The sequence below is a fragment of the Leuresthes tenuis genome, unplaced genomic scaffold (assembly GCF_036924035.1).
Source record: "Leuresthes tenuis unplaced genomic scaffold, fLeuTen1.0.hap1 SCAF_4, whole genome shotgun sequence".
In the NCBI taxonomy this organism is placed as follows: Eukaryota; Metazoa; Chordata; class Actinopteri; order Atheriniformes; family Atherinopsidae; genus Leuresthes; species Leuresthes tenuis.
The window spans coordinates 10276266-10495865 of NW_027325358.1; the positions used below are offsets into that span (position 1 = coordinate 10276266).

The 219600-nt window shown below is 39.0% G+C and overlaps 8 protein-coding genes across 14 annotated transcripts; 4 read left to right on the top strand and 4 right to left on the bottom strand.

The window, feature by feature from the left end:
- The first annotated feature begins 14114 nt into the window (after nucleotides 1–14114).
- rbm20 (RNA binding motif protein 20) lies at nucleotides 14115–30499 on the top strand. The gene is made up of 14 exons (XM_072383953.1): nucleotides 14115–14119; nucleotides 14922–15969; nucleotides 16443–16507; nucleotides 16798–16907; nucleotides 17690–17790; nucleotides 22390–22536; nucleotides 23061–23192; nucleotides 23275–23354; nucleotides 23449–24145; nucleotides 24233–24319; nucleotides 24459–25046; nucleotides 25340–25403; nucleotides 27276–27397; nucleotides 29938–30499. Exons 1-14 carry the CDS (start codon nucleotides 14115–14117, stop codon nucleotides 30004–30006), a joined length of 3315 nt encoding a protein of 1104 aa, XP_072240054.1. The 3' UTR covers nucleotides 30007–30499.
- A 2063-nt stretch (nucleotides 30500–32562) lies between these two features.
- On the top strand, nucleotides 32563–41133 carry pdcd4b (programmed cell death 4b). 2 transcript variants are annotated; one of them, XM_072384514.1, is made up of 12 exons: nucleotides 32563–32630; nucleotides 33017–33121; nucleotides 33377–33694; nucleotides 36540–36634; nucleotides 36808–36921; nucleotides 37027–37248; nucleotides 38404–38501; nucleotides 39182–39296; nucleotides 39548–39655; nucleotides 40011–40121; nucleotides 40221–40360; nucleotides 40444–41133. In XM_072384514.1, the coding sequence occupies exons 2-12, from the start codon at nucleotides 33079–33081 to the stop codon at nucleotides 40502–40504; spliced, it is 1425 nt and encodes a 474-aa protein (XP_072240615.1). In that variant the 5' UTR covers nucleotides 32563–32630; nucleotides 33017–33078; the 3' UTR covers nucleotides 40505–41133. The 2 variants fall into 2 exon arrangements, with proteins under 2 accessions (XP_072240615.1, XP_072240616.1); XM_072384515.1 differs by having other exon boundaries at nucleotides 32575–32606.
- A 5582-nt stretch (nucleotides 41134–46715) lies between these two features.
- shoc2 (SHOC2 leucine rich repeat scaffold protein) lies at nucleotides 46716–62714 on the top strand. The gene is made up of 10 exons (XM_072384516.1): nucleotides 46716–46786; nucleotides 50576–51631; nucleotides 51951–52088; nucleotides 52271–52401; nucleotides 53234–53422; nucleotides 54149–54271; nucleotides 54585–54722; nucleotides 56916–57033; nucleotides 58069–60621; nucleotides 60962–62714. Exons 2-9 carry the CDS (start codon nucleotides 50929–50931, stop codon nucleotides 58275–58277), a joined length of 1749 nt encoding a protein of 582 aa, XP_072240617.1. The 5' UTR covers nucleotides 46716–46786; nucleotides 50576–50928; the 3' UTR covers nucleotides 58278–60621; nucleotides 60962–62714.
- Nucleotides 62715–65669: 2955 nt separating this feature from the next.
- Nucleotides 65670–81498, top strand: adra2a (adrenoceptor alpha 2A). Of its 2 annotated transcripts, none has more exons than XR_011915360.1 (3): nucleotides 65670–65902; nucleotides 68802–69206; nucleotides 81488–81498. XR_011915360.1 is itself a non-coding variant. In XM_072384517.1 (3 exons), the coding sequence occupies exon 3, from the start codon at nucleotides 69579–69581 to the stop codon at nucleotides 70839–70841; it is 1263 nt and encodes a 420-aa protein (XP_072240618.1). In that variant the 5' UTR covers nucleotides 65674–65902; nucleotides 68802–69206; nucleotides 69371–69578; the 3' UTR covers nucleotides 70842–73015. The 2 variants fall into 2 exon arrangements, 1 of the variants encoding a protein (XP_072240618.1); XM_072384517.1 differs by lacking the exon at nucleotides 81488–81498 and adding an exon at nucleotides 69371–73015 and having other exon boundaries at nucleotides 65674–65902.
- Nucleotides 81499–82223: 725 nt separating this feature from the next.
- Nucleotides 82224–143508, bottom strand: LOC140305204 (ependymin-like). Its single transcript, XM_072383954.1, has 6 exons — nucleotides 143433–143508; nucleotides 143169–143203; nucleotides 142952–143083; nucleotides 140801–140984; nucleotides 140231–140349; nucleotides 82224–82289 (listed from the first exon to the last, which is right to left on the bottom strand). The coding sequence occupies exons 1-6, from the start codon at nucleotides 143506–143508 to the stop codon at nucleotides 82224–82226; spliced, it is 612 nt and encodes a 203-aa protein (XP_072240055.1).
- A 2446-nt stretch (nucleotides 143509–145954) lies between these two features.
- Nucleotides 145955–177297, bottom strand: pnpla6 (patatin-like phospholipase domain containing 6). Of its 5 annotated transcripts, XM_072384518.1 has the most exons (37): nucleotides 177223–177297; nucleotides 172958–173046; nucleotides 171460–171513; nucleotides 170518–170605; nucleotides 170333–170415; nucleotides 170100–170191; nucleotides 169853–169993; nucleotides 169517–169676; nucleotides 168149–168229; nucleotides 167657–167785; nucleotides 167363–167443; nucleotides 165664–165799; nucleotides 165174–165245; nucleotides 163642–163742; nucleotides 163269–163448; nucleotides 162886–162963; nucleotides 161658–161863; nucleotides 161273–161404; nucleotides 161001–161124; nucleotides 160667–160780; nucleotides 160514–160589; nucleotides 160261–160410; nucleotides 159999–160062; nucleotides 159581–159749; nucleotides 159312–159494; nucleotides 159055–159173; nucleotides 158642–158798; nucleotides 158325–158441; nucleotides 158142–158211; nucleotides 154917–155033; nucleotides 153115–153231; nucleotides 151152–151300; nucleotides 150849–151001; nucleotides 149613–149729; nucleotides 149430–149517; nucleotides 148948–149093; nucleotides 145955–147519 (listed from the first exon to the last, which is right to left on the bottom strand). In XM_072384518.1, exons 2-37 carry the CDS (start codon nucleotides 173003–173005, stop codon nucleotides 147445–147447), a joined length of 4167 nt encoding a protein of 1388 aa, XP_072240619.1. In that variant the 5' UTR covers nucleotides 173006–173046; nucleotides 177223–177297; the 3' UTR covers nucleotides 145955–147444. The 5 variants fall into 5 exon arrangements, with proteins under 5 accessions (XP_072240619.1, XP_072240620.1, XP_072240621.1 ...); XM_072384519.1 differs by lacking the exon at nucleotides 154917–155033; XM_072384520.1 differs by lacking the exon at nucleotides 153115–153231.
- Nucleotides 177298–177852: 555 nt separating this feature from the next.
- On the bottom strand, nucleotides 177853–181113 carry LOC140305599 (ATP synthase subunit d, mitochondrial-like). The gene is made up of 6 exons (XM_072384530.1): nucleotides 181060–181113; nucleotides 179604–179734; nucleotides 178857–178953; nucleotides 178369–178440; nucleotides 178126–178188; nucleotides 177853–178034 (listed from the first exon to the last, which is right to left on the bottom strand). The coding sequence occupies exons 2-6, from the start codon at nucleotides 179723–179725 to the stop codon at nucleotides 177903–177905; spliced, it is 486 nt and encodes a 161-aa protein (XP_072240631.1). The 5' UTR covers nucleotides 179726–179734; nucleotides 181060–181113; the 3' UTR covers nucleotides 177853–177902.
- A 1304-nt stretch (nucleotides 181114–182417) lies between these two features.
- Nucleotides 182418–184649, bottom strand: LOC140304995 (homeobox protein MSH-C-like). Its single transcript, XM_072383782.1, has 2 exons — nucleotides 184179–184649; nucleotides 182418–183572 (listed from the first exon to the last, which is right to left on the bottom strand). Exons 1-2 carry the CDS (start codon nucleotides 184597–184599, stop codon nucleotides 183160–183162), a joined length of 834 nt encoding a protein of 277 aa, XP_072239883.1. The 5' UTR covers nucleotides 184600–184649; the 3' UTR covers nucleotides 182418–183159.
- Between the last annotated feature and the right edge of the window lie 34951 nt (nucleotides 184650–219600).

Consider the following 219600-nt stretch of genomic DNA (forward strand, 5'->3'; position numbering starts at 1 on the left):
TATTGAGTCGAAGGAAAGATAATGCTTTTGTTCTATCAGACTGATTTAGGGAATGTAGTCAGATTTGGAATGACTGAAGGGTTCGGAAACCTCTCTGTGTCTTCAAGACAAGAAACAAAAAGAAAATCTTTGTCCCGGATGATTTTAATCTTAATTTTCTGATTTGATCCCTGTACAAAAAAAAGTATCCTGCATGAGATCCACACAGGCAAAGTCACGTCACAGAGGCAATATAGAGTTTAGAGATGTAAACCCATTTCTTTCTTCCTTAATCAGATTGATTAAGGTTTCTAGCTGAGCATTTATTTATTCATTATCCAATTATTCGTTATTAATTAAGAGTCAGTGGGTCAAGCATTAAAGTTTCTGTCTATCTGTCCAATGATAGCGATTTAGTGGTTTTGAATTACTGAAGCATATTGCAGTTTAAATGAAGAAATATAATTTGTTTTGTTTTTAGTTTTGTGGACAACCCAGAAGAAAGAAAATCTACATAAAAAAAATAAGGGTACTTAATAATAACAAGACCTTATATAATATTATGTGTAGTTCAGGCCACATAGATTTTGACCTATTTCCAACATGCACTGCTTTTTATTAATATGGCTGTAAATGAACATGTTGGTGACATTTCTAAATAGAAAATGGTGCTTATTCAGAATTCACTTTTTACAAACTTTATGCAGTCACTTTAACATATAGACACGAATAGTAAGAAAGGGTCTTAATTTGGCTTTTGATTTGCTTTTCAGAGGCAGCAGATGAACACTAATGTCTTAACGTACCCACTCCACTGTAAGGTTTCTTTGTACCTTCAGCTGATCTTATCCATCCATGAATGAAATTGTGTGAAACAATAATGTAGATGTGACCACTGTCTGAATGAATAATTGTTGCTTCAACAGATTGATGAAGCCTTTATGTTACATCTTTACAGTGTTGGTCTTGCAGACATATTCATTATTCTCAAAGATTTGGGGTGCAAAAAAACAAATGTACTTATTGTATTATCACCTATGCACTTCAGGGTAGTGTAGCGTCTTTCATTATAACCCATAAACCCACAGCATATGGCTTTTTTAAAAGGAGAGTGTCAGTTCAGACATTTCAGTTGGGAAGTCTTTTTATCATCAGATGCATCTTAAATCTGCCATCGGTAAAGCGTTATCAGTGGATGCAGGAGTGTTGTCTGCTACAAAACTCATCGGAGTCCATAAATGTGGAGCAGCAGGAGGATCTGAATTTAGAATATTTTGGGTGCAGTGATGAGTCATGAAAAGGTGTGTGTCTGTGTGCACTGAATGAGTCACCACACGGTCTGTCAGCTCAAACCTTACACAACCCTAAAACAGTTACTCTGAAAACAAGGCCATGTCATACACGTCCTACACCATTACCGTGTTGATGTAACAAATGCATTTTGTTCCCATTCTTACAGAGCTCTTTACCTTTACCATCAGTCTTTTTGGTGCTTTGTAAATAATGTAGATTAATGACAATAGTGAGTAAGCAAAAGCAAAAGGATCCTCTTCATCTTATTATGACCATTTGCACATAATTGTTATGCATTATCACTCTGTTACACTTTTCCAGCCATTTTCTTTTCTTTTTGCACATTTGTGTGCTCATAGTGCTGAATTGGATATGATCTCCTCTGTTCTTTCCACCAATTTAAAGGCAACTCTTAAAAAAGAATTTATCTTCTTTAAAATCAAAATACTTTGCCAGAAATAAGAGTAACACACAGATAACATTGTATCCCTCAACTCCTTGTTTTCAACACTACCTCGTGTTGCTGGCTCCAAGGCAGGAACAATGATATCATTCTTGGCTTTGGCTATCTGTGAGTCTACCGACTCTATCTTCAAGTGTCGTGCATGGAGGATGAAGAGAGGATTTGGGATGGGGGGAATGTTTAAGAGAAGGAAAACACTGAAGACAGTGAGGATGAAGAGTAGTGGCACAAACAGAAGGAGGAAATGACAGAACAGTGCTGTCATGCCCGACTGTTGGAGGAACAGATTAGAAATCAGGTATGTTAATGGATGACCTAAAATACCCAGTGTGATGAGGGAGGAGGACCTGGTGAGTTCCTGTATGTCATCACGAGGTCAAAATCCACACCAAAGTGCTTTCTCTCAAATAAACCTTCAACTAATCAGTTACACCACAGAAAGGTAGAGGAGTCGAAGTTAACTGGTGATTTCCTCAAACACAGCCGCAGTGGTGGAACATTGCAGTGCACAGTGAAAAGAGAATAAAACAAATAAATATAACGGCAGTCGTGTTTTGTGTGTGGAGATGTCATACAGCCGCCTGTGACTCATCATGGTGAAGATAGCGTGGCATTAACCTTCCTGCCTCCCTGCTGTAGGGACACCTGCAGGTTCACCATTACAGACAGTAAACCGAAGATAAAACTTCCTTATCTTCGACTCGGATAAAGCTCTGTGTTCTCAAACGTCAGCCTAAGCAGTTAAAGGCGTCAGCTTACAGCTATGTTAATATTCTCACTTAACTCAGGCAATAAGTTCTTTGCAAATATTTTTAGACTTTATGTCTTCATCTAACTTCTACTGAAAAATGAATTATCTTGAAACGTTTAAGGAAGGATGATGATACATAGACCTCTCAATAAAGAATTGTATTGGAAAAAATTCCAACTAACTCGGAAAATCTTATGTAAACAATTCTGTGAAGCTAAAGATAGATCTTGACATTTTATATTCGTAGGGATAAAATGATGAAACTCAAAGTAAATGTTTAGTTTATATTTCGTGAGTGTGTACTATCTGAGTGAAGAGGCTTCATGGAGAATCCCTTGATGGTCGTAACTCATGGCATGGCCAACCCATTCTGTTCACTGGCTTTCAGGGGGATTTTATTCTCACACTGGGGTTTCTCTGGACTATTTTCTTCTTTCCCAATTTTTCTTCTTTCATTCATTTAGCCATTAAGAGATTCTACGGAGCAGCTGTTGGAAAAGTTGGAAGTTTCCCTTTTCACATTGTTTAGGCTGATTTGAACTAATGGCTTTTTGAGCAACTCTGAATGCCAGCAGCTTCCTGAGATGAGACATGTTGAGCCATATGGCTTTAGTGCCGTCCCTGTCAGTCCTGTGTCACGTCTACCATGTGCAAATGTGTGTGTTCTTGGCTGTTTCCTCCTTAATGTTATTTCCATCTGTTATCTTATCCCTGAACAAAACTATCATCTGTACTCCTGTGTCGTGTGTACATCCAGACTTTATGTCATTACATCGAGACATCTGAGGCAACCATATCAAAATATTCTCATTATTAAAACATAGCTGGCATACTTTGCCATATGCCTTGTGTTCATTTTGAATACTGAGTCACCAAAATGTGCAAAATTAACTTTAACATAACCAGTCATTAAGCTTTTACTTTGCTTTTCTCTGTCTTCCTTTAGACCTGCATGCATGTGACCAGTGTTCCCAAATACAGAAGCGTTTATCAAGTAGTAAAGAAATTCCACAATGACTTTTATATTTAAAACAGCAGTTTTGTTTCAGTCACTTAATTTTATTGAAATACGTTATCTGGTTTTATTTTGGCCAGGGCTTGAGCCGAGGCGAGGAGTTTCAGTACCATTACAAAAAACTACCCAGTCCTAATTTCCTGAAACTCTGAGGGGACCATATTGAAGAACAATATCTGATTGCTGGCTCAAGAACTGAGAGATAGGGCATTTGTACCGTGATCTATTTTAGCATTGGCCCTGGCAGAGGTTGCACTCTCCATTAGCACCTCAAGTTTTTATTACTGATTTTGAAACAGTGGCTGTTAGATTGATTTAAGATGCGTATATACATGGATTTTGTGTTGTTTTGATTATTATTGATCAATAATCCACCTGGACTTTTGATCTTGTCCTCCTAAAAAGGCTGCTGTCATCGACAGTCGGTTAGCACATGGCTCTCTACAGCCAGCAGTTTGTTTTAACCGCGTAAACTTTTACACAGACTCAAATTGTTACGCATGTGCAGATTCCAGTAGGCATCTGTCTACAGGAAGCTATGCACTCTTGTGGGAACTTTAGTGGCATTTCTGCAGGGGGCCAAAGCTGCCTGTGTTCACAGATGTGCCTAGAAAAATTGGCCTGTTGATCTGAATGGAGTCTTCATCACATATAGCATTGTATTTAAGGTATGGCAGCCCCGATTTAGGTACTATACAGAAACTGCCATATTGTATGTAGGTAATCATCGTGCCTGTTTGCTTTGATGTGATTAGGATCAAATGAAATAACAGGTGATGTAGCATAGCGGAGTTTTGATTTATGGTTAATGCACTGTAACTACTACAAATGTTTCCAGACCATGGCTCAAAGGTTTGCTACCTTGGAACAAAAGGTAATGTCTGGAACATAAGGAAAGATGAATTTCAGCCTTTTAAAGGTGTAACATATGGTAATGAACTTTATAAGTTAAATAGCAGTTTTGACCTCAAAGGATTTTTATTTATTTCATTATTATCAGATTTTACCCCAAGAACATCAACATATTGCCACCTTTTGATTCAAATGTTATTTTTGGTTACTATCACGTTTACTGCAATATTACCATATACCATTACCAAAGACATGTTAGAATATTTGTACCACTTTTTTTTACTTCTTTTAATTTTTCTGATTTTCTTTTATCCTTTTTTCCTTCATAGAGGGACTCGTTCTGGACAAGTTTGATTTTTAGTTACACTTGAAGTTGTGCTACCGCCTTGAAGTCATATCACAGTTCTCACGCCATATATTGACATACTAGGATTTAATTTCATGGACGATAGGATTTAAGTTTAGAAAATCTTTGATCAGTGATTATGATGCTTACAATGATTTTAATGCATATTTATTTTACTTGACACAGTGTTGTTTTCTGTAGATTGAGAAAGATTAAGGCTAGCCTTAGTTGGATTCAGACGGTCATTTAGTAAGAATAATGGGGGTGAGAAGAGAGAAGCTTTGTGATTGGTTAGAAGGTCAGTGAGCGGGACCGTGCAGCTGGGTAGGATTTTATGAGCATGACCGCAGTGACAGATGGTCAAAAAGCGCTGCTTGCTTTGGACAGAGATGGAGAAGAGTAGGACTGAGGCAAAACCAGACAGACAGGGGGCTTTCAAGGGAAGGAAGGAAGGAAAGAAGGAGCCAGGAACTGAGGGAGGTGTTGTGGGAATCATCACTACATCACCTTGCACACTAATATAGCTCTGATGTTGCTGACTGCAGTCAGGGAAGACTTTAGTTGGGTGTTCCTCACTCTGCCTTGCAGCCACTCATCAGCAGAACTAACACATACCCATGTGGAATTGATAACTGTCATTATATCTCTTTTGATATTTGGAGACAGAATTTCACACAGAAACAGTCCGACTTTAAATCGGGCACTGTGCAGGAGTCACCACAGAAAAATTAATTTGCTGTCTTCATCCAGGCAGCAGCTATAAATAACTAATTCAGAGCAGCAGAAGAAAAATGGTTGGTCAAGCTCAGTTGTCAAAGCCAACACAATCCTCCCCCACTACTTACATTACTTCACCTCTCAGTCTTGTGACGGTTTCTGTGCTTGAATTCCCACCTCACAAATATTTCTCAATTTCACTGTCGATGGCATTAATCTGCCAAGGAAAAATTTACTTTATTTGTACTCACTTTTTTTTTTATGTTCTCCTTCAATTTTTTTGTCTCACTTCGGAGGAGGACCTTTTGTTTTTTTTTCAAAAAGAAAAGAAAAAATATCTTTTTAGCTGTAACCAGTGTTTATGATGTTTGTGAGATTTCTGTCCTCCTTTTTACCAGCAATGACTTTGAGTGATATCTGGTGTTACAAAGTCCAAACAAGCAGTGGGGAGACTCAGTGACTTAGCCCCCAGGCTCTCAGCACCCAGTTTAACACTCAATGTCAGCAGATCCCTCTCATCCCAGGTAACTGTGGGGCTTTTCTTAGCTCCTGTCACCACATTTGCATCAAAACTGACCACAAGACATTTGACAAGCCCGAAAGTGTTTATGAATTGTCAGAAAAAAAGAAAAGCTGCAGTGTTAGAATTTATGGTTTACATATGAAAGCCATTTGAAAGTTCACTGGAATGTATGGTGAGCACATGTTTAGTCCTCACAGGAAAATAAGGGTGTCTTCAAGGGTTTAGTAATAATTTCTTATTTTTCTGGCTAAAACCTCAAACAGGTGTTGTTCTAATATCCTCAAGTGGGCCCTATTTCAGCAGAGCTTAAAAGACTAATAGTTGTTTTCCTGCTTTGGGACATATTTGGTGGAAAAGTCTTAAAAGTCCACAGTTGGGAGGCAGCTGTCAAGTCAGAAGTTTCCTTTTGACCTGCATGTTTCGCTGTGACCCCATACCTCATGGTACACAATCCTGATGGTGGAAACAAGATCACCTGCTGCTATCATGTGAGAGAAGTAGAGAAAAGTTTTTCTAGCATAATCCTCCTGGGTTCAGTTGCATGTCTTTGGTCTGATGTCTGTTTATATGTGACTTTATGTCAAACATGAGCGCTAAGATCTTTATGTGATGGAGAGAGGCCAAGGCAGGCTACATGCGATTATAGTTACCTCACACACTTATGTTTATCTTTGATATTACATGATAAAACTCGTACCATAAATCTTACCCTTTTACAAGCATCATCAAATAAAATGTAGTATGAATCAAAGAGATCGGGTGGCCTTATGGGCGACCAGATCCTATGTCGCTGGGGCCAAGATACCTCACCCATCGCTGTGGCACCATAAATCAAGAGACGCCCCCCTTGCAACTGTGCCAAATGTGGAGTAAGGGAAGCTGAGCCTATTTCCTCACCCATACCCCGCCCCAAAGTAACCGTCTCTCATAGCTTGATGGGGAATATGTGTTGACGATGCAGGTCATAACTATGTGTCTCATTTGTTGAAAAGTTAAATTAAGGCTCTGGAATGTCTGTAAGTGTTTATACCTTATTAGGGGGTGTAAGGGTGGGATATTCTCCTCTTCAATTGCATCCCGTATTACTGAGTTCTTATGTGTATGTATCTGTCCATACTCTCTATATATGCCAAATCCATATAAAGGGCATTTCCAAAGCACTTTTACCCTTTTCTGAACATTGCTACGTCACCAAAGTGACATTTCATTATGAGTCACTATGTAAATCACCGCCAGCAATTGTAAACAATGTAACTTCCATTCAAGGGGACTGTATGAGGCCTGATTAAATGAGTAGAGTGCCCTCACATGGCAGTCTGATCCATCCTTTCAGACCTCCTGGGGTCAGTTATGTAGTGCCACCTTGTGGGCTGCAAGACAAGCATCTAAGGAAACTAATGTGAGAGGTGTCTATCCCTGATGTTAGTGAGACATAAATCAGTTTACATTTTCACACTGTGGAAACACTTTTTGGAGACAATTGGGTTAAAATAATTCATTAGATTTTGGAGTGAATACTGTGTTGAATGTTCAGCAACATGAGATTGTGGTTTAGGATTTGGAGTTGAGTGTTTGTATTAATCTCGATGACTCATTACGATTGGGGTTACATTCGGGATTATTATTCATGTGTAATAAAAATGCTGATCATTAACTTTGTCATGCCACAAAGTGGCAGAATTTAGCACATTTGTGCTAATTACAACAAACACAAATACAACAACAAATACAGTTTTGCAAACATTTAACTCAAGAAAAAAATGTAGGAAAACAGGTGGTATTAATCAGCTTTATAGAATGAAAAACAAAAATAACCCAAAATATTTACAGTAAATTACCAGTGACTTGTCTACATCTAAGATTTCTGGCATTCAGTTCATTTCCAGCTGTGGTTTTAAACAAAAACTCACACACACACTCACACCGCCACCTGCTTGCATTTGCAGCTGCTCAACAAGGCAGGGCAACAATGAAAGCTTAGAAATAGCTGTTCTTTGTGAAAGTAAAGCTAATAAAGAATACGTAAATTAAATTTAGATTTGGCCAGTTTGACCAGTTTCCACCACCAGACTGCAAAAATGTATCATTATGGATTTACTAAGATACCCTCAGACATGCACTCAAATATTATTGTGTTCATATGATGGTCTTATGATTATAATCGTTGTTACATCAGTTTTGTCGTTTAATGCTTATGAATTCAGATTGAACATTCATCACTTAAGGAACTGTGTAATATATGAACACTTGGTCTACATTATAATTTTCTATTGTTATTATTATTATTATTATTATTATTATGTTGGCTTTGCAGTCTGAGTGTAATGCTGACTGATTGAAATATATAAATCATTCATATATATACATATATATATAATGATGTATTTTGAAATTCTAAATGACATTGTTTCTATAGAATAAATTAAATAAATTGAATAAACATAATCCAGACAGTACATTTTTAAAGAGGACAATTACAAACAAAAATAAAAATGTACACCCATTGTTTTCACTCATACATTTATTTTTTCATACCTACTTTATCTTATTTAGGGACTATCCCAGCTATCCCAGAATAGATCGTAATATATTTTAGACTTTATAATCATGACCATGAACAGGATAATGAGTGGAGTTCATTAAGATAACATCTTGGATTTGCTCTCTGGTGTCACATTGAAAGCATAAAAAACAGTTAAGAAATAAGTTTTTAAGCAGCATCTTCCCTCAGACATTACTAACCACTCATAAACAAAACAACATATTATTTTCCTATAACATCTGGGTTGTACAAATTGTCTTGAATGTAACATTTTTAAAACCTATTCTTGAATTTTCTAGCTTCAATGTGTGGTATTTAAAATGATTCCCCTCAACGATGTTTTCAGTTTTGTTTCTCATTGCTTTTCCTTCGTTCGGAGGACTCTGCCGGCTCATTGCTCTTAAAATGGAATTGCAGTTCATAAATACTATTTTGTATGTCCTTCTCTCTGTTGTCTTTAAATTCTGTTTTCTGGTGAAGAATAAAGACTTTGACACACTTTCTGATACATTAAGAGTTTATTTGATTCACAAATCATCTGTCAGAATTGTGTCAAACTTTATGTGCAGTGCCCTTGGTTTTGGCAGCATAGTTTATGTCACAGTTTTTTTTAGATAGTACAAATAACATTTTTAGAGTATAAACACTACTAAAATGAGACAGATACAGACAGTACATGTAGCATCACCAGGCACACCAAGAAAAAAAGGAAAACCTTTCCCACTAAAACATTTTTGACACACTAAGTTGACAAGGAAGAGCAATATTGCTGGGGTCTCTTTAGGGAAAACACATTTCCTGCACCTGAAGTTGGAGCGAGGGATGTATGTGGTTGAAGGTGAGAAGTGATCAGGTGGGTTTTTACTGTTGTCTGCCACCTTGAACCTGACAGGTGACTCTACTTTAGGTTTTACTGCTGCCATGAAGGCAGCGTTACCCAAAGGCCAAATGCTTTCGTTCCTCTGTGTCGGTCCAACCCATCCCTACACACACTCAAGCTGAACACTTGTGACTTTTCATCACACACGTCTCGTCTTGTCGGCTGAACACAGGGAAGCAGCGTAACTCACATTAGCGTGAAGACCACTGGCTGTGATGTTATTCTAAGTGTACATGTGCAGGCATTATTCGTCATGTCGGAGGGCAGAGACATGCATCTGTCTCAGATATTTAGCAGAGGTCAGACTATGGAGGAGCGGTGCCGAACTTAGGGTCAGAGGTGGAACTCAAACCTTCACTGCTTGACTTTTTAAGGTTTGTGCTTTTCCTCCATGTGTGTTTTCTATGCAGTTTCTTGCCTTCTGCAGTATGCTGGAGGTCTGTGAGGAGACTATGTTGCTGCACCATGTTGAGTTGGGTGTTTCAGGGGAAGAGAGTTCTGTGGCTGAACTCCATTAAATCCTTCTTCTAATTTGTTACTTCCTGCAATTGGGCTCTGTGAACTGATTGGATCCATGTGGAATTTTGTTGTGTCTGAGGAGCTGTGTGTGATCGTTGTGAAAGTGTGAATATTGTGCAGGATTAAGCAGAACAGCTGTTCTGTAAAGAGCAGATATACTATTTGACGACTAAATAGCAGAGTTAATATTTATCATGTTTTAAAATGCGTGACAAATAGCCATTAGAGATTAATGTTGATTCATTTTGATTTCAGCTGTTTCTGACTGCCTTTTTTTGTTTAGTTTTGATACAGCAGTTGATCAGACGTGTCTTTAATAATACACACAAAGCACACAACTTCTTCTAATCAATGTTCTGGTAAAATTTGTTTTAATGCAGCATTCTTTGTAGTTTTACAAAGATGTTTTACTTTACATGGGGATTTTACAAAGTAAGCAGCCTGACCGCTGTACTGCGATGAGCCAACAGTACAACTTAAAAAGCCAAAGCACTTTGACATAGTGTGGCCCATGTTAGATGCATTACTGAACAGGAATCAGAGGTACAAAGAGGTATTTGTGGGGGCTCTTGATGCATTTTAGAACTGTTTTGTTCTGAACTTGGAGCCTGTTCACCTGGATGAGAGACACAAGCCTTTAGAGCACCTGAGAGTTGAAACTCATTGCATATATAACAAACATTTCTCATACACTCATCCAACTGCTGTATTTTGAATGGTATTGGTTCCATTTAATGATGTAAACCATTTCTGCAGTAATGATTATTCAGGCTGTAATAAAACAGGATTCTTAGCATTTCTGTAGGAACAGATGCTGAATGAGTCCAACAAAGAAAATGCCACAAAGCTTTTATTCTTTTTCATTAACAAATGAGGTTTCGTTTTTACAGATATTGTTCAGTAAACCTACACATGACAGAGTTTTTGAGCAGAACCTTGTATTTTTGTGCTCCAGCTTGCCAGTCACACTTCTCTGTATTCTTAAACATGTCGATTTGTGCAGGTGATTGTTTTAAATGACCACATTGAGCTATTCTGAAACTTGAGCTTGTATGTTCTACAATTATCCTCTTCTATGACATGACTTACATGTTAGACTGGCCTTGTTGTTTGGTTAAAGAAGAAGAAATAAATATAAACAGAGAAGAGAAGATGGTTTCACACCAGGAATGTGGCGTTTGCACAGCTTCCTGCACAATTCTTTTTAACACTGCCTCTGCCACTGATCATGAATACACAGTTTTATGCAGTCCATGGTTGATATGATTCGAGAAGGGAAGACATTTAGTAACCAAAGTTGGCTCAAAAACATTCATTACCATCATCAAACAGTCATAAATAGAAAGCTCTATTTTATTGTGTGTGACGTGTTGCCTGTACAATGAAATTATCGTGACAGGTGCATAGTTGCTGATACATAATGTTTTTAATGAGTATTTGGCTGAAAACTACTGCTGTGACTCTCTTTACACGTGACGAACAGGCAGTACATCGAAAATCTAGATGTCTCACGGCTGTAGATCTGGCTGAGCATCTTATAAAGCTGCTGTTGGTACTCTTATCTTTAAACATGGGGACTGAATGAAAATCATGGCGTTAAGCACACGCCACACACATTTACGCTCCTGGCATAAAGCCGGCCTGAAGACTTTTAGCAATCAGTGGTTGAAGATCAGTGGTTAAACGCCGGCTTTCCCACCACATGTTGAAGTGTCCCTGAACAAGGAACTTCACAATGTGTTCTCTTACAAGCTGCTTTGGATAAAAACTGCTAAATGAAAAAAAATGTAACAAATGCCACGACTGTGATGCAAGTAACCAGGGAACAAGCTGAGACTGCAACAATTGAAACACAAGCATGAACAACAGGCTGTCTGCTGCACCACCTAACAGACTGTTTGAGGTTTTTTTTACTTGTGCATGCAACTAGGTCCCAAAACTGTTTTTTTAATAAAGTACATGCAACATATTCTTCTCTGAGATGCATAATTATAGTGTTTGGCAGGATGGTAAATTAATCAGAGCACAAACACAGAACTCAATCCAAGTTCTCTAGTACAGATCAGATGACTTTGTTGGATGTTGAAAAGAAAGAAAAAGGTTTTGACATCAAAGTGTATCCCAACAACTATTAGTAATATTAGTGTTATTAGTAATATTAGTAGTGTGTTTTTTTAATGAGCTGGATGTAACCACTTTGTTACCCATCTCTCTCTTGGAGAAATGGAGTGAAGTTGGAGTAAACTTCACTCAGTTTGGGCGAATTCATTTATCAATTTGTCATTTGATTGATAGATTTTTGTTCATTACTACATTAAATGATTTTTTTTTCTGTAATCTCTTGCAGAAATGCTAACATCAATTTTTGAATAAATTTACAACGTGATAAAGCCTTTCTAATTTGTCATCCAACGCAACATCATATTACTCTTTCCAACTCTTCCCATCCACACCTGGTTAAAGCTTATTTGACACTTATGTTCTCTATCGTCATCACAAGATCAGTCTAAGTGTCGGCTAGACTGTGCCAGCTGCCCAAGAGTCCATATTAGTCGATTAAGGACACCGTGTATCATGGTGGCAAAGGGTGACTCCTGTATTTATAGCTTTGAGTCATAAGCTGGAATGGTGTAAGTGAATCGCTCCATCAGCATGCTTGTTCACTTAAGAGAGTGTACAGATCAGTGGAGAAACTTGGGGCCATTAAAGATGTATTATTATAAACACATGTTTGACGTTTTGGTCGGCTGTATGTGCTGTTGTTTTTTTACATGAAAGAAAAAATGACCTTCTTTTTCTTTTCTTTTTTTTCCTGATCACACATTCGTAATATCACATCATAAGCCATAAAATAAAGTATGACTTGTAAATAGATCATGTGTGCCAAAAGAAAAGAAGATGTTGTATCCTTCAAATCAATCAGTTAGATTAATGTTAGATTGTCTTCTTCTACCAAAGTGCTTTAGTTTGCTCTTAATCTTGTTTTCTGGAGTTCACACAGAAAAACTGAACATAAGTTCTTCCATCCATCCATTTTCTATATTTGCTTATTCAAATTCAGGCTCTGCCATTGAATGGCACAGTCTGGACAGGTCTCAAGTCCATCACAGGGCAAACAAAGAAATTCTTAATATAAGTTATAATAAATAAGCTTCTGTGATCTAAAAATGGACAATAAGTTGACAAAGTCTTTATTTTTCTTGTTTGGAGAGGAGATTTCAGGATGATCTGTTCATAGCTACATGCTTTATAGCTCAGTGGGAGAAAAAGTGAGAAGTGATAGTTGTGATATGACGAGCTTATGACGAGCTTATGATGAGCTTATGACGAGCTTATGACGTGGCGGTCCACTCACATTTATGTTTTAAATTCCCGAAAGAGCTAATAATTTTCTTTACAATTTACAGTTGTAATATTTCTAAGGTTCTGTGCAAACAAGGTGTGATTATCAGCATGAGCAAAACTTTGTAACTGACAGAGCATCGACTCAAACAAACTGTACATGTGGAGACTGGAGCACTGGCTAGACGGGGCAGTGTCAGGTGCTTAACATACTTGATGTGATGTGTAGCTGAGTAGTCTAAGTTTAGACAGCATGTGAGAGCATTCATCAGAAACTAAAGAGGCAGAGCAGTTTCACAGGGTCACAGCAGCCATGGACAATATACAATAGTTTCAGGTGGTTTTATTACAACAAAGTTGGAAGATCATGTAACTGTAAATGAAAAGAGGAGGTGATGATTTGAAATTCATTCATCACCATATTTAATTGAAAATAGTACAAAAATTAAAAAGTGAAACAGAGTTTATAGAGTTATTTACCATTTTTTATTGTGAAATGTTTGGAGTTACACAACTTTTCCAGTCTCATGTTGCTGCCTTGTTGCATTCATCAAATACAAAATGAGTGTCTATTTCTACACTGAATTTCAATATAAAAAAAGTTTTTTAATATAAAGTTTTAATATTTAGAAATATTGTGGGTTAGCTGTTATTAATCAAACATATTATTTAAAAGATTATGGAACCGATGCATTCCTGTCTTTATTTACCTTTCACACAGGTGTAATTTTGTTGGAGACTGGAGTTTTACAGTATGCAGCTGGTGCATAGCACAGCATAAAAGGTGGGAAATCAGTTGGGTTGATCAGATAAATCCCTTTTTTTTGGAAATAAACCTTTTTTTTAATTTGAAGAACTGCATCTGGGTCCTACCTCTCCACAGTTCCTGACAATGGGGTAGTTTTTGTAGCTTTATAGTTAATAAAAGTAGTTACTGAAAAGTTGCTGATAGCTGGGTAGCTGAGCTTTACAATAATGCTCATTACCCATTTCCACCTGTACAGTGAGGATTGTTGTATTGTTTCACACAAAATTTGAAGAAAACCTGAATTATTAATCAATAATAACACATTAATATTGTTATAGTAATGTAAATAATAGTCAGATGGGTACTTAGTATACCATTCACGGTAATGGCCTTACTTTCTGTCTTGGTAGCCAGTGTTACATGTATCACATCTGGGTTTCAAATACCTAGAAGACACTTCATCCTCCTCCACCTTTCATTTAGCTGTGCGCATTTGTCCTGCTTAAGTAGGGAATTTCCTGGGGGGAAAAAGGCATTTTAACATTACTTGTTTAGTTCTCGAATAAGAAAAATTGTCAGCATCATATTAGTTTCCATAGTTTTTGCTTGTTTGCCCAAATTTGCACTGGAGCTGGTAGCTGATAAAAAAGTGGAAAAACTGCTCTTGTAGTCACAGCTTGAAAGTTTAACATGACTTGCCGACTTAATTTGCATTACATTATTTTTACTGTGAAGTAGAGCAAAGATATGAATGATAACATATCCTCTCCTCTCTAAAGTGCCTGTACTTAAGCAGATGCTTCTCATCATGAGGACAAACGTCAGCACAACCTTTTCAGCTATTGGGTTAAAGAAATTAACAGTTGAAGTCCAATAGTTAAGTTTCATATTGATAGTTTAAATGTATTTGCTTTTTGAGATTAATAAAGTGTAATGTTTTATTCTCTGTAGCACCACTTTACCATCTTTGGAGAGTGCTGAGAATAAGAGCCTTCAGCTGGGCATCCAGCTGCCAGGCAGTGTTCAGACGGGGGCTCCGCAGCAGAACCAGCAGCTTCTCTTGACTCCTGCCAGCCTCCAACTTGCTCAGCTCCAGGCCCAGCTTACCCTCCATCGTCTCAAACTGGCTCAGGGAGGCAATGCAGCCACTGCTGCCAGCGTTCTCAATCAGTTTCTCTCCAATGTCAACATGTCCCAGCCCCTCTTCAATCAGCTACGCACTTCGTCCACAGTTGGGAACCTGCAGGGTGCCTTCCCTACCGGAATGATAGGTTTCCCATCGTCAAACTCAGCCATGGGGGCTTTGGTGAGTGGGGGATTCAACCAAAACCCAGGGAATGTAAGACTGAATCTTCCCTGTGGAGTGGGCTCAAAGGGTCAACAAGGTGGGGACTATAGCAAAAAGTCTGGGTCAACTTACCCCTCTGACACTGACAGACGTCTTCAGTACAACTTAGTTGGTGGGACATCTGCAGCACCAGTCAGTGCTGGTGATGGACAGTACACAGTGATAAACACTCGTGCAAAAAACATGACCAGCGCTGGTTTTCAGAGAGATTTATATGGGCAAGATATGTCGGGTCAACGAGCTGGGTTTTGTTCCAGTGAGCAGAAAATGAATGTTTATAACTCCACTGCACATCAGGAGCAATGGAAAGGCCACCCTGGCTTGACTCACACTGGAAAGGTGGATATGGTTTCTAATCCTCCCACAGTGTGGTCAGCAGCTGGGCAGCCCATTCGGTCCAGAACAGAACTGTATAACCCTGAGGAGCCAACCCCTGACCCTAAGTTGAATTGTAGTGGTGGGGTTTCCTCTCTTGGTTCAAGTGGCACGCAGGGGTTTGGAGGCTTCCAGCCCCTGCATGGAAGTGAGGAAACCATATCTTCAGGTACCAGGACACTTCAGCCTTATCAAGTCAATGATTACTATGCTGTCACACCCACCCAACTGCCACACCAGTGTAGCATCTGTGACAAAAAGGTCTATAATCTCAAGGTAAGTGAACTGACCAGTCAAAATAAATGGCGTGCATTAATGCCTGAGGAGTTGCTTTTATGTAAATAGAATTTGAGCCCTGGAACAAAACACAGTTATTCACCTGGAAGCATAATGTTTGTAAGCTCACAGCAAAATTAGAAGAATAGACCATGTTGTTTTTTTCTCAAATAAGACATAAGTTCATATGATTCATGTAATTTTTTCTATAAATTAAACAAAATTTGTGCTGACTTTGGATGATAAAAATGGCATCTGTATCTGAAATAACCTGAAGCTGAATGAGTTTTATAAGTAGAGCAGTCAATAACTAGGAAACTTATCCAGAATATTGGCTCTTTAATTACCCCAGCCATGAGCTTACATAAGAGCTATGTAAGAGATTCTGTGGAAGGGCAAACAGTGAGCGTCCACTGTGTTCAAGCTGTTTGAAACTATGTTTGGACACTGCATGTCTCTTTGTATGTTTTTAGGACTGGGACCAGCATGTGAAGGGAAAACTGCACCTTCAGAATCAAACTTTGTATGCAAATAATAGGTGAGTTATTTGCAATTTCAAATTAATTGGTCAGAGTTTAAAGTAGGCTGCAGTGTAAAATGTCTATCCTCCTTTGTATATTTCCTAAGGAATGACAGCAGTAATCAACACTATAGTTTGGTGACCAGTTCAGAGAAAACCTCTTTTGAATGTTCGGGGAGTTTGTTTTCCTTTTTCCTTCTTCACAAACAGCTGTCTTAATCTTTCTATGTATAAGAGCACTGTCACAAGATATGAGCGAGCAAGGCAGGGGAGAGGCAGCTAAAATCAGCCTTCTATGATTGTTGCAGCTCAGGGGTGGCATCAGCTGGAGCTGTTCACTATGCCGTCAGCAGGCCTTCTGATGGTGGCCTGAACCCCGGAGGAACGAACCCCATAGTCTGCTCTGCCTCGAGCCAAGGTAGGATAACCCATTCATCACCACCACCAGCCAAGTACGCCTGTTTTTTTTGCTGCTGATGTAAGAGTAACATTTTTCTGACTGCAGAAGAGTGTGAAACTGATTATTTTAAGACACAAGTGTGAGGCAAGTGTGAGGCAAGATGTTTTTATAGCTTGACACAGTGTATTTTGATCCAGTGTTTTGAAATCCAACAACACTACAGGACTAATCTAGATACTAATTTGTGTTTGTTGGTGAAATTGTAACTGTTGATTCCCATGGTATTGTTACAGCAAACACACAAAACGTACGACTTATTGTGTATTGAACAAACTGAGCACCTGTTGGCTGTCATGTCAATACAGAGGAGGTCTGCACATCTGTCTGCTTTTGTAAATATTCCTTATGTAAGACAAAGGGAATGTATAATATGACAGAGATAAAATAGCATTTAGACAGACCATTTTCATGGGATGGGCTTTGAGAAGTCTTAAGTTTCAGTTTCATTCAGGCAGTGAAACTCTGAAGCGACACAAGACACAACTGTTGCAAGTAAGCTATCAACATACAGCATTTTATAAAACTCCACAAGTAATTGTAAGTTTAGAAGGTCTTATCCAAAGTCATACATATGGCACAAGTCTTATAGTGTGACTGAGCCACCAACAAAAAGTAAATAATAAGCATCAATCTAATCCTGTTTCTAAATGAGGTATTTTCAACATATAGCCATAATCAGAAGGTAAATAAATGTAATTTCTTCCTCATACTCGGTACACATTTCACATTGTCTTCCTCAGATGTATCCTCAGGAACTAATACATCATACTTGCCAGCAACAGCAATGAAGACGTTCCCTATGTCAGACACAGGATTCACCTCGCACCAGCCAGAGTCAAAGGTCAGTCAAATGATTTGTGCATTTTTTTACCACAATTATTGAGGCTTACCCTGGAACTATAAATCAGTTGTTTGGACAGGGTATGAAGGATACCAGAGATAAAGAGGCTGCTGTTATCTTCCAAAATAAATCTTTGATTGTGTTCCATATAATGCAGAAGTGATTAATGACTAATGAATATTTCATGTTTTCATTGACCTTTGCACTCAGATTCTTGGTGACCACTAATGTTCAAGAATAACAGGTTTTGCTGTATTTTCTCACAGTGTTTCTTCCATGTATCTTTAAAGATTTTGTAGCTTTGCGGCAGATCACTGTAAACAAATGAAAATGAAATTGCTATGAAATTATGGGAGCCAGACTCCCTTTTCGACAGCTGCAGGGGTCCAACAGCAGGAATTGTCAGGGCTTGACAGCTCTTTTTCAACAGAACAGGGATAGTTTAATGATAGACTTGACCGAAAAAAGATAGGAAAACAATTGTTGGACCACATTCAACTTAAACGAATCCGCAATATATTCCTGGGAACAGGCATGTCAGTACCCGCTGCTCTGCAATATAATCTAAAATCATTTTGCTTGTTAAAAATTGTTTGCTTTTGACAAGGGTTGAAAAATAGCTGCTGCTGATAGGCGTCCGTCATGAAGGCAGGTGTCTTGAAAAGGAGCAGATGATGAGTGAGGTGACAGACACCCGAAATTAGTCTCAGCAAGCCAGCAAATAGACTACAGTGGTGCATACATCTTTCAGTCTGCAGTCTGTGGACTTAAACATGCACATGATGTCGGAGCGCATACCTGTTGACTAGTATAGCAAGTGGTTTGATTTTGATTTACCCTGAGACAATTCTATTAAACAGTATGATACACTGAATTGATTTGCATAAAATACACTGCATCGTGTGCATCAGCATCTGGTTCTTTCAGCTCTTTGGTTAAACTTATCATTTCATTCAAATATAGTGTTCAATATATGCTCCTACACCTCTACAACACATTAAAAAAAACCTTTCCCTACGTTTCATTCTGATCTTTTTCATATCTCTGAATGTTTTCCACAGAAACTAAATAAAGTTCCGATCAATTTAACAAAGCTTATCTGAGGACAGAAACAACAAAAGATTAACTTGCATTAAAAGGGACAGCAGCGTGTTAGTCTTTCAAATTATTTGTGCTTTTCAGATCTGCTTTATCATCAGTCATAAAGTGTTTGTCTTACATGCAGTGCTGTCATTTCTAGATATTCTGTAGATATATATTTCCTGTTATGAACATGAAATACGTGCAGGAAGAAAAAATCATCTGGACAAAAAACAATCTTACAGCATGAAATGTAAAATGAAAATGAGTTTCTGCAGGCACAGCTAGCAACTGTCATAAAGCGCTGCAGCTGGATGAATGAAGGTGGCTGCTCCTGTTTCAGATGCCATTTTGTTTAATTAAGACCCCTCATATGTACAAAACGCCTCTTCCATGTGTGTGACTACTTTTTATATCATCCATTTGCTCTTTGTGTCATTGCCACAAGAATCTATTCAACAGGAGTCTGAACTCTGTGATGTTATAAGCGATTTGATTCGCTGGTTGGTTATTAACAAAGGATTTTATGGTATCAGTGTGAAAATATTTATGAGCTGTGCTACATGGGCTAATGTTAGTTGCTATAAACACACACCTGTCTGAGTAGGACATGTGGGGTTTTACTGCTTTGAAAGCCTTGTTTTGAACTGTGAGCTCTTTAGTGTCTGCACACACACACATACAACCACATAAAATCAGGGATATTTTTCAAAGTTTTAAATTTGTGCATATGCACATGAAAAGGTTTAAACAACAATCAATGTAACTTATGCAAAAACATACCAGCAATATCAAACTAAAAAGAAACTTTTGGAAAGAAAATTTAGTCGAAGATTTCATTTGCCTGTGATACAAATATAAATAAAACATGAACTACAACCTGGATGAAGACATGAACACATGTCTTGGCACATGCATGCGTTGGCATGTTTAGTTAACACCACTGCGTCCAGAGCGACAGTTTAAAGTAACACAGTAGCCTCTTGCGAGAGAACTCAAACAGTCATAAACACAGGATTAAGGTTAACCACTGCTGGGTCCACAGACCTAAGGACCCCAGGGGTCACACCTCTAGACAGCGGTATAACGTTTCAGGCTAGTGACATATTGGTAAAGTGATCTGAGGTAGGAGGCGTGTGAGCAGTCTGTGTAGGAATGTAGGGAGAAACTGTGAAGCCAAACTGATCCTCTCCCCGGATCCTCCAACATGGAAGCTCCTGCTTTGTGCAAAATAAACAGACGTGTTCTTAGGAGAGATTCCCGCTAATGTCAGTCAGCATGCTGTCAGTGAAAACATGAAAGCACGTTGTGAAATGATTGTCCTCAGCTACACTTTTGACCCAAGTTTGCAAAGTCAAAGTGATGTGATGTGAAGTTTTCATAATTAGTGTGAAGCTGAACAGACTGCAGCTCAGCAGGCAAAGCCCCACCTTTAATGACTGTTGAGTATATATTTATCTATATACTGTATATATAGATATAGATATATATATATCTATATCTATATATATGTATATATATATGTGTGTGTGTGTATTTTTCATTCATTTAAAGGAAGCCCTGACACCGTGTGGAGTTCCTCCTTGTAAGCAGACCATGGCATGGCATAACTCTGCTGGTTTGCAGTCTTCAGAGACAGCTACTGTTCAAAGCTGGAGCCAACCTTGACTGTGACCGCAGTGCTGTTGTCAAACTTTGAGCTTTCAAACACAGACAACATCTTGCTGGTCAGGCATTAGCGACTGCAGTGAGCAGCGACCAAGACTTGTTCTCTCTAATATTCCAAGGACATAAACAGCCTATTCCTGGATCTGTTTATCGAGCCCAACCTGCACTGACCTTTATGCGCTCTGGTGAAAGTGGTGCTGGTACAACGTCGTTAATAGATTTATCACTCTTAAAAATGAAGTTGTTAATGTCATTTTACCAGCCAGAAACTGTTAAGTTGTGACATAGATTCCAGTTATTGTAGTTTGCTCAGGTAACCTTTTGATTGAAGCTATATGAACAATATTGTTCAAATATCCAGCACAATTTGTGAAAGAAGTGTGTCTTAAAAAAGCCCCCCTTAGAGAAAAGCATAACTCCCTGTTTGTTGTTATTTTTATAATTTTTTTTTGTGAGAAATACTAATATGATTTAAGGATATATTTGTCAACAGTGCCTCACTTGTCCTTCAAACTCTGATGGGCGCTCCTCAGATTATTCCAACATGAGCATTTAAGTAGCTAAGATTTTCTCATCCCGTTTATACATTCTGCAGTTGAGTAAAGTAAAGTCTGTGTTATTGTTGGGTTTTCCCTGAACAAATTTCCTATAAAACCTGAGACTGGTTTGCTGTGGAAATAGAACCCCAGTCTGTCCCGCACATGGAACTGTCTGTCAGGTTTGTCACGAAGAGGAGGAGGGGCACTGGGAAAACTGCAGTTGTAGCACAATAGCTGCAGAAATAAGACCCCCTGATATAACATGGATCATTTTTAACTGTTTTGTGCTGTGACATCTACCCGCTGCTCTGATGATGAATGTATTGGCTTTATTAATGTTCCAGTGTTTAGCAAGAAGTCGAGAAACTGGTCTGAAAAGTTAAACAACCATTGAAAGAGTCTTAGTTCAGAAGAACAGAAGACATTCTTAAAATCTACTCTTTGTCAGCTTTCTGGTTTCTTGACTCAGCTTTGTACACAGGAAGAAAGTTAAAAAACTCGTCAGTCATAAAGACAGATATGAAAATTGTTCAGCATGCAGATGTAAAATGTGAGCTTTATGATAAGAATAGAGGCAGTAAATCTTAAAGGGTAAGACAAGAAGAGCCTCAGTTATGCACTCTGCTTCCAGATTAAAAGGGGGATGGACAAATGCAGGTCACTATACTTGGCAGCCTGGAGGGAGTTGGGTTAAATGTGTGAAATGGCTGGCGGTCATCAGCTGACAAGTCTCTAAATCCAAACAAGAAAACTTTCATTATCACTACTGCACTACTGGCAAGGCGCTATTGATAGATGATGCCCTGTGAGATAATGTTGCAAGGAGTTAGCACATCTAAGTCAAACTTAAACTGCGTGAGCTTGACTTGAAACATCATGCAGACACCAAATGTGGGAATACATTTCATCAATTTGTATCCAGTTAAAAATTAAGTCAAGCCCAAAGCCAAGCTCCCCACCCCTCAAAAAAGTTTTCTATCATCTTTTTTTTTTATCTTAGAAATAGAAATGGAGCCACTCAGCTTTCCCAGTGAAACAGAAATATTTGACCAGCAGCAGTGTTCAGTGACTGCTTGTGCTCTTTATGAGGATAACATGTTTGCACACTAAATCTGATACTGCTCAGTGGTGTTAATAACACTATAAACATGGTAAGGTTATTGTAATTTTAGCTTGGTGTAAGTTTGTTGATAAGCTGTTGTCAGTGTTATTGACTCACTTCAGCCAGAGTTTTTTTTTTTTTTAAAGTCAGTAGATTTTTGTAAATTATCTGAATATCGAATAGTTGCTCAATGATTGTGTTTTTTTTCAGCCATATCCACCCAGAAAGGCGTCTGTAGGCCGTGTCGTTCACATCTGTAACCTCCCTGAAGGCACCTGCACAGAGAATGATGTCATCAACCTGGGACTTCCGTTTGGCAAAGTCACAAATTACATCCTGATGCGGTCGACCCATCAGGTAGGATTATTTCATTATCATTGCTTAATAATAATTTTTTATTTGTGTTGATTGTTAGATATTCTCATTTTTAAATTCCCCATTTGTAAAAAAGGCATTTACAACAAATTTGGCCAACACATAATCAATCAACATTTTTCTCTCCTTATATCCTTCTCTCCAAACTTGACAGGCATCTTTTTTCTCCTACAGCTGTTTGGAGATACCATGTTTAACAGTTTATCTACCAACACTTGACAGCTCAATTATGTACCACAGTTACATTTAACAGTTTGACAACATTAATATAACATCAAATTTAAGGCATTCATCCTAAAATCATTGGATTGGTTGGGGCAACTAAAGCAACTGTTCTGGTGATTTATTATTTTAATTAAATGTGATATCTCGAGTAATGGTTCTCAAAGATCTTTTTGAATCCTGTCTGACATTTGAAATATGAATTATGTTTGAGCAAATCAGCCCTTAAAGACCGAAGCCGTCTGAGTTGTATTTTTGATGGAAACTTTCTGCTCACTCATAAGGCATTTTTAGAGATGGCGTATGTTGAGGCAGCTCAGGCCATGGTTCAGTACTACCAACTGACTCCAGCTATGATAAACAACCAGAAACTTCTCATACGAATGTCGAAGAGGTACAAGGAGCTGCAGCTCAAGGTACAACAGAATAAGGTAGTTAAAAAAAGGGTTAATGAACAGTGTTTGACACTTACTAAAGTTGAATATCTTTGCTGTGTAGAAACCAGGTAAAGATGTTCAATCAATCATCCAGGATATTACCTCTCACCGCGAAAGGGATGAGATGCAAGAACTTGAACAGTAAGGCAACTTGTCCCTCTCTTCCTGTCTCAGTTGCTTATTTTTGCCCAGCAAAGTTCTCAATAATGTGATCTACCTTATCATCTTTCTCCAGCTACATGCCAGAGAGAGCGCGCTCCCGCAGCCCCATCAGTCGCTCTCTGAGTCCTCATTCCCACAGCCCGAGTTTCACATCATGCAGCTCTGCCCACAGCCCCCCAGGGGGGCCAAACAGGGCTCCAGAGAGAGGCACCAATGGCCAAGGCCCCCAAAGGGGCTCATGGGATTGGTCATCACATGTAAGAAGGGGTGAAGAGGAAAGGGAGCGGGATGATCCTTGGAGAAATGGAGGCAGTGTAGATGACGATCGGCCTAATGGACGTGCAGCCGACCGTCGGAAGACCTACCAGAAACACTTGGATCATCTCAGCTTGAGATCTGCAGATGAGCGAGGAGGAGGAGGAGAATCGATGAGGGGCAACAGAGATTGGCACCAACGTGGCAGCCCTCAAGGCTCCTCCTTCCACTCTTACAGAAAAATGGATGATGATTTCTTCTCGCAGCAAGTGTACAAGTCAGACAAGCCGCTCCGACCTTCTTACCTGCGACATGACACCAAGTCAAAGAGGAGGGATGGCAGTGATTACCATGTTCGGTCGAGACATTCTGAGTTTGAGACGAGCGAGGAGCAGTCATGCAGATCATCAGAAGACAAGAGGCACAGTTCACCAGGCAGGGGCAGGAGCAAGAAAGCAAGCAGGAAGCACACAGCTGCAGAGAAACATGAGAGAGAAAATGCTTCTGAAAATGCTGTGAGTAACCTTTATAGATTTATAGCTGCAGATCTGCTTTGCATTCATCACATTCTTTGGCAACAAAGTTTTTTTTTTTTTTTTCAGGGTCGCCAGTCGAAAGATAAATCTGTTTCACCTCAACGAAGTAACAAGTTGAAAGAAGCTACCGAATGTAGTAAAGATCGAGACGTTGTAAGTGTGCATATTGAACCTAGTTAGACATTTAACTAAGCTTAGCTTAACTGTAAACATGTCCATACATGTTTAATGCTGCTGGATTGTAATAGTAAAAGTAGTAGTAAAATATTTAACTATTCTCTAATTTCCTTAGGAGAAGGAGTTGGAGAATGGTGAAGATACTGATGAAGAGTGTTGGTACCCGAAGAATATGGAGGAGCTGGTCACCGTTGATGAAGTGGGAGGAGAAGATGATTCAATTATTGAGCCAGACCTCCCTGAGCTAGAAGAGCTTCCATCCTGCCCAAAAGAGTCTGAAGTGGAACAAACAATAGAGGAGCAAGTATCACCTCCTACATCATCCTTGGAGGTGGAGGAGACACCTAATGAGAAATCTGAGCAGAAGCCTTGTGGGGATGCAGAGCTGGAGGTGGCAACATCTGGAACTGAGAAAGCAGAGGATGTAACTTCTGCATCCAGTCCTGATGCTCAGAAAACAAATCCAGCAACCTCTGAGCTACCGGTCACCAACCTCAGTGACTTCCCCACCGAGGAGTTTAAGGCTGCTCTAGAGGAGACATTCTTAGAGGATAGTAAAGTGTCTGACAATGAGCCACCAGAAGAGCCAATGGAAAATCACATTTGTTTATCAGAGGACAATGAAACCAAAAAAGAAGAACGGGTCATGGAAACAATTAATAATGCAGTGCAACAGAAGGATGGCATAAACACAGGTACTTTTGTAAGAGGGATTATATGTTTTGTTAAAATCATATTATACAGTATAATATCTGAATGTTGTTTATGACTTTTTGGATTAACATTTATTATTTTACATAGAAAAACTGTAATTCTTTCCCCAAATTTACCTAATTTCCTGTGCTTGTGTGTGACTACAGCCTCAGTAAGTTGTTATTCAAGCATTTAGCATTTTTGTCTCTTGTTAAGTAGCTATAACCCTAATCCTACACAAAAATTATATATATACTTGAGTTTTGTGCTTCACACATTACATTATTTTTTGTTTCCATAGAGATCGAGGCCCCCTCACCATCTCCAGAGCAAGACAAAGCTGTCAGTGAACACAGCATCCCTTTGGGTAGGTACAACACACTTTAACGCTGCATCACATTTGAGTGGCCGAATTAAACCCAGTTATATGATTTTCCAACTATTTAGAATAACAGGTTTCGCAAATTTGATTCAATCGTCCCAACATGTCACATGAAAAGAAAGATGTCACTTTGTATTTTGGCACTCTGCTTTTGAGTTAGAATGTGTTTTCTTTTAATCCAGTAATGTAATTATGTGTCGCTAACATCCTGTCAAGCTATGGTAAAAGCATAAAATGCTTCTACAATTCTTGAACTTATGCTAAACTCAATATCCTGATCACCTGGACAGTTCTTCATATATATTACAAATTATGGGTGATTGATAAAGTACTTCACTGAAGTCAGCCTGTGGGACTAAGTCCGTCAACAAGACCTTCAGAACTGGGTATTGCTCTCATGGGCTATTGCTACAGGACACACCCCTCATGACTGCAGAGGTCAGAGTACATCCTCGAATTTCTCTCGGCTGCCTGTTGTGGAAATTTTTTCATCCATAAATGAGTATGGAACCTGCTCATCACCTCTTGTGGCTACATTTGATCTTTGCTTTTGCCACAAACACAAATTAAAGGCTGGAGTCAGTGGTCTTAATCCTAAAGATAAAGCATTGTCTCGTAAACCATTATTGAAGAGACAGACAACCTGTTTCATTAGAAGTCTGATTGACTGGAATGTCAGGGCCACCTGCGGACCTATTTCTGTAAGCAGTTTGTGAAATGCACCCTGGTGAGACGTTTATCATCATGAGGGTTAGATGACAGTCGAGCACATAGCCAGTGTTGGGTCTCTGCAGCGTGGACAATTGTGTACGCCACACTGCAGCGTAACAACAAAAGACAACATAACACACATGAGAACAGTGGGTGCTTTAAAATGGATGGCAGTTTCAGCAACAGTTGTATGGCGTTACATTCATATATCTAAATACTTAGCACTTAGTTCTCTAGACACCGATGAGCAAATTGGGGAAATATGGAGTTCAGAATCTTGCCCAATGACACGTGGAGGTGCTGGGGATAAAACCACTTATCCACCTGAATGCTGACAGCCATAGATGTGTGTTTCTGAAACCTATCTTGGTGCTGTAAAAAGAATTGTCCTGATCTCTGGAGTTAATATAGAATGCCAAGATGTCTGGATTTTGACATTTCTTTCTCCAAGATTGTAAAGTGATTCTTTTTCCCTTGAATGTACTTATGGCTGCTTACAACTGTCATGTTGATAATTGTGGAGGTGGCTTTCTGCACTTTGAACCAGATCATTATAAGTTTGTACAACCTGTGTCGTAAGAATTAAAACATCTCTCTGACATCTCTCTTCTTGTAAATGAGGAGAGTGCCTGTGAAAAGTAAAGCCCAACCTTATGACTTTGTACTGAAAGCCCTCAGCAGAATGATGAATGTTTCTTAGCAGCCCGCCCACCACACACAGAAAAATTCCTACTGGACTAGTAACTGAATTATATTTTAATGGCATATTAGAGTGCCAAAAACCATTTTTAAGTATAAAATGTTGCTTCTTATCTGTATACATATTTTTTCTAATATCAAATTGGGGGACAGTGAATAAAAGCCTCCTTTTGTGGTGTGAATATTGTAAAGTGGGGGCCTCATGTGTGGAGGCTGAATGCCTCGTCATGGCCGACTCTGATTTGAGGCACAGCCTGTGGCCCTTTGCTAAAATCATCCCCTTCCTGTCCCTCCACTGCTTGATTTGGAGCCACTACTAACCAAAAATACCCTTTAAATAATGTTTCATTGTTGTTTTCGGTGTCAAGTATGCTATTTGAGAACACTCATGTGTTGTACGCAGTAATATGAGACTGAATTCTTATTTTTGTATTCACTATCCAATAGGAGTGGAGTTCATTGTACCAAGGACGGGCTTTTACTGTAAACTCTGTGGACTTTTCTATACCAGTGAGGACACAGCCAAGGCCACTCACTGCCGCAGCACTGTACACTACAGGAACCTACAGGTACACACAACACCAGTTTCTGGACCTATTGTATGCTGATCCTCATAGATGCGATCATTTAGGGCTGCATCGATGCATGATAATTGGCACTGTGTTCATATGCTCATCTATGATATAAAGAAAAAGAGCAAACAGATGAAGAATCTCACTGTCATGTGCACATCTCCTTTTCTATCTGAATCATATTCTTCAAATAATGCCACATACAGTTCCATTAAAAGTTTTGTTCAGGTTTGTTCACAAAAATTCTTACTGTTTTCATGTCTTTAATGGCCTTTTTTTTTTAACCAATAGTAATTATAAATACAGCAGTTTTCTAATCCATTATAAAATAAAACTGGTATTATCTATGATTAATGTTGTAGATGATAAAAAACATACATTTTCTCTTCTTTTTTAAAGCTTTTCTTTTTTATGTGGATAAATCATGATGGTCTTTTCTAAATGGAAAGTGAAAGATGAAACGTTATGAATGTCAGGATCTTGTAACCCTCAGTAATCTAAATGACGAGCATTTATGTCACGCTTCGACCACTCGAACCACTTTGCACTGTAATTCTCATTCAACCATTTGCACATGAAGCCCTTCTTTGATCATCGGTATACACCAAGTTCTCTGTCACACACACACACACAGAATGGTGATGAATGGTAAGGGTCAGTATTTTGCCCCAGCACAACCAGACATGAGGACTGGATTCAAACCACAACCTCGTGATTGACTGACAACCTCCTCTGCTTTACAATAAGTGGTGCAGTGTATAAACTGTATGACTTATGTGTGCGCTAAGCGTGCACCTCATCCAAACATTTAACAACATATTTCTGAAAACAAACATTTCTTGCACTGAAATTAAATAAAAGCAGCAACCACTTCAACAGTCAGTATGAAAATAATAAATACATTAAGAATGAATAAATTACTGAAACAAATTAACTATTTTTGGTAATTTATTGAGGAATAATTTCGCTGGTTCCATCTGAAATTGTATTGTTTGTCTTTCATTTATTCTTTTACTTATAATTATTTAGGATTTATTTTTCATATATAAGTGTATGCTTTATGCTTTTGGTGGACAAAACAAGCCATCAGGTTTATTTTCTTCTTTTCAACTTCGTCTATTTAGACCAAACCTTTGGTCAAATCCCATCAGATCAGATCCCATCGTCACTCGCTCACATTCACGCAAACACACAGCGCATATGAGCTGTGTTGAGTTTCCAGTTATTGGCCAGTCAGCACCAAGCTATCTTGCATTTCTTTCGTTCTCAGCAGCACAGCTGAAGCAAACGGGAGATGCGTGATTCGCACAGTCGACGGATTACATTCCAAGAGGCAAAAAAACTGTTTAACACATGCGCTATCCATCAAACTTCTGCGCATATGTATGTTCTGATCTTTAATAGTTTGTCTTATATCAGATTTCATCACTTTTGACCAAAGATTTATGTTGCTTTACTCATCTGGAATATTAAGGTAGTTTGCGCGCATGGATTAGTGTGAGCAGGTGCTGATGTTTTCAATACTCAGGCTGATCATTTATAATATTATATGCAGAAATATGTCATTTCTTGAAGCAGTGTGACTCTTTTCACTAATTCATTGTTACTATATTATTATTTATGAATGATCCTCAAAATGTTTTATATAACCATGGTAATTACTTTCCACTTACTCGTGGTGGAGGAGACTGAGCAGATGGTTGTTTGTGCTGCTTAAAATCACACATGTACCTGAAAAATCTGAAGCTAGAAGGGGCGACCCCCCTAAAAAGCCCCCCTCTGCACTGACTTTTCTGCTCTGGTGTCTGATTAGGCCCATTCCACTGTTCTTATACCAAAAAAAGGGGTGTGTCATTGTCTTTCTACATTTATATGTCAATAACATATTAAGCATTTTCAAGATCACGACAAACTATAAAATACCCCTATTAATATCTACAAAAGTACTTTTTTGTCATTAGGACCAGATACTGGTGTACATGTGATGCATAGTGTAATAAGAATTATATAAAAACATTTTTAAAAAATGGACTTTACCATTCAGCTTTCTTGCTCTGGCCTTTCTTTGTTTAATCTCAGTGGGACTGTCTGGAGAGACATATTGTAGTATAGCACATATTTGCTAAAGAGGTCTTGGTTTTAGCTCTAATTTGGAGAAAACATATCTCATCACTCTTTGTTAGAAAATACGTTGGTGCTACGAGATTTCATTTTAATTTTATTTTATTTTAACATTACTCAGTAATCACTCACTACCAATCCGCTCCTAAACAACAAAGCTGGTGAGATGCTCCCTGACTGTAGAGAGACATCCCATAAATAGGTGGCTGGGTTTTAAATAATGACCACGGCTACGTACAGTATGCTATATACGAGTGTTGAAGGTTCTGTTGAGCACCACTTCAGAGGTCAAGCAGTTTGACGCCATGCCACGACTGTCTGCATGTTAGGCCTCACATGGTCTCACGCGGTGGTATTAATGTGTACGGCAGATTGAAATGTACGCTGGATTGTAAAAACTCTTTCTTTTTTCACAGAAATATCTGTCCCAGCTGGCGGAGGAAGGTCTGTCGGGCACACTCGCTGAACCATCGGCTGCACATTGACAACGGATTAACCTTTTCACCTCCAGCACTGCAAACGGCAGGGAAAGATTTGTGTTTGCGTGAAGCTATGAACAACTACAATATTAAAACAACGTGACTTACAGAAGCTTAAATCTGTATGTAGAACGATGCTATGAGGTCTTGAATTTTTCAGTTTTTTTTTCAATTGTGTACATACTTGAAGTGAACTGTATAGTGAGGTTACAATATTTAACTCCATCATTTAATTAAAATAATTGTTTTTCCTACAATTTTATTTAACGTCGTTGTGTGAGATCAAATTAATTTGTTGTTTTATTTCAAGTGCTTTTACAAATACATTGATTTTCTGAGAGGGTCATTTTCACAGTTTGCCTTGTATTTCTGTGTTTAATTTAAAATTTCTGTGCAAACAACACTGATGCACATAGAGCCAAATACTTAAATGTGCTAAGATGTGTCACAAGACAACACATGCAGGTAGACGATACAAATGCAATGTAGGAAGCACATTTGTAGCGGTCGGTATTGGGTCATGTTTGTTCTAAACACTGCAAACGTTGTCAAATTGTTCCCTTTTCTTTGTTGGCATTTTGTCTGCTTTCGTTTTAGTGAAGCCCAAGTTCTCAGGAGCAGTGTGTTATTTTTTTTAACTCAGTTGAAAAAAACTGAGGCAGATTCTCAGGTTTGTTGTCGAAAAACATTCACTGTATAAATTATAACATATATATTGTTTGCATCTGTAGAATTCAGGCTCCAACTTTTTTTTCTGTCATCCTGTCCATGATGGTGCATCACAATATCTGTCCAAAAAAAACTTAAATTATTATGTTTAATGATGACAAAACTATGCAAAACATGTTTTTTCATACTTTTCTTTCGTTAGAATTAACTCATAATACATGAGCAGTCATATGTGACATCATATGTAATACCTTAAATACAAGGCCTCAAGCTGGACCACGTCTGTCTCATTGAAGCACGAAGAGTTTCATGTTACAGCAACCTGTTAACAGAAACTGTTTTTATATACTGTGAATATTGATCCTGGGACATCAGTGCTAGTTTTATTATCATGGATGAAGCTTTCATATTATTTTCTGATGCAAAAAAAAAAGCTGAAACGAACATTGCAGTTGTCTCAAAGTAGCTGACACGTCTTCTATAAACCAAAATTCACGTTATTCAGCTTTTGTTCACCAGCGTGGGCTTGTGATTTGAATCATACCTTTAATTAGTGTATAAATGTGGTATGAGGGCAAGATAGGACACCAGACCGTCCAAGTTTGATAGTAGTATGGCTGCAGTAGGACTGTTGTAAAAGAGTGCCCCCAAGTGTTGATGCAAAAACATCAATATGTGGCGCCATCTATACAGATATTAGTTTACAGCATGTTTTACAGTCATTCAGTACCAAATCAACTAAACCACATATGCCTTACGGTGCTACACCTCTCATTTGACCAGTGTGGTCCCAATATTAATCAATAAGTAATAATCTTGAAAAAAGGGGCTGTATCTTGTATGCACTCATAGAGGTTAATATTATCCAGTCCTTTTCACAGTTTGAGCTGTCACACAAACTGTGGTTCTACGTCTAAAGCACTTAAATCACACATGCTTTTTCATATCTATGTCATACAACCAGCAGTGGTGCTACTGATCCAATTTACAGGTCAGATTATTGTGTTTTCACTATTTTCAGCTGGTCTCTGATCATCCTGTATTCTTTTCCAGCTTTGTGGACATTTTCAAATCAGATTGTTCAATTCTGATGGCAACTTGTAATCCGTAACTTTGATATTTTCTGCATGAAGTGGAGCCATGATGCAGATACACAAAACTGAGAAGGATCTGGTGTGTAAGGGTAATTTTAGGTGTGCTATAGTTAATCCAATCAAGCTGAGCTCGCAGGTGTACTCAGTTTAGTTTTGAACAACCATATCTTTCCTTTCATGCACATCAGCATATACAGATACATTCACTTTGGTTAAATTGAGTGTCTACTTTGGGACATGAATTTTTAATGTAGTCTTAGTAAAATAACATATGTTTGATTGTTTAAACAAGAAAATCTTCTAACTGCTTACAAATAGCCCATATCATTGATGTTAGTCTTACTTCTGTTGTATTATTTGAATTTACAGGTCTAAAAAGAAATTAAGACTTAACATTTTAATGTAAATCTCCTTTTATCAATTTGTTTAGTTATGCTAATATTTTCATTTTGCTTGATATTGACAGTCGTGACCTAATTGTCCTGGAGGATTAAATAATCGTAATTGTTTTGATAGTCTCAATCCGTTTTAATCTTTAATATCATCAACAATGTCACGGTATAATTATCCACATCCGAGAGTGGATTGTGCAGATCTGCAGTACCACAGATAAATAATAGGGGGCAACACTTTACAATCCATACAGACCTCACAGAACTTGCGAGAAGAAAATCCCGTGTTGCTTTTTGATTGGCTCCCTGTTGAAAACCCACCTCCCTTCGGCCAATCAAATTGGAAAAACACTGGTGTACGTGACTGCGTTGCTAGGTAAGTAAAACAAAAACAACTGCATTTGTGTCAGTGTTTCAAGCTTGGGTACGAGACACAGTCAGTGGCGTTGCTGTGAGTTATTTGAAAGTAGCGGAGGTAAAGTTTAATGTTTTCTACGTCGTTATTGTTGGGATTTAGTCATTTTGATCGACTTAACTGACGTACACCGAGTCTGCTGATCGTTTGATGTTATATTTTACTAACGTTTGGATTTCCTAGAAGATACGTTGCGAGTTAGAAATTAAATTTAAAACGTGACGTATTTTGCAGTGATGGTTCAAATAAATATTGAGATGAATTTTTAGCCTTTTACAGTCGCTGCTTCTGTTGTCAGTGACGGTTAGTGCTAACGTTAGTCTTTGTTGATCAACATTGTGACTAAATGAAAAGGGGGGGGGGTGTTGCGTTGCAGCACGTCTGGGCATTTAATCAACTGACGTCTGCATGTAACAATTTCCTATTTTTTTTCTGCAACATTGCAGGTATCCTCGGCAATTCTGTTTTTGTACGGTTCTGCTTTAAAAGCTCTTTTCTACGGTAAGACATGGCAGCTGACTGCGTGGCTTGGCTGAACGCAAACCCTGTTGGTAAGTGTAAGACACACACACACACACACACACACATATAGCGTTTAAATGCTTCATCAGCTGGATCCGGTGAGGGACTTTTTTATGTGGAAGTGGTTGATTTGCTTGTTTTCTTGCACTGGCTGCTGAACTGAGATGAAAGCGTTCTCCTCAGTTATGCTCTCTTTATTATAAATGTTCTGCTCTCAAATGCTACATACATATTTACTTACCATATATTTAAGGTTGTACTCATCTGGCTTTTTAATCCAACAGAGGCAGATGACCTCAGTGATTCCTTCATTTCTGGAGAGGAAGACAATGGAAAATTGGTGGTCTCAAATAAAAACATCAACAACGAGATCAATGGCAACTGGTTGTCTTCATCCAGCAACAGCATCCATGAGGCACGTCTCAAGGCGAAAGCCAAGCGGAGGCTGAGAAAGAACTCCTCCAGGGACTCTGGAAGGGGGGACTCTCTCAGTGACAATGGGGATGTAGTTAGAGGAAACTCTGTGGCACCCACAAGTCCCAAGAGCAAGCTGCTGGACCGAAAGTCCCGACTGGGAAAGGGCAGAGGCCTGCCAAAGAAAGGTAAGAGCACTTTGTGGGTTTTTTTTTTTTTTTTTAATCATTATTATTCATTCTTACTGCTATCAGAGAGAAGAGATGTGTCAGATTTGATCATTTTTTTAAAGGTTGGCCTGTTCTGGTTCTTTACCACAAGCAAGAATGTGTTAATGAAAGGAAAGGGATGTGGATGTTTACATGCCTGTGCTTCAAAGGGAGTACTGTCCATCATTTTGGTTCCTGCTGTTGTCATCACATGTTGGCTTTCCAGCAAGGACCCATAAACCAATTAGCCTGTAAACAAATGGCCAGTTGATCTTGAGCAGCTCACACTCTTTAAATGTGCTCCTTTCCTGTCTTGCCATCTGCTCAGCCAAGCCAAGCTTTTCTGGAAATTTCCTGATCTGGATAAAGACAAATCCTGCCAGCCTTTTTTTTTTTTTTTTTTTTTTTTTGATATTGCAGTTTACTTTTGTCAGTGATTCAAGTGCTTCAAATAACCTTGGTTATTATTTCAAGGTTTATTGAGTGTCAAGTAATTTTTCTGTTCTTGGTTTATAGTGCAGCCTCACAATCAGGATGTTTGCCATCACTTAGGGAACAATTAATTCTGATATGAACCAGTAAAAAATGTCCAACATCCTGTATAATAAGTGAGTCGCGCAGCAAGAAAACTAGGGACACAAGTTGATCTGCCAAAGAATTGTCAAGAAAGAATTGAGTTACTGTTTAACAAAGACAGCACCCTGATACTGAAATCAAAGCTAAAGTTAACTTCTTCTCAAAGAAACTCAATATGTGATCGTTCCAGCTGTAGTGTCACTATAGCTGTAACAGTCATCATTACAGATAAGTCGACAGCTTCAGTGAGCTGTAAACTAACCAGTGCAATTTCTGCTGCTGCATACTCACTTTTATCACTTATATTGTTTCTGATACTTTCAGCTCATAAAAAGATGGCCTTTAACTGCAGATGGTTCATGCTGGCTTAATCGTGAACTCCAGTAATCCCTCTATATGTGAACTTGATCACATTATGCCAGACAGGGTGGCCTGTAGGTAATATCTTTTTTTCTCCCCCAGCATGCCCAGCCAAGCTCTTCTAGAAATTAGATAAAGACAAATCCAGGTAGTCTTATAAAAGACTATAAAAAAGCAGATTACAACATATAAATGTTGTAATCTGCTTTTTTCAGTGATTACAGTGCCAATAACATTTAAGCCAACAAAGATCTTTAGTTATTTTTCAAAGGATATGGAGGGTAAAGTCATTTTTGGGTAAATTATTTTTTTCTTTGTGTTTGTGTTGTTGAAAGGAAATGATCTTGCATGCAGTGTAGAGGTACGGCTGTATTTTTACACTGTCTATCTCAGCTGATGATGCCGTCTGATATTGTGACAAGGATGTTGCAAAATGGCTCACGATTATCACACTATCCCACCTCAGATAGTTGGTCAGATTTGAGCATGTCAGCATTTTCTAATGGTTCATCTGTCTCACGCTGTACATCTTCCTTCAGTGATGTAACCAGTCCATGCCTATTTATATACTGTGTATTCCTCTAGACTGCAGTTCAGTTTAGGCACTTAACTCTTCCCATGGGCAGCAGAACTGGGGCATGTCAAGTTTATCTTGGCACAGAGTCCATTCTCTTTTCTGGTTACATAACAAAAGAGCCAGACCAGTTAAGCCCCGTAATCTTCGCTCTGAGCTCTCTTGCATTAAAACTATATTCTTGGATTGATGTTTTTGTCTATTCATTTATTTTGAAGAGGCTCTAACAGTAGATGAGCAAAGCCAGCAACTTGTTTCAATGCTGAAGCAAGACAGATTCCCACATCAAATGTGGTATGAGCTAAATATAGTGATATGTTTGCATGCAGGGTGGGACTAATGGAAGTTTTAAATCGTGTTTACGGGCAGTGTTGGTGCTGGGCTTCTTAAACTGTCGGCAGTCTGTCAGTGCTGAACTCAGACCCCTACATCTTCTGCATAGATGCAGAAGATGTAGGTTGAGCTGCATATTCAAAGCCACTACAGCGTAGCACTGTTTGTCTACAAAGGCAGGATTACATTTAGACATATGCCTTCAGGGTTTATTTTGTACCACGAGAGCCTTATACACACTCTGTGTTATATATGCAAAATGTTATGGTAGATTTGTCTGAAAATTCCCAATATAAGTGAGGAAAATGTTTAAATATGGTTGGTTATGTGGCCTGGGTAAATAAGTAGAATTCATGTGTTGCATCCTCACATCAGACAGATAATAACATGTTTGGTCCCCGGATTAGAATCTTTGTTCATTGGGAATTGGCTGGGATTACACACACTGAGATTAAAAACTGGAAAAAATAACCTTATTGTCATTAACATTAGTATTGTTATGATATTTTTCTTGGCAAGATTAATTTAAACATGTTCGATATTCTATCAAATCCATAGATTTATATCGGGTGCATGGATAGCAGCTGGTTGCATTTACAACTCAGAATTTACTCATTTATTGTTTGACTTTTAAATCTTCACTGGTGTCACAGCTGACGCCCACAACTGAGACCTAAACAATGACACGTATCACTGAACAAACATTTCGGAAAATGTCTTGAGGAAATTATGACCCGTTCAATAGCCTTCAGTACCTGTGTGCGTTTTGAAAAATCTGCTCTGATTCTTAGTAACGTGTTAAGATGTCCTCGAGTTCTCCGAAGCTGCTTGTTAGCTTTCTTCACATACTGTATATATATTTTTTTATGACAATAACAGCTCATGTTTCCGGTTACTAAGATATGTGGGATACTAAACTGACACCAGTCATGATCTTGTTCCTCCCCACTGTCTAATATCATCTTTGACTGTTGTCTGCAGGTGGGGCGGGAGGAAAAGGTGTATGGGGCAGATCTGGTGAAGTATATGGACCAGCAGTGGTGGATGAAAAAGACCCCAACTATGATGAAGATCAGGTAATGACTGTAACGCTAAGGGGAGAATGACATGATCTAAGTCTGATACAAGCCGACGCTCAGCCATGAAACAAATGCATTCTCTTTGTTTTAGATCACTAACAAGCATTTTATTATCAGCTTTTAACTTTTTTATGCTTCTCAAAGCCTGTGTTGTTACTGTGTTCTGACAGGAAAACTGTGTGTATGAGACCGTGGTCCCCCCGCTGGATGAGAGGGACTTTGAAAAGACGGTCACCCCCATAGTGCAGGAGTACTTTGAACACGGAGACACAAATGAAGTTGCTGTAAGTGCTACAAAGTGTAATTCTGTGCTGGAAACAATATGTCACTGTGTTTCTGCTTCACATCCATGAAATCTATGCCAGGCTGATGTCCTTTTCAACTTCCAGGAGCTGCTTGCAGAGCTGAATCTTGGGCCCATGCGTAGCGAGGTGCCCTCAATGGCTGTGTCCCTGGCCCTGGAGGCCAAGGCTAGCCACCGGGAGCTCACCTCCCGGCTGCTAGCTGACCTGTACAGGACTGTTCTGTCCCACAGCGACATGGAAAACTCATTTGACAAACTGCTTCGCGAGCTGCCTGATCTGGTCCTGGATACACCCAGAGCCCCTCAGGTGAGTCTCCCGAAGGTCTGGATCTCCCATTTGTGTGCTGTGTTTCTGTAAGTGCTGCATTTTAATCCTCGAATGTACTTAAACTGTAGAGAGAAATGTGTTTAAACGCACAAAAACAGAACAAAGTTTGGATTTAGTTCATGTTGCTGGACTAAGTCTCCATCGTACATTGTTTCTCATTCATCTTTTGTTTTGCTTTTGCTCACAAAGTGAAATAAAGAAATAATTCCTGTCAGTCCTGTTAAAGAACAACACAAACAACTCTTTAGACGCGGCTGCATGTTTAGTTTCTGTTAGAGGAGGTTTAACACTGTCTGTGGGTTAGCAGAGGGGAATAACGCTGTGGTTTGATGTGTTGGTTTGTGTGAGAGAGTCGGTGTGGTGTGCATGCGTAGTTGAGCTGTTTCCTTTTCAGTCTGTACAGACATGAGATCTCCAGCTATTGTCTGTCTGCACTCGTAAAATGCAAGCTCAGCAAAGGACGCTCAGAGGGCTACTGGTCGTGCTCCCCCCTCACCCCTCCTTACATCGTCTGATTCGGTCTCACTGGTCATTTATGTCCCACTCCCTCAGCTCTCAGTGGGTTTAAAGAGGCATTATGATTCTGCCCTTCCCCCCACTGCCCTCCCTCTTCCCTTTCAGTCAGTATTTCTCAGTTTCACACACACTCACTCCTTTTCTCCTCGTATGCCTGCCAGTCTAGCCACAGCGACAGGCCAGATGAGATGTAGCCCCTTGTCTGTAGAAGAACAATGAGCAGCAATGATGCCGGCTTTGTGGAGGCCAGAAGAGCAAAGCCAGCTCTTTCGTTTCCCTAAAACATGCGCTCACACTACTGTAAACAAAGACGCACGTGCCCCAGAGGCCACTGTCAGTCAACTGTTCTGTCAGTGTTTTTGTGGGACCGAGAAACCGAAAGAATAAAAACTGTTGTCGATTAATGTGTACTAGTTTTTCTGCAGGTCGTTGTTGCTTAGCTGGAACTTTACAGCAGATATAAATCACGTCGATTTACCTCATTTATAATTCAGAGGACAGAATAAGAGATCGAGGGAGGAACAAAATGACGTTTTTATTAAACTGTGCTCTGAACAAACTGTGCCTTGTAATGTTTTTGTCATTGTTTACATTTTAACCCTGATTTTTGTCTTTCAGTTGGTCGGCCAGTTCATTGCACGTGCTGTTAGTGACCAAATATTGTCCAAAAGCTACATCGAGGGCTACAAAGGCAAAGTTGACTGTGAATATGCAAGGTATGTCATTTCCTTTCTTCTTTTTTGGGTGAAGTCCTTTGACTTGTTGTTTTGTTCATGCTGTTGGCATAAAAATCTTAAAACAGCAGTGCTTGAAATCAGACTTGGGACATCATCAGATGTCACAAAACATCCTAAAAGTATATTAAAAGAACCCAGTTAAGCATTACAGGAAAATACTTCTGCATTTAATTATTTTTTTAAGAAAATGATCCAGTATTGCACATGAGTAGCAAATGTTTTTGGACCGATATCACCAAGATAAAACTTGACAAGAATAATTTTGGGAGAAAGAAAAACCCTGAATTTCTACAGAACAACCACATCCCATCTGTGAGGCGTGGTGATGGTTGTACCATGTTCTGGGCTTGTTACGTGGCTTCAGGATCTGGACGGTTTGCCATTGCTGTTGGAACAAAAAGATGGCCAAAATGGCAGCAGATAAATGCTGAATTCAAGGCTACAAAATGTCACTCTGCATATTAATTAGCATTCTCACCACAAATGTAGCTACAGTCACTTTGCCCACTTCCTTGGTCCTGTCCAAAATGTATTTTTGCATAATACAACAGCGAATTAAATAAGCAGCTGTTGATAAACTGAGTGAAAACGACAAGGAATCTAATCATCCATTAGTAAACGTTTTTATTTAAATTGATCTTTGCATCTTTCCTCCTCAGGGCAGCACTTGACCGGGCAGCCGTGTTGCTGAAGATGAGTATGGGTGGGCTTCGCATAGACAACCAGTGGGGGAGTGGAGGGGGGCAGAGACCTGTCACACAGCTCATTAAGGAGGTACATTTTTTAAGCAGAAATTAAACTATACTGGTTTTAGGCTACTTCCTTCTTTTTGTGTTTGGTATTGAAGTCGCTGTCATAAGCAGGGCTGCAATATTATTATTATTATTATTATTACACTGCTTACTCCCTGACAAGTCCAAGGATCCTTTTTTAAGTGTGTCCTCATTCCTTTGAACAAATGTCTCAGAATCCATTTACATTGCTGGAGGGTAATAATTTTCAATATGGATTCCCTGTCATGTCAGATGAACCTGCTGCTCAAGGAGTACATCCTATCTGGAGACAGCAAGGAGGCTGAGAGATGCCTTAGAGATCTAGAAGTTCCCCATTTCCACCATGAGTTTGTCTATGAGGTAAATAAATGGCTTTATTTAGAGAGGCATAAAGCATATAGCTGAAATATCAAAGTAGGTGTGGCAAACGCTCTTTTGCTACCTTAAAGGTAAAATATTAGCCTATGTTTTCAAGCCACTGAGATATCCTACCTGGTTTGAGAGTAGTTTGGCATTTTTAATACTCACTGGGGGGGCGTAAACACCAATCATGTCCTGTTGTTTAAACTGAGGCCTTATTTCAAATAACTTTTGTTTTTGTATAGAAGGCAACAACTCAAACTATATGCAAGCTGATATTAGATAATAAAGATAATAAATTCTTTGGCTTTGCATTCTAATATGAATCTGCAAAAATCTGTGTGGTTTCCCTCAGGCGATTGTGATGGTTCTGGAGTCCAAAGGGGAGAAAACATTGAAAATGGTTCTGCAGCTACTCAAGTTACTCTCTCTGTCCTCCATTATCACTGTGGACCAAATGAGAAGGGTAAGGTGCCACCTGCTGTTCACATGGAGCACTGCACCTAATTTGAGGCTTAATTTCACCAGGTTTATTTGTTTTGGTTTTTTTTCTCTTTTTTAATAGGGCTATGAAAGAGTTTACATGGACATCACTGAAATAAGCATCGATGTCCCTCGTGCATACTTAATTTTGGAGCAATTTGTAGACAAGAGCTTCAACATGGGAATCATTGGTGTGAAGTTAAGAGATCAATGTCCCTGTCGGTAAGTGCACAGATCTACCACAACGCACGCCACACATCTATGTCTGACGATGTTAATTATGTTGTTTGTGATATCTTTGACAGGAACCAGAAGCAGTTTGTCAACGAGGAAGATGCTGGTGTTGTCAAACTTGAACGATACTGATGAGGCCTTTTTGTGTCAGAATTCCTGAAAAGAAGAGGACGAAACAACTTTTCTACTTGCGTATTTTTCAACATTGTCGAGTAAAGTCTTCTCCCTTCTAATGGTACAATTCTGAAATTGAGGTGGGGTCAAGAGTAACGGCACTTTTGACTGAAACCGAAGTAGATCCCCTTTCTACAAGGTGTTTCTACACAACAATTTACATAAGCTATCCCTTAAAGTGCCACACCTCTCAGTGACAGTCATTCCATGTTGTTTTGTACAGTATTTTATGTTTTACTGCCACTCCTTTTGTGTTTTCCAAAAACAGTGTTTGTACAGAGACAACCAATTCCTGTCAAGAGCTTTATGAAAGTGCGAAAAATAAAGGGAGAATGTTTGTTTAATGCAATGCTGGCTCTTTAACTAGCTGCTGTTTTTGAATGCTGTGTTTGACTTTTTCCTTTTTACCTTCTAAAAATCACACAAATATGTCATTTTTGAGGGTATAAAGACGTGAGAAGAGTAGAAAAGAAGTACCAGTTAGATTAATTCCTAAAATGGTATAAAGATTGTTTATTTTTGTATTTGGGGAACAAAATACACAAGTATTGCTCCATGATTGTTCATTAAATCACTATTAAATAAGAGTGTTTTTTTGAGTATCAATATTAAAACACAGGACACAGATCGTGGACTAAGTAAGTTTTGAGAGGAGGCTATTACCAGAATCTTTGTGTTATACACCAAATGCTAGCTTTAATAACAAAGGTCCAATTAACAAGCAGCTGATCATACTAACCAACAGGACCTGTCACAGATGTAATATTCATCAGCGACATGCTGTAGATCATGAACAAACTAAAGAAAAGCTAGACCTTTCAGAGTTAACCTCACTCCCTCTGCTTCCTTAGTTCTTCTGCCCTGAAGCTAAATAACAGTAACTTTATGACTTTCTACCTATATGTCCAAACAAAAACTTTCTTGTCAGTACGTGAAACACTGAACATGTCTCTACATAAAAACTTTATCTTGCTTCAAATCACTTGGCATCTACTGCATTTGCTCCTTTGCTGCCAGTTCCTGCTGTTTGACAGCCTCTTGAGCCTCCATCTGCATCTTCTCCAGCTTTTCGAGGGTGACTGATTTGAGTGGGAGCAACTTTGGCTTACATAAAATCATGGTAGGGACATCTTCCAAGGAAAGCTGTCCTGTGAATGTTGCCAACACAAACGAAAAAGAGATGTTAGAATTCTGCAACATACCAAAGCTCAACTGCAAAGATAATGAAAGACTCTGCTCGATTGGTCAAATTTTCACAGGTTCAACAGCAAGAGGATCCACAGTTAATTCTCATCAGCATACAGTGGGGATTTTTATAAATGTGGTAGTCAGGCCCTGAACTCCTTGCCAACACAACTACCTGATTAAATAATTATTACAGACCAACTATGGTACTGCCCAAAATTACATAATTATCTCAATTGCAACCAAGTCAATGGTTTAGTGCTCTAAAACAGACTGTAGATGAGGAGTATGGAGCATCATTTGACTAATTGCGCAAGCTTTAGCGAATTTCTCAACAGTTCACATGTTGTATTGAGCTCCACAAACAATATTTTGTAACTGCTGAGATACAAACCTTGTTTAGGCAAAACTTCTCTGAAAACTGACTTGACCTCTGGCATTGTGTATTTCGGGTGCGTGCTGAAAGGTAAGCAAACCGTTTTTACATTAAAACATTTACAAAATAATCTTACATAGATTAACTAACACAAAGTATGAAGGACAAAAGGGCTTAGGAAGACGACTCAAACGTTGTATTGTTGTTGCTGCTAAAAACAAATGGCAGTAGGTATTTTCCACTTGATAATGAAGACTGATCTGACTCATGAGTCCGTCAGCAGCATTTCTCCGGTCACAGAGGATGACATACAATTAAAAACGATGATTTATCTGTCACTTTAGCTGTCACGAGGCGTTTTGTGAATTTAGCTACAGAAATAACTTGCTGACGCTCGCTGATTCATTTTAATATTATCTTACATTATGTCAACATTACACATAACAAAACAATTCGAGCGCAAGATAGCTGTGTTGTCTCAGCGTTTACGTTCTTAACTTTCCAAATATGTATCTTTTTAACCACAGAAGTCAAACATTCAACTTAGTTGTTGTGCTAGCAAACATTAGCAGCAACTGGTTAGCACGTTAGCTAGCTACGTAGGCCCGGCAAAATATACGGTGTTTCCTTTAAAGGAGTCACCAGCAAAGTTTATTAAGCCTCCTCTCTCAGTGCTCAGCAGTATATTTCCGTTGTCACGTGACAAAACATATCAAATATATTCGCAAAGAATATAAATTTGACCTTTTGTCAATCCCACCTTCAGTACCAGGTAACGATTATAATGGTTGTCAGGCCAACGCGTCCGCAAATCACGTGACCTTCTTCTGTGTTTATTCCGCATGGCGCGGGGCTTTACTGACACATAGAGGCCGAAAATGTTCATCATGCATACATAGTTGTAATATTGTACGTTTTTCGGTTTGTGTATTCTCACATTTATAATACTCCCATTTAAAATCACCTGATATTATTTACTATCGTTGGGAGCTTTTAATTAGCATGTTTTAACAGTAATTTCCCAGTGGAATTATTGTTACATGAATATATGTAATATATTTGCAATTTTAGTTTTTATATGGGAAATTCTTGATAGAGGAAAGTAACTGCATCTACTGAAATGCATGTTCTTTAAGTATTTCCTTTTTACATTACTGTACAATTCTATTTGAATACTTATCAGAGGAATACATTGTAGTATACAGATGCAGTGACAATGACTTTGTTCAGGGCAAATTCTTCACCACGCTATAGTTGCACACTTGAGATCAAAATACTGGAAAGCTAGCCAACAGAGACGTTAATTTGCCTATATGACTGTTACTGAAGAGCCAAAGATGGATGGTCCAGTGCAGCATATATGTTTCTTGCTATTGGACTCAGTTAAAAAATGTATTGGATAAATACATTTACAAACTCAAAGTCTTAGAAAATTTAATTATGTCGGAACTATTTAATGTAGTGGTAATTACTATGCAATATCTTTGGTTATGTTATCTCTTCATAGGAGACTCTCTTATGTTTTAAACTTCAAGTATGTGCTCGCCAGTTCATGAATTTATCCTTGGTGATCTCTAAAAATAATCCTAATCTTGTAGCTTTCAAAAAAGCGTGTGTGTTATTTTTTTTATTTTTTTATCCTGGACCTTGAGTTTGTCACAAACTCCTTAAATACATTTTTGAAAGCTACAAACTAATACAATAAAGCATAAATAAATTCAATCCAACAGTATACATTTCTCTGAAATATGTGATTTTCCATTATAAGCGTGTTTATCTTTGGTTCTTTATCTATTTTAGATCCAATACTCAGAGTCAGAATTTCAGCATCCTTGTATTGATACTTTTATTCAACAACAAGATCTGAATTCTTCCTCCAACTCTGCCAACAACCTTCTCCCCCTTCGCCATAACACATTTAAGCACATTTAGTTTTTCCTTTTGTTCCTCTACTTTCGTCTTTAGTTTTTTTGCTTTATATCCCTGCTGTATGTATTTTTGTGTGTATATGTTCACTCATATGTAGATGTGCAGCTTTTAATACTCTGGGGAGTTTTACACTTTCTCTTGCCATAAAGGAAAGAGTCTCTCTGTTCAACAAATACATCACCATTATACTATGACTGTCTGAGGTCACCAATTTGTAAGTCAGTTTCAGTTCAGCTGGACTTTTCAAGCCCAAACTGATTCTTAATCATATGCAAAAGTATTTTTGGACTTTGCTGGATGGGAAAAATGTGTGTATTTGGCACAAATGATTTTAATTATCCAATGATCCATTTTATGGAAACTTGAAAGCTCTAGTAGGCATAACACTCAAGATGACTTTACAGCCAAAGAGGAAACACCTTGTGTCCAAAAGTCACACTTTATAAGTGAAAAATATTACTTCACCCCAGTGAAATACTCACTTAAATGTCAAATGACTCAAAACTGAGGCCGTACTGTAACTGCATTTCTCCCAAGTTGAACAGTTGAGTATTTGTTCTCATAATTAAAAGCTAACAGCTTAGATTTACTACACAGAGGCGCCACAGAAGGACCTCAGAGGAACAAAAATCATTACTTTTTTTGTTTGTGTATTTTTGATGAGTCCACCTCAGAATGAAGGATACCAGTTTGGCACAGATTTCTGGAGAGATGTTCTGCTATCGCTCTGTGAGTCTTTTTTAAAAAAAGCTGCTTTTGTTCAGTTGCTACAGAGTTTCTGATGCTCAGCCTTTCTCCCAAAAACACACCAGAGATGTTCTGCTGGATTCATTTCAGACACTATACTTGGCCTGGTCAAAGTGTTATACTTTTCACTCTTTCCTACTTTAGAATTTTTTTTTCTGTCCCCCCCCCCCCCCTTTTTGTGAGCAGCGTTCTTTGAAATGTCAAAATGCTGGAATCAGACTGGGCAGATATTTTCAGCTGGTATTCTAGTGAATCTACAAGCATTAGCGGTTTCTTTTACATTTTTGTACTCTTGCATTGCCGTATCATAACTCAGTATGGAAGCCCATGCCAGGTTCAGACCAAGCATGTTCAAGCCCATCTGAAATTAAAAGAAAAAAAACTCTGACCTAAAAACATGCTTTGGCTCTTCGTCTTTTCATGTTCTTCAGCAAATTGTAATCTTGAAGTTTTGTAGCAAAGGGTAAGTAGGGTTTTTATCTTGAACGTCATAAATAGTGATTAGTGCTGCAATATACTGATTTCACTGATAAGTCTGAACCATTTGCCTGTCTGTTTGTCAGTGCAGGATTGTGCAAGTAGCACACTGTCTGTGATACTATTTCAGTAGGACAGCTCTCGTTAGTTGGCTTGATATAGCTCCTGATTACAATTCTACTTACAACTGCAAGCGTTTTGCAATAGAATTTTTGTTGGTTTCTGATCTTGCTGTTTTATTTTTCATCGTCATGAAGTATCTCGGTCAGATATTTCACTTCTTTTGGTGATTGTTTTTCAAGTGGGGCCGTGATGCAGATAGATAACAGGTACAAAACTCTGGTGTTCACACATAATTTCTTTGTATTTATGTAAATATGCTCATTTTAAACTGCAGGAGTGCTAACTTTTAACTTCTATGTGACAGTGACAATAGATGTATTCACTTTTCTTACACTGCGTGTAATAATATTCCCATTATGAATGAAGTGAAAGCTCTTTCTAGAAAGAGCATTTTCAAAAGCAATTTAAAAGAGGACTGAATTGTGGTGCTTCGCGCAGGCAGATTGATCCACAGTGACGGAGCACTGAGCTTGTTCGTCCCAATTTTTTCAGTCTAGACCTTGGAATCTCTTACAGGAACCCGCCAGAGGATCTCAGACCACACCCAGGCTCATATGAGGTCAAATGTTTATTGATTCATTCAGGGTCCAGTGCTGTGCCTTGAAAATAAAGATTACAATCTTAAAGTCAGTTCTAAAAGATACAGGTAACCAGTGGAGTAAAGCTAAATTTGGGGTTATGTATTCTCCTCTGTTGCGTGGGAGTCTGGGAGAAGTGCTCTGAATGAACTGAAATCTGAAAAAGTCATATTTCCTCTAGTGTGATTTACAGTACATTTATGTAATAAATGTATGGATAACAATTACTACATTTTTGGATGATAGGAAGGACTTGATTTTGGAGATATTTTGTAACTGAACAAAACAAGACTTGGCAGGTGCTTTGACGTGCTGACTATCATTATCATTAATATTTGTTGTTGATTTTTCTTAAGACGAAATGGTTTACTTGCTAACTGATACAATGATAACATTTTTAATTATTTTGGCATTCAGTAATATCTTCACTTCTGTTATAACTTCAAACAGGAATTTTTAATGTGTCTGAATAGATCTATAAGTAGACTTTTGATTAGAATAGGATATGTTTAAGTAACTGAATTTCTTTCAAATAAACAGGCTGCGTGATCTCGGTGTTTCTTTCCACCTTCGTTATTATCAACATCCTCCTTGGGATCAAAAACAACAACAAACAAAAAACTTTTGTACTTGCTAACTGTTTATGTGACACATATATGTAAATATGTGTAAATTGATGAATATTTGATTGCATTTGAAATCTCGTGATAACATTGGTTAGGCGTGCGAATGACGCAGTTCGGTTGCCGGAGAGGGAGGGGAGCGGAGCAGCAGTGTAGGAAAAGAGGAGGAAGGAGCGAGGATGGCGGAGTCACACCTCTGAAGGTAAATCAGTTATTTTACCACATTAACAGGGAAGGTTTGTCACCCCTCAGCACAGTTACGTGACACTCAGTAGATAATAAACTCGCCTGCCTCTTGTGACGGCGTGTTTAACGCTTTAGTGTAATTTTTTCGGTGGCCAATACGAACGCACTCTTTTGTTCAGCTTCGGAATGGCCGCTGTTTTTCGGAGTGTTTTCTCTTTTTTCTTGCACTAATTTTCAGTACGGAAACGGCGCTCAGTTACAGTGTTCTTGTTAGTTCGTACACTAGGCATCCTATGTGGCTGCTCGGCCTGGGTTATCAACAGCCTCCACCCGGCTGCTCTCGTTGGGTGTCCGCTACCTGCTCTCAGCTGGCTGCTGCAGAGATTTCCCCTCTCGGGCGAACTCACGGCGGACGGGTCGGTCTGCGTCCATCTGCCGCTCTACTCGGGCCTAAACACAGCTCTGCTTGAGATCTAGCTAACCGCTGGATGTGAGTATTGGTATGTAAAGAGGAACCCCGAACACCACGTTAAACGATCGTATTTTGTGTTATAATGTCATATTGAACGCGATGTTACTCTTCCTCGTTTGAGAAAAACGACTGTTAACATACTGTTAGCTGGTGGGCTAAATTGGCTGCTAGCTGACGTTAGCAAGTTAGCCGTCTGGCATAACTGACGTTTGCTTTGCTGTTGACGTTTAGCTTAGCTGTTATTTCCTGCCTTGTTGTTTGTCGTATTAACAGGCTTGGCAATTGTTATTTTCTCATTTAGAAAATGGGCTTATATTTGTATGCGTTTTAGATGATTTTTTCCAGCTCTATAGCTGCTTTAGCTTACATTATTTCTTAATTTTTTTGTTACGCAGGTTTGTTAACTTGACTAGTTGAAGGTGCTGGGTTAACAGTCACAACGACGCATTATTATTGTCCACGTCTAAATTTTACTGGCAAACTAACGATCACACAGTGCCACAAACGCACAGTTTTACCTTGCTTTTCATATTATGTAAATGAATTAATCTCTAAAGGCGCCTTGACTTCCCAATCTGGTGGCTACCGATTTTGTCGGTAATCTGTTTCCAAGAATTTGTCATCTGCACACGTAGCCATCAAGCTAGCTGGGTCATGTGGAGTGCTGTGTAGGATCAGTAGCTGTGGCTGCCACCTCACCTCTGTTTTGAAATTGTATCACAATCACCAGAACTGACAGACCAAATTATTTCTGCTGTAAACATGACCAGTAACACACAGACACGGATCAACAGGGGAGCTGGATCTCTGGTTATTTAATTCTTCCAAGTTTAATGTGTTTTGTAACATCCCAACACCCAAGTTTGTTTGCTCTACACTCGTGTTTTTTTATTTTTTATTATCCTCTGATTTGCTAATGTTGATGCACATCTTATTTGATCATAAAGGCATTTTAATGGATAAGCAAATGAGAACCGCACAGAGTCCTACTCGGGCTTTAGCAGAAGGGGCAAATATATCCTTAATGGAATTGTAATTAGTTTGTATCTATGAAGCTCAAATAGCCCTTTATGGTGGTACTGTGGTAGTGTGGATGGATACACATTAGCTTTTTCTGCAAAACTATGTTTGAGTTGATGTTTACATCAACCAGCTGAGTGAGATGAACACAAAAGTGCTTTTGTCACCACTGACTGGTAATCAGTTGGTTGTTAATTTGGCATATTTAACCACATGGATCATCTTTAGAATGACCGTGTTGTACCTACACGCTAGCACACCCACTTGTCAGTATTATATACAGTTGTGATGTAAAGGTTGATACAAAACCCATTGATGCATTGTAGTTTTCTGATCAAAGCACAATGAAGTTGATTGCTTTAAAGTGATTCCATATTTCCACAATTTTAAGCACAGCTGATGGGTCGTTTAAACGTCTTATTATCCTTTTTCGTTTGCTTTGAGCCAGGCCGTCCAGATAGTTGTGTTACAGATTATGTAAAGATTGGCTAACTCGCAGAATACATGCATAGGTGGGGCTGTAGGTTTGCAGTAATGTCAACACCCTTTGGGCCATGTTTGTTTTGTAGCAGTAAGCTGATGTCAGGTTATGCCGAGTACATTAAACAGATTTACTTGAACCTAAGTGGGAAAAACTTGCTTAAACAGGTTTGATGGGTTTGTAGGTATGTTTAATTCTTCCTACATTATGAAACTTGTATAACGCATTCGTCCTACAAAAGACACATCTTAACATTAGTTTGAATTGAACTTTATTTGAATGTATCAATAATAATTACTAGATTTTTAATGTCTTATTAATAGTATTTGTTAAGCGAGGTTGAGGGGGATACTTTTTTGCATTTCATCTGAAAGCATTTGTTAAATATATCTGAAATATATGCAGTGTTAATTATATCTTACTACTTTAACCTTTGTTTTGTTAATGTTGGTTTTCACGATTTGGCAATTGTTTCATCTTTGGCCGTTTCTTAGATTTGTAAAGAAAACATGTCTTTGAATGTAGAGAAAAGTCTCCACAGATGATGTTTACATGCAGTTTGTTATAGCAACTGTTATGTACCAGGACAGACACAAAAAGTACAACCATAAAAGGAAGTGGCTTGCACAGTTAAGTTTACATGGCCCCAGCAACTGGGCTGGCCTGGTTATTCTCATTTAATGTTACTTATTTTTTAGCGCACAGGTGCCAGTTACGGCCAATGTTAGAAGTCAGTCTCCTGATTTACGATGAGCTAAAAGAGCAAAGAATAACTTCTTATTATTTACAGATTTACAGAAACCTCTAAAAGGCATGCTGTCATGTCAAATGCTGCAATTGACTGAACATTTCTTTTACTCTAAAGGTCATATGACCTGTTGTGGTTGGGACTTCATGCTTTGAAGGCCACTTCTAAAGATTACTCTCAGCAGTCATAACCTTTTCTTTTAGCTCAGATCCTGAGCCAAACCTGCTTCGCTTTTTGCCACAATATAGCTTGTGCTGGAGAGCTTTGCACAGCAGCAACAGAGACTAAACAGAGACAGGCTGCCAGAGTCATGTAAAGATCCAAAGGACTGTGTGTTTTGTCTTTGCGTCTTTCGGAGAGAGAAGTGATAGAAATGAGTGTTTTGTGCCCAAACCCACAAGACCGTACTTGTGTATTGGTTGGTGGTGTGAGGTTAAGGGTAGTACATTAGACACAGAGCCACATTTGTCATGTTGCAAATAGAAAATCCACTGGACCTGTTTAAGTGTTATTGTTTCATACCTACATATGTAAAGAAACAATATTATGAAGGTATCGAGGCTTGTTTATTAAAATAGTTTTATTTGATTCTGCACACTTGGCCCACTGAAGACCCAACTTCACTTTAGTTTGTGTTATTCTACTTAAGTGTGTCTGTAATATTGAATAGTTTTAATGCGTAATGTCTGTAGTAAGTGTGGATTTGGTGAGACGGGAAGGCTTAACTTTCTATCCAGCATGAAAGTATTTTCGCTTAAAAGCAGCTCATTATAGATGTCACTGAAAAAGCCACACAATGAAAAAGAGAACACCAATTGTATGTCTGCCTGTGTCGTCAGGATTGGATGTCGCCAGTCTTTATTTGAAACTGCCCATTGCTGGTTGATTTCCTTTTATGACAGTGTGTGCTGTGCAGTCTCGGCTTTTAAAGGAGCATATTTGGCAGTGATAGTCTGGTTAGTCTTATTTTTTATGTGCTTTACAGAACAGAATAGTTCAGAGATCATCATTTGTTAAAACTCAAAATGCTGATAATGTTTTTGTAAAATATGAAAGTCAAATCTTTTTCTTCCCCCCCCAACAGCAAATTTCGGAGGGATTTTAAAAAACCTTGAACGTTGCAGCCTGAAAGAACCTCTACCCAAAGGTCCTGGGATTGTATCCAGTTCAAACACTCAAGCATGTGGCCCCTGGATGCCACAAATCACCTGCTTCAAAGGATTATTTTTCTCATGGCTTTTTAGCAAAGGAACACAATATCACAAATATCCAAAAACTTTTGGATCACAAGGCCTTTATTTCTAGTGTAAACATAAATGTGTCGGCCTGCATGGGGGATGTTTTCTTTAAAAGCTGTCAGAGTCCCTTTGTTTCTAAATAAGTAACCAAACACGTGAGTCTCATGAGCAGCTCTGCTGGAGGGCAAGTAACATCATCATGAGTAGTACTTTAGGCAAAGAAAAAGATTCAAAAGAAAAGGACCCCAAAGGTGGTCCAGCAGGTAAAGAAAGGGAAAAGGAGGCCAAGGCTTTGGCCAGCTTAGTCAAAGATGGGGGCAAAGAAACAAAGACCAAAGGGAAAGAGGCCAAAGAAGGAAAAAAGGACACAAGCAGCTCAACGCCCGGTGTTGCCTTCTCTGTTGACAATACGATAAAGCGGCCAAACCCGACACAAGGTCCACGCAAGAAATCCAGTAATGCAGAGGTTATCAAAGAGCTTAACAAGTGTCGGGAGGAAAACTCTATGAGACTGGACCTCTCTAAACGATCAATTCACGTGCTGCCCCCCTCCATTAAGGAGTTGACTCAGTTGGCAGAACTCTACTTGTACAGTAACAAGCTACAGAGCCTACCAGCTGAGGTGGGCTGCCTGTCAGGCCTGGTCACTTTGGCCCTAAGCGAGAACTCCTTGACCAGTTTGCCTGATTCCCTGGACTCCCTTAAGAAGCTTCGAATGCTCGACCTCCGGCACAACAAGCTCAGAGAGATACCGGCCGTCGTCTATCGCCTGACATCTCTGACCACGCTGTATCTGCGCTTCAATCGAATCACAACAGTGGAGAAGGACATCCGAAACCTGTCCAAGCTCACCATGCTCAGCATCCGTGAGAACAAGATTAAACAGCTACCTGCAGAGATAGGTAAGTAAAACCTTTGTGCAGGAACACAATGAATGCCTCAGATTTAAGATACAGTGGCCTAACCCTGCAAAATTTTCATTTTCATCCAGAGTCTAATTCATTTTGTGTTCATAATGTATTTTACTCAATTTATTCAAAGTATCGTATGGCATTCTCCTACTGTTGACCTCAAGTTAATGGCAACTTGAGTAGACGTCCTACTTCAGCACAATGAAAGATAACAAAGATGTGATGCTCGCTGTCTAATGGTACTTTTAGAGTTATGGTGGTACCAGCTTGATTTAAATATCATCTGTATTTGTTGTGGATCTCTCTGCAGGTGAACTGTGTAACCTCATTACGCTGGATGTTGCCCATAATCAGTTGGAACATCTACCGAAGGAGATTGGAAATTGCCAACAGATAACCAACCTCGACTTGCAGCACAATGAGCTCCTGGACCTCCCAGAGACTATAGGTGATTTGAGTACAGAATTTTCTGTTTTAGGACTCAAAAGCAGTTATTTTCAGTGCGTTTCTTTGATAATGCTTGCTCTTTGTTTCTGTTTATTTCCCCTATTGTTAAATGTTAGACTAGCTAGATTTTAAAAAAACTTGCAAAAGGGAAACACAATCTCACTGCATTTTGTTTGTTTTCAGGCAATCTGGCGAGCATAAATCGCTTAGGTCTGCGGTATAATAGGTTGTCAGCCATCCCCAGATCATTAGCCAAATGTCGAGAACTGGAGGAGCTCAATCTTGAAAACAACAACATTTCAGTGTTACCAGAGGTGAGAGGAACACCATTTTTCCATCCCAAACATAAATGCTAATTATTGAAAATAAGGTGTCATGTCAGAGATTACAGATTAATCTTCTTAAGTACCTGTTATTTGCCTTACTTATACCATATCCTCTTAATTGCCAGTCTATCATGGGAAGCTACTCATGCATCTAGTATGGGGGGAAGAAACCCCAAAATTGTTCGAAACTTGGGGGCTTTTTTCAAGGAGCTAGAAGCATATCTGATTCTTGAATCTTTTTAATTTCCAGAGGTCTAATGAACAGGGTAAATTGGCAAGTTAAGTCAGTTGAAGTGTGAAACGGCTCTCCTCTCGGCAGTTTCAGGACTGCTCAGCTGTTGTCAGTAGCCTACGCAGACATTTAACCAGGAAGTGCCTGTTTTGTTGCTCTGATTCACTGCTTTCTTCTTATTAAAATCGACGCTCTCTCTTCTCATTTATTCTTCCCAGCTTGAATGTTTTGCTTACAAACAGTAATGACTGTTTCTGTTGTACAACTTAAAGTGAAGAGATTTTACAAGCTATGGTGGAGATTCAACGAGACAGAAAGGTGGGAATAATATACAGGGAATGCCCAACTAATTAGAATGGGTCTGAGCTGCATGTCCCTCTCCAAAAGTTATGGGTAATCTCAGAAGCACTATCTTCCTACTTTAATATTTTACCCCCAAAAGGCTGCTCTGTTTAGCCCTGCAATGGAAATGGATGGTGTCATGAAAAGGACCTTCTGCAGTCAAAATGCAGCTATAGCCTATAGTAAGAGAGTTCTGTCTGCATCTTGTCATTTTTATCATGTCTCTTTTTTTTTTTATTTGATTAGGGCCTGTTGTCAAGTTTGGTAAACCTGACAAGTCTAACACTGGCAAGGAACTGCTTCCAGTCGTACCCTGTGGGTGGGCCATCCCAGTTCTCCACCATTTACTCCCTCAACATGGAGCACAACCGTATCAAAAAGATCCCATTTGGGATTTTCTCCAGGGCCAAGGTGTTAAGCAAGCTTAACATGAAGGTATGCATGTCTGTCTGTTAAGTTGCTCTGATACATGAAATCTGTGTTTTTACCAGAGGTTGATGTTGTTACTGCAGTACAAGGGAAACTGGTGAATTTGTTAAAAAAGCCTTTTCTACAGCGGACGGTTTAGCCTTTATTTATGAAATACAGGCGTTACTAACACCATTGTTATATTCATGTAGCACAGTAAGCTGTGTCATTGAGTCTGTGTGTACAATACTTGGAGGCTGAAACTGAAAGAGCTCAGAGGAAATCAAACATCACTATTTAATCTCAAAAACCAAACAATGTTCTCACAAAGGAAATACAGAAGTTTTACAACTTATAAAAGATGGTAACGAAACGAAGTCTGAACATTTCTTTTTATGTTAAAAAAAAAAAAAAAAAAAAAGAACGATACACAGACAGTTAAAAAGCGACATGTGCATTCTTGACAGAATGACTTTCAGGTCAAAACTTAGAAGTCTCAGAATTACATGTAGAATCCAGTAAAGTCATATTTTGTCACACTTGTTTCAACCATATCTGTTGATGCTTACAGTTGCGTTTGATCAGGCAGGTGCAGGCAAGAACTTACCTTTGTTTCTTTTGCGTTTACATTTTGATGTTGTAAAACCCGCCAAGTAACATTTCTGCTCAGCCTCTTCAGCAGTGTCATGCTTGAGCTGACCCACTGAGTTGCCTGTTATGATGCTAATAAAGGCATTTCTTTGTTTTCCTTAGGACAACCAGCTAACATCTCTGCCACTGGATTTTGGCACATGGACGAGCATGGTTGAACTTAACCTGGCCACCAATCAGCTGACTAAGATCCCAGAAGATGTCTGTGGTCTTGTCTCTCTAGAGGTGAGTCCTGCATACACAGTGGTTGTAGGATTTTAGTTTACCTGTCCAGCAGGTGTTTGCGCAGTTGTCTTTAAAGGAAATAGTTTATGTAACAGAAACAGATTTAACTGTCAGTTCATCTCGCCTGGGAGGCGTATAATCCTGGAACAAAACATAGGGGATCTCGTTTTTCATTCTCGATTTCTTTACATAAGCTTTAAAAAATGGTCATTTTATTGTATGACAGTTATTTCTCTGAATTATCACAATTATTCCATACAACTCCAGTGTGTCTTTCTGTTCCTTATTTTTTAAAAACTTTGTGTCTTCTCAGGTGTTAATATTGTCCAATAATCTTCTCAAGACATTACCGTATGGTATTGGGAATCTGAGAAAGCTACGAGAGCTCGACTTGGAGGAAAACGAGCTGGAAATACTACCAAATGAAATCGCTTACCTGAAGGATTTACAGGTAATTTTTCCAAACATTAAGTTGTCTTATGTTATGTCTCACTTTGCAGAAAATCAAAGTGGGTTTTACCTTCAACATATTTTTTTCTTCTTCTTATAGAAGGGAAAAAGGATAATTTCAGTCTTTTGTAATTTTTCACCTTTTTAGAGGTGAAGACTTACTACCAGGAACTACGCAGAATGTAAAAATGTTGTTTATATAATAGAAAAGTAGTTAAATTGATGTATTTTCTCTAGACCAAACAAAAAATTTGGTAGGTTAATCCTTTTAGCTTCCTAGCTTTTAAGGAACAGATTAATGGACATGCTGTCTGCCCATTAGATAATCATCACAGTTGTTCTCCACAGTTGGAGGAATGGACAGCGCTCTGGCATGCACTTGATTCCGACCACTTCTCATTTTGCCCAGTTTATTGAGATGTTTGTTTCTTTTTTCTTTTCTTTTTTTTTTATCACTGAGCTTTATAAAAAGCAGAGTAAATAAATAAAAAATATGTGTGTAGAAATGCAAAGAGTATGTGATGTAACCACAGTTTTTCTTGGTGTTCGGCATGTTGAGATCAGAGCTCTGTGGGGGTCATACCCTCTGTTGCAGGGGTCTTTGTTCTTTTTGCTCTGTAGTCTTCATGACTCTGCCTGTAGGTGTGGGCTGGTTGCTCAAGACTGAACATTTTGGACAGATTATACTGAGTGATGGACACACTGTATATGTAAAGTGCTTAAAGCTTTAGAACAGCACTGAATGTTTAAAATAATGTTTCACATAGGAACATGTATCCCAACTGTTGCAGGCACAAGTGGTTCACATCAGGCTACCCGAGTGTGTTGTAGGGTACATGGCTACATTGAAACCACAGTATTGATTTTACCATATATATTGAACTAAAATATATTCAAGCTAAAAGAACCAAATGCTAGTTCTGGGCAGGTTGGTCCAAAGACCAGTCCACGATGTCTCTGTTTATGCCTGTTCAGACAAGTTGTTTAGTTTATTCTGAATTTCTGTCATGAAATTAGGGAGACTCCGTTTTAGTTGGTCATGTTGGACCAACTAAAACTTGTAACAAACGAGCTTCTCGTGTCACAAAACAGCAGTGCAGAATAAGCTACAGATTATAAGCCTGAAACTCCGGACCAGCTGGTTAGAACTGAATAAGCCTTTCGGATGAGAGCTAAAATATCTTCATGAACTAAGTCCTGTTGTCTTTATTCAAGCTTTTAGGATTACCATGACCTGGACGACTGAAAATCTCCACTTACATACAGCTTTCGTTCTGTTTGTCAACCGCTTCACGCCTGAGAAAATAAGACATGAAATGTATTTTATCCAAATGTAAAAGATGCATACAGCTCCTCTGTCTCCTCACTTCGACGTATATTTATACTTTGAAGTATAATATACTAAGTATATTTATACTTTGAAGTATAATATACTAAGTATATTTATACCTCATTATTTATTATGATCAAAAAAAGTTTGATGGTTTCAGGAAGCTGAACAAACTCTGTGGGGGAAACTGGATCAGATCAGATTTATTGTCATGCATACACACAAAATTTGTCCTCCGCTTTTAACCCATCCAGGTTGGCACCTGTTGACACACACATTCACCTGCACAGGGTCACACACTCATAGAGACAGATGCCATACACTGGAGCAGTGGGCAGCCATTCACAGCACCCGGGGAGCATGGGACTCAAAGGCACCTCAGCCGTGACATGGGGTTGAACTGCCACCCCTCCAGCTGTCAGTTCACCAATCATTTTGAGCCTTGAGAGTGGGGATCGAACCGCCAACCTTCAGGTTATTGGACTGAGCCACGGTTCGAACTGAGCCATAAGTGCGAACCCATGTGTGCAAAGCACAATGGATTAGCAGTCCATCGCCTTAACCACTTGGCCACCGTGTCCCCTAACTAACTGTTGCAAACTGATACTACGACACCGCTGGCTTTACAACAACATTTTGAAAACCTTGGCAGGGATCTTTCCACAGTAGACTGTCATGTTAATTAGTAATAACTCCACAGGACTGGTAAATGTAATGAACTTTTTTTGCGTTGCAAACACCGACTAACCTACTTGAGCCTGCCCCTCAATATTGGCTTCTCATTATCAGTGCCTTTTAGTGAAAATACTGTGTTGTCTAGACTTACAGTTGTTGATGTAAAAGCCTTTTCTACTCTTTTGTTAGAAATTGGTGTTGACAAATAATCAGCTGACCACGTTACCCAGAGGCATCGGCCACCTCACCAACCTGACCCATCTCGGTTTGGGGGAAAACCTGCTGCAACACCTTCCCGAGGAGATTGGTAAGTACTTTTCTAATCATTTGATTCCTGACACATAACATTTTATCACTTGAAACATCTTTATCTTTAAATCTCATTTAGAGAGATTGATGAATGACTTCCAGTCTGAACACGATGAGAGAAATCTTTATTATTCTTTTGAGCGGATCGCAGCTGCCTCTGCTCTATAACTTTAAACATACATTCAGTTAAAGGCGTTTTCCCCAAATAAATGTGGCATTAACTTTTGGATAAACAACACAAGTTGACAATTTTGTGCTAAAAACAAGACTTATTTTCACAAATATCTTCCTATGACCAAAGTGTTTCTCTATTTATGCTTTTATCATAAAAGCTCAGTTTAACTATTAGGATTAAAGAGATTAACAGTCCACAATGTGATCCACCTCTGGCTCTGCCTCAGTGATTGGTTGAGCTTGAGTACGTTGGTTAATGCTAAGGTTAAGAGTAAAGCCAGAGATTATAACTGGTGGAGGATGAAACAGAAGGGGAATCTGTTTTTAGTTGGTTCAAACTAGGCAAAGAACCAAGTTACATTCAGGTTTCTTCTAGAAACAACGACAACAACTCGTTTTTGTGTGTATGAGCGCTGAACACTGATGGGGATAAGTCGCAGTTTCTAATGGTTAACTTTGCATCCTTGCTGAAGATTTTAGATCCATCCCTCTGTGACAGTGTCTTCATCACCCTTTGAAGGTCGTTTGATTATCTCTCATTTAGTTTTGTTTGGTCTGGCCTTCTGAAGATCTCATAGATAACCAAACACTTCTGTTGAATGTAAAATGAAAGACGAGAGATCTGCTAAACATTTCATTTACTAAATTCATAAAACACAGATAGTTTTACTGGCATGATTATTACCAGACCCTAAGTGTCATGGTTCAGTAAGGCTGATGGGATGCATAGGTGTTACTATTTCATATCAAGTAATGTTTGCCCAAAATGTTTAGTCATTAAGGAGTTGTGTATCAGAATAACGCACCTTATTATTTTGATATTCAGACTGAATAAACACTGCCTAACATCTGTCCTCAGGCACACTGGAGAACTTGGAGGAACTGTACCTCAATGACAACCCCAACCTGCACAGCCTCCCGTTTGAACTGGCTCTCTGCAGCAAGCTGTCCATCATGAGCATCGAGAACTGTCCCCTCACCCACCTGCCACCGCAGATCGTTGCAGGAGGCCCCTCCTTCATCATCCAGTTCCTCAAGATGCAGGGACCATACCGTGCCATTGTGTGAGCTAAGAGCAGCTCTGTTTCAGTCCTGCGCAACTCCAAACCCTCCGTTTACTCTGCGCCCTTTCGCCTGCCTGCCCCCATCATGTGTTTCATACACTGTAAAGAAAATGGACTCGCCACAGTCAGTGTCTGGGGCAACTACAAAGGGGGAGGTGTATGAGGATGACGTTTTGTTCTACATCTTGGGCAAAAACGAGGCAAATCTTTGGAGACTCCTGTGCCGCTACAGAGTTTATCAAAGGTCATTTCAGGACCCCGTGTCCAAACCCCACTCATCTTTCATTCCAAATCATACAAGAGGAATATATTTCCACCTGTTTGCCAAAACTGAGGATATATAAAGTTATTTATATATAGATATATATCTATATATATATATCAATATATACGTATTGAGTAACTGTGAGCTAAGTGGCAAGTCCTTCAACCTTATAAACCGTGCTCCCATTGCCAATGTATTTACAGTAATTACAGCATCTATTATGTGAGCAAGGATACAACTGTATGCAAAAACAAACAAAAAAAGTCTTTGGAACTTCTCATTTGCTGCTGCTGCCGTACTTTTAAACTTTGTCATCTTGTTGTCCTTTTTTTTTTTTCATTTCTTTTTAACACATTCGTCCCTGGTCGTAACTTATGCTAACTGCTTCATGACCACAGAGAACAAAGGTCTAACGATGGTGTGCTTATGGTTTCTCTTTATTTTTATTTTGAACCTTCTTTTTTTTTTAAAAACAAACAAAAAAAACCCCAAAAAACTGTGCCTGATCCAGCGGTTCATTTCTAAACTCGATTCTTCACGTAAATACAAAGATATAAATTATTGTTTTGTTCATAACTGCTGTTTTTAACTCTTTGATTTTCCTTATTTTTTTAAAGTGTATCATTCATCTGTCATGCAAGAGATATCAGTTGAAAAATATGACAATTTGATCCTTTTTAACGTAAAGCAGCAGTGGCAATCATATGTGCTTTTTTTGGGGGTGGGGGGGGTGGGGGGGGGTAGTGAGGAAAGCTCCCTATATGTTGATTTTATGCGCCAAAAAGGTATTGGAAAAAAGATCGAAACATGCGTAGGTGATGGGATAAATGATGATGATTTTATATATATGTACACAGATTCTGGTTGTTTGCCTTGAGTGCAATTTTTTAAAAAATTTTTTAGTTCTGTTTTAATTGTTTGATATTCTCTCCAGTGTTGAGCTTCATAGCCGTCATCCGGTCGACCAACATATCAAATGTTTTTTGAAGACATTTTCTAAGTCTCTGGAGAAAGTGGTGATTGTATTGGAGCTTCACAAAAAGGATTGATAATAAAACTTGGATAGGTAACTCCTCCACGACACTTTTCTTTTTCTTGTTAATATTCTTAAAGTTTCTCTAGTTTTTTTTTTTTCTTTATTCGAATCTTAATTCCATGATGGAAACTATTCCCATGATTTATATTGATTTGTAATTTAATTCTAGAAATATATCTTTTATCCCACACTGTCCCAGCAATGCTGCTGCTCTTATGCACTTTTTTAAAGACATTGGCATCATCTATATTAAGGCAAACACGCAATAGCCTCTCTCTCTCTTGCTTTGAACAGGGGCATTTTGTTTCATAAGGTTTTTCTTTGGTTAAATGGTTTATTGTGTAATTTTGTACCAGCTATTAATGTTGAGTTTTGGCGGCCTCAGAATATACTATTAACTTTGGGGAAGTTTTATCCTGTCGATCTTAACGGAGCTCGCTGTCTTGAATTGTAAAAAAATGGCTCTGTGGATGTGAGATATTAAGATTCTCATATCCTGCTTTCTCTATAGCAAGAAAAATGGTTAACTGAGGTTCAGAGGGAGCACTGCTTGTTTTAAATCGGTTTTAATGGAGTGTTTTCTCAAATGAAACGTGTATTCAGTTAGTATTATTTCAAGTGACTGTACATTAAAAAATTCCAGTGAAAGGTAATCAAACCCCAGCTCTACATCCGGTCATGGTTCGGTTTTGTGTTGGGATGTATGGCTCTACTTTCTTTTGCAGCAGCTTGTGTTTTAGTAGTCCGGTCTACTCCACAGGAGGCTCACCTCCCGAGTCCTCCAGTTTGAGGGGAGAAACAATAAAACGCTGCTTCTAATTTACCAGCAGAACCTGTTGCTGCTTTTCGTGGACTTTAAACGTGTAACTGTTCACGGCGGAGGGAGCCGGGCAGAGCAGACGACGACCCACTCCCAACACTGAAAAGGACTTCACTCGGAGAAAAAAAAGAAACCCTAACGTGGGACGGAACCACTGACCTTTTTCAGCCCGGTGCCGTTCACACACATCAAGTCGTTCGGACACGGCGATGAGACTGCACAACAAGGTGCATATTTGAGCTTAACGCAGTTCTAGTACAAGACTGTCGGAAAAAAAGACAAAACAATTGTAAAAAGGGCTTTCTGTGTTCACGCTCAACAACACACCGGAGGCATTGAATTCCGGGGTTTTCTATAAAAGCTTTGGAAGTTTCTTTTATCGTGTATTTACTTTTAGCTGTAAACAATTGTGTGAAAAATGCCTTCAATGAGTACTCAAAAGTGAGATGTGCATTAGGTTTGCAGCGTGAGCGCTGTGACCCGTTTTTACATTCAGTCTCCGTTTTTCCTTTTTTTTTTTTTTTTTGTCGTGCCATTTTTTTCTTCTTTTTTTTTTTTCCAACGTAGGGAAATGCCAGTGTATGAAGACACCGGACTGCAGGGGAGGCCGAACCAGGCTGATGGACAGCAGAGCGCTTATCAGATCGTGGAATGTAGTTTCAGGTGTGCTAACGAGGAGATGGAAATCACCCGCTGGTGCGTTCAAGGATCAAAGTTATGATGACGGTGCATTGCATCCAAAATAACTGGGAGTATTTGTGTTTATTTTTCTATTCTCTGTGATAGAGGCCATCGCAGAATCAGTCATTCAGCTCCTTTTGCTTCGTTTCTGGATCATGCAACGTGACATTTCCTTGCCTGGTTGTTCTGTACAGGTAAACGCGCATGTTCAAAAACATCTGACGTGGTTCGTCTGGGTCAGAATCGAGCGTTTTTGCATAGAAGACTTTGATTTAATGGCTGTTTGGTGTATTTGCAAATGCTCCCTTTTTGTATATTGCAAAAGGTGTCCAAGCATTGTGTGGCAATGCTTCTCCTACTTAATCTACATTGACGAGCAGCCTTAATGGTCCTCTATTCTTTTTTTCTTTTCTTTTTTAAAATGTGTTTGTTTGGCTATTCCTCATGTCTATGGCCACTGACTGTACTTGATGACAAGCAACTGGTCATTACAATGTAAATTTTGGTCTAGTTTCCTATGTCTTATTTTTCCTTTTACTCTGTACAGAATCTGATGTTACAGTAGACTCAGTATTACAAAATCTGTAATGTGATGAGTTTTATAAGAAGATGTCGAGTGCATTGGAAGGTAATGCCTTTATGCTACCAGGTGGATGTGCATTAGCCTGCGTCTCACTTTTCTGTGGCATTAAAGGGGGATTCCACCAAACCTGACTTCTTCTTCTTCTTGTTTTGTGAAAGGCAAAAGAATGTTTTATTTTTTCCACCTTCTGCTCGTGTCATGCCAGGTTTAGTGATGAGAGTTCAAGATCTGAAAATGATCGTGTTGGCAGTTTTAATAGTGTGAGACTGTTTCACCGTCAACAGACTTTTCTTCTACTTTTATGTAAGGATCAGGAAGGCAGGAAAGCTGTAGTTTTCAGAGAAGATTTGCAGCTTTTTATTGGATGATCTCCATCATCGGAGCCCTTGTTTTTTTTTGGTGGAATGGCCCTTTAATGCGCGCCCACTCTTTCCCATTTATATTTATCTGACTCGCACTCTTCTATAGTATTCCCATACCTTTACATGACTGCCTTATGCCCATCAAGCAGAATCTTTACGACCATTTGATCCAACCCACGAAGACAGATAATCATTTCTTTTTATTTCCTTCTTTCATGTCAGAGGAGGGATGTGGGTCCTTGGATAGAATAGATGCGTAAAGCAAAGTTTTTATCTCTTGACTGGACGAGCAGATGCAGACATGACTACCTCTATGTGAGTCTTCAGTGACCAAGATCCAGTCTGAGGTGTTCCTACCTGTGTAAAGCTGGCAGCGGGAACTTGGATTTAAGAACAGCAGATTAACAGTGGTTTGTTTTGCCAAGCTCCCTCCTGTTGTTTTCTTTTGGATATATGCCTTTACTAAGAGTTACTTGGAAATGGAAAAAGACAAAAAAAAAAAAAAAACATTTGTGTGCTTGGTTGTAAATGACAAATTTAATCAATGCCGCTCCATTGTAAGACAAATTATCCTGAAACCAACTAGTTGCAGAGTGCTACTTTGCAAATGGGTGAAAATGACCATGTTTGGTGATGTTCTGTATGTACATACATCTTTTTAACTGTAATAAACTGATAAATATTTACAAATTCATGATGTGTGCGAATGTTGGTTTTGCTAAACAAAAAGCGGTCCAAAGCATCTTTTCAGGCCCCCTTATAGAAAGTGGTCTGTATTGTAAACAACTGTATTAATATTGATGTTGACTCAAGATATTTATTATGTATAAAGTGAAAGATATGTTTCATTAGTTGAATCAGTAAAAAAAACTAGCTTGATTGCAAGAAATCCGATCAGATTGAGGTTTCTGTTCTCACATTACGAACACATTACATGGTTCTTGATTACGGTCCATTTAACCCTTAAATCCTAGCTTTGTTTTTTTTAAATTTCTTGAAGGTTCTCATATTCAGTCAGTTTCTTTATCGTTTGGCACATCATGTAGCTCAGCTGGTTGAGCAGGTGACCCGTGTACAGCGGCGGTGGTTCGAGTCCTGGCCTTAAATGAATAAATACCAGTTGAAAGATTTTTTTTTTTTTTTTTTTAAAGCTGGTTTAGAAGTTGTACAGCTTGAGTAATTACTCATAATACTTCACTTTTTATCAACATAAATTATGAGTTACCACACAAACAGAAAAGTTGTTTAGCAGCTGATTGAGGTTTTTTAAAACTTAACTACTTCCCGTGTATTTGGGCCCGGAAGGTGAAACTCCGTAGAAATCAGGCTGAAGCAAGACAGAGAAAAATGTGAAAGAAGTTTAAAACGCATCTTCCTTTTGTCGTCAAGGATAAAATACAAGTAGATGCCTCCACAATCTCATGACAAACAGACTGCAGTCTGTGAGATTGAAGGAGTGTGTGTCTGAGAGGGTGTTCAGCAGCAGAGGAGCACCACAGAGTGTTGTCATATCCGGATATTCTGAGACATACTGTTGGGTGAGTACAGGGAACTGGTTTACCACTTTGTGGCATGGTGTAGGAGCAATCATCTCATCTTGAATGTAGGGAATAGATAGATAGATACTTTATTAATCCTGAGGCAAATTCAATGCACAGGATTACAAAGAATTACCCCTTATTCATGAGTTAGCTCTGAATATACCTTCTTCTAAACCCCTTCTGATGAGCAATATGTGCAGCTGTCCAGAAACTCATTTTCTTTTCCAAAGAAAGGCACAGATACTACCAGCACCCTTTCTGCATGTCACTGGATAATGGACAGCTACTTGTTGTCCTCACTGGATGGGTTTGTTAGGTTTAGTTTCATATAGATGATTAATCCCCGACGTCAAGCGGCACAAGTTACGTGCAAATACAACCGGCCCCTTTGGGTCGAACACAGCAAAGTACTCTGCATGTCACTGTTTATGAAACAGCTGGACAGGAAGCTTTTAAAAACCGGGGCAGAAATTAAGATACATACAGTACATCCCCAGGCATTACCCACCCTACTGCCTTTAATACTGTCTTCTGTTTGCAGCTCTGCATGGAGACACATAGATATACATAGTCATTGCTCTATTCTTTTATATTATGTTCCCTAACAGGAGTTTTGTCTTACCTCACTTATTTGGATTTTTTTGGTTACACTGTCTAAACATCACATTTAGATTTGTTCTCGGTGCCACGGCTGGATTTTCTCTTCTCCACAGCCTCCATCTGTAAAATGTTGATGTGGTTCAGTATTATCTGTTCATTTTCAGCATGCATTTCTTACAGTGATATATATATATATATAAAATATATATATAAAAGATAGATGTTGGTCTCACTCTAGTACAACACTGCCCCCTGGTGGTGAATTAATTCAAGTTTTTCTTAAAGTCAACTGTTGCATTTACCAGAACTTTAAAAGTACCACAACTTAAATAATACTACGACCTTTTCACAGGCACGGAACCTGTAACAACACGTAAAAGTCAGCCTTGCGTCAAACAACCACCTCACCTTTACTGAACTGCGTGCATTTGCAGAGCTCTCTGTTCTCACCATTGTACCTGGACCACAAACGAAGAGAAAATCTCGAGCCCACTGACTTTCACCTCCACACCTTCTAGTGCGCTTTTTTAACTTTTTTTTTCTCTTCCCACGGAGTTGTCTCCCTGAGGTCGGGAGGCTCTGGCAGGAGACGACAGGTGTCACTGTGTCCATGCGCTTTGTCTGCGCCCTCATGCGTGAACCAGCGCCGCGGCACAGTGTTTATCCACAAACCGACTGCTCCAACTTTCACCTGTCTGGACAGACGGAATACATGGCTGAAAGAAACCCTGTAAATGCGGTAACACCGTGTAACATGTGGGCGCTTTGAATGTTTACTGAGCTCAGTTACAAACCTTCCACATATTGGTGAAACAATCTGTGGGTTTACGGCTCCAACAGCGGATCATCACACAGGTAATTGCACGTCTAATAATCCATTAAAAACTGAAACAGTGCATTTGTATCAATTATCCTGGCCGCGGGGACAGGGTCACCGCGTGACACGCTTCCGTTTCTGTGGTAACAGGTGTGAGAGACGTCACGCTCATACCTCTCCTGCTCCAAAGAAGAGTTGCTGTCACAGTGGCTGGAAAAAAAATTACAATTTCACTTGTGAGAATGGAATAAACAGTGTCCAAAACGAATAATGGATTATAATTGGAACTGTCACTCTTCATTTCTGAAGCTTTTTGCACGCTTGACTGACTAAAATGCTTTACAAACTAGGCAATGTACTTTCCTTTTAGTTTCATTTTCATTTTCAAAAGGTCTAAAATAATATTTTGGAAATGATGTATGTGTTAAATAAAACAACAACATTTTGTATAAAAATTATGCATTTGACAAGATTGAAAAAAAGTAAAACTATACTTCAGAGGCTAAATGGAGGACTTTTTATGGGGGATTAAACTGAACTGAAGATTTGATGTGATCTTTTGGTTTTCTAACCTCAGATTTAATTGATATGTACATGATATGTACTTGAAATAGCTATATATACACACACACACTCCGATGTTGAGAGTCATCGGGCTCCCGTTACATTTCAGGGCTGTATGAGTGGCAGCATAAAGCAGCAGTCACACAGCACCGCTCACAATTGGAGTCAAGGTCTTTATGATGCTTTTGTGTCCTCCCACATATTTTTCATGAATCTCCCTGTAAGTCGCCCTCTATCAGTTATTTTAAAATTTGCACAGAAGTGGAACAAATTTGGCAGAGCCTTCGTGGTAACAAGGCGCTCCAGTTTTGAGGAGACTCTTGGAGACTGGACCATAACAAAAACCCCAGTGGATCAAATGTAAGTGAAGGAGAGGGGACTTAGTGTGTATAAAATTAGCAAGTTATTGTGCATTTATCCAATTATTCATTGTGTGTGCTTGTCTGCTCATGAATGATTATTTTAGTAACACTTACCAGTAATAGTTAGCCTTATTTTCATTATCATACATCCTCAGTCTCATTTTGTATTAAATGATACAAGTTAAAAAGTCTTGAAGATTGTCCCTGTGGTGCCAAATATGTACTTTGTGCTAAAAGATATTTTTTGTTTTTATCAAATTATGCAAACTGTACACTAATCTTTGCATCTGCTATCGCTTGATGCCAAAGAGAAGTACATTAATGAAGGAGTGGAAGGTCACTGATAGCTTCTGTCACTGAGATTTTGCCCTTTTTGGCTGTTTGCAATCTTATTTAGGCCTCTCTGCTCCCTGAAACCATGGAAACCATGCCACAAGCTGTAGCTTACCATGTGCAGGCAGTATAAATTAGCATGTTTTCATTTTTTTTAGCTTTTTCCTCATCGTCAAGACCTTGATGGTGTTTGAAACACTAGCTTTAAAGGTTTTATTTTTCTAAATAAATTCAAAAGAAAAAAAGAACAAGTTTTGTAGTTTATTAGTGAGTTACTGAATTTCCATTATGTTTCCTGAATCTGCTAGTGTTTCTTGTCCTGCCTCTACCTCTGGCACCCTCTTTACTTTCATTACCCCCAACCCAAGCCAGGTTTTGAATCCCATTCCTACTTATCTTTACCTCTTCTATTTCTACCCCCTATCCGAACCAGGGTTTGTATCCCCACCCCGCTATGACTGGTGTGCAGTTGGTGAGAGGCTGGGGTAGCTTGTGGTTGTGGAAAAAAAAAGATGGTTGTTGTGGTGTGAGGAGCAGCGATGGCTGGCATTAGGGGAGTGACTGAGACGCCAGTGATCACAGCCTCCTGCAGGTGTCGTGGGCCCAACTAGACGAAACACTGATGAAAGAAGGTTCCCACCTGATGACCCCAATGACATGATGGTCAGCACTGCTCACTGGTCTATATAGGGATTACAGGGAATTATTTACTGAGTCTGGTCCATTTTTTCTTTAGCTTACCTTGAATGAAGTGAGTTATTGCATTTCCATAACAATCTTCCTTTTTTCTGGCTCAAGGAAATAAAATGCTAATAACATGAATGATACGCTGATAAGCTTAAAAGTTTGTTCACTGAAGCCGTCGCATGTCAACCATCACCTGCTACATCTCTGTTTTGTGGACAAAGTAAATAAGGAATTTGTTTGACAGCCAAATATGATCGGGCACGACACCGCTGGGCCGGTTAAGGCAGGTGTTCGGTTAAGTTAAATATTTGACTTCAAACATCAGGTCAACCGTTTTGCAGAATTCAAGGTAAATACTGAAACAATCGGGCTTAGCTTCATAAAACCTTGCAATTCTCTATCAACGACTGTAAAAAGTGTCACAGATGACCTCTGGCTGCCTTGCAGGCTGCTCTGGATTCTGTCCTGACTCTTCACAGTGAAGATGAATGAGCTCCTGCACCTTCCTGCTTCAGTGCTTCCAACTCACATTCGTAAACACCAGAGCAGGTTCACCAGGTGTGTCGTTCGTGGAAATAGGATCCAGAAACCTGCAAATCAGTCAAAGGTCGGTGTTGTCCACATGGGTTCTAAGAGATGGTTAAATAGTTGAAGTTTGGAAAAAGTAATGAAATGCCTCTGTTGATTTCCACATGGTGTGGTTCTGGCTGCTGCTTAGCAACAAAATCTAGCAGCTGCACTGCAAAAAATGTCTGTCCAAATAGGTCCTGTTGTTACGGTTTTTATGATTGTTTACCTACTAATATATGGCTCATAAGGTGAAAATCCCAAACACACTATCAGACACTATTCCACTGTTTAGACAGATGAATCTGCTGTGTTATTGCAGAAAGTCCACACTCAGATCCCCTCATAGATCAGCATGTATCACCTACAACAGGCACTCACTTAAGAAGGACCAGCAGTCAATATTCTTGACTCAAATTAGCACACTTTAAACTTAATTAGAACCCAATCATTGAGTTAGAAACAATGAGAGACAAAACTGTTCTTTGGAACAAGAGATCCAGAATGATAGTGAGGAGAAGGAAGAGAGAAAGCTAAGAAAAAGAGATGGGGATTCTGTTTTCCTCTCTTTGAGGTTTTTTTTTAAAATTAGATTTCTACTTTAAAGTATATTGGTTTGAAATGTTATTGTGTGGAGTACATAAAGAAATAAAAATGTACAAATGTCTTTGTTCTCATCATGAAAGTTGTCTCTTAAGGGCAAGAATCATAAGTAACATTGCAGATTCCTGATTCTAGAGTTATGAAATCGATGTTCCCTGATTATGAGACTTCTTCTTATGCATTTTTTAGGGCTTTTGCGTTATTAACGGAGGCAAAGTTTGGGTTTTTGACAAGATTGGTTTTGAGCAGAGAGTTTGGTTTGGACCTGGAAGTTGGAAGTTTTAGAGTTAAGTGCAGAGCTTTTGGAAATTTACATACAATTTCAAGAAATATGTTTTAGCAATAGAAAAAAAACCACAATACTTATTCTTAAGGAAACAAATGAAATTTGCAAAGTAGTGCAGTACAGTTTTGATATTAGTTTACTTTTGTTCTAGGCTTTTAAGTTTCCATGGTGTGCATTAAACACAGCTTATTCTTATCGTTATATTGTTGTTACAACAAGCTATTTCGTTATTTTTATTTAAGACCACATTTGGCTGCATGTGTACCTTTTATTTTTCACAACACACATACCTTAGTGTCTGCACCAGTACTGTCACTTGTGTGCATTTGTTTTTTTAGAATTATTATTATTATTGTGGGTGCAAATGATTCACTCCTGTTCATCTTTCCTTCCTGTGATTCCTTCATGCAACACACTACAGCTGATGTTGCTAGACAAACATGGCATGGCAGGATGCCAGTGTTGACACTCTGCGGACGCACAGTGACCCGGCGAGTGGGACACTTTTTGCAGCGTGCGGGCTATAAGGAGAGGGAGTGGCGCACTGGTTAACAGTGAGGAGAGAAACTCCACACACAGACAGAAGCACGGCAGCGCCCGGGATAACGTGATTAGTGCTCTATTAGGTCCGCTACTGAGCTCAACTAGATAAGGCGCAGAGATCATTGTGAGGGGAGAGAGAGGAGACGCAGAGGAAAAGCTTCATCCGACACATGGATCTTCTTTGCTTCCTATTGATTCGCCTAAAGAAGTTACGCGCACACAGTTTTTCAGTGTCCGTGCGTCTCAGGCTCTGGCGAGGTCGTGTCACCGCTCTTTGTCTCAGGTAGGATTTTCTGATTTTTTTTTTTTTTCCATTTTGAAATGCTTACCCAGAATCTGAGCTAATCATTAGTAATAATTTGAATGATATGATACAAAGAGAAGAAAATACAAATTAAAGCATTGAAGAATGTCCTTTTCCCCTCCCTCTTGTTGCCATTTTTTCAGATGAACTAACAGCCTTAGTAAAAAATAAGGGCTCATCCCTGAGGAGGCAGTTCACGATGAAAAGGAAAAATCTGGGAAAGCCTCAGAGGACTGATTCAGTCCCTTCTTTTCTCAGTCACGCTGTGAGATATTAGTTCTGTTCTGTCCTGTTGGATGATATTTGTTAACCTCTGGTGAACTCACACAGGAGGTGGGCCAATCTGCTCCAATGGAGTCTGACAATGTGACCAACCAGACTTTTCCAAACATGACCACTTACAGCCTCCAGGTAGCTCTGCCACTCTCTGTGCTGGTGGGGATTATGATCCTGCTCATAGTGTTTGGTAACGTGCTGGTGGTCATAGCAGTCTGTACAAGCCGGGCCTTGCGGGCTCCACAGAACTTATTCTTAGTGTCTCTGGCATCGGCTGACATTTTGGTGGCAACTCTTGTGATGCCATTCTCTTTGGCCAATGAGCTCATGGGATACTGGTTCTTCGGTGAGGTGTGGTGTGAGATCTATCTTGCCCTTGATGTTCTTTTCTGCACTGCCTCCATCGCTCACCTCTGTGCTATCAGCTTGGACCGCTACTGGTCTATCACACAGGCCATCGAGTACAACCTCAAGAGGACGCCACGCCGCATCAAGTGCATCATCTTCATTGTGTGGGTCATTGCTGCCGTTATCTCTTTCCCACCTCTGATCACCATGGAGAAAGAGAATAGTGAGAAAATCCCTGTGTGTAAGATCAATGATGTTAAATGGTATGTCATCTCCTCTTGCATTGGCTCCTTCTTCCTGCCCTGCATCATCATGGTGCTGGTCTATGTCCGGATCTACCAAATTGCCAAAAAGAGGACACGGGCGCCACCTGGAGACCGTAAGCAGACAGATCTATCAAAGTCAGCAGCCACTGCTGTTGCCAAACTAAAGGAGAATGGTGTGGGTGACGCCGAAAATCGCCTCTGCCATGAGAAGCTGAACGGCGAAGGGGACATTGAGCTGAAGGAGGGAGTGAGAGGAGAAGGGGGAGCATATAAGGAGAAAGGTGAGGTCAACGGGGTGGACATTGAGGAGTCATCCTCTTCTGACCACAAAGTGAACAATCCATGCTCCATTAAAAAGAAAGTAAACAAGGGAAAAAACAGACTGAGCCAAATCAAGCCAGGGGATGCTGACATTCAAAAGCGGATGCAAAACACCAAAGGCAGCCTCTGGAAGGGCCGCCAGAACCGGGAAAAACGCTTCACATTCGTCCTGGCTGTGGTCATTGGAGCGTTTGTCATCTGCTGGTTTCCCTTTTTCTTTACATACATGCTGAAGACGCTCTGCGAGCACTGCTCTGTGCCTAATACCCTGTTTAAGTTCTTCTTCTGGTTTGGCTACTGCAACAGTGCACTGAACCCCATAATTTACACCATCTTCAACAACGACTTTAGGAGGTCGTTCAAAAAGATACTTTGCAGGAGGGACACCAGAAGATACGTATGACTCTTCATTTACTTATTTTTTACAATATAGTACATGTGTTGTAGAACATATTGCCTATCGTACATGGACCAGCAGTTTGTGAAAGCTCTGGATGTAAATGATCAGGAGGAGCTTTATGTGCAGCATCGTCTTTTCAAAGTATCCACCAACCACAGCTGAACACAAAACACCACAGTGAGAACATGCTTTCAGTGTAACTGCATTTTTTTATTAAAGAAACAAAGTGAAGTCCATGATATGTATTGAATTTGTATGTTGTACAAACTGATCTGTGAGTATTTGTCTGTTTCCATTGTTATGGGTACAGTCTTGTGCTGTTTTGTATGATACAGTGATTATAATGATGACGAAGATATCTTGTGGTAAAAATGCAGACTCTTTAAAAACAAATAAAGCCCATTTACTGAAATGGTCCCAAGGATCCATATGAAATATCAAATTGCTAACGACATACTTGCACGAACACACAATGGTGAGAACAATGGGGGAGAGGCAGCTGTAGTCACTGACAGAAAAGCCAGAATTTGCTCTCAGAATTTGTTTAGGGAGGCTTCCCAATCTGAACAGATATTTCCTGCAACCCCTGTGACGGCGTGAAAGCACTGGCGCAAAGTGTCCTCTTGTACAGTTAACTGAAGACTCCAAAAGATAGGAGCCAATTCACTGGCCCGTTGAATTTGACCTTTGTGAAAGCCAAACGAGGAGCTCAGCTCTTAATGAGCCTGAACAGAACATGTGCAAATGTTGTTTTGGTGTCCAGATTAGTCATGTTTGTGATAAGATGTTTTTTTTATTTTTTTATCTGAGATGTCAGATTTCCCAAATTGAATTACATTTCTAATCTTTTTCCTGTGAGTGTGAGTTTGCCTCAGATTCCAGGCAGTTTATGAATCAACTATAATGATAATGTAATGTGAGGCACAGTGAAGTGGAAAAGTAGCGGTTCATTTGCTGTTTTGTGTTATGCGTCATTAAGCAGAGAGACAAAGCCTGTCAAACCAGAACCTGATTGACTGGTCCTTGTCTGACCCTTTTCACTGTGTTCCCTCTACAAAGTTCAGAGGAAAAAGTGTAGAACACAAAGGATCTGGCCATCTTCTGCCCGTTGAATACAAAGACCACATGTTCTCCCTGCAGACGAAGAGTATGTAAATGCAATACTTTTGACAGTTGGTGAAGAAGCTGAACAGCAGAATCCTCAGAAAACTAAATGGTCCCTCTGGGAGAGTTCAGCCAGCCTAGTACCTCATTCTGAAGAGCTCAATGTACACTCACATTGAGCTGGTGGAGTATTTTCCTGCATGTTTATAAAATGTGTAAGTGCAGGGGGAGAGTGTGTGAGTGTGAGAATGTGCATGAGTATTTGCTGCACATATAAACAGAGGGAGTGAGCTCCCACCGGACGGACAAGTTCTTAGTCAGTCATGCTGATACAAAACGTTCAGTCTGTATTAAAGGGGAATTTTCTATGTGAGACCTTTGGATGTTGTTTTTTAATATTTAAAAGAGGGAAAAAACTATAACTAGAAGGATGTCTAATGAAACTGGAACATTCATTTTCCAAGAACTAATATTTGTAATTTTCCCAGGGGTCAACCCCCCTGTAGCATTGTAATTTGATTTACAACCCCTGGATAAGATTAAACAAACTGATCCACAGCTGTATGAGAGCTTCGCAAATTCTGTGAAATTTCCAGGTTTTCCAAGAATGAACATCAAAGCCAAGCCTTCATCGACAGTCCTTCAGCCTCTTGAGCAACTTAGACTACATTATAGAAAACAAACTACAGACGAACCACATCAGCAGTAGCGTGTTTTTAAAAAATGGACTGTGGATAACAGTGTGACATCCCACCTCAAAAGTTTACCAGGTTCCAAAAATAACCTTTTGTGTTAGTCAGCTAAACTTAATCTGTAAACCCTATTCCCCCCCAAACTTGTGGATTTTTTTTTAATTATAAGAAAAACTCATGTGCAACAAAAAGATTTGTATTGCTGTCATACAAAATTCATTGTATTTAGCACATATCAATAAGTTGATACTGAAACATGTTTACCATTGTGTTACATCAATCTTAATTTTATTTACATTTTCTAATTGTTTGGTAACTGAGTTGATAAGAGCAATCTATGTTGGTTCTTGCTGAATTAAAGATTTCAGATGCTCAACAATCTGTGGTTGTTCTTGTCTTTTACCTCTTCATGATGCTCCATACATTTTCAGCAGGAGAAAGCTCTGGACTGCAGGCAGTCAAGCATGCACACACAGTGTCGTGTAGAATGAGGTCTGGTATTATTCTTCTGAAATAACCACAGACCTCCCCACAAAAGTATGTATTTTCAAAATGTAAAAATTAGCTTCTTTATTTGTGGTACCTTCACATATATGCAAGACATTTATGTTATAGACCTTATTCAAGCCCATACCATTATAGATGCTGGATTTGACACCTTTTAGTGATAACAGCCGGTGTGGTCTTTTCTCTTCTTTGGCACAAAGAACCAGACTGCAGTATTTTACCCAATAACAGCTGAAAATGTGGATTCATCTGACCGCACATCATGTGTCCACAGTTTTCTTCTCAGAGATAAGCTCATCCTCAGAGATCCCTTTGTTGTTTCTGCAGAATATTGATGTATCGCTTCTTCCTTCGTAATAGAGTTTCAGGTTAGATTTCTTTATGCAGCAATGAACTGTGTTGAAGGAAAATGTTTTTTTAAAGGTACTCATGAGTCCATGTGGCTCTCACGCAGTGCGGTCTGAGTGCTTGAAGCTCACACACATCCAACAGTGGCTTCCATACTTGATCGTTAAGGAGTGAGATTTCCCCGAACTCTCTTTTCAAAATAAATCTGCACTACAGATGCTAAAGGACCAAAGTTCTTTGGAATCTTGCACTGAATAATTTCTTTGGAATATGTAGTTTATTATCTGACTGAATTTTGCACAAAATAGTGAGTCATGCTCCATCATTGCTTTGAAAGAGTAAGCCTTTGGTTGATTCTTCTTTTATAGCCAATCCTGACACCCTCACCTGTCACTAACTGACCTGCTGATCTTCCAGAACAGTGTTACTTGTTAAGTTTTTCTTATTTGCCTAACTAAACTTTTCTTCAGTCCGCTGCTGGCATAGAATTTTAAGTTTGTTTATATTTCTTACCTACAATGAAGTTGCTCAATGAAGACACTGATAATAATGTGTCCAAATAAAAATAATTAAAGGTTAAAACAAATTTACATATGAAAGATTGAAAGTTTTATTGCATTTCAGAAAATTCTCTCACTTTTCTGGAAACTGGGTTTGTAGATCCTGAGTTTCTCAAAATGTTTCTGCTCCCTGAGGAAATTTACTGTGATGGAATCGCACGCACATTGGCATGAAAAGTTTCAAAGTTCATCTCACCACAAATAGCTGAGTGAATAGAAGATGACGCATGTTTTTTTCTTGGTCTTGAAGCAAAAGTTATGGCATCCTGCATGATCATAACCTAAGGACATTCTAACAGGTTATTTATCCTTTTTGTAACAAACTAAGAGACTCAGTTCAGATTTTTACACAGTTTACCTGTAAAGTTTTTCCAGTTCTTTGAGATTGTTTGCCATGAAATGCACCGCTCCTTTAAATCCATCCACAAAGTTTGTTTCCTGTCAACTGTGGATTTTGAGGCACATTTAGAGCTATTTTACTGTTGTCTACCTACTTCTTTTTCACAGTTTGTTTCCAGAATTTACTGATATATAATTCAGTCCAGTCTTACCTGTACCATTAACTTGTTTCCCAGTGCCACTGGAACAGTGGAGAATTGTTCTTTTCCCGAAGTCCTTGTCTCTGTTTTCCTCAAACATGTTTTTGCCCATTGCAGAAATTAGTTTTTTAAACTTCATCAGCCCATGGAATCATGTGATCAGCCCACAAGACTCATGGAGTCTTGTGGGCTGATCACATGATTCCATGAGGAACATGTTTCTGCATTTGTGGCTGAACAGTAAAACAGTGCCCCATCCCTGCATCCTTCTTCGTGGTCAAACAGGAGTTTTAATAAACATTTTCAGGACTCTTGCAGGCAGTTCTCTTGGAAAGTGTTCTTGGTCTTTGAGCACTGAGCAGGATCTCCACCTTTCTAGTAAACTTTAATTTTATTAATTAGATAACAAACTGAGGAAACCGCTTCCTGAAAATGCTCTACCATTTTCTCGCTTGTTTCCACCTTTGTGGGCATCACACATTATCTTAATCTTTAAAATACAAGGCAACTTTTGCAAATGTGAAACATTTGTTTTTTCTCAGAAAGTCAACGAGGCCTTGGTTAAAGTCACGTGTGAGCTCAGATCTCTAATCAAAGTAATGAATTAACCAGTTTAAAGTGTTGAAAATCATATTTAATCTGTAACGTCAGGCCTTTTGGAGATGAGTTAAACTTTTATGCATGAAAACATGCAGTTATTAATTCCCTTAAAACCAGAGTGTGCCCATCAAAACTGAATTTTGAAGTATTTACCTTTAAAAATAATACTCTCATGGCAGTAAAACAGCTGTTATATATTCAGTGAATAAGAATCTATAAATATGCAGTTCTGGTCCTGCCCACATTCTTCATTGTCCACCAGTAGCTGAGACTTGCTGCCCAGTTTACACTGACTCTGCTGCTCTATCCTTTTGCCTGGTCAATGCAGGGTTAACTCAGCCATACATGTTTGAACCAACAAGCGATTCTCAAAATGAGAAAGCTAAATATATGAGCTTGCATGCAAGGTGCAGCATCAGAATTGCAATGTATTCACTTTCTATCACTCTCAGCCATATCAGATATACACCGCTTGCTGGTGCATAATTTCCAATTTCTCCTGGCTGCTGTTTTTTCTTTATAGATTGCTAGCTTCTCTCATTCATCAAGGCACATTAGCTGTACAGCTAAATCCTGAAAGCAGTCAAGGCCGGGTCCTAATATTCTATGTGAAACATACAGGCTGTCTCACCTCGCCTCTCTGAAACTGTAGGCGGTGCTCTGCAGATTCAAGGCAGAAATCCCTTACCATTGGCCGATTTTGCTCAGAATATATTTTGTAACACAAAAAATATCAAATAAACATGATGACATGGCTGAAAACAACTTGATTTACACCAGAAAAGGAAATTAAGAAGCCTTAAATCCATACTCTTCCCCTTCTAATAAAGTTCAAGAATCTGATAATCAAGAAAGATAGGCACTCTTCAAATGTGCCATAATACAGTAAATCAACTGGATAAGATAGTACTTTCAATTTATTGAAAAAGTTACAGTTCTTCCTTGTAGCCCTTCCTCCTGTAACACTGTGTTTAAAGTGGACATGACAAGATCTTTTCCAGCCATTTAATTCTTATTCTTGTGTACAGCTAAATTAGCATTAGGCAGTTTATATCTCCCAATGGTTTGTAATCAGTTCAGAATGTGGGAGAACTTTCTTTAAGCGGAAGCCTCCTCTTGAAAATGAGAGGATCTGGCTGAAGTGTCTTCTGAATGGTCAGTTTATTGGAGGTTTACTGAGGGTGCAGGGAATGGGATGACGATGACCCGTGAATGCGCACTACACCAGTTTCAAATAGATATGTTCATAAATTAATTTGTACAGTGTAATATTAGCCTCCTTAGCTGCCTTTTCACTCAATGTAACCATGATGTTTGCATTATTATTAGTTTGTACACCTAATGCCAACACAACACAGACATCTGTAGCAGTTTCACTCATCAATTGATGTTCAGATTTGTGCCCTTTTAGAGTTGGAACAGCCTAAACGTCATACTAGGTCTTTTCAATGCTGGAAACAAAGAAGAGCTAACTAATATTTATAGAATGCAAGCTCAGTTTTCACTTCCATTTTAGCATTTCTTTCCACTATTTTTATACATCACTACATAATATAGAGCTGTTTTGAATGTTTACCGGGCCTGTTACACCTTGCTATGTTTTTGCTTGTATCGTCTCATCCTCTCGTTCCTCTCCGTCTTTCCTTTCACGTCAACACGCAGCAGTGATAGCATTAGGCGGATGTGCTTGCTGACAGCCTATTGGAGAAAGCCAGCTGTTAAAAGTCTGCAGACCTCTCTCCTTACACACACACACGCACACCAACACACACACAAACATTTTGCCTCTGGGAATCAGGCCATGGATCATCAGGTTAGAGTGCACATCCGTCTCCAAGCCTGCATGTCTTGTATGGTGTTTAAGCGTAGCTACCATTCAGAGAGATGGGGAAAAACAAACATTTCCAGTTGGAGGATGCATTCAGGGATGAAGTTGTATTTGACTTGAACATGAGTACTTATAAGTGGCTGTGGGAGGCTGGGTGTGTCTATGTACTGTAGGTGGCTGAGGTGAACAGTGCATGATAATGACGAGGGGTTGCTGAGGCACCCACATACTATAATCTACGCCTTTTATTTTTTCAGTGACATCCGCCCATTCGAGGTGGCTGCAATATGCATGATTATTCCCACTGATGACTCACTGTTGTTTGCTCTTACTTTTATTTGCCTGTCTTTATGCAGCTTCACAGGAGGTCTGTACTTATCCTCTAAATTAAACTTCACACCATCTGAGAACATATTACTGAATCATATTTTACAAACAGTCCGGTCTGCTTAGCTGTCAGCTCGTCTTTGGTTAGAGAATGTGTTTCAGAGGTGTCATTTCAAATTGAGTCCCAGTCTCATTAACGGCAGGCTGACTAACTGTCACCCCTCTGGGTCAGACTGGATACACAATACAACTCTGCGTATTGGAAATTTCCCTGGAAAACAATTTGTCTAGACAAATCTATTTTCCAGAAGCTCATTATGATCAAGAGCAATCAGCTCTCATCCTCCCAGAGTCCACAAAGCATTATGCAGCGTGATTATTAGACCTGTGTTGTAATTCACACTGGTTTGGGATTCTATGTTCAAGCAACCTGCAAATAAGCGTTTGTGAGTTGAAATAGCAGACTCTCAAATTACATATCTATAGCCTCACAACTCACACTAGAAATTAGAATTGAATGCAAGATCATTTCAAATTTAGTTTGAAAAGTCATACTGATGGAAATGGCAGAAAAGCTGTAAATTAAACATATTTCAAATGATCAAAATTGGTTCACTGATTCAATTTACATGTAAATCTGAATTTTAGCAACATTTCACATTAGAGAAGCCTTTTGTAAAAACAGAGTTTAAGTATGAAATATGATGAGTGGCATTTCAAAGGATGTATGAATGTAACTCCTAATGATTAAGATTCTATAATTAAATTAGAATAAAATTAATTTTGTTCTAAGATATCATCAAATATTGAGATTGTCTTTAAATGAGTTTTCCACGTTTCTTCGAATCCTGCCATGAGATACCGGGGTAGAATATTAACACTGTTTACAGTTTAAAGACACGTTAATCTGCTCTGTAAAACTTAAAGGAAGAATCTAAAATCTAAGTGGAGACATAGATGTTGTTCTGTTACAAACACTCAGCCAAAGTCTAGCTCTAGTGCAATAATCATGTTGCTTGCAGTTCTGAAATGATATGGTTTATCAATCAAAGAGTCCAAATTGACCAAGTATTTGAAAGTTAGAAATCAAAGTGGATTGGATGATTATCAAAATGAAGCTTTGTTTGGCATTTAAATCAAACAAATAGTTTGTGTCAACATAAATCCAATTTTCCATTCTCGGAAGGTATGAGGTAACATTAAATAAAGTCAGACTGAATGTGTAAGTTATCAGACTTTGTACAGAAATATACATCCCTTTGGCCATATCCTGCTGAAAGAAAATGTTTCTTCGTAAAGTTTGAAGAATTGAAGAAATTTGGAATATGCGTCATATGCGTCTCACTGGTTAGACGTCACTGCTTCATCTACCTGTGCAGCATGGTTGATGGTGAGCATTTGTGCTTGTGATTTAGTTTTCAGGTCATTTACTGTGATTTTCATTGCTGTGACTGTTGCGTTAGTGCTGACTGTACAAACTTCAGCCTTTCAGGACACAGGCTCCACGTTTTATTTACCGTAATGGAGGTAGCTCACCTGCCTGAGTTCATTTTGCGCAGGTGAAGTGACTGAACCTCCTCTCCACATCTAAATGCTCATTTTAGATTGGAGGATATTATAACCGATGATTTCATGGAATTCAAAATAGGAAGTTGATGCCTATATGGCATTAGATTGATAGCTGATAGCGGTAGCCTGCCAGAACAACAGTTTATGTCATTAAAGCAGCAATGGTCTCAACAGATCCAGCCTGACACCAATGGTAACTGAGAATTGAGTTTTTCTTGATATTATTCACTTGTCTAAATGAAAGATGGAAATCTTTCATTTAGCTCTTGAGAATAAAAAATGCACATATTATTAAAAAGTAGTTTTGTTATAATCTAATATATAGAGGCAAACTTTACAGCACTGTGAACTAGTGTTGTATACAAGTCCAGTATTACCAAGACCAAGCTGAGAGTAAGACCAAGACTTTTGGAAGTCAAGATCAAGTTAATGCTTGATTTAATATACCCCCTCCATTAGTGCACCACAATAAATATTTTGAAAAAAGACAATTTTCCTGATGGACACTCTTCATACACATTTGCCAAACTTCCATCACGAGTCATCCCAGTTCTGTTTTGGCTGAATGATGATTTAAAACACATTATGAAAGAGTGTTTATCAAAGGTGGAAGATTAAAAATCATCCAACACATTTCTAGCCCCGAGCACAATGAACACTCAGTAATTATCACAGATAGAAGAAACAAATAGTTGAGTGCTCTCCAGTCGCAATTTCAGCTTTTTGTCCTGGAAATCCCAATCTCTCCTCGAATGACGGACAGCAGAGAAGAATATCTGTATGGTGACACGTAAACAGTGAAGTGAGTGTGAGGCAGAAAGGGCAGCTGAAGTAGGTTGCCATAGAGTCTGTAATGACTGTGTAGAGTGTGCTGATGGACAGGACGGTGGGCGTTTGAAGGAGATTATACCTGAGTACTTTGGGCTGTTACACTGCTGCAGCTCTTAATGATGGTGACTTAATGAAAGCGTCTGGTTTGTTAATTTGGCCAAGTGTTTGTGAGTTTTAAAGAGACAGTTTCTCTGGATGTGTGATAGTAACTTGATGACAAGATTTGGTAGATAGGGATGTCCTGATCCAATCTCAAGTATCAGGTCAGGGTCCCATTCAACATGTTTTTTTGATTGATGGGGGTCCCTGAGTACACATCAGTAGCAGGAGCATGTCAACATGTCTGCTGTGCTGAAATAATATAGAACCAAGTAGGTGCAGTTCAACATCAACTGTGAAGTATTAATGAGTAGTTAGTGTCTTACCGGCTGTAGACAGCAGTCATAAGGATATCAGTTAGGAGAATCAGGAGAGGGTTGATGTGACCATGGAGATAACAGATACTCAAAACGCAGACGTGAGAAGAGTGGATTTTTTCCTTTGAAAACAACATAATAAAAAATATACAGTTAATTTTCATACCAGTTGCCCAGTACAAACATCTGAATAGAGAATGTGAAGTTGACGCCACATTGCATCCCCACTTATCATGAGACTGTCATTTGTATGCAGGGACCCCTTCAGGGTCGAGTTTTTATGCACACTCTTTGGCATTAGCCTCTAAAATCATATTTATCTCGTTTATTTTATATAATATAATATTATATTATATGTATATATCCTTTTCACAACCAAATGGTTAAAATATCTGTCCCCCGCAAGTAAGAAAAACAAACAAAACTATATGTTTAATGAGTTTAAACATTCTGGCATATCTTTGTTATCATTGTAGAGACTCATAAAACCGTCGTATATGACTCTATAAAATGAACACAGTGCTGAATATATTTAGGAGTACTGTTTTGTAGTATGTTTACTTTAATCAATAGGCCAAAAAGCAAGGTTTGTTTTTGCAGGAGATCAGATGTTATTCATTAACAGAATTTACGCAAAATCCGATTTCTCCAAATAAGATCCAACTTCTTTCTCCTCACCCTCTGTCTATTTTGCCCTCCATCCAACAGACTGACTGTTTTTAGCCTACCAAAACAAAATCTAACCATACAACAACAGTAACTGGAAGAATGGGAATGGGAGAACGTTTCTTATAACATGGCGCTCCCATGCCGGCACCTCAGCCTCTACTTTCAAGCCTTAAAGAGAAACTGCAATGGCTTCAAAAGTCATAAATTCTTTGTTCATGGCAAATGCAAAAACAAGTTGGTGCAACATAGCATGAGGACCCTCTGTTAAAAGACTTAAATGTTTTATGGTAACAAAGCACAATTCACATCGTCGTGTGAGGTCACACAAATACCTTTCTTTTCCAAACAGCCTGTCAATCATTTACAGTCATAGATGTATGTATGAGGAGATGTTTGGCTTTCAACCCAGCAGCATTTAACCTATATGCACAGGGTTATCTGTGAGGGCTACGAGCTGTTAGTGCAAGTCTGTCTGCATTGATAAATTACCGAAAATACTTCTCTACAACGAGTGGCAGCTATACAGATTATTATCTCTGTGCAAGCATAAACTCCACCTCATACATACTTAATTAAAGAATATTTTCCAAGAAGACCACCACCACATTACTCAGACAAAGTAAATTTAGCTTAAGTCAATATTATTACTTGTGGGAAAGATGAACTGACCAGTCTTTCAAGAGTAAAGTTGATACTGTTTGAACAGATGTCTGCTTTAATCAGAAATCCAAAAGAGTTTTGGAGTAAGCAACAACTGACCCTCAGTTGTACTGCACTGAGTTGTATCTTCAAACATTATCTTTTAAATGCAACTAATCTTCTGGATTAGCTGAGAGAGTATTAATTGATTATATTTGACTGATTCAGGCAATGAGCAAGAACCTAAAAGCTATTGTTCCATAAAGAGAAATATATTCAAAAGATGGAATAAAATGTAATGATGTTCATGGTATGAATTAGGATCAGCTGGAGATAAGAGAGGACCCCCTTGGAGATGCTGGTGGTGAATATGCAAAGATAAAAGATAGAGACACTTGACAAGGCTACTCAGACATCAGAAGGAATAACAATTAGAAGGATTGGCTCACAAAGACAGCAGGCAATAATTGAACAAGTAAGGTGACGGCAATATTAGGAATTAGGTGAGTTTGACAGAGTGGGAAAACGGAAGTGTAGACGACGAGCAGAACGATAAGCCTAAACAACAAAAAGGACAAACAGGAGGGAACAGATCTCCCAAATTGAACTTATGTAAAAGGTTCACTTACAAATGTGTTCGATCCAGATTGGTTCAAGACACTGCAGGCAATCACTTTATTTTCTGCTGACATGAAAATCTATCCCTCTTCTATACCTGTGTTATTGGAAGAAAGGTCACTTGGAGTTTGGAGGCTATCACAGCTGACAATGGCCAAGATGCTGGGGTTCATCCTTAACAGGTCTGAAGTCCAGGTCAGAGTACTAACAAAGAGAGACAAGCACTCAGAAACACAGTCACAGCCAATTTAGAATGACCAATTAACCAAACATGTGTTTGGACTGGACAAAGAAGGACACGCAGAAAACCAACACAGACACATAGAGAACATGCAAACTGCACACAGAAAGTCTGTTATGGCCTGTAAGAAATGACATCCTGGAGAAATGAAAACAAAAGAGCAAAAAACAGGTTGAGGGGAAACAAAGTTGTCATAGCAACTTTGTTCAGTTACTTTTCATGTTTTGTATGAGTCTCTGGGTTGTTCAGACAAAGGCTGTACATTTTAAAGGCACCAAAGGCCTTGTATGACTCAAAAGATTTGTTGCCAAAGCACGAGCGCATTGTTAGTGTGACTCCTCAGCAGCAGAATATCGGGATGCCTATCATCATCCAAAAAGAGTGGTCAAATTTGCCCTGTGATTTTGTACAAAGAACAACAGCCTTTTTTCTTTAGACCCTAAGTCTAGACAAGAAAAAGCACCGTCAAAGAAGAAGCAGTGGTGACAATTCATGGCAATTTTACATCAGTGCAGCACACGAATAGCTCCACATGTACCATGAAGAAGACAAAGTGTTTTTTTTTTTTTTACTCTTACGTTCCTGCTCTGACTTTTATCAAACAGGCTTCAATGTTCTCTGCACAGGTCTACGCACCTGAATCTGACCTTCAGTCTCAATTTTAGTGACAGTCAGCTGTAAGACATCACATCATGCAAATTCTGTAACAAACACTTGCGGGAGCAGTTTAACTTATCATTACAAGTAATCACAAATAAAGTTATTATCTCCACAACTGACCTGTTCTCAGGCCCTTAGCATTTCCTCCACCTAACATTCAGGTTATGCTTCCACAACGGTGCACACGATAAACCCAGCAAACACAACAGTTGTCATGTCAGATCTGGGTAATTATGAATAAATTAAAAGATTGTTATTTCATGTGAAGTTTTAATCTGTCAGTGAAACTAAAAGCAGAAGTGGAAGCTTACAAATCACAGACAAAGAAACACATTGTAGGTAATCATCTGTATCATGGAAAATTGGAAAGAGCGTGCCAGTGAACATGAATCCAAATGATTTGGATTATCTAATATGTGGGTGTTATCGGAACATAGATCCTATTTGTATCCTGGAAGACAGATGGGAGGAAATGTTAGAAGAAATGTAATAAGGAGAGAGTGGAAAAGGAAGGAGAAAATAGAAAGACAGGAACAGGGAGAGAGACAAAAAGTACAAGGTAAACTCCCAGGGTGAATTGATATTACGTAAACAAACTGCATTGTCAGATCAGAGCTGAATATGCACAAGCAGCAGGTGTCTGTTATCTATTATATGAATTAAGAGAAGTGGTAGAGAGAAAACTCACAGAGAGTGAAGTGAGTACACTTCGGCAGGAAGTCCATCTCATCTATATGCTAAAACCTGCTCTATTTGCATAAACAGACTTTGAAGCCTCTGCAGTACAAGCTTTTGCAATTCCTGTATATATATTACATCCTACCCAAACTGTGTTCAGACTGTCATCCTCTCGAGTAACAATTTTTTTTTTGTTCTCAAAGCGGATGTGATTCTGCCTCTTCCCAGCAATGACAATAATCCTATTTCACTGAGACAAAAGGCTCATCTTTCATATCAATGCCACTGGTAAATTAGTCTGAGGCCCAGGCATGGAAAATGGACATGATAGCCCATATTTATGGGAGAATTGGGTTATGTGGCTGGCAAACACAAATGGAAGAAAACCGCAGGTATTCTCTCTGGAACGTTCTCAGCAAATCAGAGGGCAGCTAACAAGAAGTGTGTACATTAAACATTGCTGCAGCTGAGAATATGGGTCTGGAACCACTGGGACATTGTGCAAAATTGAAGAAGTCATTACAAGAACAGCTGCACATTGTAATGTGGCAAAACAAAGCTGTGAAAAATCTGTGCTTCCTTACTATGACTGACTGTCACAAAGGCAGTGCACGTCAGGAGTTGTTCCTTAAGGAATAAAACACACTCCTTCATTCTCTCCTACAACTTGCCCTCTCCCAAAGAGCACTTAGTCACAAATTGAGTTTATTATCCCCCTGATAGTGTGACCTTATAAATATTTGAGCTTTGAAATGTAATTGCTCAAGAAAAATTGTTTGTTGTATACATTAATGTGAAAAAGTCTTGAGTACCCCCTCATTTCTTTATTTATTGCCAGGAAAACGGAAAACAGGCGTAGGGATTTATTGAAATATCCAAACACAAACACAACTACAGTAAATACCAGTCAAGTCTAATGGAAAAACCCGACACAGTCACAAAACAGAAAACTCTGTACTAAGTGTACACAGTTTATGAGGTTATGTGCGAAACAGCGACTGAATTCACAAACAACATTGTGAAGTAAAGGTACTTCAAGGCACAAGTGGTCAAGACAGGACTCGATCTGACCCTCCCACTTGGTAGTCAGGTGTGTAGCACCATCGTCCAGCCTCTCGGACCTTCAAATACAGACTTTTTTTTCTGTTTAATGTGATGCAACAGTCAATATGTGACTATCTTATGAAATGCTGTTTTATGAAATTCATTTTCAGTCACACATTAAAAAATATGTGAAAATTGTGTCTGTGGACACAAAACAGTACATTCAAATTACATGACTGTTTCTTGTTTTTTCCGGGAGACTGGGCTATGATCACCTTTGTTCTTCAACACACCTGAACCCTCTTAGATAAGCTTTATTGTAATTTCTTAAAGTGGTCTTCAGGAATATTAATTATTTTTTGAAGGACATTTCAAAGCTCTTATTTGGATGTTGGCTGCCTTTTGCTCCATTCTCTGTCAAGATGATCTCACACTGCTTCAAGAATGTTGAGGTCTGGGCTCTGGGGTCATCACTCCATAAGACCTGTTGCTTCTGATTTTCAGCCCACTTGTGTAATTTGGCATACCTCAGCCTTTACTCCTTGTTTCCCTCCCTTCAGAAAGACATTCCTGACAGCCATGGAGACAATTTCTAATGAGGCTTTTGAGAACAGTGGATGGATCAACTGTATGGCCAGACCAATCTCCTGGGTGTTCTGTCAAGTTTTTTGGCTGAATTTTCTTCTATTTCTTCAAGACATCACTTTGAGATGCTGTATATAGATTTTTAGACCTGACGCTTCTTCTTGTATCCTTCACTTGTCCATTTTCCCCATAATTTTAAAGACACTGTGAATGCTTGCATGCTGTGAAATGCTAAGCTCTTCAGGCCAATAGCTCTTCAGGCCATATCAGTCACGTTCTGTCAATAATTAATTTTCCATACCCACAATATATTATTCATTGGAACAGGAGTGAGAAATGGGAACAAATTATGTATCTTTCCGACCAGCTGCTAGTAACAAAGCACCAAACGATTTCATAAGCTAAGCAGGTCAGTGTTAAGTGGCCTGTCAAAAAAACCCCAAAACAACATAAAACCACTTACAGGAAAGATTACAAGAAAGTTTGGCTCCTGTGAAGAAAAATATGTAGAAAAGAAGGGTGCTTAAAGACTGCATAGTGCTGTATACTTTGTTGGATCAGGAGAGAAGAGGTGGCTGGACTAAGGTCAACACTGTTCCGTTAAACAAAGTGATAACATGACTGTGTTGCAGTTCATTAAGCTGCATTTTACTGAATAAATAACAGGTTATTAAGGTGTTGTTCCAAATCCTAGCACTTACTCTGAGTGTGCTGTTTTTACACGTCCCTTTATCACACAGTGTTATTAAAAAAAACATTGGTACAACCATATTGGAGTGATTTTCCTCTGCGTAGCCTCTGCTCCCTGATCTGTGCTCAGGTCGTCTCCAGCAGAAAGGCTTTTAAAGTATGCCAATGAATTCATAGCGTCCCTTCCCACCAAAGGTCAGCCTTAAAATTGCTCTCTTAGTAAGTCTACAGGGAGCCACATTACTACCTCTCAGTTTCTCAAGGCAGTGTTAATCGATACAGTGCTGTGTGTTGGTGTGTGTTTGTCTATTTGTCAGTGCATGTGTGTGGTAAATTTAGCAACAGGATTTGCATTTTAAAACATTTTGATCTTGGCAGAAACACAGAAGACTTCAGATCTCGCACTGAATCCTCCACACTGTACCTCCCCTTTAACCTCTCATCCATCTTTCTCTTCCCCTCACATCCCACGTGGATATATTTTGAAGAAACTCCAAAATGTCCAACACAGAGATTCGGTCTCAAACTCCTTTTTTAAATAAAAAAATAAATAAAGATAAAGAAATGATTCAGAGTGCAAAAAATGGGAAGGAAGGAAAAAGTGTTAACACATGGGCAGCAGAGAGGTAGACGGCAGCCGGGAGATGGCTTGGCTGTGAATACTGATGGGATAATCATTTGGTTTTCGATTGTGCATGAAAAAGCTAGTCAGGCTAGCCGGGAGAGGAGGAGGCAAAGAGGGGGGAGCCGAGCTTGTAGGACGATGACATCTGGCACAATCACGCACTCTTCCCTCGTCACGTTTTTTGAGTTTTTGTTTGTTTCTGGGGGAATTAGTCAGGCTGTGGGGGAGTTGTCTGCGGGAAATACAGACATCAAACTCCCATAACATGCAGGAGAAACAGAAACACATCAAAGTAGTGTTCTCAGCCCACTGTTGGGTATTAGTCAAAAATTAAGAGATGTGAATGTGCTCAAAATGCATGTCCTCATATTTCAAATGCATAAGAAACACTCTGACTTCTTGAGAAGTTGATCAAGCTCGGCAACGGATGTTTACGTTTTGGCTATCCGTCATCATTATTCATCATTAACATCCTGACAGCAAGGAAAATCTATCTCTTACAACTTCATGCCTCTATAAAACAGTCACTGAACATCTTCAATTCAATCAATATCTCAGCTGTCAAGATAGACTTTGAGCAGGTGGCAAGCTGCTGTGTTACAGTCCTGAATACTTTGCGTCCTGCTAAGTTATTACTGTGGCTTGTGTGTGCTGTGTGTGCGTGTCTGTCTCCACATGGAGTCTGTCCAGGGTTCCACAGTAGTCAGTTCTCACAAGATTTCAAACTTTCCTGAGGGGATTAAATGATAAACAGCCAGGCTTATTCTGGAAATGTACACCCCCACACTCCCTCCTCTCCTCACATTTATCGCTGTTTTATTTCCTTCACTTTTCCTTTTTCTCTCCTCTCTTCAATCGTCTTTCCATTTATCGTAACCTCTCCTGTTTTTTCTCTCTACCGTTTTTATATCAAGTACTTAAGATCTGCTTTCCATCACCTCTCCTTTTGTTTTCTAATCTATCTTCTGACTTCCTTTTGACACTTCCCTCGCCTCTTCTCTCTGCTTTACTCTCAACCTTACTGTTTTCATACGTTTCTTCTCCCCTCTTGTATTCTCTTTTTTCCCAGGGTACGATTGAATAGACTTAAAAAAAAACAATCTCCTATTGTCTTTTCCTTAGCTGCAATGAGAATCCAACCACACTTATACTAAACTTGAACGTGGGACTACAACACTGACACTACAGATCCTCAATAGATATTCTACAGAATTGTGTTTTAGGTAGTTAATCCAATGCAATTTTATCACATTAATATGTTTCCTATGCAAAAGGACATAATAAAAGAAACACTAGCGTTTTTATTTAGTATTTAGAGACACCTAATAGGTCTTATTTTGGCTGTCACTTAGATACTTCTGGGTAATTTAACTCTGTTAGGACCTTTTCTAAGCAAGAAGGCCATTGGACCGAACCCCTACTCTCCCCTTCCTTTCCCTCGTTCCTTCTCCTTTTCTTCCTCTTGTATCTAGTGACCTCTTTCCTCCCCAGTGACTGTTTGACTAAGTGGGAACTTGTAGCAGAAATATAAAAACAACAAGCCAGACACATGGCGGGAGGGATGTAACTGCTGCCTGGAGATAAGAGACAAACTGCCAGCAGCTTTTTAAAGTACACACACAAACAAACATAGCCTTGTGTGTTTGTAAGGCAGCAGGCAGGTAATTGCTGCTCTGATTTGGTGGACGGGAATTACACCAGAGGGGGATTCAATTTCAGGGACCTTACAAAGACTCAGCATCCATACTTCCATTACACTGTTATTTTGCAAGGGGATGATGAACTTATCCTCCTGATGGGACGCTGGGGAGATGCAATACAAACAGGAACATTCACAAGCACACAAGAACAATTAATGTTAAATGTGCTGCAGTGGAAAGAACAGCCAGAGCTGTGACTCAGACAATGAAGGGTTAGAAACGATGACCCAACAACAAAATGAGGAGAAGATTAACTTCATTTTGGTTGAGGCAGATGTGACAAGAAATATGTGACAAACAAAAATAAAATAAACTGGGTGGACAAGGTAGTTGTTGAGTGAGTGAAGGGCTCCTCTGGACACGGTCTGTGGTGATATTTGATTGGAAAGAGATTACGATGTTTACTCTGAGAAAGATCTGACCATCATAAAACAAAGAATGAGCGAGCGAAGAACAGGAGTCCCACAGTATTACAGGCAATAACAGTAGACTTGTGTATGCTTGCGCTTTATTGAATGCATGTTGGTCTGATCACATGTGTCTGTGTGTGCAGGGATGTTTGCATTGATGTGGAGGAGTGAATCTCTGACTCAATGTTTGCTTGTTTGTGTTTCTTGATTGTTTGAGGTTTTCACAGGCCATCCAAGATTTGATTTATTACCTCACCTAAATTACGATAACAACATTGCCTTTGAAAAAAAGTTTTGGAAGAACAAAGAGTTTTTTTGGAATAGCTTCAATATACTTATTTGCCTCTGGCTTTAACTGGTTCCCTTCAAAAAGTATTTTGCTTCTAAGTAAGATCTACAGTGTGCTTTTTTGCTGAATAACATTACCCCTGGCATGACTCTATAAAGAAACTGGTTAGGTTCTCACTGAACTGCTATATTGAGTCTTCATGCGACATTTATCTACTCATTAACAATAAGCAAGAGAGTCAAGGCCAACGGTTAATTTGTGTGCTGTCCGTGTAATCTGCCTGATTAATGACGGATTTACATTTTGAGATACTTGTACACAGTATTGAGCATTACCTATAGAGAAGGGAGTGTGACTATAAAACTTATTCAACAAAAACTCTCTCCACTCCAGGAGGACAAAACAAAGGCTATATCAAATTACAACTCAACGCTCTCCTCAATGTCGGAGACTATGAAAACTTTAGCAGGAAACAAAAACATTCCTTCTCCACTGACAGAGAGACTATGAAAGTTATAGAAAAAATATGAGAATCACTCCAAAGGGAGGAAAGCAAAGCAGGCTGTTACAAGTATCGTGCAAGCTTAAACTATGACTATGAACCATTTACCAACAAAAATACACTCTGAAAGAGGGATCGCATCGAAACAAGATCTTTGGACAACAAGACTATGATCGCTGTGGAAAGGCTAGAGTGAGGAACCCTCATTGAGACTAATTCAACACACTGGCACAGGACAGAGGGAGACGCAGACTATTTGAACACATGAGGAACCAAGGGGAACAGGTGGAAACACTTTGGGAATCAGTGCAGACAATCAGACACTTGACACAGGAGGGAGGGCAAGATACCTGAAACGAGAGGGAAGTTAATATTTCAAAATAAAACAGGAAATGACGAGACAAGACATGATTCAAAACTAAAAGTGTCTACGAGACCTGACAAGTAAGGCATATGTCTTATTGACCACTGGCTATTCTTGAATTATTAGAGCAATGGTGAAAAAATCTAATTATTTTTTAATCATAAGAAAATCTACCAGCTGAAAAAAGTGAGACGGTGTTGTTGGTGATACACAACTGTCACAAAAACAAAAACACAGATCAATTCATCCACTCAGGTTAGATGGATCTCACCTCTGCTGTCTGTCGCTGGCTCTCCATGATGTGTTACACATGGTGTGTGTCTCTCCAGTATTTACTCCAATAAAAAAAACATTTGAATAAAGAACAACAACAAAGTCATGTTGAAAGTATGCTCTCCTGAGAGGTTTCAACAAAAGTTTGATTTTAAGAAATGTTTGAATGGGATTGATTAAAACTAGAATAACAAAAAACTCCAAAGGACTCTCCTTTGAAAATAACTATAATTTTTTCCTTTTTCTTACAGCATAGTCATAGTAACTTTTAAAAAACATCAACGCTTTTCGGCCTTCTAGCCTTCCTCGTTTTATCAACTGTGTATAAACGACTCATGTAATCAGCTGTGGTTATTCTATGATCGATGGTAATAGATGGTTCATCCAAACCCAAGTTCTTCAAACTTTCTGTTGAGACTCTTTTGGAAGTTTCTGCTCTTTCCTAACACTATTCTTCCTCTGCAACGTTACTTTTAAAACTCAATGACACAACACACCTTGATCGCTCCAGTAGATGCGTAGCTCATTTGAGTGTGACAGAACAACAAAAAATAAACATTAAACATTTAAAAAAAATAAAAAAAATCAATTTTGGTTTGAGTCTACAGACAGTATTTCTGTTTCTACGTGCTATCAGAGAGGAAAATCACTCCACAGAGGAGGAGAGAGTCGCAGCATTTTATGAAATTGTCAGGAAATCACTAATGCATCAAATTATAACATGCCACATAGTCTGCATTTGGAGGTCAGAAGGGTTGGGGGATGGAGACAGACAAGCGACCGTCGAGCTGAGCAACTGAGCTCAACTCCTTCCCCAAACACTGATGTTTTATGGTGACTATAATATATATAATGTGTATATAATGTCAGTTTAGGATTCAGTCACTGTTTAGTTGCGCTTTCAGTTGCTGATTTGTCTTTGTTTTATTCATTAAAAAACGAATTGGTTAGTACCATGTATTACAATGTAATTGGTTATATTTAAAGGCATTAAAATCCATGTTTAAGGTTAGGAAGACATCACGGCTTGCATTTAACACACACCATAATACCATACTGCATAAAACAGAATTTTTCTGGATTACTCGCTGCCAAGGACCTCCTGCTTGGCAAAAAAACATGTTGCACACATGAACCACACGTCCAGGTAAGAGACGTTACTCTTGTTCTGCTGGAACAATACAGATTTTGTGCTCAGCAGGGATGTTTTCTTTTTTGTGAATTTTTTTTTTGCTGTTCTGTGAGGCCTGGCTGGGTTGACACACACATCAGCAGATTAATGCTCTCTTTTTCAAGAGAAATACTCTTTCCTCGCCGCTCATCATCATCTCCGGTCAGATTGCACCTCAGCTGTTGGGAAAGGAGCACATCTACTTTGCAATGACAACTTTCCAGGTGGTTTGTTGCACAGAACCATCTGGCACAACATATAAGTTTTCCAACATTCCTCTATGAGACTTCAAACTCTGGCTGCTTACTTATTTGAGATGCAAGAAAAGCAACGTGAGTTTTAAACTAAGTACCTTTTGGCCTAAACTGCTGCAGACAGTGAATGCTTTTGCAACCAACTGTCATTGAAATTTCAACGTAATCTACCACAAAACATTTACATCTATAAGCATTTGATATGATGGAAAAATGTATGAATATGACAGAGAACTGGTACAAACTTTGTGTGCCAATATGTAGCTTTTCAATTTTATTAATAGCAGTAATTTGTTGGTCATGGTTATAGTGTTTTATAGGCAACAAATGCACAGGTGTTTAGTGTGACCCACACCCTGAGGTCAGGACTGTATTCAGACATTATTACTGAACACTTTGTGCTCTGTGCTGTGAATCCTGATTCCACCTGCCTCTGCCTCTCTGCTCTCTTATGTTTTCTCTAAGAGATGAGTAAATATCTAATTTGCAGAAATGTTTTCATCACGTAATGCTTTGGCTTCTGCAATATCCGTTTGCCACATGATGCATTGTGTCTCACTCACCCTGTTGAATGGGTGATTTTTCATGGTTAGTGTTTGCTCCCCACACCACCTCCAAATTAAGCTTTCCAAAGTGTACAGAGGTGATTTTAATAAAACAAGTTACGTAAAAAGATAAATACATAAAATCAAAATGAAACCATCTGAATCACTCACAGGTGAGAGGGAACTTATCTTCCCACAGCTTTGCACAGGGTGCTGCTTTTTTTGTAAAGGATATGCTACCTTTTTTCTCGATTCCAACTTTCGTTGGCGAAACGAAATGAAACAGAATGAAATAAAGAGCTGCAAAGTTTAATTCCTGGAGAGACTGAATTGCCTGAACAAAGCTCTTTGTTTACCAGCAAAACTTTTGCTTAACAGCTCAGGAAAAAAAAAAAAGAATTACTAAGAATGCTTTTCAAAATCGTTAAACATTTTCTTTGTGACAATAAAACCTTTTATTTTCTTCTCTACACATTTTCTGGAACTCAGAGCAGACAACTAAACACTTGTGATGTATTAGGGGTTTGTTTTCAACCCATTTTCTAGCAGTAGTGTGATTTTACTTTACTGATTACATGATAGCACTATTCAACCTTTGTTTCAACAGCCATTTTGACAAAGAACACCTGCTTAAAGGCATAGGAGGTACATGTCAACCTGAGAGCTGCCCAGTAAAAAGAGTCTCACAGAGTAGTTAACAGGCCAACTGCAAAAGACTCATCTGAAAAAAAATCATCTGAAAAGTAAAATACTTGAAATCCTTTTAAAATCCTCAGCTCATCTTTGAATTGCAGATATTTAGATGACATTACACAGACAATGGAACTGGAATAGCATTTAGTGGTGTTTCAGGGATCTAAAATAGAAAGCAGGCTTTAGTGTCCGTTGAGCAAAAGAGCCTCTTTCTAATCTAATTGACATCAATCTTTACACCATTAAAATTTAATATCATGTGAGATCCCCTTGTGCCACCATCAATGCTAAAGACATGAACCCCAGACAAGCTTTGGAGTTCTCCTGTTGTATAAGAAATGAAGGTCCCAAATCCAATCCAGGGCCTCCATAGATGCAACTTGCTCATGCTGAACACACTCGATCATGTGTGGATGAGGGAAATTTGGAAGCAAAGTCAACAACTCTTTGTGAGAAATGAGAAAATGCTTTATCCTGTTAAGAGCGTTGTCCATATTATTACACTTGCTCTGATGGCTTGCCTTATTCTTACAGTGCATCCTTCTCCCATCTCTAAACAAATCACGTCCCTGCCCACATGCTAAAAGATGATGTGAAAGAGGATGTCATTTAATAAATCAGGCCACCTTTGTTTTGTGTTGGACAGGGGCAGCAAGGCCACTCTGGTCTGCGACTATACAGCACATATGCAAGCAAGGAAACCTTTGTAGATTAATCCAAGTACATCATGTTTTAACAAAAGTAAAAGAAAAAAAGAACATCCCTTCAGAAAAGATAGATGAAACCTCAGTAACTGGCTAAGAGTATCAGAGTGAGGATGATCTAAAAACAAAAAAAACCCTGCGTTCTCTTTTCATGAGTCATCCCCTCCCTCATCTCTTGTTTTAAACATAAAATGATCACAATGGAAATTAACTGAGAACATTCATTGTTTGCTGATGGTAGTGACATGGTTTAGTTTAGATGCTGCAGATTTGCTTTTATGGCTTCTTGCTGAGTGTACATCCATTAGACTTTGGTCAGAAGTGCCTTATCTTTTGCTCGCAGGAGCAGGGGGTAAATAAAGCACCATGACAATGAGTAAAGTTAAGTGAATAAAATAAATTATTTTTAACTTTCACGAACTTCTGTCAAAATAAACCTTTTTGCATCATTCAACTATTGAATCTACTATTTTAAACAGATTTGAGGTGTGTATGAAGTTACATTTCATGTAAAATCAGCATAATATGACTTCTGAGGAGAGAAGATCCAGAGATTTCTATGGAAACATATTTTAAACAACAGTTGCTGAGAACAAGTTGGACAGTTATTTCATCGAGTTTCTCTTCATTATATTTGGGTGAAAATGTTCTGTAATTTAATAAAACAGGACTACTACAATGCATGAGCCAAGAGGCAATAAACTCATTCACAGTTCTTCCTTCATCTAGGAAATTATTCCTCTTTGGATGCAAATGTTTGCAGAACTTTGGCTGTCATCTTACAGTGATGAGGAATGATGAGATAAAGTAAAACTACACAGATTTTTTTTAAAGTCAGTCCTGCTGGGGGACCATGAGCAGCTCAAAAAATCTGATTTATTCACGTTGGATTAAAGGGCCAAGTTAAAAACCTCACAATGGGGTTGTTACAACACTGTATGTGTACATCCTGACTGGACTTACTACACACTGTGGATTATTTCTGTGAAGAGCCAAGGTCTGGAGCCGATCCCAGCTGTCATTGGGCAAAAGGTGGGGTACACCCTGGACAAGTCACTGTTAAATCACTGGGCCTGGTGGACACAAATGAGACAAACAACCATGCACGCTCCCACTCTGACCTGACATGCATGTTTTTGGAAAGTGGGTGGAAGCCACCCACTGCTGTTAGCTGACAGTGGTGACCAGATTTAAACCACAACAGCACAACAAAAAAAACATTTACTGTAACCTAATTTAACAATCATTTAAGATATGAAAGGACTATCTTCAAATTCCCTTTAATGAAAATGATCAACCTTTGCCAAATATGTTTTTGATTTTCTTCTTATATTTGTTTGTTGTGTCTCTTAAATCAAAACATATAAAATCACCCACTGGAAGGGGCAGAAATTGTCTGATCACAGAGCAAAAAGAGGTTTCATTAAGGAATGCCTACCATTCCATTTTATGGACTCCAAAGGCCAAGGACAAGCTTTTTTTCCCATGATGAAACAGATGTCTGCTGATGTCTGAAAATAACCGAAAAAATAAAAAAATAAAAATGAATAAATAAATCAAAAACCTTTTTTTTTTTAACCTTAACTGGTATATTACATGACAAAAAGTATCTCAGACAAATCCAATTTTTCCATTAACATTTTTTTGCTGTATGTCACAAAACAGCTTCTTTTTTTCAGAAACGATTGCATCTGAACATGAATTTCTAAATATCCCAGGAAAATGTCAGTGCCTAAACAAAATTAGCACATATGGTGGATATTTCTCCAGACAGAGGTCATATCTTCAGAAGGAGTACACCTAATGCACCCCAGAGTAGTTCCTCATAGCTGAGAGTAAAGTTTCCCTAAAGGCACAGAGGAGACATTCAAAGGTGCTCAAGTGTCTGATACTTACGGACTGTGCAAAGGAGTTTTGTGGCTAAACCTAATATAATCTGAGCTGTGGAGCTGCCATTTGTTAAATGTGGAGTATTTCATTACCATGAGAAGTTTTATTTGCCGTCAATGTCACTCATGTGACACAAACCTACAAAGACACATGGTCAGAGGAATGGAGACGAATACTCAAAGACATCACATCAAGAATTTTCTGGCGATGACTGTTGCTGAGTCATAACTCCTCAGGGCTCACCTGTCTCCACCTCTGTTCTGTCCCAATGAGTCTTTATTATAATGCTCTCTCCTCTTCTTCCTCATACTCCTTTGACACTGGCAGACCCAGTCCTGGTCATTTCTGGGAGGCGGCCTCTTCCTTTGCCCATCGATTTTCTCCAGCAGCTTGCTGTCTAATTACCCTTATCAAAATCATGCCCTGCTAAATGATGACTGCCTTTAATCGCTTGCACCCACACCAGTATCAACTGACATTTGCATCAATTAGGTGATGCAAAGACAACAGGGAGTTGGTCTCTGCTCTGCTTGGTTACGATGGCAGCTGTCATTGCACAGGGCTGCAAAGCTTCAGAATGGGGCTGAGTTTGGTGTTGATACCTCATTTAAGTGAGGCCAGACTTGTTGGGTTGTTTGTCTCGATGTCTCTGTGTGGCCCTGTTATGGACTGGCGACCTGTCTCGGATGTATCCAGCCTCTTGCCCAATGACAGCTGGGATAGGCTCCAGCCGCCCACGACCCTGAGTTGGATTAAGCGGGTATAGATAATGGATGGATTTATGGATAAATACTTCTTGTTTTGGGCAGAAGAAGCTGAGCTGCTGCGTCAGGTGTTAGGTCTTTGATCTCATTACCTTTCAACTACTCAAGCTTTTACTTACTCTGCATGACTCACACAGCAGACATAATGATCTCAACTGGCTGTTTTCCTAGCTCTGTACAACTAGCAATTCCCAATTACAGAACAGTAACTTGCAGGCCAAGCTTCTGGATTTCACATCCATCATCAATCTTCTTTGAGGTTGAGACTGGGTGATGGTTTAACTAGCTAATTATTCTGACCTTTATGATTTCAAACTGTGTCTGCATATGACACAGAAACCCAAAATCCCAAATGTAGCTCCTGGGGACACAGAATGTTTCATCATGTGACTGTTTAAGGACCTTTAACCCTTAATGTTTGCACTGAGAAAAAGAGCAAAGAAAATTTACCAAGTGGTAGAACAGGGTTAAGGTCCATATACACCTAAACCTGGAGAGTCTGAAGCATCAGTGAATGTTTTCTCTCTCTTGTGGAACAAACCATGTACATTGTTGGATCTTGTAAGTCTATTCAGAATGTTGAGGCAGGTCTGTCAGGGAAAGAGAATAGATTTTTGTCTCTCCTTCCTCATTTAATCTTTTGTGACCAACAGAGTAAAATGCTCACCAACAATAAACCTCAAGTATTCTTCTTGTTTCCCTTGTTTCCCTTGTTGAAGACTTGAAATAGTCCACAGTCCCCATCTGGAATGAAGACTCCTCTTGCAAAGTTGTGCATGGTCTTTGTGGTGTGTTCAAGTAAATCTTTTCCCCCTGCAGGGGTCCCTTTTATCACCGCTGTTGACGTTGGTTAGGTGTATAGGAGAGTTAAACCACAGCTCAGCTAGTGACAGCTCAACTGCCCCATTAATTTGATTAACACTGAACTTAAATAATTTTTGCCTGTTTGCAAGAAAACTCAACATTGCCCTTTAGATTAGGTTTTTATATATAATTCCTTGCTCAAATAGTTGTACAAATTACCTACAGCATAATAACATTGCCTCTACTTTATGTTTATTGTCTTCTGGATGATTCATAATGCTTTAGCTCCAGTCTTTTGGTATTATGAATGCTAGTTTCATTTACATAATTGAGACCTTCTACAGCATTTTCATTTAAAGAGATGGAAAAAGGCAAGCTAGAGATGGTATTTGCATCTAAGTCACAGAGTTATTAATTAGCTAGAAAGCAAGAACTCAAAAGAGGAGACTAAGTTACCGAAGTCATGGAAACTAGATGAAATGAGCAGTCTGCTTTGTTCATAGTTGAGAGGAAAATCTGCATTAATTATCAAACAACACCCTAAAGGAATGATTCAATTAAAGAAACTGTTCATTTCTCTGATTTAAAACTGACCAGAGACGTCTATGAGAAAGCAACTTATAACAACAGAGGAGTTGAGGCAGGAAAAGTCTTCTCTTAAAAATTAGTGACTCATTTTGGTTACATGAGAAGAACGGTATGATTCACTGGGGAATGAATATGACTGTTTCACCTTAATGTTATGATCACAGTCCTGACACTGATGCACCACATTTATTTATTCAGAAATCCAGGACTCAGTAAACAGTGATAGAGTAAACAGCTTCATATGATGAACAAGTGTAATTTGTGATTAATGCATCATTGCTTTTGTGTTTGTTCCCCAGTGTTGTAGTCGTGCTTGCTCCAGCTGCTCTCCGCCTGTCATAAACAAACATTTTTCCTCTCAGGTATTAGTTTTTTCTTTTCGTAGACATCTTCTGCTGCTTCTTTTATTGCATTTTTCCTGCTGATATTTGTGCTGATGTGAATACTGTTTACTGCTTTGCCACCGTTTGCTAGCCTCATGGCTTCATCTGCTGCTCATTATGCACTCTGTATGCCTGGCTCTCCTTCTGCTGAGTGTTTTATGGGTGTTTTATATGAATCCCAACATGCTTTCTCGCTGTGAGTGGAACATTTACCTCCTAAGGCCATCTTCATCAAATGCCAGTTTACAATTTGCAATTCACAAGTCACATCTGTCACTTGTCTCTTGCCACACAAATGCCATGTCCAGGCTTCTTGTCTGCAGCTCACAGCGACACATTCTACACAGATGTGGTAACAGTTTGGCTCCCTTATTCAACATAGATGCTGTCAACATTTTATTGCCTACTGAAAGATACAATCATATGCCACAATGCACCTTATAACTCCCATAGTGCTTGTTGTCTTGCACTGCTATTCAAAACTGGGACGGCATGTTCCACAGGAGGGTCTGAAAATCTTGGTTTGAATGTCTCACAAAAATAATCCCTGTGGAGAACAGTAATAAAGAAAACATAGGGTTTAAAGTTGAACAGAGATGTGTACGACTGTCTGTGCAATTCTTTAAAAACCAATACAGCAAACAAACATAAATCAACATAGCTGCATTCTCTGCGTAGGCAGAAGCTGAACAGTTCAAAATCCCTGGATGACACTCAGCATTAAAACAAAATCAGCACCGTTTCTGCAAAACACTGCCAGCTTTCCCTGGAGGCTGTTAGGTCAAGACCATCACAGTTCAGAGCTTTACAGAGCACCATAAATATCAGCTCCTGATGTGTTGTGTCTTTTGGCAAGAACATACTCTGAATTTTTTTCAGCAGAATTTGCCAAATGAATAATGCCATCATACACAAAGCATTAACTTCCTATCAACAATGGATCCATCATAAACAGAGATTCACCTTAGGCTAGATAAGCACCACATCAAAGTGACTGATCAAGCTATCAATGGGATGATTATTAACCATGGCTGGCTGACCTCATTGCACTTAAAACTAAATCAGTGGATATTGGATGCTTTGTCTACAGAGTGAATTAACTTTGACTTCCCACACCATCGCTCTACTTTCGCACACTGATGCGTAACAGAAGTACATCAGAGTGAAAGGTACGTCTATAAAAATAACACAAAAGAGCAGAAGTTAAGCCTAATTTCATCCTTCTTGACAATGGTAAAGTTGTACTCACCACTAGGATTTAAATAAGCAAATGATCCGGGGGTTGCTTCGGTTGGACAGGTCTACATTTAGCAACTGTGCGTGCACAAAAAAAAAATAGATAAAAATAATCTGGTCAGCTGACTAACTGAATGACCAAGTTTTGATAAGTTTTTCTTCCCTGACGACATGGCTATATTCCAAGATGACAGTGCCATAATTCATTGTGCTCAAATGGTATATGAGTGGTTGTTGGAGCATAACATCGATTTCACACGGATTGGCCACCGCAGAGAGAAATGTAAGCCCCTTTAGTCATTCAGCCTTTTTTAGCTGTTTGTTTTGATCCACAACTTTACTAAGTGCTTTTCTCACTGTCATTTAAGCAGTAACAACTGTTTTCAGTGAAAATGCTCTGATACACCTACAATTTGACAACTGTCCAGCACCAAGTCAAAGACAATAGCATCTCACTGGTGAGCACGAGGCTGCTATAAGAAGCTAAGATAAGTTATTTCTCGCAGGATTTGTGCGAATCAAAAAAAAGGAGAAAAAAACCTTGTTAAATGTTCAGAGCAACACCTCCTCTTAAAGTGTGATGTTCTTTTGATGGATGTGTAAATAAGGAACTTTTATGAACAGGTCACCATAGCGACTTAGAAACTTAGTAACATCAATGTTACCATCTAGTGGCTAAAAAAATACAAAGTTCCAAAATACTGTATTAAAACTGCATTTGAACATTCATAAAGCAGCAAATGACTGCTTTCAATGTGAGGATATTGCAGTGTATTGCTGTTCTTATCAGATACATGGGCTGTTTCTCTTTCTCCTGTGGGTTATGTTTCCTTTTCATTAACTCCCTACAGTTTGTTGAAATGATTGTGTCAACAAATCTCTTTTGGAGTGAGGAAGGTTTGAGCTTTTCCTTTGAATAGTACATCTGTGGTTAAAAAAAGAATTAAAGAGAGTGGTATGATCTAAGGCCAGTGATCTACTTTTTTTGAGATAGTAATTTATGAGCCATTTGAATGGTTGCACTTTCAGTTTCACTTTCAGTTTCTTAAGGTCATATATTATCCACTTAACCAGAGACCAGAGTGTGACAGGATCTCTCTAGCAGCAGGAGCAAAGATGGGGCTTTTTTTATTTTTATGTCAACTACAAAACTGTAGTAATTCTGTGATTTTGTAAATTGTTGGTCATCTGTCCACAGATGGTCAAAAACAAACATTTTTGTTTCTATACCCCTGTGGGGCCACTGATAGCATACTGTTTCCCTAACCTTTAACCAATTTCAATTCAAATACTCAAACATGGTTTTAACCTTCCAAAAGGATGCTTTTTAAAAGTCAGTGGGTATAGTCAATGGGTTTCTCAGTGACATACATAAAGTAAAAGAATATAAATAAAGTTAAAGAATGACTGCTGGAAGTAACAATGGCTGTAGTGACTTTTACCAAATGTATGTGATGATGTCCTCAACCTCAGTCAGATGCATCTTTTAATCACTGTTTCTGTTTTCTAAAGTCGAAAATGGCAATGACCAAATGACAAATTCAGGCACATAAATGATAATCCATAAACAATGGATTAGATGCTTAGTTTGCCTACAAATACAATAAAAGTATTATGCTTACTCACCAGGTGAAGATGCCTCTATAAGAAGTTGCAATCCCATAGGTTTAAACAGATTGCTGGACAGGGGTGTAACTTGCAGGTGTCAGGACTGTGGTGCGTAGAAGGGAGGACCCAGATGCAGACTTCAAAAAGGTAACTGAGGTTTATTCCAAAACAGGGCAGCTGAGCCGCTTATCATAAATACTTAACTTATGAAAAAAAAGCGAAACAAGACTGTGGATAAGTAAAAAAACAAAACAAAACAAGACTATGAATAATAACAAGACTATGATTAACTGCGCGGCAAAACCTGACTTGACAAAACATGTACTTAAGTGAAGTGAGGATTTTGCCATGAACGAGGGAAACCAGGAAACTATATACTGTGGGGAGGTGATTGGTGATGGCATGCACCTGTAAACAGAAACAGGTGACTTGAGTGAGACTAGGTGACGGGGGAAAAAATATGACCAGAAACTGAAAACACGGTGAGAACATGAAAACATAACAAAGAACGAGAAAATAAGAATGTCAAAACATAAAACGTGACAGCAGGCTGACACAAGTCTCTTTGCCTCCTTACTTCAAGTTCCCTCTACACAGTATTCAAAGGTCAGACCATACCTATCTTTAATTTTTGGAGCCAACTCCATGCCTGTAAAATGTTTTGACCGTATATCTATCATATAAGCATAATCTATTCACAGACATCCTTAAACATACACAGAAGTACACACACCTACCAAAATACTCAAAACTACCTTTGAGGTAGTTCTTGCTACACTGACCATCACTGGCTTATTTATCCAACTAGGAAAAATCAAACCAGCTAAGTTGTTGAAGTTGATAACGAAGCATTGATTATTACCAAGAGCAATCATTGGTCATTTTTGGAGCAGAAATTCAAATCTACACAACATCAAATCTGTAGATTTTGACTTTTTGTTTTTGTTTTTTTTACACAAACATAAAATGAAGGAGCTACAAAACAAAAACAAAGGATAATAAAAAGTTAGATTGAACGAGGTTCCAAGTACCTTGACCTACAAATAATTTTACACCTAATTTAGACATTGTCAGAATACCGTGATGTGACCAGAAGTTGTTGAGATTTTAAATTGCTGGATGGATTTGACCTGGACTGCCCTCAGATACATGTTGGGCAATAACAAGCACACAAGAACACGAGCACAAATGATGCTGGATATCAGACAGTTAAACATGTAAAGCACCACAACATAACACTGAAAGTAGAAATATCCATCTGACGCTTTTCAACAGAACCGCCCACTTTACAACATACCTGATGTCAGAGCTTCCAGAAAACAAATAAGACTGATTGTGTTATTTCACCAGGAAAAGAAGAACAAGGCAGTGATGATGATATTTATAATATTCAAGCTTTTTGAACTAATGAGCATTTTCAGATTGGTCCAACAACGCAGTGTCCAATCAACAGGTACATAAGAACATCTAAATAAAAAAAAAGAAAAGAAAAGAAATCCATTGCCAAGTCCAAAAGTACTTGATTTGTTTGGCCTGATGAATAATTTATTTGGAATCAAATCAAAACAGTGCACTGATTTTGGACTGTTATTGTGTCATTTGTTGTGAGTTTGTATCTGCTTTGATAGTGAGAGATTTATCAGTGCAGCTTTACAGATAATAGCAATTTATTTCTCACCAGGATCTGCACCCTGCACACATGAGTTTGCTCACCATAAGGAAGCACATCGCTGAACATTTACAGCAGATGTAGTTATTAAATCAGGGAATCCTTTTCCCAAACTGTTTTTCAGAAGCCATCTCTAATTCCTAGGCAGTCTGCTCGTCATAAACTCATCCAGATGTTTATTTGTTCATTTAAACACGCAGTGAATGCTGCAACAACACGTGATGTTTTTTCATCAAGTATGAGTGTTTCATAATTCCCCAGTGTTTAGTTTGTATTGAAGAAATGGATGGCTCTGTGGAGCTCAATATGTCTAATATGGCCTTGCTGAGGATTGCAGACAGCAATAGAGGAGGCATCCAGCTGCCTTTTAATTATGTCGATATGTCTGTCTTTGTACTTTGGCGGCGTTTCCTCCTTTCTTTCATCACTACTCCCAGCCTCTGTTTCTGGTTTTCTTTCAAAACTCCAAATGCTCATAAAGTGAACAAGCATTCAAGGCTATTTTCCATCCTCTTCTACTAAAAATCAAGTTTTTGACCTTGATAACCTTTATATCCATAAAGTGTTTTTTGTGCATTACATAATATATCATGAGCAAAAAAAGTCAGCTCTATGGTTGGTGACAGTGGTTGAGGATTTCTTCTTTAAATCTGCAGATTGGAAAAAAAACAATCCTGACAACTTGCTGGCTGTGGCTTTACAGCTGCTGTACCTGCTCTCCTTGAAACTGATTAAATGTAAAGGTAAAAGGGAAAGTTAGCAAAACCAAGGAGAAAATGTCACTTGGTGTGTTATGCTCTTGTTGTGAAAATGGCAGACCTGACATGTCTTCGTTGAAAAAGAAACAAAATCAAGAACAAAAAAGAACAATTCGGAAGTGAATTCAGTTTATCTGGATATATTGGCTCCCATCACAAGTTTTCATTTTTCAGCAGTCTGTGTTGTTAATTTGACCCAAAACAGCCGCATTTTGCTGCTAAACAAGTTATGTCTGCTGCTGTCAGTATTTATCCAGGTGACACCTCGAGTATGAACAGGGAAGTCTGTCAACTATTTTTTTTACGTGTTTTTCTTTTCTCTGTCCCATTTGACTCAGTGACTAAGTGAGCAGCCACATGGTTCGATAACCCCTTGAGCTATGCATTTATAATATAGCTAAAGGGGGAAAAACTGAATCCTTTACCATTTTTCCCATACTTCCACCAGCATGCATCCCGCTTTGATTTAGCCCCCCTCTTTAAGATTTGCTCTCTGATTCAAACACATCCAGCTGTATTACCTCAGTATTAGAATTGCCAATTCAATCTTTAAAAATGTTTTTTTCCCCAATGCCAAAAACTTTCCATCTTCCATCTTTCCATACAGTCTGATTAGGTTTGACTTGAAATGCAAGAAAAAATTCTGAAATCTGCCCCAGAATACCCAAAAACCCCTGAACACTGTCATAAAAGAACTTCTACATATTTTTTAAATAAAGTGACTGAGAGGGTTTTTCAATAGATTTGCGAAAAACACATTGATGTTGACACTATGAGTTGCTTGTACAGATTCACAGATTCATGCACATTAAATTGACAATACAGGATATATACAAAGGGACAGGATCAGACTACTTTCCATAGCAACACAAACACAGGATGAAATTACAATAGATGCTACATGTTTTTACTTGTCTGTTTTTTATGATCACGACTTTCTGAGAAAGAAAAGAGCAGAATGATTCTGTAGTGTATTCTGCAAGAAGAAATTATCTCTTAAGAAAAAGTAAACAAAGATGTAAAACTGTCAAGTTGTGGCAGCAAAACAATAGTCACTCTGCTCCTTGGGGAGTCTTGAGCAAAACCTTTACGTTTGCTTTACAGCACCTTGTCATCAGTGAAATCTGTTGAATTCAGTCACTGAGCCCCCAGCTTTGAAAGAATGACTAAGTATAACCATAGTTATTCAGTACAAATGTATAATATTACTTTGTTTTACTTATTTAAAAATGCTGTGTTGTATTGATATAATGTTTTCCTGTTGCTGATGTAAAAGCCCTTTGGCTTTTATATCGGGCTGGTGGAGAACCCTGCTGTGACCACCGTGCATGTCAGTACAGGTCTGTAGAAAAAAGCTTTTTCCCTGAACACCTCAAATCAATCTCAGGGGGGAGGGGAAGGAAAGGGAGGTAGGGAGCATACCATTAGAGTGGAGGGATCACAGAGACAGTGAAAAGTGGGGTGAGGGGGAAAAAGATGCCCATAATAGGTATATAAATCCAGGGAGAAAGTAAGCATGAATACTCCTCCTGTATCTGCAGGTGGCTGTTCTCTCTCTGCCAGCTCTGCCGATCTCCAAATGGACTGATCGCTGCTTTATGAGCTTGTTGTGGTCAGAAAGGATCTGCACCTCACAGAGGTGAAGATCACAGGAGAGCTACTTCAACAACATAATGTTGTGTCGTTGTTATTGTGAAGGGTATGAAAACGTGAGTGGACTTAGCTGATATCTGTCTGGAGCTTTGACAAAAGCATTGAAACGTTTCTCTGTAAGAAAGAGAAAGTTCGACAAAAGGTACCTCCTGTGGACAGTTTTGATTTCATAATTAATTCAAATTAAAGAGAAAATGATGGTTTGGAAAATATACAATCTTAGTGACAATGAGAATAAGCTTTGTATTAGTAGTACCAGCATGCCAGTTACTTTCAATAATATTTTGGTCATTTTAGTGAGTCCCCGAGAAGTCAACCTGTATTTCAAGGTGTGCGCTAAAAAGAATACTGTTACTAATTGCTGGCTGCTTTCTTGACTGTCTGTGCACTGTGTGCTTTTTATTGTATTGTATGTATTTTTTACCCGTTGTTAGCATGCTTCAGACTTGGATAATGGAAAACAATGATCAAATTACACGACGCCAGGCAGCTGTAAAAAGCTGGAGACCTCACTGAGACCTGGCACAGAGCATTCTCACTTTAAAAGCATCACATACTTCCATTGTATTCAGGTGGCTTCTTCATGCAACATCATTGCACAGGGAAACCTCAAGCATCAGTTTTCAACATGCTGTATTCCTGTTACTGGTATGTTAAAACCAAACTGTGATCCTTTCCTAAAACAAAGTTCAGTTTAGTGGTTTAACCCAATCGGGGAACTGCGTTGCCTAAATCTGACCAAACAGCTGAAAATGAACACAAAGTAAAAAGAAGACAGTAAACAAGGACACAATGCTCCAGATTTGTCTCAAATTTATGTTCCAAGGTTCTGAATCCTGTAACTTTCCACCAGCTTTTCTTTAAACTCATAAAAGTAGATTTTTTTCTGTTAGTAAGTAAAGGCTCCAAAATGCTTTTAGTATCTTATTTTGGCACTGCCTGCCCATCGGGGCACCAACACCGAAGAACACCTTGTCTGTCGCGCTGAGACACCAAAAGGTCCTGAATAACAGCAGAAATTAACACTGATGAAAACAGGTTGAAGGACACTTTGCGTATCTATTTTTCTCTCAAACAGAGAGGCGACTCTCTTAATTAAACAAAGATGGAAGCCTGGTTTTTATTTAAATAAGGTAGTTCACATTCACCACTGTGCAGTACTTTTAAACAGAATATTACTACAAAGATGGAGCAGAAGTTGAAATGTTGTGATGATACTTTAAAATCATGACCACAACCATCAGATTCACTGAAGTTTGAAATCTAAAACGATTGAAACATCTCTCTTAATTAAACAAAGATGGAAGCCTGGTTTTTATTTAAATAAGGTAGTTCACATTCACCACTGTGCAGTACTTTTAAACAGAATATTACTACAAAGATGGAGCAGAAGTTGAAATGTTGTGATGATACTTTAAAATCATGACCACAACCATCAGATTCACTGAAGTTTGAAATCTAAAACGATTGAAACATCTCCTGAATAAATTTAATAATAAAAGACTGAAGGCGTCCTAACAACTAAAACAGCATGTGACATATGTCATGTGACTCATATATCTGCCAAAAAATATGCTTCCTTCCAAATTTGTGGCGTCATGCATATTCAAGAATCTTGCACCTGTTTGTGACGGCACACCTCTAAACAGTTAAAGTGCAGAAACGTGGGCTGCTTCTCTCTGCTGCCACTCTGCTCGTGGGATGGATGTAGATTATAGACCGTATCTGCAGATATGGAGGATGATCGTTTTGAAGATGTTTTGTTCTCGTTCTTTAATGGCTTTCACACATAATTCTCCTCTCTGCATATTAGCATAATTGTGCAAACAGATAATGATGAATAATTTTCCATATCTCTCTTCTGCTACAATCTATTAGTACTGAGCCAGTTCTGGAGGTGCGATGGCATGAAAGTGAAAGTTTGAATTATTTTTGGCATTTGCTAAATAATTGTTGGATGTTTTTCTTTTATCAGTTGCTTTCTCTCCTTCCAAGCCATGACTGTGTTTACTTAGTATATATTTTCCTGGTTCGGACAAAGCACAGCTGAGGGGAGACATGAAATCAACAGGATGGTGAGAACGGCTGAAAAAAACATGTTTTTTTGCCTCACTGCAGCATCTGCAGGACATCTACAAAGAGTGCTGAGTGTGCAGAGGCATCATGCAGGACTCCACACATCTCTTTCATGGCATAGTAATTCATGTTGTCAGAGAAACGATACAGATGCATCAGAACAAGAGCTTTCCCACAGCAATCAGGGTCCTAAACCAGAGAATGTGAGAATGTAGCAATTTTTTTGTCCAATTTGAACTTATTTATAAACAGTTTTATCAGTAGCTAATTGTATTGTTTATAATATGTATAAAATACTGAGCAGTGGATGTGTGAAACATCATTTTGTTTTGATGTGCTGCATAATCTATCTATCTACATGGTCCATAACAAGATGACACGTCTGGTGTTTGATGAACAAAAACAGTATCTGCCACCCTTCTGGCTGCATATGCTTTGCCTGACTCAAATTCAAGTCATCAGTGCTGCTCACAGAATGATGTCAGGGTCAGCCCCCAGTTATTTGAGCTCAATCAAACACTCGTATGTTCCTTTTCAACCCCTGCGTTTCTTTATGGAACATTTTCTAGTTATTCCACCCCTGCGCACAAGGCAGCCTGAGTCCAGACTGTTCTCATTTGTGGTTTTATTGACAGAGGAATAAGCCTCCAAAATGCTATCAGAGCAGGGGCATCCCTCTTTGCCTTCAAGAATCTCTTGAAGACTAATCTCTTCTAAGAACACCTCTTCTGCCAACACCTCTCACACACTGGACTTGCTTTAGGTTTCTGAACCTGTTCTACTTGCTCTCTGTTATTTAAATAGATGAGGCACTTAATGTCTAAACCAATATTTCTTTTGGTTTGTCAGGAGCTTGTAAAATAATTTGTGACATATTTATTCTTAAGTGGCATTACAGACTTATCTTTTACTTATCTTCTACTTATCTTTTTTATTTGCAATCGATCACATTATTATAAATAATTTTTTTGCACAACTGCATCTTTCTTTACCCGTGCAAACAGTCTTTCAACTCAGTGCTTTTTCTCGTTCTACAGCCAACAACTTTTTTCATGACATTTTGCACTAATTTCAGATCTAAATCTGATTTTTCTCGCCTTTATTTAGAAAGCTGCCTCAGCACACTCTTGATTATGTTGTTATAATGAGCCTTTATGATGATTATCATACATTCACCCATCAACCTTTGTGTCTTCCTACCCCTTTGGTGCTGACATCAGTAATGGCTGATTGCTATTTGGCAAAAAGCTCCCAGGTACTTCAGTGCATCACTACACAAAATGGAACTAATAGCACCATTAAGTGGTGAGAAATTAGCTAAAAAGGTTACCAAATATATTAAATGCTATTGCTGCATCTATGGGGGTTAAAAGATAACTTATTTCCCTCTTGTCATTTCTTAGATTCTATATTCTTGATTTCTTTCCTCGCCTGCATTTTGTCCATCCCACCTATGACACGTGCTGAAGAGTCGAGGAGACGTTTAATGACATATGACGTCCTCATTTCATAGCCATCACTGCAGAGTAACATCAATTAGATGATTTGTGGCACAGATGATCTGTCCCTTGTTTGTTACAGCTTAGCTTTTTATTTGTTGTCTCTGTCAAATGAGTATTTACAGTGCTTGTGGCAAGTTATATAATTACTTTTAATTTAATTTACAATGTGTGATAGAATGAATCATGCAGCTTTTACACACCACAAGAAGAGTATAGTATAAGTGTACTAAAGTCTAAGCCAAATACTTTGTCTTGTTTCTCAATTCCACAATAATTTAAATTTTTAGTTGTTAATGTTATTAATTTATGCTTGTATGGGTTCATTTCAACCAGAGTCAGGTTCTGTCATGGAATAGCGTGGTGCATTCAGTGACAAGTGGAAATTGTCACACATTGTACTCCTGCAAGCTTATCTATTACCAATTCCCATCCAATATGGAGTTGTTCAGCAGGTTACATCTACTAGCTTCAACACCTGGAAGTGAGCTGTAAAAGCCGACAGTCTGCAGCAGCAGCAGCTGTGATCAAGCAAAAGCTTTCATCACACTACATTCTCGACCAGAAATCCAATCTTCTACTCAGCCTTTGATCATTTCCACATGACTCTGTTTTTGCTACAATAGGGTCTTCTGGTGGTAATCCCGTGCCATACTGTTGTGTACAGTACTTAAATAACTCAAATCTCCATCTTAGTTTGTTACAACCCGAAACAACACAAGACACTGAAAAACTGCTACAAAATTTGATTTGCATCACATTTTCTGATGTTTTCTGTTGAATGCTTTTTATTAGCTAAATGCATAATGAAGTTTTCATTTCAAAAATATAATATCTTAGCTCTTTCAAACAGCTGGCTGAAAGAGATTATTAGTGATGTCAGAAAGTATCAAATTATACTTCAAAATCAGACAAGATGAGGCTTATCATTTGCTAAATGAACAAGTTACTGAATACCTAAATTCCTCTTTTCCTTTATCTAAAAAGTAATCAAACTTTTGATGAAATACATACATAAACATGATATGTACATATAAACTTTATATGTGCGTCTATAAACATTCGCAGAAAGACTGAGTTCATCTTTGCTGGGAGACATTTATTTGACTTCACTTATTAAAATGTAAAAAAATTAACATTTTCAACCCCGCAATGAAAGCTTAAAAGCTTATAAATGGCTTTCAAACTTGTCCTTGGACACCGTGATGTTTGCAAGGTTTCCAACTGTTTTCAGATGTATTGAAATAAAATAAGGAACATTTGAATGGAGATAACAAAGCTGATGTTTCATTAATAAGTAATAAAACCTCTGAATTTAACTGGCCCTCGATGAAAAATGTTGATGAAAAGTTTGATAATCAACAGACTTCTGGTGACATCGTCCTCGTGTTACTGAAAGCTTAAATTCAGAGTGAAATAAAAAACTATCCTTAAACATGTGGCTGGAATAGTCAGCTCTGACATAAAATGGGATTATTCAGATATGGATAGATTTTAGACAGCCTCTTCAGCTTCTTACATGAATAATTATCTTGTTCTTAGTGGTTCACAAACCAGCAAATTGCCCTATAACTTCATATTTCTATCTGTACCTGCACACAAAAAAGCATGTCTCTGCTTTTACTGTGCTTTTTATTCCTGCCAGAACATAGAAGGATGTGACCTCTTTCCTATTTTTAACTGACACGTGTTGAAAACATCCTGCCCCATAATTAGTAGAGATATATCATTACATGTATGGAGTGTTGTCATCCTATTTTTGCTCAATCTTCCTGCTCATGTACTCTGTGATACCACAGACGTGGACATCTCCTTCAAAGGAGGGTTTACGAATGCCACAGATACAAATTGTCACATCTGGCAAAGTATGGCTGCAAGAAATCTACTGCACTGTGATGTTTGTTTCCTGATTTTAGCCCACTTGTTTGACCTTCACCATGTCTCAAGAGAGGTGCTGTCTTAGGGATAAACTTTGGGGATAAAAAGTTTCTTTACTTGTCATTCCAAGTTCCACCACAGCAGACATTACACCTTTTAAAGGGGATCTATGAATATAGTCATATACTCAATCATGTTGAGGTCTGGACTTTGATTGGACCATTGCAACAATTTGATTCTTTTCTTTTTCAGTCATTTTGATGTAGATCTCGTAATATTCTCCGAAACTTTTAGGATCTGACCTTGGGGTGAACTTGCTGAGACGTCCACTAATAATCCTTCTTAGTGGAAAATGATGAGCTCAAAGTAGTTTGGAAATGGCTTTAAAACCCTTCTCACATTGACCATCAGCAACAACTGCTTATTGAAAATCATTGCTGATGTTTTTCCTCCTTGAAATTGTGTTCTCTCATACCTGAAAGCTCCAGACCAGCACACTGCCAAAATCACTCCTTTTATAGAGGTTTCTGATGATCAGTTATATTGGTGAGTTCAAACTGATTAGCAGCACCTCGTTGCTACCTAGCATCCTAATTCCTATAGAAGCAAGATTCGCTTAGTTTTTAACACTGCTTCTGCATTTTGACTTAGTTTCGAAGATATTTTCAAGATTTTTTTAAAAAGATTTTCAAAACCTGGAAAGGATTTGATTATTATCATTGTTATTGTAATATTTCCTGATCTATATAATTATTTTTCTTTTTCTATATTGTTAGAAAAGAAATTCAGAATAGCAGCTCAGGCAAACCCTTGACTCTTATAGAGGAGGTATGATTAATGTGCCTTCATGGTAGTCCTTTAAAGAGGTGAGCAGTTAATCGGTTGTAAATATGGCATATTAGAGAGATTTTGTGAATTTGATATTCACATGTGCTGAATACTTATGAGCTCATGACAAACTCCCCTGTAAGATCATTAACCTTTGAGCGTCAAGGCTGAGGATGTGCTGCAAGAGTTAAACTCACAGCTCTCTTTACACATAAACTGTCAGCACTGAAGGCAAAGTCACTGCTGAAATAGTCTCTCCTATTTTCTGTGCTGCCTCCTGTTTAAATGTGACTCAGGTGGGAACAATGTCTCTTTTTCGACCTCTCTCACAGTAGGGAAATTTAATTTGGAGGAATAAAGAATGGTGTTACCACTCTGATGAATCAAAGTTAGTTTCAAAGTATATGCACAAAGAGGCCAGAGACTTTTACTGTGTGACTCTGCCTGGATGAGCGCTCTCATATTGCTTCAACTACAGTTGATGGGAGATGGTTTCCATGACAATGAGGCACTTTTCAGGAGTAATTGAGAAGGAGCATGAACATATAGGATATGAACTTTACTTTCCAATGCCCAACACACTACCCTCTCCCACCTCCAGGCAATGCACTTTCCTTGATTGCTTTTGTCATTGTGTGAGGAGGAAGTGAAATGTGTAATTTGAAATAATGATGACATACTACGGCCTCAGAACATACACACACACATTTTCCTAATTGCATTTCATTCCCTTGTTTTTGATCATGTAATATTTGATGATGACCTAGGCCCACTTGGTTCTTTGTGATGTTGAGCAATCCTTTCAATTTAGAATTTTAATAGACATCCTCTAAATAATTCAATTCAAGCATGTACATTACAGTTGGAAGCGTTTCAAAGCTTTAAAAATCAATAGTTTCATAATAACAACGGATCAAGTGATTGTACTACCACACATCTGATGTTCCTCTACTTTAGCATCTTTTAGCAGGGAAACCTGCTCTTTCTCAACAGGTATCACTGGTTTGGTTTTATGGTGCTTGTTGAGCCCTCTTTCCTGTCCTCTCAACCCCCAAACAATTGAGGGAAATGGCCACCCTTCCTCAGTCTGGTTCTACTGGGGGTTTCTTCGTGTAAAAGGGAGCCTTCTTCTTCACTGTCACCTCATGCATGTTCATGATGGTGGATTGAATTGAAGAAAAGCTTTAATGCAATGTTTTTGTTTTTTTAAAATGCCATCATAAGAATTGGACTAATAACGAGTTTTGTGAATTTGACTTTATTGGATTATAATTGGCTTGAATTAGACTGTAACATTGAAGTGCCCTGAATAGATGTCTGTTGTGATTTGATACTATGGTAAAAAAAATTTAGTCGAATGTTTTGGCTTAACAATCCACAATTTCACTCTTTTTGTTCAAAAATAAAAAAATAGGTAAACAGATCAAGTTAGCAACTTACTACCTCGACATCTGTCAGGAGCATGTAGAGAGCAAAAAACAGAGCTAAAAGAAGTGATTTAGAAACCCACTCTGAAATAATTAGAGTTTTGCTCTCTGGCTTTTAGATAGAAAATTAGCTAAATAACATTTTTGCTAAAGTGTAACAATCACAGCAGTCTTGCAACATGATGATTTGTAGTAGTCTAGTAATGGTTTGCTCTGAAAATGTTCTTCAATGGAAGCCGAACATATTGCTTTCGAGACTTGTCACTAGTACACTTTGCTATCCATTGTCAGCTAATGTAGCCTCTCGGCAGGTAAAAGTCTGCCTGAGGACTCAGAGAAATGAGATACAAAAAAAAATACCGTGTTTCAGGATAACCATTTAGCAGGAGGAGGACAAGGAGGACAAGGAATGAAAAAGAAACTGAAGAGAGAAAAAGATTTTATGGAAAAAGACCAAGAAGAGGTGAACATCTTCCTTGTAACATCAAGTATGATATCTATACTTATGGCAAAACTGTAAAAGATTGAGACGACAACTTACAAGATGGTAAGTTTAACAAGAAGAAGTTTAACACAATGGCTTGCTTTCAAATTCAGTTTAAATAAGAAGACTGAAAAGCTAGATACAAATGGTAAAGACTTATGGAGACTCCAAATGTGTGGGAAGAAACGTGGAGGTTAAGTTTGCAGGCTAATAGTCACTATATTAGGTAACCATCACCTACCTCTGCTGGCACACAATTCTCTCTACAGGAGCTGTCATTAAACCCTCCCAACAGGTGTCTGGGTGTATGATTTTAACCTGAGTAAACAGAACAAGATTAATGATGCGAAATGGCACACGAGGGCCACAAAGCTGCTGGTGCAACAGTGCGTGTCAATGAAAAGGTTATTAATGTTTCGTAAGGTGCCACCAGTATCGTTGTTATTTGGCTGCACGCCGTTTCTTTCTGTTGTAATGTGTGTTGCCCTGGATGAAGTATCTGGGTTTGTGTAATGAAATTATTCATAGGGAATATATTAAAGAATTGCAGCCAAAGGGACATAGCTGGGAAGTGGTTTATAACACGTCATACAAGCACCTCCCTCAAAAAAATATCACTCAAAGTTTCATCTACTGCAAGCGGCAGACACCAAGAATGAGATGAAACAGTTTTAAAGCAAACTTCATTAAAACACTTTATCATTGTTCTCTTCTACAATCCTATAAGTTTGACAGCAGTGGTTCAGCTCAGGCTGATACGTCCAAATCAATAGTAAATTTAAGATGTTGGTGCTCAGCCTGGAGCTCATTACATGGGCCAGTATTATTTACTAGCCTCGGGCTGTCTACTACCCGGTCCCTCCCCCACTTTTTCCTTCTCCCCTCCTCTTTCTCCTCATGTTCCAGCATAGTTTTTCATACTAATGCACCACCACACAGTACTACACAGCTCCCACTCAGTATCACCTGGAGACTGTCCCTCCGGAATTCAGAGACAGTCACATAACGATTAGACAAGTTATCATCAAGATTTCTAACTCATCCAAATCCAAATGTTCAAGGCCTTGTGTTTTGTATTTCACCAAAAGCTTTATGTTCCCAGAGGTTTAAGGCTGAAAAAGTTAAGGAAGCATATAACTTGATTTATCAAATAACCCAGTAGTGCAGATGAAATGGAAATAAAATTGATTGAACAAGACATGGCTCCGATATGGGCAATGTCACAAAGAAATGCGACACAGAACAATAAATCAAGCACAATGAAAATATGACTCCAAGGAAACAGGAATGCAGGTAGAAGTGTAGTGGGTCCTCTGACAGATGTGTAAATTCAGAAGGATCAGAACCATGGGTCTCGTTTCGCCTGGACACCAAATAATTTACTTTTAACAATACCTAAAGAATTATGAGTCCAGGTTATGTCGTTCAGCATCAGATCTCATAACTTGAAATTGTGTGAAATATAGGTTTTTTTAGTGGAATTTTAATGTGCCTGTTTGAATTATTCAGATTCACTATCAGGAAACACATTGTATCGTTGGAGGTCGGCTTGACATGATGCATGCTAAGTACCAAAAGAAAGTTATGTTTATGTTTGCTTTGAAAATGGATTTAACTAGAAAGCAAATTCTTATGTTCCTCAAATGCTGAACTCTGCTTTAAAATGCATTCTGCTACTTCATAGAGTGTTGGAGAATAAACTTCCTACCGTGTGCAGCTGAGGTTTGGAAATTTAGCAAGTGCTGGAGCCCCGCAGCCGAAGGCCTGGTATTAGTCGTGGATTTGTTTGTCATAAGTTTTACAGTATGATTTGAATACTTTTGTTGTTTAGTTCTTATTTGTTTCTGTTATTCTTTCCTGTACAATGCACCCTTTCACAACAACACGTCACTTTGCTGGTGAACAAAATAAAATCAACTTAAGAAATCCTTCTTCCTCTGTAAATCCCACAGAGGCCATATCTGATGAGTCTGGGTTCAGTAAAAAGCAGATGAACCTTATGGCTCAGATGCATCTGTCAGCTCTTGGATTTTTATTTCCATTTTCTTAGATTTTTTTCTTAGTTTTTAAGATATGACGCTTCTTCTTTTGTCCCCCTCCTTGTATAGGTTCCTCATATTTTTTAAGGACACACTGCACACTATGCTGAGAAATGGCAAGTTTTAGTTGATAGCTCTGTGTGAATCCCCTTGTTGGTGCATTAATGGTATTTTGTCTGTCAAACTGTTTGTCTTTTACATTTTTTAGATACAATTAAAGACACTGGAACAACTTATGTGTCTGTGACAGGCTGCTGGGAAAAAACAAAGTGCCTACAGACACTACTTAAAATTGGTTCTTTGCTACGTTGTCTGTTATGTCTTGACAAAACTCTGGTTCATCCCTTGATTTATTTGCCTTTTTTATATTTGAATGATTAATACATCAGTGTGAAGAGGCTTAACATGAAAAACACATCAGAAAATGGTCAGGTACAAGGACTCGACTTGTGTGAAAAAGCAGCCTATATTCAAAGAAAAACTTTAAATGACTTTCAGAAAGTCTGGAGAACCATTGCTCAAGACTACTTTGAAATATTACAAGACAATTTGGCTCCTGGAATAAAAATGTATAAGGAGTAGTTCCAGACTTTAGATGTTCTCATGACTCCACAACATAACTGAGACCATTCTACCCAGTAATAATGAGCTTATCAGATAGGTTTTAAAATTCATTTATCAGAATAAGGAAATCTGAAGCCACTGAAAGCATTTTTTACAGATTAGTATCTGACACTTCTTTAATTTCAAGTTGTACCCCAATGATTTGTTTACGAATAATTGATATCCATAAAGAGGACTTCACTTCTGGTGTCAAAGATCAAAATAGTATTTATGTATGTACAGAATGAACCTAAGCCCATTTTTGTTTCTGTTCGACTAAAAAGACAATCAAAAACCAAAGGAAATTTGTTTTACCCAAGCATCACTGATGTTTTGTACTAAACTGGAAGGCTGTGATTCTGCCTACTTGGTGTTTACCCACAGCTGTTTAACCAGGGAACACCAGCCCACAAAACGCATCGCAGACGAAACGTCAAAGGAAGGCTGGATTACTCTGCCGCTGCCAAATGAGGCAGAATGGGGCTAATTCTATTTGAGCTTCACTACTTGAGTCAACTTTACAGCACAATTAGCTCCCTGAAACAAGAGAAAGCTGAAGGAGAGAACTGGGGAGCGTAGGAGGGAGACAGTGGCAGGAGACACAAATGACCCCTTTGGTATCGCAAAACAAGATATACTAAATAGCATCTTCCTCTTGCTGTACTGGCTGGGTTTAACTTGGAACAGCAAGTACAGGTCACTGATCATATCAGATTTTAGTTAATAAGCAAGAGTATAAAGGAAGCTTAACCAACATGTACATTTTAATTGTTTACATATAGTTTCATGCCTGATTTTGAAGAATGGTGAGGTGCAGCTGTAACAACCATAAAAAAAAAAATTACTTTGTTTCTTAAACAAAGGTTGAGTAAAAACTGATCATAGCAGCGGACCCTGAATCAGATTTTATGGTAACATGTCTATCAAATCCAACACTGAATGATGTGCTTTTTTTGATGAGATGTGACAGCGAAGACAAAGAATCCCTTTATTTATCGAAGGATGCTTTCTCAGCAAACAGGAATTTGACCTCTGGAGTTAAACCATCTGTAAGGCATGTAAGGCATAGAAGTAGCAATGAACAATTACTGCAAGCATACAGACTCTAAATGGCAGCTAATACACACCCACTTGCTGTGGTTAATTTGACCCACATTTCTTCCTTGCGATCAAGGAAACAAACCACTGAGCTTTGGACCTCACCCTGATCCTCTCATTTTGATCTCAGTGGTTCCAAAAATGGTGTCCTTTTAGACAACCATAAATTATTATCACAAAATACATCTATGGAAATGACTGGAACTTAGTTTTATTATATCGGTATTTTACAAACTATAATTTCTCAATACAAAAGCAAATAATTTAGCCAATAAGAATATTCAGTGGCTGGTGTCTATTCGCTTGGAAAGCAAATTTGAAGGAACTGTTTGAAAAAATGCAGAAAATGAATGTTAATCAGATACATTTCAGTTCTGTTTTAAAGCAAGTCAACAAAGCTGTGTAGCTGGTGGCGGTATAGGTTATGTTGTTGCTGGTTATAATTCAGTAGAAGAAGTAGTTCCTAACCAGAACCAATCTTCAAGGACAAGAAAAAAGGCAGTAAATGTACTTTGTATCCATCCATCCTTCCATCCATTTTCTATATCCACTCAATCCAAGTCGGGGTCACTGGGGGACTGGAGGGTACACCGTGTACTGGTTACCAGTCGATCACAGGGCTGTAGTTTGCATCCACAAGAGGAAAATTGAGAGAGGAATTACTTTAAACTCTGGGAATTCTAGGGATATCATATCATATCTGGGAAGATGGCTGTTGGAGTTTTTTTTTAACCTTTAACATGCACTACAAAGCTATGTACAGTAACACATTGATGGAAAGAGGAAAAGCTGCAAAAGTTTCAAATGTTGATCTTTTTTATGGTCCCGTCAGACACATTGAAAGCAAAGACATTGGATTAAGTTCTGCAGTTCATCGGACTTTCCACAGTATCCTCCAGCCAGTCAGCCTGAGCATTACGATCGACTGGGGAAGAACTGGAAGAGAGCCTGAATAAGATGTAGTGAATATGCTTTAGTTGCTGTTGTTATGATGTTTTAATGCTGGATAATCAATCAAATCAAAGCACTAAAGACTAGATGAAAACATGGAATAGTTGTCTTAGATAACTGTAGAAAAAGTCATTTCGATCTGGTTGACTTCTGTTACTAAGCTACTAAGCTACTAGCCTGGTCTGGTGCAGAACTGGACATTCCAATCTGTGATATTCATGATTTGAAACCAATTTCTTGGCTTAGCAAATCCGGGCCCCATGTCTGAACAGATGTCTTTGGTGAGCTGATCACAAGCAGAAATCTCCTAGTGCATCAATTTATACCTGGTTCTAACATGTCAAAAGGCATCTCTGGTGACACTTTGTGTGTTAGGGGTGTTGCATGTTTATTTGCACACAGAGCAACAGTCAGCCATGGAGAAGTAAAGAGATCAGCAGCAACTCTCTACAGGTGGATGGAAATTTTCTGTGAATGTTACATCGTGTGTGTGGCTCATGCTTTATATGAAGTCGGTTTATTTCCGTGTAAGGTGATTTTCACTTCAAAACTGAAATAAAAACTGAAATGAAAACTCGTTGCTGGAATGGAATCAACATTCATCAACAATGGATAATTGTAAGCAATAATGAAAATAAGCAATTTGTTATTTAATGGACTCAAACAGGCAAAATAGCAACAATTATGGAAGGGATTTTTACACAAGTGGTAAAACTGGCTGAGAGCAAATTTAGAGTAATCAGGGAACATATTTGCATGACAAAGCAATCTGTTTTAGTGATCTACAACGTCTTTTAAGAATTTGTTTAGGAAAGGTGCATTTGATTCTCAATGGGGTTTGTTACACAAGACATTATTCTCATGATTAGATGAAAAACAGCCTCCATATAATTGGTGCTAAAAACACAGGTGAACAGGTCAAAGCCACGTTTGCCAAATAATGAATCAATACACCATTTAAATGGTGCAGTTCACTGTTACAACCAGATTATTTTCCCTGTTTGATTTATACAGGAAAGATGAAAAATGTAAAACAATTTAAAACAATTTAATCACTTTCATTCTATTGCAGCACTGATGGCCCCAGCCTTCATTGTTGGACTGTTTATTTATGGATCCTGATCAGGGCAGTTAGCCAGAGAAATGATTTTCCTGTAAAAGTAAGTGGTTTACCACTGCAATGATAATCGTGCTGTTTTCAGTTGCTTGGTTACTGTCACTTAATCAGAAGTTATGATGAAAAGGAAGGAGATTTTTAATCCCTCTGGTGGGAAGGGGATTGTGAGTTCCAGTTTCTAGTTCAGTGCTTTGAATAATGTCAGTTAAATTTTGACTTTGAATTTCTTTTTTTTTTCTTTCTTAAATCTGCAACAAATAACCCCCGTTTGGCTGTAGGATATTTATTTGGTTAATGTTTTAAGGATTAAAGAACACTGCTCTCAATTTCAAGGATGCCTAGCAGAGAAAGCTTTTCTGGATGACTAGACTCAGTTCAGCAACAAACCCCAGATTAGAAAAAGAAATACACAACACTCAACAGGAGAACTATTTCTGATGAACATCCACACAAAATCCTTCATAGTTTGGATTTGTTGATTGAACAAATGACAGTTTAATGAAATAGCATTCACTAAAATTTAATATTGCAATGACCTAGAGGGTTATCGGTCTTTCAAAAGGATAAAAAGAGTCACCGTTTTCTGTCGGTCAAGTAAACACGCAAACAACACTATGATTGGATTGTTTAAACGACCTTCCACAGATTGTGGATAAAGAAAAATTCATAATTACTAATTTCTCAACAGCTGACAAACCTTTCAAGGACAACAGATTCTTTGTTTGCATGAAATACTGTTTGAGCACATTTGAAGGCACCAAAATCACCCATAAAACAAAATATTTGTTGTATAAAGAGGGAAAATGATTATTTGTCAAATGGGCATAAAGGTCATTGTTCAATGGCACATATCGTTCAAATTTTACATTACTGATGTCTGTCTTAGTTCATATTCTGCGTACTTCATCGTCTCTGTGAAGAATATATGCTTGTAAACCAATTTTTTGATGCAGTTAATCAAAGTGAGAAGTCGTTTAGGTGCAGGGTTAAGATCAGATTTTGGCCATCCAACAATCCCTTTTAGGGGTTTCGGAGACTTGAAGATTTCTCTCACCCTTCGTATTTGCTCAAAAATCACCCTGTCTTTCAAAACACTGCACTAAAGGGAGTTTGGAAACTCAGTGGGCTGTCCCCTATTCATGTTCATTGTGGTTGTATGCATTACTTACCTTTTGTTCCTCTGTGTCTCAACAATCAAATTACATTCTCAGTAGTTTTCATAGTCACACAAGGCACTGAAACAACAATTCTTACATAGCCACAACTTCAGGTTTATGATTTGCAGATTTTTTTAAAGAAGAAGTTTGGTTTTAGGAAAAATCAAGTTTTATTTTCAACATTAAGGACATTCACTCTCACCACCTACACTACAGAGAGGAGTATATCACAGCACTTTGTAAACAGTACGGCAGTCTTTAGCGGCACCTTTTAAGCAGAACTTTCTGTGTATTTCGCTGGCAAGAACCAGACTTATAGAGTGTGAGAATAGTGACTGAACAAGGAGTCAAGTATTGGAAAGGAAGGATATGAGGATTTGCAGGTGAGGGATTTGATGATGGTGAAGGTCTCTGCTAGACTCATCTGGTGGCTTGAGGGAAAGATTTCCACAGTGAGGTTCTGTCTCAGGGGATCATTGACCCAAACTGACAGCAGAATGGGGTAGAGATGGATGTACAGATGGATAAATGAGGTAGCGAGAGGATGGATGAATGGATAGATGAGGAAAGAAGGATAGATTGATCGATGGATAAAGTACAGGAAGAAAGGGAGGATGGATGGATGGATGGATGATTTATAAAAGAGAGTGGAAGGAAGAATGGATCGATTGGTAGAAGGATCAGCAAAACAGACGAAGCATGGAAAGATGGATGGATGGGAGGGCGAGAATGGATGCATAGATGGATATGGGGAGGGAAGATGGATGGATGGATGGATGAGTGAACCTGTATCAAAACGTTTGCTGAAATGTGACTGATGTGTTGCCCTACCTTAGACCTAAATTAACAAGTTAACTTCATTTGACAACTGATAACTCAGTGCTTTGCTTTTTCCTCTCCTAAATATATGAACTTTCTTTTTGTTGTGGAATCAGTCAGAAAAACATCTACTGCTACATTATATTTGTTTTAGCTGTCACTGGCAAAGACATGGTGAATTACAGTTGTGTAGCAAATGAAGGCAAGGCAAGTTTATTTGTAGAGCACAATTCGTACACAACGCAATTCAAAGTGCTTTACAGCTAAATCACAAGAAGGCTAATAAAATCATTAAAGCAATCAAAATAATCATTAATTAAATTAAAAGCGAAGAGTGCAGATAAAATAATTTCAGTTGTCAAAGGCACAGTCAAAAATAACTGTTTTCAGCCTGGATTTAAACATTGTCAAACTTGAGGGCTGTCTCAGATCTTCTGGAAGACAGTTCCAGATTTTAGGAGCATAAAACTGAAACGCAGGCTTACCTTGTTTAGGTGAAAGAGGCCCTATTGTAGGTTTTTTGTGGCATAACTTTAACTTGAGATATGATTTTCTTTCTATTCAAATTTATATATCGGGCATCCTGCTGGCCTTTATCACCTTCACCTCTTGGTGATACAGAGTATGTAAGGCGTAGAGAATCAAAGTTCAACACCTAATGTCTGAAAACACATTACAACAGTGGAGTGTTTGTACCTCTCTGAAGGGCAATAATAGACATCAAAAGCAATTTTGCTGTTTTCCTCCTCATGTGTTGAACCAGAAGAAATCATCATGGCACACCGCAATGATAAAATACTGTATTCTGTCACTTTAATGAGATGCCAGCGTTTTAGAAAATAAATTCACTTTGAAACAAATGACACTAAGAGAATGGACCTTCAGCTGAGCTGTCGTTAGTCACTCTGAGTAACCGTTGAGTCATTACTGCTATACTCTTTATGTATTATTCCTAGGACAAAGGGCATTCAACCAGTCAAAAGTATTCACATTTCTTTAAGCCATGAAGATGTTTTTAACACAGAATCAATAGTGATTGATCAGAAATAGAACTCTACTGTTGTCAAAAACTAGTGAAATATATCGAGCCATTTCAATCCATGTTTAATTCCCTCATTATGATGAATAACAGTACCATGATTCATCTTAAGACGATTACATTTACAATGTCTTTCTGCTGTCAATACTGACCAACGCATCAAAAATTTCATAATCCTCAGCTGAGAGTAGTCTCCCAAAAAGGAGAGAAAAATCTGCTAAAACTAGTTTTCACCTTTTTTTTGTTGCTATCTTTTGCATTTCATCTAAGAAAATAGAACCACAGACATCGTAGGGTACATTTGAAATCATTAGGAGACAGATTTGTTTACACTAGATATAATCAGTGGCAGTTTTATTGTTATGTACTGATTGGATGTAACAAATAGATTAAAATGGCTGAAGACAATATATGTATCACAATGCAGCCTCTACCAACTAATCAAGTCTCAGTCTATTTCTGTCTATCAAATAAACTATAAATCTAATTCTGATACGTGTTGCTACAAATACAAATGTTGCTGTGACGAATCAACAAACTTTGAATTTTACTGTATCACAGTGACCAGTTTCAGTTTTCACGCCCACAATTCATTATGTAGCCAGGATTCAATCTCTACTGCTATTTCTAAATTGTCATGTTTTGCATATATTTTGCAAAAAATGTACAACCTTCGTGATTTATTCTTTTAGAAATATATGTTTAGTATTGTCGCAATAAGTGCTTGGAATCTCAAGTCGAGCTCACATTTGAAGAATTTTCCTCAAGGCATTCCTTGGACAATGTTCTCACCAGAATGCGACAGATGGATGGTCAGATAACCCTGAAACAAAATGCCTCAAGCCATCACCATGACCGGTGTAGGGGCATAAAAAACATCAATAACTTTTCTCCCTGTCATTTGTAATTCTGTGCTCTGATGCAGGAGAATAACATCACATCTACAATGGACCAGGTCTTGCCTTGCTGTGGTTTATGAGAGAAAAACACATGCAACCTTGGCATAGTGCCAGTTTAGGTAATATTCCTTTCTATCACACTCCAACTGCTATGAATCAGAATCCACTCATCATTATGTGGTGAAAAGTTTGCATTGAAAATTAATTTCCGTGCTCCTCTTATTTTTATGACTAAAGTTTTCATTCTAGGAATTGAGGTTTCATAACCTGCGAGGTAACCAGTCATCTGTACAGAGCCGAGCTGAAAATGAACAATGTTTTTTTTTTTTTTCTTACATGATCTTTCCCTGTGAGCCCACTCACATCACTGCCATCATTGCTTTAAACACCTTAACAATGAACAATTCAAAAGCTCAATGTTCCTGAGAATAAAAACATCCCTACAGCTCTCGCTGTGAGGACCATCACATCCTATCGTCTTTCCCCAATGTCTGTAAACAAACACAAGGAGACCAACAGAATCGATGGTCACATCCTTTCTGCTTTCCATGAGCAGAAACCAAGCACCATCTGTGGCTAGACTGTGAGAGCAGGTGGGTGATTTTCTTGTAAAATGTTAACCATTTGGATGCAGAACTTCAGAGCTCTGCCAGGTCTCAGTGTAGAAGCTTTGGCTTAGAAATGCATAACCAACATATGTATGCTGTTATGTGAAATTGTCCACCATCTGCAGAGTGTCCCTCTGTGTGTGTGAGTGTACATTCAGTGATGAGACTGGGATGGAGTGTTATTAAAATCTTAATAGAGGTGTGAATAGCATGTGTGTTGCCATTATGAACCAGAAAGGGTTTGATTGTATTATACTTAGTACTTTAGTACTTACTTAGATTAAAATCTTTATTCCGACCACCGAATAAATTCTATAAAGACCTCAACAAATTCTGCACTCGTCATTATCATCACACCTGCTGAGGGAACACACTGTCTTGTCACTTTGTGCCTCCAATAATTTCAAGAAGGAGCACTCATACAATTACACCTGTCAAACAAATTTCTCACAGAATGAAAGTGCAGTTTGGAAGCAGCATGGTTAGTAACAAGACACAAATAGATGCAAATAAACACTTGGTCATTTCAAATGACACAAAGATGTGTTTCACTATAAAATGTTTCCACTTGAGCGAAAGAAAAAATTTCTAGGGTTTAATCGATGTACCTCACAGTTATACAGAGGAAAAAAGGAAAATTTCTGGATTTGTGTGTCCATTTCTAGCTTCCAGCAAAGGCACAGATGACACAATTACTGTTTTAAAATGTGGTAACTTGTATGAGCAGGTTTATGTTCAGGGTTTCAGATCAAATGAAAAAAAAAGCAGCAGAATTTCACAGATTCTTGTCCTGATGATGACCCGAACAACTCAAATGTCATCCGACAGGATACTGAAAGCTGATTTCTGACGCTGTAACAAAATTCAAAGCACATAACAGTTTATCAAATGTTGGATTGTTAAAAAGCCTGAGATGTTGATCAGATGTTAGCATTTTAACCACAATACAATGTTGACTTAGTGACATCTTTTCAGCATTTAATCTATAAAACATTTGACCCTCTGTTTTAAATTTTCTTTAACATAGCCATTCCAGCCAGAACTCAGTGTTGAATTAACAACTTATGATGTAGCTTCTCAGCAGCAGGAATATGTTACCAAACCTCTGGGCCCACCAAAAAAGCTTTGCAGTTACAGTAAAACAACATATAGCTTGTGTGCCCCGTTACCATAGGAACCATGCTTTCAGAGTGGGCTACATACATTTTTATATCTTCTCCTGATTTGCCAGCTAATCTGTTCTATAGCCAATTGCTATCGACAATATTTCACTTTGAATTAGGCAATGTCCGAGCTAAATGTACGTCATCACTTTACAAATCTAAGAGCTTTATGTGCAGCTGTTATTTTAACAGCAGACATGTATCAACTCACTAATTTTCACAACTAACAGTTTTGACAACTGACAATTTTCCCGCCCCTTATTGTCTTAATTGCAGCAACTGTATTCTCTCTGTAATGATTTCTATATTTATCACACTTGTTCATTCATACAATCTGTTCTTATAATTGTAGTGTCAGGTGATTGCTTTACATTGCATGGAATGTCATTGTACCTATCATGTCTGAGAGGAGATTCAGGCTTTATCAAGCCAGTTAAACACAAACAAAGCCTGACCGGACAAAAATAACAGTTCATCAGAATACACATGCACACACACGCACTAATTTATGCGTGTGTATATATATATATATAAATATATATATAAACATATATATAAATATATATATAAAGAGAGAGATAGAGGGAGTAAGTCAACTCTATGAAACTATGGAAAATAATGTAGAATAATGTAGAAATACGACATTTGTATTCGTCTTCATCAAACTTTCATCACAGCGAATATGTGAATATGATTGTGTTTCCCTCAGATTACTGCATTGTATGGTTGATGTTTAATTGGATGGGCTCATTGAAAAGTGTTAAAAATGCCCAAGGGTATCAAAATGCAACTACTTTTTCTTGTTAATTCTGATTTTCTGCATTTTCAAAAGAACATAACATGTTCTTAACATATTATGTGAACAAGTGCTGGAAAGTCACTTAATACATTCAGTCAGGTACAGAAGTTAAATGTTAAAATACATTTGATTGACGACACTTTGTCGATCAATGCCAAAGTGAGTGACAAAGATATGCTACTTGTCCTGTATTACTGAAATGACTGAAAAAGGTATGTAGAGCATGTTTTACTTTTGGCACTTTAAATATATCTAAAATGATAATTCTCTTTCACTTTTAATGAAATCAAAATGTGAATAACTATTTGCCGTACTACTGTTTTTAATTGAGTTGAGGTTCTTATACCCCTAGAATAAACTGTGTGACTATTATAAGTTTCTAAATTTACAGCATTTTTAAAATATTTATAGGAATGGGATATTTACTTACTGTGATATGTTACATGGAATGACTTTACAGACTTTCACTGACACATTCCATATATGAATCATGCATGAATCATGCATGAATCATGCAAACTAATGTGCATATGAAGGGAACATGAGGCGATCCTGGCAACATTATTTTAATATAATGTAGGGAAGCCATGAACGTCTGCAAATGAGCAGAGTCTCGGATTCAAGTCTCATGTCCTCAACAACACAGCACATAAGAACTATGTAGGAAAAACATATCAGATCCGTGGAATACATCTGAACAAACCTGGCAGAGAGCAGAAGCGACAGAGATAATGGAGGCCAACCATTCTTAACCTCGGCTCCACATCACACATCCACTCAGTGAGCTATTTCAGCAGCTGCAGGTATGGGGACAAACACATACGCACAAAAACAGAACTTAAAACGGATATGTGAGGATTAACGAGTGGATGATGGCAGATGGTTGATGGGCTGGTTCCATTATTCCCTCCATCATCTGCTGTTGGCTGTTTGTGTAACAGTCACATCAGTGGCAGGTGTTTTAATGTTGGATACAGGGCCTGAACAGTTGCTTTAGGTACAATCTGAGAAATGACATGAAATCAAAAAAGAAACGAAATTAAAATGATAATTTTTATGATTTTTTTTTAAATCAAATACATTACATAGCCTACTAGTAAATGTCAAAGCATTGCATGTTTTGCATCTGCATACCATTGTATTATAGCATTTGGTCAAACTGCTTCCAAATTTTTGAAGTTGTTTTAAATGGTGAAATTCCCTCTTCTCGTGGTCTTCTTCAGTAGCTTCCGGCTTACCTCGCTTGTCAGGGAACCTTCTGATTCTCCAAATTGAGATCGTTCTTATTGCTGAATGTAAAATAATGACTACTCATAAGTTAAAAAGAAAAAAAGAATCCCTTTGATAAATAGGCCTAAAATGGGATGAGATATAAGCACTATACCTTCTTGTGAATTAGCAGTTCTTGGCACTATAATTTGTCTGGGTGAGGCCCATCTCAACATGTCATGAAAGATTTAAAAATGCATATTTCGATCCATGGAAAAAGCAGCTTCACAGCAAACAATTGTACAGTAGCTACATTTTCCTTCCTCATTTTTCTACTGTGATAGCGCTCCCGTCGGTCAACTGATGTTGTTTCCACTCTTGATGCAACATGACTATGTTTTGCTGTCGCTCTCGACTAGAACAAGACGTCTTTGTGGATGTTGTTAAAACAGTGTTGTGTAAGTTCACACTTCATAAGAACTAGTTCAAAGTTTAGTTAACACACATTAAAAATGAGGAAGTTCATTTCATAGCCCATTTGAAATTGTGAACTAAGTTCACAATCCCAAAATCAACCAATTCCCGTCTCAATATGACCTCCTCTGAACAGTCTTCCTTGTATAGAACAAAATATTATGTACTATGAAGTGCATGCAGACACATGCACATCTCTGCATTATTCAACTTTATTAATACCTACCAAGATACTCAAATCAACCTGTGATGAAAGCAAAAACATTTTATCAAGCATATCCTGTTGTATTTGATCATTTTCACACACCGAGTCACAAATGCTTCAGTTTCTCAATTAATATCACACTTACATAAGGTAACTTCAGCATTAGGTGCACAAAATGCAATTTCAACACATCAAACAGCAACAGTATGTCATACATTAAGAAGAAACTGAGAAAACAGAACAGCAGCAGTGGGATAAAATCTGGTTTATGAGTGCAAACTCACCCGTGGGGTATGTGTGGGTACAATTCCGTCACGACACGTTTGCTGTCGACAAGAAGACCTTTCGATGCCCCGTGAGAGAGCTGCGCTCAATTCATAGTCCTCGTTCAGCTAACAACAAACAGAAAATATGAAAAATAAACAAACACTGCGTGGTTTTTAATTCACGTTTTCATAAACTCTGAAAGTTTAAAGTAAGAGGTTGCTGGTTCAAATCCTGCCCTAGACAGTCTTCTCCTCAATCCTTTCACTTTTCTACTGCCATCGTACGTTTGCATTTACTTGCTTTTACATTGCTCTCATCAGCTGTTGGTTAGGTGTTAATAGCACATGGTTATGGTTAGAATTTAAGTAAGTGGTTAGGTTTAGATGTACAAAAAAAAAAAAAGAAAACACAGTTCAATATTCAATGGTTGTGGATCCCCTCGTGTGACATAATACTACAAAAATAACTGTCGACCAAAACTTGTCATCTAACAATTTCTCAGCCTGGACTGTGAAACAACTAGGCATGTGATACAACTAGGTATTCTCTCCATCAGATCTGACTATTTAAGTATTTTTATTTCTTTCAAAAAACAAAACAAAATAAAAGCTAAGAAGGCATCAACGACAAGTAATACAGAGAGCTTTCTTTACATCATGGCCCTTCCATCTCAGCATGCAACATGCTGTGGCATACTACATACTTTGTGATATCTCTAATACAGTTAATTTGGTGCATTGTGCATAATCAGCTTATATTCTAATTTATTTTAATAATTTGTTGTACATAAAAGCTGTATAGGTTAAGCTTGAAGCTGTTTACAAAACCAAAGTGCAGGCTGCAGGTTTAAATGAGAAATAAGATGCACAAGCTAATAATCAATCAACTGCTCTTAATTCATGATACACTCTCTTATCTGAATCTGTTTTTAACATACAATGTTGTTTAATTAATAAATTATGTTGATTTCTGTCATAGATTAGTAAATAAATTGGCCATGTGATGCACAATCAGGGTCCAGCTATTTGGATTTTTTTAATAATATTAGTCTTCTCAGTCTTCCAAAAGATATAACTGATATGAAATATCATTAAGTTATCAGTGGCTGACTGGGATGCATAAAAATGTTGACAGTGCCATCACAAAGAAGTTGTTAATCCCTGTTAGTATCGAAACAGAATCCTCCCAAATGAGCAAACAAGAACAGTGATGCTCAAATATACTTTCTCAAAGCAAATATAAACAGAAACCCAGTACGCCACACCCATACATATAAGCAAATGCAAACTTAAGTCCTGTAGGTTGTAATTTGTTATGCAGCACTGGCACAATGAGTGATGGACCGAGGATGACGGATGTTGAGCCGGATCTCTTGCCACGGTTGTGTAATACTGCTGTGCAATGAGTAAAGGTGCATAAATCAATAGAAACTCCTCACTGTGTGAACCAGTGACCACACAGGTTAATGGGGTAAGCTCCAAAGCAAAGTGTCCGGGATAACAACGTCTGCATGGTGTCCTCATCTATCTAACTGCATCGTCTGAGGGGGAGTCATTGCCACATTAAACACTGAGCCGAGTCTCTTCTGTTTTCATTTTTGTGCTCAGAAGAGAGAGGAGAAGAGGGAGATTTGAAGGATTTAATCGACTCAGAATTGCATGGAGCTGACTGGTTGTGGGATTTCATCTTATATTTAAGCCAATCTGCATCTAATTAACTGCAATTTCTCATTACCATTTATAACGTTTCAACCTACTTGATTATTCAACTTGTCTAAAATGTTTCTGTACCTTCTAATGGTTTTTCAAGTGTATGTTTTGCCCGAATTACTGCAGGTATGTTAGCACTGAGTGGCATTTTAGAATGGGAGCAAGAAGAAAAAAACTAACTCAGTAATGATGTTTAGACACCATTGTGGGCTTCAAAATCTATTTGATTCCTCAGGCTCTGAAGCATTGTACATCATGTGCGATTATGTATTTGTGTCAGTGTAGTGGTGTAGTGGGTGTTTTTCATTTCCATGGCCACTATGCCCTTACACACACACCCACTGTGACACACAAATAATTAGAGAATTTGAGAGGATCCCTACAGACCCGCAATATGACTCAGTAATTATATATATGCCTCTCGTTTTGTACCTATAGCTGATGATGACTTCTGCTCAGCGTCAACACAACCACACAAATCAATTATTTATCTCGAGTTCTTGTTTGTACCTGATGGTACAGATGCCTGCCTGCCAAAGAGGGTAGGTCAGGGCCAGAGGCTCATTAGGGGTTTTAATCAGACCCTGTATGTTAAGTAGGGTTAGTTTCACAGATTCAATATGATCTGTTTCCTCACTGAAAATCTGAAATGCTTGTGTGGAATTCTTCCTGTGTGGAAAGTGTCAGTCAGCATATTTACATGACACCGGAAAAAAACAACTTACAGCGTTAGACCAAAATCGGACTAAGGTGGATGGGGATTGAATCACTTCCTGCGCTCAACTAGACTCAAATAGGCCAAGGCTCTATGCACATGCTCCTTTGTGTAAAACAGTAAAGCATAAGTGTACAGTCATACAGGGGAATTCTCAATAAAGCTGCTCTCATTCACAAGTTTTGTCTGTTACTTTTGTCAGATGGCTACAGGCATCAGAAATTGTCATTCAAAATCTGCTCATTAAGACTGCGAGTCAACTTGGGGTCACTTAAAGCATATCCAACTTCAGCCTCATCTGACAAAATTACCATGAAAGAATCTTAAAGACAACATCTGTGCAGTGAATTTGGATGTACTTACAAAAAAAGTTAGAAGTGGCTGAATGGTTTGAATGTTCTCCCACACAGTCCTCAGTGTCAATAACTCAGTTCCCATTCTGTAGATGTATACTTGGGCAAGGTCCAACTAATTGGCCAGGTGCAACTCTACACATATCTCGACTCAGCTGTACATGTAACCATACCGATTTAAGAGTTTCAGGATGAACTCAGTCTTAGTTAGGGCTGATTTTAAGGCTTTTATGATAAACTTGAGGAGGTTCAGTGATATAAAAATATTATAATATATGTATGGAAATTTAATCAAACAATATGTCTAAACTAAGAGCTAAAACTTACTGAAATGTACACAAAGGACAGAAGACAAAAATACTGGTTATTATTTTGGTTTTAGAGGAAAACTGTGGTTCATTTTAACTTTGATTCTGTTTTTGAAGCTCTTGGCTCTACCTCCAACAATTACGAGACAAATGTATTTGTTAAAGTAGATTATGAGGTACCAAAATATGCTTTCAGATCAATAAATATTATTAAATCTATTTACATCATATAAATCTATGCTACTCTGTTATTTTAGATGCCCAAAATGGAGACTTTTGGAAAGGAACACAAAAGCAGAAATGTGCATATTTATTAGTTTTACCAGATTTATAAAGCTATGTGTCTGTATTGTTTTATTTTCATAAAGCTTAGCAATCAAGGAACTATACACATGTGCACAAACCTGATTTCCACTCCCGTTTTTAGCCACGAATGGATGCAGACACTCTTTTAATGTGATGTTTGCATATCAAGGCCATGTTTGCACCACAACAAAAGAGGCATGATAATGAAAGCAACAGCAAAGTAGAAGCACAGTCTTACTGAATGTAAAACTGAGACACAAACAGAACAAAAACAGATTAATTAATAGAGCAACAAGCGATCAGCTCTGCAAGTTCGGAGCACATGACCCTGCAGAGGTTAAAGAGCAAAGGCCAAAACCCACATCAGGTCAAACATCACATCGGGGCTACAGTGGATGACAAAAAATTCCTCTTTTATGTGAAACAGATGGACAAGCAGCCTGTGCAGTACACAGCCTGTGTGGATATGATCAAGGGGGAGACACAGATTTACAGATGGATCATGGTATGTTTGCCGTTTTCTTAAACAGCTTTATAAAAGCCTACGAGGCAATCTTCGCCAGAAAATCAATCCGTTAGTATTGAAATTCTCCATAAAATCTCATTAGAGCAGCCTTTGATCGCCACGACACATGATCCATGACTTTTGTTATCCACAACGGCCACAATTACTTTCAAATAAGAGTATATTGTGAAAGTCAAATATGAAACATAATTTGGGAGAAAACAAAAAACATTTTCCAGAGCAATCTCTGTGAAAGTGTACTTCCTTTTTATGGCAATTTATGAGAGTTATTTTTTTTCATTTCTACCTCATATCAGGGTTAGATTGCTCTGAAAACGTGTGCCTGCATGGTCTGAAGAATACAAGTTGTACACACATTATCACCTCACAGTCTTCTTTTATAAATATCAGTTTGTGATGAGCAAAAGGCACACATGTGGTTTTCATGCTGCACGTTTAGTAGATTTTAGTCTTTTTGTAGATTCTCAGACTTTAAAAAGTTATGCAGACTCCATGTTTGCTTCTCAGTCACCGTATGCCCCGTTCCTCATTTGTCATACCTCTGTCACGTGACCCATTTTCAACTAGGGTGATGAATTACATGCATTACTGACTTTGTTATTCATGCTAGCAGTAACATTTTATCATGCTGCTGCAGCCCATGTCCAGGATACAAGCGATCAGTCATGCCACTTGTGACAACTCTGGTGTCCAGCAGTGTCATGAGTAAATAGTCATGTGTTATGTATTTTCAGGCATCTTAGAGGTACAGAGATTATTACTGAAATAGGTGCTAAAACCATTGTCAGGATGATCATCTTTGTTTTAAAAACACAATTCACAAACAAAAATGTTTTCTTGCATATGAATCCTACAAATCCAAAAAGTGAACCGTTGTAAAGCCTATAAAGTTTACATATTCAAAAGTTCAATTCAGTTCAATTCAAGTTCAATCTTACACAGTAAGATTAATACACAAAGAAAGCTAATGTTGTGCGCCACTGTAATAAATTAGATGTTTTAATGCTTTCAGTGTAACCTACCAAACGTTCTTTGTGTGGGATGATGACTTAAGAATTATTAAGTCTCTTGTGCTGTGTGGAATACAGACACCACAACAGAGAGCATCAACCCTCTATGTCAGCAAACTGATTATTGGTATCTATTTGCATTGGCCACAGATGACTTACTAAAAAGAGTCTCTCAATGCTTGATATCAAGCTTTATTTCTTGGCCAAAAAAGCAAAAAACAGCTTATTCAGTAGTGTTGTGCACGTCTCTTAGACACGACCCTGACTGCAAGATGTCAAAGCAGCAGCCTGCGTCTTGCTCACTCTGATTTGCCTCTAGGTAGCAGTGAATTGAAAACCCTGTGAGATCTGTTTTTCACCAGCCAAGGTCAATATGATGGTCAGATAAAAAAAAAAGAAAAGAAAACACAATCAAACTTTCATTAGTTTGACTTCAAACACAAAGAAACAATTCACTGGATCAGCCTGCTCTCCTCCAGCTGCAGGTCCATTTTATTAAGGGCCATTGCAAACCAATTACTATCCGCTTGGTAACATGTATAATTGGAAATTTCTCCTTCGTTAAAAGTCAAGTGTTTAACCTTATTAACATGTCCATAACATGTTTCTATGTGCTCGGATGTGGGCATTAGCTGTGTGAGGTTCCTTACATGCGTTAATGACTGAGATAGCGTGAAATCAGATTCTGTAAACCTTCATGTCATACCTAAAAATGTTAAACTGCAACAGACATGGATTTAGTTTTTTTTTTTAAAGATATCCCATAGAACATATCTGAGAAGACAGTCATCAGCAGTCTTCAATTTTTGGACAACTGCTTCCCAAAACAGCTGGGTTTTTCCCACGTAAATAATCATGACATTATTCCAATCATTTACAGGAGAAACAGCACGAGCAGGCATGTTAATCAATCAGTCTGTTGATTTCTTAATCGAGTTATTTTTTTCTCCTGCTCTTGGTTACAATTGCTTACAAGCTGTGAGTCTCTTGGTAAACAGGGCTGTGGCTGTGTACCACTGACACGCAGCAGAGTAGTTTCACTGCTTAAGAGACTTGCAAGATCTATCTATCCAGCTGTGCCCTGGGTTTCACAGCTGGATAGATATGTTCTGCTCAGGTCTGCCTGGTTCTCTGCCCCAGACAGAGTATCAGCAAGACAGGGGCAGCTCTGCTGGCGTCTCGATGAAAATTAATTAAGAATGAATGCCTCTTATGTGAAAAGCTCAAGAATAATGTGCTCTTTGAGTGAGAGTGTGCAGCCCTGATCATTATTTTATTTTCCTATTTGGTCTTTACACTATGAGTGCAGCAGAGTTTTGCAAAGTTGGAGGAGACTTTGCAGAACTGCTTAGGGAGCTGAGATATGGGTGTGACCTGATTAGCATTTTCATAGATCCACATTCGCTGAACGAGGAAGAAAGTGTTGAGCTACAGCCAAAACAAATTTATGGCAATAAGTTTTTTTTTTTAAATCTTCTCTTTGTTTGTGATAAAATAAAAAAAAGACTAGAAAACACAATATTCAGGAATACAGAAGAGTCTCCTTGTAAAGTCTAGGATAGAATTGAAAATCCTTCCCACAACATACAAAGCTCTTAACAGCCTATGTCCGAATTATCGTAAATAACTTATTTTTCCCTATCACCCCACAACATCACTCCACTCTCAGCATTCTGGTCTACTGGAATAGGAGGCAGAATTGAAAGACCCTATTCTTAATTATTGTTATGTTTTAATGTGCCTGTGTTCTATTTATTTATTGTTTACCTCTTGCTTTTATTGCCATTTCCGTTCCTGTCATGAATGATCTTCATTTTTGTTTCTACTGTAGCTGTTTAGTCTTGTCTAGATTTTGTTCGTACCTTGCAAAGCACCTTGGGATACATATGAATAAAGTTGAAGTTAAAGCCAAAGTTTTCAAGGGGTTTGTAACTACTGGAATGGGACTTAAAGATGTACACTTAAAGCTTTCCAACCTTTCATGGTGCATTGTTTGAAGACACTGCGAGTGCAGGCGTGGGTGTGACCTGCTGACTGAAGGCTAACAGGAGTGACAAAACAATTCCACGGTGTCAAGTGAAATATAGATCTGTAGCATGAACATATATAAAGGGGTCATAAAGGGACCCACATTGTGCTCATAATGTTCCACAGAGGACTTTCATTATTAGAAAAAAAGAAAAACAACCGCTTGGATGAAAAAGTAAAGTAAAGCAATGCTAAATTGAGTCACTGCTACCTGTACGTCTTCATAGCTGTAGAGCTGGCAGAGCCTCTTGAGACCAAAATGGTACTCCCAGCTCCCTGCAGTGGTTCACGTCAGGAGGGAGATCTCAAAACAGGCATTAACAACCTGCCGACATGTTTTGCTTGTGGCCTAATTTAATAATAGAATTTTGGAAAAGCTGTTTTTAATCCTGTTCAGCTTTATGCTAAAAGTCACCCTCTGTGAACGGATAACAGGCTCAGATGGGATACCCATGGGCAAGATTTTCTTTGATGATGGTCATGAGAGGAACAATATGTTTTCTCTGGGGGATTGTGTTGACATTTTGTTTTCTGTCAACTAGTGAGAGCTGTTCTAATTAACTGCGACAGATTTAAAAAAGACTTATTTAAGCATAAAGGTAAACCTAACCTCGTAGTTTTGGTGCCTAAACTTTACCAAGCAATGGGTGAAATAGATGTGAAATAGAAAAAAAAAAAATTGGCCTGATAAGGGTCACAAAAGTTACTGCAGATTTCCAAATGTAACAAAGTGTACAATTAACAGTCCCACATGGGAGTTAGATCATTCTCTACACAGCATGAAAGTCCAGATTTTTTCCACCGCCAGCCCTCCTTCTTTCTACTGCAGACATTTATGCCTTTAAAAGCTGATAGTCACTCTTTCCGATTTGGGTCTCACTAACACAATCATTTAATGTAAACATGCACTGGTTAGAGAGTACAAAATCTGCTCCACAAATAAAAAGTTTGATTCAGTTTACTCTTGTTGATAGATAAGCACAGCATGAGAGGCAGAAAAATCATGAATGACAAGCAAAAAGAGAGTAAGTGGTGCAGAGTGGATTAAGTTTGAGGAGCATGTAGAGGAGAAACGGCCTCTCATCATTGTAAAGAGGATAATTGGCGTGACCTTCTGACGTCAGTCATCCTCTGCAGAATAGTGGGTTGACAGTCACACACAATGTTCTGCTGTTTCAGATCCACACATAAGCTAAAATGTACACTCAAGTTCACACTCGGCACTCGTACACCCACAAATTCTCATGCACACATAAAAACCTTTAACCTTGTATACAGTCTCCCTTGTATGTGTAGTACCCACTCACAGCAGTCATCATTCACTAATGTGTGTAATTAGGGCTCTTTGATCAGGATGGACAAGCATACAAAAAGTACACTGAGTAGGAATAAAACAGGTGGCACAGCTATTTGTAGTGTGTGGTGGGTAAAAGGAAAATTCTGGCAGGTAATTCAATGTTTTTTTTTTCTCCCTGACAACAGAGTGCTCAGAAATTAAATTTTAAGATCTTGTGATATAATTTTAATCAATGTTAATGAATAGTGACATGTTAATTTAACAGTGTTTTATATAGTTATACTAAAGGATAATATCATGGCAGGATTTAATACAGTACGCTTGTGGGGGAAAATTTAACAAGTTAAAGTTAAAATTTGGCCAAATGCAGCACAGTTATGTGGGCCTTTTCCTCATGGATAAAAATTAAAAAAATAAGGAAACAATATTACATTAGGGGAAACTTTTTCAATGTACACTTTAGATGAATGTTTAGAAATCATCAGCCACTCCGAAGATTACAGCTTTTCACAACGGACATGAGCACATTTTCTTAAACTGAAAACCAAAGCTGAACCTCCACACCTCTCCGTGTTAACCTCTTTCTGCCACAGAGATGAAATTTCAAATTCCTAATCCAGGAAAAGTGCTTGCTGCTTATTAAGTCACTACACTTCTCCAGCTGACAGTGTGTACTAATTTGCATTTGGATAGATGTGATGAGCCATCAGTTGTGGATGGAAAATCCAGTAATGATTGGAACTGCTTGGATTTTCAGTCACACACAGAGTGCAGGTGCATAAGTTAGCCTGATTTGCAAGAACTGCTGCGAAAGTCAACTCAATAACTCTGCAAGAACTTTCAGTAGTCTCCACATTCTAGATCCGTTGATTATTTGCTTTAGTTGCCCTGAGGCTGGCAGACAAAGCAGATCAGACCTTTGCTTTTCAGCCCCGAAATTCTGCAACCAGAAGACTCATGTGATAAAAGATTGAAGCAAAGGTCCTTTGGAGACAGTGGTCACTGGCTTTCAGTGGTATTGCACTTTATTGCCCTTCCACACTGGCTTCACTTTTGAGTGAATGACTACATCCATATTTTATGCACAGCATAGGGGAGTCACATACAGTTTTCTAAACATGCCGTACCCACGGACACCCTTTTTTCCTAATAACTAGACAGCCAGTCCAACAAACTAACATGACAGCAGGGTCAAGAAAAGTGTCCTCTCTGACTGTCAGCACTTCATCACAGTGAACTTTTTTCAATAAATAACATCTATTTCTTTATATACGTGTGCAGCAGTTTCTTTTTTTCAGTTTTAAGGCAACAGGGTCTGAAATTGTCTTTACTTTCCAGTGAGTTTGTCATTGACTGGCAGTCAGGCACAAAATTAACAAATCTGCATACAGCATCTCCTACGTTAGCATTCAGGCTCAGTTAAATTTAGCAAAATTGGAGGGTAGAACTGACATCAACAATGTAATTTCCTTAACACAACAGGGACTTTATACTCACTGCTTCTCTTCCTACGTGTGTCTAAGCCAAAGCCCTGGCATGCTTAGAGAATCATTGGACCAATAATTGGGCTAACAATGCTATTATTACTGCTGATACTTCCAGAGCAGGCTCTCATCTCTTTAATTACACAGGACAAATTACAAATTTTTGACAGTAAGGTTAGGTGGGCACCTGTGATCAACCAGATACTGATTATCAGAGGATGACTCACAACCTCATGAGGTGAAGTGTGAAAAATCTCCAATGGATAAAATAATTGTTCATGTTGTTGATGTTCAGGCGGTTAGAATGTGATTACTTTAGGGAGACACAGAGGAAGTATTCAGCCACACTGGAAAGTTTTAAATTGGTGAAAAATAAGGAACATAAAAGACCATCTCAGTTTTTTTAAATTTTTTATTCCCACTTCTGTGTGGAAAGTTGAGTATGGTATCTGTAAGTGTGGGGAGAGAACTGAAGATATAAGCTCAGCAGCTGCTGCCTTCACATTCATGCCAGTTTAGCTATTCTATCTGAGAGCTTTAGTGGTCTTATCCTACACTTGGCATCAATGTGAGACCATTTTTATCATTTATGTACTTTCCAACAAATATAACTTGTCCTGCTATAAGATGCATTGCTGCCCAGACCCACAGAAAAAAATAGAAATAGTAACGTAACAAAACAACACAATGCACACTCATACTTACTCCCAGGGCCAATTTGGAATGACCAATTCACCAAACATGCATGTTTTTGGAGGTTGGGACGAAGCCAGAGTACCCAGAGAGATCCCACACATGCAGGGAGAAATCATGCAGATTACACACAGAAAAGCCCCAACCGGGGTTTGAACTAGGATCCCCTCTTAGGGTGAGGCGATGGTAGTAACCACCATGCAGCCCCAACATAGGACTTAAGGACTCTAAAGATAGATTAAACATGCTACTATATGATATTATTCTAGTGAACTGTAGCAGCAAAAAAAACTGTGAAATCGCCAAAGGGGCTGGAGTCTATCCCAGCGGTCATTGAGCGGAAGGTGGGGTAGACCCTGGACATGTCGACAGGCCATCACAGAGCCACTCAAAGACAAATGAAACAAACAACAGTGCATGCTCATTTTCACTCTGAGGGTCGGTTTAGAGACACCAATTAACCTAGCATTGGAAACATCTGTCTTATAATGATATACTGTATGGTAACATATTTTACAAACAGTTTTTGTGCCTGGTAGGAGGACTTCAACCACAACTGCCACTTCACAAAACACTTGTAACTACATCATATTTTATAGTACGCTGGAAACTTTAACCTCGACTAAAGTAGTTGCGTCAGAGTCAAAAAAGGTGTATTAACTCGGGTCTTCAGACTGATCATGTTTCACTAAGTTGATTAAACCTTTTCTTTTGCCAAGAAATTAATGTGATGCATAATGAAGTCGGGGCTTGCTGAGATAGAGAGCAATGCTGCTTCCATCTGCTGTAGGAGAAGAAGAACTGCAGCTTCCTGCAGGGGGATTTAAGCGGTGCCAGAAGCCACCTGAGCTCCATTAACCCGAGAACACAAAACACAACAATACATGATAAATTGAAGTACGCTTGTTTTTTTTTCCAGTTATACAATGCCTCATAAAACAAGAAAAGTACAATGGGGCGACCCTATAAAAAGGTTCTAAAATTAGTGAAAAATTGGGGAATCGTTAATGAGATGCATAAAAAAATATATACAATGCAGTTAGGAACTTGTCGTATAACAGCATGGGTGAAAATTACCCGGTATAAGTGTTCTAGTGTTAAGAACTATATAACTTAAATAAATTGTCTCACATTAAGACATCGTTGAAAGAATGCAGGATCAGAAGTGTGGTTGAGAATTTCTTTTAGAACAATATCATCAGGATTATTAACCAGTTTTCATGGGGTTATTGTTAAACTCTTTGCTGATTTTCCCTCTTTTTTATTTTTTTTAAATTCTGACAGTTTTAGAAACAAATAGACGCAGATCTCTTCAAAATGAAATAGTTGGTCTTAAGATATGTTGACATTGAGCACATATAACATGTGATATGTGCTCAATGTCTCAGTGGGAGAAACACATTTAGTATGATTTAATATTTTGTAAACTGTGTTTATATTGACTTTTGAAATTGTAGCTTTTGGTCTGTTTCACAGTTATTTGTCTGTCTTTTACATTCAGCCTCCCACGCATTCATGTCCAAATTATCAGCAAACTCTTGTATCTTTACTCTCTTTATTTGAAGAGAAAACACAGAGACAACAAAAGGAACCAGCATTGCATTGTTGTATGAAAATCTCCCTAATTTTGTTCTGTGAACCCCATCATTTTTTACTGTTATAGCATAGTTTTCATGATCTCATCTCAATATATTATTTAAAAGTCTATTCCAATGACTGTCACAACTACACCTATAACCTTGTGAAAGCCATCTGATCTAACAGCCAGCATAAAAGGTCATAGTTACGAATGTGACACTCATTGGAATAAATAACTTCTATTTGGGTCTCATTTAGTTTTGGAAATCACTTAAAATTCAAAGTGATTATGGGATTATTTTGAATCAATGCTGTTAGAGCAGGAGTAGTATCTGTGATTATCTTTGTAAGAGTCTCCAGATGTTGACTCCAGTGAAGAAGTTACGTTGTGTCTTTGTTCTCTTCAAATCTCTAAAGTTTCTGGGTTAGACCAGCAAAATCATGCATAAAAACTGATCAGTGGAAGGATTTGTTAAAAATCAGTTTAAAAAAAAGTTTTCAACTTTTTTTTCAATCCATAAACAAGTTGACTTGTTTTATCTTTGTTTTGAAATCCTATAATCAAACAACACTGATAATGACATGAGCAGACAGTTGAAAACAATTTTTGTAAACTTAAAGCAACTAAATGGATTCAGTAAGTTTTAGTATAGATGATATAAACGTATATATATATATATATATATATATATATATATAATATATAGCTTTTGCCTACTTTTTGTAGTTCTGTCAGTCCAGGTTCCAATCTGACGGTGGTCCATCCAGATGCTGGAGAGTAGCCACTGTAAGTCAAAGGGATGCAGCCAATATCAGAAAAGACCATTGAGTATGTGCCTGAAAACATTAAATAGAAGGTCCTTGTTGTTGCTGACTGCCACCGCGTAGTTAAAGAAGCAGATACAGTACAATTCAATAAGCATGTAAAAAAAAAATCCATAACAAGAAGAAATTTGTAAAATTGGGATTTAAAAAAAAAAAGGGATTTAAGCATCAAATAATTCAGATGAACTATTATAATATTTTATATCCATATTAATTATAATATTAATTAAAAAGTGTAGTTCTTCATACAGCTTAATGAGTATAAATGTGCACAAACAGGGCACTGATGCTGTAGTGGCTTCAACAGGACAGTCATTTCAATAAAGGGCTGGTTTTTAACTCATCTCTCAACAACTTTTGTCCTTTTGTCACAGCTCCAGCATGAGAACAGCATGTTGTATTAAAAAAAAAAGCATCATTCAATCAAAAATTTCATGGATTAGGTTGCAGTGGTCTTGCTTGCCATTATATGGGAGAGCTTCATACCAGGTGTTGACTAATAAACCCATTCCCCAACTGGAGCTAGAGCCCATAATTGCCTGGCCCATCAGTATAGCATCAGAGGGCACTTGCATGGGAAAGAAATAGGCCTCCAGAGGCATCTTCTTGCAAGACAAATTGCCCCAGTCGATCTCATAAAAGACTTCCTGAAAGGATGAAAGAAGAAAATGTATACTCTGGTTTCACTGCTCACTTCTTTGTACTCTGCTGTGTCTCTAAATGAGTCTTAAGTGTGAATGAATATTGATATGCTTCATCTTTCCTTACTGTGCCTAAAGTTGGAAATTGTCTCTCACGCAAAAAGTAATTTTTTAAATGTTTCTGAACATACCAGTGGTGGTTAAAAGCAGTCTCTGAAGAAGAAAAAGTGTCAAACCAAAAAGAATATCACCTCTCAAAAGAACTGGAAAAAATAATACCTGTGCTATTATTTTTTTTTTTTTAAATAGCCTAAAGATTAGGCAACTGAGATGTACAGCACAGCTGCTTTGAGAACAAACCAGATTTTAGTGTGATACGACTTTGTACTACATGGAAGGAATGTGGGTCTCTACACTATCCAGTTAGCCCTAGAGCCAATGGAAGAGGAGGAGGGGGAAACAGTAGCCACAATGGCACTAGCCAGTGGGAATGGAGATTAGTAGAAATAAGAGAAAAGCACAGTGATCGAGACAATGTTGGAAGTACTGCTAACATTGTGGTAGCAGGTAATGTTGTAGTCATAACTTGAGCAGCTGATTCCCTTATGTTGTCTTACTTTCTTGTGTATGTGCTTGTAAGTAACTGTTCATATGTAAAGGCTGCTGTGTTAATGTGTAAAATGAGAGGATGCTCATCGTATTGTTAGTTGAAATTGTTTTTTTTAGTTAAAATGAAAATAGCTAGTGGTGAATCAGTGAATGAAGAAGAGTTTTTCCTTCTCATTGTCAGCTGATAGATGGATCTTTTAAAAAAAAAAAAAAAGGAATGAAAACGTAGGCCTTGTCTGGTAAAACTCTACCCTTTCTGGTTATATTCTTTGCAGATCAAATTGACTAAATCCACCTTTAAGGGCGTTAAAGCCAACTCTTTAAGTCTAGAAGTGTAATGTACTGTTTTAAATTGTTGTCTTTTACTCGCTGAGAAGTAGTAACAAGAAAATCACCAGCAGGGGCAGGTATCGATGCACAGGCCACATGCATGCATAAGTGCAGAAACTATGACAAAGCTATCGTTAGACCTAAGCATTACTTTCATACTTTTAAGGTTAACAGGGAATACTAAAAGTGGTGTGTTAATTAGAGATTTAGCATAAGTACGTTTTTTGTGTTTTAGCCGTTGTTTTCGTCAGCTTTAAACATGTCATTTTAAGAGTTTGACCAGCCAGCACCTTTGTTGTCTCTGTGATACATATAAAGTGAGGTATATCTAAATAATTTCTCATAAGATGTTTTTATTCTAAGAATTCTCTACTTTTCTCTACTTGAGTTTTAGTGAGGGATCATAGAAAAAGAGCATTTTAGATCATGAAACTGTGCAGGTTCTGCTCCAATATAAGTCTTTTGAGTTGATGAAAAGTGGAAAGTAAGTGTGTGTAGATTAGTGCAAAAAACAGCTAATTTAACTATAGATGTGATTTTTATACTTTGCAAAAAACTATTAATCATGTAGAACTATCCATCCATCCATCCATTTTCTATATCCGCTTAATCATCATGTAGAACTAATTTGAGGTAATCATGCACACAATCTAAGGTTGTTTGACGCTTTTAGTTTGTGGAAACATGCAGATTATTTAGAAAAGTTTGTAGCTGGAGGCAGAAGAAATTCACTGGTACATTACAATTCGACTTTTCATCCTTAGAACTAAATTCTGAAATAAGGTCCTGGATTCTTATTGTATTGCATAAGAATAGAGACAATGGTGAGAGATGCAGGAAAATATAGAAAAATGTATTCCTTGTTATAACAGATAACATATTTACGAGCCCAGCAAAACCTCCTGGTGGCACTTGCTGGGCTCCGTACATATCAGTCATTCATAATTGCAGCAATGAAAACAAAAATGTCTGTGGCAACACTCACTCATCTAGCTTGAACCAAAACAAAACACCATTCAATCAACATTTACAACCTGGTTAAAAAGCATCAGCTGGTCCAGAGCAGAGGTGCCATAGCCAGTCACGCCATTGTTTCTGACCCGCAACTTCTGTCCATAGGCATCATAGCTGATTGTGCCTGTTGACATTTTTCCATTGCTAGCCATCTGAAAAGGAGTGACAGATAGAAGAAAGTGTAGAAAAAAAATATCTATAGGGAGATTATACCAAAGGGCATGTCAGTGAACTCACCACAGAGAAGTCACCGGTCATCAGGGGTGGCACAACTGTGGAAGACCAAAGAAAAGACAAAGAAATCAATTAACATCACGATCCAAAATGAGATCCACACTGAAATACCCATTGAAAAACTTCATATACGTTTATCACATCAGCTGTCTTTTAGAGTGTGGTAGTCTCTCACTTTTATCTATTAGCAACAAAGATAAAATATATTTGACAGGGAATACAAACAATTTGTCAGCTCATTTAAAATTTGACCACCAAAATACTCACCGCAGGGTTTAGGCACCTGGGTGACCACAGCTGCCATCAGCAGGCTGAGGAACAAGAGAACGCTGATGAGGTTCATGGTGAGAAGGTTCGGGATCGGATAAAGAAAATCTGTCAGTGCTGACTGAGTTCACGTGATCCTGGACCAACTTGTGCATTTTTTTCTTGGCAGCCTTCGAAATGATAAAAAGAACAAATATTGAGCAGCTCTACATCATCACAGATGATGTGATGGGTGATAAAATGATAACATGCTTTATGAAAATCCACAAATAAATGACTGAGAAATCAAGCTGTCCTTGGAGTGCCCTATTATATTATATCGGCCCTTTATTCTTAGTGAGATAGTAAAACTGTACTCTTGTATGATACTTTTAGCGCAATTGTACATATTCACAATACAGATAATGGATTTATTTTTGTAAAACTGGTTCTAAACATTTAAGTAGGGCTCGAGTTTTCTTTAGCCTAGTTTGTATAAAATGCATTTTTTGACACTCACTGTTTTAACACATTAAAGTGACTGAAAGATAATGAATGGAAAACAATGGCAGATTCATTACTAACTGGGCAATATTTCTATTGTAAGAAGAAATGGACAAACTTCTGTACAGTCATTCAGATATTTACCTGTGATTAAATTTCCCCCTGTAAATGTGGTAAAACGTCAGAATTACTTGCACATTTATTAATGTGTATTTCAAACCTTCAACTCAGCACAAGTGCAAATATTTCCATGGCAGCAGTGGACATACATGCACACATATATGTACATATGATGCTCTCCACTGAATCATCCAAAGTGTACTCTCAGAGGAAGGGAATAGACCCACACAGGGCTGAGACTGAACAATCCTGGAAGAGCATATGGAAGAAAGCGGCATCACACAACATAAATGCTTCAAAACAAATGGATATCAGAGCTGACCACAGCAGTTTCCCAGAACAAGACCAGTGACCATCAAACAAAGAGTCTCAAGCCTGAAGAATTGGACTGAACCAGGCCCTGACATGACACACACTCACTGGCTAAAGAAACAAATGGCACTCCATGACTGTCTAGCAGTACTAATGAACCAGCTGCTCAAGGATGGAACCCACCCACACTGTTTAACCCACGGCCGGACAGTTCAGATCATGAAGGATCCCCAAAAGAGGGTGATTCCATCCTAGTTCCAGCCAATAACCTTCCTCTGTACGACAGCTGCTGTCAGGCATCATAGTAGATGAGTAGGCACATGGTTCAATCCATGAGCGGGGCCCACTGGGGAATTGGTTGTAAATCCAGGGGAGCTGAAAACAAGCTCCTGATTGACCGAACTGTCACCCGAGACAGTAAGATCACGCAACACCTCTCCCTGGATGGCATCAAGCTGTAAGCCATGATCCACTTAACCAGACTATACAGCAAGGACACTGAAAACCAGTTTGGGCTAGATAAATATAGACAAAGATTTGATAGTAATCTTTCACTTTGGACATGCATTTACCTGTACAAAAAAAAGTTGGTCAGAGCCTCATGATGCTTAAAAGTTTGGTTTATAAAAGGTGAATTTCCTCGTAAATTGTAGCTATGTGAAAACACTAATCTATGTTAAAAAGTAGTCATATTGGTTTTAGTTGTGATGGCCCAATGCTTCAGTCTGTAGAAACTACAGAAAAGTCACTGTAATTCAGGCATTATTTGAAATCCAGGCTAACACTCACCTGCCTGCCCTGAATCCATCAGCACCGCCGTCAGTCCGGTTCTCACATCATGATGCGGAGCTTTGTGTACCGAGCTCAGCCCGTTTGACAAAAAGAGCAGACATGAACTGAATCAAATACTTCTAGGAAAATGGTCATCAGTGTTTTACATGTATTTTACAGACATTTTTATCCAAAGCAACTTTCACTCATATCCCAGGCAGGTTATGTCTACGTTATCCACTTGTATGCTGAAAAAAAATTTGTTTATACTTTGTTTGAAGGGATCATTTCCAAAATACAGTAATTTGGAAGTAAGAACAAATATACTTAGTTTGGATGGTTTCTCCAAACTATACAGAATGTATGCAGAAAACAGCTTCTTTATTGGAGCAATGTTGCCAACCAATGTGAACGGAGGAAAAAATGTTCTGCAGCTGGATAAATTCAAACAAATGTGGAAAAACAGTCATCAATGCCGGGAACCAGCAGAAGACCAACGCCAGCTACATCCAAAAAGTTTGTTTGGGATCTAACATTAAACAGCTGTATCCAGCTTACATTTAAACATGCTTAAGAGAAATAAAAGAAATTCAAATTACACAGTCTAGGATGCATATGTTTTATTTTTCAATATGCATATTAAATTATAACCTCTTCTTTATTCCTTATATTCCCTTGGCATATCAAGGTGGATGGCAAATATTAAATCAAACATCTTCTGAGCAAAGAATACTTAAAATATTTCAGTGTAAAACAGCTAAAGCCTGGTTAATTAAAATAAGACATCAACCCCCACCCTCTCCTCCCCTATTTAAAAAGCCTTTTGTTAACACATAAATAAAAATAAAAAATAAAAATGAAAAGCAAGTCTGGCAACTGTTGAGAACAACAGAATTTATGTTAAAGAGAACAAACCCTTTTCTGGTTCAGGTGTAGTTTCCCTTGTTTTGCAGCAAAGCGACAACTTAAAAATTCCCACCTCATATACATATATGAATATTAACATTGTGTATGTTATAACATAATCTTGTTACAATTTCTACAAGAAGTCCATATTAAGGGTTACTAGAGGTGAATTTCTGCCCATTGGAAGTATAGGATTACTCTGGATTTCTGCGTATTATCCACGTCAAAATAGCAAATATTTTCTTTTATTACTTATTGGCATGGTGTTGGAGATTATCATACCTCCGCAGTCTGAGATACTCTCAAATACACCTTATTATTGACTAGCAGAGGACATTTTTGTCATGAATGTCAAGTTATACGCAGGAACCCTGAGTATGGAGCGTGTGACCTTGTGCAAACTTGTTTGTTTTGTAGTGTCAGTCCAGTGATTGCGCCACAGTCACGCTCACTGAGTGGAGTCAACTGTGGTTAAACAAGGCATCATCTTAATCTGGCATAATCTTGAACAAAAACACAAACATTTCAAGCACCCATATGCAGTGTCATCCATTCACCGAAATCATCCCATCCGTCCTCATTTCTGTTTAATTCTTTCAGTGCAGTATTTCAAGTTCACTCTATTCCACTGAGCGTTAATTACAAATAAAATTATAGTAATACTTTGCTGGAAAGAAATTAATCATTGAGCAGGCTACTCCTGTCCTCATCCTGCTCTCTAACACTGGCCCAGTCTCTTGTTTATTCAACAGAAAAGAGCCACTTCTGTGACTACATTAACATCCATTCTCTCTACAGTATCCACCACAAAACTACCGGCACGATATTTATGATTAGCTTTAATCACTTTTAGAAACTACTCTGTCTGCATCTCACACTTTGCTTTCCAGTGTCTTGCTACCACTTCAAAGATCAAAGCTTTGCACATCAGAACAAAACAGTCATCCCAACACTCACATGCACCCATGTGAGCAAGCGCACAAAAAAATGAAGACCACATAATATGTCATATCCCCAATGATGGAGAGCCTGAATGAAGGTGTTCTGACATTAAAGACACAGATAGTCAGACATGCAGGTACATGTACCATTCATGGTCTGAATTGTTGAATTCAAAGTTCAGAGTCAGACATGTTGTGGAATGGGTTTGATGTGTCGTGATGAGTAAAACTCTGGATGGGGTAAACCCTCAAAGCCTGTTCATATTTGAGACCACATATAATCAGACAGAAGCCACTTGATGGAAAGAGGATTCATTGAAATATTGAAAAGTGGTTCTCCTCTAGGAAAACAAAACCATTATTCCAGAGTTTCAGAAGCTGCAGAGGCGGAGTGTGGCATCTATATCTTGAGCCTCGACAAATTCTGGACCCATAATTTGTCCCTTGTGTTTGTCTTTTTAATCCCCCTGGACCCTGTGTTAGCAGTCCGAGACTTCAGAAGCATTGGAGTCACTGGTCAGTTTTCTGCGTTGCCTCACAGATTTCTCCTCGTCCTGCAGGGCAGAAAACAGTGTTATTTTTACCCATAAAAGGTCAAATCTGCCAAGTGCAAGTCAGGCCCATCAGTGAGAAAATGTGATTTTTGCACACAATACATTAAATGATTCATCTCCCTGTTTGAAATTCACATTTTGAATAGAAGAGGCTAAATGAGGTAACAATTTTGCTGTCATGTTCGGAAAAAGAATAAAAGCAAAACTAGGAATGACTTAGCAGGGCAGAAAATAGTTTCCTAGCAAAAAAAAAAAAGATGAGTAGTTTTGTTTTGTATGGTAATTTTTGTTAAGGATGTGTGTGGAAAAAACAACAACTTCTGGACAGATGTGAAATCAAGATACTGCCAGTTTTAGAGGAGTAATCAAAAAGTCCCACAAAAAGACCTCCACAGCCATGGCCACTTATCAGGGCTTCTATGCAATCTTAAAATACATAAAAAAGTTTGTTTTTAGTATTTTCAAAGTCACAGTATAGAGCAAGAAAAAGGGAGTAAGGAAAAACATTCATCTTTCCAGACTATTTTCCATACTTTGTTTTCTAGCAGTCAAACAGTTGTGAAGATTGTATATAGAAGATGCACGTTGCCACCATGATGTCGCCTCTTGGTTTATCTACCATTTTGAAACCTTGAGTTTAACATTTTAGCCACTAGCGCCTTGGTTTTGAGACTGATTGTTCTGAGTCAATAAGAACCCACAGACACTTTACGGGCACCATGGGTGGCTGTGCCTCAAACAGAAGAACGAGTGCCTGCTAATCACAAGGTTTGCAGTTCAGTTCATGACATCTCCAAATGCTGAAGAGTCTTTGGATTTGGCCCTGAGCATCTGGGCAGCTGTGGGTGCATGAAAAACGCATTTTTGTAAAAAGCTCGGTCTCAAGTGAGCCCAGCCTTACAGTACACCCTGCCTTACTGTCTATTTTACTTAAAAGAAACAACCATCAAGTTGTATTGAAGTAGACTTTAACCCAGTGATTGAGACTATAAACTCAATAGAAAACTAAATCACATTAGATATTTGGTCTTTTTGTTTTGCAGTCTGCTGGTCATTTAGGAGACTGCAGGTTAAAAAGCACAATTGCATTAGTTTGTCTTTTCAGATCTACCTGATCTGATCTTACCCGATTAAAACTGATACAGTAACAGAACAGTGTAGGGGGAATTAAATCAAAACACGCTTCAGTGTGTTTATGCTAATGAAAGAGCCTGTAATTGTCTCTTTATAGAGCAGATATAAACTGTATCGAGCTTTAAGAACACAGATGGTACTTGTTACATACATTACATGTTGGTCTATTCATGGAATCTAAAGACTATAAACAGATTGTCCTCTTAAGGTCAGGCAATACAGAGGACGCAGGCATACGTGACTCAGCTTATGTTTTTGTTTTCCTTTGGATATAATGTTTTTGTGTACGCTCACAGTCTGAAAGATTCCATTCTGTCCCCACTCTCCAGGGGAGTGGTCTTCAGGGTCCTCTGCCTCGTACTCCTCCTCTTCCCCCTCTTCCTCTCTCACCGTGTCCATCCCATCTTCCTCATACTCTGTCAGACAGTCCGACTCCTCCGCTGGAACCAAAGATTTAAAGGACATATTACAAAAATAATTTATTGACTGAACAGCCCAGTTTAGAGTACATCCATAAAATATCGGGGACATCTTCTACTGTACTTCAACAAAGCAGACCGGGTGATAGCTATGGCACCAAATTTATTACACCGTTTAAATCTGGCATGACCTCAAGGGGCATCCAGACATTAAGTGGTTATAACTACTGTATCAATCACTTGTAACATTTGCAGGCTGTATGCTTAAAGGTACTGAAATACTGAAAAGGAATTTTTTGTGCAACAGGAATTTTCTCTATTAATGAGACTGTAATGAACCGGTAAGTGGGCCTTCACCTTCTGTAGCCACGTAGCTTTGGACTGGCTCTATCCTGGATACAATCTCTGCAAGGTCAGTGAAGTCAGCTGCTGGACACGTGCAGGACTGAGAGACAACAAATCATTTTTACAACGAACGGGACTGTTACACATCAACCCTCAAACATTTATGGTCTAAGTGTGTGCATGAGCTGTCCTCACGTCAGTCCTCTTGCTGTCGTTGTAGTCGGCCGAACGGTGATCCTTTAGCATGTTGTCGATAATGTCGCCTCGAGCCCAGCCGGTGAACACCAACTTGCCGTGCTGGTAGCCCACATCCTGGAACGCAAAGTAGATTAAACAGACAAAGAAACTTTCTAAGACATCGTTTCCGGTAATGATCAATTAAACCTTTAATGTCCGGCCTGAGAAAGAGGCAAAGGAGAAATGTTTCTCTCAATTTTCTCATTTCCTTTGGACAATAATAATGACAATCAGTGTTGTATTTGACAAATGGTTGGGCGACAACTTATGGTAAAAGTTTCAAGATTTGAAAAAGGGATTGGCATAATGTAGGACCTTTTTTTAGCATTACACAGCTAAGCTGAGGGGTACAGATATTTAGGTAGGTTTACTTAATCTTATTGAGAAGACAGTATAAAAAGTGAAAAGTGGGTAGAGCAGGACATTAAACGATTAAAGAGACAATTGGACAAAGTTATAAACCCACATTACAGATATCACTGGCTTAGACTTCACAGTATTTGAAAATTAAAGACCATGATCACTTTTTGGGGGACATATGAAAAGAAAAACATATTTGTTGTGCTTAGGGAGAGTATTTTGAGTGTCTGAAGTTACAACCAACTGAACTCCATCTTGATATGGAGTCATTTTGTTTGAACATAGCTGTTTGCAAATCACTATGAAAACTAACAGTTGAGAGCTTCAGTACTGCCAGGCTCCAGTACAGTGCATGTACCACTGTGATCTTAGTGCTGATTGTGCTCCAACAAGAGAAACATGCTAGATTAAAGGCCGCAGCCGTCAAACACTTCTGTGTGAAACTTCAAATAACATAAACGAGCGTGTCGTTCAGGTAAAGCTGCCGTGTCATTAGTTTACCACCTGTATGCGCCCTGGAAGAGTGAAGGACATATTTTTCTTTCTACTTCTCACAAACCGTTTTATACACCGGTAAAGATATAAGACACAGTTTGCATTTATAATAGCCTTGCATCGCTAAAGAATGAGATAATAAAATGACGTGTTGTGGAAAGGGTGAAAGGCTTTGCGTGTGCACGTGTATGAGTTGCAGTGGAAGGGAGAGTGTTTTAGATGAAATGCACATCCGTTATGGTGAGTGGGTGAACAAGAGAGTGATTTAACTAATGCCCTATTTTCATGTTCATAAACGCACCATATCTGACAGAATGCCGTATTCAGAGGGTAACTCACATAGATCTCATCAAACTTGCCGAAGTCCATGGTCTTGAAACGGTCGATTGGTGGTCGGATGTACTCGCAGTAGGCACTTTTTTTCACCACTTCTAACTGCCGCACACAAGACACATAGGCCAACCGTGACTGGATCTCCGCCATGTCTGGCACCTGTGGGATTGGTTAGTGTGAGCGCAATGTTTAACAAAGAACATACCACATTTTACCATTATAGCTGTAAGATCATTATTCAATCACCTGATTTCATTGCAGAGTCACTGAAGCTAAAAATCAGTCAAACGCTGCCAACCTGTACTGTACCTTTACTTTCTCTGCCCAGGGATTGATCCGTTTCCACAGCAACCACCAGCCAGACAAGCTGTCGCCATAGTTACAGAGGTCAGTCTCATCTTGGCTACCCACATCGATGGCAATGACTGTTCTGGCACCCATGTTCCTTGCAATATCCGCTGTTGGACGTGTAACACCAGTCGTTCACACACATGCACACAATCGCACAGATTGACGAAATCCAGAAGCAAAGAGGGTAAAACAACAAATCATTTGTTATTACATTTGTTTCAGGATCATTTCAGCTTCTTTAAACCCTCATCTAAAAAAAAATTTTAAAAAACTCCAACAAAAGCTCCAACAGACTTGCACCACAAAAATATCACTTTAGGCTGACACGCTAAAGAGCACATATGGGTAATTATTTAGATATCAACAGCAAAACATTAAAAAAGAAAACTGTATACTGTCCTGGCCAAAAAGTAGACCCGGGGTCACCACCTTTCTCATAGACCTCTACATGGTGTTAGACAGAGCCTTGGGGCAGTGAGCATTTTTGTGGTGTTGAGCCTATTTGAAGACAGAAACAGGAAGACATCCCACAAACCCAAAGCAGAGAACCAGTGTGCCAAGAACAACTATAAAAAGCAGCTGATCCAGCACAGAAACCTCAGAGAGAAGACAGGGTAATAAAATTCAGAAATAAAGCATGTTGACTTAACAAGGCTCCGTTTAGCTGGTCAATCTTTGGGCCCTGAAAGCTTCGCATTTCACAAATCCCACACAAAAGAAACGTCAGTGTTGCTGTGTTTCATTTGAACACTCCTGTTTTATATCTACACAGGCACAAACCTGGGGAAGTTTTTTTCTTTGCAACACAATCAAAGCTAAAAAGCTTTAGCTAAAAAAAAAAAGCTTGTTTTTTGTATTCTAAAAAGCTAAAAAAAAAAAGTTTAACTATGCATACACATTAAAGGAATATGACAATTTGGCATGCAGATCTATTTTAATGTCTGCAGACAAAAAAACTCCCCCTCAGTCGAAACACACACAAACAAAGCCAATTTCACTGATTCAGGAAAATACAAATGTCATTTTAAAATTACACACAAGTATGACAAACAGAACTGCGGAGCTAGGCGATAAGGACAGAATATTACTTACTGTTGTTGCTTAATTTAGATAATATAATGTGCCAAATTTGTACCAAATCGGATTTGAAATGTAAAAGTTAATAAGAAAAGATCATCACCCAGCCCTGCAGGAGAAATCAAACTTTAACATTAAAACACAAAGACTAAAATGGCAAAACAGACCGGTGTGTCGTGTGATTTTTAATATTTCATTCCCAACAAAAGGAGAAATATCTTCATATATTCAGTTAACCCCATAAATGTTAAACTAATGGTTAATCCCACCCATCTCCCATTTGTCCTCCACCTATGTGACACCAGGCTGTTTGGCAGACAAATACATTCATCCTGTTCAACTCAGTATTTCATGAGTTTGAGAAATACTGTAAAAACTGTTAAATGCTGACTTTTTTCAGAGTTTTATTCTGTTAAATCTGATGTTGTCATTCCACCTTCTGCGAGTGGCAGTGAAATGTCAAACTTTTTTGGGGTGAAGTATGTCCAAAGGAATAATTCGGATCCAGATTATGGTCTTTTAAGCAGTAAAATAAGGCTTTGGCCGTGATGTAAGATCTACTTATCAGTATATTTATTTTTTTAAGCTTTTAAATTTAAAAAATAAATAAATTTAAAAGAAAAAAATCAGCACAACCACAGAATTAGTCCTAATATCTGCTTACTTACCTAATGTGTAACACATAACCAATTTGATTAAACCCCCACACACAAAGCATCCCCATCCATCACTCCACCTCCCCCTTCTCTGGGATACAGGAGTTGGATAGACATTGAGAACTGTACAGTATGTTGGTTGGAGAGTGGACTGGGGTGCGGTGGGGGGAGTTGCCACCTGTACTTGCCTGGCAGGTTGTTGATGTAGCCACCATCCATTAGCAAGTTGCCATCTTTGGGGTCGCAGAGAGGCGGCAGATACCCCGAGAGGGTCATGCTCGCCCGCACATAGCGCCACAGAGAGCCTGGCACACCAGGGAGGGAAGGAGGGAGGAGGAAGGGGGGGATAACATCTCAATAATGTTTGCTAAACGTTTCAGATTAGTTATGACACAGACCGCAATCCAAACACAAGAGGGAGTTCAGCCAGAGGAAGGTAGCTGATCCCTGCAAAGGCTAGGACTGTTGTACTGCTCACCTTTAGACTGCAAACCTCGTTACCTTGCACAGAGACCCTGTGTGACTTGTGCAAAAGGTAAGCAAGTAAATGGCAACCATCACAGAAAGCCGAGGTTGTTTCAATCTCCAAACCATGTCCCATCAACATCGCTTTCTTGCTTATGATAATGTGATTCAATTCCTGTCGTAAGTTCCTTCAAAAGCCACAGAGATGTTTAAATCTATGAATTATTAGCTGAGCTGAAGCAGAAGAGAGCCGCAGCACAACTGACCTACTTTCACTCTCAATGTGTCAAGAGGCAAAGCAGCAGCAGACGTTGTTGTGACAATGTTTGGAGATTTTCTCGGTGAACATGGCAGAAAAGCAACCAGCCTATCCAGTCCTGCAGTACAGCTCAGAGCCAGCAGGGGGCAGGAGCAGGCCAGACGCTGCATGGGTTGGAAGGAGAAGGAGCACCGCAAAGAAAAGCGAGGGGTGCCACTGTGTATGGAATATGTGTGAAAGCTTTGGCAGAATAATCTCAAAGAAACGTGTCTTTAGAGGGACAACCACCTAGAGCTTTTCATTTCTAAGTTTTTGAGGCTTTTTCACTTTCTAGGGAGCTAAGATGTGCAACAGCAGGATCCAGAACACATTACTCCAAATAAGAAAAACATGATATAAGCCATCAATATATAGTCATGAAAAATATATAAATGAGCTCGCTGCATCGAAGACACTGGCATGCACATAAAAGAAAGCAAAGCCAGGGGAGAGGACAGGAGCTGGGCAGGAGAAACTGAACATGTTCCTGTATGCAGAGATGATTGAAAATGAAAGAGTAGCAGGACACGTTCAAAGGAAACAAGTTCCAGTCAGATCCACAGGACGGACACATTTAGGTCAACCAAAATGCAAAAGGTGATCCACAACAGCAGAAGACGGATGATGTGGATGGGATGTTGACATGGCTCAGACTTTTGCTACCTTAAGTAAAGGAAAGGTGTCATATCTACTTTTTAAAAATCTATCTACTTTCTATCTCTAATGTCAATCTGAAAATTCAGCTTTATCCAAGCCGATCAAAGGGTGCAGTGATGCCTGAGGACATCAGCGCTTACATGCCACATCCAGAGCGTTATGTAGAAGAATACATTTCAGCACCAGAAGAAACTCGATGATCATGCATCTCTCTGTGACCAATAGCTATCCAACATGCAGGAGAGAAAGTGATGATCACTTGATTATCTTCCTGATGGCAACAACTCAACTGGAGAAACTGTTGTGTGAGTGAATATCAAAGCCAATGGAAGCTGGAATGTGATGTGCATAATTCAGTAAAATGGCAGGTACTAATCCAATCATTCTCAAAATATATGTTGATTTAAGTATTTCCTTCCAAACCATGGGCTTCCAATGTCCACCTGGTCAAGGTTGTGTTAGTTACAAGTGAAAACTTGGACGAAAGAAGAGGAGGGCAGCCAAGTGGTCGATTGTCGATTTAGGAATGAGGGAGGAGGAGGTTTTGGTGAGCGGGTGTTTAAATCTGACCTGGGACATTGTTAACATAGCAACCATCCACAAGCAAGTGGCCATCCTTGGGGTCGCACAGGGGAGGTAAATAGGGGGTGTAGGAGGCGCTGGCTCTAACATAGCGCCAGACACAACCTGTCGGGAGATGGAGATGGAGAAGGGGGAACACATCAAATATGAGCCGGACCCCACGTCACAGATGGAAAAAGAAAATGAGAGGGACAGAGAAAGAAACAGAGCAAGAAAGAAATGCCTGCAGCATAGTGAAGAAGAACGCAAGAAGCTCCGAAGAGCAAAGTGGAGAGAAAGGGGAATATAATCTCCACAATATCTATCTATGCCAAATGTTAGAAATTCTTCAAATCAGGCCAATTCATAGAGAAGAATACCGTATTTTTCGGGCTATAAAGCGCACCGGGTTATAAGCCGCAATATCGATGATTGACTGCTAACGGGTCTATTTTCATACATAAAGCGCACCGGGTTATAAGGCACATTAAATTAAACAAAACTCAGATAAGTCAAACTTTATTCAACTCACTTGTTGTACTGCGTGACTGATAGCGTTGAGTTCACATGCTTCGTCAGCATGTCTCTTAACAGGAGCCATTTTTAGGGCAGCAGGTACAGAAAATGAATGAATGAATGCACACACTTTAATGTTGAAGCACAGATCATATCACTCCGCGAGGCTCGGGACTACGGTGGCCGTAATGCTCAAACCATCAAGCAGTGCGGCTTGGTAGCTTACCAAGGCCGTGCTAAAACATTTTGACAGATTTCTGAGCACCGTGTACCACATAAAATCAGTTCTAGAAAGCATAACCAGAATTAATTCATACATTAGGCGCACCACATTTTAAGGTAGACTGTCGATTTTTGAGAAAATTAAAGAATTTTAAGTGCGAGTTATGATCCGAAAAATACGGTACATTAAGACTGTTATATAAACAATCCAACTATTTGATGGCTAGGAAATGTAATGGGATTCAGAATAATGATAAGATACCAAAACATTATAAAGTTAAGAATCATTACAATCTTATGGTGACGTAAACGGCAACCAGTGAGGCACAATGAATGACAACAATCATGACTGGTGTGTTGCTTAAACTTATCAAAAGAAGTATTAGTGCTGTTAGATGACTAGCTCAAACAAGCAAGGTGGGGGGGGGGGCAAGCAGAACGAAACTTTAAGAAAAGGCTAAAAAGAGGGATATGTGTGAGATTGATAGATACAGAAAAGAAAGAAAGAAAGGAAAAAAGAAAGCGTGGGCGCAGACCACTATTTTAAGACTGTTGAACCGGAACTAAATGATCAGAAATTGTGAAATGACAAGAGAAACAGTAGTATCTGTATCATTTCAAAACCCCGGACACAAAGAGGTCTAATACAAACCTAAGAGACCCTGTGCCTTAGATCAATTAAAACAACAAAAAGTTCCTATGTCCTTTTAATAAGTAGAGTCAAAGTGACATATTCTTGGTAGCACCGAGTTCGAAATGTTGGACGAAAGCAAACCAGAAAAAACTACAGGGAGCAGAATGGAGGTAAAGGAATGATGGAAGCAGCGTGGGATGTGATTAAAAGGCCAAGATGTGAGAAAGTCAAAAAGTGTTCTGGATCCAACATGTTGACATGGACACGGGAGGGGACTCGATAATTAAGGTCAGAGACTACACAGGTTATCATTTCTACAGTATAAGCTATAGATGGGTAGCATTGTGATGTCTGTGTATACATCAAAGACATAATTTGGGGATTTTAAACACAAATGCGATGGAGACAAAACAATGAAAAAGAACAACGGCTTTAGCCATTTAGCATATGACAAAGAAAAGAAAGAAAGAGAAAAAGACACAGACAGAAAGAGAGAGAGAAAGAAAGAAAAAGAGAGGAAAAGGCTTTGCTCAGGCAGTTAGTCCAACTGAGGCCAAGAAGCAAACAGCATCAGCAGCAGTCAGTGCTTCCCAAAAAACTCCTCAAATCCAGCAATCAGCCTTAACTTAAAAAAATCTGTACAATAAAATGCCAACATCTTTTTCAATGTGTAAATGTTATGGTCAATTTTAAGTTAGCATTACAGTGATTACATAAAGACACTGGATTTGGAGGGTTTTTGGGAGGGAGTCATTTCAGACTACAGAGATTTCCTTTATCTCGTGTTAGTGATGGTGCACTTTATCCAAGTCAAGAAACATTCAGCAAATACAGGCACAAGCAAAGAAATCTGAGTGCTTTCTCTTATAGATTTTCAGTGAAATTTCTTCAACCCATGAGGCTGCTGCATTATCTAAACATGATTTTCACTGAATGGTAAAAAGTAGGTTGGGAGCTAAGATAAAGCAAAGAGTTTGACCTTAATGTGTTCCATGTATTGATCTGATGCACTTCCTACCACTGAGATCCATGAATACAGCCACAATTATTTTTTCAGGTCATAAAGTGGAAAAGGTGACAAAGTTGGACCTTGCTATTAGAGCCCCCACTTTATGGACTCAGGCTCACTAAGTCATCTGCTACTGACATCTCCCCTTTTAAAGCTTCTCTCATTGTAAAAGCCTTTGGAAAGCTCTTACAAGATTATCAGACTATATAAAATTATAGTTTAATGCCCATCTGTTTCACCGGACTTCCCTTATTCCTTTTCATAAAACACTTTGTAATGTTGTTATGAAGAGATTTTGAAATAATGTTTTATTCTTCATACTAAAATTACTCAGCGTTTGGCCTAAATGGATGCTGAGAACACAGCCATTTCAGTTTAATTTGGATGATACCCACCATAAACAAAATTCTGCTGAAGCGCTGGTAATCACACTCTCTAAATGTTGCATTCCCCTGATTCACCTCTTTCTGTACTACTTCAGGTTATTGCAACCAATATACTTATAGAATTGAACAATTAGAGACACTAAGTAGCTTGTGACTAAGTTGACTGAGTACATCAACATGCCAGTATATTAACTGCTGAAGTGGATTTGAAACATTGACGTCAGTGTCACTTTCACACATTAGTTCTCTGTTAATTAAAGTAGTATAATTGAATTAAATTATGAGAAAGGCATACTCATTCCTGTATTGGTCTACGTGAATGTGCGCTATTGCAATTCCTAGTAATAGAATTGCATATAAAGTACTGTAAAATGAAAATGCATTATCCCGCATTATCCCGCAATCAGAATTAAAAGATCATGTTGGGGTAGGTGGTGGCCCCTGCAGCCAGCTCAGCTGCCACTCACCATCCTGATGAACACGCATGGCTGAGGCTGTGATGTCAGTGGTGACATTGAAGTACGGAAGCCACAGGTCCTGGGGGCAAAAAGCATTTCATTGTCACAAACTTTATCATCATTTTCTCAATGAAACAACCCTCGTGTTGTCGTATCGCAGCGGTCAGCTCGTTTTGTACTGTGGTCTCTCACCTCAGCTTGCTTGTCCTGGAACACTTTGTAGATGCTGGTGTTGAAGGCAGAACCAGAGAACATGGAGGTGATGGGATAGGTTAGGTCCAGCACTGTTTTAAACACCGAATTCATTGCCTGTAAAATAGCACGATGCAGAGTAATCATACACAGTCCTCTTGTTGACTACTCTTGTGTAAGGTGGGAGGATTTTGTTCCATATCAGGTAGGAAATTATTATTATAAATTTTTTTTTTTTAAAAAACATTCTAACTTGTCACCATGAGTGATGACTAATGACAGAACAGACCTGGTAATAATACAGATTTGTACAGTACCTTGGACCACTCTCTGGCTCTTTGCTTGGTTCGAACGGCACTTCTCTCCTCAGCATACAACGCGCCAATGAATGAGCCTATCGATGTCCCACCCACTATGTCAATAGGAATCCCCGTTTCCTCCATAGCTTTTATCACACCCACATGAGAGCAGCCTCTGTATGCAAGAATTTTAAATACACAAGATGATGAGTACATCAGACTATCACTTGGGTAGAACATTATAAATCAGTTACAATTAGAAGAATGAATGTAATTTACTCATGCTGCTTCACTTTGTAAGACAGTAGCATAACACAACTACATTTTTTACATTAGTCGTCTTTCCATGCAAGGAAACAAAATAGTAGTCTGGGGTTGCTGAACTTGTTTGTGCCGCTTATTGCGGCTCAATTCTCACAAAATGTGCTCACCTAGCGCCACCTCCTCCCAACACAAGGGCAATGCTGTTCCCAGTCAGGACTCGGGCCAGCCGAGAGAAATCACTGTGTCTGTCTGCTGTTTTCTCAAACACCTTCTCATACACCTCCCTCTACAGACACATTATGAAAAAGAATCCAGATTTAATACAACAAAAGTAGCAACTTTCTAACAACATGTTACAAAATGTTAAGCTGCTATATATAGTAACCGGGAATGGTAAACTAACACGAGACAGTTTTTTTCATACCAGTTTGCTGGGACTGCGCCTGGAGAAGACCCTGCGGGGACACTTGAGGTGCAGATGCCCCGAGCACCAGCTGCGCATGTTGAGCCACTCGACCGTTCTGGACGGGCCCGGACCATCCTCTCTGTGCAGAAGGACCAGCTGCTTCAGAGCCCGTACCGCTGTGTTTTCCAGCATTTGCTCCAACTACAGGGAAAGAGAAGAGGAGAGTATAAAGTCAGTTGTTGCCATTGCATTCTTCCCTTCTCAGCTCCTCACGTGCACACGCATACCTCTCCCAGTGTTGGTTCCTGGTCCCCCAGCCCAACAATGAGGATGCAGTCCGCCTGCCGGATGCAGCGCTGAGTCCATGGAGTCATGCTGTTGTCAGTCTGGTATAGGACGATTCGATTGATGTCTTCCTGCTGGGCCAGCCAGCCAGAGAGACGATACTCGTGAATACTGAAATTATACAGGAAATGAAGAGGAGGACCAGCATTTCAATTCACCAAAGCAGACACAACAACATCTGGTTTAATTTACACAAACAACTACATGTAACTTTGAAAAAAGATAAACAAATTGCAGCAGTTAATACAATCAAGTGTAAATTGAGAAAAAAGGATGTTGGAGATAGCGCTGAACATTTTCAGTGGGCTCTAATGATGATGCTAAGGTTGCCTGATATGATTCCCTGATTATCAGACGAACCTGTCCAAAGCAGAAGCTCCCAGGCGCTCTCTGATTATCTCACTGGTTAAAAGTAGAGTGGGTCCTACAAGTGACAAATAGAGGTGGTGTATGATTAAACAATTCAAGAAAGAGTAAAGAACTTTCAATAGTCTTCCATTGTATGTCAAGTTAAAAATAAATGACAGGGTTCCTACACATTTTCCAGCACAAAAATCCCCCACACAGAAATGCAGCAATCCAAGACCAAAAGAAAAGAGACAAAGAAATTCAATGGGTTTACCAATGGCACTGAGGGCATGGCTAAGCTCCAGGTTGAATGCATTGATGGGCACTTCATCACATACAGGAAGCACAGCTACAGTTGAGAGGTTGCTGGCAGGGTTGGTGACATCAGCACTTGTTGCCATACTGGGCAAACTGAGGGCTGACCCTAGAAGACAAAGACACAGTCATTGAATGAAGTATGTGAGAAAATCCTGATAAAATCCAGCTGGAATAAGAAAGACATCGTTTGAAGATAAACATCATCTAACCTGAGAAAGGTCCACGACCCTGCTGCAGGTTACCCAAAATCTTCTGGCCCAACAGGTGGATCAACCTTGTCACAACCTATAAACAGAAATGAAAGGTAAGAATCATACAGTACACAACACCACAGAGAATACTATATTAAAAAAAACATTAACCTGTGGATATCGTCTTTTGATGTTGTTCAGCGTTCCCTCGGGCAGCTTTACCAGCTCCGTGTCTCTCACCGCATGGACAGTGGTGGCTCTTGGTTGCTTGGTCAAAGCCTCCACCTTAAACACAAGGCACAACACCACAATATATTATTTTTAAAAAAACTGGAGAGATAATAATTTTAAGCCAAAGAAAACCAAACTTGTTTGCGGAATGATTGGGTCAATGTAAACACTAAACTACTCACAATAGCAACTGAAAACAGTGACCAACAAGTCATGTTAATGCAGGTCTCTTTTACAAGCAGGCAGAATGAAACTCTGACATGAATATTCTCACCACACCAATGAGGTCTCCTCTGCCATATTCCCCAACCAACTCCTTCTTCCCATTTGCCTTGCGAATGACTGAACGGAGACGTCCATTCAGAACAATGTAGGTGCAATCTGACTGGTCATCTTGTCTATAAAAATGAAGACAAAACGCAAACATTGCAAACTAACTGTAATAAAAGGTTCTTAGAACCAGCTGTTTTGTTTTTTTTAAGCATTGTCTGCGCACAGATACAAATTATTTCCAAATACGTCTAACCAAATACAAGCTGGGAGTACCTGTAGAGGGCTCTGCCAGCTTCAACAGCCATCCAGTCAATAGCAAAGTCCATCTGCCGGACAAAAGCAGACATGCGGATGGCCACTGTGTGGGCCACACTCAACACCACACTGGGTTGCTCCCTCATAATCCTGCAGGGAGCAGCACACAGCAGAGCCACAGAAATAAAAACTGACATATTGTAATACCGAACAGAAATAGAAGATTCCATTTGAGATTCAAAGTTTTATATGTGCTTTGGGTGCATAGATGGGTGTTGGTAGTAGAAACTATTAATGCATATAAGTGATTTGTAAATGTATGACACATGAAGCAAACAGTGAAACTCATTATCAGCGTATTCTATACAATCGTGTTTCCGCGCAGTGGAGATGAAAGACTTACTCGTAGAAATCTGACTTTGAGATCCTAAGGAAAGTGCAGTCTCGGACAGCCTTAACAGTAAAGATAAGGGGCTCTCCGGTGAGCACAGCAAGCTGGCCCACCATCTCTCCAGGGTGGATCACAAACAAGCAGACAGCCTCCTGTTTGTCGATCATCCGCTGATAGACATGAAGAGAACCTGACAGGATAAAATGCAGACTCACATCCTTTGGAAAAGAAAACGGGAAGAGATGGACAAAGCAGAAATGGGAAGAAAGGTTAGATTTTTTTTTTTTGTTGTTGGAGTTTCAATATCTACTTTTCTTCTTTGCCAAAACAGTGACATAAATATACATTCACAACACACACAAGGAATTCATATAGAACAAAACCCTCATATATGAGCACAAGGGTGACAGCAGTAAATGTGTTAGTCTGCTGTGAGCTCTACAGTCTGAGGGTATAGAGCGTATGTTTATGTGCACATGTGCCTTCCAAAATGTCACAGAAACAAAAAGGCTAGCAGGAAAGATGGAAGACAACCATGGTGCTGGGTCAAAGGTGGGGCAGGGGTGGATGTGTAGCAACAATCAACAACCAGGACTAAGAAAACATAGGACTTGCTAAATAATGCAGCGTGTTCTGCTCTCTCTTTGCCTACTGCCACAGTAATAACAATAAAAGGCAGAGGAGGGTCCAGGCAGCACATCAGACTGAGCCAAGGATGCTGAAGAGAGGACGGGACTTGAGCCAGGGAAGGGCCAGTAGGGTCAGGCACGTCGGTCGACAAAATCATTTTAATCTACTTTTACATTTGTGACAATAAAATGACCTTTGTGTTTGATTACTGCTATATTTTCAAGACAGTTTTTTTTTTATCAATTATTGGATCTGACATCTGGCTGGTGTTTTGCCAACTCTGGGTCACCTGTAGACCCTTGTAGCCCTGCTCTTAGACCTTGTGGAGAGGACTTGTTTGGAAGGGATTGGCAGCCACATTTATAGATAATAAATAAGTGGAGGAACATGGTGACCCAGCCTTATAAACATAGAAGCAATCCACTAGCATGCCTGAATGAAGCCACTCAAACAACCCAGTACAGGGGAGAACATCATAACCTTGCCCTTATCACTATAACTGGCTTAATTAACTCTGAAATACGATAAAACTATTAAACTTGCAACTGCTTTACTAATACAAGTAAAGAAAGATAGGTCAGTGCTTTTGAAAAGGTCTTCTGTAAACTACCTGGTCTCCCTGTCTTGCTAAGATGGCTCCAGCTTTTGCATGATGCAGAGTCACTTTTCCATTCAACAACGATGGGTCCTGGATTTAAAAAAAAAAAAAAGCAGACAGAGGGAAAAGTTAAAAACACCAAACCAAGCTTTGATAAACAGTGAAGCTAACAGAATTAGTGGAGCAATAATTACTGCGACACACAGATATGATCCACCACACATTGCATCAAAGGAACGTGTGCAACTTCCTCCCAAAGAAGTAACACAAAAGTCTCTAGAATTATCTTTTTTTTTGTCCCCACAAATTAAACATTAACTCTGGATTTTATGAATGATCAATGCAATCATATAGAAATGAAACAGACCGATGAACAATATGTGAATGGAACAAACCTCAATTCTCATAAGTCTGAGGACCTCTTTTTGAGCTTCCTCAAACAGAGTAGCATTGGATCGACTGGATACAGGTGCAAAAATGTTGTCCACCGCTGGCTCTTCCTCTGGATACAGATAGATGCCAGAAGGAACCTCATCCACAGTCACTCTCCTCTCACGCTGTTCCTGGGATACAGACTGCAATAACATTCAGACTCGTTTATATTAAAATGGGACCTCCATCTGCTGAAAACAGGAAATCTGCATCTACAAACAGACAGCATAGCATTATTTTTGCCATTTTACTCGTTTTCAGTTCTTGTAGCAGTAAACTTCCAGTTTTATGTAAAATAATCAACTTCATCTCAGCTGTGTAGTGAAGGGCACTGACCCGGGTAAAGGCGGGAGGAGTATTGCCATCCTCTGCCGACACGGAGATCCTTCCTCTTTCATATGCCATGTCAAAATCTGATTTCAGACTTTTCTGTATTCCTAAACAAACAACATACAGAGAACAATTCTTAAGTCAACACTTTCCTGATTTAAAGAAGAAAAAAGAGAGATCATCTAGTGTTTGTGCTGTGTGTGAAGGAAAAGAGTTTCCATTCATGTAAATTTATTTAAAAAGCCAAAAGAAGACATTATCTGAATGACTGCCAAGCCATGCTATCCAACTGATGTGTTGACAGATAAGGGGTGGACAGCAGGCTGAGATGATAACTGATGGTTTTCCTTTAATGACTCTTTCTCACTTATGTTTGTTGTTCAATCCTAAAATTTGAATGTTGGTAAACAAGTCTTATGAAACTCTTGGAGGAGACAAAGTAAATCCACTGAACAGTTTTTTGGTTTTTTTTGTTGTCCTTTTTAATCTTGGTCCAAGAGTGCATTTCAAATGTTTCAGCTGAACAGCTCGTAAGGTTCATGTTTGTATATGCTGTGTTGAAGCAACCTGAAACAGGCTGCACCTGTGCTCTTGGTACATGGGTTTGTACATTTATTTGCATTAATCCAGGTAGACTGGTTTGGTTTGGTCATGACTGAAATAAGATGACTACACCTGCGTTCATAGAACACAGCACACATGTTAAGACCTCATCCCCAGAGCTGGACACTCCCACAGGCACATTTTATGATTTGCAATCACAAGTCAATTTGCCAAAATTTTGCAAATCTGTCCCAGATTTGAAACTAGGTCGTCAGTCCGCAACATACAGCTGTTTTTATTGCAAATAAAAAGCTTTTGTATGCACTTGTGGTCATCAAAAAACAATGTTACAGTGAAGAGGAGTAAAAAAAAAAAAAAGAAAGAAAAAATAATCTTTAAGTCATCAATCCAATCATCTTATGAGCCTTTTCTTAAATAAAGGTGTCAGAAATCATCTGCTAACAAAGTAAAAGCTTAAAAAGGCATCTTTTTTTCAGCCAAAACGCTGATGGTTCTTAACAATCACAAGTACATCATAGAATCAGAGCCATCGTTTCCAGAGATGACTTCACTGCTGACTTTCCACATCTGTGTCTTCATAAAACCATAAAACCGTGTGCCAACATTCTGTGCCAACAACTCATTACTGGCAAATGATTGAGAAGGATAACTGCCCTGTAAAATGGAGTTCTGAAAAACAGAGACTTGTCTCTCAAGCAGCCAGATCATGACCAGTAACTGTTTATACTTTATACTTATCGGCAAGTAAATAAAATGCCTTTCCTATGACTGGGGGGCCCAAATTCAGATTGTGTATAACAGACAGGTTGGCACAGAGCATGTTCACAGTCACATAATTCAATTTCAGGCATCACAATAATCCTTCTCCAGAAGTACATTTTTCTAATAGCAAATAGCACATGAAAAATACATCCTGTTATTTGTAAAACTAGAAAATAGCTGCGTAATCTATCCAATCAAGTTAGCACCCTCACCAGCAATGTCCACAGGCATGGAGATTGTCCTACTAAGAGTGGGCACTGCTCCATCCTTCCCTTGTTCCCCTCCTGTGAATAACAAAAAATGAACAAATAAAAAATGTGCAGCATTTATCAACTTACCCCAAAGAAAAGGAATAAGAAGACAAAACAATAAATAATGCTCACTTCATCTTTACACATTTTACTAGTCATGGCAGAGATTGACTGGTTGAGAGAATAACTGATAAAGACAAAAAATATAAACAAGAAGAGTATTTGACAAGAAATATACAACAAAATGGAAACATTTGGCGGTTTAAAAATGACTTTCCGCCCACCAAGACCCATTAAGATTTAAATTACTCCCAGTACTTTGTCTAGTCCCTGCTCAGGGCTGGGAAACATTGCATGCCAGGGATTAGGAGCCTCCTTATCATCTGTGAGGGAAGTCAAAAGGCAACTTTTGTAAGACTGAAAGTGACTTCAGCTGATACCTATACCCTACCTGGAGCTTCACCCTTAATGGCAGCTTCCCGATGCTCCTCTGGGACCGTCAGGCTGCCAAACCGCTTGCCATGGCGGACAGGACTGGTGCGAGTTGGGTGGGGTGACTGTGGTGGTAGACGCGAAGGCTGCATTTCCTTTAAAATAAGCAAAGTTCTCTCACACACTTTATCTATGTACATCAGTAGCATTTAGTGGCTCAAGTCTAATTTATTGATGTTGAGGACACAATACAAATGGCACTGAAGGCTGTTTCCAGGACCATTTAGGACCCAGTATAGGGGTAAACTTGCAGACTGGCTGATTTGCTATAGATTTGCTCTAAATGTTGTGTCACGTCAGAGCATTTGATATCAATGAAAGCACTTATTTGGAGATTAGACTGCTATGGAAAACTTTGCAATGTACTGAGAGTCATACAAAAGAAGTTTCCCCATTTACTGAAATCCAATGTCCTGTGAAGATTTGTACAGAATTATTGATTCATAAAGCTTCTTGCTGCCGTCATAAAGCAACAGTGGATTTTAACATTTTCACTGATAATTCCAAAGACGAAACTGCAAGGAAACTTCATGGTGTATTAACTGATTCTTTTAATGTTACGGACTATTGCTCTCAGGAATGTTGGCCTCTCTTGTGATTACTAAGTACGATTATACGCACAGCTGAGTGCATGTCGGTTGTCAGTGTGTCGGATACCAAGACGCTGAACTGTGTGAGGAAACCATTCTGCCGCTTCTAACTTTCTCTGTGGGAGATCATCATACATGTACGTACAGCTGAATTCACTGCACAGACGTTGCCTTTAGGTTACTTGAATGGTGATTTTGAAGTTATAAAATCAGGATTTCAGATTACAGTGGTGCGGCAGTCTGGAAATGCCTTAAGGAACTGAGTCAACATAGTCTTAATTAGCTGTAATCAGCTGTAGTAATATACACTTAGACTTCACTGTTTTTACAAAAAGAAACTTTGGAGATGACTGGAGAGGTTTGGCCTACTTGAGTCTGTTGTTGGCAAATGCAACCTTCTAGTTAACTGGCCACATCTCTTCTGTTGCTTTACTAATAAAAGATAATGGGGGTAAATAAATGACAGATTGTTACAAATACTTTGATTTAAAAGTACCAAGTTGTCACACAGAAAAAAAAAGGTGCATCAATAATACCAATAACAGATAAAAAAATATTTATAAATGAACAGAAGTTGGCTTTCTTCTGTTATCATTAATAAAATAAGAGAATATATTGAAACATTTTAGGATCCATCAGTTGGTACATCCTACAAAAGTAACGGCTTGTTTTCAATATTTTCATTTGCTTAGAAATTGATGCAACATTCCTTTTGGTTTGGACTTTTAGAGAACAAGAGGAACAAAGTAGTTGTCAAGCCTTGACAGTGGCAGTGAAAACTTTCCACTGGGAAACAACAGCAGTCACAGGTGCATGTGAAAAGAAGTGGCATAAAAAACGTCCCAAAGTCAAACTTTGGCTTCAATCAATAATTTAAAATGGAACATAAGCTGCAAGAAAGAAATTGCTGCTCTGCAAAGGGAAAAAACAAAACAAAACAAAACTGACTTTCACTTTTGAATTAGACCTGTAATTAGAATTATAGATAAATCAAGCTGACAAAGCATGTGTGTGTATGTGTGTGTGTGTGTGTGTGTGTGTGTGTGTGTGTGTGTGTGATAAACTCACATGACAGAAGAGCTCATTGGTCAGTCCCAGATAGTTGTGAAGGGCTAGAACTGTTACTCTTTGGAGACGAACCATGATAATCTGAATGGACACAACAGGAAATGAGTCATCCGATGGATCACATCAATCATCAACAGACAGACTTAATCAAAACAACATCTTGCTTATGATTATATGAATATATGTCAAGCCTTCAGTGCTGCATGTGAAAGTCTACTCCATAAGGATTAGTCTAATCTTTAACTCGTGCCATACTTAAATAAATACATACAAAAAGAAAAGAAAAAAACTGACCTGAACTACTCGCACTAGGCTCTCAGGGTACTTCTCAAATATAGAGAGGAAGGCCTCTACAGGTAAACAGAGAACAGTGGAAACCTCTGCAGCCCGTGCCGACACTGTTCTGTAAGGCTTCTGGTGGCCCTGCACACAAAGAGTACATCACATTTGCTCAATCTTACTATGTTTACAGGAGCTCAAACATACATAGCTGTCATCACTACAATCACAGTTTTTGAACCTGTACAGAGTTGAAAATGAATTACAACTAAACAGAAGTGTGTGAAAAAATGTTGGTGAGTCACCAGGTGAGAGTGAATGATGTCAAGCGGGTGGGCGTAAACACTGACACAAAAGCGTGCATCTCACTCAACATTGTGTTAATTATGTGTGTGTGCGAGTGTTGGGAAAGCCTGTGAGAGTAGGTGTGGCTCAGCTGTGCTGTTTTGTGTGTGTGTGTGTGTGTGTGTGTGTGTGTGTGTGTGTCGAAGCATGGGCGTGACCTACTGTGATGACATCCAGAATGCTGAGGAGGCTGTGAACACTGTCTCCCGCATAAACCTCCTTCACCACATTTTCTTTGCCATCCTGGAAGACATGAGTAGACAAGTCATGATCAAAGATTTTACTGATAACCCCAGCAGCAACACACAAACACACACACACACACACAGACAGATAAGGCCGCCACTCAATGCCACGTATTTACAGTCTTCAGCAAACCCTTAGTTCAATTCAGTTTGTTTTTCAAGGAGCCGGACTTTCTTGCAATCCTTTAAAGCCATCTTGAGCAATGGTTCTCCAAGCTTTCTTTAGGAAGATTAGAAAAGTTCAAAAGTTTAGAACATTTTCAGAGAAATATGTTTCTTTTGTTTGTTAAACCACTTAAAACTGACCAGTGGATAATCCAAGCATGAAAAAAAAGGCACCCAACTCAGGGGATGAACCGGTGATGTGGCTACACATAAACAACTGGCTCCTTTACCAGTCAACCAAAACAAAGGAAATAACGCAATGCCCCAATATGTTCATTGGTTTTGTAGAACCTAGTCCAGGTTAAAACAGATGCTACACAAGTGTGGACCAGTTACAACTCTAAAATGATTGGAGCCTGTTGTTAATACGCTTCCTTTGTTCTCATTTATTTAGTTGCAACTCTGAAAAAAGCCAAAGATAACACAGTTTGATAATATCACTTAAAATAATAATCCCAAAACACACTACCAATGCATTAAAGCCTACCTGGACAGAAAAACACACAATGGAACACAATCAGTCATGGAGTGGCATCCCCAGAGCCCAGACCTCAACATTACTGAAGCAGTGTGGGATCATCTTGACAGAGAACAGAACAAAAGGCCACCGACATCCAAAGAAGAGCTTTGGGATGTCCTTCAAGAAGCCTGGAGAACTATTCCTGAAGACTACTTAAAGAAATGACAATAAAGCTCGTCTAAGAGGCTTCAGTCTGTGTTGAAGAGTAAAGGTGGTGGTATAGCCAAATATTACATTTTTCCTTACATGTTGCATTTGTGTTTGAACATGCCTCAATAAATTGCTGCATCCCGTTTCCATGGCAATATTTAATATATATGGGTGGCTCAAGACCTTTTGTAGAGTACAGTAAGACAACCACAAAACTAGATCCTGGGTAAAAAATATAAGGTATGTTTTAGTAAAATGTTAATAACTACTAACGAGATATTTCGGAAAAAGGTCTTGTGGTAAAGCACCTCCGTAGGTTTGCTTCCTTGCATGTATCATTCAGCATTTTTAACAACAAGCGATAGATAATGAAATGTTCAGACAACTATTCAATGGATAAAATTCAGAGGGAAACAGGAAACAGAAGGGATGGAAGAACGGCCGGCATACCGTTCCAGTAAGGCACAATTCTAGTTTTCCATCCTGAACCACGTAGATGCTGCTGTCCGGCTGACCTGGTCTGAAGACGTACTCCCCTTGCTGGAACTGCTGAAAGACCATGTGTTTGCACAGCTCCAGGAACAGAGGTTTCTCAAAGTGACCGAGCACACTGCAGTGAAGGACCAAAGAATAAACGGAGACAGAGTAGTTTTTCATAAATGCTTATTTTGCACATATTAGGACCGGTCAGTTAATGCAGATTGTCTTTGCTTTTAATCAGTATGAGAACTTTCCAACAGAGCTCTTAGCCCGTAATAATACAATCACAAACACGACAAAACCTACCGGACATTTTTGAGCATGTAGAGCACCTCGGAGGGAAGGTGTGAATTGGCCACATCAAATTCAGTGAGGTCCGCCTCCAGCACAGAGGGAGGGGGCTCCTTGGCTTGAAGGGTGGGCACCTCCTTCTTAAAGCGCAGGATCCTTCACAAGTGACAGACAATGGGATGGATGAGGATAAAAAGAAGAGCTGGTTGTAAGCATGTCCTTAGAGTGGGGAAGTCACATGGTTGTTGGAAATAAGCTTTACTTTTTGGCAATGTTCAGCATCTTCTGCTTCTTCTTTAGGCGTGGACGAGAGGAGGAGGACGTACCCACCAGGGAAGAGGTAGACTGGGACACCTATAGGAAAAGTGGTTTAAATCTTGTTGCCATGCATTTATTTTTGCATTGCGTAGTTACATGCGACTCCTGGCGAGTGAAAGCTAGCTAGTTTTAGAATACCGACTTTTGAAATACTATCATTTTCAGCCATCTACTCACTTTACGCATTATCTTTCGGCCATAGAACATGACTTTGTCCCTCTTGCGAAAACGATATTTGGGTGCTTCCTGAGCCTCAAGATCTGTAAATAAGATAAATGTTTAAACTGACACAAGAATACACACAACCTGGTTTCATAACAATCCAGGGTCAGGAGGAGAAATGCATCTCAGCTGTTACTGACTTCGAAGCTGGATCCTCCGCAAGATGAAAAAGATGAGGATGGCGATAAGGACTATGGCGATGCCTGCTCCAATCACCATCCCCACCATCTGAAGGGCGAAAAAAAACAGAGTGGGTATTGGGAGTATAATGAAACTACAATATTTCATAGATAATACTGATTTAAATACTTTTATAATATCTGGCTTTAGCCAAGGTAAGTCATGTATAGTCGTTAGAAATGCACCGGTTGAAATCTTCTTGGCCGATTCCGAATTTCTGTCTAAGAACATTGAACTGTAAAGATTATTGAGCAGAACCAACTTTTACATTTTTCCAGAACTGCACCGGGTTACAGGGTCTGTTACTGAGAATAAAAATAGCTAAATATAAATATTATAGTGCTTCAAGTTCCTGGATGGAGTCATTTCTTCCAAATCAAGCAGAAAAGTGACGGCAGCGTGTCCCCCTTGAAGCACCAGATTATAGGCCCTCACTGTGCCCCACGTACACTGTGGTTGTAGTCAACAAATGTGGGTCCAGTACAATCACTTTAACATTAATGTCAAGTTTTTCTTCACAAACAAACGTATCTCCACCATGTTATTCAAGTTTCAACAGGGTTCCACTTACAATTATTACATATAGCTAGCTTAGATTTTCTTTACTCACAGCAAAAAACTGTCGGAACAAAAACCATGCTTGATGGCAAGTGACTGTGGCTTCATCACTATCTACATGGTGTGCTCAGGAAGGAAAATAAATTAATAAACTGACTGATGAGCCAGTCAAAAATAACCAAAAATAAATAAATAAATTTAAAACAATCACCCGATTCCTTTAACCAGGTGATCAGTCGGTGCATCCTTACTGTGATAGCTCTATGCTTCCCTGCTATGAGGCCAAAACAGCTGAATGACAAAGAAGTGAAACTATTGCAGTTGAGACAAAACTGCACACTCACCATGCTCGTCTGTAGTTCTTCCTCCACAAATGTCTTGAGGTTATCAAATGTGTCCTAATGTAAGAAGAGAATTGCAGAGACACATCAGTACTCTGAAAGAGAAAATACCTCAACCTCTAAATTCAGCATGACAGCTGTTTCACAGTGAAATGTAGTTGCATGAAGTGTGGGCCTGTAGGCTTCTATTCCACTGGAGTGTAATGGAATGTGGGAATGGGGGATTTGCCCTGTGGGCAGGAATGTCCGACTATCATTGCATGAGAAATGTGAGGGATAAAGCTGTAACATCTCATTTGATATTTCTCATGTGATGCGTCCTAACTTCCATGTTTAATACGTTAGACAAAGAGCTCTCCAGCTCTGTCCTGTTATTTATAGACTCAGGACTCCATATACAAAACTGCAGGGCACAAAGGCAATAGGACGCCCAGCTAATTATATTATCATTTTAGCTTGATAATAGCAACTTGAATCACTAAAATCAGAAACAGCTCTTTTTATCTGCTTGAATTTAAGAGTGTGTCTGGCTTGTAAACACCATTGTAAGAGTAATGGGGTTTTTAGAATTCTGCCTGCCTGCCACAGTAACTACATGCCATGTTATCAGTAGTTATTGATTAGTGTGTGACAAGCTAAAGGTTATTTTGCAGCAAAGGGCCTAAGCTGGACAAAGGTGATACTGACAGTCAGACTAAAAGATGGTGAGTGCAACATAACCCCCCAGGAGACATTAAGAAGGCAAACTGGAGCTCAGTGTGAAGTGCGAGTGTGATAAAGAAAACGCATAAATGTAACTGCCTTAAGAACAACGGGTAGAAAAAAGAAGAAAAAGAAATGAAGTGGTACATTTAGAAGAAGTAGTACGAAGTAAGCCGAGCTAAACTAATGAATCTGGTTGGTCTGCTCTTTCGCAGGTCTTTTATGAGCTGAGACTGTGACGGTTTGAACTGTGAAACTCAGTTAGGATACCAATTTAATGCCAATTTAAACTGATGCTTTAAAACTGGGAGCTGCTTAATGGTTTGTGCAGTTAGTTGGCTGTTATTCGCTTTGTAGCCCTGGTTCTAAAACTTTATGGCCCATCTGCTAATGGAAGGAAAACAGAGAGAAAAAAATTACCAGCCAAAATATCTGTACCAGCCATAAAACAGGCACTGTGCATTTGAGTAAAAGTCACTGCCTCCAGTTTGTAGTATGCAAACTCTTCAGCACTATTAACAGACAATTATAAAGAGTTTATATGAGATTTACAGTTTCTTTCTGAACTTGATTTACTGATGTCACAGTAGTTATGGTGGGTAGAGAGGGTCAACCGACTCTAAACCGCCAAACAAAAAAATACACAGTTACCCCAATTTATTAATTTGTCAACTTCAAAATTTGCCTGCATTTGCCTCATACTGGGTACAAATTTCACACTCTCATATAACCTAAGATAAATGTGGGATGACTTTGTATGCACCAACTTTATGTTTTTATTATGCAATATAAAACCTACCGGGGAAGTGTCTTGTTGGACCTCTTGTTCCGAGGTACTCTGTCCCATTGTAACCCTGTTTCTTCATAGGGATGGTCCATCAACAGCCACTAAAAACAAGGACAGATATGTAAACTCAACAGAGAGCAGACGTGTCACAGTGGGACAAGCAAAGGTGTAACTTCAATAAATCTAGATTACTCAATTCTGCTTCATTGTTTCAGTGACAAGTGGACACAACTGTGCACAATGGTTCACTGTCACAAGACAGATTTCCATTGAGCGGCAAAGAAAATCTGATGCGATCTTCTGAAAAGCTGCAAAAAAAATAATTGTGGATCATTGATCATTAACTGATCAGAAGCAAATAAACAAGGCTGCATAGTGCTACCAGAGGAGCTCAGTATACTGCGTACCCGAGCTAAGGAATAGTTGTCACAACCAAAAACAAGCCTCAAATACAAAAAAAAAACAAAAAAAAAACAACAACTGTGGTGGACATCCACAAGAACAAAATGGAGAGAGCTCTTCTTAGAGAATTACTTTAAACTCTGGGAAAATCTGAACTATCACATCCTACATGAGAGGACATGGGTCAGTCATGCAAGTTTCCTATTTTAACGTAACTTTACCAAAGTTCTTTCCATTCTCCAGAATACACATCAAGCCTTGTTTGTAAAGTGTTTTTCATGTGTTTTTTTTTTTTTTTTTTTTTTTACAATTTAAATTCAAATATTCTAAATGCAAACAAAAACATGGCTTACACGGAAAATTAATATTAGAAGGACTGATAATAACACATATGTTGTCAGTGCAGATTCTCATCCATCCATGTAAAGGCAATCCCAATGTTCTTAAGAAAAAAATAAGAAAGTTCTCTCTAACTAAAGTTCTAGACACGCCAGTGCTTCTTCTACTAAAGCAAGTCAACATGCCAGCAGAGTAAAAGACTGATCTGAGGAAAGAGCATGTCCTCACAGTCATGAATGCAAAACCAGATTAAGAAAAGAAAATCGATCTCCTGATTTCACAGCTGTGTCTATGAACAGAGGCCACTTTACCTGTGGAGACATGACACCATCAAAGACTCATTCAATTAAACAGGGTTTGATCGCTGATGCAAGGCTATTAAAAGGAGCATTTTTCTGGAAATACAATTCCACCACAACCCAAAATGTTACAACTGAAACCATGTCTGATTGTTACTTTCAGATGCAGATACAAAACCGCTTGTATCATTCCCCTCTGATTGTAACAGACACATTTCATCAATTACTGCAACCTAATAGAAAATAAATCACTAAATAAAAGCCCTATGATGACAACACTAAGCTTTCTTGTCTGTAAAATTAAAACACGACAGGCTCTCGAGGAGACAAAAAACCTTTCCAGATGGTAACCCCACTACTATCCTCTTTTTTTTCCCCCACTAATCCCTCCCTGTCCTTTCCCCACAAAAAGAGCTTCTGTACTGTCCTGATAAATTGGTTCCATTTCTATTATGGATTTAGAAAATAAATAAAATATGCTGAAAAGGATTCAAACTCAACAGGGGGAAGTTTTTTTTTTTAAAACATAGTTTTTCAGATTATCTTTCTCCTTTAAGGATGCCAGTTTGTGCTTGCTTATGTTATATTGATTCCTTCCCTTCATCCAAACAATGTGACTGCATGCTATGACATTTCACCCAATGGTTACTCACTAAAGTGACCACTTAGAAGCAATATTTTCTGAACTTCATCCAGACTGGCTTTATGCTTCCTCATTGTGTACATCTGATTCAGTTTACAAGCTTACAAGCCACAGCAATGATAACAAGCTTTTCTTTTTGCTGCCACAGAAAGATTAAGATATACAAGCTTGGCCTACAGATCACAACCGATGTCAAACTCTAACTCAGATGACAAAAAGTATAGCTGGAGGCGGGCTGGCAAATAACACAAACTGTGTACGCTTAGGATTCACAGAGTAAACTAGAACCCAAGCATGAACAAACAAGTATCTTGTGGCTAAGAAACAATGTTACCCGTTTTGTGTCCTAACATCCTTCATCTAAAGACTTTGCACAATTTAGTGCAGAAATGTTTAGTTAATATCTTTGCACAACCTGGGAGATGAAATTAAGCCAAAAAGACCAAGTCAATCAATTCATTTAACGAGTTATGGAGGTTTTGTTTCTGCTTGAAAAGTTAATTTACTGTTTCTCACCCCATCTTTGAATCAATCAATCATTTCAGCTCAAAACTAGCTAGTTACAAATAACGCTCGCTATGTTTTGTGCCAAAACTGGCCACTTAAATTTGCACAACAAGCAGTCTGTGTAAACTATATAGGCAGTTTCTCAATGACGTGACAACACACTCACATTAGCTGCAGCTCTGGTCTAATGCATTTCCTGCTCAATCTATGACTTAGAAAGGCTGCCTGAACTGCTGTTGAGATGAAATTCAATAAGTGAAAAGCTGAGGACAGAGTGTCATGTTCCATGGAGTAACCCTGTGAGCCACAAACAAACCATAACTAAGGAGGTTCTTGTGAAGCATCTGAGGGGTGTTTTTGAGGTCTTGGATTTTCTAAAGGAAAGCTTAAATATTTACAATGACTACTCAAATGAATGCATACAATTTATTAATTATTTTATAAACATGTAATAAGAGGTTTTTCCTTCTCAACTGAATGGCAATGCAAAACTAATATACCTAATACAAATAACTGTGATCTCATAAAGGTGTACACAAATGCAAGGATCAAAGTAATGTAATATACCAATAAATTATTTTGTTTCCTGGTGCAGCAGCATCTGTAACAAAGCCAACACTAGTCCAGATAAGAGGGCAGACTAGGACATGTTGTTACACATTAAACGTTGCTTCATGTGGACTCTTTGTTTCTACATAGACTTTAATGTGGTAATAACATTGTATGAGAAACACAGGCTTGCAGCCCCAAAGGGATGACACAGTATCCAACCTCTTGCGTTCTATCGGTGCCTCCCTCTATGCAGGCCTACTCTCATTGTCCCCTTCAGACAATGAAGCCAGTGTTGACTCCACTGTCCAGGGTCAAATCTGGGTAGATTACGAACACAACCATGTCTGTTCCCAACAAACACAAAACACTCTCTGCTTTGAGATTTGTCAAAACACTATCAAACATCTAGATTCCCAAGGCCTTAAGAAGTGTTTGAAGCAACTGACACAAATATGTTGCATGGTGTTGTATTAAGAGGTGAGATAAAAACATAAAAAAGTGTGATTGTATGACATCATCTAGAGAGAACACAAAATACTTGATTGCATACATGTACAGTAAGCTCAAACTTACAGAGTTTAAGAAAACGTTTGTGCTGTGTCGACACTGCTATTCAAAGAAAGTTGCTTAATTTTACATTATAATACGCCTTCGCTGAAAAGTGTCTTAAGGATTTCTGCAAGTGTGAACTTCAAGTAATATAAATGTAGTAGAAAGCTTAAAAAAACTGCACCAAAGAAAAGGTCAAAGTGAACTCTGAAGACATCAGCTCACATTTCCCTCCAGCCAAAAGAGTTTAGCAGAATTTGCTCCCACAGCATTTGTTTACTGAGCTCTGGTAAATTCCTCAGAGGGATTTTTTTTTTTTTTTTTTTTTTTTTTTGTTATGCTGTAAACGCATCAAGCTACTAAGGAACCGTTTGAGTGCAAAAATAAACATAAGCTCATTAGATATAGATCTAGCTAAAGGGATACCTCAATACCTGAGCTAGCAGCCAAATAAGACATGTTCAGTGGCTAAACAGATAATATGGTAAGCCCTCAATGCTGATACGCACAAGTAAAAGTATTCATTTAAACTTGTGGAAACATTCAACATTCTTGTGTGATATTCCTATCCGTTTATAATCTAATAACGGCAGAAAGTTAGCATGCCGACTACCCTAGCTAACGTTACCACAGATGGCTACGTTGTTCCTGGACAACATTAGCTTGCTGTCGATGCTACTGATGGCAGCCTAGAGTGACGGTTTAAAACGTGGACAGAAAACTAGTAATGGTCACAGATGTAGCATCACCAGTGATTTAAGTTTATTTATTTCAATGTTCATCTTTTAGCCATCCATATGAGTCATCTCATAGACGTTCAACGATACCGTTATTGACACACTTAAACGAATAGCTCTTGTTTTTTTCTAACTGGTCTGTCACCAAGGCTAAAATAGTTTGTATATCACATGTTGGTGTGCTAAACCATACAGATGCGTCACTTTACAATATATGATAGTGTGAGGTTATTTTTAAGATACAGTTACCTGAGTTGATGCAGTCCCGTCTATCGTCACTGACTTTCAAGTAGAAGTACAACGGAAATCATCTTTTATTAAGCCCCTCCTGTTCCATAATAACTTTAGCCAATCAGAAACTAAGAGGAAGAGCAGTAGCACCAATGAAACTAATGGAATGGGGCGAGGGCACGATAACCCGCCCACCGTAATACATACAGAGAAGTCTGTACAGTCAGTGACACACTTTGCAGCCAATGAGAATCGATGAGGCACGTCGCTGAAGACTCGCGATTGGATCGTGGTCATAAAGTCGAACTTTTACCGGGGACTTTGGTTACTTCACAATATTTTTTGGTCATAAATCGTACAATACACAAATTCTCGATAATAAACTTTAGTGTTTAATGACTTTTTTTTTATGAGATCCTAATTCCTGTCTAATTTACCTGTCTCTCAGACTAATACGGATAGGTTTAATAATTAAGTGTCGATACAGACGCTTGCCAACAGAGGTCAGAGTCCATCCATACAAAAATAGTGCATAAATGATATGCTGTGATGGCTGAAACTTATGCTACAATGCCCCCTCGTGGACAAATCTCCCAACGCATGTCTGGTTTACACAAATGTATCAAATAATGAAGGTACAAAAAAGTCCTCTTTTAAAATACATCTTTATTGTGAAGAGAGGTGGTCCAGTAGTGGGATTACAGGTCTGCAATGGGCTTGTGGGGCCAGTAAGGATATTTGACCTTGTCCAACTTGGTTTCAGGGAAGGTGTCATTGAGGTCATCAATAGTCATCTGATCGAAGGGGATCATGTTCTTAAATTTATCCAGCTAAATAGAAGAGAGATAAGCAGTACATTTTAACCAATACCCTCAAGTTATTCATGGAGTATTTTAACAGCTGCTGCAACAACAATCTCACCTCTTTTTCGTACTCAGCGATGCGAGCCTTTGATCCTTCAATATAGGCCAATGCACTTTTATTCTAAGACATGTGAAATGATACATCTTAAAGACTAAAATATGAACAAATACAAATCAAATCAAAGCACCACAGTCAGTTTCAGTCCAGATGAGGGATGAATGTCTCTAAATTGTCAGCTTGGACAGTTAGTGCACATTTACAAAAATCAAATCCATGTATTTGCTTGAAGCAACCACTTACAGACTCAGACTCCTGTGCATTGATGGCACTCGTCTGTGTGTCCACAGGCTCAGGGATCTGCAGTGCTTTGAACTGTGTGCAGGAAGAAGCTTTATGTTACATCATCACTGTAATGCAAACCAGTACAGATAATTAATGGAATTACAACTCAGCTGGATGGCCACAGGCTAAAGTGAGACAGGTTATACATGCAGAGGGCACCCTATATTTTGCCGACTAACAGCTAAAGAATTGTCGCTGACTTTTACCTCTCACGTCTGTTCTCTAGCAGTCACACTCAAACCAAATATGTAGAAATATTCCTTTACACCAAAGTCAAGGACATTCTTTCTAGACTGACTTTACCATGGACTTGTAAACATACAAGTTGCTTCCATTATTAAAAAAATAAACTAAGTCAAATGAAAGTAGCCATCTAGTGTCAAAAATGCCTTTCTCTGCCTCCTCTGGTGATAGAATAACAACACAACGTGTTGTGGAAAGCTTACCTTCTTCTCAAACTCATCTACCATTCCAGTGTTAGCCACTGCGCTCCTGTAGTAAGTCCAGTCAATGGCTGCAGGAGTCTCTGGCAGGGAGGTTAGTCTGGTGCAAAAAGAATTAATACATTTTAACAGATGACAGATAGAGTAGCTCAGCGCCACATTAGCGTGTGTTTACACACATCAAGCCAGCATCTTGGAATCATACGAGAGAGACGGCATCGTTGGTGTATCAGCAGCGGATCAACTTTGACCCTCTCATGCAACCTTGGTGCCTTCACAAATGGCACCAATGTGCAATTAAAGCACATAGGTCTCGCCTTGAAACTCTTTGTGTGAAAAGGCCAAGTTTAAGCAGCCCCAATTCAGGAGAAGAATCAATTATTACTGTGATAACAGCCTCAAGTACAAAAAAATACCCAAAGAAACAGGCAAATGTAAGGAGCTGAAAACTCTAAGTAAATACAGGCTGCAGTGACTAACAGACAGACCCCTGACTTTTGTATCGAACACACAAGTGCCAACCTCTCATTGTATTAGGGAGAACTTAATCTTTCCAAGACTTCCCTCAGATCACTGATCTGATTCTGTTCAAAATAAACTATTAAGCAGCAGTGATTCCTTTAAAACCAATATTTGTTGTCATTTGTCACAAAGCAAAGGCAAGGATATAAATTGTCACAAGACAATATGGAAAAAATAAAGTTCCTATAATCCATCTCTAAAGGCTACAGTTGGTAATATATGACATACTTGGCAGAGATGGCATCAGTGCGTGTCTTCAGTGCGTTGAACATGCCCCGCTGGTTGGGTGGGACCCGCTCAGCAAATGCCACCCAATCAATGGCCTTCAGCGCTACACGACGGCCTGCCATCTCGACTGTCTGAAATCAAAAAGAAGCTTCTTTAGGCCAGAAATGTTTAAATCTTCCAGATATGCTCAAGCACAAGTCAATCTAATTTAGCACAGATTTTGTCTGATTAAAGCAAATCCATCCTCAGAGTCTATCACTACTCAAAAATGTGCTTAAAGTGAATGTCTCAGATTACCTGTAAGGAATGATGCATGTTCAGAGTCTGATTAAGGATGTTTTTTTTTTTACATTTTACTACTAAAACTGGGAGGTTTTAGGCATGTGCACCCCAATCATGATTCGTGTCAACTCAGTTTAGGTTACCACTGGCTACTCCTTGTCAAATAGGCCACTTATGAGTGCAATGTAGACATCTTATAATTAATCTTTTGAAGTGAAAATGACCAGAATGGTTATAATCTGAAATTTTCTAAAATCTAGGAGGCACAGTATCTATGAGTTTTCATTGTCACAACATTTTAAGAGGAGTTTACACACCGATCAGTGACAAAATTTTAACTTCCAGCATATTGTCCGGTGGTGTCTGACACCAGGACATTTGCAGCAGATCCTCTGTGTCCTCTAGGTTCCATGAAACAAGAAAGTTATGACTTTTTCTAGATTAGGGTGGAATTAAAGAGGGGTAGGTCAGTGCTTTAACTTCTTTGTTGTGTTCCTCAAGCTGTTTTGGATCAGGTTTTGCCGTGCCTTAGTATGCACCGTCTTGTTGGTGGATGCAACTATTGTAGAGACTGGTCTTTTGCTATTTAAGTTTAAGTTTTCTAACACTGAATTTCAACGTTATGAGTAATAAGAAATAAATAAATATAAATTTCCAGTGATTTATAATTTGAGGACGATAGCTGTGTGAATGTGTGATCACTATTGACTATACAATAGAAAGATATTAGTTTGTTCAGTGTGTTAAGTTTTAATGTGACAAATCATTTTCAGTTGAAACAGCGTGACGAACAACGCACATAAACAAAATCAACAGTAATTCAAAAAAGATGAGCTGATAAACCGTTCCAATTCACGAACAGAGGGCTAAATGTATGTATTCAGATAAGGGAAAACACCAAAATAAACTTAAGGTAAATAAAGCGTCCTTGACATTTTGTTTGGTTCAAGACCTCTGCAAAACAGGCTAACGTTAGCTTACCGTGTTAGCCTGCTAGCCAAGGTCAGAGAATTCCCTTTAAAAACCCGTGGTGTTCTCAACCTACTGAGCAAGTGAGTATGTACAGTTTAGCGTTTTACGCACCCATATGCATGCCTACATCTAACAAAACATTGTATAGACTGTCTTTATAAGGCATTTTTCAGTCAATAACTGGCTCCGGATCTGTACTTACCTCTCTGCAATAAGCGTTCTCTGATATGACAGGACGGACCACCGGAAGTGCTTTTTCATGATAAAAAAATCAAGCAGCTGAGCCGCTACCACCCCCTAGTGGACAGACTGCACATTTACAGTGAGCGCTCCTCTGCGGCATTTGTTCGTCGAAAGTTCTGCTGTTTAAATGTTTCACACAACAGGTCTGTATCAGATTTCAAGGGGAAAATAACAAATGATATACTAAACTTTACCAGCCTTTGCCACCTTAAGACTATTTGCAATATTCTAATGTATTTGAAGGGAATAACTTTAAGTGAAGCGAAAAAACACTGCAATTTTAAGAGACTATGTTGTTTTTCATCTTCTCAAATTTAAATCGAATATTTAGCCTCCCTTGGAGATTTGAATTGCAGTCAAAATGGTGTGCGACAAATCTGGAAACAGATTTAATTGAATACATCACTTTCAAAACTGTAATATATATATATGTATATATATATATATGTATACCATTTTTAGACGAACGTTGCAGATTTTTATTTTTACCGATCTCACAACATTTTTTGCAGCTTCACAGATTATATTACGATGCATTTGAATTCTTTCTTTTTTTTGGCTCTTGGGATTCGCAGCGAAGATACAAATGTTCGAAAGTGAATTACAGCTGTCGTATAGGACATGAAAATAGCCTTAATGTTTCAATGTAAAGCGGAGTCACTTCAGAGGTGGATCGCGTGACATCATGACTCTGTCTGCGTCCTCTCGCAACACTTATTTGCGTTTGGTTTCCAACATCTGTTAGAGGATTAATCACGTTGGGTTCAAATGTGTTTCCATGTAGGCGTTTTCATCTAAAACGGAAGTTTATCAACAACAATAAAACAAGACAAACTTGTGGTGTAAATTATCTTCTTCGTGAGCTCCAATTGAAACGTACCCAAACATTTTACTCCTGTGTTAAATTAGTCAGTTATGCTATTTTGTCAGAGTGAAGACAGGAGGTAGATAAAAAAACATCAGTGGCACCACGTTGGGAGAGAATCGCACAGATAACTTTCGTAGTTCTCAAACTAAATTACTTGAAGTCATTTTAGGGCGTTGTTGTTCTGGCCGCAGGCTCCTTTGGTGTTTCGTTTGCCTGTGAAATAAATACATATAAACAACAACAAAAAAAACAATAGTTTGATAAAGTCGGGTTACACTTCAACTTTCATTAGAGTAATTCCTCCACAAACTGCTGCTCCATTAACACAACACGCCTACAAACAAAATGACAAACGGTTCAAAAAGTTCAAAAAGAAATGAGCCAATCACTTTCAGTCTTGAACTATATTGTTTATTTACTAAAACCAGTTTTTTTACAAGTAACTGAACATTTAGATAGACTGATGTATGTACACAGTACAGATACAAAGATATAATAAATACCACTTTTCCTGCTCTTCAAGCGAGGCTTTGAGAACACTACAAATTTTATGTACATTTACAGCAAACTTCCTCCAAAAAGATTTAATATGTCACTCACATAAAGGCCACATTGTGAGAGCTTAAAAAACGAATGTCTTTTTCTAAAATACAGTTTTGTCCCTTTTTAATTTTCACAAAACCTTGAAACTGTGAAAGGCATTGCCATGAAATCAAAACAACATTTTTCGGGAAACTGCAGAGCGAAAACAGTCATGTTGAATGAGAAGATATACTTCAAGTGATACAGACAGCACGCTGCGTGATCTAAAGGCACTGACACCGATTAAGTACTTTTCGGTTGCATTTTCTTTCTCCGCCTCAGTGGATTATTTCCTTCAGGTCCAGAGACATTTAAATGTCTAGTTTCACATCTGCGGAGCACAGTGGATGGACTTGAGTGACATATCTAAGGCGTGTTGCTTAAAACCTGATGTCTAATTTTTGGAGATTCATGGACATGAGGAGATGAGAGTCCGAGATACGCAGACATTTCTGTCCAATTTGTCCGGCACTTTTTAACTGCCCCCACTTTTAAGTCTTTAAATGGAAAATACAAAACATTCTCTGGGAAATGGACTAAAAGACGCATCATCCTCATTCTTAAGTGTACTGCAAAACACATACAGACACACACGCACCCACGGGAACACTAAGACAAATAGTACATCCCATAAGTGACGGGTCCACTGAACAGTCCTGGGACCGGCAGACTGGGCCTCGGGAAGGCGCTTGACGGGCTCCACGTCGGAGAGCCCATGTGCGCTCCGAGGGGGAAAGGCAGCGCGAAGGCGGGCATGACTGGCTTGGAGGCCAATTTAAACTTTTCCAGCTCAGCCTCCTGCAGTCTTTTGGCTTTGGCTCTTCTGTTCTGAAACCAAATTTTGACCTGAGTCTCCGTCAGGTTGAGAGAGTTGGAGAACTCTGCTCTCTCGGCGATGGAGAGGTACTGCTTCTGGCGAAACTTGCGCTCAAGCGCCAGCAGCTGAGAGGTAGTGAACGGCGTGCGAGGTTTCCTGTTGTTTTTGTGCTTCCTTAAAGTACACTGAGTTGGGCTTGAGCTACCTGTTGCAGAGAAAACGCAGAGATCAATTAGATTAAATCCAGACTCAACTGATGCTGGATCACAGCAGAAGGTAAACACAAGCAAGTACACGCACATCCATAAATAGGCTTCGACACATTTCTATTTATAAATTAAGCTTTGATGTAATCCTGCATCACTGACTGACTTCATTCAGTTCTGCAAATATGGGGTACACAGCTGAATCACGGTGTCACCCTGAAATTGTTCATATTACCTCGTTCATATAATTTAAGTGTCAATCGCCCTTGAAATGTATAACATGCGCATGTAAAAGAATAATCTGTCAAAGAACAAAAGCATCAGCTTAAACATTTCACACACTCAGTGAGATGATTTATGTTGTCCTCTGTAAGACTAAAGAAAAAACAAAATGAGTAGATTAAATTTACGCACAGCTTATGAAGCCATAAAATAATATATATCCTATTTGGCTTTAGTGACACATCAGTGTAACTTGAAGTAAATTACGTGATTTTACATGATATTACAAGATCTTTTCTTTTCTGCTTCGATAACTGACGGCAGGCGATGAGAACATGGATAAATGCACAGTGTGTCTTACAACAGTAGAGGGACGGACTTACGAGGAGGTGTAGAAAAGGAGGACGTCTGAAACCAAGTACTCTGCTCTTTCTCACAAAACTGCGGACTGTCCTCCCCGGAGCCTCTGGAAACTCCCTGAGAGCTCTCCGCAGAAACCCTCCTCTCCGCGTAAAAAGTCCTTGGAGAGAACTGCGCGCCCTGTCCGGCCGCGGGCTTGGGCAGCACCACAGCTAAATCAGAGGAAGAGTAAGAAGTCCGACAGGTGGTCTTCTTTGAAATCAACGACTCAACGCTAAACGGGAGGCTGCTCCGCTGGAGTTTGTATCCTTTCTCTGTTGTCATGTCTTTAGGCTGGAGCTCCTCGCCCTCCGTATCCGTCTCCTCTTTTTGATGAAGCTGTTTGGCGTCTTGCGACGGCGACCCCTGCACAGGATTCATCGTGACACAAGGGGATGGGGCCATGCACCTCCGTGTGGCCCGCTCAGAGGAATTGTGTGGCTGAGATGTACAGTCTCCAATGCGCGACTTTGCGCTGTCAGCTGCGTCCAGTAGCTTTTACGCGCTTGATGGGATCGTCTATAAAAGGACAGGGGCTGGTCCCCTTCCGCCTCCCACCAATCAGGTCGTCAAGTTGGCCCCATGACGTGTCCGAGTGTGGTTTTGATTGGCCCACTGCCGTCCGAGAGGACATCAAGAGGCCTTTGAAAGGAAGGAGACGTTAATCATACAGACCCCATGCTGTGCTTGGTTATTGATGGCTCTCACAAAGTAGCTTCGACCAATTTTAACGCAATTAAGCAGTGGGGAGGACTTTCTTGACCATTTACATCTATTAGCAGGGCCCTTCCAGTGGTACAACTCATTGAATTATTCCCACTGTAAAGCTTGTCTATATGAAATATCAAAAACGTTTTTTCTATGTAAAAGAAAACATGTCGAAGCCCAATTTCAATAAATCTTAGAAAGGAAAAAACGAACTGCTAAATATGTAAACAGGCCTCATAAAAATAACAGGCAAAACACAAAAAGAGGCAAAGTAGATTAAAAAAAAATCACATCCGATTAGAAGTCGTTCGCAGCCGGAATATAAATTGATTAGGTATGATTGTTGGTCACACAGCATTACAGCAATTTAAGGCCTGTCATGAGCTCTTCTCACTCACAATGGTCTCAGTTGAGGAGCAACAGGCGTTTTCTTTCTTCAGGTCATACTATTTAATAAGCCAGACAAGTTGTGTTTTGCAAGGCGCCAGGCTCGGCAGGATCAAAAAGGAAGATACCTCAGGGAGAAAAGGCTACGGTTAACTCCACTTAACCAATTGTCCTCCGAATATTTCATAGTCCACTGCGTGGAGCTGGGAGGAAGCATGCGCTGACGGTTAACTGTTTGACTTCGAGGTTAAAACTGACGCTATGTCCAGTTTAATTCATGCGGACACATTTAATCTAATTGTGTCTTTATTGAAACAGAAAACTTTGACGATGTGCTCCGGAAGTAGAGCAAAAGCAAAAAAATGTGTCAGATGAGGTAGCACACCTGAGTCATAATGATTGTAATTTTTCATCTTTCTTAAATGTGCATAATTAGCAGAAAATGAGCTGCTGTGATGCCTACAGGCTAGTTTTCTTACAGTTAGTGTTTCTTGAAGCATTCAGACCCTACCCACAGGGGCAGGGTTTTCTCCTAAAGCTGCTTCAGAATAGTCTTAAATTAAATCATATTTTAGAGAGCTATAGACTTCTAATCTTCAAAGTATCTATCAAGAAACTAGTGATTTGGTTGGTATTCCATAGCTGATTGTCATCTATCTGGTATTTTCCATGCAAAACACTTATGTCTTTGGCTTTGCAAAGAGACATTTAAACTCCCTCAAATTTAATGATCGTCTAAATTCTTTTCTCTCAGCACGTCCAAGCTGATGTCACGTTAAATGTGTCGGGAGCGCACTGTGGCCCCCGACCCAATGCAAGACCCCACTGAAAGCTCTGCAGCCATCAACGCCATCAAATACACAAGAGGAGGACTGGTGAGAAGATCGACTTTGCTGGTGGCTCTTAAGAGAACTTGGGCCCGCAGCTTGTCTGTCCTCCTCTACACCTTTATTTGCCCACTATTAATTTATCAAGTCGATGGCCGAATAAATGATTAATTTATGGGACTTGTCCTGGTCAGAAAATACAAGTAATTGCTTTACTGCTGTATCTCACATATGACTCATCATATGACTGTCATGTGACTGTAGAATCTGCAACCCTTTCCCCCAAAACATGACAGAGAACAAATGCTTCTTTGAATTCCACATTTAGATCACTAATGGATGGCCTTTTGGAAGCCCTCAGGTGCAAATAACAATTTACCCCTCATCAGGTAAGAGGCACAACTTTTTGGTTGATGATTCAGCTTGAGTAAATCCTGATGTTGAGTCCTCTTCTTCATTTCCTATCTGACAAAACCAGCCTTCTGTCTCCTCACATGCCGTGGCCTCTCCTCACCCAGCTGGTTTGTGTTTAAATCCCAGCAAATGTTTCTCATGTCCACACTGGCATGCAAGAAGGGGATGAGAGTCAGGCTGTGGAGTGCACAGAGATTCATCTGATACAGGTACACCCAGAGATAAATCGACATGAAAAGTGCAGTTACCTCTCCTCCCATGGTGTTTGCTCCAGTGTATTTAGCTTCAGGCCCCTTTGTTCCCTACCCCAAAAGACATTTCTGTAACAGCATGCAGGCGAGTGAGCTGTGTCAGAAGGTGTTAGCGAGTTTGAAAGCAGAGCTGATCTTCAAGGCCGATGCAAGCACGATGGGAAGCACTTTCCTCTCAGCTGGCTCCAGAAATGAAACCTTTTCACGTGTATGTGCGGGGGCCTTTCCCAGTGCTGTCATGCTTTGTTGAAATCATTTATCTAGTCTATAAAGTGCAAGGGCCAAGTGGTGGCGTGATGTGAGAAAACAGTTTTAAGCTTTTCAGGTGATTCTCAAGTGACACATTTTTACTCAGAGAAAGCTCCCAAAAGAGCAGACTTTTCTTGATTGAAACCATCTGCAAATGAATCTGGTGCAACTGCGCTCAGAATGTGTGTGATTCCAGGTGACCTGATGTCCATTGACAGAATGTAAATTCCCCACTGTAGCAAGGTCCTCTGACAAACAAACAGATGATTTAGAAGAAAATTAAGAATAGGGCAAAATGTGGAACTCAATCCCTCTGAGATGTGTCAACAGTGGCTCAAAGACCTGTAGCTATGGGCTTGAGGTGGATGCATTGCTGACATGAGAGTGTAGCGAGTGTGCAGCATTAAAGCATATCACTCTCAATTTTCTTCTCTGACGTTGGCAGATGGGGAAAACTGAGCAAAAGTTGCAGAAAGTTATCTCAAAGGAGCATTTTGCAGGATAAATGTAGCCTTTTAATGCATGCAAGCAATAAGTAACTATCCACCTGTATAATTAAAAAAATCTGCCAATCCCAATGCTTTAATTTGTTCACCTTGATCACATAAGCTGACCTGCATGGAACTCTCTACTTTACAGCAGTTTAAAATTGCATTTATTTGTGTTGCACAGCGCTGTGGAAAATATCTTTGACCTTTCATTTGACTTAACAAGTTGATCCATTCCACATCAGACTGGCTTCAATCCTGCACTTAAACGCTGGTTTGACATTTTCTGCCAAAGCCACTTCCTCTTGTGGCATCCGAGTGCCCTGTGTTTGAGTGTCGGGTAATGAGGGAAATATTCGTGCCGTGCGAAAGCAGAGGAAGCAAATTGCCCCCATCACTGCTTCTTTTTTGGACTGTAAAAAAGCAATCAGGGGATGGAGTATCCTGCGGTGTTACAGCTGCTCTTTTGAGTCAAACCGCCACAAGACAGGCTTGATTTCAATCGTCGAAGGTGGTGGAATCTACATTTTCAACAAATGCTTGCTCATATGCTGATACTAGCTGATTCCTTTTAAACAAAATCTTTAACACTGTCACCTATAATTCAAAAACAGATGTTTTCATTGACAGGGTTCCTCCTGGACTCTACTGCCAACAGAGATCGCTAAGGAGAAAAACCGCAAGAGGTGACAATGCAGTTGGCAATTTCATCTGGCTTGCCATCGGCCATAGAAATCCACATTCTTGAGGAAAGTCTAGAGACAATGCGAGTGGGCGAGTTAGGTTGAGCGCTGGGGACGAGGAACTTTGTGTGGCTACTCCGTGGTCTTATTCACAAACCAAAGAATGTCACCACAATCTCATACGCTCTTAGCAGCCAAAGCTGTGATGCAGTATATCTGAGCAAAGAAACCCAAGGCAGCAGCACCAATTTTCTCTTTTACTGCTGGGTTCAAATGCTGGTGAGGCCAAAACCAGTAACTATTGTATAAATTACAGCAATTTGGTATCTATTATATTTTCTCTTCCACTTAATAAAAATATTCCCTGATATTCAAACAGTGAAATAAGATATGTGAAATTTATCTCAACCAATTTTCCTATTTTCTATACTTTGATTGTCAGATTTAACTGAGATGATTGTTCAATCATAATGGCTGAGTGCAGGCCGGTATAAAGTAAACACACTGCTGGATAGTGGCATTAAAAGTGTTTTATTGTGCAGAAAAATAAATCACAACCACACAAAAAATCTGACTGATAAAGAAGTTCAAGTGAAATATGGATGATAAAGTTTAGAAACCAAAAAATCCAAATAAATTCATCTTCCACATAATTCACGAGATTCCTGCAGATACAAACGCTCAAAGTTCAGGTAAAATAGCTCCTTTAATTACTTCACCGCTTGTTATGTTTCTCACTTGTCTTGGTTCCTTTAAGGTGGTTCAAAACACACACTTTTATAACACATGACAGTAAGATAGAAAACACAACAGCTGCACAGAGAGTATTTCAGAAATATGAACAACAAATCGTTTCAGTGAGCTCGACAACATGTCAGAAAACACAAGAAAACCACGAACAATAAACAACAAAATTTTAGAAAGATTTAAAATACACCACAACGAAACAGACAACAACAAAGTTTCAGAAAGCTTAACAACAATAAATACTTTTCAAAAACATGACATCACAACTGAAGACACGGCAGCATTCGTGAGGCTGTTTATTTCCTAAATGACATGTTATTGGGTTTCATGAAATGCTTCGTATTTTCCGTTTTGGTGCGACTTGTCAGAGTTTTCTTTAGTTTGTTGCCATGCTCTGTGAAATGTGTGTAATTCTTCACCAGCCTGGTCTTAAATCTCACTCCTCACATAAATCTTTGTAAGTCAATAAAATGCTGAAGACAAGTTTTTAAATCAAACATGGCTGAATGCACTGTAGATCCAAGCTGACAATGCCTGTCTCATAATAATAATGTTATTGCAGGCACCAAAGGTCAGAACAAATGTGAGTGTTTGAATATCCTGAGATTACAATTTCAAAGTCCTCCCCATGAGCGGCCGAACAATGGAGGGGGTGGGAAGTTAAAAAAGCGGGGTCTCTTTCAAATAAACAAGCATGAGTCGACCCTGAATAGAGCTGCTACCGAGCAGCCGGATTGGTTCTCAGAGGCAGCAACTGTGAAGGCTCTCCTCCTCCTCCTCCTCCTCCTCCACCTCCTCCTCCTCCACCACGACTCCCAAACAAACTGATGTAGTAAACACAAACAACTTGATAGAGCCTCACAACTATAATTTAGCACTTTGCTCCAGTTCTTTATCCCACCTTTTATCTCCTCTGTACTCCCCTTGTTCTCGCGCTGAACAGAGCGTGGACGGGAAAGTAGATGGGGGGTAAGAGATCCCCTTTTTTGTGCTGTTGCTTAATGAGCCTGAAAATACAATTGCACCGTCCTGACTGTGAAGGTAGCCTGCAGGCTCGTGTAAATTAGCAGTGCGAGGAAGCCTGGAGGTCTGAGTCTTGCTGAGCAGTCAGAATAGCGGGATGTGGTGAGAGGGGAAAATCCTGTTAGGGCAGCGCATGTGAAGGAATCACGGTGCGTTTTCGACTCGGCCGGAGCTCACAGGGCCACTTGTTGCAGCGGTGAACCCCATATTCAGCCTCACTGCTCAAGTGTGAGATTTATTGAGACTGCACCACAGCCATGTGTACTGGCACCCATTATGCGAGATGTCAGTTGTTTGTCACATTTCAAACCCATAATTCCAGTTAGTTCCACACAATGGCTCTTTTGAGCCACTGCTACAATCATCATTCAATTTAATTTTCTATTCTTCTGTAGATTCCAGGGTGAGGCAGCAGAGGCTGGAGTCTCCCACATTGCATATGTCCTCTCGTGAGTTTGAAATGCTCTTTTGACCGCTTCGCTTGGCATCTGCTGCCCATAGCCTGTGTATATCTGCATTCTAATGCACATACCCTGCTGGGATGTTAACTTTAGGCCCTCCGTAATTGATGGCTTCCACACTTCAGCTGAGTCCCCCTTTCTCCCCTCGCCCTGCTGATTGTTGGTATATCTCTGTGGTTTGGGGGTCTTTCAGTCAACCATTGTTCTTTTATGAGGGAATTATAATAGGCTGAAGGAGAGGGAGAAAAGAGAAAGAGGGAAGAGGGGAGGGGATAAAAAGAGAATCACTGCTGATATTTAGTGAACTCCGAAGGGGGAGTTTTTATTCTCATTCTGCAAGTTTGGCACATGCCTTCTGTTACTAAGTGGCAGTGGATTGAAAGAGCTCCTTGCATTTCCCATTTTGCAACTCTGCTAGGTGCCTAGACTTACAACCCTGGCAGCTGTTGGGCCTTCTATGCAGCTATAGACTCCTCTCCACAGGTGAGCTCCCCTACCAAACTCCCAGTCTCCACTTCACTCAATAGGGCCTTTTTCATGCCTTTTATCAGTGGGCAGAGGCTGACTCTATGTGTGCCACTCACAGAACTGCGATTCATGGTTCTCAAGATTGCAATTAATGTTGTTCTTTGTGTAACACATGCAGTTTGACTCAGCTCCAGAAGGATTTATATCTTGTTTTAGCTTCATCTTGGCAAGCAGGCATGTTTGTATGCAAGATTACATCATCCACTAACAAAAAACAAACAAACAAACAATCACAAACCTCATGCAACCAAACCCTGGTGGGCTCAGAAAGACGACTTACAAAATTAAATCACTCAAATGCAGCACGTAACATCTGAAGACAAAAAACCTTCTCTAATTTCTCCTCACTTTGACAAAATATGATGTTTTATACAATGTGTTTATATAATATAGTATAACCAAAGTGGTCAGTGGGAGAGTCTCTATTTCTGTAAGGCAACAATTACTTTAAAAACTATCGGCTGGACTGGTAAACCACTCTCAATGATGTTGTTGTTTTGGTTTGGGCAAGTTTCAGCACCTTTTTTCTTCTGTATTCAGTGGCAGAATATTTGCTTGTTTATTTTCTTCTTCTCCTTTTTTCTCTCTGGGATGCGAGCTGTTATATATTACTTCTAAGGTGTGGTGCCTCTTCCCTCAAAGGCCTCCACTGTTTCCCCCAAACTGCTGCCAAGCTGAGCTATCTATTCATTTGGTTACTTAAGTGTAATTGCTCCCCTTTGAAGCCTCAGAGAGGCAAATCATTTGCTTTGGCCCTGGGGCAGAAATGGTCACCGAGCTAGCGACCCCCTCCCGGTCGGAGAGCGTCGGAGAGACCGCGAGAGGCCAGCTCCCATACGGAGAAGAAATAATACGGCCAGGGCCGCTCAATTTCACCTCCCTTTTCATCCTATTATTTGAAAACTTTTTATTAACAACAGCTTTCTCTCTCATACCAGGGCGCCAGGAGAGGAGGCAGAGAGGTGGGGGAGGCATGAGAGGATCTCGGCAGCGGGAGAGGAGGCGGAGGCGGGTAGAAGGGGTGGCTGTCCCTCTGTAGATGTCTGCTGGATTCTCACATGCTCACGTGCACACACATGCACGCGCATACACATACACACATCATCAATAGTGACAGGTCAAGGAGGCATTGAGAAAACAGTCCCCCCCCCAACAGTTCACACTGCTAAACAGGGACTCATGTTTCATATGCCACAGGCCTCACACACACACACACGCACACACACATTCCTGCTTCACAGCAGCTTGTCAGTGTGACTCTTGCGTGTGTGTTTTCTAATATCAATGAGTAACTTATATGCTCCTGTACACGCATCTGAAAACGTAATTGTGTGCATGAGAATCTATCAGGCTTGCCTTCTTTCAACCTATGACAGGCCACGGAAACATACAGCAACATGGAGTACAAAGACCCCATTTCATTCTGAAAATTACTCCACCACTTATTGTAATTGTCACAATTCTGACCACATTGACATTGTAATCTCATAATGAGGTAATGGGGGTTGAAACTGTGTACAGGAGTACGATTAGAAGGGTGTAGCTCAGAGAAAAGGGTTAAAATGTCAAGGGGCAGCATTTTTTTTGTCCACACAGAGGGACTGCATTTTACTTTTGTGTATTTGGGAAGTTGTAATGATGCAGACGGACTTAAAACTGATAACACTCTTCTGTTTTCTCCCTTATCCCTCTGGCATGTTGTGACTAAGGAGATTACAGGAAGTCACTTTTTTTTTTTTTTTAAAAGTAGCAAATTTTTCAAAGACCAACTGTCATGCTTTAAATGTTAAAGTGAATTTGGATGCCGTGGCGTCACAGACCCATAATTAGAAGTAAAAATGATTACTTCTAAAGAGCACAAGTTGTCTTCAAGACACTGTGGAGCCAAATCAATGTGGACAGGCATCCATAAAAAGCCAACCAGGTTATGAATGCTGCGTTTTACTTGTATCATTTTGACTTTGAGGTTTTTAAGAGAGAAGCATTCCCTGCAGTCAAGCCAGATGGTAACAATTCTTAGACATATTACGAGCTGCTCTCTGCCAAATAGCATACCTTTGGGCTATGTTTTCAGTGGGCTATAAAAGCCAATAATGTAATTTTGATCTATTTTATCAGATATCACCCCAGCCCGGGCCACGTTTATATAAGACAAAGTTTAAAACAGGACAAGAAGTCTCTCTGTTTTACTTTTTACTCCCTGAGTGTATGATTTTCAATATCTGACCTGCTGTGTGGCTTTGCTTCTTTGAGCTCTCAAAAAGACTGAAATGTGGAGTGGGTTGCAACTATATGTAAAAATACTCTTAACTATAGGTGCATGGTTTCCCACAAAATGACTTACACAGGCGAGGGCAGAGGGAAAAGGGGTTTCTTTGTGGAAACACTTTAAAGCTCTGACCTTAACATCTCTTCATGTAACAATGACACAGTAGCAAACTATCCCAGCACTGCTTCACACTCCCCAGCGGCCTGCCATCAGCTCCATGACTCACCACTGCTGACCTTGCAGTAATGTTGCAGCACTCCACCAGACCCATTCAGGAACTCTTAAGGAACGCACATTTGAGTATTTCATATGACATGGTATAAACACACCTGAAAAACAGCATGAGTCTGCATAAACACACACACTGAACGAAACAACACACACAGGAGATCATATCCCATCTGCAAGTCCTTCTCCCTCATAATGGCTGGGAAGTTTAAATGCCCAAGAAAAAAAAAAACAACAAGGTGGGACGATTGAGGACATTAGCTCAGGTTTTCCATTGTGAGGCTTGTTGTTTTCTTCGGCTTCGATCACATGCACAACTGGAGGCCTGCTGTGTGGAATTACTCGCACTAATGGCGCTTCGCTCTTTTGTTGCAGGAAATCGGACAGCCACGCTGTAACTGCTAAAACGGTGATTAAAAAACCCAAATTGCATCATGATGTTGGGCAATTCAGCAGAAGGAGGGGAAAAAGATCTCCAAAGTGAGCGAATGGGATTACTGACCGGTTATGGGATGTGTAAAGTGGTCTCATCGAGCTGAAACCTTGTCTACTGGATTTCTTTGGAAAAGAATAAGCCTTTAAAATAACTTGCCAAATCTGATGGCAGTTAGTAAAATCTAATTAAAGTTTGCAATAGTGACTCTGTAATTTGCTAGTCTGTGGGGTCATTAAGTCTCTCCCTGGCTTGGTTTAATGGGATACAAACTGCAGTTAATGAGACAAATAGTCCTGCCTGCCTGGTTTTTGGCTGTAGACGCTGCAAAGACTAAACAACTCAATTTGTGATTTTTTTTGGTGCTTTGTGTGTGAGGCGCACTGACTGAATTAAGTGTTTTATATCAGGTTGTTTAATGAAAGGTGGAGTATGAATACCTGAGTAGTGGTTATGATTTAGTTAATGACAAAATGAGAAAACAGTCAACATTGCATCAGTTTGTTGCCACTGAGAACGGAAGAAAACAGTTTGTGATCAAACAGCTGCACCAGCTTTTAATCATATCTGACCTTTTTAAAAATGTGGCTTTGATTTAACATCACAGAGTGGAAAGTTGAGTGTGCTTTATTTTGAGGTTTTATCTCCTCATACTCATATCCCTTCATTGCTCGCGGTGCTCGTTAAAGCTATTGTTGATAACAAACACAATTTTCCTGTGATAAACTGAGTAAGACAGGGGAGCCTCACTGAGTGTGCTGCACAAGACTGCCTTTGTCTCTCATCTCCAGCGGCCAGTTACAAAGCTGAGCTTCCCCCTAAATGACTGAAGTCTGACTTAACTAAACATTTTTTCTCTTTTTTCCCCCTTTTCTCTCATGAATTTGTGGTTGTATGCAATCCTTTAATGAGCTCCATCTTTGACCTTGGTTGTATGTTTCCAGAGATGTCATGTCTTGTAAGTCAAAGAAAGCCTTTAATGTCCAGATGATTTAACATTAAAGGGACAGATTCTAAATATGTGACTGAGCGCCAGCAAGGTAATAATATCCCGTTAAATGAGCAATTGTAAATGCTCAATACATGCTTAAGATGATGGGGAAAGACTGGCAGCAGCAGAGTGCTCCAGATACAGAGGACTACTGTATTTCACATGAGCTGACAGACTTCAACCTTTTGCCCCACTGTCTTCTCTTCAAATAATATTCAAATATGCACCTTCAGAAGCACATCTAAACACAAGAGATGATAAAACTGCTGGAGATATTTGTTCAAGTTGCTCCCAGAATTAAAAAACAGTATATGCTACTTTTTTGTAGACATTACAAATTGCGACTTGACTCTTTTGTCTTTTGTATTAAATATCTCGGCATGTTTGCAGTTAAAACACATGACTTATGTCTTTAAGTTCAGATCAGGAGGATAAGAAGAAGGCAAAGAGAACGAAAAATAAAACAGAGAAGGTTTTTGGCTTGTGACCGTAAGTGACATGCTTGCCACGGCATTGTTAGAGGCTTTTGCAGACCTGTAATCAAATTTGGGAAGGTTTGGAAACCTATCGTCGTGATGTGCTCTCCAAGACAGAACGATGTCCAGTAAAGAAAATACTCTCACACACATCATTCTCCACGTTGGACTAGACGATGAGAAATGTTGCTCTAAAAAAAAAAAGACCAAACAGCACTTTCCATTACCCATGAAAAATGTTCCTATTACAAAATAGTCGTCATGTCCTTAAAGCTGTTTGTTTTGTGATATTGCCGCAGGGTTGTTTCTTTTTCAGGAAACCCTGCTTCAATTAAGTGTGATGGAACACATGTGCCCCTTATCGGAGGCCAACATCTTCTACTGTTGGCCTTTCAAACGACACCGGCTCCATGGGATAATTGAGTTTTAAAGGGCTGTTCTCCTGGGTTGCCACTTCTTGTGCCTGTTGGCGTGGATCAGCTGACACCCGCCGTGTCTACAGACTCGTTATAAGTGATCATAAGTGGTTATGTATGTAGCTGTAGCTGCAGGGATGATAGTGATCTCAGGAACCAACTCGCTTTTATTTTAAGCCCTCTGGCATACAGACAGACACACTGACTGACATGCATTTGTGTGTGATTGAATGTGATTCAATTATATGGTTCATCTTTGAAGTCTGACATTTTTCTTTTTTTTTTATTTCTTTTTGGCAAACTCGTTAAGAAGATGATTAGTACAAAAAAAACAAGCTTAGTGGTACTCCCTACTTGAGCCTCAGCTGCTGCTTTGGTAAAAGGGTCTGGTGATCTCCAAGGTTCCATCTTTGTGTCACGTCACAATCATAATATTTTGCAGCCTGTATGCGAACAAAAGGCTTCATAATAACAGCTTGTGGCACTCCGAAGCAAAGGGAAAAAGCTTAAAAAGTTTATCCTCTGCATGGCAGACGATTGCTTTGCTCTGTGACAAAGACAGAAAGAGGAGAATGGAAAACTGACTCCCCGCAATCATCTTCTGTGATCTTTTGCACCACTTTAACTTTCACTCCAATCATCCCCAAGCAAAATTCTCCTTTGAACCAAACTTTTTATAACTGAGTTTGATTTTGTTTATTTTCTCATATGTTGTGTATATGAGCATACATTTTCCACTGGCTTTAAAAAGGAGCTTAATCACTGAATTGTAAAGTATGCAAGCCACTCAAAAAAACACACGCTTTAACTTTTTTCAAAGTAATTTCTAACTAACCATTGAGATCTCCTAAAGCGCTCTCATAATAACTCTGGACTTAGAATAAGGTTTTACACTGGCAGAGCGAGGAGCTGCCGGAGGCTCAGAATAACTGCGTGAGCCGTCAACAGGAAGAGCGTGCTACATGACTATTGGCCAAAAGCTTTAATTGGCTGTCTGCAGGAATTTCTGCTCTGGCGAACTAATTGACCCACAACTCCCTGGTGCTTTATCAACACAGGAAAATGCCACTGGGCCGATAATCAGCCAGCCTTGTAAAGCAATCTATAACCAATGGCCAATTTGAAGCACGTGTTATTGGCTATTTTACAACAGGTCCCCACTTTGACTTGACTGAGATGTTTTGGTGTATAAGAGGAACTTCTTCAGGTTTAGAAATTGAACAGAAAAAGCAGCTCAGAAAATGTGAAAAGGTTTTAGTTTCAGGGTGTGATTGTATCTTATCTCACACAAGTATGAGAAAGACTTACTATCAAGTAGTTGCTGTGGCAACATAAAATTATTGTAGAGGAGTTTTTTTTTTTTTTTTTTAAATGTCCACCTCCACTGAGGAAGATAAATGAGTCATTTTGAATTAATATTTCATTCTTTTGTGGGTGAATTAGCTCATGAAATTAAACTTTTCTGTGTTCAGATCAGAAGTATTTCATAAAGCGTTCAGCATGTGTTCTACATGATAACTTTTTTAAATAGGTGTTTTTTATAGGTGTTCTTTCCTGCAGTGTTGCTGGAGGTTATCTTTGACAAAAATGTCCTACATCAAGCACTTTTTTGACAGCAGTGACACTTGTTGCTCTCTACAAAAACAACCAAAATGGCAGTGAATAAATTAGAGGAGGGAACTGTACAACATGAAAGTTTAGCATTCTTATATTCATCATAGAGTGCAGTTTGATGGTCTCCTTAAATATAATCTGCTTTCTCCCTGTCGTGGATTCTGCATTTTTAAGCAACTCCTCAAACTAGTCCTCATTCAGCCTGAATTTTACCATAAACAAAACATCGTCCATAAAAAAAATGAAATACCATAAGAATATTTCTGTATCGTTGTTGTCATGACAACAAATCACACTCGTATTTTTTGGAGCAAATTGTAACAGTCAGATTAAATCCGCTTGCCATCATTTTTTTAATCAGAAAAATAGATCCTGAGTGTGCTGCAATAATGTCAACTACAAGTCCTCCATTCAAAGTGACCAAAACAGTCCTTTGTCCATACCCTTAAATACGACTGATACGAGCAGCTTCACAACTACCAACACCACAGATGGCAGAAGAAAAAGTACAGCTCATAAGAGCATTTACACATCAGAGCAAACCTAATTTTCAAGTCTTTACACTCAAAATCAAAACTACTTGTTCAGGTGTAAAAACATCATGCTTAGGACATGAATACATTTTTTCTACCACACCACTATGGTGTTAATGGACACAATTTTTACACTTTACATGCAGTTGCTCACACGGAAAGTAGTGGTTTCATATATGATTTTCCTGAAAGTAATATCTTTATGCTTTAGAATGGCTTAGATAGACCTCTAGACCCTTTTCTCATACATTTTTTTTTATGGTATTGTGCATTTGACCACGCCCAAACCCACTTGTCAGCTTGATTACTTTAGCAAACAGCTAATTCTCTGTTGTACAAAGACAACACAGTTTGACACACAAAATTAAATTTTTGCACCAACAAGTTGATTCCCAAAGAGATATAAGCTGAAAACTCATATCTCAGCACATGCTCTTAAGGATTTGAGAAAAATGTACAAGTGGAGGGCAAAAGAAGCAACTTAAAAAGCAGATGAACAGTATCCGAAAGTGGTGCATCCCTCAGTTGATCCATCTACTGTTCACTGAAGCCTCATCAGAAATTGTCTCCATGGAAGGGTGGCTGTCAAGAAGCCATTCTTAAGGCGGGGAAACAGGGAGAAAAGGCTGAGCTATGCCAAATGACACAACAAGTGGACTGGAAATCAGTGGCAACAGGTCGTATGAAGGGATGAATCTTCTCCAGAGCCTGGATCTCACCATTATTGAAGCAGTGCGGGATCATCAACAAAAGCCTGAAGAACTATTCCTAATACCTGAAAGCTTGTCTAAGAGGGGTCAAGCTTTGTTGAACAAAAGCTGGTCATGCCTATATTGAGCGCTTCAAGCATGTTAGATTTGCACAAACTTATATCCCCCTTATTTTGTGTATGTGTATTTCCATTTATATTCTCCAATATCATACAGATCGCTGCACCTACTTCCCATTTCCCTGGCAATATATAAAGAAATGAGGAGGATATGACGACTTTTCAGCATGTCAATCTGCATGTCTATGATTAAACTGAGGTGGAAGATTTTGAACAGCCTTACGTGGAACACTTACTTTAAAATCTTGAATCAGTGTTACTTTTGCTTCAGAGTATCAATATAGCACAAAAATAAAGTACTAGTCTTCTCTCACAGACCTTATGTTCATCATGGGACTGAGCTTTTCCAATTGACTACAAAAATGATGCTATAAAATCTTTGAGTGAGTGTGACAGGTCATGATGAAAACCAGCTGCCAATTAACGTAATGACTGAAGCTATCACATTCAATTAGAGGCAGCCTATGAGCTGTCAATCCAGTCCTCCTCATTAAACAAAAACATAGCCAGAGAATGATCACTTTAGGAGGCATGTCGCTGTCTTTGTGATCCTTATCTGACGGGCCCTGCATCATATTTGAACCAGTCAGTCCTGACAGGTCCCACGGATAAAAATGCCGTATGAAAGGGGTCACCTCAACCTCTGGAATCCATCGTCAGCTTTCTGTCTTGCACAGCTGACAAATGGTTTCAAACAGCATTCAGGGAGCTTTAGAGAGGTATTCCCTGATGTGTGTCTGTAGAAAGAACAAGAGAAAAGGAAAACAGAAGCAAAGGGACAGAGAAAGAGAAAAATTAGATGAAGAGAGGGAGATGCAAGTGAGATAAATTAAGCAAAACTAAACAAAGAATGAGAACCAGTCCTTCTCAAGTGACTCCTTATTTTGGCAAAGGGCCTACTGTAATCCCCTTGAGGAGTAGCTATCAGGCAAGAGTTTGCTCTATGGTCAGTGTCTTTAACCCCAGATGATAACACTTAGCCCAGCCATAAAGTATAGGCTCCTTTAACTGATCCATTAGTGTCCGATGCCTGAGTGTGGACCTGCTGGTGTCTACTGAAACTTACCAGGAAGCCTTGAAGGAAAACAGCATGGCAGACATGCACTGAGATCAAAGACAACACCCCCTCCTCCTCTTCCTCCTCTTCCCCTCTGCTCCTCGTTCCTCGCCACATCCAACTTTTTGTCTATCTCTCCTTCCCTCCCTCTGTCCAAATCTTCTAAGAGTGTATCCAGACTTTAAAGACAAATCGAGATTAAAAGCTTTTTTGGAAAAAAGCAACATAATATATATCTGTACTGTGTTTCATTTTACTTGTATATCTACTGGGCTGAAAATTAAGATAACAACAAACACTTAAGTTTGAAGTATTTGCCTGGTTTGTTTGATTAGTTTCAGCATCCTATATTACAGACAGTGAAATTTGGGTCCAGAGTGATGATGACGTTGAACCTGTTACTCAGTACTTGTACATGACACTAGAGAAAAAAAACTGTTGTGTTAGTTTGACCAAAACCAGACTTTTAAAATACACGTAAACATGTTAGTTTGACTGAAATCTTACAAAATTGAGCTTCTCAAAACTATACTAAAACTCCCATATTGCACAACTGGAGATCAACTAGACTCAAACTGACCTTGACGCTCTGCACAGGCTCAACATTTTCCATCTAGTACACAAACCAAGAAGAAGCCAGTGAGAACAAACAATAATCATAAGGGATAACATGCATTTCTTTTAAAAACATTATAGCATACATGTAAAGTACTACAGTTACTTCCTAATAAAGTGGCTCTCATTCATACATTTATCATTTGTCAGACAGCTATTAAGACTATGTGTCAACTCCTGGTCACCTAAAACATTTCCAAAACTGTTGCTCTGCTCTAATAAAATTCAGATTTTTAACTGCAGCGTCACCTGACAAAATCATCATTCAAGTAACTTAGCAACAACGTCTGTGCTGTTAATTTGGCTGTATTTACATGCAGGATGATCACCAAAAAAAAAAGGAAAAAGTTGCAGAATGTCTTAAACATTTTCTGGCACAGCCCACAGGATCATGGCATCAAACATACCTCAGTGAATAAATAAGTTACCATTTTGTGCATGTATTCCTGAACAAAGTAGTCTAATTGACTCGCAAAGTCGAGGTATAACTGTAGCTTGATTTAACAGTGGATGTAACATTACTAATTCAGAACAGGTTACAGGACTGCATAATGGTTAGGTCATTTAACAGCCTGGTCACCTACTATCACCACAACAGGGTGTATCTATAATTCTAGTTTAATTAGAGTTATAGGATAACTTAGAGGATAACGAGTCAGACTAGCTTCACCAGTTTGCTTTTTTTTCTGCCCCAATTTGTCTCCAGGGTTAAACCAATTTTGTTTTTATACCTTAATAAACCTTTCTAATAGTTTATTGACTGAGGGATCAGGGCCGAAACCCACCCAAGTCAGTTACATGCATGTAGAACCGGAGTTAGATCCAGTGAAGCATTGCCAATTAAAGATACAGATATCTGTACAGCAGCAACAATAGGCGTTTTGTGTGTGCAAGCATGCGTTACAAAGCAGAGCTCATCCTGGTTTGTTTGGCAGAAAAAGCTCCTAAGCAGAGATGACAAGCAGAAGATGGATGGAAATTATTCAGTATTAAGGGATCATATACGATAAAAGATCACATCCTTTAGTCAAGAACAGAATGAGACGGTGGAGTCAGGCTGGTAAAAGGGCGGACTGGAGTCCTGTGAGTCCCAAAATGCAAAATTCTGATCCCTTTTCATAAAACCTTATCTCTTATAACTACATAGAGAACGCCATTACGGCATCTGAGGATTCATATGCACACAGAGTTTAATTTGTACAAACACCAGGCTCCTAACATACAGTACGCACATCAGGCCATGAGGTTATTTGGAATTATCTAACCCTTCCTCATTGACTGGGCTTTGTCAAGATCTGGTCATTTCTGAAGGTATCTAATGATGCATGTTTTCATATAACTGGCCCAAGCTAACACTGCAATCAATGACAGCAACTGTCCCAGCTTAAGCTAGTTGTCAGACGTGTCTTTTATAATATGTTTACAGTAAGTGTAACATTTGTTAATTGTGGCAGAACCCTGTTGAGAATATTTTGAGCCCAGAGAAACAAATGTTACCATCCTGCTGTTTTTTCAAATAAGAAGAATGAAAACACAAAACCCAAGTCAAAAACCAGATGAGATCGTTCAGAATTATCATTATCTTATATTTTCAGAGCCACTTGCTGTTTTCATGCTTAACAAAACAAACATTTTTAAGCTCTTTAAAGTAATCTGAATAGAAAGCTGCAGTTTTAGTGTTCGCTGAACAAAGAAGGACAAATAAAGCTGTTTTCTTTACTGCTTAGGCATTTTAGAGTGGACAGGAACATGGTCAAAATTGGGGGAGACTCATGTGAATTCATTTAACTTGTAATGGAAACCGCCCTGAACATTCCCTGCACATCTTTCTGATAATGCCCCTCCTCACTGTCTATTCATCTACCTTCTCTTTGTTCCTTCTCAGGAGACTTTTCTCTCTTTTCTCCCCCCATAACATCTTCTTCATTCCCTTTTCTCCCTCTCTTGCTCCCCAAAATTATTCCTCTCCTTCCTGAGGTCCACTCCCGACATTTCCGCTGTGCCGTCTCTCTCTTTACAGGCCTTCCCTCTCTTTACTACCAACATCCTCTGCCTTCCTCCCCTGGTGTTTTCAATTTAAAGCCCCTATGAAGCAGTTCGGATTGTAACGCTATCAATTAGTCAGCGACTCCAGCACATTTATTTAATGGGGCCAGGAGTGAGCTTTGGTGATTTACAGGCTGCGAGGGAGATGTAAGGGAGAGATGTGCAGACATGGCTGCGATGGGTTCTTTTGGTCTCTGAGAACAGAGCCTGTGCACTGTGCACCTTGAGGATTGGGTCCTGCGGTTTAAGGTCCCTGTAGTAATGCGGTGCAGCGGCCGTAAGATGAAAAGTTTTGTGGAGGAAAAGAAAAAATGCAAAGGAAAGAGAAAATGTTCAAGTTTTTCTGGACAGCTAAATGCCTCTTTTCATAAGTATTGGGTTTCGACCACAGCCTTTTTTTAGCAAGAGTCTTGTAAGATGGTATGGAAATGCTTTGAGATAAAAAAAAATAAAAAGAAACACCAAAAGTTTCAAATGTTGCACACCGATTTTGGATTTCACTTTCAAAGGAAAGAATATTATCATAATTCAATTTAAAAAAAGTTAACTAACTGCAAAGGGATACTTGTGTAACTACAATAGTGTTGATTTGCAGAGAAAAATAGAACTTCAAATGCTATTTATAAAGTTTGAAAAGAAAAACAAAATTCAGCATTTTGTTACTCATTTTGCTCAAATACTTAAACAAGCACACATCAAATAAAAGACAACATTATAGTCGAATGTCCTCATTCATTTTTATCTTTTTTTTTATAAATTGTAGTCCATTCTATAAAGGCATGTGAGAGAGTGTACCTTGATTAAATGGTACAGGTTGTGCATTTAATAATCTATCTTTTGGGTTTGAATCACAACACTAAGCATTGTAGGAAAGCATGATGATATACCTTCTGAAACTTCAATGGTTATTCTGGAAAAAGCAAATCTCTTCTCTTCCAGAAGAAACTTAATCTGTTTTCTGAAACTTGTTAACTTGATTATCCAGCAGATCATATACAAACAAAAGTAAAAATACAACATGCTTTTATTTGTTATTCATGAACAGCTTGTCACCTCTGCCCAGTTATGGGTAAAAATGAAGCGAAATGTTCACTCATGTTTATGTTTATATATTCTCCAAAGGTTTTCAACAGGTTTTATGTGTTATGGACTTAGTGTTGGTCAGCTTAAACAAGTCTATTTTTTTCCCTTTTAAATAATCTTATGTGTTGTTGAATATCTGCTTCAGGTTGTTGTCCTCCTCAAAGGCTCCAAACCTTCACATAAAAAAACAAAAGAAACTGGCTGAAAAACAAGGCATTATCCGTGAAAAACCTTGGTAACTTTTATACATTCAGTATCAAGCAGCAAATCAGCCCCACAGCATGCTTAATTGTAGGTACTATGTTCCAATGAAATCTTTTTGGAAACATAAGTCCTGCATTTATTTGCCTTTCTTTCAATCAACCCACAGCAACATGTGGAACAGCAATAAAACGTATTGTATTCTTTTTGTTTCTATGAATACGATTTAAGGACATAAAAATAACATCACAGAGTGTCACAACATACTATGAAACAGTCACAAAACAACAGCTGCATCAGATTGAGAAGGTGAAAAAGTTCATATTTTAGAGGCTGGAGGGGTGGGATGGAAGCACAACAAACATGGTCATTAGAATGAGGAGCTGCGTTCAAGTCCTGTTCAATAAACTTATGTTTAAAAGTAGCTTTACTTTGAATTATAGGTTTTATTCTCAGTCACTTTGACTTGCCATTTTGCACATTACAAATTGCTTGGTTACGATAAGAAAAACATTGGTTTTCATTAAAGCATACACTGTAATAATGCAACCAGCAAAATATAATTATGAGATACTTTGAGTAATTGTGCTCTATTGGGCTGGATGGCAAGATTAAAAAAAAATTTTTCATATTCATCAGCATGAATACAGAGTTTTATGTTTTGTCAGAAGTTCATATTGTTTCCATGTGACCTGTTTTGTAAACCTGTTACTTGGCTTTCATCCATGGAGCCTTACATGTTGAGCAGTGTTTGGTACGGGCTGACACTACCAGTTGAGATCGCTCCAGGTCAGCGTGAGGTCATCAGATGTCTTTCGTGATCTATTTCCACAAACTACTGTCATTGACTTTATTCTTAATGGACGTCTTCTGTGAGCATCTTTACAGTTTTATGACTGTGAAACATTTTGATACCTTGAAGAGGGAGACTTTTATGACTTGTAGCTTTTTGGATTGGAAACTATCAGCGTGCTGTAAAACTATCATGTTGGTTTATTTATGTCACATGAACACTGAAATTTAAACACTTTTTTTTCTGTTTTGTTTGCAAAATTGAATTAAACTAATCTATGGGGAACCAATAATTGCGTCGCTAGCATTGATTTGAATTTTTTTCTAACCCTATGAAACCTTTTGTTGTTTTTAAATCATTCAGCACCTTTGGACACTTCATTGAAATATTTATTAATATTAATACTTAAAAATTATGATCGTACAAAACTGAAGATATTATAAATGATTCAGAAATTCAGGGGTACCAGTAATTCATATTATACCTAGGATATATATGTTTTCTCTGCAGTTGTGCACAAAACCTGGAAATATACACTTACAGGTTGAGGGTAGGTCTTCTCACATATGAGCATGTACGCACATTTCCCAGAGATCATATTTCCTCACAGTCACAGGTGTTCCTCGTTGCCATCTACAGTAACAGACGGTAATTATTAAACACCAATGGGTGAGCACCTGTGCACATGTTGCTGGAGATGTGTTAAAAGGGTTGTAAAAGGAGTGTACTTTATTGTACAGTAGGAACAAAGAGAGCATGTGGCCTTGTATCATTTCAGCAGAACTTTCACTGTCATTCTCTTTAAGGTCCTCACAAAGGCCTGATTTTGGTTCTGTCCCACCCACAGGGAGAGATGCCGAGAATGACGAAAAGGCTCCATTCAAATTCAATTTGATTTCAGTGGTCAATTCAAAGGCAGTTCAAAGTCAGTTCAATTCAAAGTCAATGCCTGCAACAAGCAGACGTCTGCTAGTTAGCATACATGAAATGACTACACTTCTCTGTCAACAGTTTATTCAACTTTTTCAGTACCAACATTTGGACTCCGTTCCCCGCTTAACTTGATCATAAACTGCAGCCCTATACATTGCATACAGTTTAATTAAGAATCCTCTGAACAGTTTAAGCTAATGGCTGTAATTTAATTTAATTAATAAATGTTGACTGTATTGCAGGAATGTTGTATTAGACTTTTTTTTTTTTAAAGTAGTCATGCTTGATAAACTAATAGGTGAATCTTTTTTTATTTTGAAGAGGTGAGCTCCGTAATTCTCCTGAGCATCGTGTTATGTCAGATTTCAGCACCAAAAGAAAATTTTGTCCATTTGTTGATATTAAAGTTTATCACATTAGCGTTTGGCTTTTGTTTCTCATACAGTATGACCAACTTAAACCTTTTTATTTTGGTCCTGGGACATGAATTTCTTTTTCTGTGCTTTTGGACACAAAAATAACTAAATAAAGAATGGGTGTCCAAGCTTTTTAAGGTGCGTCAGATTTAATAATAGGAAATTGCCTGAAGGCCAACAGTGATGCTTGATTTTGAGCTAAACTGTAAAAGTTACATTTAAAAAAAAAAAAAAAAAAAAAAAAGTACTGTCCAATGGCCACTTGCAAATAATACATTTCGGGATCTTACCCAAGACTGAAATCGACTTTGGACATGTCTGGTAGAGCAGAGTGAAGTCTTCAGGTATTTTGTGAAACTGTAATGAAAGAAATGATTATCACATAGTCAAAAGTCCCTGCGTGCAGAAAGAAAATGGCAAACATGAACACACAAGAGAATATATCGTTTAAGACGGTATATTAGCTTGCATGGACGACAGATTTAAAAGTCTGGTCAATTCTACTTCAGAAAGCTAATAAGATTTCAATTCATAAATGTACAACTTTAATTTTTTCATTCATTTACAAAAGTTTAATGTTTTGTTAGGTATTTGGAAGTGGAGCCAAACACAAGACAAAATAGGCAGGAGGTATTTTGTCTCGTGAAAAAGAAACCAATAAAGTTACTTACCAAAACCAAAAAGCTGCTATTAAAGCGGAGAATGCAGGCGTGGAAAACTAAACACGACCCTGCCAAGACACAACAGGAGCTAACACAAACAATTCACCAGGAGCCTGATACGGGAGTATTTGACGGTATCAGGAAGGGTGATTGCTCAAGTGGCTGCAGGTGAGTTGGGGATGAAGACAACAGGTGGTGACATGGAGGAAAATGAAGACAATAAGAGAATAAAACAGAAAAAAAAATTACAAAACAACGTCTCAAAATATAGTAAATGGTGTCATCTTATAGCGTTGACTTTTCAAAACGTAATATAGATTACATAAAGAGGTCGAATGGGATGAAAGGCATAGATATCTGTAGATATCTGACTCGTGTTTGAGACCATCCCTGGCACAACTGTTTTTCCACTTCCTTTATTTAGCCTTCAGGTCTTTATTTGAACTTCCTTCATTCTACTTCTGCACTGCTTTGTTTTGCATCAAAAGGACTTGATTACACTTAGACATGTAAAGTACTTTGTTAAGATAGTAGTAGTAGTAAAGACACTTGGTTAAGGTTTGGAAAACACCACTGGAGAAAATGTTGTCTTTGTCTTCCACGTTACCATGGTGATGCATCCTGTGGCTGTCTTGTTACTGGCTCAGGAAACCCTCCACATTCACAAGTGATGGTATGGGGGATACCCTATACATTTAAAAGTGACACGACAGACTCCTTACCAAGTGTCAGTTTGTGACGAGTTTTCAGTAGAATTTAGAGAAAGAATGGCAAGTTGCAAAAAACTGTAATCAATTGATAAATTAATTAAATTTGAATTTTCCTAAATAAAAACTCACAGTGCATTCAAAACACAGTTATCAGTATTAGTTATGATTGTTGGGGCAGCAGAGAAAGAGAGTGAGTGTGTCAGTGAAAGAGAGCAGCAGAGCAGCATGTTATCAGAGAACTAGGAAAGGGTTTGTTGGCTTGTCAGTACACACAGCCAATGGCCTGTTGCCTGTAACTGAGCCCCTGCCGTGTCTCTCAGTGTCTTCTTCTTAATTACCCATCATTCCTCTCGCGGCAAGGCCCCTCACAAATTACAGCACATTGTCTCCCGCCGATCGGCCTGTCATCACGCGGCTCCATGTTTCAGAACGCGGCTCATTGTGCTTGGAGAGGAGAGCTGGGGGTCCAGCGAGGGACTCTCTGTCACACACATACACACACAGCAGACACCCGTGTGTCCGCATTCACACACATGCACACGGAGGCCAGGCCCATTAGCTCTGGTGCCAGCTGACTCTGTGACCCAGACGCTTTTCTGCCATGTCAGGGGGCCAAATGACAGTGCTATGGTGGTAATACCCCCACACACTCACACACATTAATACACAATAACAGAGCAGAGTGCAGTGGAGTGCTGTGGAGAATTAGACATCTTTTCTGTTGATCAGCTGAGTGATTGCGCGTCCCCTGGAGATGAGCAGAGAAGAAGTGACCCCCTGTTTGTACAATCAGTCTGAGAAGGCAGCAACAACAAAAGGTTCTGTGTTTGCTGCAGGAGTCTCCTAAACAAGTGAAAAACACTTGCAAATGAAATTCACATTATTGAGTGATTTCATTTCATGTTATAGACTGTTGGTGCATTAAGGATATGGCTGATAATGTTCTTTGGTCTTGTTATTGTTAGTAATTAAAGTGTGTTGGTGTCTTTCTGGACATGCAAATTGTTAAAGGACAGGTGAGATATTTAAAGCTAAATAAATTGTAGGTTTTTTTGCAAACATCACACAGGCAGAAATAAAATAGTAAATGTTTCAAAGTCATTTTAGCTGCAGATTGATATACATTTGGGTAGAATAAACTTAATTCTGTGTGTTAATTGTAATGAAGGCACATGTCAGTCATCAGTATAACAACAGTGAGACACTCGACCCCATGCTGCCTCCAAATGCATTCATCGGTATGTGAATGTGTGTCCTTCCATCCATCCATATGTGGAGGCAAGGAGGGAAACCTGCAACACTCCTCAGCTTCTCCCGGGTTAATCCCAAGGCATTCCCAGGCTAAAGGAGATACATAATCCTTCCAGCGAGTTCTGGGTCTGCCTCAAGCTGCATAGCCTGTGATACTGTATAGACTAAGAAGTGCTGCATGAATGTGTGTGAGAATGGGTGAATGTGGCTTGTAGTGCAGAAGTGCTGTGAGTGGTCAACTAGACTAGAAAAGTGCTATATAAATCCAGTCCAGTTTTTTAGTGCCATTTTTAGAAAGTTTGTTGATACTGAAGCTCTGTGGCAGTATTACATTCAGCAAATATAAAATTGAACAATTTTACAATACAGGTAGCACCATCTAAGTCATACCAAGTTAAAGGTTATACTAATAAATATATAAATAAATGTGACAAATTCCAAGGCCAACAATTTGCCCTGGAGCAGCAATTGGTGTTTTCGGGAAGGAACAGCTCCTTTTTAACTGGAAAAAACCCTACGACAGAACCAGATGTAGTGAGGGCGGCAATCTGCCTCTATCTGTTGAAGTGAGAGGACAGAAAAAACAAGACAATTAAAAAAAGATGATATCACTTATTTGTTCTCTATTGTGACTCACTGTGACTCTGTTGAAAGTGTAGGAACATACCTCATGGTGGAACATACGTCATGGTGAAACGCTCAGAGTACCATTCATCACGTCCTATTGTACATTAAACCAACCCTTGATTAAAAAACAACCTATCTTATATGCACAAAGCACCATAATTATTATATTCTAGCCAATTAAATGTATAGCATCAATTTTAATAATTGAAGTTTTATCTTAGTTTTTCTCTTTTAATGATATCCTTCTTTTCAGATTTAGGACATGTTTTGGGAGAAGGTGACATTTCAGTTGCGCCCCCCCACCTGCTTACCTTGACGGGTTCACACAACATCACTCTTGAATGTCTTTCTTCTCCATTCAGACCCGCTGCGGCTCTGTTTACCTTGCAGGAGGAACTTTAACTGCTCCGAGTGTATGTCTGCCAAGTCGTTGCATCAGCCGGACATTAAAAACCTATTGAAAAACAAACACATAGTAAACTTTAATTGTAGGCATTTGCCTTGGGTATGAGGGTGAGCAACTTTACTGGTTCTGTCTCTCATTAAAATGAAGGGAAAACACTAATTAATAATGACTAGCATATGCTGGGTGAAGTGTGGAATTCTTTTACTGTGGCATTAGGTGCAAATTAGATTAAAAGTGCAGTAATGGCTGTTCAGGCCCTCCGTCCATCATGTTCACTTTAAAGAGCACCTCTGACATTGTGTTTTCCGTCTCAATATCCATTCATACCACATTCAAAATTACATTTATACAGAAGGATTAATGTTTCCAGGAGAATATTGAGCTGAAAGACTTTATAAACTCCCGAGCTGTGTTATTTGACTTTTTTTCCCTGCAGTGCTGCTAATATGACTAAAAAAGACCATGTGCATGAAGAATTTAGCACCCCACAGCTCCCAAACAAATGCCTCTTAATTATAAGCAATTGGCCCTCCTTCCTCACCGACCGCTGACTGCAACACATGAAAGCTCTTGTAATTGTAAGAGTTGCTGCATTTATGTGGAAGGTTGGGGGGGGGGGGGGGGGTGTAAAAAATAAAAATGGAAGGCTCTCATTGAATACAATGACTTCCTTCCCCTCTATGTATCGTCTATGTTGGAGAGGACAGGAAAAAAAAAAAACTCCATTTGGCACTGATTAGGGAAGACGCAAATAGGAAGGAGGGAGCTTGGGGACCACAGGGGTTACACACATGTATCTGAAGCCACAACACTCTAGGCCCCCTTTAATTTAGATGTCTAAGAATTTGCTGTATGTGCTGCCTCATGCCAGGAAGTCTCAGCCTCAGTGTAAATAAATGGTACAAGGCACTGTGCAGTCATCCCCATTTGTAAGTCATTAAAATATTTTCTCTGTGACATATTAATTAGAGAATTCTGTTTGTTCATCTTCTCGCCTGTCCATGAAGAGTGCATGGTTGATAACAAATGTTTCTGTATTGCTTCAGTTATGCTGTTCTGAATGGAGACAAGACAGCCATTTATCAATTCCAACCATCTGTAACACATCGGCTCATTATAAAAAAAAGACACAGATGTCTTGAGAAGCGTACCAGTAAAAGACTTGCTGTACTGAAACAGGATTTTAGAAAGTCTCCTGAAAACACTGATCGTGTATAATAAACAAGTTTGAATTGTTCTGGTAGTTGGACTTTTTTTTAAAGATTTTTTAACAACTTGGTAATACTTCCTGTAGATTTCCACAACCCGATGGTCTGAATAGTACTGAGAAAACAGGAAACAAATTTTCACATGGAATATTTTTTCTTTATATTGGTTTTATTTGTTGCGAAGCAAGTAGGCAAATATCAAAGTGACAACAGATTTAGTTTGTGGTTGAGTACAATATGCAGATGTTAGACCCTCACAAAGTTATCATAACAAGCGTGTCAGTAAAAATTTATTTGCACATTGTACAGACATGAGGGAACAATATCATTTAAGTTTCTGGCTGGACTGCTTCAACTGAGTGTTGCAGACTGGATGATGAAGTTATACAACGGGTCAACCAGATGAATGCTGGCATCTTCTCGTTAGCTGTTGCTCTTTCAAAATGCTTTGCACAACATCAGCGTGTCCGCTCCTTCTTCCCGTGCTGGCTCATGAGCTCGATAGATATGATGATAAGCGCCATGGGAGAAGTTTATCTTTTTAAATTGAGGAAAAAGCATTTGCTGCCCAAGGAGGCGTTACTTTAAAACAACATGATCCATCAGCTCAATCAAGGTTTATTGCATCATTAATTGTTCACAAGATAAATGTGCCACAGAGTGAAGAATGACCAGCAATCATTTGATGGTTAATGTACACAATGCATATTCAGGAGAGTCAGTTACTTCATCCATTAATTTACAACCCTGTTGTGTTTATATCAGCCACATGACGGAAGTGGATGTATATGCTGCTTGTGCCGCTGCATCTGCGCAGAGCATCATATGCCGGCTTATATGCATGGCATATAATGACTGATACACTGTTTAAATGGTGTGCAAACTCTGCTTTTTCACACTGTGCAGCTGGTATGCATGTAAGGAATCATATTCACCAAAATTATGTCAAATGTTTGCTTACATAATTGTTGTTCTGACACGACACTAAAGTGTAGTTTGAGGATATATTAAGAGACACTTTGATTCAGGAGCGGCGTTTGCAAAGCAAGGCCTGCCAGTTGTGGAGGAAGATAGGACTAAGTAAAGAAATAAGGAGAAACTTCTATCTTCCATGAAGTAGGTGAAATCATGGATTTTCCAGTATAGCTTAAAAACCAATATGAATTATCTATCTTTTCTATTCAGTTCCAGCATAATGAAAAGGCTGAAATGAAACATTGACAAGGTTTGACTGCACAGAGAGATATTTATCAACGGCTGCCGATGTCCCTCAAGGCTGATTACTTGCATGGTGTTTTTTTCTATCATTGCTGTGTGGAGGATTATCCACTTCCTTGATTATATTTTTCTGTAGACCTCATCTTGTCTCGGGTATGTTGTGTTTACCTGCACACATTAATAAATTTCATATGAATTCAGCTGAATTTAGACCATTTTCTGTCATTTTGTTTCGTCATTCAGTGCGCTCTGTGATTTGGGGACTGCAGAAAATCCTGGCACATGTGGAGAAAGCAAGAGGGAAGTACTGAAAGAACAGGGTACAAATGACATAGAACATCTATGTCAATACCATGTACTTAGAATTACTTAACATCTTTATAAACTGGAGATTTTGAATTTTACATGATGCACCATATTTTACCAGTTATATTTTGCCAGTCAAATCAGTGAAGTGCTGATTTGAGCTTAGTTGTTCATGTTGTTTTCTTTTTAATTAAAATTCCAGGTAAATGTTTGTTTTTATACAGTACATTTAAACTGAATTTGTGGATCCCTTCTTGTCATAGACAACAAAGAGTTAATTTTCTACTAGCGAATATCTTCTCTGCCCTTGTAAACAATATCTTTGTATCTCTTGGCCGGCTTGAAGAATTATAGCTCTAATAACTTTCATTTGAGGCCCCTGAAGCATCAGTAAAATGTTTACTACAAGAACGCAGAGCGATTCTTTGGTGAAGCCGTGCGTTCGTTACAGCCTTTGACTCAATTCAGTGTGTATAAATATATCCATTTCATTATAGGAGGCCAGTCAAATATTTGTTTCAGCGGTTTTCCCCCCATATAATGTAAATTGTTGCAAGCTGTTGCACTTGGAAAATGTTTTCTCATAATGCTTTTCTGCCTTCACATAAATCACAGCTAAATGTTGCATTCAAATGACTACAGACAGGCAATTTATTCTTGGCTTCCCTCATCCTCCTCCAGAGAAACTTGTGGCAAGTGGGTTGCTTCGGTTTTTAATAGTGACTGTCATTATTTGTTGACAGTTGTTCATCATCATCTCTAAATTTATTATGTTTCCCTGAAAGTCTTTCTTTGTTTTCTATACAGTTATGATCACTGTCACATGAAATGAGGGGTGAAAACATGTCAAGAATTAAGCCACTGAGAGACAAAAGGAGCACATGACGTGATATTTTGTGTTTTAAAGTGAGGTTGGGGGGGATCTCCTAATAAACTCGTACAGCTGGGACACCCGCTCAACAGATAAGCTCATATATATCTATAACATATTTACAACAGTTTGTCATCTCACATTTGGCTTCCATGCTGTAACAAGAGCCAGAACAGATAGTGACAATTTCATTCCCTTTTGTAAAGGCTAATACCTGATACATTGTGTACAGGCAGCCAGATGATCATCTGAATGACTAGCAGGATGATTCTCCTCTTAGTTGCATGATAACAGACAATCAGGATTGTGTTGTTCAGTGTGAATGAGCTCCACTGACTCTCACTGGGGTTTTCTGAAAGTCCACCCACTGTATGAGTCGCCCCACTCAGGGTTTTCAGGAAATCTGTCAGCAGTGGCAATCAAAATGAATCCTGCATTTATCTCTGTGTGGAGCAGAGGTGAAGTCAGTGATGACATGATGGTGACTTACACTTCCTGCCTTTAAAACTGGGTTTAGTAGTGCAGTTTACCCATCTGCTGCTGAAGGCTGAAACAATCTGCAAAGCTTGTGCCACAAAAGCAAAGGCACGCAAAGTCTAAGTCTTTGTAAAGCTCTCCCAAAATGTATTAATCTCATTAACATAGATCTGCAGTCCGCAAGAGGGCTTTATAAAATGTATGAATGATGTAATAGTGTGAAACGATGTTGACTAATTTAACACATTTTTTACCACACCTGAATTTTTTTATTTCTGTGTCAGAATTCTAAAATGCATGTGATTATGTTAGTCCGGTCAAAATCATGCAGAATCTAATCTCTCAAACCCAAACTAAAGCCCTTTTTACACGTGTCAAAAAACAACATGTAGCTCTTATGTGCAATGAGAAGGTGACTTTCACACCCTATGACGTCCAATGACTCGTCTCCAGCACAACTCAGCTTCTGTGGGAACACAAGACTTATTTTCACTGAGGATGCAGTGAATAAGGGGCACAGCTTCCTTTTACTTTACAGAAAAAAGTTTACTAACTATAACATTGCACACAGTGGCTCTGAAATTAGCAGCAATAATCTTATTGCTTTTTTTTAACCTGTAGTTTAGAGAGCTGAAAGATTATTCTCTGTCCCCCTCTGTGGTGCTGCCGTCCGTAATTCAATCAAAAGTAGTAGATTAGCTTATATTTATCTGGGTTTTTTTGTCAGATGGCTGAATGTGTTAAATATTGTCAGCCTGCGGTCACTTAGAGCTGTTTCAGGCTGTCACTCAGCTCACATAAAATTCATCTTACAAAATAATCATTCAGGTAACTCAAACAGCATCTGTGCAGTGAATTCATCTATACTTACATGTAGAGAAAGTTAGAAACGGCTGAATGTCTTGGGAGTTTTCTCACATAGTTCAGTCAATTAACTCAAATCCACTCCTTGGACAAAGACAACGGTCCAATTAAATGAACCCACCCAACTCTAACTGTCGCTTCACTTACCTGAACACGTGACCGTACTGACTGTATTAATGTTTGAATTAAACACGTCATTATTCAAGATTCCACTAAAGTATTCATGTGATGTGTCATGTAGAAAAGTTATCTGTGATGATGGTGTCAACTAGAGAAGATGAGCTTATTGCCACGGAAAAATTCAAGCTCTATCAAACGACAACGACATCAACAGAAAGGCACCTGTTTGCTGAGACTGCACCACATCACTAAATGGAAACTATCAACAGTACACTCAGCTTTTTCCCAAACATTGTCTTTAAAGCCGTCTTTTGTCTTTCTTTTGTTACTTCCGTCAGTCATTTAGAATGAATAGATGAATGAATGACAAAAACAAAGATGAATACCAGGAACATAACAGGAATGTCAGGTATGAACAAGTGTATAATCACACACAGTAACTCCAACTTATTTTCTCCCCACAAATTCTTAAAATACTTGACATTTCTAAGTTTTACTACAGAGTCAAGATATTACTTGGTGGTGGTACCAGAATCACCAATGAAATATGTTAAAAGATTAAAATTTGGTTTTGAGGCTTGGGTTGGGACTCTCTTTACGGGAAGGCTAAATGCTGGTCTGGGTCCCTAAAGGATCAGAAGCTTGTTGGGGGTTGAGAGATGTTGTGCGAGATCCCAGAATTTGTTGCCTGGCCCCTGGTTGCTGGTCTGGATCTGGCAAATGTATCCTGTCCTTCAAAACTGCTGTTGGATAGAAAATTATGGAGAAAAAGCCTTGGAAATTAGTTGGTGGGGAAACTTACAGTGAGACGCAATTCTGATCGACCATAAATGGTTTGGCTTACATGGGTTCAAACTGAGTTTAGAATTTGTTAAATGCATTCAGAACAGTTAGTTATTGTCATTTAACACAGGAAGTGGGAGACTAGAAATGCAAATCATTTGCTTTTTGGCAAACCATATAGGAAAAAATAACTTACTTTTGCTGCCATCACATGTCATATTTCAGGGTTCTTGGACCCATGAGCAAACACTGTCCTGCATCTTAATTAACATTTGTCATTCTCTTATTCGTTGCTCCTCTTCTGAAAAAAATTTAATCTATGAGTGTCAAAGTGAGACTTTAAACAAAACAACATGTTTTCCTTTTTTGTCTCATCGGGCAGAAAATGGGGAAGTCAACACACAGAGTTCTGGTGCTGTGATGTGCAATGAGTAATTCAATATGAACATTGTGTTCCTTTAATTAAATGATGGAATCCCAAATATGCTTTGTGTGTCAACACTGACACCAGCAGAGAGAGATGAAGACACCCAGAGGGAGCGAAAGGCAGGTCAGCTCGAAGATCCTCAAAGACTCTCCGGGATGGACAAAGACAGAGATCAGAAAACAATAAGCAACACACACACAAATATTTTTTAAGTCGACGCTTTATCACAGCTAACATCACACATACAGATAAAAACAAGGCTCTAAATGGAAAATCATTTTCTAAGTCTGCAGAAATTGATAACATGAATTGATTTAGCTGATATGACATTTTTTATTAATCAGTGAATCGGTAACAGTAATACAAGTTATAAACTGGAAAAATAATGTCTTTTAGTCAGAGATTTATTTATGAGAAAATAACGGACTCATGGGATTAAAAAGGAACAAACAAACTAGTCCATAGTTGGAGTTATTTCTTCAGATGCATCACACCAACAATTCTGGAAGTCTCACAATTTCCACACATTAGGGACAATAAGTGGAAAACAGAATCGGTTGTTTAATCTACTGAAGTTATAAAAACAACACTTAGCTGCTGTTCTGCTTCTGTGACCTGTCTGGAGTGGCACAGCTTCATGTTTCTTATGAATAGGAAAGGTAGTTTTTTGGGGGGTAGGAGAATCTGAGTCATATCCTCAGTAAAGTCATAATCCTAAAACAACACGTGACCTTCAATAACTGAGTATCCAGAGCTAAACTCTTCACAGATATAGAAGGCGATTCTCCGCTATGATCTGATACTAATTACCAGTGATTACCATCAACAGTAAGCTATCAAACTACATATTAATCGCTGAACTGCTGATACCACAGCTTTAATATTACATGACATGGAAACCAGATCTCCTGTCTGGATACGTTTAGAAAACAAATGTGTTGGTAACCCATCTTGGTCTTAGTAACAGTAACATTAATTTTGTTTTGTATTTACTTTCAGCCACTCAAATTGTATTTCTGCTGCATCATGCTCTGCATTTGCCCTGCACATGTTTATTTGCTGATAAACTCATCTCATCCTACCGAGTCAGGGATTCAACGGATCATCATTAATCACACTGTGACCTTCCTCTCAACCAGGCCCATCTAAAGCTCATTCATCCCTATTTGCCATCCAGCTCTGCGGGTCGATAATTGGCAAAGCAAAACACAGATTAAACCCAATTTGGAGGGTTTCAACTTGAAGCTGAGCAGAGACAGTCAGGCCCAGGCTGAACTGGAGTTCACTGCTCTGTGATCCTCTCTGCCTGTCTGGCTGCACTGGGAGGGGACCACAAAACCTAAATCAAACCAGTCTGTTCTCTGTTTGTGTTTGCATGAGAGTGTGTGCAAAGCAACATTGCACTTCTCCCTGAAATGGCATCACTAATAGAAACCAACTCTCAGCATTCAAACTTCATTTGTCTCATTAACCTTTTCGCTTAAAGTTTAATCGCAGGATGTCGTAAAATGATTTGGTCTATGAGTAATGACAATATTTCAACTCCGTAATAGCCAGAACAAAGCACAATACAGCTAAGCTAAGCAAAGATGGTTGTTTTTCCTCCTCACCGCATGTCTGGGCTGCAGCTTTAGGCCATGCTGGTTGGATAATTGTTTACTGGCGAGGTTTTTGTTGAATGAGGGTAACAGCACGGCAGGATAACAGAGTAATGAGTAATTTCATGGCTATTGAGTCATTTTAAAAAGACCATCTCGAAGCTCAACTTCAAACAGCAACTGTGGCTAACACGACACCAAGTATTCAAGGTATAACCTACGAGATATAATCATCCTTCTAAATTACATTAAGAAAAGAGGTGCAGTAAGACAAAACATTTTTTAAAAAGTATAAAGTATAAAGAGTATTTGAGAACTGGTGGTACAAAATATGTAGAGAAGATACATTTCTCTCTGCAGGAGCGGGGCCTTACCCCTAGGTGGCAGTGTACCTCATGAAACCCTCACCACTGTAAGTGGTACACAAAACCCTCTCAGTTGTGCTTTCTTTTAGTTGCTCTGCAGGGCAAAGAAACTAGATGACAGCACCATAATGTTCTCGATAAGTTATGATCAGCTGCCCCTGCTCTACTCCATGCCCTTTAAACAGCAGCTTGATAGGATCTGTGAGGGTTGCTGAGCATGTATAGTGTTACTCTCATCAAAAGAGGCTGAACGGTGGTGAATGGAGGATGATGTGTGTACTCCCTCTGCTTAGTGGAGGCATTTCCAGCTGGCGCCAGCGCAGAGGAAACCCACTGAGACACACAACAACACACACAGACACAGGGGTCAGCTTGGATACACCCTCCTCCTCCTCCACCTTCTCTGTGCCTCTTGGCCTCCACTGCCTCCTCTTCTTCTGCACAAACCCTCACCCCCCACCTTCACTTCCCAGGGCCGGCCGTCTTTCGTCTGCTCTTCTCTCTCTTTTTCATCTCCTTCCATTTCTCTCCTGTCCTTTTTTCCTTCCTCATTTCGTACTTCTAACTTACTTTTAATTAAACTTGTAAGAGGCCAACTTTGGAGGGAAACGCTTCCTTACTGAGTGTGGACAACAAAACAATTGTCAAGACACTTCAATCAAGTGTGAGAGCAACTTTTAGGAGACACACTCGTGTGATTTATAATGTCGACTTGAAGCAGGAATATTTAATCCCAGACAAAGATTTCCCCTGCAATGAATTCTAATTCTAATGCTAACTCTTCCTTAATAAAAATGGAGACTTTCAGATTTCTTGATTTTATGCTTGTGTTTTTATATTTCTTGCACTTTAGGTCGTCTACACACCAACATCAGGTATCTGTTTTTCAGTTATCCTTAATGGTATAAAACAAAAGACAAAATCAAAAAAAGAACAACCTGGACAAGATGAGATAAGATGGACCAGGCTCAATGTGTTTGAGGCCAGGCTGTCGTTGATTGAGACAAGTCAGCTTCTAGAGCTTCGCCTAGATTTAGCATAAATCAGCCTAAATCTGAATTTAAGAGAGCCATTCTAGGTGAGGAACATTGTTTTTGGAAAGAGTTTGATTAACCAACAGACTCAAATCCGTAAGTCTGGTCGCTTCACCATGATGCATTTAGTCATAAACAGTTTCTAACTATCAACTAAGTTTTTTTTTTTCAAGCGCTTGCCCTCTTTGAAATACTGTCTCTGCACCAATACCAATAATAGAATATGCTGAGTAGGTTGAGTGTACACACCATTTAAAGAGCAGGTGTCTATGCTTCATGCTCCCGTCAGTTCCAGTGATGATGACGTGTGACTGATAAAATCCCAACAGGGATTTGAAGAACAATGTATTTTTAGAGAATCTGCTGAATTCACTGCATGCACTTTGCAAACTAAACTTTGATCACAAGGTGAAACCTCCTCCAACCAGCAAAGTTTTGTCCTTCCTCACTGTTCATCATCAATGCCAGGGTACTCACTTTCCAGTAACTTCCTGATGCTTGAATTTCACTTGTCAGCCCAATTGTTCACATACTTGCCTGAATACTACACCAAAACTAACTTGATGTGCATGATCTAGATGGTGAATATAGAGACACAGAAGGAGGTTAGTATCTGCTTCTGGCAGAGAAAACAAGAGCTGTGATATTGCAGATGTCCCCTAACTCAAGCATGTTGGAAAGCCAATTACTTTTGCCATTAATCTGTCTTTACCTCCTTATTGCGTGTGTATGTGTAGCATTGATTTAAGAGGATGTGCACAACTGCAGTGGCCCCATCAA

Bases quoted from the DNA above. Each gene is read 5' to 3' on its own strand.
- adra2a (XM_072384517.1), top strand. From the start codon at position 69,579: ATGGAGTCTGACAATGTGACCAACCAGACTTTTCCAAACATGACCACT.
- pdcd4b (XM_072384514.1), top strand. From the start codon at position 33,079: ATGGCAGCTGACTGCGTGGCTTGGCTGAACGCAAACCCTGTTG. The intron at 33,122-33,376 runs GTAAGTGTAAGA...TTAATCCAACAG, and splicing joins GCTGAACGCAAACCCTGTTG to AGGCAGATGACCTCAGTGAT. The intron at 33,695-36,539 runs GTAAGAGCACTT...TGTTGTCTGCAG, and splicing joins CAGAGGCCTGCCAAAGAAAG to GTGGGGCGGGAGGAAAAGGT.
- shoc2 (XM_072384516.1), top strand. From the start codon at position 50,929: ATGAGTAGTACTTTAGGCAAAGAAAAAGATTCAAAAGAAAAGGACCCC. The intron at 51,632-51,950 runs GTAAGTAAAACC...ATCTCTCTGCAG, and splicing joins ACAGCTACCTGCAGAGATAG to GTGAACTGTGTAACCTCATT. The intron at 54,272-54,584 runs GTGAGTCCTGCA...GTGTCTTCTCAG, and splicing joins GTGGTCTTGTCTCTCTAGAG to GTGTTAATATTGTCCAATAA.
- LOC140304995 (XM_072383782.1), bottom strand. From the start codon at position 184,599: ATGGCCCCATCCCCTTGTGTCACGATGAATCCTGTGCAGGGGTCGCCG. The intron at 183,573-184,178 runs GTAAGTCCGTCC...TCTCTGCAACAG, and splicing joins CTCCTTTTCTACACCTCCTC to GTAGCTCAAGCCCAACTCAG.
- LOC140305599 (XM_072384530.1), bottom strand. From the start codon at position 179,725: ATGGCAGGCCGTCGTGTAGCGCTGAAGGCCATTGATTGGGTGGCATTT. The intron at 178,189-178,368 runs GTAAGTGGTTGC...CACATGTCTTAG, and splicing joins ATGCACAGGAGTCTGAGTCT to AATAAAAGTGCATTGGCCTA. The intron at 178,035-178,125 runs GTGAGATTGTTG...TCTTCTATTTAG, and splicing joins TCGCTGAGTACGAAAAAGAG to CTGGATAAATTTAAGAACAT.
- rbm20 (XM_072383953.1), top strand. The intron at 16,508-16,797 runs GTGAGTTATTTG...TGATTGTTGCAG, and splicing joins ACTTTGTATGCAAATAATAG to CTCAGGGGTGGCATCAGCTG. The intron at 17,791-22,389 runs GTCAGTCAAATG...GTTTTTTTTCAG, and splicing joins CGCACCAGCCAGAGTCAAAG to CCATATCCACCCAGAAAGGC.
- LOC140305204 (XM_072383954.1), bottom strand. From the start codon at position 143,508: ATGAACCTCATCAGCGTTCTCTTGTTCCTCAGCCTGCTGATGGCAGCT. The intron at 143,204-143,432 runs GTGAGTATTTTG...GGTCTTCCACAG, and splicing joins CCAGGTGCCTAAACCCTGCG to TTGTGCCACCCCTGATGACC. The intron at 140,350-140,800 runs GCAAGCAAGACC...TAATGTTTTCAG, and splicing joins TGAAGCTCTCCCATATAATG to GCACATACTCAATGGTCTTT.
- pnpla6 (XM_072384518.1), bottom strand. From the start codon at position 173,005: ATGGGACAGAGTACCTCGGAACAAGAGGTCCAACAAGACACTTCCCCG. The intron at 163,449-163,641 runs GTCAGTGCCCTT...ATGTTATTGCAG, and splicing joins CTCCTCCCGCCTTTACCCGG to TCTGTATCCCAGGAACAGCG. The intron at 161,125-161,272 runs GTACTCCCAGCT...TCATTTTTATAG, and splicing joins GCTGGCAGAGCCCTCTACAG to ACAAGATGACCAGTCAGATT.